The 285675-nt window shown below is 51.5% G+C and overlaps 4 protein-coding genes and 1 non-coding gene across 18 annotated transcripts; 1 reads left to right on the top strand and 4 right to left on the bottom strand.

Moving 5' to 3' along the window:
* Positions 1-3533: 3533 nt before the first annotated feature.
* GAS2L1 (growth arrest specific 2 like 1) lies at positions 3534-39309 on the top strand. 4 transcript variants are annotated; one of them, XM_073312849.1, is made up of 7 exons: positions 3534-3932; positions 4514-4639; positions 4996-5670; positions 23316-23423; positions 29316-29412; positions 30077-30509; positions 36172-39309. In XM_073312849.1, the coding sequence occupies exons 3-7, from the start codon at positions 5020-5022 to the stop codon at positions 37817-37819; spliced, it is 2937 nt and encodes a 978-aa protein (XP_073168950.1). In that variant the 5' UTR covers positions 3534-3932; positions 4514-4639; positions 4996-5019; the 3' UTR covers positions 37820-39309. The 4 variants fall into 4 exon arrangements, with proteins under 4 accessions (XP_073168950.1, XP_073168951.1, XP_073168949.1 ...); XM_073312850.1 differs by lacking the exon at positions 4514-4639 and having other exon boundaries at positions 3534-3782; XM_073312848.1 differs by lacking the exon at positions 4514-4639.
* A 6741-nt stretch (positions 39310-46050) lies between these two features.
* On the bottom strand, positions 46051-50724 carry RASL10A (RAS like family 10 member A). Its single transcript, XM_073313380.1, is given in 5 exon segments — positions 46051-46099; positions 48089-48385; positions 50161-50248; positions 50251-50305; positions 50719-50724. Coding segments are annotated over 5 exon segments (495 nt in total).
* A 19187-nt stretch (positions 50725-69911) lies between these two features.
* On the bottom strand, positions 69912-149759 carry AP1B1 (adaptor related protein complex 1 subunit beta 1). 8 transcript variants are annotated; one of them, XM_073313034.1, is made up of 23 exons: positions 149653-149759; positions 127272-127334; positions 122549-122654; positions 112180-112315; positions 110742-110987; positions 110325-110515; positions 106539-106760; positions 103022-103142; positions 101812-101907; positions 97673-97788; positions 94318-94483; positions 92802-92900; positions 89950-90209; positions 89131-89332; positions 87997-88017; positions 87293-87322; positions 87042-87182; positions 86002-86147; positions 83930-84059; positions 82998-83082; positions 81806-81892; positions 75069-75223; positions 69912-72171 (listed from the first exon to the last, which is right to left on the bottom strand). In XM_073313034.1, exons 2-23 carry the CDS (start codon positions 127306-127308, stop codon positions 72097-72099), a joined length of 2868 nt encoding a protein of 955 aa, XP_073169135.1. In that variant the 5' UTR covers positions 127309-127334; positions 149653-149759; the 3' UTR covers positions 69912-72096. The 8 variants fall into 8 exon arrangements, with proteins under 8 accessions (XP_073169135.1, XP_073169127.1, XP_073169131.1 ...); XM_073313026.1 differs by lacking the exon at positions 149653-149759 and adding an exon at positions 148126-148308; XM_073313030.1 differs by lacking the exon at positions 149653-149759 and adding an exon at positions 125964-126034 and having other exon boundaries at positions 127272-127340.
* LOC140899028 (small nucleolar RNA SNORD125) lies at positions 84829-84928 on the bottom strand. The gene has a single exon (XR_012155195.1). It is a non-coding gene; the product is annotated as a small nucleolar RNA SNORD125 (small nucleolar RNA).
* A 20737-nt stretch (positions 149760-170496) lies between the features above and the next one.
* LOC140898614 (uncharacterized) lies at positions 170497-261289 on the bottom strand. 4 transcript variants are annotated; one of them, XM_073312671.1, is made up of 8 exons: positions 259298-260627; positions 216110-216308; positions 196002-196192; positions 195107-195304; positions 186928-187092; positions 176815-176949; positions 173944-174036; positions 170497-171373 (listed from the first exon to the last, which is right to left on the bottom strand). In XM_073312671.1, exons 1-8 carry the CDS (start codon positions 259346-259348, stop codon positions 170837-170839), a joined length of 1569 nt encoding a protein of 522 aa, XP_073168772.1. In that variant the 5' UTR covers positions 259349-260627; the 3' UTR covers positions 170497-170836. The 4 variants fall into 4 exon arrangements, with proteins under 4 accessions (XP_073168772.1, XP_073168775.1, XP_073168774.1 ...); XM_073312673.1 differs by lacking the exon at positions 259298-260627 and adding an exon at positions 261088-261289 and having other exon boundaries at positions 170498-171373; XM_073312672.1 differs by lacking the exon at positions 259298-260627 and adding an exon at positions 217364-217423 and having other exon boundaries at positions 170498-171373.
* Positions 261290-285675: the final 24386 nt, after the last annotated feature.

Raw genomic sequence — 285675 nt, 5'->3', positions numbered from 1 at the left:
CGTCAATGCCTTTCCCAATGGTGGCCTGCACTTCAATTACACCATAGGCCTGTCTCCAGCCGTGGCTCCACTCTGTCTACAACTCACACTCCAGCCATCTCAGCAAGCTGGTTCTCATCCCCCCATCGGTCCTCACCTCTCACCGGGTGGTGCAACCCGTCCACAGTCCTGGCTGGCATCCCTTTCACACCCCTGATGCCTCACACCACCTCACGACAGACGCCTCCCTTGTCAGCTGGGGTGCTCATCTGGACAGCCACGCAGCTCAAGGCCTCTGGTCACCCAGGGAAGTGTGGATGCATTTCAACATCCTGGAGCTGCAGGCCGTCTGCCTTGCTTGCCAAACTTTTCTGCCCTTTCTCCACTCTCACCACATCCATCTGCTATCCGACAACATGACGGTGGTCATCATAAACAAACAAGGCAGAGCTTGATCCCTCTCTCTTTGTGCACAGACCATCCTCCTCTGGAACTGGTGCCTCTCACACAACGCACACTACAGACTGTTCACCTTCTGGGCACCAGCAGCTCCCTGGCGGATATGCTCTGCCGCTCTTTCCATGCCAACACAAGTGGGAACTTCACAGCCCCACTCTCTGTCCCTCTTCCGTCTCTGGGACACACAGCGTTGGGACCTCTTTGCCACCCCAGAGAATCACTAGCTTTCCCTCTTTTGTTCCGGGGAGGCCTCAGCCAGGGCTCCTGGGGTGATGCCTTCCTCCTATCCTGGACCACCAGCCTCTGCTAGGCCACATCCATTCCCCTGCTTCCCCTAGTCTTGCGCAAGGTGCAGCATGACCACACAACTCTTCTCCTCATTGCCCCTGCCTGGCCTCGCCAGTACGGGTACCCGGATCTCCTGCTTCTCTCCACTCGCCCTCCGATCCATCTCCCAGACCTCCCACATCTCTTTACACATGCGAAGAGCCAGCTGCAACACCCCAATCCATCTCAAAACCTGGGGTTTGGATGGGGCTCATGCATAGACAATGTATGCTCCTCTCCTGTCCGCAACATCCTTACCCAGAGCCGGTACCCATCTACTCAGGCATGTTACTGAGCCAAATGGCGCCATTCTACCATCTGGGTACAGCGCCACCAACACCCCCTGCACTCTGCCCCCATTCCCATCATCCTCGATTATCTGCGCTCTCTCTCTCTGCCGATCAGGCCTTGCCCACTCCTCTGCATCCACATGGTGCCTTCTTAGTGCCTTCCTTCGCCCTGTGGATGGGTTTTCCGTCTTCACCCACCCTGCTACCTCCCGCTTCCTTTGTGGCCTTTTCAACACCTTCCCCATGGTCTGGAACTCCTTAATCTCATCCTTGCCGCTCTTTGAACCACCACCCTCTGCTCTCTCACTCATCTTTCCATGAAGGTGATCTTTCTGGTGGCTGTCACCTCTGGACGATGCCTTAGTGAACTGGTGCCCATGATGGCGGATCCGCCTTTCACTATCTTCCATGAGGACAAGATCTCCCTACGCCTCCATCCCAAATTTCTCCCCAAAGTGGCCTGACCATTCCACCTTAACCAGAGTGGAATTTATGTATGCATCCGATGAAGTGAGCTGTAGCTCACGAAAGCTTATGCTCAAATAAATTGGTTAGTCTCTAAGGTGCCACAAGTCCTCCTTTTCTTTTTGCGAATACAGACTAACACAGCTGTTACTCTGAAACTTAACCAGAGTGTGCACCTCCCAACCTTCCACCCTAAACCTTTTACCCTAAGGCCTATTACCTTCAGCGTGCCCACCCCTTCTGTGTATCTCTTCAACTCTTCATCACCATTGCTGAATGCTGCCAGGGTCACGCACTCTCTTCACAGTGACTCTCTCAATGGATCAGCTGGTGTATTGACAACTGCTGTGCGCTTTCCTGTGTCTCCTGCCTCTGGGGGTCACAGTCCGCTCTATGCTGGCCTTCCTCGTGGCTGTCCCGTGGCATGACATTTGTAGGGCAGCCACCTGGACCTCCATCCACACCTTTTCTGCCCATTACGCCATCACCCCTGCCATTGATATGGATGCAGCAGTCGGTCACACACTATCCTACAGAGCCCTCCTGCCCACTTCCTCACTGACCACTGCTCGCTACTCTCCCATGTTTGGAACCCACCGAGGGACCAGCACTTGAAGAAGAAGAGAAAGTTAGTTACTGTAACTGGAGGTTCTTCGAGATGTGCGGTCCCTGCCTGGATTCCAATCCTGCCCTCCATCTCTCTGCTGTGTGTTCCCTTGCTTCCAGGTAAGAGGGAGCGGCACTGACATGTGTAGCCTCTTAAAGCTTTGGACATGCCATGCGGTCGACACCCAATGCACATGTGGATCAACGGACGCGACTGTGATCAGCTCCGGCGCAAGGCATGTATGCGCACCCGCGTTTGGAATCCAGATAGGGCACACACATCTCAAAGAACCTCCAGTTACAGGAAGTCACCTTCCCTTCAAGAACGCAGCTTTTCTCCTCTTTACAAAAGCTCCCAACTGAGTCTTGTTTTCAAACATCGGCTCTTACTTGCAAACTGCTGTAGAGTTCTTTGTGCAGTTGCCAGTCGATTAAATATTTAAACTTGACAATGAGATCATGACTCAGTGGCTGACAAATAATGGTGAACGGCTGTGTCACAGGCAGGAAGAATTAGATCATTTAATATCTTAAAGACACAGCCTCTTCATGTCCAGAACCAACCTTTGCAACCTCAGGGTGGGAGACCTGTTCCTAAGAGCCCAGCTGAGGTGAAACCTCATGGCAGGCTCCTAGCTCAAAACTGATGCCTAGCTTGGCCATCCTTAACAAACCCGAGATGCCTTCTTGACACTGAGATTCCAGGGAGAAGTGTTTTGCTTGTTTTTCTTTTTTAAATTGGAAGAGAAACTAGATCTTGCAAATGCCAGTTCTGCAACTGCGCAAAGCAGCTGGGTTCAGGTCCTTGGTGCAAGCCAGGGATCACTGTTAGAATATATTGTGCTAATAGTTATGTCTCTAATAACACTCAGCACTTCAGTGGCACCTTTCAGCGGTAGACCCTAGAGCGTGTTACAAAGCCACCTATCATTTTGCCCAGGGTTAGGGTTAGGGAAACTGAGGCACAAGGCCACCTAGCGACTCCACAGCAGATCTGAAAATAGACCCCAAGTCTCCTGCCTCCCAGTCTGCTGCATCTATGGCTTTTCCTCTGCAGGTCTCAAGGGGCCGTAGCAAAGTCCCCAGGTCGTGGCACGGTGCCGATCCCCCAGACTAGCCGTAGGCACTGAGGGTCCATTGGCGCGGAGCAGTTGGCAGGATCGGGGCCGCCACTAGCCCGGTTCTGCAGGCAGGGCGTTGCGCCCTCGCCACTGAGAGCCACAGAAGGGATTTAACCCGGCTTCCGGCCATTGCCCAGCACGGGTCGCTGCCCCGCGCCCATCCCGGGACTGGCTGAAAATCCCCCGATTTCCTCCCCGGCACAAAGCGGCCCCCGGCCAGTCGCGCCCGGGAGGAACGCGCCGCTGCCGCTTTAACAGCGGGCGCAGCCCCGCCTGGGCCGGCTCCGGAGCCAAGTGGGCGGCCCGCCGCCTTTGTGCCCCGGCCTCTGGCGGCTGGAGCCGGCGGCGAGCTGAGGGCGGCGGGGAGTTTCCACAGCGAGCGGGCGCCGCCGAACTGCCCGCCCGGGGACGGACGCGAACCGGCCCCGGGAAACTCCGGGCGCCCCCGGAGCCGGGCTGCTCCCGGGCGAGGCTCAGCCCTGGCAGATTGAACCTCGTCGAGGCGTTGGCGGCGGAGGCTCCGGCGAGGACGAGGGTGAGTCTCCCTCCGGCGAGCCCCGGCTCCCCAGGGCTGCGCGGCTCTGCCCCGCCGCCCCCCGGCCGAGCTCCCTCTGCCCCGGCTGCTCGGACGATCGCTAGCGGCCGGCGCCGGCGGGGGAGAGGGGCAGGGAGGATGGTGACTCAGGTAAGCAGCGCCCACCTCTCTCCCCTTCCCTGGGCCCTGCCCTGCGCCGGGGAGCTGGGCAGCTGCAGCGGCTGCCTCTCGGTCTGGCTGGGGAAGGAGCTCGGCAGCCCGCTCCGAGCTCCATGCTTCGCAAAGGGCTCCGCTGCAGCTGCCGGGTGTATCTTGCATGGCCCTTCCCTAAGGCCCGTCCTCGTGCTTGGCCAGGATGCAGCACCCCTCCTTCCCCGTCTCGGAAAAGCGCCTCGAGCCCCCTAGGCCCAAGCGCTCCGAGCTCTGAATATGGGCCGCAGCTCGGCTGGCGAAGGCCGGCTGTGAGTCACCCTTGCACAAGGGCTGCAGCCCAGAGCGGCTTGTTAGGCACCTGAAAGGAGCCGGTGAATACGGTCCTGAAACCCAACTGGCTCCTGCCACTTCCTCACTCAGGGCAGGCCAGGCCTGGCCACAGGGGTGTCTCCCCTCTATTCAATGGCTGGTGACCAGCTCACCGGCTCCTTGTTCCCTTAGTTAAAAAATAACTGATGACCAAGGGCTGGAAATATTCCCAGAGTCTGCTGACCTGCATGGTCTCCCCGACCCAACAGGAGGAATGAGGGCAGAGCAGAGGGAAGGGGCCATGAGACGAAAGCTTCAGAGTGTCACCTGAGCTAAAGATACTGGGTGATGGGCCCTGTTTGCAGAGGTGCTGAGGACTTGCAATTTCAGATGAAGTAAGTGGGATTCAGGGTTGCTGAATACTCCTGGAAATCAGGTCCCAAGACCTCAAAGCACTTCATGCATGTGGGGTGTGCCTCACAGCCCCCAATTTACAGATTTGGGAAACTGAGGCACAGAGGGGAAGGGAAGGAACTTGCCCAAAGTGACACCAGCCCTGCCCATGGGACCATGCTACTTCCACGCAATAGCTGGCATCTGGATCCCGATGATGCAATCTGTTCCCGTTGTTGGACTTGTCTGCTACATAGGAGGAGCTGGGCATAGCTTCCAGCTCACTGGAGAGGTGAGGAAGGAGTGGTAATTTCTCTGCTTTTCTCTGTCTCTAATGTGTGTCATCTTCTCGCTGAAGTGACGCCCAGGGACGGGATGCAAGATGGCTGAGCTGAGCAACATCCAGTCTGCAGCTTCCAAGAGCATCCGGCCTTTCCGGTCCAGTGAGGAGTATCTCTATGCCATGAAGGAGGACCTAGCTGAGTGGCTCAACATCCTCTATGGCTGGGATGTCCAGGTGGAGAATTTCATGGAGACCCTGGAGACCGGGTGTGATCTCTGCCAACATGCCAACAACGTCAACCGCATTGCTCTGGAGTACCAGCAGCAGCACCCAGAAGCTGCCGCCCACATGAGGGTGCCCCAGAATGAGGTTGTCTACCAGGCCAAGAATGTGGTGCCTGGCTCCTTCATCGCCAGGGACAACATCTCCAATTTCATCCAGTGGTGCCGGCAGGACCTGGGCATCCAGGACGTGCTGATGTTCGAAACCAATGACCTGGTGCTGAAGAAGAATGAGAAGAACTTCGTCCTGTGCCTTCTGGAGGTCGCCAGGAGGGGCTCCAAGTTTGGGATGCTGGCCCCCATGCTGATCCAGATGGAGCAGGAGATTGAGGAGGAAATGAGGGATCAGATAGCCTATGGGGGGCTGGAAACCCAGGAGGATAACCGAGACCTGGGCCCTGAGTCACCTGTCTACCCTAGCAGGCCGCAGAGAATCTCCTTGTGTGACCTCAAGAACCTGGATGAGCTGGTGAGAGACTGTTCCATTTTGTTGGTATTGTGTGCCCCCAGGTAACTTACAAGCAACATGAGACCCTCTCCTCCCACCATTACCCAATGTGGCTCTCCTAGTGATCTAAGCCACTTCAGCGTTGTATGTGGGGGAGGTAACTGGAAGGCATTGGTTCTCTCCACCCACCAGTGGTTACATTTCCTCCCACCCCAATTTATTTCTACTCTCCTTGCTTAGAGCATCTGTAGGCCTGGTTCATTCTCCCATCTGGTCCCCAGTCCCACCCACAAAGATGTGCTGGGTGGGAAGGGGACTATCACGTGGTGTATTAAGTAGTCTCTTGGCCTATTCAAGGCCATGATCAAGTGTCTTGATGGTTTTGGTCTTTTGGCCTCGAGATGAAAACCATGTCTGTGTCTCTTGGACCTTGAAGTGAAAAAATTATCTAAGTTATAACTGAGGGGGATCATGGCAGGCAGACCTCGGATAGCACGGGGGAAGAGTTCGAACAGAGATCTCTTCAAATATGGAGACGGGAGTGCTGTGTAGCTTGGAGGCTTTGGTGATGGGGGAGCGTGGGGCCTTCCACCTCCAATGGGCAGATGGAATTGGCCCCAGGTTATTGGTGAGAAGTTGCCCCTCTGATGGCACTGTGGTGACCCATGGGAATGGGGAGGACAGGAGTTGTCTGCATCCTAACAAACCCCCGTTGTGACTGGCCCGCTGGGCAGAGAGGATGGGGTAGTCCGTGGCACTGACTGAGCCTTCCCGTCCCAGGGATGGGTGTGCCAGGCCAAGCGTGAGCCGTGCTTGCAGCCGAGTGGGGCATCGGGGAAGTGCGCCACCACCCGGTCTGCGGGGGTGGGTGTCGGACTGAGCTGGCGTGTGGGGATGCACCAAACCGGTGATTCTCTGGCCACACCAATGGTTCTGGCAGGCTTTAAACTTCCACTGTCTTTAAAAATTAAGTTGTTAACCCCTTATGTCTGGGAAGCAGTCATTCTGCATGGGCTCCAAAGCAGTGCTGGCTGAGAAACCGCTCTGCAGTGAATTTCTCCCATCCATCTCCCTGTGGCATTAACTCTGAAACCTGATGGCAAAGTGTCAGCATCCTTAAAGGGGCAGTGCCACCTTAAAAATGCATTGAAAGCAAACTCCTGTCTCTGTGACTAATGATGTCTTAGATGAGTGAAAGCTATTTGTGGTCTCAGAGCAGCAGCCGGGTTAGTCGGTATTCGCAAAAAGAACAGGAGGACGTGTGGCACCTTAGAGACTAACCAATTTATTTGAGCATGAGCTTTCCGGAGTTGCAGCTCACTTCCTCAGATGCATTCTGAGCTGTAGCTCACGAAAGCTCATGCTCAAATAAATTGGTTAGTCTCTAAGGTGCCACAAGTCCTCCTTTTCTATTTGTGGTCTGTTTGCTTTCTTCCCCTCTCTCAGACGCTGGCTGGACATCAGTGCAGGTGGCTCTTTGGCTTGCCAGTTCGTCTTGCAGCTGGGTTTGGGTGCCTGGGGCAGCAGGGCTGGCTTGTGGAACAAAGGCAGCATTTTCCACTGGAGCGTGTGTTGAGTTGGGCAGCATTTCTGTTGGTCTCTGGGCTTTTATAAAAGCTTTTTTCAGGATTGCCATTTTGGGCCACATTTTAAGTTGACTGCAGCGTCTCTAACTATTTCACTGCTGAGTCAAATGTAGCAAAGAGGGCCAACCATGCTGGAGTATGGGCTCCTATAGGGAGCCACTATTTCCTCTTCTTGCCACCTCTCCGCCCCTGGGGCGGGTAAGTCTCATTCTAGTCAGTGACAAGGGCTGCAGGCTCTAAAGCTGTTAACATGCCACCCCGGGGTATGCTCAGTTGAAAGGGCAAAGTGGTCCAATAGCAAAGCCAAATACCTCCCGGAAAGTTGTCCGTGTGGGTGAGGGACGTGATTCCCCTTAGAGGAAAATCTAACTTGTGTAATCACCCGTCTGGTTCCCTTGGTACCTTTTCTATCTGTGAGGATTTTGATCTTGCTGCTTGCTTTATTTATTAGTTCTCAAAAGGGACTCCTGGCACCCACTGATGGGAACATCCTGACATCCCAGCAAGCTCTGGCAAAGCCAGGCTGTGGGTCAGAGCTGTGCGGCCAGTGCCCATCTCTAATGGAGGCCTAGGGCTGCCCTGGGAGATGAATCCAACGACAAGGGTCTCTCTCTGCTCAGCTGCAGCTTCATCACAAATTTTCCCATCTAGAGAAAACAGCTCTTCTCCCAGTCTGGACTTTGTTCGAAGCCTAGTGTCGGGCCAGGGTGGAAAGCAGGGGCTGGTGGGGTTCTGCTGAAGCCAGGGGCCGAGGGAATATGACAAACGGAGATCTCTAAGTATCTCCCAGCCCCGGGAGCTGCAGGTCCTGAATTCTGCTTTCAGAGCTGGCCCTGTGGTTGCCGAAGCAGTCTCTCTCTCCCAAAGTACACAGGCTGAAATTAAGCCCTTGGATAAATCACTGGCTTTATTTTTAGACCTGGAGTTTGCTTTATAGCTTCTCAAGGGGAAACATGCAGAAATGCCGGTTCTTCCCAAGGTGCGCCACGCCCATTTCACAAAGCAAACCAGGGAGTGGCTGTGCAGGGGTTGTAGGCAGAGAGAGCAGCCTGCAGACTTCTGGGGCCTGCTCGTGGGAGAGGCGCTACTAAGTGAGGAAGCTGCTGGTGCAGGGGAGTCAGCCTGGGGAAACCCTGGTTTCTCTCCCCCTTGCAGTGGGTCTGTGTGTCACACCTGGGGGGCTGAGCCTGATTCTCAGTGAATTGCTCCTCAGGGCTGACCCCTACCTGAGGGCTGGAAGTTGGGCTGGTGCTGAGCCTTGATTGCCCTGGGGAAGTCCCTGTGTAGGAGGAATCCTAGGGGGGCCGGTTCCACCTGGTTTAAGGCCTTCTGTGCTGCTCTGTAGTGTGAGGGGCCCTCTGTCCTGACAGCACTGTTCCGATGTGGGCCTGGGCATTCCAGGCTGGCCCACATTAACCCATGTGCACTTGGTGTGTTGGCCCGGGGCCCGCACCCCAGGGGAGAGAGCCCAGAACTGAGCGGCACTGCGACCCGTACGCCAGCTCATAACGCCACTGACTCAGAGTGGCCTAGCCCCTCGTCTGTTGTGGATCAAACCCGAGTAGCACTGGGCCATGTGAGTGCAGGGAGCGATGGGGGTACACACAGTTGCTGAGCGGCTGCATGGGGACCAGCCACTCTAGCCTGGGACAGCAGCTAAGCACTGAGATGGGGGCGGGCGCTTTGCTGGTGAAGGTCCAGGCAGGTCCTGGGGGTTGGGGCTGAGTTGTTGGTGGGCTGTGGGGTGAGTGGACCCTTTGGGGGCATGAGTTAGGGAGGATCAGGGGGCTGGGGAATGTTGAAGGGTGGTGGGGATGGTGGGAGCAGTGGGGTGAGTAATGGGAGATGTTGGGGACTGCGGTGAGTGGGGTGTATGTCAGGGCTGCAGGGATATGTGGGAGTTAGGGGAGGGTTGTAGGGGGATACATGTGGAGTGGGAGGGGCATTTGGGGGCCTGTGTGTGGGGTGGGGAGGGGGGCATTCTGGGGTCTGTGGGCAGGGATATATGTGGTGAGTGCTTTGCTGTCTAGTTTATGAAAGGTGAGGGGCCCCCCAATTTCCGTATTATTCGGCCCCAAAATTCCTTAATCTGGGGCTCCCAAGGCATCTATCCCATAGTGCTTAGCAGTGCTGCTGGGAACAGGGGGCTTTGGGGCTGTTTCTAACCAGAGCGCACTGCATTGTGGGATGGGGCGGGAGGGCCAGCTGATGAGGGTAGCTATGGCAGTTGCAGTTTCCCGGGACTGCTGGCAGTTCTGGGACAGTCGAATCCCAGCCCAAGGTTTCGTCCGCAGCAGTGCAGCCACCTGGCCCGACTGGTGCTTGGAAGGAGCTGGGGCATGGACAGGAAGAGCGGCGAGGTCGGGGCAGGCAGTGGGGTTTTGTGATGCTCTCACCTGGCATGGCCCGGGATGGCGAGTCTCACTCACTGGGGAGTGAATGCTTGCGGCACAACCAGAGCTTGTTAATGCTGCTCTCCAAGTGCCACCCCTGCGCCCTGCTCCGCTAGCCCGCTCCTGGGCCTGCGCGGGGCTCGGCCTCGGCACTTGACATCTGCAGAGACAGCAATCAACCCTCCCGACTCAGTGGGGAAACTGAGGCACGGGGCAAGGCCTGAGCATGGTGAAAGGTTGAGTTGGTGTTAGAGCCAGGAGTGGAACACTGATGTCCTCAGCCATCTGGCGGCTCCTGGGCTGGGGGCTAAGAGGAGCTGTCCTTGAATCCAAGCAGTCTCCACTCGAGAATCTAACAGCTGCCAAATGCCACTGCTCCCACGCGAGGCTGGGTACTTCCTGATTCTGGTCAGAAGCAGAAATGCAACAGGGAAGCAGTTTGCCAGGGTTTTCCCAGCCAGGCTGCAAGCAGGAGGGCGTGGTGGGTGCAAGCCTGCTCTCTTGTGAGCTTTCCGCCCTGGATTCTCTGCTGAGAGATTTGCAGAAGCAAGTGAGGGCAGGGGTGGGACCTTAGAGCTCCATCCCTGGGGTTGCGCCATGCACTCCCCTAGAGATGAAGCAGGGATGGAACTGTTCATCTGACCCTAGAGGGGTCAGCCCTTGCTGCTGGGCCTGTACCCAGGGTGTTGGGCATGGAGTCCTGTCCTTATAGTAGCAACTCTGCTGGGCCCCCTTGACTTATCCTACATGACAGCCCCTGCTCGGCAGAGCTTGCAGTCAAAGCCCAGACACAGTGGGTGGATGAGACACCCGTCCTCGCGGCAGGGCCAGCAGCAGCTGTGATAGGATGTGCATACCTCCTAGCCCGTTAGTTGTAGTGATCACCGCTCTCTGCCTGCCCAGCCATAACCCGGGAACCTCCAGCTCCTCTCTTTGTTGGCAGTGACTTTGCTTAGTGTATTCTTGGGCGCTGATAAGGCTTCGGTGGGATGCGGTGCATTCTGGGTGCTAGGGGCTTAAATGGATGCCAGCTGCTGCAGGGCATGTTTGCCGGGTGTGGGGTGTATCTATGGTTCTTCTCTGGCCCCCATCACCACTGTATCAAGCACTTCACAATCTATAATGGATTTATCCCTACACCCCCCTGTAGGACAGGGCTGTTCTCTCCAGAGTACAGAGGGGAAACGTAGGCCCAGAGAGAGAGATGCCCTCCAAGTCACACAGGGAATCTGTGCCAGGTCAGGGAATTGAGCCCTGGTCTCCCAAATCTCAGGATAGCAGCCTAACCACTGGACCATCCTTCCTCTGAGGCCTGGGCTGGGCCATGTAATACTGGGTTTAAGGAAACCATGTCCCAGCTGCTGTTTCCTCCCTCAGCTCTGCTCTCTGCTGGTGTAATGAAGCTGCCTGGAGTTAGGAGAGACACACTGATCCTGTCCGGCCTGTTGCCTGGGAGTGGGGAATCACTGCAGAATTGGGCCTTGCAGCATAGGCCGGCGGGGTTCCTTCCAGTGAGGGTGGGTGCTGGTCATGTGGCTAGTATGAAAGGACGGAGGGATACAGAGCAACATGCTTTCAACCTGATGACTGGGAGAAAATCTGTCTGGCTGCAGATCGAGCTGCTGGGTCCTGCCTCCTGTTCCCAGCCGAAAGCACCATGGATCCTGTTGATTCCCCACCCGATTTCATTCGCTGCAGGGTTGGGGAGCAGCCAGCCAAGCGACCGGAGTTGCTCCTTGTCAAGTGTTTTATAGTTGTAATGGTGGGTTGTGCGTTTGTGCTGATGTCCCTCTAGCAACTTCCGGCCTTGCGGGGGGATGGCTGGCAGGGCTAATCGCAGCTGGGCTGCGGCAGAGGCTGGTGGCTAGCGGTGTTGGGGGTGTAATGGCATTGTGCGTGCTGCGGCCTCGTGCTGGCCGCCCACAGACGCTGTTGCCACTGGTGTGTGTGTGCCGCTTTTGCCAGGCGTGCAGCGAGTGCAGGAGGGCTGCGCCTCTCTGCCGTGGGGAGCAGAAGTGCAGTGTTTAGGGAACGGGACACTGGCTTCCCATTGCCCAGGCTAGATCTGCTGCCTCTTGGAATCCACCTGGGGGCTGGGTAACGGGACCATGAGGCTCTGCCCCGATGACGAGACAGTCATCAGCCTCCTGGCTCTATGGTGATGCGACGGCCACCCACAGGTGGTGGCAGGCTTTTCTTCTGGCCCTGCAAGCGACCCTGTGGAGCTCAATGCTGGCTGGCAGTCTTCCTCCCCTACTCCCCATGAAGGGCCATCCTGCAGCAGGCAGTAGGCATAGGAACCTGCTGCCAAGGGGGAGCGCCTGGCGTTGCTAAGTGGGGGTGCCCTGAGGCCTGGTGGGAAAGAAGCTTTCTCTAGCAGGAGAGGGCGCTGTGTCTAGTCTGGGCACCATATTTGCAGCTTCCCTGCCAATAGGCATGGAGAGGAACCTCGTGAGGCAGATGAGGCGATCTTGGCCTTCAGGAGCAGGAAAGGGCAGCAAACTCTGGTCGTCTAGTGAGGGCCTCAATTTATTTACTCCACGCCTGGCGGTAGGGCTCTGCTTTCCCATCTATTTCGGTGTTCGCTTCAAGACTTCCCCACTTCTTGTCTCCGCACCAATTTAAGATGTTTTCCTTCTCTAAAGGGCAGGGTGAGATTATAGCCTTTCTACCAGCCAGTGGCTGCTGGCTCAGGACCCGGCAGCTGTGTGCGGTAGGAGCTTGCAGCTGCTCCAACAGCAAGTTCGTACGAGAGTCTTGGTGATGGGGCAACTGGAGATCCAGGAGCATGGTCGGCACAGCCGTGCTAGGCCTGCATGGGGTTCTGAGGCCCTACACAGACTGTCCCGCTGTGCCCACCAGCCAGCCACAGTGGGCCACTGGCGATGCAAGGTCCCTGGGCTGGAGTGTGCTGTTTGGGTCATGCCCATGGGGCCCCGTGTTCCACTGCTCCAAGGGGGCTTCCACTGAGCTAAGGAGGCATCTGGGCTGCTCTTGGCCTGGCTTCTGGAGGACTGACGCACAAGATCCGTTCCGGACTTGGTGGGGTTGGGTCAGCTCCAAGGAGGGCACGGCTAGCGGGGGTACAGGAAAATGGTGAGGGGGCAGCAGCAACACAGGGTATTGCCCCAGGGACACCCAGCAGCCTTGGCTGTCCCCAGGCCCCATGATCGTGGAGTGCACTGCAGCTGGGGAAGTCCAGCTCTGCGCTGCTGCCCCACAAGAGAGATGGGGCAGTTTCCCAAGTGTCAGTGCAAGAGAGCAGACTGGCAGTGCACAGAGAGGGGCGAGGGCACTGAGGTGGCCATGGTGAGAGATCGCTGAGGCCTCTGCTCTCTCCCTTGAGCCCTTTGCGGTGGGCGCTAGGCCGTGAGCACTCCGGAGGCTGGACTGAGCCCCAGCAGCTCGAGCAGGCATCCCAGCTCTGCTTATGAAGGGGATGGCTGTGCTGGGGAGCTCCCCTCGGGCTGGGAGCCCAGAGCCTGGCAGCTGCATTCCAGCACTGGCTTTGGGTCTGATACAGCCTGGAGGGAGGTGAGGGGCAGGGGGCTAGGGAGGGAGAAGTAGAGGAGGGGCTCGGAATGAGGGAAAGGGACGTTGGAGGAGACGGGAGACCCAGGGCTGGCAGCGTGATTGGAGCAGCGGTGCCCCCAGCAGACAGCACGAGCTGAGAGTCTGCTCGTGTGTCCATTTCCATTTGCTGTTGGTGAGCCCTGAAGCCCCGAGGAGGAGGGTGTGTGTGTGTCCGGATTACTGAGACATCATTTAATCAGAGCCTTGGTGAGCAGGAGGGGGAACCTGACCTCCCCTGACTCCCTAATCTCAAAGACCTTTTTAATGTAAACCCTTTCCCTGCCCCCATTCCGCGTTAAGTCTCCAGCTTGCTGGGGTGGGGGGTGACCTTGGAGCACACTGGGGACTTCTGCTGCGGTGGCCACTCATTGGCTGACTTCTTTCACAGGGGCGGGGGGCGGGAGGTCTAAAGGGGTGTTTGCTGTGCGATGATGTGACTGCACCCCCAGCCCAGGGTAGGGGTCTGGGAGGGAGTGATCCACCCCCAGGCTAGCAGGAGCGATCAGAGTACGGCTGGCTGCAGGGTTGTGCCTACGGTGACCGAATGGGGTTTCAATGCATCCCTGCCCGTCTGTGTTCCCAGAGGAGATGTGACCACGCTGTTGTGCTGAGATTTAAAGAAGCCTCCTCCAAGCAGAGCCGGCTAAATACATTTTTCTCTGCTTTGTAATGACCAGCCGTGTGACATGCCCGGGGCTTTTATGGGCATCATGAGAAGTGGGGCGGAGCGTGGAGCAGAGAGCAAGCTTCCTGCAGGAGGCTGCTTCCAGTCCCAGATCTGTGTGTACAGACCTCGCGACAGCCACTGACCCTGTGCGTCTGCTCATGCTCGCTCCTGTTCCAGTCCTGAGAGTCTCAGCAAGCAGCAGCTGGAGACGGTGGCGTTCTCTGGTGGTTACCACAGGCAGTGGGAGTCAGAACTCACTGCACGGACAGGTTGCAGCCCCACAGTGCCTCAGTTTCCCCTGTCAGTAAAATGGGGATAGTACCTACATTGCAGTGGGGGTTACAGAGCCCACGCGATGAAAGGGGAGTATTACTGTGGAAAGGGGCAGTGTGACTGATGGGGCAGAATGCTGCCCCTGGCAGGCTGACCCCGCGTCCTTGTTACTATGGACAGAAAAGCCCCGGGCGCCAGCAGCACCTGGCATCGCTGTTCTGCTCCAGGAAAACCCGATGTCTGACAAGAATGCTCTCTTGCTGCCCAGCCTGCACTGGAGTAGGTGGAGTGCCTCAGGTTCGCAGGAAAGGGTTTGCTTAGTCTCCTGTCCCAGACCCGCTTGGTAATCCAGCGCAATGCTACTCGACTGGAGAGCTGTAGGCTTGCGAGGGATCGGTTGGGGGCTCCAGAGGGGAGTTGGAGAGCATGTGCTGGGCCCCGGGAAATGACACATGATGGAGTGGCAGCCAGTGTCTGCTTGGTGAAACTGTAAATGCAGCATAGGCCATAGGGAGCTCTGCCCTGCAGGGCCACTGGCCACGCACTGTGCCAGGCTCTCTTCAGTGGCCTTCATCGCTCTGACCAGGCAGGGACTCCAGCTCAGGCAAAGCTACAAGGGGAACCAGCTCCGCCACCCGGCCTCAGCTGACTTGCTGGTGATGGTGGGGGGGACTAGAGGACTGAATGGAGAGGTTTGGGGTTGGAGGGACAGAGACAGGTAGAGGGAAAGGAAGAAAGGAAGGGTTGGGGGACTGCAGTGAGGTGCTGTCCGAGTCTGGAGAAGCCTGGATCTGAGTTCGGTGGGTCGGACCCATCTGTCAAATCTTGCCGTGAGAGGCGCACTCCTGGGCGTGTCGGTGGTCCCCGAGTATTGTCCATGCGGTGGGCCAGAGCACCTCAGTGCTGGGCTATAATTGATCTGTATGTGCTTGATTGTCAAACCCTGTGGGCTCAAAGGTGAGCGCCTCACTCTCTCTCTGGGCACCTCACCGAAGTGGCGGGGCTGTGAAAGGTGCTGAGCATTCAGCAGCTCCCACTGGCTTTGGTGGGACGCAGCGGGGATCCGGTTTTGTGAAAATCAGGCTGCATTTGGTTAGGTGCCTGGCTGGAGCTGGGAGAGACGCACTGATCCTGTCCAGCCTGTTGTCTGGGGGGAGGAATCGCTGCAGAATTGGGCCTTGCTGCATAGGCGGGCGGGGTCCTTCCAGCGAGGGTGGGTGCTGCTCATGTGGTTAGTACGGAAGGATGGAGGGTTTAATGTAGAGCAACTTGGTTCCCTGAGGACTGGGAGAAAATCCGCCTGGCTCCAGCTCAAGCTGCCTGTGAGCTGTGTGGTAGCACTCACTGAGTGTCCTGGGTCTGACATCTTCACCTGAGTGTCTGTCTGAAGTGCGGGCGGGGGAGAGTTGGTCCAGACCTTTTGTGGGGCACGTTCTCCAGATGAGCTAAAGCTGCTGCGGTTTGCTCAGCCCCTGTGCGCGCCCACTTTTCAGACCTACATTAGATGTTACGTTCTTCACCGCCTCCAGGTGAGGAATTTGATTCTGATTCGTGCCTCAAGCTCTGGTAATCTGTTACCAAACTCTGCCTACTAAATGCACTGCTCCCAGATCGTCACTTCCATTTACAGCTGGCGATCACGTTCCTCTGTGCTTCCTATTTTCATCTGTCAGCTAGTGTTGCTGTGTGCTGTTAAAAGGCTGCCATGACCTACCCCAGAGGTGGCTGCATTATGGGGATGGGTAAATTCTTCGCTGCATGGTAAAGTGTTTTTTGAGCTGAAAGGCTTTGATTTATAGAGGTGTCCTAGAAAGCCCACCAGGTTGTGGGCAGAGCGAGGCAGGCTGCTACGTAATCTGTGCCATAAACTTTGCTCGCTCTCTCTCTCCATTGAGATTCAGACATGTTTCAAACTGCCTTCCCAAATATAGCCATCAGCTGGCAGCTGCGTGGCTGGGGAAAGCAGAATGGAGAGTCCGTGGGTGGTAGGTGGGGGCAAAGGAAGTGGTGTTAGCGGGATAGCTGGTAGCGTGGCACTGGAAGAAGAATGGTGAGAGAACAGCAGAGCCGTTAACACCCTGCGGATAAACACAGCCCGCTTTAGCAAGCGGCTGTGGAGTGAGGGATCAGGACTGTGACCCAGGGCCTGCAGCTCTACCTGCCTGTGTGCTGACAGGTTGCTGCAGAGCTGGGCGCGCTGTTTGGGGCTGGGGGAAGCCGTGCCCAGCCGTCACAGGAGACTTGTGCCCATTTACTGATGAGGTTAACCGGCTGTCCGCTGACCGTCTGCCCTGGATTCTGTTGGAGGAGGCTACGGTCGTGCTCTCCGCTCCTAGAGCGTCGCTGTGGCTCCAGTGTGTTAATGCATGGCTTGAAATGACGGCATTGCCTGCGTGAGCAGGGGACTGGACGCTCCCCTCTTGGAGGTGCTTTCCAGGCCTGTGTTAGCCCAGCTGGGGGTTCTAGTCCCACCCCTGGACGCTGGCTCCAGTACCGGATGCTGCTGCTGGAGATGTTGAACCCACCTGCTGTTTGCAGGATTGTCCCACCTCTCTCAGGGTGACCATCAAGCAGCACTCACATGTCAGGACATAAGAACAGCCAGACTGGGTCAGACCAAAGGTCCGTCTACCCAGGATCCTGTCTTCGGACAGTGGCCGGTGCCAGGGACCCCAGAGGGAATGAACAGAACAGGTCCTCATCAAGTGATCCGTCCCCTGTCGCCCATTCCCATTCTCAGATGTCTCTGAGCCCGGTGAGGTGAGCCGTCCTGCTTTCCCCTTGCCCCGAAGGACGGCTTTGCGTCAGTTCCTCCGCCTTAACCAGGTGCTTCCTGGGGTAGGGAAGGTGGCAGGAGTTTCCTGTCCCCAGCTGAGCCACAGTCTCTCTTCCTGGGGACTCTCTTCCTCTGCCCGAGTCCTGCAGGTGACTCGGGCTCCTGCTGCTCCTCTCCTACCTGCTTGGCTCCACAGTGCTCCGACGCTGGGCTGATTGGTGCCCTCTAAATACATTAGATGCTTTAGGAAACTGGATCCTCCATAGCTGGGATCTTTGTACTGGGGGTGGGGGAGGGACAGTTCAGAGCCTCCCCCTCAATAACTCCCTTGTTTGACAAGTGCCCTGTCACAACTGCTGTCGTCCCCGTCCCCCCCGCCTTCCCCACTCTGTGCTTCTGGGCTGAGACGTCCAGGACCGGCTCCCCTCTTCCACTGCACTCTTAGTGCCCTTTGCTTTGGCATGGAATTCACAGCACCGTCGGGGGACGTGTGTGTGAGTGCGTGCAAGGCCCCCTTTCCAGTGTGGGGTCTGATCACCCTTGCCTTGGTATATCCAGGTTGCCAGAGCAATCAGTCTGGTGACCTGCATGACCCTTTCCCTTCCCCCTGCTCCAGCAAAGTGGACAATGGAGGCCAGGAGAGCTGTGCTTGTGAAATCAACCCATCCTGACCCTTTAAAATCCTTTGCACCCTGCTGGCTGACTCCCATTGAATAGCGCTGAGTTCCTGTAGAGCGAGCCTCCTTCTCCCTGCAGGGCACATGGCGTTTTACAGGGCCAAGACGATGGTGCCAGACCCTGCCCTCTGGTGCTGGAAACCATCCTTCTTATTGGGTGCATCTTGCTGCTTCCCCACACTAGCAGCTCCTCTCTCCCCTTCTGCTCTGCTGGCCCCAGGGGTCCATTCAGTCTGTGCCACCCTGAGAGTGGCTGGGAGGGAGCTGGGTACCCAGGGCAAAGTGACAGTTCCTGGGCTTCTCTCTTTCCTTCTGTGCTCTCCCTTTGCAGTGAGTCTCAGGCCCTTGTGGGGGAGGAGGCGGGTTTAGTGTCTCTGCCACGTGGAAGTAGCTAAATCACTGCTTCCCGGCAGCCAATTGTACTCTGAGTTTGTCACCATGAAACCTTCATTAAGCTGGAAAAGGTACTCTGGATTTACAGCATGGAAAGTGTGACAGGTCTGGCTCCTTCCCCACCTGGCGAGACACATGCTGCACTACTGAGAAAGCAGCCAGCTCTGGGGTGGAGTGCAGCACACTAGTATGCGTGAGGGTGACCACTCACCAAGGTCACTGGGGCCTGTGTGGGAAGAGCCACGAGCTATTTAACATCCTCCAGAGCAGCTGGTTCCTCTGGCATCAAAGGCTGAGGGTCTCGGCTGAAAGAGTCCCAGACAGGAAACTGCCTATGACTTCATGTGGGAGCCTTGGCTGAAGGGAAGGAGTCCATGCTCCCAGGGGTCTCCAGCCTGGGGGTGGCGGTACTAAGCCAAGCCCTCAGGGGACGAGTATCTCTTAGGCATTCAGGCTCTTGCGCCTGTTTGTCTGGGCACCCAAGTGGTCCTCGCCTTGGCTCATGGCTTGCTCCTCAGACTGTCAACAACCTAATTTAGAAGCATTATGGGCTCCGAAGGGAGCCCCGTCTGGCTATTAGACCTGAGCAAACACGGTAACTGGCTCAGGGCGGAGGGCGGCCCCTAGAATTGGCGTTGAACCGGAAGTTGCAGGTAGAATTCTGCCAGCACGGCTGAGTCTTGCCAGGGTGGGGGCAGTAGGGCCAGACCCCAGTGATGTTCCCATGTACTTCGCACCCCAGATGCTGCCAGGGGGTGGGGGGGGCTGTGAACCTTCTGGCTAAGCAGATCTGCATTTGGGGGTTGTGACACACCCCGCCCCCGCCCCCCCCCCGAACGTGCTGGGAAATCCAAGTCCAGTTGTCACTGCCGCAGGTCAGTGGGCAAGTGGCTGGGAATGGGAAGCGGGTGGTAGTGGGGAAGAACCCTCTTCTTGGGACTGAAGTGAATGATCCCGAAGAGCTGCAATCTAGAGGGAGGAGGGCCCTGGTCTGAGTGGAGCTCCCCAGAGGAGAGGAGGACCGATCCCACTGTGTTGCATCAGCCCTGCTGCTGAGGTGGTACAGAGGCGCCCCCCACCCGCCATGGGCCCTTCCTCGCTGCTGAACTTCCTGGCTTTGTGGGACACAAGCTGCCCCCTGCGTTAATTCATACATGGTGCTGGGGCTAAGTTGTAGCTGCCTGCGGCCAGGAGGATTTTGGTCCCATTTGATCTGAGTGGTAAGAAATCTGTTTTGTGTTACATGTCACAGGGCTCCATCCCCCCGTGTGGAAGATGACAGCAGACTTCACCCTGGGTTCTGGGATCTGTCTCGAAGGGTCTATAAATACCAGCCTCTCCCTGACGCTCTGGCTCTGGCCCGGAGCCGACAGCTGTTGAGGGCCAGTCCCCATGGCAGTGCTGGGACGCTTGCCTTCCCGGAGGACGCCCAGCCAGCCAGCAGTGCCACATGTGTGGGCTGAGCCGGCTGCAGTGTAATTCCGTTGTGGAGAGGGAGGGCTGGGCTGGGGGTGGCCTGGAGCCCCACAGCTCACCGCCTCCAGCTGTGGCCCTCTGCAGCACGGGGGATTAGATGGCGCTTGACAGGGGATTTTCTCTTAATTTCCTGTGTTCAGCAGTGAAGCTTTGTCTATCTAGGTACTCACACAGCCGCCCAGTGGCCTCCCTGCACCTGCCAAGCCTTTAAAAATAGAACAACAGTTTCTCCCTCCCTTCCACCTTGCTTAGTGCACCATGCTGAAACTGACAGGAAAGCTACAGCCTGACCTCTGCTGGGGTTGCCCTGACTTCAGCAAACCGACGGCAACCCGTAGTACAAACCGGCAAGGGTGCTAAGAGCCAGTTTGTAGCAGCACATCCTGCCCTGGTTTCAAGCAGCGGTAACCTTCCCTGGCGCACAGGGTAGCGTTAGCAGGACTCTGCCCTTCTGCCTTGGTGCAACTAGATCCGCTACAGGTCGCTGGCTGGAGGCTCCGGTGTAGACACGGCTGTGGTCCGAGAGCTGAGTTGGTTTCTGAATTCAGCAAAGCTCTCTCCTGTTGCGGGGAGCCCTTTCAGTGGGGGAAGTGCCAGACAAAACTCCCCCTGTTGTTCTAGTGGAATGCAGCTGTCACGGTGGTGATCAATCAGCCCCATGGTGCGCACTTCCATCTGGAGGACAGATGCTCCCCCCCTCCCCATATAGGCCAATCTGGGAATGGTTCCACCAGTGCTCGCAGTAATTCTACACTGGGCTGCAGGAGCGGGGCAGCAGTGCTGGCTGTTCCTCCCCCACGGGAACTGTCCCTCCCCGGTGCTGAGCTCTGCGAGCTGGGATTCCAGATGGAGGAGAGGTTTGCAAGTCCTGAGGCGAGAGGGACTCCATAGGTCCTGTCATGTCTCACTGGAATGCCACGGGCCCTAGCATGACAGTATGGAGTCAGGCTCAGTGCTTTGCATTGCTAATTAGCAACAAAATCCCTCTGCTCCGTGTGCCACGATCTGCTCCCAAAGGGTCGTCAGTTTCTGGGCAATGATGGTTGCTGTCCCTTACATTTTCCCAGGGGAAGCTGCACCAGGAAGTAGTGGTAGCCAGGGTAAATCAGAGAACCTGCTGCAGACGCTTGATGGCAGGCTGTGTTGATTGAGACAGAGGCCCTTCCTGTGGTGGGATTGCTCAAGTTGCAGTGGGGGAGGTTTAGTTTGGATATTAGGAAAAACTTTTTCACTAAGAGGGTGGTGAAACACTGGAATGCGTTACCTAGGGAGGTGGTGGAATCTCCTTCCTTAAAGGTTTTTAAGGTCAGGCTTGACAAAGCCCTGGCTGGGATGATTTAGTTGGTGTTGGTCCTGCTTTGAGCAGGGGGTTGGACTAGATGACCTCCTGAGGTCCCTTCCAACCCTGATATTCTATGATTCTTATCTGTGTTTTTGTTCGAACTCAGCCCATTTCCTAGCTGAGTGATTTAGGTAAACTGCATCTTCCAGCTCAAAATCCCCAGGTACCGGTGGTTGGGGCACTTTAAAGGTGACTGGGCTCATCTGCCTGAGAACACTGCACTTAAACCAGCGCACTTAAACTGCTGCCAGCCCCTGTGTGGACACACTTACTTTGGTGTGAGTGCCTTATTTCAAGGTAGCGGGAGTCAATTATGGATATGTTTAAAGCTAACTGAAAGCAGAGTGGCACCAGTTTGCACTAGTCTAGCTAAATTGATTTTACAGGATTGCTGTCCCCATGTGTTCCAAAATCCTGAGCTGGGGTCTCCAAAGCCCCTGAGGTTGTCTTGAAAGTCATACAATTATTTAAATATTGTGGCCTGTGTCTTTGCCTCCTGGTTTGTGGAGCCTTTGGGTCACATCCAGATCACATTTTCAAGCTTTTTCTCCAACATGCTGACATCTGGAAACTTACATTTTTGTTTTATTAACTGGAACCTGAGATTCTCATGTAATCATGGGATTCCAGGAGCTTGAGTGTTAAGTAAATATCAAATACGGTGAGACCTTTGATAACATGGCAAGAGTGGCCAATACTGGATTGAAGCCTGCGTGTAGACAAGGCCTTTGTTAGCAATACAGCACCTGTTGCCCTTTCGGACAGCATCTAAGTGCTCAGACTGTGTATCTTCTGAAATTCTCCCAAAAAGCAAAAGCAGGAGAAACGAGCAATCCTGTCCTGAGATCTCTAACAGCAAATATGAGCTGAACGACCCTATCATTATCCAGCATGAAGAAGCTGGAAAAATCCAACCCAATTAAAAGAATCATTTGCAAGCCACCGTTGAGCGACGGAGCAGTGACCAATGTGGCTGTGGTGAGTAGTAGCATGGAGAGACCAGATTGGTTGGAAATAGATCGATTTGTGGCTGGGGATGATTCCTCAAGACCGTTAAAGCCTGGGGGGAGGGCGGAAAGGGAATGAAATGGAGAGCTGGATCTCCAGGAACCTTGTCCCCACACAAGCCTTCCTGGAACTCACTCCTTTCAGCTTGGCGTAACCAAGGCGTCCAAGGGTCACCAGAGCTAATGCGTCATGGGCAGTTTTCATAAAGGAGGCGCTAGACTTTGCACAATGTGTCCATTTCCCATTCCTGGCTGTCCCTGGCTTGCTTGGCTGCCTTCCACCTGTTGTGAGGTTAATATTTTTTGTAACTCTTTGTTCAGGAGCAAAAGAGCTGAAGCTGCAGGATCTCTGCCTTTTTATCTGTTCTAAACTTGTATTTGTGTGCTGGGTTTGGCTGCTGAGCACTTTAACCTTGGCTTCCTCCCTCCCTGCTGGTGCTCGTGAATGGGCCCTGTGTGTGTATGTGAGAGAAAGTGTAAGTGGTGGGAATTAGGGGCACAATGTCTGTGCTGCTGTCCAAAGCAATTTGTATGAGAAGGCATGGAAAGTGCTGAGCATGCTTGCCAGGCTCCCAAACAACAGATGCAGTGTCGTCAACTCTACCATGATTTTTTTTTTTAAGTGCCAGTCTCCCAATATTTGATGCTTTACTTAAAGCCCCAGCTCCTGGAGTCCTGTGATTACTTGAGACTCTCAACTTCCACTTAAAAGAAAATTAATATTAAATAGCCCCTCCCAGCCCAGTTGTGTAGATGTTCTCTGAGTCTCTGCTTGTGTCCTGTCTGTGTAAGGGGGTGATAGCCCTGTCTATGCCACTGGGCTGCTGGGAGGGTGAATCCATTCAAGGTGTTGAGGTAATGGGGGCTCCGATGTGCCCCTTGGGTCACTAGAAGGTAGTAGATTTGTAACCCTCTCACGCACCATGGCTAACATGGGCTCCCTGGTACAGTGACAGCGCTGGGGTGGTTCAGCACGGGATCACCGTGCCCACGCCAGGGTGGTGCAGCACTGCTTTGTTTGCTTAGAAGAACTCTCTGTCCAAAAGAAGGTGGCCTGCCAGCCTGGGTCCTCCTCGCCCGCAGACTGAACCCAGAGTCCTATCCAGGCAAGCTGAGAAACCCGACCTGGCTCCCTTTCCTCCCTGGCACCACATCCGCAATCTGCTCCAGGTCTCCGAAATCAGCCTGGGTTACTCCCGCCCAGGGCCTGTAGCCAGAGTCACTTGCAGGTGGGTGCGGGGCTGTGGCCCTCCTGGGGGTGCTCGTGGCTTGCTCTTGATGGTGGCTCCGGGTGTCACTCAAGAAGACAGACTCTTGCTGTGTATGGCTGGGAGTCCGGTCACCTCCCAACTCCCTTCGGGGGTGGGACTAGATGACCTCCTGAGGTCCCTTCCAACCCTGATAGTCTATGATTCTATGACCTCCTGGTTCTGCTGTGGGCTGGGGGTTCATCTCCTGTATGTGGCACTGACCCTTAATATTTTAATTTCCTCCTTCTCTTAGGTGCGAGAGATTCTGGGCTGCTGTACCTGCCCCTCTCAGTTTCCCATGATCAAAGTCTCAGAGGGTAAATATAAAGTGGGAGACTGCAACGCGCTGATCTTTGTTCGAGTAAGATCCTCCACAGCCCCATTTCCTTTCTAACCCGCCCCATCTTCTCCCCACACCCCTGCCTCTTCTCTGTCGAGGACTAGCTGGTCCCCAGCAATAATAGAATGCCAGTCTCCCTCCTCTCTTCCCTAGACATCGCTATGAGAGGTTGTGGGCATGGGGAGCTCTGTTGTCTAGTGGCCGGAGCAGAGGACGGGAGCCAGGAATTCCTAAATTCTAATTTCGGCTTTGCCATGGGCTCGCTGGGTGACCTTATGGCAAATTGCCAGTCCTATGAGCCCAACAATAGGGATCCTAATACCCAACCCACTTCCTGGGGAGAGGCTGTGAGGGTTGGTTAGTATCTGCACCGCACGTAGCAGCTGTCAAGTGCTCCGTATTACTGTTCTGCTCTGGTAGCTGCTGGACTAAGGGGGATGCCAGATAACGCTTGAAGTTTTGTCTTTGTCATGGGATCTCTTAGCCTGTCATAATTCATGTGGTGGTTCTTTGCTGGCCACGATCCCCTGTCCTGCTAAACACTTGATTTGCAGTAGTTGGAAAGGTGCCATTGGTTCTACATGGCTAACCACATCCAGGTTTATTTCCTCCCCAGTGCTGCCCAGTATTGCCTTTTTGACTGGCATTAGAGCTTGCAGTGATGCTGAGGGTGATGTGGCTTGGGGGCAGCAGGAGAAATGTTAGCACGCTGGGCTTGAGTGGCCTGTTTCAGCAGCTTGGAATAGAGGAGATCACAGGGTACAGGCCTCTAAGGGTTCTGGTGCCATGCTGCCTTCTTGGCATGAGCAGAGCTCTTCACAGCTGATGGCCATCAGAGCTGGCTGGGTTAGGGCTGTACAGACCCAAGCCTCACGATGCCAACCCAGAAGGGGCCTGCACTCTGGCAGTCCATGCCTAACGTGCCAGGAGAAGGCTGGCCGCTTCTCCCATGAGGCCAGTCCCCTTCCTGCCTCCATCTCCGCACTTCATGGGCTTGAGTGGGTAGGTGCGTTGCCCAGCAGGAACATTATCACAGCTCAAGGTCACACACACAGTCTGTAGCAGAGCTGGGAATGGGCCCTAGATGTTCTGAGTCCCAGCTCAGGGCCGGAACCACAAGAACCCAAAAGCTATGCCCGGCCCCTGCACATGGATACAGAGTATCAAAGGCAGGAAGGGCCTCTGGAGGAGTTGGGATTCTGGACATAGAAATCAGCAAACCCCGTGCCCCCTCCCTGTGCCTCAGTTTACCACCTATAAAATCAGGATAGTGACATTTCCTTTTTCCTGCCCCTTGTTTTGTCTGTTGAGAGAGTATAATCTCTGAGCAAATACCCACCCTGTACTACGTGTGCTAGAGATCCTAACACAATGCACCTGCCATCTCCAAGACAGCCAAGAGCTAATGCAATACAAATAATAAGTACTAATTTAGGGTTCATTAAATAACTTCTCAAACTGGTAATTTTTTAAATAAAACCCTCTTTGCATTATTCACAACACCTGAAATTATTAAACCTGTGAGACTATCCCAAATCTTAAATACTTCTCTCTCCTCCCCTACCCCCACCCCTGGTTTTTTTTGCCCTTCAGTTTGGATGAGAAGAAGAGAGTGGTTAGTGTCTTGTTCGGTCAGTTTCCTCCCATGCATTCGCCTAGGCCAGTGGTTCTCAACCAGGGGTACTTCGAGGTCTTTCAGGGGGTACATCAACTCATCGAGATACTTGCCTCAACAGGCTACATAAAAAGCACTAGCAAAGTCAGTACAAACTAAAATTTCCTACAGTGACTTGTTTATATTGCTCTATAGATTATACACTGAACTGTAAATACATTTTATATTCCAATTAATTTATTTTATAATCCTATAATCAGTAATAGTGGCCATGACACTTTTGTATTTTTATGTCTGATTTTGTAAGCAAGTAGATTTTAAGGGAGGTGAAACTTGGGGCTACACAAGACAAATCGGACTCCTGCAAGAGATACGGTACTCTGGAAAGGTTGAGACCCCCTGGCCTAGGCTGCCACACAGGGCAGGTATATATTTATGTCAAGAGTATTCATGGAAACTTTTGAACCGCCATGAAAAACTTTTCTGTTAATATGGCAGAAACCCTGATTTTTGAGGCCTAAAGTCCCTAGCTTGGGGTGTTGAGTCACACGGTAGCTTGATCTTCAGATGGCTGCTACCTGTCAGAGTAACTCTTGTCTAGGATTTTAGCCACTGATGTATCTGCTCTGGTCCAAGCCCGCATCTAGCGTAGACCTGATTTGCTTTGATGGCTAAAATCCCACTGTCGACAAGACCGTAGTTATCTCTTTCAAAAAACCCAAAGCACTTGACAGAGAAAAGCTCTTACAGAAGGGGAAACAAAGTTACAGAGGGATTAAATGACTTGTCCAAGGTCACACAGCAGATCAGTGGCAGAGCCAGGGATAAAACACAGGCCTCCTGACTCCCAAGTCCAGTTGTCTGAAGCACACTGCTTCCTATCTTTCTCTTTCTATCTCTCTCTTTATCATAGAGGTCTATAAAATCTTGAGTGGTGTGGAGAAAGTAAATAAGGAAAAGTTATTTACTTGTTCCCATAATATAAGAACTGGGGGCCACCAAATGAAATTAATGGGTAGCAGGTTTAAAACAAATAAAAGGAAGTTCTTCTTCACTCAGCGCACAGTCAACCTGTGGAACTCCTTGCCTGAGGAGGTTGTGAAGGCTAGGACTATAACAGGGTTTAAAAGAGAACTGGATAAATTCAGGGAGGTTAAGTCCATTAATGGCTATTAGCCAGGATGGGTAAGGAATGGTGTCCCTAGCCTCTGTCTGTCAGAGTGTGAAGATGGATGGCAGGAGAGAGATCACTAGATCATTACCTGTTAAGTTCACTCCCTCTGGGGCACCTGGCATTGGCCACTGTCGGTAGACAGGATACTGAGCTGGATGGACCTTTGGCCTGACCCAGTATGGCTGTTCTTATGTTCCCCCATCCCTCCTGTCTCAGTGTTTCCTTTCCAGTCTCTTCTGTCTCTTGATACTGGTTCTGACTGTGTATAGGTTTAGATCATCACTACATTATCTTCTCACTCCGTAATACATGGGCTGAGAATGACTAGCCTTTCTTGTAGTTAAGGTACCATGCGGGCTCTCATTTCAAACGGGATTTCCATTTCCTAATCCCTGGGACTAGTTATTCGCAAATCCACCATTGTATCTCTGAGATCACGGCATGCCCCATCCCAGAGGGAGTGCTGAGCTGTTTGGGGAGGAGTTGAAATATCTGGGCACCTGCAGGATACGGGGTTGCAAATTTCCCCTGGCAGTGAAATGCCTCCCACCCCACTGACGCATTTAACGGGGTCTCCTAAGAGTGGACTCTTGGTGTTGCAGCACGTAGTACAGCCAGGGACATCTGGAGTGAGTTTAAGGGAGAGAACTAGGCTTTGAGTGACCCCTGTCTTTTGGGGTTTGGAGAGCAGCTGGCCCTCCCATACTTGTAATGCATCCTGTGTGCTGCAGAAACAAGTCCACTTACGCAGTGCTGGTTCATTGGGGACCCCGTTCTTCAGGGAAACAGGGTTTTTGGCCCTTGAAGCTGAACTGCAAAAGTAACATGGGTAGTTTAAAAACTTCAGCTCTAGCAATTCTGCAGATTTGAGAGCTGCAGCTGCCCTTGCACTCGCACTAAGTATTTGCATCTCAAGTCCAGCAAGTCCCTGTATCGGGGTTCATGTTGGCCTCCCTGAGCACCGTGGGGTTTGAAGACTGGAAGGAAGCGAATGGTGTACCAATCTGTAAAACGGAAAATGGGACAACTCTGGTAATTATAGGCCTGTCAGCCTGATGTTGCACCCAGCCAGGTAATGGAGTGGCTGATACAAGACCTGATTAATATAGAATTGAGTTTACAGATGACACAAAAATTTGGGTTAGTCGTAAATAATGATGAGGACAGGTCACTGGTTCAGGGAGATAGGGGCCAGAGAAGAGCCACGAGAGTGATTAAAAATTGGAAAACCTGCCTTACAGTGATAGACTCAAAGAGCTCAATCTATTTAATTTAACAAGGAGAAGGTTAAGGGGTGACTTGATGACAGACTATAAGTACCTACAAGGGGAACAAATATTTAATAATGGGTTCTTCAATCTTGCAGAGAAAGATCTAACACAATCTAATAGCTGGAAGTTGAAGCTAGAAAAATTCAGTTTGAATATAAGGTATAAATTTTTAAGTGAGAGTAACTAGCCATTGGAACAATTTACCAAGAGTTGTGGTGGATTCTCCATCACTGACCAGTTTTTTAAATCAAGACTGGATGTTTTTCTAAAAGCTCTGCTCCAGAAATTATTTTGGGGCAGGTCTCTGACCTGTGTGATACAGGAGGTCAGACTCAATGGTCCCTTCTGGCCTTGGAATCTATGTATATTAGCAAATTTGCAACCTTCCTGAGACGTAGGGAAGTATTATTCCCCTTTTGCAGATTGGACCTGAGACACAGAGAGGGAAGTGACTTGCCTAAGGTCATACAAGAACTCAGCGGTGGAGAGCTGGGAATTGAAGACCGATCTGCCGAGTCCCAGTTCTGTGCCTTAACTACACGACCTCCTTGCTGTAGGTGGCCCTAGGTCCTGTTGCTGCAAAGTACATGTAAACGCAGGTCTCCGTAGCTACGTATGGGGAGGATTAAGAAGTGCAGTCTAGTGGTGAAAGCTCAGGACTGGGAGTGAGAGCCTATGGAGTTTTGTGCCAGAGCTGGGATTTGAAAACCTCTGTGGCTTTGAGCAAGTCACTCGCTCAACTACTCACCTTGTACCTCAGTTTCCCCATCTGTAGAACAAGCCTAATGTTTGGTATAGTGAATGGATGGTGGGGAGTGCCAAGCAGGGTGACCCTGTATAACAGTCAGTCGCAAAGCTGCTGCTGACAGCTCAGCGGGAGTTACGACCAGCCCTCCCCACAGTAACCGACTGTAATAGCCCAAACAGGATGGGGATTTCCAGTGAGGAATGCATGGCAGGAAGCGAAATCTTGAACCAAGCTGTTTCCTCCACACCCTGAAAAAGACCAGGGGAGGATAGGTGTAGTAACACCACCGTGATCAGGGATCTTTTCCTTGAGACTTTAGGCGTTATTTAAACGAGAGCGTTACCATCCAGCGAGGCTAGGTGTTGGTGGGTCTAACAACCTGTGCTGTGATCTCATCTGATTTCACAAGCTAAACAGAGTTGGGCCTGGTCAGCATGTGGATGGGTGACCTGGAAGGGACCCCCAAGTGGTGCTGAGGTGTCAGCATTGAACCAAGGCCCTGTTACGGTGTTAGTGGGTGCTGTGCTGTTCGAGGTGCCAAGAGGCAGTACAGTCTGCAGGACTCAGGAGGTCCTAGGTTCTAGTCCCAACTCTGCTACTCTTTCGCTGCGTGGCCTTTGGCAAGTGAGGGAAACTGAGGCCTCTCTGTAAAGAGGGGACGGTAATAGTGCTGTGACATAGGCAAGTATAATTCAGGGTTAATTAGTTCAATGATTATAAAGTGCTTTGAACATAAAACACTATAGAAATAATCCCTGTAGTGCCCCAGCTAAATTCTAGCTTGAGTCATCACATTCTACCTCCCTAAATTCCTGCTGCAGCTTTAATTGGATACAGCATTCTTTTGCACTTCCTGTTGTGCCGTGTTATGTTTGGTTGCTGTGCGCTGCCAGGTTACACCCCAGAAGTGGCTGCATATTTGCAGTGGATGTAATGGTTCCTCTAAAGTCTGACTGGTAAAACCTGACGTAGTAATCCTGTAAGCAGTGAGTTAGTGCTTGCTTGGAGAGAGAGGGAGCAGTGTGGCTCCGAGGCAGGCATGGGTGTGCCAGCTGGCTGAGCCACAGTGACCCTGACGGGCGTTGTTTCTTTGGTGCCCTGCCAGGTGCTGAGAAGCCACGTGATGGTGCGAGTAGGTGGTGGATGGGATACCCTGGAGCACTATCTGGACAAGCACGATCCCTGCCGATGCGCTTCCCTCTGTGAGTGTGTGGGAAGAGGACTCGTCCCTTCCAGCAAGTTACCAGAGGGGCAGGGGCCAGAGAGACTCCCCCACCCCATGCTCACAGTGCATGCCAGTCACTTTCACTCCTTTCCAAGGGAGCCTCATCTGTGGATGAGTTTTCTTGGGACACTGCAGCAGACCCTTCTACCACCCCGAGTCCCTTTAGTTGGTTACTGCTCCTTGCACCTTGCTCCTCCGAGCCTACAGAGGCGAGCCTGGTTGGCCCATGCTGGCCTGAGAGGAGAGGACCTTGCAGCGCTGCAATAGCGACCCCTCGTGACTGACCATTGGCCTCCATGGCAGAGGCTCTGGTCCCATCAGTAGCACCAGCTCCTTCCCAAGGCTAGTTCCCTTTCATGCTCCCTCTGTTCTCTGGGACCAGGGCTTCGTCTCTGGCCCAATCCTGCTACATGTACAGCTCTCCTCATCCGCTGGGGCAGCGCTGGAGGATCGAGCAGGACGAGGTGATGGGGAGGCAGCAGGAAGGCCCAGCGGGGAAGGGAATGGCTGCCTGTTAGCAGCCGTCCTGAGGGAGGGTCATGGGGAGTGTGAGGAGCCCATTGATCCCGGCCAGGCCCCCGTGAGCTCCGCTGCAGTGTCTTCCCTGAGCCGACATGCTGATGACTGTGTTCCCTCCACAGCGCATCGTCTAATGCAGACACGTGCCCTGGGCGTTTCCCCTCAGAAGATGGCATCTCCTAGCAGCTTCTCTCCCAGCCCCCGAGCTGCCAGCCCCAGCTCCCAGCGCCACTCGGAAGGCATGAACCCCAACCGGCCCATGGAGACCCTCCGCACAGTGGATAAGCGGCTCTCAGCTGGTGGGGACTTGACCCAGGCCAAGATGGACCGGTCTGGCCGTCTGGCCAGGGGAGCAGGAGATCTGTCTGTCCAATCAGACTGCTCGCGGCAGATCCCCAATGTGGCATCGCATGCCAGGCAGGAGAAGCTGGAAGGGCTCCCCCCAAGGGCTGGCACAGTCCCCTCATCTGGCCAGAGCTCCTCCAGTCCCTTGAGGACCTCCACACCACTGGCCCACCGCGACGTATCTGAGCCGAGAGCTTCAACCACTCTCAGGTAGCATGTGCCAGGCGATGCCAAGCAGGCCCTGCGCCCTCCACCCGTCTCTGCATCCTTAGGCCACCTGACTTGGCAAAACTTAGGGGATCTGGGAGAGATGGCTCTTGGTGTGTTCATACCCAGGGAATGGAACAGGGAAATGCTTGGTAGGGAGGTGTCCTTCGATGTCCCCGAGTTGGCAGAGGCTGTGGGTGTGGGCAAGGTGCAGGTTATGTCCCCAGAGTACAGACGTGGCTGGGGATCTTCTCTCCCCCTGTGCAATACAGCCAGAATTCACCCCCTGCCTTGCAGGGCAGTGAGACCCACACATGGCGTGTCTTGGGACAGGGTGCCCCCCAGCTCCTGAAGGTAATAGACTGCCACCCTATTATGCCACGGGCAGACTCGCACTCCCCATCTCTGTGCACTGAGAATCCCCTGCACTGTCCTGGGGCAACTGGCTCTGTCCCTCCCTAACCCTGGGGCATCAGGGGGCCTTGCTCCCAGGGGTGTGTCTGGGCCCCAGCCTGGCACTCTCAGGGGAGGAGCGATGCAGCATCTCCAGTCTTCTGGGCACGTTTTGCTGCCAGCCCTGGAGGAGGGGCTGGGGCAAGGTGGGTGGGGGTGACATGGTGGCTGCCCAGCCACCCCAATATTCTGGGGAAGATAGGGTAGGTAGGGGTGGGGTGGTTACTTGAGGGAGGGGGGACTCCAGGCTCCTTGTAGGCAGGAGGGTCTCTGTGTCAGAGGGGAAAACCAGCCCCGCTCCCGCCCCGGTCCTGGGGGTGGGTGTCACATCCTGCCCCTCCCAGAGGAAGAGTTCCTCCTTCCCCAACCAGCCTGCTCAGCCAGCCGGCCACTGACTCACTCCCTGGGAACCGCTGCAGGATGCGGGAGGCGAGCAGCTGCCAGCCACCGTGGCAACCACTTCCCAAACTATAACAACTTCTTGAGGCCAAGCGCTCCCCCTGGGCACCTTCCAGCCCCGCGCGGGCTGCTGGGGAAGGGAGGGGCTGTTGGTCTCTTGAAAGCAACATGCTCTGACCCTGTGGGTCTGGCTCCTGGGCTCTTGGTGAGGCTCCGCTCGATCCCGAGGCAAGGCAGAGACGTCTAGACCCAGATTCAAACCTTCCCTGGATGTTTGGAACTGGGCGTTGAAGCTCCCCGGGTGCGTTCTCTCTTCTAGCCCCCCACATGGCCAGCAGGAGCTGCCTGCCCCCCTTTGCTGCCCCGACCATCATTCTCTGCTCCCCTTTTGAGCAATGAGACACCCCCTTAACTCAGCTGTGTGCTGAACCAGGATCACCCTCCTGCCCCCTCCATGTCTGGAGCTGGCAACTGCAGGCCAGTTTGCCCCAAAGAGAATCCCATGGGACACTCCCAAGGTGCCTTGCTCTCTAGGCCAGTGGCTTTCAAACTGCGGGTCGCGACCCAGTCCTGGGTCATGGCATGTCTGGCACTGGGTTGTGGCGGTTCCGGTCAGCACCGCCATCTGGGCTGTTAAAAGTCCCGTTGTCAGTGCTGCCCGGCTAAGGCAGGCTAGTCCCTACCTGTGCAGTGCCTGCGGGTGAGAGCCGGGCAGAGCCGCTTGCATGCCTCCGTCTAGGAGCTGGACCTGCTGCTGGCCGCTTCCAGGGTGCAGCGCGGTTCTCACTGCCAGGACAGGCAGGAAGCCCCACCCCTGCTCTCCAACCTCCTGCCCCAGCCCTGAACCCCCTCCAAACCTGGAGCCCCCTCCTATACCCCAAACGCCTCATTCCCCAGCCCCACCCCAGAGCCCTGACCCCCTCCCACACCCTGAACCCTTCATTCCCGGCCCCGCCCTCCCACACCCCAAACCCCTCATCCCCAGCTCCACTGGGTTACGGGCATCAACAGTTTTCTTCAACTGGGTCACCAGAAAAAAAGTTTGAAAAGCACTGTACTAGAGGACCTGCCATCCCGTCAGAGTGGGCACAAAGCCATGGCAGTGTATCTTGGATTCCCAGGGCACAGGGATAGTGGGACCAGGGGCCGGGTCCACCACCTCTGCCCCCTCTCTTATGAGATTTGGGGTTTCTCTCCAAGGCCTAGTTCCGGGAGTCAGCATGTGAGGGGAGAATCTTGGCTTTCGCTTGATCGTAAAACCAAGTTTCTAGTCCCCGTGGTGGCAGAGAAGCTAGAAAACGTGACCCCTAACGGCTTAACACCAGAAGACAAAGGAAGAGCCCAGACATGTTCTCTCTTAGCATTGTGTGACTTCAGAACCAGTTCCTGGTGGTCTGGGGCCTGGCTCATCATTCTGGAGTGCTGGGGTTGGGAGTGCTGTGCTCTGACTGCCCACTGGTGAATCCAGCCCCTGGGGCCAAGGGACACCCATGGCAGGGCTTCCACAATACTGGGCCCACAGGAAGTTTATAGTGTCATGAAACCAAGTGCTCCTCCTCCCCACCAGCCAGGAGCTCACTTGCATTGTAGATCTATTCTTAGTTCTTGTTATCAGCTTTGCTCAGGATCAGCCTGCTGGCTTCCTGTTTTTGTGTGTGTGTGTGTGTGTCTAAGACAGACTCACCCATGCAATCTGGGATGTTAGAGATCACTACTGCCAAGGTATTTGTATTAAATAGCACCTAGCCGAGAGGGGACTCTATCGAAGTAGGCATTCTTGAAATGAGTTTTCCTTTTCCTGTTGCTAGAAACTTTCTCTAACTCAGAATTCCTCTTGGGCTGAATTCCACCCCCTCACCCCCACCCCCCAGCTCAAAGGTGAACGTTTCTGGAAAGCTTGAGCTCACCTATTTTTGAAGGAGTTATTTGAGCGTGGGATAAAAATACTCCATGTGCCATTCAGAACAGTTGCAGAGGTGGGACTCGAAAATAGCTGGAGTGAATGACTTAAAACTTGGCTTGTTTGATAGCCTCCTTCAGGTTTACAAAGCAAGCCAGGTTTGGAGGAGGTGGATTAAGTCGTAGGTGCCAACTCCATGGGTGCTTCGGGGCTCAAGCACCCACAGGCAAAAATAGTGGGTGCTCAACACCCAGGAGCCAGAGCTGGAGCGTGGAATGTGATGAGTTCTGTGCTGCTCACAAGGTCTACCCTTGGGGCAGGGAGTTTGTTTATAAACAGAGGCAGGGTGATTAAGATAACAAAAGGCTTGTCATTAAATTAAATTTAAGCATGCGTAGATGATCCTGAAAGCATTGCCAGGCACTCCAGTTAAAAGAGAGGACACAAAGGGTAGGAATAAATGGTCCATTTTCAGATTGGAGAGAGGTAAATAGCAGTGTTCCCAGTGGCTTTTACAGGGACCAGTCCTATTCAACATATTCATAACTGATCTGCAAAAAGGGGTACACAGCGAGGTGGCAAAGTTTGCAGATGAAACAAAATTACTCGAGGTAGTTAAGTCCGAAACAGACTGCGCAGAGTTACTAAGGGATCTCACAAAGCTGGGTGACTGGGCACTAAAATGGCAGACGAAATTCAGTGTTAAAGTAATGCACATTGGAAGACGTAATCCCAACTATCCATACAACATGATGGTGCCTAAATTAACTGTTACCACTCAGGAAAGAGCTCTTGCTGTCATTTGCACTACTCTGGAAGCACCATGTCTCCAGAGAACTGCAAATTCATAAGAATCCTTCTCACTGTTCCTGTATGATCCTGAACTGCGGAATGCTCATTCAGCAGCTTCAGAAGACTTAAAAATTATCCCCAGTCATCAATGGGACAGACCCAACTGAATATGTAGCTGCCCTGAACATGCATCAGGACAATACCAGGGAACTAGATGTGAATAACATTGCTGACCGTTGCATCCAGAAAGCTAGTGAGATGTAATGTCTTTAAACTGGGACATTAGTGAAGACCGCTTGGGATTGCAATGATTTTAATATGCTGTAATTCATGATAATGTAGTTCATAACAACTGAATCATTATTAAAATAGTAGAGAGACCAATGACAGACCCATTCAATAACTAGAATATGAAAGAAGTGTATAAATATGCTGAAAATAGCCCCCCCCCAATTGGCAGAGTGCCCCCACCCACACCCCCCAACACACACACCTCTTCAAGAGCGCCCGCCGGCAAAACCAAAAATCAGAGCCTGCAGGTTAAGTGTCTGTCTGTAGCTGTGCACATGCTGGTTTTGCACCTTCCTCTGCAGCGTGGGGCCCGGGTCACGTGCAGGTTTAAAGTCACGTAAATGGTGAATTCTCTGTAACTTGAAGTCTTTAAATCAGGATTTGAGGTGTCTGTTACAGCAGAGGGTGGGTGGGGTTCTGTGGCCCTGCAATGTGCAGGGGGTCAGACTACATGATCACAGTGGCCTTAAAGGCTATGAGTCTGTCTGGGGAGCAGTGTGGTCCCATGGACAGGATGCTGGGCTGGGACTGGGTTCTACTCCTGGCTCTACCACTGAGCTGTGGGATGACCTTGGCTGAGTCGCATCCGCTCTCTATGCCTCAGTTTCCCTTCTCACCATTGTCTATTTAGATTGTAAGCTCTTTGGGGCAGGATCTGCCTCACGTAGGTGTTTGTACAGCACCTAGCGCAATGATCCAGATCTTGGTTGGGTGCTGATGTAATAGTAAAATTTTAAAGGCTGCTTAGTTAGAGGCATTTGTTAGTGACAAAAGCCCTAACCTCCCCAAGCTGGGGGCTCTGCAGATGGAGGCTGTACGTGTTGCTAGTTGGATAAATCAGAAAGGTGGGTGGGGGATTCAGTGTAAGATGGAGGAATTGGAAGTCAGGAAAGCACAGTGGCTAAGGCTTTGCCCCAGGAAGATTAGCTGTGTTATGTTGCATCATTTGTATTCCTGTGTTAAATCTGGGTAGGAAAGGAAATGTGCCCCATTTAACATAGCAGGGGAAAACCTCCCCAGGCTGGAATGTGGAGCACTTGATTTCTGCATCCAGGTGAGCTGGGCTGTGTTGGAATGGACAGAGGGCTCTGTGAGATGCGGCTGGCTCCACTTGGGAGGGATCAGCAGAGAAGGGGCTGCTGTTATTCTGGGGCCTGTCTCTCTCTCTCTCTCTCTCTCTCTCTCTCTCTCTCTATCCCTTCTGAGAACGAAGCGCTCCGCAGGGCAGGTTGGTAGCCCAGGACGGAGAGGCTGGGCTCTGTGCTGCCGGCTGGGGAACTGGGGAGGGGAAAAGCTCCGGCAGATGTATCTGAGAACCGGATTTTGCTGTGGAGCCTCCTGAGGGCTGGGTGGGGGATGGTGCCGCTATTCGCCCTGGCAACTCTGTGCTAAAGCACTTACGCCTCTTGTTCAGCTTGTGCGAGCTGGGGCTTGACGCAGCACCAGCCTCCAGCCAGCTCTGCGGCCAGGCCCGATTCTGGTCTCAGGCCAACTCTAGCCCGGCTTGCTGCATTGCCCTCGGCAGGGTGAGCCCTAGGAGCCGAGAGTCCAAGGCAGAGCTGGGGCCTGGGTCAGAATGACAGGTCCCAGCACCCCCAGCTTTGGGGAGGGAGCTTTGTATCTCGGCTGAGGTGCCACCAGCCAGGGGGCTGGGGCCTGGACAGCTGCCCCGGCCCTGGCAGCCCACACTGTGCAGCAGGGGCCCCTGACGGGCAGTGAAATGTATTGTCTCCAGCAGGCTCTCTCCCTCCCCTCATGCAGTTCCTTTCCCCAGCCCTGGCCACAGATGGCGCTGACCTCCCTTCCTTCTTGTCCTCCCCTCTGTTTCAGACTTCGTGACCAGCTGCCCCCCAGAGCCAGACGCCTCTCCGGAGACAGTGACTCCTCCACGTCATCCACGCAGAGTGGCACCCTGGGCAGGAGGTGTGGCGAGGACCGTGCCTTGCGAACAGCCCGCAGGAAGGAGGTGGGGAGGCACATGCCAGAGGGGGCCCCCAAGAGTCAGCCTTCGAGCCGCAGCCAGTCACGGGAGCGCGGGGCCTTCTTGGAGCTGAGACCGTTGGTGGGGGCCAGGAGGGCAGAGCCAGAGGAGCGGAGCCGGCCTCGCCTGGTGAACCGGCCTGTCAGGCCCAGCCCCAGACCGCGGAGCCAGGGGAGAGGTGGCGGGGAGCCAGTACTGCTCATCAGCCGAGGGAAGGACGGGCAGCACTCCTGGGCACGGGCCAACAAGGTGAAGGAGAATGGCCAAGACTCTGGCCGAGCCACGAGCCCGACTCGCAGGCACCTCCCTCGGGGGAGCTCCAGGAGCCCTGCGCCCACCAGTCCCAGAGCGTCCCTTCCAGCCAACAAACTGGCAGAGCCCTCAATCCGGGCACCTCAGCAGACGCTGGGGTCTGTGAGGCAGTGGCAGGCGGGTGAGACTGAGCCAAGGGTCCCTGTGGGGGAGCGGCTCTCTGGGGAGACCCTCCAGGCCAGACAGCTGTCTGAGAGCTTCCGCCAGGAGCTGGAGGAACTGGCAGAGAGCTTCCGGACCCCTCTGTGCCTAGACCCCAGCCAGGAGCAGCAGCTGTACCGGTGCCTGGAGGAGGAGTTCCTGGCCAACTCCCGGATGATCGAGCTGGTCGGGGATGATGGGGAGCCCCTGGGCTGCGCCCACGATGCGGGGCAACTCCAGCAGACCACACCAGACCCAGGGGCCGTTGACTCTGCCTACTGCTCCTCCAGCTCCTCCTCCTCATCGCTGAACTTCTTCAGCAAGCACGGCTTCCAGGCAGACTTCGGTGAGCGGCCCAAAGACGACCCCAAGAGGAACCCCGCATCCCAGCGCCCATGGCCCTCCAACTGTAGCCCAGCCCACACTGAGTTCCAGAATGGCTCTGGCTGGAACTCCCACGTCGCCCTGGAGCCGGCCACATGCTGGAGGAAGCCAGCTCTCTCAAGTTCCTCTGATGAAAGTAACTACTACACAGCCTTGAATGACCTCCAGGAGGTGGCCGAGGGAGCAGAGGTCTCCAGTCCAGGCATGGATGCGGCCTGGACCATCTTGGAGCTTGCAGGCTCGGACACAGACTTGGGGCCCTCGGCCCCAGATGAGCTGACGGAGACCGAGGGGGACTCTGCGGTGGGGCCTGTTGGTGAGACAGCCCCAGATGGATTGCCGGATGTACTCCAGACACAGGAGGTGGTGCTGAGACAAAAGAAGTCCCCGAAGAAACCAGGCCGAGTGCCTTCCATCTACAAACTGAAGCTGCGGCCCAAGGCCAAGCCACGTGTAGACACTCAGCCAGATAAGAAGCCCTCCAAAATACCGACGCCGCTCAGCTACAAGACGTCCGGCACCTCACCCAAGGGGAGCCCTCCCAAGCGCCCATCTGAGCACAAGCCCTGGAGAGCTTTTCACAGCGTCTTCTCCTCCTTCATGGAGCCGCCGCAGGGCCAGATGGAGCCAAGAGGGCCAGACGAGGATGCCTGGGCATGATGGGCTGGTAGCACTCGTACAAGATGGAGGGACCAGCCTGTAGCATTCCCCACTGTTGCTCCCAGATCCCCATGTCCCACACCTGCTGCCTTGGATGTGCTGCTGTAGTGGCCCTGGCTTGCTGCTGCTGCTGGGAAGGGGTGGGTGGCCAGATGCCCCAGAGTTTTTTATTTTTGAAGATAGCTCTGGATGGAGCTTCCATTTGCAGGGCCAGACCCAGGGTCAGAGGAGGGCTGGGCAGCTGGGTGGTTTTGATTTTACTTGAGATCTCTTAAGTGAATTGACTTTTAGGGGGACGTTCCGGAGCCCTGGAGAAAGGCTAATGTAGTGCCCATCTTTAAAAAAGGGAAGAAGAAGGATCCTGGGAACTACAGGCCGGTCAGCCTCACCTCAGTCCCTGGAAAAATCATGGAGCAGGTCCTCAAGGAATCAATTCTGAAGCATTTCGAGGAGAGGAAAGTGATCAGGAACAGTCAGCATGGATTCACCAAGGTCAAGTCATGCCTGACTAACCTAATTGCCTTCTATGACAAGATAACTGGCTCTGTGGATGAGGGGAAAGTAGTGGACGTGTTGTTCCTTGACTTTAGCAAAACTTTTCACATGGTCTCCCGCAGTATTCTTGCCAGCAAGTTAAAGTAGTACGGGCTGGCTGAAATGGACTATAAGGTGGATAGAAAGTTGGCTAGATTGTCAGGCTCAACGGGTAGTGATCAATGGCTCCATGTCTAGTTGGCAGCCGGTATCAAGTGGAGTGCCCCAAGGGTCGGTCCTGGGGCCGGTTTTGTTCAATATCTTCATAAATGATCTGGAGGATGGTGTGGATTGCACCCTCAGCAAGTTTGCAGATGACACTAAACTGGGAGGAGTGGTAGATACGCTGGAGGGTACTGTTAGGATACAGAGGGACCTAGACAAATTAGAGGATTGGGCCAAAAGAAATCTGATGAGGTTCAACAAGGACAAGTGCAGAGTCCTGCACTTAGGACGGAAGACTTCCATGCACTGCTACAGACTAGGGACTGAGTGGCTAGGCAGCCGTTATGCAGAAAAGGACCTGGGGTGACAGTGGACGAGAAGCTGGATATGAGTCAACAGTGTGCCCTTGTTGCCAAGAAGGCCAATGGCATTTTGGGATGTATAAGTAGGAGCGTTGCCAGTAGATCGAGGGACGTGATCATTCCCCTCTATCGGGCATTGGTGAGACCTCATCTGGAGTACCGTGTCCAGTTTTGGGCCCCACACTACAAGAAGGATGTGAAAGAGTCCAGCAGAGGGCAACAAAAATTTATTAGGGTGCTGGAGACACATGACACATGACTGATGAGGTGAGGCTGAGGGAACTGGGATTATTTAGTCTGCAGAAGAGAAGAATGAGGGGGGATTTGATAGCTGCTTTCAACTTCCTGAAAGGGGGTTCCAAAGAGAATCTTAGAATATCAGGGTTGGAAGGGACCTCAGGAGGTCATCTAGTCTAACCCCCTGGTCAAAGCAGGACCAATCCCCAACTAAATCATCCCAGCCAGGGCTTTGTCAAGCCTGACCTTAAAAACCTCTAGGGAAGGAGATTCCACCACCTCCCTAGGTAACCCATTCCAGTGCTTCACCACTCTCCTCGTGAAAAAGTTTTTCCTAATATCTAACCTAAAGCTCCCCCACTGCAACTTTAGACCATTACTCCTTGGCCTGTCATCTGCTACTACCGAGAACAGTCTAGAGCCATCCTCTTGGAACCCCCCTAGGTCTAGAGGATGGATCTTTTTCACTAGGAGGGTGGTGAAGCACTGGAATGGGTTACCTAGGGAGGTGGTGGAATCTCCTTCCTTAGAGGTTTTTATGGTCAGGCTTGACAAAGCCCTGGCTGGGATCATTTAGTTGGGGATTGGCCCTGCTTTGAGCAGGGAGTTGGACTAGATGACCTCCTGAAGTCCCTTCCAACCCTGATATTCTATGATGCCTGCGGGTCTTAGACCTTCCTTGGTTTCAGACCAGAATTGTTGTGGGGGTCTGGGATTGAACACCCTCAGATGCCCTCTGGGTCTTCTGACCCCCAAAGTGCTTTGATCTCCAGCTCAGGGCACCCCATCATTCTGCGCTGAAACCCAAGAGGCTCTGTGGCCATTCTTCAGGGTTGTGATCGCTGTGGGGGAGGGCGTAGTGGATGGGGCACACCTCCTCTGAGCAGTAGCAGAGAGGGACTGAGCTGCACAGCAGAGTCTCCGAGGGGAAGGCAGTGCAGTTGGACTTTATTTGAGTTAGGGTTGTTTTCTATTGCCTCTGGGTTTGGGGCGGGCGGGGTGGAGGGAGGGTTAGCGAACTGTATTGCACATCTTTTCGGAAGCACCTACGGGGCCCCCAGCATTAAGTGACCCTGACGTACTGTATGTTTGTTAATAACATCTGTATTTATAGATAATATATTGAGTGTCTGTGTACATATAACTACTCTGCGTAGGCTGCTGCTTCCCTCGGTGTCATCAGCCCTAGGAACGTAGAGCTGGAACTGACCATAGAAGGACTAAGGCCAATAAAAATAATGACCCAACCCCCCCCGTGTCCTGTCTGTCCTGGTTTGTATATTGCCAGGGTGGGGGTGGGGTACTGGAAGAACTGGCCCTAGGACAACCCTAAAGGTGTAATCTAGGCAGGCTTCGGCCATGTCCCAAATCTACCGCCCCTCCCACCCATCAAATTGTTCTACCATCCGTGTTGTGGGGGGAGGGGGCATACTCCAGCCCAAGGGAGCTGGAAGCTTTGGGGATAATCCCCCATGTCATTTCTCCATCCCCTCCAGGTGCTGTTCCAACTTCTCCTCCTTAGCAGGGCTCTTTCCCTGCCAGGGGGAATCAGCACTAGGGCTGGCTGCTTCCAGGGCTCAGAACAGTGGTCTCTGCTGGCCAGAGGCGAGAACTACAGCAAAAAATAAAGTGATGGGGGGGTGGGGGGGGGAATTTATTTGCTGGGATAGAGGCCAGCATCTCAGGAGGGTCCTGCCTGATGCAGGCCAATTGCCCAACGTGTCCCATGCTGATCCTCCTCACCCACCCCAGCTTTCTGCCTCCCTGAGTCCTGCCTTGGCAGTCCTAGGTCGAGAGGAGATTTTTAAAACGTAAACTGGCAAGGGGCTGGGGGCAATGGGCGCTGGTCAGGGGGTAGAGGTCCTTCCACCACGCTCCTGGGCTCGGAAAGGCGAGTTGTGGATGCTACTATTAAGCCCGTGATCCAACTGCTGCTCCGAGAGCTGGAGTGTGGAACGAGTCCCCTGGGCGTGGGAGGGAGATGGGGGCCAGCTAAGGTGACCCTTCTTACGTGGCCATGGGAACACAAGTTCCATGGGTCAGGTCCCCTGCTGTGCCCTCCCAGAGAGGGAAGAACAGCTGGGCCTGACTATCAGACTAGCAGCCCTCATCTTCAACAAGGTGAGGGGGAGACCCCAAGAGCCCAGCTGCCTGGCCCCTTTTGTAGCTGACACCCCAGGCTGGAGGGCCGGGTTTGGAACCCCCAGTTCTCCCTCCACACACTGTAAAACAAGCGTTGTTGTGTCCCAGCAGGTATCTCACGGGGGGGGGCAGTTTGCGCTATTAGGAAAGTTTTCTTGGCGCTGTCCCTTGGGGGCGTGCACACCTAGAGCAGCAAGGGGCAGGGTGAGCAGTGCTTGCTGCCCTGGCTGTTTTGACCATGAGAAGCTCGTTCTGCCCATGCTAATGTTTGAAAGGGCAAGAGGCGCGAGGGAATCCTTGTACCTAACATCCTGACTTTTGTAATGACTCCCAAACACCATGCCTCTTGCCCCTGCCTTTTCTCCCAAGGATGGGGCTTCAGCCTGTGCCCTCCCCTCCCCTGAACCAAGCCATCCCATTTTAGGGGCATTTTCCCTGATAAGCCAACTAAATTTTCCACCAGCTGGTTATGCTATCTCCTCACCCCCTATTTTGAACCAGAGTAATCCTTAAACAGGAGCGATTAACAAACAAAAACTACAGCCACCCCCACTTCCCCCCGCAATCTAATAGGGCTTCCACCTTACTCAAGTCCCAGTCTTGTCTCCTTTGTTAACCAGGGTGCACATGGCCTGTGTCCGGCACACAGCTAGTGGCTGAAGAGTATATTGCAAGCAACATCTCATTACATCCCCCAAAGCAAGGTGGGATGCCCCGGCCCTCATTTCTGGTTTTGGAAGCCAGGCCCTAGAAATTGTGGGGAGTCAATGCCCAAGCCCCAATTGGCTCAGTGCCAGGTATGCTACAGCAGTGAGGGAACCAGCAAGCCCCAGAACAACAGACCTCCCCCCAAAGTATACCACAAGTCAAGGCGGCCAAACACACCCGGCTCCTGTAGCAGTTTTCCTGGGTTTGATGCTCCCCCTCTTCCCCTGAAAGTGCAGCAGTTTGGCTCCCGGGCGAGGAGCAGAGCATGAGAATAGCCCTTAGGAGGAGTGAGGGCCTGACCACAGGGGCTGGATGTCCAGCCTGGTGGAGGGAGGGGCCTGCAATGGGAATATTGGGGAGAGGGGCTGAACTTGCGAGAGTGGAGGATCTGGACCAGTTGCCCAGAATCGGGCTGGGGAGCATGATCAGGCCAAGGCTGGGAGCAGCTACTCCTAGTGAGAATGAGAGATGCTTTCCCCCGCCCCGGTCTCACTATCTCCTGCCTATCTATGACATGCTGCCTAGCCCCAAGGCCCCATGACCCTGTACCCCGCCGGCTCCCCCGGCCAGGGTCCCCCTGGGGACCGTGTTCAGTGCCGTGTGCAGTACATTTGGTTTCACACCCCTCCCCTCCCCAACCCCTTCGGCCCTCAGCACCACCCCAAACTGAGCTGCAGGCAGCTGGAAGGCGAGTCCAGCCCCCGGCCGAAGGGAGGGTCAGTCTGCCCCGCTGTGGAAACCAATCTAGAGGCCTGTCCCCATACCCGCATCTGTCATCGGGGTTGTTGTCAGCCCCTTAAAAACTACCCAGCTAGGCTGTGGGGGTGTAAACAACCAGGGTATTTATTAAAACCACCAACCGTTGGCAGCACGGGGAAGCCGAGGTGAACCAAAGGACTCGGAACCGGTGCTATACGGTGAGTAAAGGCCCGGCAGGGTGCGGTGACAGCGGGTACGTTCCCTCCCCTAGGATGGGGCCCAGGGACGAGGATGGAGGCTCCATGGACCACACCCCCCGCCTGGAGCTGCAGCTGCGAGGCCCCTCGCGACGCCAGGACAGCTCCGGCCTCGGCCAGGAAGGTGGAACCCCCAGGTGCGGAGGGACCTCGGGGTCAGGCGCTGACGGCTCTGCCCCAGCAATGACTTGGGGGGGGGCGAACGAGTGCAGTGCTCAGCGTACTCCTCTGAGGTGCCCGCTGTGCTCGCCCATGGCTGCAGCAGCCGGCCCGCACCGCCAGACTCTGCCACTCCAAAGGGCAGCCCCTTCCCTCCGCTGTGCTGGCCGTTACTGCGCAGATCACAGCACCATTAGGAACCATGCAGCACCCGCTCCTGTCCCATGGTGCCTCCTGGGCTCCAGCTGCTGTGACCCCACACAAGGGCTCCCCCTGCTGGCTGTGGCAAGCATGACTGCAGCCCGGGGCTGGGGGGGTGCCCGAGGGTTCTGCAGGTGGGTGGGGGCAAGGCAGCCGCAGTGGCCGCAGCGTGCATTCAGTGAGCTAGGCCGTGACATCCACCACGGCCTTGGCCCATCGCATTAACAGCACCGCGGAACCTGCCGCCCAGCCCCACAACTGGCAGCTGCCGTGGCAATGTCCCATGTACAGTCTGCGCCAGCCCCTCCACCGCCCAGCTCCCACCTGCATCACGGCGGAGATTCCTGCCGCCTTCCCTTCAGCACACCCTGCTGCTTGGCCACAAGCACGCTGGCTGCGGGGCACGCCAAAACATTAAAAACAACCCAAATCCCCCAAAGCACTTACCAGGCTGGGCTCCTGTGCGGGGCACATGGCAGGCTTAGTGTGCCACCCCGTGCCATGGCTTCAGCAGCACCCGATTAGCTGTACCTTAGATTGCAGGGGGGGGGCACACGGTGGGGTAGTCCTAGCCCCCGGGGGCTCTTTTCACTGAGGGTGGCATGTGAGTTCTGCAGCAGAGTGGTGCTGCTCCCAGCTTGTGCCCCGGGGGCAGGGAGTCAGGGTTTTGTTTACAAACAGCTAAGAAAGGGCTGGTAAGTAAATTAAGGTTTCAGAGTAACAGCCGTGTTAGTCTGTATTCGCAAAAAGAAAAGGAGGACTTGTGGCACCTTAGAGACTAACCAATTTAAGCAAAAGAATGAGTCAGAGGAGAGGAGAGCACGTAACCCCCAAGGGTGGCAGGTGCTACCCCAGGCTGGGTCGTACAGCAATGGCTGCTGTCAGCACATTTAACTGAAAACCATTTTGTTTTGTCATGTTTTTGTTCGGCGTTCTAGAAAAGGAAGGAATTAGAAAGCGCCATGTGAGTATCAGATGTGATTATACATCAAATTCTTCGGGTTTCAGCTGTAATTCAGGCCAATTCCAGAACAAAGCACAGAAATTGCATCCAGAAAGTCCATAGCGTGGACGATTATTGTCATGATTTGTATTATTCACTGGACCCCATCTGTGTGCTCAGCACAGATGCCAGAAAATGTAGTCACTGAGCCAATGTGCATAAAGCGTGGGGGAGCCCTGGCTCAGATATTTACGTATGAAGTGTCCGGTTATTAAGCACATTCATATAAATGAGTAGAGGTGCTGATGGCAACAGTTTTACCTGATTAAGGACTAGAAGAATTAACCCTCCAACTCTTTTTCAAGAGGCAGAGCTGCCCAGAGCTCCCGTGCCTCTTCAGAGCAGCGGCCGGGTTCGTCTGTATCTGCAAAAAGAAAAGGAGGACTTGTGGCACCTTAGAGACCAACAAATTTATTTGAGCATAAGCTTTCGTGGGCTACAGCTCACTGCATCAGATGCAACTTCATCTCTAGGGTGCCACAAATCCTCCTTTTCTTTTTGCGTGCCTGTTTAGTTTCCTTTCCTGCCTGCAGTAGCCCTGATATACCTCAGAAAACGAAATTTTTTCCTTAACTTTAAAATGTGAAATTTTCTTGCTGCTTGGTTTGAAATATTCTCCTGTGAGACCTGCTGGCGGGAGGGGGCCGGTGAAAGTAAAGGCTGGTTTGTGCACCCCCTCAACTCCTCAGGCGGCAGAGACCGTTTACACTACCAACACGTCCAGCGCGGATGAGCAGCGCTGTAGGGCAGCTCTCGCGGGACGGGGGTGAGCAGAAGGCATCCTGGGTCCCTGCTCAGTGCCCCCTGCTGCCCTGCGTCATATCTCAGGAGCCCCATTACTTCCTGGTTCCTTCCTTGACATTATTTTTAAAACCCTCCTGCTGTCCAGCTGCTTTCCCCGGAAAGGGAGCGTCAAACTTCCCAGGGCTTACAGGGGGAGGGGCGGACGTCCACACGTCCAAGCAGCGGAGAGGCTGGCCAGAGTGGTCACTTTTGGAACTGTGTGATATCCTTCGGAGGCCAAAGGGCGTTTACGGTGGTGGACCGTGTCTTCACTTTCACAGCAGTGCAAAAAGAACAACGGTAAGAGCAGAACCCCTCTCGTAAAGGTGGTTTTCTTGTTGCCGTCAAAGTTCTGAGTTTCACCGCAAAAAATCATTAACAAGTGTAGGTTTCAGAGTAACAGCCGTGTTAGTCTGTACTCCTTTTCTATTAACAAGTGTAGACGCTTCCGGGGTTTTAGCACAGAAAAGAGACTTTTTGCGCTTTAAATGGTAAATGTAGACATACCCTAAGGGTCTTCTGGAGAGTCACTAGGCTTTAAACAGAAGTGACAGCAGGTTTGCCAACTCTCATGAGTCTCAGGATAATTATTGTTTTCCTTAAAGCCCCAGCTCCTGGAGTCAAGTGACGTGATGATTTCAGCCTTCATTCTTAAAGGAAAAGGAAGTTTCTAGCCCTTGTGGCTGTGGAGACAGCATCCAAACATGACCCCTGGGCACCCTAAGGGCTCACAAAGTGGAAGGCCAATAACAAGAACCCAAATCTAGTGTAGTTACATGATCTCATGGTTTCAAGCCAATCTCCTGATTTTGGTGACCCTGACTCGTGATTTTTGAACATGTGGGGTTGGCAATACTGTGAAAGTGACTTGAAAGGGTCAAGTTTCACTCCTGTCTAAAGCCAGTTTCTCGTCTGTTATTTGTAGTGGGGTGACACCCCTAGAGCCCCAGGCAGGCGCCGTATACAATCAGGGGCCTTGCCCTAGTAGGATGTTTCCAAAAGTTCAATGATCTGTTCCAAGCTTGCTGAACTGCAAAAAGCGAGTAGCCGAAGGGACAGAAAGTAACCCAGACATCTCTACACCTGTTTCCAGTGCTGCAGTGCGGAGTAAGCTCCTACACTGCAATTTCAAACCTAACCCGGGTCCCTTCAATGACTTGACACAAGACGTCAGTACATGTTAGTATTAGAGCTGAATGGGTCTAATATTTATTGACTGTTTCCTTTATATAGGAACTGGAATCAGTGCTCCTGTCAGCCAATTGCTAAGTTATTATCTGCTAACAATTAGAGTTTTCAGGTGTCTAAGTAGCCTCTGGAATCATGGTTAAAATTGTGCCCTTCCTCCAATCTGAAGTGGTGCCTTTAGATAAGTGCACGTGGGCCTGAACTATTCAGCTTCGGCCAGCAAGTCATGGACTAGGAAGTCATTGCCATGTGTTTTCATAGAATCAGAATATAAGGGTTGGAAGGGACCTCAGGCGGTCATTGAGTCCAATCCCCTGATCAAATCAGGCCCAATCCCCAATTTTTGCCCCAGATCCCTAAATGGCCCCCTCAAGGATTGAACTCACAACCCTGGGTTTTGCAGGCCAATGCTCAAACCACTGAGCTATTCCTCCCCCACCCCTGCTACAGGGGGCCAGGCCGAGGCTTCATACAGCAGTTACAGTCCACACAGCAGCCCTTAAAACAGCTGCATGAAAGTTCATTTTGTCAGGGGAAGCGAGGAGCTGGAGGAGTTCATACCTTACCATCCACCCAGCACAGCACCAGCAATCCACACTCCATGCCCTGGCTCCCCATTGATCACCCCATTGTCCCTCCAAAAGAATATTGGCAGACAGTTCCGCAGGAAGAAAGGAAGCTCAGGGTTGGTGCTGTCACTGGGGTGGGGCGAGGTGGAGCGGGAGGGAGCTACGTGGTTCTGTCTGGCTACCACTGACACGGCCAGGCCCGCTGGCCAAAGAGCCGCCCTGAGCGTGCTGCGGCTGCTGGGAACCAGATCTCACCAACGCAGCAGCCAGAGCTGCTCCCCACCAGGCATGTCAATTTCATAAACCTGCTAACAGGAAATGAACCCATTGTTTGGTTCAACTGAAGGTTTTCACGAAATATTTTATTTTGTTGAGAAATTTTCAAACATAATTTTTGAAAATTTCCCCCCAAACTGGTTGGGGTGAAGGGAGAGAAAAGCCATGTCCACGGGCTTCCTGCTCTACCCCTCATTGGTTCCATCAGCAAACAAGAGGGGAAGGTTGGGGGGAGGGGCAGTGGCAGCAACGGGGATTTTTTTTCCCCACCCCCATGAACTAAAACATTAAAAAAAATGTTTAATAAAATAATGAAACATTTTGACCAAAATTCTCACGTTTGGTTTGGTTGAAAAGGCTGCAACATTTTGTAAAAGAAAGTTTTGTTGAAAACATTTTGCCCCTCGCCCCAACATGGGCCTAAAACCAGCTGGCCAAACGGTCACAGCTAAGGAATGTGTTTGGGGGGCTATAGAGCCCTGTTTGCATCTGCTCTGGAGCCAGCAGCATGTGCTCAGTCCCTGCAGACTTTCCCCAGTAGGGATTGCCTCCACACAAACCCTTGTGCACCTGACCTGAGCTCCTTTGGGTGCTACAGCACTCAGCAGTGGACGCTTTAGGGTAGGGGGGTGAGCAGATCACATCTCCCCCCACTCTCTGTCCCCATCACATCTGCAACCGCAGCACCCCCCTGCACTGCCCCGCATCAGCACCATAAGCCAGCTCTGGGATTCACATTTAAATAAGGACCACAACCACGCTCAGGTCATCCCCATTCTCATCTGCTCTGGAGCCAGCAGCATGTGCTCAGTCCCTGAGAAGTTGGGGCACAGGTGCCCAGAACGACGACACAGTGGAACCCCTGGCGCCAGGAGAGGCGAGGTGGTGGTGGGAGGGTCCCCGCTGCACACAGAGCCCATTTCAGGTGGCGCTGGGTAACCAGTTCCCAACCCGCCCCCACTCTACGCCCAGAGCAGAGGGAGCACCCCCTGGAGGTGGCGGGCAGCATGTCTCCCATGAGGCTGCACCTGGTTGTGCACAGCGCCCCCTGGAGGCGCATAGTGGAGTGGTGGTGTTTGCAGCCCCGGGCCAGCACACTGCTCAGCATCTCCTTGAAGAGCAGGACAATGTGCCCATTGTACTTGGCAGAGCACTCCATGGAGCCGCACTTCCAGCTCTTCTTCACCAGCACCGAGAGCGTCCGAGGCGGCATGAAGCGCTGCTTCTGCTGGTCCCGCTTGTTCCCCACCACGATGATGGGGGCCTCCCGGGTGCCACCTACCCTGTGGGAGAAAGGACCCATAGATCAGGGAGTGCTGCAAGGGGCAGGAGCCGTCTGAGAGACGCCTCGTGGGGAGTGACCGACTGCCCCAAGCAAAAGCTGTGGCCAGCCCTGGCGAGGGGGAGGAGAGGACTTCCAGTAGCCAGTGTAAACTGTGCTAGGTGCCTGCCCACTCTCATCCCCAGCTGGCCTCAACACCAGCCGTGATGTGCTGTTATTTACAGGTCTTTACACAACCGCCCTCATCTGACTCTAGCTTGTTGTCCACACAGAGCCACCTCCCCTCCTGGAGCCAGAGTTTCTCTCCTCTTCCCTCCAGCCAGGATGGTGAACTAGGAGTATCTGCACCCCCCATAAATTGCGGGACCCACCTGTGATCCCCCAGCACCCAAAGTGAATGAGTTAATTCTGATGTCTGAGTCTCGGCCCACGGCCAGCCTGACCAAGGAGATGGATCTGCCCTGGAGCTAGATGCAGACAAGGGAGGTTTGGCCAGGTCTCCGGCTGCAGAGATCAGAAGCCTCTGAGTTTAGGGCTGGTGGCATCACCCCAGGAAGAGGATCCCCGGCACTTATTTTGTGCCAGGGCTTCCCAGCACTTTCAAGCTTAGCAGTTCATAGCCATGGCACTGCTGGGCTCCCAGCCAGCAACCGCCGCTCTCCAGCCACCCAGGTCTGAAGGCAGCAGAGCCAGGAGCACTGGGCAGTGGCAAGCGAGTGCCTTGAGGAACTTCTCCTGGCAGCCAGGCTCTACAGGCAGGGACCGGCTCCAGAGGGCATTGCTGGCCAGTACCAGGCTCCTTTGGGAGCACGTTGGGGCAGAGCTCAGAGCTGTGTTGCCACCTGGCCTGGGGTGCACCCACCTGTGCAGCAGCAGCTGGCTTGGGGAGCAGGTGTCGGCTTCCTCTGGGCTGCGGGGGTGCTCAGTACCCTGCTCTGCCCCCGTCCTTCCGGAAGCTCCCCACCCCCCCTCCCCCGCCTCTTCTTGCCCCTTCCCACCCAGTTCCACCCACTCCCCCAGGTGCGCCCCAGCCCTGCTCCTCTCCTCTCCAGCATGCCACAAAACAGCTGATCACAGCAGGTGCTGGGGGGGTGGGGGCTGCCGGTGGGGGAGTTGGGCAGGCAGGGCAGCCAGGCAGCACCCCAGCTCCCGCGGTGCAGAGAACCAGGGGCCAGAGCAGCTCCCACCAGCTTCCCACTGGTTTCTGACAGGAGACGACAGTTTGAAGGGGAGGGGAGGCTTGTGGGGGGGCATGCAGAGTGACATGCCTCCCCCGATTGCTTGGGCGCATGGGGTGGCTGGGCCCCTTCCCTGAGGGGCAGCTGAGCCAGCGAGCTGCGCCAGGCAGGGAGAGGCAGAGGCCGGAGGAACAGCTGGAAGCTGTAGGGAGGGGCCGCTGCTTTCTGGGAGGGAGGGGCTGCCCGCGGGAGGCATGACTTGACCAGTTCCAGGGTTGTGCCCCCCCAGGCAGCATGCACAGGTCATCTCTGGTTTGAAACCTCTGTGCTAAATGGAAGGCAGAAATCTGGGGGGGCGGGTGAGGGGGGGCGACAGATGACACGTGACTCTTCACGTCCCCCCCATTACCTCTAGGGATGCAAATATGCTTGCTCGCCCCGGGCGTTAAAATGAGCCCCGGTATATTTTTCATTTCAAATTAAGCACTGAGGAACTCCTGGGATCTGTGGCCCTTCCCTTTCCCCCACTCCCTTTGGGAGCTCAAATGGAGCCATGGGGGGCACCCAGCTTCCCCCCCCCTTCCCACCCCACACTCACCTGTTCTCCATGATCTGCTGCTGGATCATCTTCATGTATTCGAAGCTCTCGGGGTTGCAGATATCATACACCTGCACGTAGGCATTGGGTTCCTCAGCCCATGGCACTTCACATCCAACCACTCCTGGGGGAGGGAGAGTGCAGGCTGCTTGGGGGAGGGGGGGCAGGAGAGCCATCCCATCAGCCTCCACCCCACCACTGGAGGTCCTGCCTGCAAGGCAACTGTGGGGCAGGGAGGCTTCAACAAGCAAAGGGGAGGAGACCAAGATCTCCTCAGCTCTCAGAAAGGACGGCTGAGGGTTGTGGGCAGTGTGGGAGCCCAGGATTGCTTAGACCCTCTCACCCATCAGTGTCGGGGGCCGTTGGGAAGGGGGTGGGTGTTGCTTGGAGACTGAATGGCCCAGGGCAGGGGGATGGTCCCAGGCTGCGATTCATGGGGGTGGGGCGGGGGAACCATTAGCCACTCCCTTATTGACTCATGAGAGCATCCCAGCCCCTGCCCTGGGCTCCCCTCCCTACTCTGTCACAGCAGCACGTGCATGCAAACCCCACACCTACCTGCATGTTTGGGACACCTGCCCAACCACTGAGCTGCTCTCAGGAGTTGCTATCAGAGCTGGCTGGAAAGGGGAAGTCCCGTTTTCTGGGAAATTCTGGGGTGTCGATGTTTCATTTCCTATTGGAACAACATGTCAACATCCCAGAAATTCCAGTGGCCACAATGCTCGGGAACTGGGCAGCAGGGCTGGCAACCAGGCCACCCATGGAGCTGGTCAGGCCCCATCAGCCAGCCACCCAGGACACCTGATCAACGGACCTGCCTGCCTGGCTTCCCAACGTTTGGATGGAATCAGCACATTCCCATGGAATGTTTGTCACATGAGCTGTTTCCAGCAAACACTGTTCGGTCTGAAAAACGTCACCCTGCTTTATTGTTAGATAAGAGTTTTCTGCCCTCAGGGATGTGTTCAGCCAATGAAAGTTTGTTCTGATGATGTAATGATTTTGGCTCCAGGCCTCAACTGGTATAAATCAGCATTGAATCACACCAGCTGGGGGCCTGTCCCCACTGACTCCGATGGAGCAGCACTGATTTACAGCCGCTGAGTTTGCCAGAGAGGGTGTGTCAGGGGCACGTGGCAGGAGTTAGGATGTTCCTTTTCAGTTTGCTCATGTTGTTGGCTTTAGCTGTTAATAAAAACCTCACTTTGTGAATCTAACTCTGCACCCTTGAACAGGGCGGCTCCAAATGCAATCCTGGCCGACATGCCACAGCAGCTGAGTTCAATTGGTTTTTTTCTTGCCCAGAAACACGCCCATGTGCTAAGAGGTGGCCATGTGCAGCCACGCAAACCCCAACCCCAGGAGCAGCAGATGGTCTTAGCTGCTCCAGTAAGAGGCACTACCAACTGTGACGTATCGGGTTCTTCAGAGAGAATATTCTCCCTGATGGTGGCTTAGAAGGTAGGAAATCAACTCAAACTCAATTAGAGGCTCCTTGAAGATCAGGGGAAGAGATGAGAAATGCACATCTACTTTCAAACCAGTGCTTTTAATCAGAAATTTCATTGGATGGATGAAGACTCAGCATGATGTTGCCTTTAATTCTTTCAACGATCATGACCAGGGCTGTCCGTGCTGCCCAGGAAAGTGTGTTATGGGGCAGACTGCTTGGAACTCACTTGGCCTAGCTTGCCTGTCCTTCTTGACTTTGGGAAACAATTCAAAGGGCATTGCAACCATAGAAATGGATTCAGCTGGGCCCTGGAGAACATCTCCCTAAGCATGGCCCAGCCTATCACCACGGAGAAAGGATGGGAAACCAGAATGCAGAACAAAACTCAGCTTCCCAAAAGAGCAGTGGGATGAGCCATGGAAGTAGAAGCTGGGAAGTGTCATATGGGTTATCAAGTCTAACCTTCTGCAATCAGTGATGCTTCTCCTCTCTGCAGGCATTCTCAGCCTGAGGGGCATGACCCACAGAGGGTTGCAAAAGGTTGAGAGCCATTGCCCTGGGGGCATTAACTTGTCTCTTCAAGAGCATTTCTCATGATGGGGTAAGGAGGCGGCTACTAAATGGGTGACCTCATGATGAAGAGATTGACCCTTTAAATAAACCTAGAGCGAGGAAGGGAGCAAAGGACCAGCATCGAGCCGAGCAGGGTTTAGTCACTGCTGCCAAATGAGCCACATAGGCCTGAAGCCTGTCCCCTCGTGGTGGAAGCCCTTTCCACTCACCTCCAAGGTGAAGGGCCCTGGGACTAGCAGAGAGCAGAAGGCCCAAGTGGGGATCTCAGGCATCACTCCTGTGTAAGGGGCCTTTCACCTCTGGGTCGGTGTGGTGAGGGGTTTTGGGGGCAGCAGAATCATGGGGGGGCTCCTGCCCCTCTCCAATCTCCCTTCATCACAAGGGGCAGCTAGCCACTGCTTATCGACATTGCTGCCCCCATGGCCCCTTGCCAAGCCAAATTAAGCTCGGATGCCTGGACACCCGGTTTCCATCCATTCTTGATGGTTAGGCCAGTCTCTGCCTTCTAAGGAAATACGCAAGAGTGGGGGCATACAGGCCCTATTCTCCTAGCTGCCAAATGGCCCCCAAAGCCTGAAAACAGTGACAATGACTGTGACAATGAAAGGAAATGTGAGTCGTCATTTGAGTTCGGCGTGTGCAATGAAGCCTGCAGGGAGAGGCCCGAGCCCCTTCCGAGTCCGACCCTCCTCTTCCCAGACAGCTCCCCGCAGAAGGCACAGAGCAGATGGCTGATACATACACATCTCTGGTTTGCAGCTAATTCAGGCTTTTGCTTCCCACAGGTGCCTAATGCCAGGGTAACCATCTGTTCCTTGAAACCCAGTAATAACTTTCTCTGGACATAGCTGGAATTGTGAGGCTGCATCTAGAAGTGACCTGAAGTGAAGTGACCCGCCCCAGCTCCCATTTCATCAGCCAGCTCTCTTCTTGCTGCCCCGGCAAGCAGCCCAACCCTGGTCCCTTCAACACCTCCCCTGGCTTCTGTGGAACGACAATGCTGCCTGTTGCATTTTCTTAACCCAAGAGTCTCTGAATACTTTACAGACTAGGCCCAGGAATCACAACAGCCACTACTGAAATGCAGCCGCCTGGTGGGTGGATCATGACAGCTGGTTAATTAACACAGCACTATCACAACCAGTTTAGGACAGGAAGTGTAGAAGAATCCTGTATCCAATGAAACTGCAGGTGGCTTTCAGAGAAGCAGAGTGTAGACAGCCCAGGACGTCAGGATTAACAGGCCAGCTCCTAGAGAAAGAACTAGGGGATCTGTAGTGACCACAAGCAGCCAGGGGCTCAGTTCTACATCTCATCCACCTGTTGCTTCCACAGCAGCCCCTGTGCCCAGCTGGTTCCAGACCAGCTGAGAGGTGAGAGCGCCATCTACTGACATACCAGCACCACTGCGAGGTCTCCGATTCAGGTACTGAAGAGACACAGCTTGGCTTTGGAGTTCAGACAGGTATATGCTGGTCCTTGCACCCAGCGGGGCATAACCCACCTCCCATCCTGCACCCTCAGAAGAAGCTATGCAAGGCAAACTCCAGCTTGCTTTTGTGCATTGACATTCACTGCAGCAAATACCTGGAGAAAACAAGTATATATTTTAATAAACTTTGTGGTAAAGCAAATCCCTCTGCCATATGCCATGGTGTTTCTAGTTGTGGAGAAGCCTTTTTAGTGAAGGATCAGACAAGGACTCAAATTTTGCTGAAAGGAGTTATAATAATAAAGCAGCTACTCAGGGAATGGGGAAAGCCTCCCATTAATCAGAGCCATGAAACATGCTCCAGCCCCGGTGGGAGCAGGAAAATACCCTCCTATGCCCCAGATGCAAAGAAGAGAGTTATTTTCCCTGCATGTCCATAATGAAGCAATAATCCTGCTGAGGGGGGCTAGCAATGAGAATGGAGCTGGAATGGTTTGTTCATCTCACAGGCACCTGGAAGACAGAATGATAGCCCCATGCAGACCATTTTAGTGCATTGTTTTTCCCCACCAGGGCCTGGTAATAAGTAAGGCCTTTATGTCTATTAACGTGGTGGCTCCCCTTCCCCCATTCCTGCTGACCAGCCCTTCATTCCCCCCCAACTCTGCTCTGGTTCTGCAGCTGGTGCCCAGCAGTGGGTTTTTCTAGCCTACTTACTCACTAGGCATGATGGATTCTCACACTGATTTCCAATTTTAAAAACAAACACCACCACCACTAAAATTAACAGCCAAAGGGGAGGTCCCCTCCCCACACCATTGGTTTGGGAGGGGTCAAAGCAGCTGCAGAGCCAGGGAAGCCTGACTGAGATGTACAGTCAGTCGAGACTCTGAGTCAGTTAAGGGGTTTCTTATGATCATAGAATATCAGGGTTGGAAGGGACCTCAGGAGATCATCTAGTCCAACCCCCTGCTCAAAGCAGGACCAATCCTCAACTAAATCATCCCAGCCAGGGCTTTGTCAAGCTTAATCTTAAAAACCTCTAAGGAAGGAGATTCCACCACCTCCCTAGGTAACATATTACAGTGCTTCACCATCCTGCTAGTGAAAAAGTTTTTCCTAATATGCAACCTAAACCTCCCCTACTACAACTTGAGACCATTACTCCTTGCTCTGTCATCTGCTACCACAGAAAAGTCCAGATCCATCCTCTTTGGAACCCCCCTTTCAGGTTGTCAAATATAAAGGGAAGGGTAAACTCCTTTGAAATCCCTCCTGGCCAGGGGAAAGCTTCTCTCACCTGTAAAGGGTTAAGAAGCTAAAGGTAACCTCGCTGGCACCTGACCAAAATGACCAATGAGGAGACAAGATACTTTCAAAAGCTGGGAAGAGGGAGAGAAACAAAGGGTCTGTGTGTCTGTCTATAGTCTGTCTTTGTCGGGGATAGACCAGGAATGGAGTCTTAGAACTTTTAGTAAGTAATCTAGCTAGGTATGTGTTAGATTATGATTTCTTTAAATGGCTGAGAAAAGAATTGTGCTGAATAGAATAATTATTTCTGTCTGTGTATCTTTTTTGTAACTTAAGGTTTTGCCTAGAGGGGTTCTCTATGTTTTTTTAATCTAATTACCCTGTAAGATATTTACCATCCTGATTTTACAGGGGGGATTTCTTTATTTCTATTTACTTCTATTTTTATTAAAAGTCTTCCTGTAAGAAACTGAATGCTTTTTCATTGTTCTCAGATCCAAGGGTTTGGGTCTATGGTCACCTATGCAAATTGGTGAGGCTTTTTATCCAACATTTCCCAGGAAAGGGGGGGTGCAAGTGTTGGGAGGATTGTTCATTGTTCTTAAGATCCAAGGGTCTGGAGTCACCTAGGCAAATTGGTGAGGCTTTTTACCAAACCTTGTCCAGGAAGTGGGGTGCAAGGTTTTGGGAAGTATTTTGGGTGGGGAAGGACGCGTCCAAACAGCTCTTCCCCAGTAACCAGTATTAGTTTGGTGGTGGTAGCGGCCAGTCCAAGGACAACGGGTGGAATATTTTGTACCTTGGGGAAGTTTTGACCTAAGCTGGTAAAGATAAGTTTAGGAGGTTTTTCATGCAGGTCCCCACATCTGTACCCTAGAGTTCAGAGTGGGGGAGGAACCTTGACATGGTGGCATAGTGGTGGGATTAACCTGAAATCATTTTGAGATCCAGTTGAGATTTTCTGAACTAGAAATACAGATTTTAAAAAGGAAATTTTTTTTTCCTTTGGAAAGGAAGTCCAGAAAGCAGCTGAAACTGAAAGCAGCTTGTTTTTTCTCTGCTTTGTGGCCAAGCAGAGACAAAAGGGGATTATCTTTGTGAATTGCAGGTTTTCTTTGCCTGGAGGCAGGGTACTTAACTCCTGCAGGGAAATTCACAGTCTTCCAACCCAGAGGTTTTTTTTTTTCTTCCTAAAAGTAAATAGGGGGGGTGTGTTCTACCCATTTGCTTTTTCTTTGGGCTGGGTAAGCAGGTTTCCAAGTAGTTGGAGGTTTTTTGCTTTAATTTGGGCCCAGAGCAGAGACAAGGGAATTGTCTTTTTCTGTAGGCTGACCATCACTATCAGAGAATAGGTATTCTATTCCAGCACAGCAAAATTTTACAGCCAAGTTTTGTTTGTTTATTTCTAAACCTCAGGTGTAAAGTTAGTTAAAAACAGAGAGGTTAGAATGACAAAATCCGCGGCTCGACTACAGCTCGAATTAGCCAAATTTCAGGCTGAGGAAAGACAAAGGGAACATGAAAGACAGATAGAACTCATGCGGCTGAAGAAGGAAGAAAAAAGGGAGGCAGCGAGAGAAGCAGAACAACACCAAGCGGCTGCTCACAGGAGAGCTATGGAAGCAAGGGACAAAGAACTGGAGGAGAAGGAAAAAGAGAGGAAGTATGTGGAGGAGATGGAGAAGATAAAGGCTCAGCAGAATATCCCAACAAACCCTAGTAATCCTTCTCCAAGTACCACTTCCCATCCCAGAAAGTTCCCCACCTACAAGGCAGGCGATGATACTGAGGTCTTCCTAGAAAACTTCGAAAGGGCCTGCCACTCCTTACCACCATCAAACAAATGGCATGGTGGAGAAGTTTAATGGAACTTTGGGGGCCATGATACGTAAATTCGTAAATGAGCACTCCAATGATTGGGACCTAGTGTTGCAGCAGTTGCTCTTTGCCTACAGAGCTGTACCACATCCCAGTTTAGGGTTTTCCCCATTTGAACTTGTATATGGCCGTGAGGTTAAGGGGCCATTGCAGTTGGTGAAGCAGCAATGGGAGGGATTTACACCTTCTCCAGAAACTAACATTCTGGACTTTGTAACCAACCTACAAAACACCCTCCGAACCTCTTTAGCCCTTGCTAGAGAAAACTTACAGGATGCTCAAAAAGAGCAAAAAGCCTGGTATGATAAACATGCCAGAGAGCGTTCCTTCAAAGTAGGAGACCAGGTCATGGTCTTAAGGGTGCTCCAGGCCCATAAAATGGAAGCATCGTGGGAAGGGCCATTCACGGTCCAGGAGCGCCTGGGAGCTGTTAGTTATCTCATAGCATTCCCCACCTCCAACCGAAAGCCTAAGGTGTACCATATTAATTTTCTAAAGCCCTTTTATTCCAGAGAATTAAAGGTTTGTCAGTTTACAGCCCACGGAGGAGATGACGCTGAGTGGCCCGAAGGTGTCTACTACGAAGGGAAATGTGGTGGTGGTGTGGAAGAGGTGAACCTCTCCATGACCCTTGGGCGTATGCAGCGACAGCAGATCCAGGAGCTGTGCACTAGCTACGCGCCAACATTCTCAGCCACCCCAGGACTGACTGAACGGGCATACCACTCCATTGACACAGGTAATGCTCACCCAATTAGGGTCCAACCTTACCGGGTGTCTCCTCAAGCTAAAACTGCTATAGAACGGGAGATCCAGGATATGTTACAGATGGGTGTAATCCGCCCCTCTGAAAGTGCATGGGCATCTCCAGTGGTTCTAGTTCCCAAACCAGATGGGGAAATACGTTTTTGCGTGGACTACCGTAAGCTAAATGCTGTAACTCGCCCAGACAACTATCCAATGCCACGCACAGATGAACTATTAGAGAAACTGGGACGGGCCCAGTTCATCTCTACCTTGGACTTAACCAAGGGGTACTGGCAGGTACCGCTAGATGAATCTGCCAAGAAAGGTCAGCCTTCATCACACATCTCGGGCTGTATGAATTTAATGTACTCCCTTTCGGGCTGCGAAATGCACCCGCCACTTTCCAAAGACTTGTAGATGGTCTCCTAGCGGGATTAGGAGAATATGCAGTCGCCTACCTTGACGATGTGGCCATATTTTCGGATTCCTGGGCAGACCACCTGGAACATCTACAAAAAGTCCTTGAGCGCATAAGGGAGGCAGGACTAACTGTTAAGGCTAAGAAGTGTCAAATAGGCCTAAACAGAGTGACTTACCTTGGACACCAGGTGGGTCAAGGAACTATCAGCCCCCTACAGGCCAAAGTAGATGCTATCCAAAAGTGGCCTGTCCCAAAGTCAAAGAAACAGGTTCAATCCTTCTTAGGCTTGGCCGGTTATTACAGACGATTTGTACCGCACTACAGCCAAATCGCCGCCCCACTGACAGACCTAACCAAAAAGAAACAGCCAAATGCTGTTCAGTGGACCGAAAAGTGTCAGAAGGCCTTTAACAAGCTTAAAGCGACACTCATGTCTGACCCTGTACTAAGGGCCCCACACTTTGACAAACCGTTCCTAGTAACCACAGATGCGTCTGAGCGTGGTGTGGGAGCAGTTTTAATGTAGAAAGGACCTGATCAAGAATTCCACCCTGTAGTGTTTCTCAGCAAAAAACTGTCTGAGAGGGAAAGCAACTGGTCAGTCACTGAAAAAGAATGTTACGCCATTGTCTACGCTCTGGAAAAGCTACGCCCATATGTTTGGGGACGGCGTTTCCACCTGCAAACCGACGATGCTGCACTGAAGTGGCTTCACACCGTCAAGGAAACTAACAAAAAACTTCTTCGGTGGAGTTTAGCTTTCCAAGATTTTGATTTTGACATCCAACACATCTCAGGAGCTTCTAACAAAGTGGCTGATGCACTCTCCCGTGAAAGTTTCCCAGAATCAACTGGTTAAAATCGTCCTTGAGATGTGGAAAATATTGTTAGTCTTTATGTACTTGGTAGTATATTTAGAGATGCATGTGTCTTATTAACTCTGTTTTTCCTAGAGCTCCAGGAAGAAATCCCAGCCAGTGTTTCACCCTAGCTGAGATTTGGGGGGGGTGTCATAAATATAAAGGGAAGGGTAAACCCCTTTGAAATCCCTCCTGGCCAGGGGAAAGCTTCTCTCACCTGTAAAGGGTTAAGAAGCTAAAGGTAACCTCGCTGGCACCTGACCAAAATGACCAATGAGGAGACAAGATACTTTCAAAAGCTGGGAAGAGGGAGAGAAACAAAGGGTCTGTGTGTCTGTCTATAGTCTGTCTTTGTCGGGGATAGACCAGGAATGGAGTCTTAGAACTTTTAGTAAGTAATCTAGCTAGGTATGTGTTAGATTATGATTTCTTTAAATGGCTGAGAAAAGAATTGTGCTGAATAGAATAACTATTTCTGTCTGTATCTTTTTTGTAACTTAAGGTTTTGCCTAGAGGGGTTCTCTATGTTTTTTTAATCTAATTACCCTGTAAGATATCTACCATCCTGATTTTACAGGGGGGATTTCTTCATTTCTATTTACTTCTATTTTTATTAAAAGTCTTCCTGTAAGAAACTGAATGCTTTTTCATTGTTCTCAGATCCAAGGGTTTGGGTCTATGGTCACCTATGCAAATTGGTGAGGCTTTTTATCCAACATTTCCCAGGAAAGGGGGGGTGCAAGTGTTGGGAGGATTGTTCATTGTTCTTAAGATCCAAGGGTCTGGGTCTGTAGTCACCTAGGCAAATTGGTGAGGCTTTTTACCAAACCTTGTCCAGGAAGTGGGGTGCAAGGTTTTGGGAAGTATTTTGGGGGGAAGGACGCGTCCAAACAGCTCTTCCCCAGTAACCAGTATTAGTTTGGTGGTGGTAGCGGCCAGTCCAAGGACAACGGGTGGAATATTTTGTACCTTGGGGAAGTTTTGACCTAAGCTGGTAAAGATAAGCTTAGGAGGTTTTTCATGCAGGTCCCCACATCTGTACCCTAGAGTTCAGAGTGGGGGAGGAACCTTGACACAGGTAGTTGAAAGCAGCTATCAAATCCCCCCTCATTCTTCTCTTCTGCAGACTAAACAATCCCAGTTCCCTCAGCCTGTCCTCATAAGTCACGTGTTCCAGTCCCCTAATCATTTTTGTTGCCCTCCGCTGGATGCTTTCCAATTTTTCCACATCCTTCTTGTAGTGTGGGGCCCAAAACTGGACACAGTACTCCAGATGAGGCCTCACCAATGTCGAATAAAGGGGAACGATCACGTCCCTCGATCTGCTGGCAATGCCCCTACTTATACATCCCAAAATGCCATTGGCCTTCTTGGCAACAAGGGCACACTGTTGACTATATTTAATTATTCTCCCTCCCTCCCCCCAATCTGTTATCACCCGGGAATGCAGGTGGCAATTATCACACGGGAATGCAAGTGGCTTTATTCCTGAATAGCAAGTGCTTTCTTACAGCCTGCTCTTGGAGTTAGGACAGGACTCTGAAAGCGAAGAGCTTCCATCAAGAACAGAGAGGGATGTAAATGAAACCCCTTCATTAAAATGCACTTCTCAGGAATAATCAACTGTGCTTGTTTCATGCACAGAGGCTCTCCAAGCAGCACTGCACGAGACTGTTCCATACAAAGGAAGCCCCTGCCCTGGTTGTCTGTCAGACATCAGGTCTGTGTTGTTGCAAAGCTGTATGGCTGGGAACAGCAGCCCGAAGAGAAACGCCTCACCTGCAGAAAGTAAGGAGGCTGGAGAACTAGCTTGTGGTTATTTGGGGGCCTGAGTGAAATGAGTGTACAGGGGGTGCCAGGTTAGCTCCTGCTGGACAGGTGTCCACAGAATGATTGACACTAAAGGCCCAGTTCTGCAAATCCTTCACATGAGGGTCTTGAAGGATCACAGGGCTAGGGGAAAGCAGGCTCCAGCCAACTCCCTTGCTCTTGGGATCAAATGAGGACATTGTCTGCATGTCCCCAATTCCAGACACGGATGCAGCTGCCCCAATGCAAACCCATAGTGCAGTGAGGGGAAGACATGAATGGCAGCAGTGCATCTTAATTGGGTTTCAAGCAGGAAACACACCCACTACTTTCTGCATTGACTTTGCCTATTTCCATGAGGCGTTTGTACTGATGCAGCTATGAGCAGTAACATGATTAGATCCTCAGTGTAGCCAATGTCTAACTGGGACCTGAGAGCTTTACATTAATCTACTGTGTCTGAGTAAGGCCAATATGATGCTGCATTCTCCTGTCTGCCACCTTGAGAAATCCAAGAAGCAGGATCATCACTGAGCTGGAGAACTTGCCTGAGGAATGCATCCGTCATGCCACGTGCCACTTCCCTCCTCTTGCCACAGGTCTGAGCGGCTCGATCCCAGCCTAAACTGTATGTTTCAGTTCTGCATACAAGGAAGGCGCCATGGCTGGGAGGCCATAAGCTCAATAACAAAAGCCATTCATGTTTGACAACTAGAGGCCTGTGAGTATTCTCAAGAGCAGGAGGGGGGAAGGGATAAATAGGAGGAGAGCCATAGGGTGACAGTAGAGGGAGCTGGATGAAGCTCAGATATCATGAGGATAAGCTTGATATGAAAACCTGGACAGAGATAGATCAGGCCAGATCTTGAGATGGAGTGTAAATTGGTATCACTCCACTGAAGTCAATGGAGCTCTACTGCTTTTAGCAACGAGAGATCTGGCACAGTGTTTGCAATAACTGAGGAAGAGGGTAGGTTTTACTGCTTATAACCAAGGCCTGTGGACTCCACCATTTCATAACCCGGGAACCTGCCATGAAATCCACCCTTTCCTGCAGAGCTGCGCTCCAGAATCTAAATGTTTATTTCAAAATAACTTTCTAGCCCTTATGATTGCAGAGGAAACATTCTGAAACTGAACAGAGTGGTTTGATGCAGCGACAGCTGTCAGAGGCTGCAGAGAGCCTGAAACAACAGCTCTGCAAGGGATGTGAATGGCTCCATTCAAGTCAATGAGTCATTGACTCAAACAAAATGATGCAAGTTCCAGCATCAAATTTTTAAAAGTATTTTACTGCTGATCATGAGCTTATGAGCTTAGTCCAGTTCCAAACCGTCTCCCACATCTTCCTGGATTTTAAGGGCTCCAGTTGTCCTCCAGCCAATGGCCAAAACCTCCTGGCTTTTCCCTGGCAACATCTCCAATACAGCTCTACCTTTTCAATGCCCAACGGATTTAGGGGCAAATTAATTGTATTTAATATCAACCTGAATGAGAAGAGCCGCTGTCAGGACCATGTCATTCATTTTTATACTTAATTTAACAGGAACTATTCAAAAAATGACCAGAAGCTGCTGCAAATATTTCTTGTCTGTCACACCAGAGTCACAAAATGTAGGTCAGGTTGGCTTCAGAATACATGGTGGGCCCTTGGCTAGAACAGATGTAGCAGAATTCTTCCAGCGCAATACCACCTACCCTCTTATCTAGCACTTTCACCAGGAGATCTCAAAACTCTTTACAATGGAAGTCAGTGTCATTATCTCCCCTTTACAGATGGAGAAACTGAGGCACAGAGACATGAAGGGACTTGCCCAAGGTGAGTGGCCAAACTGGGACTAGATCCTGGAGCGCGAGACCCAGTCCAGTTGTTTATTTACTAGATCACACTATTGCCATTAACAAAAACGGACACTGTCCTATGGAATTGTATAGGCTAGTTCAAAACCCAGTAGTGGAAGGCTAGTGGTAAGGTGATCGAGCCAAAGGGAAGTCTTTTTATGGACTTCACGGAGTTTTGGGAATCATGTCCAAATGCTGTGCGTGGTTTTGGTTTTTACAGTCATTTCTATCTATAGGTAGTTTTTTCCATGTTAAATTCTACAGCATTTCTCCATAAGGAGATGCAGACACGTTCAAGAAGGATTGGTAGATTTGCAGAGTACTGGAACAGATGGTGGAAATCTATAGCATATGACAGCAGAAAGTGGAGGAGGAAGCATGCTATAAACGAGTTGGTCAGTGGAGTGTATTTCTGGAATAAAGCATCAGAAAATAAACTGAAGGGGGAAAAAAAGCTGGGGGGGAGGAATTAAAAGTTTGAATAATAGAATATCGGGGTGGGAAGGAACCTCAGGAGGTCATCTAGTCCAACCCCCTGCTCAAAGCAGGACCAACCACAACTAAATCATCCCAGACAGGACTTTGTCAAGCCTGACCTTGAAAACCTTTAAGGAAGGAGATTCCACCACTTCCCTAGATAACGCATTCCAGTGTTTCACCACCCTCCTAGTGAAAAAGTTTTTCCTAATATCCAACTTAAATCTCCCCCACTGCAACTTGAGACCATTATTCCTTGTCCTGTCATCTGCTACCACTGAGAATAGTCTAGATCCATCCTCTTTGGATCCACCTTTCAGGTAATTAAAAGCAGCTATCAAATCCCCCCTCATTCTTCTCTTCCGTAGACTAAACAATCCCAATTCCCTCAGCCTCTGCTCATAACTCGTGTGTTCCAGTCCCCTAATCATTTTTGTTGCCCTTCGCTGGACTCCCTCCAATTTCTCCACATCCTTCTTGTAGTGTGGGGCCCAAAACTGGACACAGTACTCCAGATGAGGCCTCACCAATGTCTAATAGAAGGGAACGATCACGTCGCTCGATCTGCTGGCAATGCCCCTACTTATACACCCTCCAGAATGCCATTGGCCTTCTTGGCAACAAGGGCACACTGTTGACTCATATCCAGCTTCTCGTCCACTGTCATCCCTAGGTCCTTCTCTGCAGAACTGCTGCCAAGCCATTCGGTCCCTTGTCTGTAGCGGTGCATTGGATTCTTCTGTCCTAAGTGCAGGACTCTGCACTTGTCCTTTTTGAACCTCATCAGATTTCTTTTGGCCCAATCCCTAATTTGTCTAGGTCCCTCTGTATCCTATCCCTACCCTCCAGCATATCTACCACTCCTCCCAGTTTAGTGTCATCTGCGAACTTGCTGAGGGTGCAATCCACACCATCCTCCAGATCATTTGTGAAGATATTGAACAAAACCGGCCCCAGGACCGACCCTTGGGGCACTCCGCTAGATATCGGCTGCCAACTAGACATGGAGCCATTGATCACTACCCGTTGAGCCCGACAATCTAGCCAACTTTCTACCCACCTTGTAGTGCATCCATCCAGCCCATACTACTTTAACTTGCTGACAAGAATACTGTGGGAGACCGTGTCAAAAGCTTTGGACATATACACTGGGTAGAACAGCCCGAGATAGAGTAAAATGTAAGAGGTTTTAGAATATTAACCTTGTTGCTTAGTGGCTTAACCTGATTTCTAACTGCACTGGCAGGCAGATTTCCCCACACCTTTCTCCATAGCGTCTAGTGCCAGCCATTGTCAGAGACAGGATATTGGACCAGATGGGCCATGAATCTGATCCAGTACAGCACTTCCTGCATTCCTAAGGGAAGTTACAGTCAGGTGAACCGTCCTCTGGGTGCGAAAGGAGAGCAGTGCTGCCATCCAGCCCCACAGTGCACCCGGAGATGCAATCACAGCCAGTGGAATTTAATTAGAGTTTTTCATAAGCAGGATGGAAAGCAGCCAGCTGGAGTTTGACAAACAAAATTAGAGATTTCCATCTCACAGTCCAGTTAGCATCCCACACCACCACCACCGGTGAGTCACGCCTTGAAGTAGAGCATGACCGGGGCAGCCTCACCCCCTTCAGGGCACATCGTGAAGCAATCAGCTAACCTGGGGATGCTGACTCTCGAGAATATCTGCAGCAGCCCTGGCTTCTGAGCATCCCCCAAGGGAAGGGGAATTCTCAGAATACGCTTCCTGTGCTCTAGCCACTGCTCCCCCCACAGCATTTTAAAAGGGCACAAATACCATTTTCAATGTAGCCAACTTCAAATCTGGTTTGATCTATTTCTAGTCGCATGCTAAAAAATAAAATCAATTGGGCAGTAACAGAAAGGAGTCTTTTTAACCCCCAAATCCCAAGAGATCTGGGTTCTATTCCTAGCTCTGCCACTGACTCATTGGCTGACCTCCTTTGTGCCTCAGTTTCCCCATCTATGATCTATAAAATTAGAGGGCAATGCAAGCCCTGCTTAGTGAGGAGAGGGGTTTCCAACATATGACTGACATAACTCTGCATCAAGAGGGTGTCTCTCCGCCATGAGCTAAGAAGCCAGCGTCACCAAGACGAACACCTCTTATAAGTTTCAGAGTAACAGCCGTGTTAGTCTGTATTCGTAAAAAGAAAAGGAGTACTTGTGGCCACAAGTACTCCTTTTCTTTTCACCACTTATAAGTTACTTCAATTACTCAGCAGAAGGGATCAACAGACAAGAGCCATAGCACACTGAAACAGAGGACAGTGGTAGGTAGCACTTTGCTTTAGTACTAAAAGCCTTTGATGGGCTTAATGGGGAGGATACTGCTCCTCTTCTGCAACAGATGGAGGGTTAGGATGGCTGTGAATAGAAAGAGAAGGTGTCATCTGGGACTGCTGGGACCTTCATGCCTTTGGATGAAGGGGACAGGGCTTCCAGCACAGAGAAAGTTGCCTGCAGGATAAAAGGCTCAGCAAGAGTGATTTACAAGTCAGCCTAGGGACAAGTCACGCCTCATGCTCCAGGCCAGGATCAATTATTTGTATTCTAGGAGCATCTGGAGGTCCCAGCTGAGATAAGGTGCTGCGTAGACAATCCCTGCCCTGAGGGCTTTATATTCTAAACAGACATGACAAAGGGAAAACCACCACCCCCCTTTTACAGATGAGGAACTGAGGGACAGAGATTCAGGCCCCAGGCCAGCGCCTTACACACCAGACCAATCTTTCCTCTCCAAGCAGCCAACAGCAGCAGGTCACGCTGAAATGTGTGCAGTGCTCCACAGACAGCTGCCACAGCAAGTCCTAAATCACAGAACTCGAAGCACAGAACTGGCTAGTCCCCTCCGCCTCCCTTCCCTCTACAGAGTTGCCTCTTACAGCCTGCCCCCATCCCCCCTGCTTTGATTCAGACATATTTAGGCTCTAATCCGATGGAACACAAGTTAGCTCATGCAGAGACTTGGAACTCTATACGGCCTTTCAGAGTAACAGCCGTGTTAGTCTGTATTTACAAAAAGAAAAGGAGTACTTGTGGCACCTTAGAGACTAACCAATTTATTTGAGCATAAGCTTTCGTGAGCTACAGCTCACTTCATCGGATGCATACTGTGGAAAATACAGAAGATGTTTTTATACACACAAAGCATGAAAAAATGGGTGTTTATCACTACAAAAGGTTTTCTCTCCCCCCACCCCACTCTCCTGCTGGTACTAGTTTATCTAAAAGTGATCACTCTCCTTACAATGTGTATGATAATCAAGGTGGGCCATTTCCAGCACAAATCCAGGGTTTAACAAGAACGTCCTGGGGGGGGGGGGGGTAGGAAAAAACAAGGGGAAATAGGTTACCTTGCATAATAACTTAGCCACTCCCAGCCTCTATTCAAGCCTAAGTTAATTGTATCCAATTTGCAAATGAATTCCAATTCAACAGTCTCTCGCTGGAGTCTGGATTTGAAGTTTTTTTGTTGTAATATCGCAACTTTCATGTCTGTAATCACGTGACCAGAGAGATTGAAGTGTTCTCCGACTGGTTTATGAATGTTATAATTCTTGACATCTGATTTGTGTCCATTTATTCTTTTACGTAGAGACTGTCCAGTTTGACCAATGTACATGGCAGAGGGGCATTGCTGGCACATGATGGCATATATCACATTGGTGGATGTGCAGGTGAACGAGCCTCTGAAAAGCAAAACAGCTCCTGGTTCTCATCCTGCCCATGACACTGGGCCTGCTACAGCGATGGCAGGGAGCACTTGCAGCCACCTTCCTAGTCCCCTCTTCCTCCCCAGCAGCCAGTTACAAGGGCAGGGGCATTTTGAATCCCTCTGGGCACAAACTACCTCACAGCTGATCGGAGCCGGGGGAAGGACGCTCCTGAGCGGTTTTTTTACATACCTGTTGCCTGGATTGAATTATACAGCGATCCAATACCAAGGAGTTATTAGGCTAAGATACAGCTATCGCCGGGATAAATGATCACCGAGTGCTCAGCCACAAGCAGCTGTGCTGGCTTAAATTCAATCTGTTTAGTTAAACCAGTGCAACTTTTTGTGCAGGCCCTTTCTCACAGCCGTCTAGAACGGCTTCTCTCCGCTTCACTAGTACCTGTGCATTTACTGATACTAGCTAAGCTGATATAAACTAGGTATAAGCCATACAAAAACCCCATTACCCTGTTAGTTTAACCGGGCCAACCATGTGTTCAGACTGGGTCTGAGTAAACTAAGCTTGTGCCGATTGGATAGGAGATAGAAGGTCAGCAGGCAAACACCCACAACAAACACCGTGGCATACTTTCTGCCCCCTGACCCCCCCCCCCCCCCCGCAGTTCTTCCGTCTCCCTGGCAAAAGGGCTAATGCCTCCTTTTAATTTAATTGGTGTTATCAATGGATTACATGGGGTGAAGGCAGCTCGGTCAGACTGGGCATTGGAGGAGCTGTGAAAGCAGCAGGCCAGGGAGAAGGGATTTGTCCAACTCCATTATGGTTAAGAAGAAATAGGCAGTCATTGCACAGATTGGAGAGCAGTGACCTGTGTGACAGACAGTGCCAGGTCCAGCCCAAGTGCAGAGACCAGCAGAATGCATTCATCTTTGCCGCTGGCAAAGGAAGGGACTGATGAGCCATTAAGCCTCAGCGAGTGCAGCAAACAGGTGTTTTGATAGTTTTACCCTGATAGGAGGCAGTAGCAGGTCTAACAGAGCAGAGGACTAGGAAGGGACTTGGTGTGATCACTGCACGTCACTTCACCTCGGTGTCTCTATTCCAGGGTTGGATGTGCTATGTTCGAGAAGGCAGAGAAAGGGAAAGCAGCACTAACCACCTTTGGGAAGCTCTTGTGTTATTAGGATGAAGGGTGCCGTAAGAGCCAGCTATTACAGAAGGCCTGTCCTTCGGCTCTCCACACAGGCTAGGTGATCAGAGGGCCAGGAGCAGGTTGAACTTTCACACTGGGATCTGAGCAGCACACTTTTGAACTCCGCGTACTTCAAATGATTGCTCCAACGCCCACAAAACTAGTGTACTAAATCAAATCCCCTCTTGCCCTGCTTGTGTGGACAAAGGGGAAGCCAAAGCGCTACGACACAGCGGAAGAGACGTGTCCCACGGCCAGCGACAAACTCCTCTGCTTGGCAGATTCCGTACAGAATGAAATCTTCAGCAACAATCTTGTTGTAACATCTGAGACAGAGGCCACTGGCCCATTAACACACAGTCCTGACCTAAGAGTCTACGCCACTCAAGCGTTTTACAGCTTCTTGTTCCTTCCAGGGATGTAAACAGAGCTGGCTTCCATAGGAGCAAGGAAGTTCAAGAGACCTCAGCAATACCCAGCTAATAGCTCAGCGAAGCAGCACATTCCTGCTGCACTGCAGGGCTCTCTTACAAGGCATTACAGCCTTGGCTCTTTCTATTCCACAGGGTTCATCGGCAGCTGATGCTCAGTCTACCAATGCCGAGAGTAAATGACTGTTGCAGACCTTTCCTTACCCACTCTTAAAATACACTGGGACAGGAGACTGCTTATCTGTTGGTAGTCCCATATTAAAATATTGAAGGTAAAATCCTGGCCCCACTGAGGTGAATGGGAAAACTCCCAATTGATTTCAATGAGGCATGGATTTTACCCTTAGCATTTACATATTCTACACGCAGCAGTGAGGGATAGGGAGAGAAAGTGGGCAGGACTATGGGAGTCCAGACCTTCTCCCCATTACCTCCAACCCAACCACTTTGGACCACCTGGAGCGATAAAGTCCGTATCTGTATACAAGCTTTTACTCCCCTGAAGACACAGCAGAGACTGGGAAAGGGATTCCACTTCAACTTGAGTTGAGAACAGGAGTAAATGCAGTACATACCTGAGACTAGGACAGGAGGAATGGAACAGCTTTCCCCAGCTTACTCTCTCCTCTACTCCCACTTCTGAGCTCCCTCTTGTGTTCAGAAGGGTGTGTTGCGTCAGCTCCTGCTCTATTCCGTGAAGGGGAGATTATTGCTGTCTATACTCCTCCACAGGCTTTCAAGCAGAAGGAAGCTCAAAGACAGACTGAAAAGCAATAGTAGCAGGTGTCCAAGGCTGCAGTAATGGAAAGGGGGTTGGATTTTCAGGTCAGTGGCTGACACAGAGAGAGAGGGAGGATGGCATGGATACCAATGACCACCTGAGCTGACGGCCATATGGGCGACACCAGTTGTGGCTAGCCCGTGCGGAGCGATGTGATCAGCTAGTCTTCACACGATTCAGATACATAAAACACCCTGTGGTCTCCGCTCTGAGCGGAAAGTGCTGATCAAGTTTTAATAGCTCCTGCTGGCCAACATCTTAGGCTGGCCCAGACGCCACACTGAGGCTACGTCTACACTACTGCAGTAAGTCAACCTAAGTTTCGCTATTCCAGATACATGAACAACATAGCTGGAGTTGATGTAACTTAGGTCGACTTACTGCGGTGTCTACACCACGCTGGGTCAATGGGAGACACTCTCCAGTCGACTTACCTTGCTCTTCTCGTTCGGGGTGGAGTACCGGAGTTGACCGGAGAGTGATCTGGGGTCGATTTGGCGGGTCTTTAGTAGACCCGCTAAATCGACCCCCGGTGCATCGATCCAGCGGTAGTGTAGACATAGCCTGAGGACGCTCAAGCTGCTGGAATCCTTGGCTGCTACTTCGTAACAAACAACCCTTTTGGGGTCCTGCTGGGGGGAAATGCACCTGTATAAAGCTCTTCTGGAAGGGACAGAACCCTGCTCTGATTTCTCAATAGGACAGTTCCTCCCCTGCAGGCTACATGGCTGATCAGCAGCAATAAACTCAGGGGAAAGGGCTGAACTGATGCCAGAGGTGGAAGAAGTGTGTGTGAGTAGCAAGGCAATTTAGCAACCAAGCAATCAGAGACAGCAGAGACCAGCATAGAAGGAGCATCTCTCACTCGGAGCCGTCTATTTCCCTGACCCTGTCCTCTACACAGAGCAGATTGATGGGAAGATGTCACCTTTATTCAATGTTACTTCTTTTAAAACACAAGTAAAACATACTATACACACACACACACACACTATATTTACTGTAGGGATCTGAAAACTCGCACCAAACACTTCTATTTAAGGGCGGTCAATTGCTTTTATTATTTCTGGAGGGGGAAAAACATTAGTGTCACTGATTTCCAAAGGCAGTATCCCCTTCCCCTCCCTCCCCACTACAGCAGCAACAAATAGGAAAAGCCTTAAATGCTCAGCAGAGAAACAGCCGGGCCCCAGGTCTGCTGGGATTGCTGTAGCTGATGAGCACAGGAGAGTTACACGAGCCCTAAGGGCACAAAAATGCAGATGCCACCCACTCCCAACCCACCAAAACCTATACTGAGAACAGTGATGGGGAGTGACTTTGTTCGGATGGCTGATCGCATCTGCTGTTGTGGTTAAGGAATCGGAACGGCACACAGACAGGAGGGGAGCCTCACAGAGACAGCAACAGAAGCCTGATGTGTCCCAGGGCGGTTAGCGAACCAGTCATAAAAATGACGAAACTCCTTCCTGGAAAGCTCAATTCAAGAACCAGCATTCCATGGTGATGGGAGGATTATAATGAATATTAGCATATGGTTTGGTACATCCCTTATTAGTCTTCAGAGCCATCTCCTATGGACTCACTGTGGCCCTAATACTAACAGTGTGTATTTTGTCCTTCCTTGTGTTAATTCTGAGCGTGCATTATGTCCCCCAGAAATGGTAACAGCCCTCTTCACAGCAGTTGTGGGTACAGATTGTGACTTCCAGTGGTACCTAGCCCCCTAGGTTTTTTGACTACCCCAACCAGACTGAGGAAATACATGCTGAATGGGGGGTTGCAGTGCAAGAAAAGGGGCTATTCTGTTCCAAGACAGATTACTCCTGTTAAACCCCTACAGCCTAGGAAGCGATCAAGCCCTCTGCTTAAGGGAACCTCAGTGTTTGGGGGTAAACTCAAACTAGCCTTTTAAAGGAGCAGATGAAATCTACCAAGCTCTCACTGTTTCAGGGTATAAGAGCACCAGGTCTGGAACAGCACCATCCCTTATGGAACCTGAGGGCTTGCAGAGGGAAAGGAATGAAGCTTGTATCCGCAGAACAAAGAAAAGCAAGTTCCTTGGTCAGTTAAATTTCAAAGGGGGAAGGAGAGGTCTAAATGAAGATTTGCTGCCTTGAAAAAATACTCAAGGCAACGATTCATCATTAGCAAGCTGCCTTTGAAGCGGTCCACTCTGCAGACACAAAGCTTTTGGCAAGTTACAAAAAACTCGATCTGCGGAGGCAGAGCCCCAAATCATTTCCTACTCCTGTTACACCACCCCCTGCCCCCAAATTCCCACAATCCCCCCCAGGCTGAGAACTTGTGCCAAGCTTCAGCAAAGAGTCTCTTTTTATTGTCCACTCCTAGAAATAAGGGAGGCTCAGAGGCACATTAAGCACAGATCAGCACAAGTGATGCTTCTGGATTTTTCCCAAGCAGGACTGGAAGCAAATCCACCCCAAACAACAAGTCACCATGGAAGGAGGAGGAAGAAGCAGTGCTTCAGCATAGCTATCCCATCAGAAGAGGGGTTATTAGCAATGAATTCTTCACCAGACAATACATGCGTTCAAATGCAAGAGACTCATCACCACTGACTTCCCAGGGCTGGGCTTGGCGATGTAGCACAAGCCATATTTAAGCACCAAAGTGTCAATTCATTTATTTGTCTGGGAAGGTCAGGGGAGATGGATTTGAAGATAGTAATGAGACTCAGTGGGCACTGCCTTCCCACCCAGAGTCTCACGCACGCTCTTAATTTCAGTAAGAGTACAAGGGCAAAAAACAGGGCTCTTAAAGGGGAAACGTCAGCAAAGAGGACACTGCATTACTTCACATGAAAAAATTCTCCACTGATGCATTGAATTGCAACAAGATCCCTCCCCCTGCCCCCCCTCTTCCCACCCCATCCCCAGAGAGCTGAAGATGGAATGCTAGGCACTGCCGCTCACACCATTTTCAGCGTCGGGGGACGCCAGTTTGAAGTTTCCAGAGTATCTTGATCTTGCATTTGTTCCTTCCAAGGTCAAGAAGAAACATGCCCACAGGTTCTGGTCCCCATTTCCTCATCTGGGATGCGGGGGGAGAGAGAGGAGGAGGAGGTGGGTGCCTCAGTTCTTCAGAATGGTTTCATATGCTTGGTAAACATACTGGGATACCTCGGGCGCTCGGCACTTCAGAGACAGCTGCACGGAAAGAGGGAAACACAACTCAATGGCAGCTTACTCAGCACTGCAAGGGAGCCACTCACCTTCGACTTGCCAGCAGTTAGTAACTGGGGCACTGGATCGGAACCTCTAGCAAAAGGTTTTGGGGTGGGTGAAGAGAAGCATGACCTAGTGGAATGGTCATCCAAAGCCTTTGAAGAAAGCCTCGAAAGCTTTCGGTGCTATGGATGTGCAGCAAAGCCAAGCCTCCGATGCCCTGCCACTCAACCGGGCCTTGGGTTCCATGGGCCAGAATTCACCTCCATCCCACACAGACCAGCCATCTCCCCTCGTTGTTGTAAAACTGACTTCAGAGATACCGAGTCATGAGACTAAGGTTAGAGACAAAGTTATTTAGGCTAAAGAAGTTGATTCCCACATTTTTTATCACCACCCGCTTGCTTCCCTTTCCGATCTGGGTCCCGTCCATCCATTCCCTCACCCAGCATCATTCCCCAGGGCAGGTTGAGAGGCAGAGTCCCTTGCAAGCCATATGCATGTGATCTATAGGCACAAAAGCTGTAGGGAGCACAAATGAGCTAGAGACAGTCACTCGTGCATGCACGCACTCTCCCTACCTCTGCCTGTTCGGGGCTTTGAATTGTTGTCTGTTAATACATTATTCACCTGGGCAGGAACCTGAAGTGTTATGTCTCATCTTTAATTGAAACTAATGCCTTGAAGTTACTTACCAGATAAGATTTAAATGTACACAGTTCTCTTTGGTTTGAGCTCAATTAGTCCCTAACACCAGAAATGAACTGGAAAGGAGAAATCCAGAACACGACTGGCAAGGTCCACTTGGGGGCTGGACACACGGTGCAGTCATCAGGGCAAAGTTTTTCAGAAGTCACTAGTGATTTTGGGTACATCCATTTTGGGGTATTTGTCTGGAGACACTGTAAAATGGGCCTGATATTCAGAGGGTGGGTGCTTGGCACTTAAGATGCAGGCCCCTTTAAGGCTACTCAAGTTAAGCATCCAAAATGGCTAGTCACTTTTGAAAGTCTGGGCCAAGCCATGCTTTGCTAGCATTTTCCAGAAGGGTGTGAGGGTGTGTGTGGGGGGCATTTCACGTTCTCAGAGCTGTGGTTCTCGCTTCCCCCAGCCCCCTTCCCAAACTCTCCTTCTGTGGTTGGATCTACCATGCCTCAGCGGCCCCAGGCCATCCCATGCTACTCAGCATGTGCCAGAGGCAGCAACAAGGGAAAGAAACGAAATGAGGCGGACGGGGGAGGGAACAGCAGGGGTGAAATGATGAGGGCAGCGGTATACAGCGAAAAAAGGGGGGGAAAAAACACTCTGCTAACCTCCAAATCCTGCAACATCGGGGCAGGCCAGCGGTGGGCATGCAGCAACAAAACATACAGAGAAATGTGAGCCCAGATGCAAACTGAGAGCTCATCAGAATACAACAGAACAAAAAAACTGCCAGGGGAACCTCTGCAGCCAGTTTCAGCTGGGGCTGGCTGAAAGAACTCAGGAAATCACATTCTGATGACTGAGCACTCATGTCTCAGACAAGGTACATGCAGGGCTAATTGCAATCATCAGCGTTCGGGTTTATTCTTTGCAGCTGCTGTTGTCTGGCTCTCTCTATTGTCCAGGATGCATGCTCAAGGGAATATTTTTTTTTTTTTAAAGGAATCAGTCTGAATTTAAAGGAACACTATGAAAATAAGCATTTTCTTTACTTGTGTTAGGTTTCAGAGTAACAGCCGTGTTAGTCTGTATTCGCAAAAAGAAAAGGAGTACTTGTGGCACCTTAGAGACTAACCAATTTATTTGAGCATAAGCTTTCGTGACCTACATCCGATGAAGTGAGCTGTAGCTCACGAAAGCTTATGCTCAAATAAATAAGTCCTCCTTTTCTTTTTACTTGTGTTACTAACACAGTAAAAATGATTTAGTCTAATCTAATACGTTTCCCCAGCGTTTATCCTGTGTCCCTATAAACTGTCAAACAACTCAGCTGGTGCAGTCAGTGAAGGGTTCCGCTGTATATACTTATAGCCGGAAATCAAAGAGTTAACACAATAAAAAGGGGAACAGAAAAATTCCAAGCCTGCAGCTCACTCCAGTCCTATGGGCCCAAGTAGGAGTCCTGTCTTCCTGAAGACTTTCTCCCACCAGCCAGCTCACAGCCCATTCCAAAGAGGCACCTGTACAAGGGCCAGGGAAAGCTGAGCTCAAGTTAACTCCTTGCTTATCAGGAGGTGGCTCATGAGGAGCTATAGCTCAGTGGTTTGAGCATTGGCCTGCTAAACCCAGGGTTGTGAGTTCAATCCTTGAGGGGGCCATTCAGGGATCTGGGGCAAAAACTGGGGATTGGCCCTGCTTTGAGCAGGGGGTTGGATGAGATGACCTCCTGAGGTCCTTTCCAGCCCTGAGATTCTATGATTCAATGAAGTGCCACTTCAGATCACCCATCTGAACAACGAGACAGACTGGCCAAGGACACCACCCACACTAACACCAGGCTGCTGTGTCTGGGGCTCCCACCACCACAGAGGAACGTTTACTGAAAGAGAAAGTTTGCCCTGATTCAGATTTCCAAGCAGAGGAGGTGGGGGGACAAGCCTGGTGTCTTGAGGGGTACTAGTAGGGCTGCCAACAGTCCCTAATTACAAGGCACATCCCTTATTTCTTCACCTCTGACCAACAAGATGGGGAGTTGCTGAGTGATGCATAAAGTAGTATGAAATAACACAGGCCAGCGGAGGTGAGTCCTGCTTAGTGTTGTTATTAATACTAATAATACTGGGAGGTGGGGCGGGGCAGGAGTGCTAAGAGAACAGTCCCTTATTTTTGAAATACAATGTTGGCAACCCCACTTGCTAGCCTATTTTGGAACAGGAGGGAGGAGCTGGTCTTACAGCGAAACTGGGACTGCCGGGTTGGATTCGTAGCTCTGCCAGGACCCAGATCCCATTGGTCAGTTTGAGAGATTGGTACAGCATGTCTTGGCCCTCTACGTTCCTCTTGGCAACGGTGAAGATGTTGCTGCCTTGAAGCTTGCTGCTAACAGCATCTGTGTGGACAGACAGACAGACACAGCTGAGTGGATATGGACAGGAGCACTGGAAATACTATGTCAACTGGATATCACCATGCAGTGTGCTGCAGGAATCAGCTGTTTCTGGTTAGAAGGCCTGGAACATACACACCTTGCTTAAAAGAGGTTTGAGATCCCAGATCAGTAAGAGTCTGTGTGAAGTTTTTGAATTTAAAGCCAAGTATGTGACAAGCTGTTCCTCTCGTTTACTCGCCAAAACCCAAATTCAGGGTTCTGTTTCTCTTAGCACATGGCACTAAGCTGCAAAAACAGCTGCTCCGCTCCCCCCGGCTTGTAAGCCAGCCTTCTCCCCCCCACATGTTTGTGGCTCATAGGCAAATATACTGTCCAAGCAAATCCACAGCACTACTACATACATAAAAATATCCTCTGTATCATTCACTGCAGACTTATGGTGGAAGAAGCAGAGACTTTAGCAGGGGTCTGTTAAGGAACTGCTGGTGAAGATGAGCTCCCCTTGAAGCCAGCATCCTTATGCCATATACTGACTCTTAAAGGGAGGAGCTGGGCCTAGCTTAGCTGGGCCTCCCACAGACAGGGTCAATTCACTATTTCCTAGCACCCTGACAAGGGCTCCATTTAAACGCCACCTGGGGTTCGTGGCTTTTGTGACAGAGGCATGAGCCCCTAGGCAAATGCAAGGGCAGCTCATTTCAGGTAACTATTACTGAGCAGCAGTAACATTTGCTCACTTCTGTCCCAAGCTGGATTGCAATAAACAGCTCAGAGGTGAAATAAAACGGTTACTCACTTCCTCCTAACTGCTGTTCTTGGAGATGTGCTGTTCACGTCCAGCCCACATTAGGTGTGCGCACGCTGTGTGCACGAGTGTCGGAAACTTTTCCCTTAGGGGCTCCCGTTGGGCCGGCGGGGCCCCCCGAGTGGCACCACTGCACCGTGCATACATACCCCCGCCGGCCCGACCCCCTTCAGTTCCTTCTTGCCGGCGACTCCGACAGAAGGGAAGGAGGGTGGGTGGTGGAACGGACGTGAACCCCACATCTCGAAGAACAGTTACGAGAAAGTAAGTAACCGTTTTTAATTCTTCCAGTGCTTGTTCACGGCCCCATTCCACATTAGGTGGAACACAAGCTTACCTCTAGAGGAGGGGAGGAGTCACAGAACAACTGCTCGGAGGACCGCTCTGCCAACTGCTGCGTCCTCTCTGGCCTGCTGGTTGACCGTGTAGTGGGTCGTGAAGGTGTGTACCGAGGACCAGGTGGCTGCTCTGCAGATCTCCTGGATCAGGAACTGTGCCAGGAATGCCGTGGAAGTTGCCTGCGCCCTGGTCGGGTGGGCTGTGACTGCCGGGGCCGGAATACCTGCGAGCTCATAGCACGCCCGGATGCAGCTTGTAATCCAAGACGAAGACTGCTGTGCCAACACTGGGAGGCCTTTTAATGTCTCGGCCACAGCCACAAACAGCTGCGCGGATTTGCGAAAAGGCTCGGTGCGCTCACATCCAGGGTGTACAAGCTGCAGTGACTCGTGTCCTTATGGGGTTTTGGGAAGAACACCGGCAGACAAATGTCCTGGCCCAAATGGAATTGGAAGACCACCTTAGGGAGGAACTTGGGGTGCGGCCGGAGCTGCACCTTGTCCTTGTGAATACCATATACGGTGGCTCAGAGGTGAGGGCCCTCAGTTCGGACACCCTTCTGGCCGAGGTAACAGCAACCAGAAATGCCGCTTTCCAGGAAAGATCCAGGAGGGAACAGGAAGCGAGGGGCTTGAAAGGGGGTCCCATGAGTTTAGAGAGGACCAGGTTAAGATTCCATGGAGGGACTGGTGGGTGGGAGTACGGGAACACCCTCTCCAACCCTTTAAGGAACCGTCCCACCATTGGGTGGCAAAACACCAAGTCCCCCGAGAACCCCGGATGGAAGGCGGAGATGGCCGCCAGGTGCACTCTGAGTGAGGACGGGGCTAGCCCTTGCTGCTTGAGGTGCAGGAGGTACTCCCGGATGGCCTGCACCGGGACCTGGCACGGCCGCACCTGTCGGGGTTCACACCAAGACGAGAACGTTCTTCACTTGGCCACATAGGCCGTCCTGGTAGAGGGCTTTCTACTGCCAAGCAGAATCTGCTGCACGGGAAGGGAGCGCTGGCTCTCCAGGGTGTTCAGCCACAGAGCCTCCACGTAGCCAGGTGCAGTGACTGTAGGTTGGGATGGAGAAGCCGCCCGCCGTCCTGTGTAACGAGGTCCCGGTATAGGAGTAGGACTACTGGGGCCTCCGCCGACAGCTCTAAGAACGACGTGTACCAGTGCTGGCGGGCCCAGGCTGGGGTGATGAGGATCACCGCCGCCCTATCCCTGTGCACCTCAAGTAGGACCTTGTGCACTTAGGGGAGTAGGGGGAAGGCATACATCAAGCCCCCTCTCCACGAGATCGCAAATGCGTCTGGGAGCGAGCCTGGGCTGTGACCCTGGAATGAGCAGAACCACGGGCACTGGGTGTTGGCCCTGATGGCAAACAGGTCTACCCGGGTTTCAGAGTAACAGCCGTGTTAGTCTGTATTCGCAAAAAGAAAAGGAGTACTTGTGGCACCTTAGAGACTAACCAGAGAGTGAATTTGTGTGGGGGGGTGGAGGGTGAGAAAACCTGGATTTGTGCTGGAAATGGCCCACCTGATGATCACTTTAGATAAGCTATTACCAGCAGGACAGTGGGGTGGGAGGAGGTATTGGTTCATATTCTCTCTGTATATATAAAGTCTGCTGCAGTTTCCACGATATGCATCTGATGAAGTGAGCTGTAGCTCACGAAAGCTTATGCTCTAATAAATTGGTTAGTCTCTAAGGTGCCACAAGTACTCCTTTTCTAGGTCTACCCGGGGAAACCCCCACCTGCAGAAGAGCAAAAGCATAACGTCCACCCTGAGCATCCACTCATGCATGCGGTACGACCTGCTGAGGGAGTCCGCCAGCTCGTTTCGTACCCCTGGGCGATAGGACGCCTCTAGGTGAATTGCATGGGCTATGCAAAGCTCCCAGAGGAGGAGAGCCTCGTGACAGAGTGGCGAGGAATGAGCCCCGCCCTGTTTGTTTATATAAAACATGGCAGGAGTGTTGTCTGTCAGAACTGTCACGCTGTGACCACTCAGAGTGGTGTGAAAGGTCTGGCAGGCGAGACGAACCGCCCTGAGCTCCTTCACATTGATATGGAGCAACCACTCTGCTCCAGACCACAACCCCTGTGTCATGAGGTCCCCCAGGTGAGCCCCCAATCCGTGGTCTGACGTGTCCATCACCAGCATCAGGTCTGGTTGTGGGGTGGCAAAGGGGATGCCTTCACAAACCACAGGCTTGGACTGCCACCACAGCAGGGAGTCCAGCACGTCCCTTGGGGCTGTCACTACCAAGTCCAGGGGGGCCCTGCCTGGGCGGTACACCCGAGCGAGCCACACCTGCAGAGTCCTGAGTCTCAGTCTGGCCTGCCTGACCACGTGCGTGCATGCTGCCATGTGGCCCAGCAGCCACAGGCAGCACCTGGCCATTGTCTTTGGAAACTGGCGCAGGGAGGTGACCGCTTGCTGGATAGCCCAGAATCGGGACACCGGAAGGCTTGCCCTGGCCTGCACCGCATCCAGGACCGCCCCTCTGAATTCCACTCTCTGCGTGGGGACGAGCATGGACTTAGGGACATTGACCAGGAGCCCCAGCTCGTGGAACAACCTCAGGGCCATCTTCACATGGCCCCGCACTTCCGCCTCAGATCGGCCCACCAGGAGCCAGTCGTCAAGGTACAGGTACACCTGGATTCTTTGCCTCCGTAAGAAGGCTGAAACCACCGCCATGCACTTCGTGAACACCCTTGGGGCCACAGCTAGACCGAACGGGAGAACTGCAAAGTGGTAATGTTCTCGGCCCATGGTGAAGCGTAGGAACCGCCAACGTGCTGCGTGGACGGCGATATGAAAGTATGAGTCCTTCATGTCGAGGGCAGCATACCAGTCTCCCGGATCCAGGGAAGGGATGATGGTGCCCAGAGAGACCATGCAGAACTGGGCCTTGACAAGGAAATTGTTGAGCCCGCGCAGGTCTAGGATGGGGCGAAGGCCCCCTTTGGCCTTGGGGATGAGAAAGTACCGGGAGTAGAACCCCTTCCCCCTTAGGCTGTGTGGCACCGCCTCTACCGGCGAGTGGACTTCCTTCTCTAGAGAGAGGGGGTCCCTGAAGAGGGACAGGGAAGGGGGGTGGGAGGGAGGCGAGTACCCGTTCCGCACCATACATAAGACCCAACGGTCTGATGTAATGGTGGACCACACACGGGAGACGGACAGGCGGTTCAGGAAACAAAGGGATGGATCCAGTGACTGGTCTGGTACGCTGTCCTCAAGCGCACCTTTGAAAGCCTGGCTTAGTGCCCGGCTGGGGTTTGTGCTGGCCTTGGTTCTGGCCTGGCACATTGTTGCGCCGTCGCCTCTTATCCCTGCCTCGCCTACAGTAAGGCTCATGCCTACGGCAAGGCTGGTACTGGCATTGAGTGGGATGCTGCAGCTTAAAGGGCTTCCTCTGGGTCGCCGGGGTGTGCATACCCAGCAACTTAAGCGTAGCTCACGAGTCCTTTAGGCTGTGCAGCCTCGCGTCTATCTGGTCCGAGAAGAGTCCGGACCCTTTGAAGGGGAGGTCCTGGAGTGTATTCTGGACCTTGGGCGGCAGGCCTGACTCCTGGAGCCATGCCGAGCGCCTCATGACCATCCCGATTGTCCTAGCCGCTGCGTCTGCCGAATCCAGGGAGGCCTGGAGAGAGGTCTTGGCTACTGCCTTGCCCTTGTCCACCAGGGCCGTGAACTCCTGTTGGGAACCTTGTGGGAGGCTGTCCTTAAACTTCCCCACCGCCACCCTGGATTTGAAATTGTGCCTGTTGAGGATGGCCGGTTCGCAATCCTCAACTGAAGGCCCCCCAAAGAGTACACCTTTCTACCAAAAAGGTCCAGGCGTTTCGCCTCCTTCGCCTCAGGGGCCGGGGCCTGCTGTCCATGGCGCTCCCTTTCGTTCACCGCCGAGACCAGCAGGGAGCATGGACTAGGGTGACAGAACAGGAACTCATAGCCCTTAGATGGGGCAAAGTATTTACGCTCCACATCTTTGGCTGTTGGAGGCCGGGGTCTGCCATATAATCTTATAGTTAGACTGAATGGTCTTAATGAGCAGGAGCGCTATTCTGGATGGACCTTTGGGGCTCAAAATGTCCACCATGGGGTTCTCCTGCTCAACCGTCTCCTCGGCCTGCAACCCCAAGTTTTGGGCGACCCTGCGCAGCAATTCCTGGTGGGCTCGATGGTCTGTCGGCGGAGGAACAGACACCTCTGTACCCACCACCGCCTCATCGGGGGAAGATGAGGAGGTTAGCTGCTGCTCGACCCGCTCTGGTTGGTCCTCCTGCTCCCCTTCTTCTACGGGAGGGGCCTCTGGCTCAGGCCAGGGAGGGAGTCCCTTTCCCTGGGCTCGGTGCCTCTCTCTGGTTTATGCTGGGGGGATGCTGGAGGCCTGGATACTACCGTCTCTGGCACTGTCTGGCATCGATGCGGGGACCGGGAACGCTGCACCGAGTGACTTGCCCTGGATGGGGCCCCTTGGCACTCCTGATAGGCCCAGGGGGTCCAGAAGGGCCAATGGCCTAGTGGCCCCCATTGGGGTTGCCAGCTCCCCTGAGGGTCCCTGCTGTCCGGGGCCCGGTGCAGGGAGCTACAGTGGCGCACGCCCACCTATGGACGTGAACAAGCAATCGAAGCAGGAGCTCTGTATCTTGTTACCGAGTCTCTCGGCCACTCAGTCTCCTCTACCTTGTTTCTTAAAGGTCAGAACATTGTGCTGCACTGGGACAAGCAGCTGGGACAAACGGATTTGGTCTGCATTGGTTTTCCACCCTCTTGATTCCTACGGTCTCAAACCTGACATCTGACCCCAGGCAGAAAACAAGGACTAACAATCCCAGCCAGTCAAGGCAGCCACAGTTGCTTGGAAACAAGGGGAGAAGGAGGTGTGGGAGGAACTGAAATGAGAGGAGACTTGCTCTCTGATTACACAGCAGGAGTTTATCTGATCCAGAACTCTTCGACAGCACTACGGAGCAATTAATGGGCTCTGCTTTGGCAAGGGAAGGCCATTCAGGCACTAATGGGTCGCTAAGAAAGAGAACCTCTGCGGGCAGCAGGGAGGAACTAAGACGGCAGGGACGTGTTTGCCCACAACCTCTCTGCAGGAAGGGGCGGCACTGAAGCATTCAATGAGCACCCTGGTTGGACAGGGCTCCATAGGCGCATTACAAAGCAGCGATCTACTCCACTGACTCTTAATCAAGTCAAGCCACCTCTGCTTGGCAGGACCTGCTGTCACTCCAGAGGAAATCAGAGCCAGAGGGTCGGGGTATTGGTGCTGCCTTTGAAAAGTGTTGCTTTTGGCGCTGCAGAGGTGGATTATTCCAGCCGAGAGGTTTCTACAGCCTGCAGACACTAGGCACAGCCCAAACCAACTCAACACTAAAATGAGTTCGGGCCCCGTTTTGAAAGAGCTGAACTACAGGAACTCACCTGCACTGAGAGGACAATCTTTGATGTGGAACTGGGCTTCATTCTCATTTGGAATGTCCTTCCAGGTGGCCAGGAACATCTGCCGCTCTGGAGGAGGAGACACAAGTAGGTAACCGGCGTGAACCCTGGGGGATTAGCCACCTCACTTGCACATCAACTCTGGACAAACAACTCTGCCCAAGCCCGTTAAAGACGGGCTCCCCTCCTTCCCACAGACACCCACAGGGAGCAGCCTCCAGCAATCTGTGGAAGGAGGTCAGCATCAGTACTTTATTCCCTTAGGACTTGTCTACATGGGGACACTTGGAAAATTAATCCAGATTAACTAACGGTTGGAATTGAAAGTGGTTTAGCTAAACTGCGTTAAACCCCCGTGTGGGCACCCATTCAGAATAAAGTGGCTTTAATTAAACTAAACCAAATGAACTACCAAAGCATAGTCCAGCCCTGTTTAAAGTATTTAATGAGAAGAAAAATAGCAATGGATACAAGAAAAGCATGACTGTATGATCAAGGCTTTGAACAATGGGGGCAGAACTGTACTGGAAAACAGCTAAATTTTGCACTGTTCTACTACAGACTTGCTGCAACATTAAGCCTGGTGATAGTGTCCTGTGTAGACAGGTGTTCGTGTGCACACGTGTATATTTTTCATATGTACGCACGCTAGCAAAAGTCGCATTCTAGAGGACTCCTAGAAGGGTCAGAATCAGATGAAAGTGGGGCTTGGCTCTAGTTATGCTCAGTAACGGTCTCCAGTCCTTTCCCAAGCCCTGCTGTGGAAAGCGGTGGAAGAGAAAAGCCGTGAGGACTAACAGCTTGATAAGGAGCAATTCAGCCCCCACTCCAGGCTTACTAAGGCAGAGGTTAACCCGGCTTTGATGTCTCCCATCCTGTTCATCAGAGCTCAGCCCTGCGGTGCGACATTCCCAGATTCATTCTCATTTCTCTTAAAAGGAGGTCCAAGAGTCATGAACTACAGGGCTAGAAATACCACACTGTAAGGATTCCATCTGAATAGGACACAGCATCATCCAAGGACCAACGGTGGAATTGCATCTATACATGCAACATTTCTGAACTGCCTATGGGAGTTCTTATACTACCTCCCCTCTTCCATTTACTCACTCACCCACACCCTGTCTGGCTATCTCTGCCACCAACTCCAGGATAGAGAATCCCATCAACTCACCCATCTTCCCATCTTCCACAAAGAGGATGTGCAGTGGGTACAAGGTGCTGAAGTAGAACACATCAATGTTGTTCTTCACTGCAACCTGGTACCAAGGGGACAGAGGGTGTTAGCTTTTCTTCCTGATCTAGCCCAGGAAGGCAGTTCACAGGTGAAATCCGACATGACATGTACTGATGTATCTGATGCAAGGCACAGCGTCTAGTGGTGGAATCAGCACAGGGCTGGGAACCAAGAACTCCTGAGTTCCAATCCCAGCCTTTAATCTCCTAGGCAAAGAGTTAAACTGGTCGCAATGTGCTCACAGTGGCTAAGTACTGCCAGCATTATTTAACTGAAGAGCAGAACAGTGATAAAACGAGAACAGCAGCCAGTCCCGAACCTACAATCTTACGCTCCACTGTAATTATCCTCCTCTTAGACCCCATTCCCACTCACTAGCTGGAGCAGAAAGATCAGTTGCATCTCCTTCCACAAGCCAAGCATGGGTACTGAGCTAGCACGCTGTGAAGCTGGGAGAGTGTATTCAGTGGCATCTCTTGGCCTAGCCATATGCTGAAAAGGGCTCCCTGTTCTGTAAGCAGAGAAACCAGGCCTGCGTCAGAGCTCGACACTGGACCAGAACGAGGTTTCCCTTTTCCCGGAGAAAGAGAGAAGGCATCAAGGAAATATTGCATCTCTCCATGTCCCATCTCAATATTCTGGCATTATCCATTTCACCTCAGCTTCCCTTCCTGCTCCCCCAACTAAACTCCATCTGTAGAGTCCAGCTCCCTCAGAGGACTGGCCAGTCCCTACATGCACAGCTGCTGGTACGAGTTTCAGATTCTCCACTGTGGCTCTCCTTGCCCTTCCCATCCTCACTGTGCCATTTAGACTGGTCCATTAATGACACTTGTGTGCTTTCAGCTGCCTCCTCCATACAGCCTCACCTGGAGGTTGTTGAGAGGATCCATCTTCATGACAGAGCCAACTGTGTTCAGAGGGAGGGAGATCTCCACAGTCTGGTTGGGAGCAAGAGGGGCGTGGATCTGAAGAGGAGCAGCTGGCGCCAGGCCGAAGCTGTGGGGACACCCAAAGAGAGTAGGTGGGTTAGTGGAAAGAGAGAGGGAGCTGCTAGGATTTCTGTTGCTTGTTGTAAGTTTCCTGCCAGGTGGTGGGAGGATGCTAATGGCAGCACGTGTCAAATCTCCTTCCCTGGATGGTGGATACACCAACTTGTAAGTATTTCCACCTTGCTGATCTGGCAGTGTGGCAGATTGGCCTGCGCAATTCCAGCCTGTGATGTGCTCAGGGACACTAAACCACACCGATAGTCTGTCTGCTCCCACTCCGCAACTCCTTCCTTCCTCTCTCTGCCTATGCTGGGCACTCACGTGGCATCACTACCTCTCACACACGCTTCATTCAAATCCTCCTCCCAAACTATGGAGCAGCACGTTCAACAGCCACACACCAGATCATCCACAGTCAAAGCAGAGCATGGCATGTCTGACCATCACAGGTTGTTGATTCAAACCTGTTACATCTCAACCATGGTGGGTATGGGGCATTGGCAAGTATCCAAGCCTGGAGACCCTGCATCTTTATTTCTAAGCAACCTCATGCTGGGTCTCAAATGGCCTGAGAATCTTACGTTTTAGGCCTTTATGATGCTAGTAGGGACAACTCCACAGCCCTCAGCCACCCCTGTGAGCTGGGGCTGGAGTGCCTTTCGCTCCTTTGAACACACAGGGAGCGCTATTCAGCTTAGCAGGAAGACACACGGTTAACAAGGAGGACCCGTTACCAGCAACGGGGGTGGAGGCCTCATTCAATCTCTGTTCTTAACTGAGGATCAGCCTCTTCAGTCAACTTCTTAGAGGCTCAGGTTTACTCATCACCATGGGCACTCAGGGAGAGAAGGATCATCACGGGAGGCTGTTCCTACCTTGATAGGACTACAGGACGCCCTATCTGCCCTGGCTTTATGTGGCCACCCCTGCCCTCTGGCTCCACAGCCACGTCCTTCTACTGCTTGTCCAGCCTGACCTTCTGCTGAGCACCAAGATGCCTCTGAGGGTTAGCTTCCCTCGAGGGTTGGACTCCCCCAGGCTGTAAGGCAAGAGGAGCAGGGATAGCCCTAGAATGACTGAAGGGAAAACTCAGGCTCTGCTTCCCAGAGGTTGGTGGACACGTGGTCACTGGTTTTCCTTCCTGTCTAAAGGAACACTTCGTTCGTAACAAGCTGGGGCGTAGATCTACTCTGCCCTAGCCTACCGTGCTCTAAGTGTCCACATGGACCCTGTTGCAGCACACTAAAAGTCCCATTTTTCGTTTTGATCTGCTCCCACTTCAAAGTGGGGTAGATCAGAGCTCACCACAGACCTACTCCACTTTGAAACGTGAGTACACACCAAAGTGAACAACGGAGCCGTTAGTGCGCAGCAGCAGGCTAGTGCAGGGTAGATTTACACCCCCCACTCGCAGCGAATTATGTGTGTGTCTAGACAGGCCCACAGTAATTTTAGCGCTATCACTGCCCGTTGCCCGTTCCCTACACACATCCACCATTGCCTCCTACCCCAAGAGGACAGGCTGTAAAGTCACAGGTGCTGGTCAGCAGGAGATATGCCGTGTGCAGTGCATACAGGACAGCATCCAGGGCACATACCAGCATCCGACAGCATCCAGGGCACATACCAGCACTTCTCTTGCCAGAGCTTGCCTAAGGTCTTTTCTGAGCCTAGATCTCATGAGCATATGGTTGGTTCAGCAACACCGATCTTCCAGAACTAGCAACAGACCCACCTGCCAGGCCAGGGGCTTATAGGTTATGCCACTGCCAAGTTCAGCCAACTGTGCTCCCAAATGAATGCGCCAACAGGAGCTCTGGAGACAGCTCACCCCTTGCTTCCAACCATATCCCACACTGCCAAAGACAGCATCCCTCCCCAAGCTGAGCAGACCCCTGAGATCACCTGATGCATAGCATGCTGCACTAGCAGCCCAGCAGGTATTTTACCTGTTACGGTTGAACTGGATGGCAAAGTCAGACATGACCTGCAAGGCCTTGTTAGTTAGTAAGAGATCCATGGAGATGGCGCCCACCTGGCGGCTGAATGTGCCAGAAATCTCCAGGCCCTTGGCCTTCATGGCTGGGAGCCAGACCTACATTATGTGAAGACAGAAGATGATGATTTTGACCTTATCTGAAACACAAGGTGAACTGGCTATCATAGAGGAGCCAAACTGGACTTAGGAGTCCAGGTCTCAAGAGCAGGAGCTCCTGACAGCACAGAGTCAGACAGTCTACCTGTAAGTCTAACATTTTACTGCTACAGGTAGGAAGTTAAGGATTTTAAAATCAAGATTCCCTGGCTTTCCTCCAGCTCACAAAGGCAGGGAACATACCAGACATGCACGTGACCTCACTGTGAAGGAACAGGCGCTTTCTAGCCCATGGGGATGCAGGCCCTTTTCGTCACATCTTCCCAGTACACTGACTGGCTCTTGGAAGGAGTCATTAATGTGGGCCGGGGTGTGAATCCCTGCAAGGGACTGCAGGTGAGAACACAGGCAAGCTCACTAGTGCTGCCTCTATGCACAGATAGGCTCAGGTTTCTAGGGACGAAGGTCTCTCTGGGATCAGCCCTCATTCTCTCCTTCACTCTGAGGCCTAACAAGTGGCAGCCCGTCCTCAAAGGGGGACCATCCCACCACCAGCAGTCCTAGGGCGGGGAGGCGCCCTGTTAATAGACTTACCCACCTGGACACAGAGAGGATATCTAAGACACATTAAACGTATGTGTCACCCTTGAAAATCCTCCATGTGTCACTAGGCAGGACACGACGCTCCAAAATTTCACCTGAGGATTTACACTTCACCACCTTCCTGGGGCATCCCCAAATTCTACCAGCTTGGGGCAGCTTAAAGCTTGCCCATGGATCCCCACCCCATGTTGATCTTTAACAGCAGCAGTCCATACGGCCTGGCAATGTTAGAGCCCAGATAGCTAGAGCCAAAGCCTTGGGTGGGAGGTCAGTACAGGCAGGGCCACTCACAGTTTTGGGTGCCACATGGGATCCTGACAGTGTGCCCACGCCACCGGCCAGATCAAAGAGGTCTCCCAAGCCACTGCTGGGGGGCGGCCCGAGGTTTGCAGGCATCACCGTGCTGGGAGCTGTAAAGGTAGTACCACTCATCTGTATGAAGCAAGGAAGCCAGTTACTCTGGGTGGCATGAAAGAAACGAGAGAACAAAAAGGAAGGTGCAAAATGCGACAGACTGGTAAACATGGAAGATGCACACTCACTGCAGGACTGCCTCCTACATCGCTTCTCAGCTGCAAAGAGACAAGAAACAGGAACATCACTGAGAGCAGTGGCAGGTGAATAAAAAGCAGGCCAGATGGGGGATCTCCAGCACACGCAGCCATGACCCATTTTACCAACGGCTCTTTAAAAAGCACTGGACAAAGGGTGGGGTCAGGAACTGTTCCAAGACCGCTTAGCAGGCCCTGTGGCTTCGAGGCACTGGGACACATCTGTTATTTCACTGTGCTTCAGATCTGCTCTTTTTCCCCAGCATCTAACAAGCTAAGCATCATACACATCAACCAAGAGCAGACAAGGACGGAGACAGCCTGAGAGACTGATAGTTCTATAAGTAGCGTCGGTGAACTCCCCATCTCTTCTAAAGTAAGTTCCTCTCTCCTCTGCTGTCTTGGAGGTGGGGTACTGGGGGCCGGCGCAGGTGGGAGCCCAGTGGGAGCCCCAAAGGGTCTAAGATGGTTGGATACAATTTGAGTGGGACAGCACTATATGAAACATGGGTCTGATGGCCTTGCACCAAACTGATGGCATTTCTTCACACCCCACTGTAGGCACGATAGTAGGTTCACAATCTCCAGCTGTTCCTTCTATGCTAGAGTGACAGGGAGCAGGGATGGGTGAGGGGAGGACACGGGAGGTTGGCTAGCTATATTCCAGAGAGCTAGTAAAAAGGGCTGATCCATACCCCTTCAGACTCGTCCCCCATCTCCAAGCAGAAGCAGGCAAGGTGAAGAGAAGAGCCAGCCACATGCACAGAGACACAAGCCAGGAGAGAAGAGAGACAGACAAACAGGGAGACAAGAGAAGGGGAGGGAGGGAAGGAACAGAAATTAGTCCAACTTCATTGCCACTCAGTACGTCCGACTGGCATTAGTATTCAGAGGGCCACAAACACTGGAGTCAACAGGTGCCCAGAGAGCCCCTACCCCAGGACACGAACAGAGGCAGGGAGGTGCCATGTTGGCTGGTGCTTTTTAGCTTTGGAACCAGCATCTTGGACGACACCACAGGTTCCTGCCAGCTTAGAGCACCTACGAGCAGAGCCCTCCTCTGGTGTGTCTACACAGATACCCTACTTTGCTGACACCAGCCCAGGAACCTGAGCAAACAGTTCTGACTTGTTACTTGGGCCACATCTATACCCCTTTCCAGGACCCCTAGCAGACCACCAGTTATTTCTCTGGTTACTGATTTTTTCAGCTCACAAACAGGCTACTACAAACCTTCTGGGACCTTCCTCCCACGTCAGGGAGGGACTACCATGGCACCTGATTGCTAGTGACAGAACCAAGAGGTGAGCAGCCCCTACGCCAGACCAGTAACAGGCCTACAGTTCAGAGGAAACTCTGGAATCCAGCCGCTTTTCATGACAAGGCAGCATTCCATTTTGACATCAGCCTGGCTCTCCAACAACTCCCAAGCATCTCGTGCTGGGTGCCCTGCCAACATACTGACTGCCTAGATCAGCGATTTCCAGCCTTGCTGGGAAAGTGTGCCCGTAATGGGAAGCCAGACCATGCTGTGTCCACTGCTTCCCATTAAGCTGTGTGTGCTCGAAGTCCAAATCCCAGCCTCAAGATGGTAAGAACCTAGGCTAGAGCACATACAACTGGAATGGAAGGTATGCACTACGTGGGCCTGGATTCACCATTAAGGTTATGATGGGAGCCTAGTGCACCATTAGCAGGATGCTCCATAGCGGTCTAGGTTATTAACACAGCCAGACAACAGATGAGCACAGCTGTCAGCGAGGGACATACCTGGATTCACAACCAACGCACTGTCTATTAGAAATCAAGCATGCAGACCCATGACCTACCAAGCTGTCCAAGCCACCTCCAAGAAGATCCACAGCCCCCATCTGCACAGAGGATGTAGCAACAGGAGGTCCGCTCACTGGAGGGCCCAGGTCAAGGTTCAGAAGGTCACCAAGGAGGTCACCCTGAGTTGGGATGACGGCTGGTTGTTCTGAAGGTGGGGCTCCTGATGGGGCTGCATCAGGGCTCTCTGCACTTTCACTCCTGCAGAGGGAGTTAGAGAAGGTGAAACATGTGACACCATAGGGAGATCTGGGTGACCTAACAGACATCGTGCCTCACTGTAGAAGGAATATATTTCATTCCAACGGGCCAGGGCAAGGAATATTGAGAGACATTCTCTCCTAGCCAGAGTCAACCCAAGCCAGAGGGCCAATATTTCAGCATTATTACACCGATCAGAGAGAGACTTGTCTTCCACTCACAAGTGTACCCTGAACACTGGATCTAAAGGGGGCCACTTACTTCAATCTATGCTGACTTACTACTGCAAGGGGAATCTCTCCCCAGTGGAGAGACATAAGCCATGCACCAGAAGCCAACACCAGACGGCACCTCAAAGATCTTCAGTTCAATGCTGAGATCATCAGTGGCCTCTGCAGACCCTGCAAGGGGCTCATGTACTGCTGAGAACATGGAGGGGTAACTTGGCCCCATGGCAAAGCCCACCATTGGGAGGAGGGGGACTGAGTGTGGCTCAGCACTGCTCAGCCTAATTGAACAAGTGCTGGCAGTTTCCAGGCAGAGCCTGCAGGGGTCAGATACAGTCAGACGGAACAGAAAGAGGGGGCTAGCTGCAGCTAGAGATGGCAGGTACTCACGACCCTGTCCGCGGAGGCAAGCTCTTGTGCACAATGCCTCTGCTCCCCTCCACGAAGGCACTGGGAGGCTTATGATAGACAGAGGCCAGCGTGCCAATGTAACAGATCAGCTCATCCAGCAGGGTCGGCTCAATCAGATCCGTCTCCTCGGAGATGAGGGGCTTCTCTGCCAGCACCACTTCCTTGGCAGCTACAGGATCAGTGGAGAGCAGACGCCAGTAGATGTAGCCACGGTCCCGCAGGTCCGGATTATCAGAGTCCTTTGGGAAATGCAGCAATTAAAACAATTCATGGGCTGGCCGAATCTAGCCGGGGAAGAGGATACAGACTACTACTCGCTGGCCTAGGAAGCAGCATTAATAATGTCCCTCCAGGGCAGAGGCCAACTGCCCCGACATAAATCCTGCTGCAGGCATTTGGTCAGGGAATGGGGGCAGAATAGAAAATACAATCAACTCTGCTGTGCCTGCCAGTTGTACACATGCTGCAGGGTGTAAGCGTTTTGGTGCGTGTTCTTTAGTGGGGAAACACACGGGATAGAGAAAGACAGGCAGTTCTCCTCCCTGTTCTTAAGTCTGGTCGCAAGCAGTTTTGTGGTAAGGCTGCAGCAGAGAGCAAAATGGGCTCAAGAGGAGATCAAAACTGACAATTACTGGAAAGCTTTGAAAGGTTTAATTAGTGACGTATTTAGCACAAATTATAATCTCCAAAGAATTTAATTGCATGTAGAGAGGTTTCTAAGCTATCCCCATCATACATGTAAGACTAGCCATAAAAACCCTGCGTCTGCTTCCATAAAGCCCTTCCAACTAACATGATTAGGGCCCTACCAAATTCACAGCCATGAAGAACACGGCACAGACCGTGAAATCTGGTCTTTTGTGTGCTTTTACCTTGTACTATACAGATTTCATGGGGGAGACCAGCATTTCGCAAATTGGAGGTCCTGACCCAAAAGGGAGTTGCAGGGGGTCACCAGGTTATTTTAGGGGGAGTCACGGTATTGCCACCCTTACTTCTGCACTGCCGTCAGGACTGGCTGGCCAGAGAGCAGAGGCTGTTGGCCGGGCACCCTCCTCTGGAAGCAATGCACTGCCAGTAGCTGCACAGAAGGAAGGGTGGCAATCCCAGACCAGGCCACGCTTCCTTCTGCCCTGCTGCCTGCAGGGCTGGGCGGCCGGAGAGCGGTGGCTGCTGACTGAGGGCCCAGCTCTGCAGGCAGCAGCGCAGAAGGAAGGGTGGCAATCCCAGACCAGGCCACGCTTCCTTCTGCCCTGCTGCCTGCAGGGCTGGGCGGCCGGAGAGCGGCGGCTGCTGACTGAGGGCCCAGCTCTGCAGGCAGCAGTGCAGAAGGCAGGGTGGCAATCCCAGACCAGGCCACGCTTCCTTCTGCCCTGCTGCTGGCGGCGGCTGTGTCTTCCGAGCGGGGCTCCTGGCCAGCAGCCGCTGCTCCCCGGCTCCGAAGGCAGCGCTGCCGCCTGCAGCAGTAAGGGTAGCAGTACCGCACACACCCCCTTACAATAACCTCGTGACCCCCCCAACTCCTTTTTGGGTCCAGACCCCCGCAATTACAACACCATGAAATTTCAGATTCAAATAACTGAAATCGTGAAATTTATGGTTTTTAAAATCATATGACTGTGAAATTGACCAAAATGGACCCTGAATTTGGTAAGGCCCTAAACATGGATCCATGTTTAAACATTTCTACTGCAGTAGCACCTAAAGGCAACAATCAGACTCTATAACATCTAGCACAGTGGGGTCCAAGCACACAGTAAGTGACAGTCTACGCTGGCAAGCATGCGGCGAGGGACTGAGTGAGCGTCCCGCTCTGGGAGTCAGTGCACTTTACTGCTGCCCCTGGATAGTTGCTGAACATTTCATAGCAGTTATCACACCAGTCTTCCCTTTAATTCCACTGATTCCCTGTGAAGGACAAGCCCTGGCTCTGCCTCTCCTGCTGGAAGGAGCACTTCATCCTCTGAAAAATGGAGAGACTCAACGAGGTGAAAAGGCAAATGTGTGCTGCTCACACTAGCTCTCCTCCAGTAATCCTACCATGATTCAGAACAATGCTCTAGTCTGTGTCTCTCAGAAGGTCATTGAGCATGAAGCTCCTATTGGGGCAGTCTGATCAAAGGGTTTACAGCGTCAGAGCCGACATCAATAGGCTCAACTCGGTGAGAAAATAAGGGATTGATGTTTTCTTTGTGGGGGTATAGAACAGAAGAGGGGTCCTCGGAGGGTAAAAACAACAAATACTGAGGTGCGATTAAGATTATTATTATTATTATTATTAATAAGGTGCAATATTAAGATTCATTATGCTAGCACCACCCCATGTAAATTCATTACCACTACCTCACAGCCATGCCCAGTGGTTCTTCAGTACCGTCCAATCATCCACCCCCCTCAAAGGCCAAGGCCTACTGCTGGAGGGATTTTATAGTCCAGACAGCCCTGGGAAGTAGGACTGTAATTGGCAGCCTAGAGATCTCCCACTATATTGGCACCAGGACAAGTTTGATCAAATGTAGCTGTGTGGTAATCACATGGTTGTTCCATTGCTTTCAAGAGTCCAGAGACCGGTCAGCAGACCTGCTCTCTAGAATAATCTGTACTATCATCATCTGGTTCTGGAGCATAGGTAAATGGCTGGGGATTCCCTCTATCTAGTCATCCCACTATTTGCCCCTCTCTATTCTGTAACAGGATAGCCCAGGCTGTTCCCCATTCTGACACAGCAAGCCCCACAATCTCCATAAACGTGGGTCCAAAAGCATTGCTGGCTTTAGCAAACCCCAGAAAGCGAAGTGCCCCTGTCTCATGGTCAAGAGCTTGTTACACACCTGAGTAGCCAGGCTCAGCACCTGCTGCACCAGCTCCTGGGTCTCAGTGGGCTTCTTTAGGAAGAGCTTCACAATGGCAGTCAGCAGCTGCAGCTGGACCTGCACAGTGCAGGCAAGAGAGAGTTAGGAAGCAGGCAGACCATGGGTGGCACCATGGTTTAGCCCATCTAAATGTCAGCCCATTTAGCCCATCTAAATGTCAAGTACGTGCACCCCACCAGCAAATGCAGCTCCCATCGTGCACGGATACAAGCCTGCACCAGTTGAAAATTCTAACGCAGGGTCATCAGCCAACAGACCAACAAGACCGTCATAGGCCAGACAGGCAGCCTCCTTAAACCACTCACTCCTATTTAAACCTGCTAAGGCTCACAATATCAGAGGGTTCAATCACAGGTTATTAGGTTCAATGGGAGAACGACTGGGGTGAAATTCTAGAATCAGCGTATGCAGGAGGTCAAGTTGGATGAGCTGAACTGTCTCTCCCGGCTTTAAAAAAGAAAACCTATGAGTCACACCCACATGAGGATGGTCAATTTCCCTCTTCCCCTTGATCTAAATGTTATGGAATATAAAGTTTATTTGGATATTTTATGTTTCTTTATAAGCTTTTCTCCAGGCCCCTTCCCCCATGTCAGTTCCAGAACATTTTATAAACATGAACAGGCTTATCCCACCTTTTGAGAGTGTTGTGGTGAAGTATTACCCCCATTTTACAGACGGGAAACTGAGACACGGGGGAACTAAGTGATTTACCCAAGGTCACACAGGAAGTCAGTGGCAGGAATAGAATCCACATCTCCCAGGCCCAGCTCATTGTCTTAATCCCAAAACAATCCTAGGGCTAGGGCAGCCTCACAAGCTCACTCCCTGCCTCCTCTAGGCTAGGGGCAGAACCTAGAGCTACACCCAGTGGTTTTGCCTTGACCTTAGTTTACCACAGCAGAAGTGACTGTGGGCATGTCCTGATCTGAGAACTGACTGAGATCCCATTGCCTGGGGACAAGGTGCAGAAGCAGTGCTCTCAAGAGCATCCCATGGGGTGAAAGTGTTTAGGGAAATGAAAAAGTAATTACACTGCTCAGCTCAACCGCCCAGCACAGCACACAAGCTAAAAATACATCTTTGCTTATTGGGTAAGTCTCCTGTAAATGAGCAGCACAGACATTCACACAGGGACCCTGCACAGAACTCTGGAGGCAGTTTACAAGTTAATGGATAACTGAAACACCGCACAGTCTCAGGTGACACAGGCATAGCTCTGGAGATCAGAGTCCTCAGTTCATCCAGAGAACAGGAACAGCATGAGCGGCAGCAAGGAAAGCTTCCCCCATGCTGGCCCTGCAAACCTCAACTTGGGGGCATAGATCTTTGGGGAAAGGATAGCTCAAGATCCAGGTCCCTTTGTAAAGTTTAAGCAGTGACCTAGAGAGAAGCTCTGTGACCGATGATCAGTACTTCGAGCCATCCTTCCCCCCAGCCCTGTCCATCTGACTTTCCAGCTCCATCCCATCACCTGGGTGCTCTCGTCATGGAAGCCCTCCAGAAAGCTCTCCAGTAGCTCATCTGCGTTGTCAATTCGCTCAGCATATTCTCCCACAATCCAAATCATGGCAGCCCGGGCCTCGGGCTCATCGAGGGAGTCCAGATTCTCACACAGGGTGGCAATCACGCTCTCGTACCTTCACAACAGTGTAGACAGAGTTAAGCAGCTCATGGGGAACCAGACAAATCCAACCATCCCTGGAGGAGTTTCTTTGTGGTGCGTGAACTGGCATGTTGTGCACAATGGTGGTAAGTAGTGAGGTGATGTCATATACCCCCCACCCCCTGAAAGGCTACTCTCAAGTTCAGGGCGGTTTTCCAGTAGAGATGAGATTACGGGAAGTCTGAGCTACAGTGAACGAATGCCCCATAGCATGATCTTATCTTGATAAGAGTTAAGATTGTTCCTTCTAGCATGACTGTAACACACCCTGCAACTACACACAGTGTCTCAGAGCATGCAGTCCGAGTCTTCCCACTAGGTTCAGCGCAACTGAGACTCAGTCAGGTCTATTCCATTGGGTCACGGCCAGCGGGGGCCTAGGGATTTATTTGGGGGTGGGGGAAGAGGAGAGTTACTACAGGCCCTTGCTGCTGGGTTTTAGATCCTTGAAGCTACTGGTGAGTGAGTGAATGAAAAAGAAAGGAAGGGAGGTTGGGACCATGGAGAAGGGGATGGTGGAGTGTGAACAGGAGAGGTTGTGAGGAGAGTCAGATATTGCGAAAGCAACATTTTTGCTTTAGATCAACTGAAACCAAAGAATCCAGGAAGCCCTTTGTAGGACTCACGTTAGCCCATCAGAAGGGAGGTTCCCTTAGCTCAGCTCCCCTTGTCTCCCTTTGTTTGACTGTACTCGGAGACGGTACAGTCAAACAAAAGCCAGGAGATTCCAAGGGCTCCAACACATGCATTCTCCTGCAAATGCTTCTCCAGCTCTTGGCTCTTACCGCTGCCTTTGGGGAGTCTCTGCTATGCTCTGTTCAGAGACAGCATCTAGGGACAGATCCTTCATTATTAGCAGCAGTCTGTGCCCATTGCTCTTGCCTTTGACAAAATCAGAAATTGTATAGTGCGAGTCTGCAGCGTGCACAAGGGCTGGCTCTACTTCAGCCATGTCATCACTTTTTCAGAGAGTATAGGCCTGGATCCTCTAGCCTCTCTATATAATTAAGTCATAAGCAACTCATCCTGATCACCCTCTGCTATCTTCTCCAGCTCAGTGGCAGCTGTGACATTATGTCCCAAATTCTTCACAGAAATATTATGATATGAATATGGCATAACTAAGATATGTTTTGTGCAAGATGGGCTGGAAACCTATCATTAGAAAGGTTATGATTTACTGAATGTGATTAACTGAATGTGATTATCCAATTTGTACGCATGTATCATTTCTGTATCTGGAATTAGAAATATTGACTAAGTAGTAATTACAACTGTGTTTTCACCTGGGAAGTGCCCAGACAGTATGCAAACAGCCTAGATGGATATTAGGAAGGACAATAAGGCTTTGAAGATACTAATCTCCCTCCTTTCTGAGAAGTTTCCTGGGATGCTGCTTTGATACTGCAGGGTCATGTGATCATATCACCTGGTACAGGATATAATCTTAAATTGCTGATATTTTTCCACAGGATGGGAAACAAAGGATTCCTGCCATATGCAAATCCTATTTAAGGCTGGGGAGTGAGTTAATCTGGACTCTTCTCCACTGTCTCCCCGCCCAAGAAGGAAGACTGCTGAAAACACCTGAAGAAACAAAGGAACTAAGCTGGGGGAGGCAGGGGCTGAGCCCAGGTGAGAAAGGGCAGCCTGTGAAAGGAATCCCTGGAGAGTTAAGCTGCACGCGGTGCAGTTTACCGTCAAGAAACTCTGCAACCTGCTTGAAACAACATTTAGGATGAGAAATTATTCTTTGTAGCCAGTATTCCTTAGTCTATTAAGCTTAGCTTGCATGTTTTGTTTTATTTGCTCAGTAATCTGCTTTGATCTGTTTGCTATCCCTTATAATCACTTTAAATTTACCTTTTGTAGTTAAACTTGTTTGTCTATTCCAAAATCCAGTTTGTATAATTCATGACTGGGGGAGGAGGGGCAAAGAGCTGTGCACATCTTCCTCCACATTGAGGGAGGGGGAGAATTTTATGAGCTTATGTTGTATAAATCTCTGTACCATACAATATAATTTTGGGTTTACAATCCAGAGGGGGTGTGCACCAAAGTGTCCCCTGTCCTCCCACACAGAGCTGATTGCAGACTGTGTGAGAGTCTACAGCTGGGCGTGTCCCTACCTGTGTGTGTGCTGGAAGGGGGCTTCCGAGCCGGTCACAGCAGCACAGAATAAGGGTAACCCAGGCTGGTGGGACAGGCGGGCTCAGTGGGACCCCAGCACATCAGGTGGCACCCCAAACGGGGGGGAGGGGGAGTGTCCAACCCATCACAGCAGCCTTTAGCTGACAATTACTGCCAGAGATGTCATTATTTCCTGTTTGTGACAGTCCCCTCCCTGCTATGCCGAGATACAAGAAGGAAGAGGACTTCAGCACATTACAATGCAACAAGGAGCCTAGCTCTCCCTCCTGCCAAGGGCCCTTCACTAAAGACGCTGCTCATTCGAGAATCCCGTCTCATTCAGCCCTACTGTTCTCTCCATCTATGGATGTTGTCACATACTAGCATACTAGAGAAGCTGAGTCATGAGGAGAGAGGTTAGAGCCAGTTGAATATGCTAATGCATGGATCCAAAAAAATCACTTTAAACTTCTTGCCTGGTTATCTGATCTCTCTTCTGGGGCTTCATCCCATCTTTGGATCTTGAGGCTCAGAGCCGTGGCTGGCCTTCCTGTACCCCAACTTTATTCTCACAAAAGACACCACCCCTGTTTCATGTACAGTCCAGCTCAGACCAGGGATTCAGGCACAAAGACTGTCAGCCTCACAGATAACTGACAGCCTTCCATGTCTTAGTGTGTTGCAAATCCCAGACTTCATGCGGCCTCCCTCACGTCACTGGGAATAACTGTATGGCTGGCACACAAGGGGTTTGCATTGGCTCCAATTTCACAAAGGACTTAAGCACATGCTTAAGTCACATGGAAGTCAATGGAACTTAAGCATCCGCTTAGCTGCTTTCCTAAATAGGGTCTTAAAAAAGGGGGCGGGTGCAGAAAGATTTCCCCAGAACATGACCTCCCTTCAATCAAGCCCTTGAAAGGCTTGCTAGACTGAGCAGCAAAGCAAGCTAGCAAGCCTGGCCCAGTGAGCAGTTGCTCAGGCTCACTGGAGCAGCACGCAGAGGAGCGGTCAGCAGGTGGTGCTCACGTACTTGTTCGGGTACTTGCGGAAGATGTCCTTGATAACCACAATGGCTTCTTGCACCACATAGTTGACTTTGGTCTGGATTAGGTCGAGCAGCGTGCTGACGCAGCGCTCCGCTGATTGCTGTTCAGAGAAGAGAGGGACATGGTCAATCAGCAGCAGCGGAGAACAGAGAGAACTGACAGCCCCACCAGGGAGTCCCACTGCATTTGGTGCATCCCTGGAGATGGAGTGAGAGTGGTACCAGCAGCAAGGCAGAATTTCTGGGCACTGAAAGCAGAGGCACCTGTATCCCCTCCAACAGCTCCTGTACACACTAGAGGGATGCACACCTCAGCTTGTTTCCACGGAGCTCTTCACACATACCAGGAGCTCCTTGTTGCCTCCAGCCACTCTACAAGCTCCCTGGAGGTCACCCCCCCATCCCCCTCTCTCGCAAAAACTCCCTGCAACTCCCCCCACCACGCTCCCGACAGCCAGGGGCTCTTATGCTCCCCATTTCCTCCTCCTTCCCCAAGAGAAGCTGTGTGCTCTCTTAATTACCCTTTTCCCCCATACCATTGCCCCCCATTCACTCCCTCGGCAGGGATTCTGTGTGCCCCCATTTCTCCCCTACACTCATACCAGGGGTCAGCACTGTTCCTCCCATGCCAGAGTCTCCGCTCCCCGCATTTCTCCTCACTTCCAAGTTTCCACTTTTCCCCTCCCACACGGTCCTCATTTCTCCCTCCCCAATTCTCCACTCCAGGTCTCTGCTTCCCTCCCCATACTTCTGTGACACTCAGTACTCCCATATTCACCAGAATGATATAATTATGAGGCAACTGTGATATAATTGTGATGTATCTTATACAAAATATGTCATGTGAGGCATCAGTGGAAAAAGTTATGGTTTGCTCAATAGGATTATCCCATTTGTATGCACATATCATTTTTGTATCTGGAGTAATGAATACTATGCATCTGTATTTCAAAGGTGCTTGCTCCTGGATAACTCCCACAAGTTACTTTACATCTAGTTTAACCAGCACATTGTAAACAGACTATTCAAGGTAATGGCCTATCAACAAAAACAATGGGCCATGCAAAAATGCTGGAATTAAGGGTGTTGGGAGTACTACCACACCCCTTGGCTTGAAGTGGTTTCCATTATATAAAGGGTTTACAGTTTGGTTCAATAGCTCTCAGCACCCTCACTATAAGAAAAGGAGGACTTGTGGCACCTTGGAGACTAACCAATTTGAGCATTAGTCTCTAAGGTGCCACAAGTCCTCCTTCTCTTTTTGCGAATACAGACTAACACGGCTGTTACTCTGAAACCACCCTCACTATAAACACCATGGCCCCTTTGATCAACAAACAACTATAAAAATTGTTCCAGCACCCCCTGAGGGGATCGGGAAAGCTTATCCTCATCTGATGGGTGTTCCTGTGGACACTTCAATGAGTATAGGAGTAATGGCTGCTATGACTAATCGAAGTATACAAGGGCACGTGACTAGATCATGTGATATTGGACTCCATCTTGTGTCTGTACTTTTCCATTAACTGTGCTGGGGATTTTGCTTGGAACAAAGAAGGTCCCTCCACATGGAAGAAGCTATAAAAGGGAGAAGTGACACCACCACTGGGACTTACTCCCTCTACAACTCAACACCTGGAAACACCTTAGAAACAAAAACTGAACTGGGGAAGGTGGTCCCAGGCGGAAAAGTAGGAATCCCAGCCTGTGTATGAAAGATCTGTAAACTGCCTGTGCCATCAGGGTAAGACACTGCTTGATTCAAATACTGTCTAGTGTATAGAACTTAGATTGTGATTTTGTTTATTTCTTAGGTAACCAACTTTGATCTGTATGCTATTACTTATAATCACTTAAAATCTTTCTGTAGTTAATAAATCTGTTTTATACTTTTTACCTAAAATAGTGTGTTGTTTGAAGTGCAAAAGAAAATCTGCTCACTAACAGGAGCTGGTGCATTGTCCTCTCCACACTGAGGGAGGGAGGGGGGACTGGGTAATAAACTTACTCTGGTCAGGGCAAGATGGTACAGCTCTGGGGTCATAGGCTGGAGGCTGAAGCCTCTCTATTGTTGAGTGACTGGCAAAGGCATTAATGTAACTGCAGCTGGGTGTATCCCTGCCTGTGTAAATGCTTGTGTGAGTGTCCGAGTGGGAGAGGTCTGCAACTTGTCACAGTATCACAGTGAATAAGGGAGCCCAGTCTGGTGTGACAGAAGACTCAGCGCTACCCAAGTTCCAGGTTGCACTCCAGGGAAGTCTGTCAACTTCCCAGACTCCCTTGCCACTATTTTCTTGCAGATCCTTGCTCCCCATGCCCCCATCATTAAGTCCATACCCACCCCTCTAAGTCCCTGTTCTGTTAAAAATCCAAAATTTCAAGGAGCATTCTAGGGAAATTGATCAGATACAGGGTTCCAAAGTTATCACACGACAGATACATGCCTACAAGTTAAGTGTAGGGCCTTGCTTTGCTACGGCAGTGACTCCAGCCACATTAGGTAGAGCACTACGCTAATGACACAAACAAGCAGAGCGTGTCCCGAGACTCAAACTCAGTTTAACAGTTGCCCTATCTATGGGGAAAGAACCCACTTGGGTTCTAGCCCACGAAAGCTTATGCCCAAATAAATGTGTTCATCTTTAAGGTGCCACAAGGACTCCTCGTTTTTGCTGATACAGACTAATGCGGCTGCCCCTCTGAAACCTATGGGGAAAGAGAATATTAATCTTTTCTTCATCTCACTTTTAATACAAAATTTAAGCCTGAGCCACATGACATGTTGCCTATATGTGGCACTTCTTAATAAATGATGTAAACTGTTCATTTCTCACATTTCTGTGCCAGCAGAGGCTTCCTGTCCTGACTACCACAATGGCCATGGAAGACTCTAAAGCCTGCCAGATGTCTATGTTAAAGGCAAAGGCTGGGAGTCTATAATTTTATTAACATTGTTCATCTGAGATCACTGAGAGAAGAGTCAACCACAAGGGGAAAAAGTTCAACAGCCAAGCCAAATACTGCACATGGTAAGAAGCCCAGTTCAGAAGAGGATCTCGCAGCTGCAGAATGATTGGATTTGTGTAACAAGAGCTCCAGCCTGGGCTAACTAGGTTCTCACTCAGATTCACACACTCACGGTGGATTTGAGTGAAGGAAGGCCAAGCTAGCTCCAGTTATGCCTTGTTTAACAGTTTATTTCCAACATGGCTGGGTTGCTATCGCCAAGCTATTTCTCTAATTTGCTTTAGAGTATTTGGCATTAATACACATAATTTAACATCTGTCAAATCAAATTCATCCTGAATTTGTCTATAAATAGGTGGCTTGGAGACAACACAAAGCCATGGGGAAGCATCCGGAATTTCAGGAAGGTTCAATAGTCCTTTCCTCCAAATTACTCCTGAGTGGGAACAAAGCCTTCGACACACCCAAGCGAAGGCTTAACTTAATCCCAAGTCTCCTACAGTCTCTCAACAAGTCAAACTGTTAATCACTTGCTTCACTGACGAAGCTTATCAATACGTATTTCCCTGTCCAGTCTGTCACAAGCAATAGCCATCTTAGCTCTGGGTCAAAAGGCCCAAGGATGCAGCAGTACCAGAGCACAAGCCTTAACAATTGAGACCACTGCATGGATGGATTAAATAAATTCCATGCCCCTCTCTAGAGGTAGTGATGGAAATATACCTCCTGGAACAACTGCAGCCCCACCTCTCTCGAGCTCGCAAAAACAAAAAGATTCTTTTAGATCTTGTTCCTCGAGGCTGTAAGTGCTTAGCACTTTGAGCAGAGGAGAGAAGAAGAGAGGACGTATGGAATCAAGCATGGGACGATTAATTCAATCCAAATGTGAAGTTACACCTTTTTGCACCCTACTTCTGAATCTAGCCTCCTGCAGTTAGGACACAATTAAACACAGCACATGAGGAACAGCTGATGCACGAGGGCACATCTAGAGGAACTATGTATGAAGATCACCCTTCCCCTCTCCCCCAGATGGTGTAGCTTTGGTTTGTTACACAGCTCAGGCTTGAATTTCTTTAAGCTAACCCCAGCCCCAGCTTTCCCCACAAGAGAGAGGCTTCTCCTTGTCATGCTGGCCAATACATCCTGCCACTCACCTCAACCTTGATGGCACAGCGGCCGATGGCTCGGACTGCCTTCCTCACAAAGTCCACATCCACTTCTGTTGCATACTCCTTCAGCTCAGCAAGCACCTGCCAGGGAGGGCAGAAAGGTGAACCCTGTCCCACCAGGGAGGAGTCACTGGAGCAGATGCCCCTGCCCTTTGACAGTAGGGGGCCAGGATCCCTCAAAAGGGATGTGACAATGGGCTGCTAAACAGCCAGAGGCTCAGGCTGACAAAACATTCTTGACAGCATCGTGGTCTGCTGGCTTCATGGAGGCACAGTTTACCAATGTTCTGAAGAGCTACACACCCTTAGTATCTCATTAGCCACAATATTCATAGGCTGAGGCTAAGTAAAACCTTCGCAGAATGCTAACCAGATATGGCTGCTTGACAAGGCTCTCCCTTGGTATTTAATGCTGGCTGAAAGCAAGGAAGCTTGCAGTGCTACGCTTAGGTAATGAGGAGGCACTGAGGTAAGGAAGCACATGCTCCTGAGGTGTGCGTGTGCATAGGCAGGGCACAGGCGTGAAGCAGAAATTTCCAGCTCTCCCACTGTAATAGTGAAGGTACAGTGCTGATGCTGGTATGGGAGGGGATGCGAGAGCGAAAGGGGATCAGGATCCTGGATCCTTCTAGAACTTGCTTAGCTCTCTCAGCAGGCATCGGTCTGCAGAGAATGCTGAAGGGCAGCAATGCTAGAGAACTCAGCCCCCGCCCCTGAAACTGGGGCTGGAAAAAACGGACTTTTACCAGGCGGACAGTCCAGCCCTCCTTGGGACGAAGACAGGGTTCTGCCCTTAGTCCAGGCCACTTTAAATATCGCCAGCCCTGGGGTTTCTATCACTGCCCTTGGGAGAAGAGTCCCCAGTCTAAGGCCAAGAGCCAAAGGCTGAACTCAGAAGGGGAGTTGTTCCATAGGCTTCAGTGGGCTTTGGTTCAGACCCTAACAGAGCTCTCCATTATGAAATTCCCATTCCCACTAGTAACATTGTCAACTCCTTGGTTTAGTTTCACACAATCATCACCCCCTTCCCCCATTTCACCAGCCAGAATAGGTTTTCTAGTCACAGTTTACACCTTTCAGGAACTTGCAGATAGTTACATCAGGCCGAAGGGTGACAGTGGGGAACAACCTTCCCACAGCCTGCTCCATCCAGCAGGCACAAAGTGGGCTGGATCACCTGGGGAGGAGGGCTGACCTGAGCAATGTTGGCCTGGGAAGCCAGACGGATCATGATGTCCAGTTTCTCCAGTTTTACGTAGATGGGGTCATTGTACTTCACAAAAAACACTTTCATCTCATGCTTCAGGATTTCAGGCCTGGAGGGGGAGACAGGCAGTGTTAAACGGTACTCTAACTCTTTACATTTTATCATGTGAACCAGCAAAGAGCCATTTTAAAATCCAGTGCTGATCCCCCCAGCCCCATGTGCTGAGGATGTCCAACATGCACCCGTGTCAACACAACTGCTTCCCAAACCTCAGAGCCTCGTGGCAAGGTTGGGAGTGACTCGATGGTTTTAGCCGCATGCTGCTCCTCTTCACCATTCCCTCAACTTTCCAAGTCTGAAGGAGCACACCCAGCTTGGATGGGAACATGGGATTTGCTAGATCAGGTCATTCATCTTTCAGGTCCAATATCCTGCTTCTGGCAGTGGCAGTACCTGAATCTTTTGAGATCAGTGATCCCCCCAATTCTCCCTTCTAATGCAGCTACCTGCATTGTACAATGCTGTACATGTGGGAGGGAGGCAGAAAGAGAGAAATATGCCCTGACCCCTGCAATCATCTGATATCCTGAAACATAAAACTGATTCCCTTGTGAGTTAGCTAGAATCGTTGGTTACATGCTGTAGCTGGTGCGTAGAGAGGGCTGAAGAACTTACCAAGACCTTGTGATAGAGGATCTTAACCACAGATGGCAGCACAATAAAGCTTCCTGAAAGCCTTGAGTAGCACAGTGCCCACCACAAGGAGAGTCCGATCTAGCTGGCCACTAGGCTCCATCTCAATATCAGTGCTCAAGAACAGTACTGAGCAGGGCTGGGAAGAGTATTGCAATTGGGGGGAAAAACAGCTACAAGTTTGGAGATAATTTATACAGTCCTCCTCTCCTTCCCCAACACACACTTTTCTTGAGGACAACAGGGTTATTTCTGCAGCAGCAACTGCTTCTGGGGTTTGCACAAGGCAACATGGAAGGGCTGAGGATAGAAAACTCTTGGGGACTTGTATGGCCACCATTACCATAGCATCTGAGCTCAATCAATCTTTAGGCCTTGTCTACATTAGAGTTTTGTAGACAAAAGTTAAGCCAACATACAGCAACCGCTTTAATTAAACCGCTGTTGCATGTCCACATTATACTCCTTGTGTTGGCAGAGCACATCCACACTAGCAGCTCTTGCATTGACAGAGCAGTGCACTGTGGGTAGCTGTCCCACTAACTAGCTGCACAGTGCTTTGGGAAGGGTTTGCAATGCCTCATGGAGTAGGTACAGCATCACATGATGCAGATTTCTGAACCCATCATTCCATGGACATCCTACTAGATTGCCTTGCCAGCTGCTTTTCAACGGACGTGTGTGGTGGGGAAGTGTGTGTGACAGGAAGCGTGTGTGTATGTGGGGGGAGAGAGAGTACATGTGTGTTGTGGGAGTGTGAGTGTGTCAGCATGCTGTCTCTAAGTTCAGACAGCAGCGGGAACCAACCAATCCTGAGGCAGGGGGAGGGGGACACCCACCCTCACTTCAGCCCCCGCCTCCTTCCCTGGCTCAACACAGCTCTACAGTCTCTCTCTTATCCCTGAGCTGCAGCAGCCTCCTCTGCCTGCCGCTGTGTTCCTAGTGCTGGGGAGAGGAGGATGGTTCTGAGATTCCCTCCCAGTTCTCCTACATCCTCCTCAGCCCACAGACCAAGGTAGCAAAGGCTCTCTGGCCTGGACTGTTTTGCTGCTGGAAGCTGCATGCTCAGCATATGGGCTCTCCATGCTGAGGAATGTCAAAGCTTCCTGGACCTTTGAAAGGGGAGGGGTGCATGCCTGCAGGGCAGCAGAGTTCAGAACAGTGAGCAGGACAGTCACGGTGGGCATTGTGGGATACTGGGGGAGACCAGTTACTGCGACATAACGAACAGCAGCATCTACATTGATGCTTTCTCGCTTTAACTTTGCTGCAAAAAGCTCTATGCCTCTTACGGACGTGGTTTTATTTTGTTGGCACCGCCCCCCGGCAGCTCCCATTGCCCCGGAACGGGGAACCGCAGCCAAAGGGAGCTTCAGGGGATGTACCCACAAGGAAGGGCAGCACACAGAGCCCTCTGCCCCGCCGTCCCCCAGGGGCCGCAGGGACGTGGTGCCGGCTGCTTCTGGGAGTGGCGCAGGGTCAGGACAGGCAGGGAGCCTGCCTTGGCAGCAGTGTGCGCCGCTGTCACCCCGGAGCGGCTCCAGGTAAGCAGCACTGGGCCAGAGTCCGAAGCCCTTCTGCACCCCAACTCCCTACCCTGAGCTCCCTGCTCACTCCGCACCCCTGCCCTGAGCCCCCTCCCACACCCAACCCCCTGCCCTGCATGCAATTTCCCCATCCAGATGTGGCCCTCGGGCCAAAAAGTTTGCGCTCCCCTGCACTAGACCATCAGTCCTCTCCAAACTGAGAATGGGACTGGCTTTTAGATTAACAACCTATTAGCTGACCCACCTTTCTCAGTTCTATTTGCTCTCCACTTCCAGAAGAAGCTTCTAATTTCAACATGCAATAATGGCTAGGAAAGAAATGTAAACATCTGATCTGGACTCTCCCTTAACCACTGGTGGACAGAACTCACCATCTAGTTATGGTTTACAGTGGCTGGTTAGTCTTGTAGAACTTGTAAGGAAGACCTGTAGCCTGTAATGCCCCATTGGACATAGGCAGATTTTAGAAGTTGCATGAAGCAGGAAAGGGCGCTTTCAGATATTCCTTTCTTTGAAAAGGAACAGCTACGTTTTAAAGAGCGACACAAAAATGATTTTTCCCTAAGTCATTAGACATTTGATAACTGAAAAAGAATTTGACAGTTGTATCATGTACAGCATAAAGCATGAGAAGGCAACCAACAGTACACACTTCACTGGGAGAGTGACGCTTGTATCTAAAGATATATCTACACTGCAATCACAGGGTGTCAGAGCTGGTTCAGACCTAGCTTTGATCTGGCTAGTTCAGATACCACCGCAGTGAAGCCATGACAGCCTGTGCTTTAGTGGCTTCCCTGCTCCAGGCCCTGAAATAGCTCAGTCAGAGCTTGGCTCTGCCCCGTGAGCTGCAATGGCATCCTGTGATGGCAGCGTAGACAAACCCTTAGTTTCTAGCCCATTTCATTTCTTGATTCAGAGCGTCTCTGGGATTCCAACACTGCCGAGGAAAGAGGCAGGATTCTACTGGGATTTAAAGCAAGCCCATGCCAGCGATTGTCAGCCCTGACGGCTCTGAAAGCTCAAGCAGTACATCTGTAACTGAACGATCACAACAGTGGCTGGGCCACATATATTGTGTTCTGCTGTGTAGCTTACAAAGTAATTTATATTCAGGGCATTCGATTCCTGGGTAGTTAAGGCCCCACTGCTGAGGTCTGAGCAGGGAGAAGGGTTTGCCTGAGGCCAGCCAGGCCTGGCATAGAGGAGGAGCCGACTATGCCTCCCTACCCTGCTCCCTGCAGCATTAGACGGCTGCATCTCACCTCTTCTGCACAATGAGGTTGATGTTGCGGAGAGCCACATACTGCAGCTCAGGCTCCGCTGAGAGCAGCGTGACCAGAGGAGGAGCCAACTTCTTCAGCAGGGTGCCATAATAATCCAGGTCCTTTGACAGCATCTCCATGAACTTCATCAGCACTTTCACTGCTGACAGGACCACAGCAGAGTTGGCATGGGACAGCCGGGGCGTCACCCGTTCACAGATGCTGGGAGGGGTGCGGGGAGAAGGGAGAACAAGAAAGGCAAATACAAAGCCACTGGATAGAAAAGAGTTTTAACCCTTAAGACAAAACTTTGCAAGTACCACCAAGGTTACAAGCCTGTGCCAGTATTTGGTTCACATTAGGGACTACTTTCAACCATTTCTTTCATGCTTTGCTGCCCTGAAAGTAATCTGGGCTCACAGTACTGCTGGAGGGGCAAACCCAACAATGGATCAGAGATAGGGTCCCAAACTTGAGCCCTCACTGCCAGTGCTGGTGAACTAACTCAGCCAGCAAAGAAAAGTATCTCATGCCACTTCTGAGCCATCGCCTCGAGGTGACCTAGAAGCCAAAACACACTCAGGAAGAAGCAGAGTCTAGGTCTCCTTGACAGAACAGAACAGCATAACAGTGGATTCTCAGATAAAGAACAGGAAGAGATATGCCCCAGGGAACTAGTGATACTTACTCCTTGCACTGGCCAGGGTATAAAAACCAGGGTTCTGCAGGGAGACCTGGCACTGGAGCGATGTGGTCTATATGGTCTACTCATTTAAAGAAGCGTGTAGGTCCCATATAGCTCAAGAAACTAAGAACATAAGAATGGCCAGACTGGGTCAGACCAAAGGTCCATCCAGTACAGTATCCTGTCTGCCGACAGTGGCCAATGCCAGGTGCCCCAGAGGGAGTGAACTTAACAGGTAATGATCTAGTGATCTCTCTCCTGCCATCCATCTCCACCCTCTGACAGACAGAGGCTAGGGACACCATTCCTTACCCATCCTGGCTAATAGCCATTAATGGACTTAACCTCCCTGAATTTATCCAGTTCTCTTATAAACTCTGTTATAGTCCTAGCCTTCACAACCTCCTCAGGCAAGGAGTTCCACAGGTTGACTGTGCGCTGAGTAAAGAAGAACTTCCTTTTATTTGTTTTAAACCTGCTACCCATTAATTTCATTTGGTGGCCCCCAGTTCTTATATTATGGGAACAAGTAAATAACTTTTCCTTATTCACTTTCTCCACACCACTCATGATTTTATAGACCTCTATCATATCCCCTCTTTTCCAAGCTGAAAAGTCCTAGCCTCTTTAATCTCTCCTCATATGGGATCAGTTCCAAACCCCTCATCATTTTAGTTGCCCTTTTCTGAACCTTTTCTAATGCCAGTGTATCTTTTTTGAGATGAGGGGACCACATCTGTACGGAGTATTCAAGATGTGGGCATACCATGGATTTATAGAAGGGCAATAAGATATTCTCTGTCTTATTCTCTATCCCTTTTTTTAATGATTCCTAACATCCAGTTTGCTTTTTTGACTGCCGTTGCACACTGCGTGGATGTCTTCAGAGAACTATCCATGATGACTCCAAGATCTTTCTCCTGATTACTTGTAGCTAAATTAGCCCCCATCATATTGTACGTGTAAGTGGGGTTATTTTTTCCCCAACATGCATTACTTTACATTTATCCACATTAAATTTCATTTGCCATTTTGTTGCCCAATCACTTAGTTTTGTGATATCTTCTTGCAGTTCCTCACAGTCTGTTTTGGTCTTAACTATTTTGAGCAGTTTAATATCGTCTACAAACTTTACCACCTCACTGTTTACCCCTTTCTCCAGATCATTTATGAATAAGTTGAATAGGACTGGTCCTAGGACTAGCCCTTGGGGAACACCACTAGTTACCCCTCTCCATTCTGAAAATTGACCATTTATTCCTACCCTTTGTTCCCTGTCTTTTAACCAGTTCTCAATCCATGAAAGGATCTTCCCTCTTATTCCGTGACAACTTAATTTACGTAAGAGCCTTTGGTGAGGGACCTTGTCAAAGGCTTTCTGGAAATCTAAGTACACTATGTCCACTGGATCCCCCTTGTCCACATGTTTGTTGACCCCCTCAAAGAACTCTAAGAGATTAGTAAGACATGATCTCCCTTTTCAGAAACCATGTTGACTTTTGTGCAACAATTTATGTTCTTCTATGTGTCTGACAATTTTATTCTTTACTATTGTTTCAACTAATTTGCCTGGTACTGACACGTTAGACTTACTGGTCTGTAATTGCCAGGATCCCCTCTAGAGCCTTTCTTAAATATTGGCATTAGCTATCATTACATTAGCTATCTTCCAGTCACTGGGTACAGTAGCTGATTTAAAGGACAGGTTACAAACCAACCATAGTTAATAGTTCCGCAATTTCACATTTGAGTTCTTTCAGAGCTCTTGGGTGAATGCCATCTGGTCCCGGTGACTTGTTACTGTTAAGTTCCTCAATTAATTCCAAAACCACCTCTCGTGACACTTCAATCTGTGACAATTCCTCAGGATTTGTCACCTACAACATTTTGTTATTCCCTTTTGAGTTTTTGGCTACCTGTTCTTCAAACTCCTTTTTGGCTTTTCTTATTACATTTTTACATTTGAATTTGGCAGTGTTTATACTCCTTTCTATTTACCTCACTAGGATCTGACTTCCACTTTTTAAAAAATACCTTTTTATTTCTCACTGCTTCTTCTACATGGTTGTAGAGCCACGGTGGCTCTTTTTTAGTTCTTTTACTGTGTTTTTAAATTTGGGGTATACATTTAAGTTAAGCCTCTATTATGGTGTCTTTGAAAGTGACCATGCAGCTTGCAGGGATTTTACTCTAGTCACTAAAAAGAAAAGGAGTACTTGTGGCACCTTAGAGACTAACAAATTTATTTGAGCATAAGCTTTTGTGAGCTACAGCTCACTTCATCGGATGCATTCAGTGGAAAATACAGTGGGGAGATTTATATACATAGAGAACATGAAACAATGGGTGTTACCATACACACTGTAACCAGAGTGATCATTTAAAGTGAGCTATTACCAGCAGGAGAGCGGGGTGGGGGTGGGGGACACCTTTTGTAGTGATAATCTAGGTGGACCATTTCCAGCAGTTGACAAGAACATTTGAGGAACCGGGGGGGGGTGGGGGGGATAAACATGGGGAAATAGTTTTACTTTGTGTAATGATCCATCCACTCCCAGTCTCTATTCAAGCCTAAGTTAATTTTATCCAGTTTGCAAATTAATTCCAATTCAGCAGTCTCTCGCTGGAGTCTGTTTTTGAAGTTTTTTTGAAGAATTGCCACTTTTAGGTCTGTAATTAAGTGACCAGAGAGATTGAAGTGTTCTCCGACTGGTTTTTGAATGTTATAATTCTTGACATCTGATTTGTGTCCATTTATTCTTTTAAGCAGAGACTGTCCAGTTTGGCCAATGTACATGGCAGAGGGGCATATTCTTTTACGTAGAGACTCTAGTCACTGTACCTTTTAAATTTCTGTTTAACCTCCTCATTTTTGCATCGTTCCCCTTTCTGAAATTAAATGCCCCAGTGTTGGGCTGTGTGGCGTTCTTCCCACCACAGGGATGTTAAATATGCTAAGTCATTAGCCAATCAGCCTGATTTCTGGATCCCTAATGTCCAGATGCCCCAGCAACTCAACAGCAGGATCCACAGACCTTCCACCCGGTCCCACCTCCGGGCCTCCCAACAGCGGGATCCATAGCTTCCCCCGACCTCCTCACCTCTGTGCCTCCCGGTCATCCTTGGGCATGTAGTTAGCCAGACAGTCCAGGATAAAGATCTGGCCCCACTCAGTGCACTCATTCAGGGCCGTCAGCAGCTTGTTAATAGATTGAGGGTTCAGGTCCAGCAGGTTACTGCTTGGGTGAGACTCTGCTATTTCCGAAAGGGCTGCTACTGCATTAGCCACCACCTGAGAGAGGACAGGCAGGCCATTAACATCCATTTTGCATGTCTAACACCTTCCCATTCATAGTCACATACATGCAAGGAGGCAGTATTGCCCGGGAGATAGCGGATGGGGACCTGGGTGTCAGGAAATCTAGGTTCTATTTCTGGCTCTATCTAGGTTCTATTTCTGGAGAAGAAGAGAGGAAGACAGCATAGAGCAGTGAATGAAAGCCGAAAAGATCAATCACCATAGGGTTGGAATCCGAGATGAGGTCCTTCAGCGTGTCCAGGAAACCTTGGTCCTCCACAAGCTGAGCATTGATGTCATGAAGCTTTGCAACACAGACTGCGGCTGTCTTGCGCACATAGGGGTCCTCATCCTTCAGACACTTCCTCAGGGGCTCACAGAGATACTCCGTTATCTTATCCACCCGGATGCAGCCCATTGTCCGCACAGCCAGAGCCCGGATCAGAGGGTTGGGATCCTCACAGTCCTACAGGGTTAAAAAGGGAAGTTAGATTCCAGTCACTTCTTTGGGCCACAATTTTCAGGCTTGGGGGGCTGACACTCTTAGTACATATTTAGGAACCAAATGAAAGTGATCTGAATTCCAGTGGTGCCATGCATTGAGTGTTAAGATCAAGTCACCCTTAGGTGCTTCAATATGGATTTAGGACTTCAGGAACATGAGTTTGACAGCCTGGGCCACATTGCAGATATTAACCCCTTAATGCTAGCTGTCTGGATGTTGACATTTCTCATTTAGATACCTATTAGGTGTCACTTGAATGCCAACTCTGCCAAGTGCTTACATCCCTTCTGCAAAAGCCATCCAGTGTAACCCTTTTCTTCACCTGTAAGTCACCCCTACACAAAGGGTATTCGGCTTCCAGCATGAACTAGAACTAGCAAATCCAAAACCATTTAAAATTCTGCTTTGGCAGCATCTTTGCTCCCAACACATTCTCATTCTGCAGCTGCAGACTCCTACAGCAAGAACATGAAGACCTTCTCAGCTGCAGCCATCCTTACTGGTGAACTCTGCTGATGGTCCAGGACAGACATTAGCCATGGGAGGCTCGTGGAGGGGACAGAACTTCCTCCATTTAGGAGAGGATAACAGAAGTACAACTGCCATGGAAGTATTTCTTCTGAGCTAAAATAAAGGCCAAGTTTAGTTTCTTCATCCAGTGCTCAAGCCCCAGGGAATCACAGCTGATTTACCCAAGACCAGAGGGGTAAGGCTGAGAAACCCAACCTGCGCCCACTTCTTTGGAGCTGGTTAAGTGGCAATTTAGTCTGCAGGCTTTCCATGCCCCATACTGGTTTCCCATCAAATGCAGTGTGTAGGAATGATGTGAGGGGAACACTCAATGAACATGGAGACTGAACTCCCACTCATAGGGAGATCCTGCCAGGTCAGGATTAAGTTCTTAGGTGGAGTAGTGAAAAGGGAAGCCCAGGACTGAAGGAATACGGTGCACAAGTAAGGGTGGACTGGGCGATGGGTGTCCCGTTTCCTCCTCCCCTAGAAGAGCAATACTAAGCTCATTGAGGAGGAGGAGTGGAAGTTCAGTCAGGGTCTTTGCTAAATGATTTAGGTTCTGGATACACATGGCAAACCAAGCTTGAGCCCTCCACAACACGGGTATACATTGCCACCGTAAGCAGCACTCCCATCTCACCTTTACGAAGGTGTTGACAGCCATAATGGCCATGTCTGGCTGGCTCTTGGCATAATTCATCAGGTACAGGTAGACCAGCTTCTTCAGCTCTAGGTTATCGGTCTGCATACAGTTCACCACATCTGGGAAGAGTGCACTGAAACACAGAGTGTCAGCATAAACTATCCCACTGCGACTCAGACAAGGGAAGGCGAGAGTTAGCTGAGGCATGTTCAACTTTTATTTCTATAATCAGAGGCATGCATGTACCCAGTCACATATCACCTTCTCTGGCCTTCCCAGCTGCCACAGTATTTCCAAAACCTTTTCTGTACCTAAGTGTGAGACTCCATTGATTTCTCTGAAGGAGCTATTCCAACATCTGGATTTCTTCATGGATCTCCACAAACATAAGTTCAACAAAGCAGTCCCTAACGGATAAAGCGTGGGGTCATCTTCCGCACCCCAGAATGCTCTACCCTGGAATTTTGGTTGCAAAGTTGGTTTTCCAATTACTTGAAAGCTGATCCAGTCTTAATAGACCTTCACTAAATTAAAAAGAAAAGGAGTACCTGTGGCACCTTAGAGACTAACCAATTTATTTGAGCATGAGCTTTCGTGAGCTACAGCTCACCTCATCGGATGCATAAAGTGGAAAGTGTAGAAGATCTTTTTATACACACAAAGCATGAAAAAATACCTCCCCCGCCCCACTCACCTGCTGGTAATAGCTTATCTAAAGTGACCACTCTCCTTACAATGTGTATGATAATCAAGGTGGGCCATTTCCAGCACAAATCCAGGGTTTAACAAGAACGTCTGGGGGGTAGGAAAAAACAAGGGGAAATAGGTTACCAGCAGGAGAGTGGGGTGGGGAGAGGTATTTTTTCATGCTCTGTGTATATAAAAAGATCTTCTACACTTTCCACTTTATGCATCCGATGAAGTGAGCTGTAGCTCACGAAAGCTTATGCTGAAATAAATTGGTTAGTCTCTAAGGTGCCACAAGTACTCCTTTTCTTTTTGCGAATACAGACTAACACGGCTGTTACTCTGAACACTAAATTAAAGAAACCTACATCAATTTTACGTAAGATAGCCAAGGAAACTCTTTATTAGTGGCTTTTGGAATCTCCCTCAGATCATCTTCAGACAGCTACACAGCTCTGTAGCACATACAGAAGAGAGTAGATATCAAATACATACTTTGTCCTCTATTTAAAGCCAAACTCCTTGTTCGACCTCTGTGCTTTCTCTACTAGGCTCCAGGCTAACTGCTTAGCAGCTATTCCCTTTAGAGACTTGTTCATTGGCAGTCTCCCTTTTTAAAGTATTTGTTGTTTCATTCTGGGACTTTGTCCTCACTTTTATATTCAGTAGCCATTTCCCCTTCTTTTACCCCCCTTCCCCTAAAAATTTGTTTGATGTTCTGAAATAAAAGAAATCCAGAAAACCATTTATCAGTAACTCCAGCAATTAGAATAAGTCTACACTATGAAACTGACCAGGTTAAAGCTGCGTTGTGGACTATGGCCTGGTCTACAGTAAACAGTTATTTTGGAATTAGCAGAGTTAATTCAAAATAAAACGGATTCTGTCCACACGACCAAACTGTTTTTTTCAATGTAAAGGGCTCTTTAATCCGATTTTTGTACTCCACCTCGGCAAGTGGAGTAGTGCTAAAATCAAGATCGCAGTTTCGGGTTAAAGGTACTGGGGACGCAATTCGACATTATTGGTCTCCGGGAGCTATCCCAGAATGCTCCCTTGTGACCGCTCTGGACAACACTCAACTCCGATGCACTAGCCAGGTAGGCAGTAAAAGCCCCGGGAATTTAAATTTCCTGTTTGGTCACCATCAGCACAGTCCACCATCACAGGTGACCGTGCAGAGTCCACCATCGCAGGCGACCACGCAGTCCCGGATTTGCAGACTAGCTCCAGCATGGTCCGAACGGGAGGTACTGGATCTCATCGCACGCTGGGGAGATGAATCTGTTATGGCAGAACTATGTTCCAAAAAAAGAAACGCGAATACGTACGCTAAAGTCTCCAGGGCCATGATGGAAAGAGCCTACTCCAGGGACACAGAACGGTGTTGTACAAAAATCAAGGAGCTCAGGCAAGCGTACCAAAAAGCCAGGGAGGCGAACGGGCGCTCTGGGTTACAGCCCCATACATGCCGCTTCTACCATGAGCTGCATGCAATTATGGGGGGTGACGCCACTACTACCCCACCACTGTCCGTGGACACCTGCAAGGGGGGAGTTGCACGGAGCGAGGAGGATGAGTTATTGGAGGACACGGAGGAGGAGGAGGACGACGATGACAGTGCACAGGCGGCAAGTGGGGAATCTGTTTTCCCCCCTAGCCAGGAACTATTCTTAACGCTGGAGCCAACAGCCTCCCCCACTCCCAAGGCGGGCTCCCGGACCATGAGCCTGGAGAAGGCACTTCTGGTGAGTGAGAGCCTGATCGGAGCCACACAGTGGGGAGTGGGGGAAAACCCAGCCACGCTGGGCTGTTAGTGTTTAGTTTAAAGAGCTCCATCCCTGTTCAGAGCCTCATCACAGCCATGTGGTGGGTGCGGGGGCAGGGGGTGTTGTATGAAGCGATCATCCCAGAGAGCCTGCATGCCCTCCTTTTATATGGCAAATCCACCAGGCTTTGCTTGCTATGGGAAATGGGGCTTGGCAGTTTGAAATCATTGAAATGAATGCGGAAGAAGCAGAACCCCGCATGCCCCTAGGGCTTAGCATGGCTGCCTGCAAGCTGAATTCTGTTGCCCGGCCGCGTGTGGTGGCTTACTCACACCAAAGTGGCAGGCACTTCAGTATAAGAGGCAAGATGCGACCTTGTACAGAAAGAACATGTGCTGCGTACTGTGAATTGCCTGTTTCACTGAGAAAGAGTGTCCCCTTTGCTCTCTAAAATGTATCTTTTAAAATACGACCCTCCCTCTTTCTCCTCCCACAGGTGCAGATGTTTCAACGCGGCCCCATCTACTCCTTCCCAGAGGCTGGTCCAGATTAGAAGGCGGAAAAAATGAACTCGGGACGACATGTTCCTCGAGCTCATGAAGTCCTCCCGCACTGATAGGGCCCAGCTGAATGCATGGAGACAAACAATTGCGGAGTCCCGTAAAGCGTTACATGAACACGAAGAGAGGAGGGACGCGTGCGATGAGAGCAGGCAGGATGCTGTGGTCAAGCTCATGGGGGAGCAAACTGACATGCTCCACTGTATGGTGGATCTAATGCGGGAAAGGCAGCAAGACCACAGACCACCACTGCAGCCCCTGTATGACCGCCCTCCCTCCTCCCCAAGTTCCCTAGCCTCCTCACCCAGGTGCCCAAGAACACGGGCGGGGAGGTTACGGGGACCCTCACACTCAACCCCAGAGGGCTGCACAAGCAGCAGAAATCTGGAATATCCGAAATTTTGATTTGGTTTCTGGACTTGTTCTTCCCTCCTCCTCCATTTCCCTAACCCAATACCCCCGCTCCTCCCCTGATCTACCTTCTGATTTCTCTCAATGTGTTGTGCAACAAATAATAAAGAATGGTTTTAAGCAATTGTGACTTTAGTTCCTTTCATACATACATATAGAGAGTGGGTAACTTCAAGAGAAAAACTGTCACACCGTACCCTGGCCAGTCATGAAACCAGCTTTCAAAGCTTCTCTGAGGCGCAGCACGCCCTGCTGCGCTCTTCTAATAGCCCTGTTGTCTGGCTGTGTGAAATTGGTTGCCAAGTGAGTTGTTTCAACCTCCCACCCCGCCGTAAACGTCTCCCCCTTACTCTCACAGATATTGTGGAGCACACAACAAGCAGCAATTATAATTGGAATATTGGTTATGCTGAGATATAACCTAGTCAGTAAACTGCGCCAGTGTGCTTTCAAATGTCCAAAAGCGCATTCTACCACCATTCTGCACTTGCTCAGCCTATAGTTGAACTGCTCCTTACTACTGTCCAGGGGGCCTGTGTATGGCTTCATGAGCCATGGCATTAAGGGGTAGGCTGGGTCCCCAAGGATAACTATAGGCATTTCAACATCCCCAACAGTAATTTTCTGGTCTGGGAAGTAAGTCCCTTCCTGCAGCTGTTCAAACAGACCAGAGTTCCGGAAGATGCGATCATGCGCCTTTCCCGGCCATCCCACGTTGAGGTCGGTGAAACATCCCTTGTGATCCACCAGTGCTTGCAGCACCACTGAAAAGTACCCCTTTCAGTTTATGTGCTGGCCGCCCCGCTGTTCCGGGGCCAAGATAGGGATATGCGTTCCGTCTATTGCCCCGCTGCAGTTAGGGAACCCCAGCGCATTAAAACCATTCACAATGATCTGCACATTTCCCAAAGTCACTACCCTTGATAGCAGCTGGTCAATGACTGCATTGGCTACTTGCATCACAGCAGCCCCCACAGTAGATTTGCCCACTCCAAACTGATTCCTGACTGACTGGGCGTTGCAAGTTTCCACAGAGCTATGGCCACTTACTTCTCAACTGTGAGAGCTGCTCTCGTTTTGGTGTCTTTGCGCTTCAGGCCAGGGGACAGCAAGTCAAAGTTCCATGAAAGTGGCCCTACGTATACAAGAGTTTCGCAGCCACTGGAAATCATCCCATACCTGCAACACTATGCTGTCCCACCAGTCTGTGCTTGTTTCCCAGGCCCAGAATCGGCGTTCCACAGCATGAACCTGGCCCAATGCCACCATGATCTCCCAATCGCCACATGCCGTGCTTCTAGGAACGTCTGTGTCCATGTCCTCATCAGTATAGTAATCGCGCTGTCGTCGCTTCCTCGCCCGGTTTTGCAGGTACTGCACACACTGCTGGATAATGTGTGAGGTATTTACAATGGTCAAAACTGCAGCAGAGATCTGAGCGGGCTCCTTGCTTGCCACGCTATGGCGCCTGCATGGGTAATCCTGGAAAATGGACGCGAAACGTAGAAGAGCAGAGTGGCAGCGGAAGAGGTGCTGTTCAGTTCACGATAGCCGAAAAAAGGCAGGAAATGGTTGTCTTCTGTGGCTTTCACGGCGGCGGGAGCCCAGGACAGACAACATGGAGAAGCTCGGTAGCGCGGCAAGAGCAGGAGAGCAGAGCTGGCAGCAGAAGCTGTGCTGCTCAGTTCACGATGACCGAGCAGAGTTGGCAGTGGAAGCAGTCAATGAGGAAGAGAAAGAGTAGATACTTATAGGAATTACATAGAAAGACGAGAGGAAATGCGAGGTGGATTCATATTATCAGGAGAGAAGCAGTGCACCGTACTGCACCATCTGCTGAAAGCAGCATGGCGTCTGCATGCCAAAAAGGCACGAAACGATTGTCTGCCGTAGCTTTCATGGAGGGAGGAGCGACTGACGACACACACCCAGGAACACCCGCGAGAATGTTTCTGCCCCATCATGCACTGGGAGCTTAACCCACAATTCCACTGGGCGGCAGGGACTGTGGGATAGCTACCCACAGTGCACCGCTCTGACATTCAATGCTAGCCTCAGTACTGAGGACACACACCGCCGAATTCACGCGCTTTAGTGGGGACACACAAGACCCAATGTATAAAATCACTTCCAAAAATTCAAATAGAATAATTTTGAAATAATTTTGTACTGTAGACATAACCATGGTTCTTTTAAAAACTGTATGCGACTCCGGGTAAGTGCGGAGACTTGCTTTTCCTCCACCTGCAGCCATGTTGAGCAACCATGCTTCAACACAGCCAATTTCATAGTGAAGAGTAAATTCTTTTAAGAGCTAAACTCTATGAGCTGAACAAAGTACCTGCACCACAAGTAATCATCCAATGGCTGTTCAGACATGACAGGACGCTCAGTCAAAAAGATTGTATAGTCACAGCTTTCCACAGTGTTGAAGGGAAACTTCATTGCATCAAAGACAGAACAGAAAAAGCGAGACAGCAGACACTTCCCTTTACACAGTACCCTTCTTATCAGGAACACAGTTTCACAAGGACAGCACTGAATTCCAGAGCTGTAACAGTTTCCTAGCAGAGTGCAGCCAGAAAAGAAGTCTATTTTTCTAAATCACAGGGCTGATCCTAGTGAATGAGTTAAAATATTCTAGAGCTGCAGTATGCAAGGTAAGTTGTATGGAGTAATAGCCCTGTGTAAGAGCCCATTGACAGCATCAGAGCTGGATGAATGGACACAAACTCAGCTTTTGCTATTGCTGCAGCAGAGCCCAGATCCACTTGATTGTTAGTGAGTCTTCCCTTGCAACGATGTTACATCTAAAAAAGCTTGTTAGGCCACCAAGTCTATAGCAGAATGAGGCTAGAACAATTCAGGATTGAATCTGGGCAGAGTTTAGAAAAAAAAAAGACTCAGACACCTAACTCTCTCAAAAACCTGTCTACTTGGCCAGTTCTCTCATTGTTTTAAGCTAACATGCATACCCCAGCAAATCCATTGAATGCATTGTCCTGGGGATGGGGGTTCCATGCCCACCACTCCCAAGAGGAGGAGACGGGTGGTGGTGGCCGGGGACTCCCTCCTAAGGGAGACGTCTATCTGCCGACCAGACCGGGAGACTCGAGAAGTGTGCTGCTTGCCTGGAGTTAGAATCCAGGATGTAATGGACTGTTTGCTGAGACTGATCAAGACCTCGGACCTCTACCCCTTCCTCCTTCTCCACGTGGGCACCAATGATACTGCCAAGAATGACCTTGAGTGTATCACTGCAGACTATGTGGCTCTGGGAAGAAGGATAAAGGAGTTTGAGGCACAAGTCATGTTCTCGTCCATACTCCCTGTTGACGGTCCCTACCTGGGCCTTTTCCTTCAAATTGTGGAGGTGAAGGCGTGGTTACATAGGTGGTGTTGGAGAGAGTGCTTTGGATTTTTCGACCATGAGAGGTTGTTCCGGGAAGAAGGATTGCTAGGAATAGATGTAAGAGCATCTTCAAAGTGGATAGAAAGCTGGCTAGATTGTTGGGCTCAATGGGTAGTGATCAATGGCTCCACGTCTAGTTGGCAGCTGCTATCAAGCAGAGTGCTCCAGGGGTCGGTCCTGGGGCTGGTTTTGTTCAACATCTTTATTAATGATCTGGATGATGGGGTTAATTGCACCCTCAGTAAGTTCGCTGATGACACTAAGCTGGGGGGAGAGGTAGATAAGCTAGAGGGTAGGGATAGGGTCCAGAGTGACCTAGACACATTGGAGGATTGGGACAAAAGAAATCTGATGAGATTCAAGAAGTACAAGTGCAGAGTTCTGCACTTAGGAAGGAAGAATCCCATGCACCGCTACAAGCTGGGAATCGACTGGCTAAGCAGCAGTTCTTCAGAAAAGGACCTGGGGATTACAGTGGACAAGAAGCTGAATATGAGTCAGCAGTGTGCCCTTGTTGCCAAGAAGGCCAATGGCACATTGGGCTGTATTAGCAGCATTGCCAGCAGATCGAGGGAAGTGATTATTTCCCTCTATTCGGCACTGGTGAGGCCACATCTGGAGTACTACGTCCAGTTTTGGTCCCCCCCACTACTGAAGGGATGTGGACAAATTGGAAAGAGTCCGGCAGAGGGCAACGAAAATGATTAGGGGGCTGGGGCACATGACTTATGAGGAGAGGCTGAGGGAACTGGGCTTGTTTAGTCTGCAGAAGAGAAGAGTGAGGGGGGATTTGATAGCAGCCTTCAGTTACCTGAAGGGGGGTTCCAAAGAGGCTGGAGCTCGGCTGTTCCCAGTGGTGGCAGATGACAAAACAAGCAGCAAAATGGTCTCAAGTTGCAGTGGGGGAGGTCTAGGTTGGATATTAGGAAACACTATTTCACTAGGAGGGTGGTGAAGCACTGCAATGGGTTACCTAGGGAGGTGGTGGCATCTTCATCCTTAGAGATTTTTAAGGCCCGGCTTGACAAAGCCCTGGCTGGGATGGTTTATTTGGGGTTGGTCCTGTTTTGAGCGGGGGATGGACTAGATGACCTCCTGAGGTCTCTTCCAACCCTATGCTTCTATGATTCTAATAACAATACGATGCAATATGCGGGGGTGGGTGCAGGGGTGAAAGTAAGTTAGAGGACTTATCGGTACGCAGGAGTCCTGAGCAGAGGGCGTGGCCGTAACCAGAAGCAGCAGGGCCTTAAATCCCTGGGCCCTTTAAATCTTGATTTAAAGGGCCAGGGCTCCAGTTGCAGTAGTGGTGGCTAGGAGCCCGGGGCCCTTCAAATCACCCCCGAGCTGCCAGCTGCAGAGGAGGCTGGGAGCCGTGGGGCTCGGGGGCAATTTAAAGGGCCCAGGCTCCAGCTGCCGCTACCACAGTGGAGCCCCGGCGCCACTACTCCAGGGCTTTAAATTGCCGTCTGGGAAAGCTGGGCCTGGTATGTCGCACCAGCCCTTACTGGTACGCCGTACCAGGGCATACCGGCTTACGTTCACCTCTGGGTGGGTGTTACATCAAGGATCAGTCAAGGGGGAACACATACATATGGAATATAGCAGTGATTAATTATCTGCCAGACAGTAAATATTTACTGTGTTTAAAGCCTCTCTTAAATCGCGGTCATGCTGTCCATTGATGGGAATGGACCCTGAAGCTACCATTGTCCTGATACTTCCCAGCCATTTGATGAGGCGCAACAGAGCTGTTAGAAAGCAGAACCCTTCACGAGCATGGGAAAAGGATCTTCAAAGTGCTCAAACATTAAATATTTTTCTTCAGTTGACTTAATCTCTAACACTTGACGAAGTTCCAGAATCTATGACTTTGAGGCTCCCAGCCTTCCCCTGAACTCAAATGGATTCTGCTTGAAACCCTACTCTGCATGTGTGTGTCAAGGTTGCTTCCCTTCTGAGGGATCAGTCATTACTTATCTCATACCTCACAGAAACTTCACTCTGGTTAGATGTACGGATCAGACTCTGGCTACAGACACCTGCTCCCTATGCGCCTCACCTTACTTCACACAGACACATCCTTTGCCCCCCTTTCTGTATTTTGTGCCTTCTATCATTGTGCTCCCCCATGCCAGGAACCCTCCATCCTATCCGTACATCCTGCTCCTCCAGATCCACCCTCCTCACTCTCCTAGACTGTCCTCCTGGGTCTTGCACTGACCTATCTTGTTTTACTTTGGGAGCTCTTCATGGCACAGAACAGGTCTATGGGAAGTGCCATGTAAACTAATGGTGCTTGGAGCCCTGACCTGTGTCCTGACCCTTGGGTTCTAGTCACAGCTCTGCTACTGACTCAGTGTGCAAGACTAGACAAGTCACTTAAACATTCTGTGCCTGTTTCCCACATCTGTAGAATGGGAACAGAATTTTAGCCACCTTCGTAAAGCACAGATTTAATAATGAAGGCTGTTAGGCAGTTGTACAGTTACTAGCTAAACCTAGAAGTTGATCTCTCTCAATCTTGAATGCATCCTTTTTAAAAGGTGCATATGGATGTGCGAGAGACTAGGGTCACCACTCTGAATAGAGGAAGGGGCAGAAGCACCATTTGGGGTAAGCACCATAGGGAGGCAGGCCATATTTCTTTAACACAACTACCTGATGGGGTAAAAGGGAGAGGAAAACGGAAGAGCTCAGCTTAATATTTTATTCTTGGATCATCATAACAAGATCTATGAAACAAAGATATCTGTCCTCTGCCAAAAGAGGCTTGTTTGCTTCCCCCCCCCCCCCCCCAACAGGTGGAATTTAAGAAAGCAGCAATAATTTCTATAAACTTATCTGGAAACCAGCCCAGTCCTCTGTTAGCTAGACTACTACTAAAAACAAGTTTCAGAATAGCAGCCGTGTTAGTCTGTATCTGCAAAGAGAAAAGGAGGACTTGTGGCACCTTAGAGACTAACATTTATTTGAGCATAAGCTTTCGTGAGCTACAGCTCAGAATGCATCCGATGAAGTGAGCTGTAGCTCACGAAAGCTCATGCTCAAATAAATTGGTTAGTCTCTAAGGTGCCACAAGTCCTCCTTTTCTCTTTACTAAAAAGAAGTCAAGCTTGCCGGCTGATAGGCTACTTGACCTGAATATAACATTCATCTTTCAGAGCAGAGGCTGCAGTGACAGGCAAACTCTCACCCAGCTCTCACACAAGACAAAAGGGTAGCTGACATACAGACCAACCCACAGAGCCAAAAGGAGCCTTCTGTCATGGAAATGGAGGCAGATCTCAAGAAGCCATAGGCTCCATTATGCAACATTTGGTCTCGATCCAAGGAGCTTTGTTGTTGGGACCTGTAGTTTACATGGGCTGCTATAATCTACTAGTTTAACACGCATTAGGTGCAGCTCTCTGGTTCTGGGCACACTGCCAGTGCATCCCTGCAGCTGGGTATAGTTTGGGCACTCCCAATCCTACAGCAATAGATGGCATCCCAAAAGCATCTCCACCCTGTGCATGGCAGCGCACCTGACATCTTTGCCAACGGTCATGGATGCGATCACCTTCTTCACTGCCTCTTTCTTCTTCTCCTTCTTGTCGCTGTTCAACTCTGCCTTCAACTCAAAGATCTCCCCTGGAGAAGAGGGCGAAAGAAATTCAGGAGTTAACATTCCCTGCCCTGGACAGATTGGGGCAAGCAGCAGGTTTTGGTAGAAAGGTACAGTCAGCTACTTAGATGAATGCTCCATTTCAATTACCCACAGGAATTAAAAGCAATTGCTTGCCTGTTTCTATTAAATGAAGGCAAATAGCTCTCTTCGACCCAGGCTGGCAAGGGAGCCCAGTCAGTAGAGTAACATCTCAAGATGCCACATTAGGTAATGGTCTTAGCCAGGAACACATCCATAGCCAAGCTACTCTCTCCCATCAGGTACTCTACACCGCCTGGGCCAACAAGAGTTTACAATAACTTGGCAGAAAGCAGACGGGCCCACTGGAGTGGGAACACAATGCACTAACCAGCTCATGGGATGAGAGTTTAAGGTTTGGGCTCGATAGCTGCCCAGTCTGGGACTGCCTCAGAATCTGTGCGCTCAGAGAGAGCACAGCTTGCATTTGCCAGTTCCCTACTGGCTAGCTCAGAATCAATGTCAATGGGATCCAAAAGGAGAGGCACCTAGCTGGAAGCAAAATCAACACAAAGGAGGAAGGAGTAGAGGGGGGAATATAACAAGATCCTGTTGCAGTTGAAGCGAGACAAATTCAGACTGGAAACAAGGTACACATTTTTAACAGAGAGGGTAATCAACCTGTTGGGAACACTGGGGCATGGCCACTAGGTAACTCGAGGGGATGGAAGACCACAAGTGTCGATGAAGCCCCCTCACACTAGGCCCCGGTGTCCTTGCCCCCCCCCCCCCTGCCTGGAGGCACTCGCAGCAGCTCTGCGTGCTAGGCCCAAGTGTCCTTGGCCCCCCCGCCTGGAGGCACACACAGCAGTTATGCTGAGAATCTGCAACAGTATGTTGCAGAGTCAGACTGCCTGAAACTAAGCAAGGCCAAACAGGGGAGATATGGAAGAACAATGCTGAATAAAGCAGCTTTATGTATAGTTTAACAAATGATACAGAGAATCAGGGAACTAGCTGGGAACTGGATTGGCTGGCTATATGGATACTTGGAGCAGCTTGCTATTGGATAAGTATGCTGGGAAAAAGGATGTATAAAAGCCTGTGTAACTTCCTGCTCTGTTGTGCAGGATTTGAGATTTTATTCTCCCTGTACCTTTTTGCAGCTGCAAATAAACTTTTCTGCTTCTCCACCCCGTTGTGATTATTGGGTGTAGCACACCGGGTAACGAACCACTCAAGCTGTTGTTCAGCCTCTCGGCACTGGGTGCTGGCAACAGCTTTTGGCGTCCCTGGGTGGGCTCGAGGCTGCAATTTAGCCTTGCCCGGACCCCTCCTGGAGGTCGAGGATTGCGGCGAGAACCGACGCCCAGCGCGCACCGGTGAGTTCATCGGGGGCCTCGGAGGAGACGCAATTTGATCGACCCCAGAGGGCACAACGGTGCAACGCACTCATATAGTGGAGAAGCTGTTGTGGACAGCGGTGAAGAACCGGTCCCTTAGACGTGAGGGAGGAGCAGCTACAGGACGGCGGTGAAGAACCGGTCCCTTGGATATCCGGATTATATGCTCTGTTGGAACCTGGGGACGCCCAGAGTTACCCTGTAGGTATGGGACAGGGACAGAGCTCAGAGGTTAGGGCACGGTGTACGCCCCTAGAGTGCATTCTAGCAAACTGGAAGGTATTTGGTGCGGATCCGATGACTAAGAGCCAATTAAAACGATTCTGTACAGTTGACTGGCCTCAATATCAACTAGAGGACCAGGAGTGGTGGCCACCAGGAGGGTCATGGGTGCCGGCAACAAACCCTTGGAACAATTTACCAAAGGTTGTGGTGGATTCTCTATCACTGTCAATTTTTAAATCAAGTTTAGACTTTTGTTTTTAAAGATCTGCTAAACCAGGAATTATTGTGGCGCTGTTCTCTGGCCTGCATTATACAGGAGGTGAGACTAGATTATCACAATGATCCTTTCTGGCCCTCCAATCTATGAATCAGGCCTGGCACTTCTTCTACAAAGAGAGGATCTGCAAGGGGGAACTTGGCAATAGCCAATGGGTAGCTCTTCACTGACCTTCCCCTTCAGCTCACTGAAATACACAACACACAGTAACTCTTTGATCGGTGTTGTTTTGTGTATCCAGAAATGGGAACTGCCAGCACTTTCAGAAGGGAATTGAAAAGGTGTTGAAATTTCACTGTGGCTTCTACAAATCTGTGTGTTTCTTTAGCACCAACTATCTAGGGATCTCAAAGCACATTAGGGAATTAAGCATCAACATCTTTGTGCAAGAGATATTATCCCAGTTATTCAGAAATGGAAACAGAGGTGAGCAGATAAAAATCTAACTGCACGATGGCTACAAACCAGGCAAGGCATGAAAAATCCATTCACCAGTCGAAAGAATCTATGAACAGATGAGGGCTGGTAGGGGAAAGCACTATGCCATCAATTATTGCAGAATTCAAGTTCTCATTATAATAAAAACATTTCTAGGGATCATGTTAAGAACACCTTCTGAACCTGACCTGTCACAGCACTGGCTGCCCGAGTCTGTCTGGCAGACAGCACTGTGGTGTGTATCCCAGAATCTCTCATATCCCAGCAACTATAGGAGGCTGGACTTTCTAACAAGGTGTTATCCCTGAGTGTCAATGCCCATCCAACCTATCCTCAGCTGAATTAGGTCATAGAATCGTAGAATATCAGGGTTGGAAGGGACCTCAAGAGGTCATCTAGTCCAACCCCCTGCTCAAAGCAGGCCTAATCCCCAATTTTTGCCCCAGATCCCTAAATGGCCCCCTCAAGGATTGAACTCACAACCCTGGGTTTAGCAGGCCAATGCTCAAACCACTGAGCTATCCCTCCCCCACAATTACTACTTGTCTGGTAAATTCTGCAAAGCTTGAACCCACTCTTCCTGAGTCAGCCCTAAGTCATAATTATGGCTAAGGCTTTTCTCCAGTAGCAGAAACACCCCCCACATGATCAGAGCACGCCAGTCCTACACAGACACCAAGCGTATTCTGAGAACACAGTCCCCAGACTAAGGCAGGAGATGGTTGCCAATGGTTTGCTGGGTGCCAGCTCACACTCTCCTCCACAGTTTTGAAGGAGTGGAGTTTCCAAGGCAACATGCTCGGTTCTTACATGGATAAGTGCAGTGGTCTGGCTAAGGTTGCTAGACCATTCATTTCTGATTAGCTGTCCATCTCTCATAGAGCCACACACTGGTACTAGCTGACAGGTGGCAAAAGTAGCAAGGATACAAGTCTATATTTTCCCACGCATCCAACCCAGCCTGACAGCACCATGTGCTCTTGGTCCTGTGGTATCTCTGCCAGCTCATTCTTCAGCAAAGAGTGACACGTTTTGCCAAACTCTATAGGATGGAAAGTGGGGACAGGGATTGGATTAGGCGTGTGGAAGAGGGCTCCAGTGGGGTGTGATCTAGAAAATTCATTGTGGCCCCACAGTCCATTGACTCAAAATTCAGAGTCAGAGGACACGGACACACCATTGTCCCCACACCTCCACCGTCACCAAACGGTGCAGTCATATGCACTAGATACGAACATATGCACAGCAACAGAAAGAATATGCTGTTGTCACAGCAATGATGTGACAGGGTAGAGGGCTGTTTTGTTGCCATCAATGTTTTGCTGGGATCACAGCTAACCTCCCAAGCCCTCTTTTTAACTCAACCTTCCCCCCTTTCACTGACAAGGGGTAACTACAGCCTCTGGTGGAGGGGACTGAACAGCAAGACACTATGACTCCACTCATTTACATTATTTCCTTGGTTTGGCAGATACTTAAATTTAGCACCCCGAGAGCCACCTGCACTGCTGCTTCAGTGGTTAGCGAAGGTTTCAGGCCTATTGGGATTTTCCGCCAAACCATTTTAACAAGTGCATTAAAGAAACAGGCCACCTGCAAGGGCCAGTCTGACAGCTGCACTGATGGGTGTCACTAAGCTGCAAAAGCTGATAAAACAGTTAAAAGGCTTGTCTTGGTTCACTGCCAGGCCAATGAGTCTGAGTGACAAACTGTTTTTGCCACCCAGCAGCCTGGGAGCTAGAATATTATCTGGAATCCATCAGGGGTTTGGAAGCCTGAATGATGGGTAATTTTGTCTGCAACTAATGAGCAAGTTACCAACCCCACCTGCATGCACAGTGCTCCTTCGCCTGTTCACAAAATGGAGATCCTGCAGCTCTCGCTCAAAGGATGGGAGAGAACTGCACATATGCTAGTCATCTAGCTTAGCACACTGCATGCAAGCAGGAACAGAGTTATTAAAAGCTTTTAACCATTAACTAGTTTCTTTCCCCCATTTCATACTACACAGTTCCTGTTACTAAAAATTCCTTCTGTGTCAATCTTCAGCTGTCTTTAGGATGGCAAAGAATGCTAAAGTGGGGTGTGGGCAATTGCTAATTATCAGGATTTTGGAGGTTCCCCAATTTGGGCACAGAGTCAGACCCACCCCTCATTGTGGAAGTGATCAGGACTTGTGCTAACAAGCCCATGCAGAGGCATCCTCCTCGGGAACAGCTGAGAGGGCAAGGAGAGATGTTCAGAAGCATGGGTAAAGCAGCCCGCGCATTCACCGTTACCTTTCTTTGTGGTGGTGAAGTACTTGGAGTCTGTCATTTTGGTCCCTGGTTTGTAGTGCGTCTCTGAGGAGAGAGAGAGAGAGAGACACATACACACAAAATGCTGACACTTGGATAACCCCCTTCCTTTTCTGCTGAACCAGCAACAGCAGAGGAAGCACTGGGAGGGAAAAAACAAGGGGAAAGAAACTCTGCTCTCCCTCAGGAAAAGCAATGAGGACTTGCACACGCAGGGACAGGGAGACACACACACGGCAGGGTGCCTAGGTACTCCTAACCCCCAGAGGAGGGTCAGTGAGGTAGGTCGCAGTGTATTCCCCCCACCAGCCAAAAGGGCAGTGAAGGAAAGCTAATGTGTCATTATCCCAGCTGGCTCATTTTGGTGGCTCTCCAGCTGGACTGGATGGTAATCACTGCTGCCTCCCTGGTTCAAATCCAATGTACCTCAATAGTGACCAAGCCTCAATACCAGCTTGCAGTTCTGCAGTGACTGGGCAGTGGTGATGGGGAGATGTCCACCACACAGTCCATCCCAACTGGTATTAACTGGCTCTTATCAAAAGCCTCAGAGGTCTGGACTGAAGAGATTCAACTCCCCCTCTCATCTCTAACATGATGATCCCCTCCCCCCAGTTGAGCGTGCGGGCACATCAGCGGGGCATTGTGGAGGGAAGTTTGTACTGCCTTTGCTTTGTTTATTCTGTGAACAAATAAGCATTTCTGCATCCAGTGCTGCCATGTCAGCACTTTTCATGAACAAAACACAACCTGGGGCTCTTAGACAAACTGCTGCATTGCAAAGCTTTATGGGGCACATTAGCCAAACCAGTCTCGGAGCAGAACGTGAAGGGGGGGGAGCAACAGTTTTGCTGGGGACTAACCAAAAGTAGCTTGAGTAGAGCAATACTAACTTCATTCCAGGAAGAAAGTTTTATTCCAGTGAAGACGCACACTGAGCCCTTCTCCTACCCCACATAGGAAGTGGTTCTCAGAAGAGAGGAGGAACAAGGCAAAACTGATGATGAAACTAGTCCCAAGAAACTAGTCCCTCTAGGGTAAATGTAAGGGAATAATTGCAGCTCAGAACATAGTGCAAGTCTTCACCTCCATACTCTATGTATTCACAAGACATGGTCCTTTTCCATGTCACCAACACTAGGCACCAATTCTCAAGCGCTGTTCCTTTAAGTTCAAACATATAGTACTTGTTTGAACCAAGTGCTTTAGTCCATATTATATAATCCCTAGCAGCTGAGGTAAGCTTTACAGTCTGGCACTCCGCAGGAGTCCAATATCTATGCAGTGGATGGCCTTTTTAGAAGGTTGGTTGGGAAGTTCCAGATTTGTGTCTTTTTCTGAGGTATTTTACTAACCCTTCAATTGAGAGTTAACCATGTACCCTCTGATCCCACTGAGGGTTACCAAAAGAAACTACAGCATTTGCTCAAGAAACTCCCGGAAAAAGCACAAGATCAAATCCGCACAGACACACCCCGAGCAGGGGTATTCTATCTGCTACCCAAGATCCATAAACCTGGAAATCCTGGACGCCCCATCATCTCAGGCAGTGGCACCCTGACAGCAGGATTGTCTGGCTATGTAGACTCCCTCCTCAGGCCCTACGCTACCAGCACTCCCAGCTATCTTCGAGACACCACTGACTTCCTGAGGAAATTACAATCTATCGGTGATCTTCCTGAAAACACCATCCTGGCCACTGTGGATGTAGAAGCCCTCTACACCAACATTCCACACAAAGATGGACTACAAACCGTCAAGAACACTATCCCCGATAATGTCACGGCAAACCTGGTGGCTGAACTTTGTGACTTTGTCCCCAAATGTGAAGTAGTTATGGGTGAGGACAATGTATACCTTCAAATCAGCGACACTGCTATGGGTACCCGCATGGCCCCACAGCATGCCAACATTTTTATGGCTGACTTAGAACGCTTCCTTAGCTCTCTTCCCCTAATGCCCCTACTCTACCTTGTGCTACATTGATGACATCATCTGGACCCATGGAAAAGAAGCCCTTGAGTAATTCAACCATGATTTCAACAATTTCCATCCCATCAACCTCAGGCTGGACCAGTCCACACAAGAGATCTACTTCCTGGACACAACAGTGCTAATAAGCGACGGTCACGTAAACACCACCCTACACTGGAAGCCTACTGACCACTGTGCCTGCCTACATACCTCCAGCTTTCATCCAGATCACACTACACGATCCATTGTCCACAGCCAAGCTCTACGATACAATCACATTTGCTCCAACCCCTCAGACAGAGACAAACACCTACAAGATCTCTATCAAGTGTTCTTAAGACTGCAATACCCACCTGCTGAAGTGAAGAAACAGACTGACAGAGCCAGAAGAGTACCGAGAAGTCACCTACTACAGGACAGGCCCAACAAAGACAATAACAAGAACGCCACTAGCCATCACCTTCAGCCCCCAACTAAAACCTCTCCAACACATCATCAAGGATCTACAACGTATCCTGAAGGATGACCCATCACTCTCACAGATCTTGGGAGACAGGCCAGTCCTTGCTTACAGACAGCCTCCCAACCTGAAGCAAATACTCACCAGCAACCATACACCACACAACAGAACCACTAACCCAGGAACCTATCCTTGCAACAAAGCCCGTTGCCAACTCTGTCCACATATCTATTCAGGGACACCATCATAGGGCCTAATAACATCAGCCACACTATCAGAGGCTCGTTCACCTGCACATCTACCAATGTGATCTATGCCATCATGTGCCAGCAATGCCCCTCTGCCATGTACATTGGCCAAACTGGACAGTCTCAACGTAAAAGAATAAATGGACACAAATCAGATGTCAAGAATTATAACATTCAAAAACCAGTCGGAGAACACTTCAAGCTCTTTGGTCACTCGACTATAGACCTAAAAGTTGCAATTCTTCAACAAAAAACTTCAAAAACAGACTCCAACGAGAGACTGCTGAATTGGAATTAATTTGCAAACTGGATACAATTAACTTAGGCTTGAATAAAGACTGGGAGTGGATGGGTCATTACACAAAGTATAACTATTTCCTCATGTTTATTCCCCCGCTCCCCCCCATTCCTCACACGTTCTTGTCAACTGCTGGAAATGGCCCACCTTGATCATCACTACAAAAGGGTTTTGGTTTTTTTTCCTCCTCTCCTGCTGGTAATAGCTCACCTTACCTGATCACTCTCGTTACAGTGTGTATGGTAACACCCATTGTTTCATGTTCGCTGTGTATATAAATCTCCCCACTGTATTTTCCACTGCATGCATCTGATGAAGTGAGCTGTAGCTCACAAAAGCTTATGCTCAAATAAATTTCAGAGTAGCAGCCATGTTAGTCTGTATCTACAAAAAGAAAAGGAGTACTTGTGGCACCTTAGAGACTAACAAGATTAAGAATGAGCTCTTTGTTAGTCTCGAAGGTGCCACAAGTCCTCCTTATCTTTTTGCGGATACAGACTAACACGGCTGCTACTCTGAAACCATGTAACATGGACATTCAGGAGTCCCTCAATATACTAGATAAGCAGAACTTCAGAAGGCACTGTCAAATTAGGTTGGTTACACACACACACACACCCCCAAAAAAAAAGTTTTTATTAATACATTTTCCCCCAGGATTTTCCTTTTTCAAATTTAAACATGACTTCTAAGTGTAACTTCTATTCCTGGGGGAATTCTGCACCAAAAAATTTAAAAAATTCTGCACGCATTTTAAAATTCTGCAATATTTATGCATATTTTATCAAAACACCACAATATAATCACACTGGTCTCATAAGAATGGTAGTATTGGGTCAGACCAAAGGTTCATCTAGCCCAGTATCCTGTCTTCCAACAGCAGCCAATGCCAAGTGCCCTAGAGGGAATGAACAGAACAGGGAATCATCAAGTGATCCATCCCGTCGCCCATTCCCAGAAAGGTCAGTAGCGAACAGTTCATGGAGCACATTTTGATGTCTAAATTTTTGGACTGAAAAAATTTCCTCAGTTCTAATCACTAAAGCACCATAAGCATTTATAAGGCCATACTGTCCTTTACACCACTCTGGCAATGTAAAGGAGCCTTGATTTATGCCTCTACCAGCTGCTATAGGCACCCGAACCGACCTGCCTGCACTACCAGGAAGGGGCACATGACTGCTCTTGCGGCTTCCCTTTGCTTTCCTGCCAGAAGTCATTTTTCTGCAGGGAAGCAAAGAAATCTGTGGGGGGCATGAATTCTGCGCACGCGCAATGACACAAAATTCCCCAAGTAGTAAACTTCAGTGTTGGAAACCCAAGCATCACCAACAGGGAAGAACTGACCGGGTTAGTTTCACTGTCCAAGCTAAGAGGGGAACAAGGAAGAAACAAAGCCAGATGTGACGTATTAGGGGCCTGTTTCTTTTTAAACACAATAAGGGGCTTTACAATAAGAAAGAATCAGGCTCTACATCCCCCCCTCCCCCTGCCCACTTTTAAGAGGCTAATAATCTCTTGAATTTAGACAGCAGCATCCATCTGGAAAAGTGTAAAGAGCTTTACAGACATTAATGAATTAAGGCCCATCCTCCCTGTGAAGTAGGTAAGAAATCACCTGTTTTATAAGTGAGGGGAAAAAAAGGCACACAGCAGGGAAGTGGCAGTGCAAAGTAGCAAAACTGGGAAGAGAACCTAGGTGTCCCAACACACAGTCTTGTATTTCAGCCACAAAAACAACACAGGAAGAGGGGTTTTTTATTATTGTTGTTAGTTATGTCTTTTTAAACTAGTAGGGGGCAAAGCTGTTACAAAGAATATTCAGAGAAGGCTGCCACAATGTAATCCTAATTCATTTGCTTGTACCTGGATGGTGAAGCTCACATGGCCGGCTGCTCAATCCCTTAGACATCCGTACACTGCAGTTAGACAGCCACGGCTGACAAGTGCCAGCTGACTCAGGCTCAAGGGGCTTGAGCTAAGGGGCTATTCACCTGTGGTGCAGATGTTCAGGCTAGGCTCTAGGACTCTGAGGTGGGAAGGTCCCAGAGCTCAGGCTGCAGCCCAAGCACGAACACCTAGCCCCAGTTAAATAGCCCCTTATCTGAAGTTTTAGGAGCCCGAGTCAGCTGGCACAGGCCAGCCATGGGTGTCTAACTGCAGCACAGACATACCTGAATACACCACACAAAGCTATTACTCTGTCTCTTGAAGGGTAAGACTGGACATTTACCTTTCCAGATGTCCTTGCTTTTATGAGTTTAAAGGAAGGAAAAGATTATTTGTACTCCAACTTCTCTTGGATTTAATCAGTGTCTTCTTCTGCAGAAAGAAAAGGAGTACTTGTGGCACCTTAGAGACTAACATGAAGTGAGTTGTAGCTCACGAAAGCTTATGCTCAAATAAATTGGTGCGTCTCTAAGGTGTCAAAGTCCTCCTTTTCTTTTTGCAGATACAGACTAACCCAGCTGCTACTCTGAGACCTGTTCTTCCGCAGAGTTACTCAGTAACTGAGGACAGAATGTCAACCTCACCAATGAATTGCACTTAGCTTCCAGATTATGCTGCAGCATCTTATTGCAGATACCCTATTCTTTGCAGTATGACAATAGGGAGGATTTGCTGCAATGCCTCTGTCAGCATAAGACTACACTGCTCTTATCACACGAGAGCTATATAGTCTTACATTATCATCCTTGCTTCAAAATAAGCTGCAGAGCAACATAACTGCCTTCTCGAGAACTTTTTGTCCCTTCCTGTGAAACAGCTGGTACAATCCCATGTTGGAGACGAGATGGACCACTGATCTGACCCTGTAAGAAACACAGGAAGTGCCAGACACTCCATTAAAGAGCCATAGGCATAGGGACTGTGTGTAATACAAGGGATCAGACACACAAAAGGAGGAGGAATTTTGCCACAACTATGGCTAAGTGGTCCAGGTCAGAGGAATCATGCACTAACAGCCAGTATACCGAAACAGAACAGAGTCGCCAAGAATGATTCCTAGTGTCTCGGGCAAGAACTATTTGGCTAGTAGAGGGGTGGCCAACCTGACCCTGAAGAGGAGCGAGAATTTACCAATGTACATTACCAAAGAGCCACAGTAATATGTCAGCAGCCCCACATCAGCTTCTCCCACCCGCCCCGCTTCCAGTGCCTCCTGCCCACAGGCAGCCCTGCCAATCAGCACCTCCCCCTCCCTCCCCACACCTGCTGATCAGCTGTTTCGAGGAGTGTAGGAGGCTGGGGCAGGGAGGAACGAGGGCATGGCAGGTTCAGGGGAGGGGGCAGAAAGGGGTGGGGTGGGGGCAGGGCCTGTGGCAAAGCACCCCCCGGCACATGGGAAAGTTGGCGCCTGTAGCTTCAGCCCCAGAATCGGTGCCTATACAAGGAGCCGCATAGTAACTTCTGACGAGCCGCATGTGGCTCTGGAGCCAAAGGTTGGCCACCCCTGGGCTAGTACCTGGGGCTGTCATGTCACTAACTAAAGCAGCTAGCTCCCTCCTGCTTCCTGGTCTCCCAGCTCTCAGATATTGCAGTGCATGCTTTCATATCCAACCTTTAATCTGATCTCAAATGGAGAGCAAACCACCATTTTAAGATCCATTGCATCCTTATGGACCCCTTGAACTCCAAGGTGCCAACACTGGGATTTTATCAATAGTTTATTCAATAAGGTTCAAGTGTGAAGAGGAGTTAGCTGGATGGGGGAGTCTCAAACCATATCTCCTAATGTTTTCTTTTTCACTTGAACCTTGGCAGAGGCAAAGAGGGGCAGAAATACTGAAAGGGAAGGAGAGTGCAAGATCCTGAAACAGGCCGTTTTCAGAGCAAGCATGAACAGATTGGAATCAGATGCTGTGATCTTGCTTTTGGCTTCCCAGCTGCAGGCTGGAGAATAGATTGGTTTTACTGCAGCGTGGGATACCAGACCCCTTCCACAGACTCCAAACTCCGTAAGTAGTGGATAGAAATATAAAGCCATTAGCTCAGCATCTGGCAGCGGCTGGGAAAACAAACGGGATGCGGGTCCATATCAAAGGATTCTGTGGCTGTACCTCCAGTCCTGTAAACTCTATCATGGGAAGAGGGGAGGGACCCTGGTAACAAGGCATTCGGTGGAACAATCAGGAAAGATGTTTATATAACCCTAATGAAAGTAAACTCCACAAGACTCTCACTGGGCATGGCCCAAAACTAGGAGCAGGCAATGAGTGTGGGGAAATTTCTTAGTGCAGACGGCAGTGTGTAGAATGTGTTCGCCAAGGCAGTGGAGAAGATTCACTATGTTAACTGAAAAAAGAACAGGAGTACTTGTGGCACCTTAGAGACTAACCAATTTATTTGAGCATAAGCTCTCGTGAGCTACAGCTCACTTCATCAGATGCATGGAATAGGATGTTATATAGAAATCCTATATATAGAAATATGTTATATAGGATGTTTTCATCAGTAGATCTCAAAGTGTTTTACAATCTAATGTATTTATCCTCACACACCCCTGTGAGATAGGGAAGTATCATCTCCATTCTACAAAACTGAGGCACATAGAGGCTAACGGATTTGCCCAAGATCACACAGGAAGTCTGGGTGGAGCAGGGAATTGAACCTGGGTCTTCAAAGCCCTAGTGCTCTAACTGCTGGCCATTCTTCCTAAGATTGCTGTGTTCCCCCATCACTCCTACCCAGATTGAGGAAACCAGCAAGCCAAGGGAGAGATTTTTTTGGTAAAGGAATTCCAATCTACCAAAACCACTGAAGAAGCCTTGGCAATTGGCAGATGTCTTTAGAAAATTCAGGTGTTGATCAAATATTGAGTGAGCGAGCGCGCGCGAGAGCGCGAGCTGAGGAAACAGATAGCATTGATACCAGAATCCTGACCATTCTATGTGTGCAACCTCTTTTGCTTGGCTTTGTTCTATCTACATATCATGACCCATTCTTCCTCCTCTTCTGCCACTTCCAAAAGAGGAAGTCACGTCGGGTCTATTCTGATTTTGGCCATTTCTCCGGACGCATGCTCTGGGTTCTGCAGTTACACTTCTTTTCTTAGACCCACTACACACAGGGCCTTCAGATGGCAACAAAGTGACCCCGAACCCTAAAGCAACTAATTTTTGTGGACCTACAGTCTTTTCTTTCCCAGAAACCTTTAGAAGGTTTTAAGACTCTCAACTCAGCGAGGGAAAAGTGTTTGAAGCGAAGCAGCCAAGCATCAAAACTGACAGCACAACTTTGACCTAAGAATCGGTACAGACTATTTGAACTCGCTAAAATATGAAGTCAGGAATCCCGGGAGTCAATGCACCACACCAAGTTTAACGATGCAGGTAAGCCAGTCCCGAGAAGCCAGAGGTTCCTTCTACCCATTACTGGCTGCCCAGATGCAAATTAGAAGTCCTTTCCTATGACAGCAATTGATAAGTCCAGCGCCCTGTTAAAACAGTTTCTTTAATAAACAGGCTGTAATGTCACAAGCTGCAAGAACTCCTGCTGAACCGGATCCCCAGTGGTGGCAACAGCCGCAGTAGGTAACTCAATGCTCTGTTAAATGCTCTGGGACACCCAGAGTATGAGCAATGCTAAACAGAAGCCACAAGTGGGGGGTGGGAACCACGTGATGGTTGCAGCACAAACCACAAGCTCTGGTTTCACTCTATACACTCTGCTGAATAAATGGCTCTAACCTAAATAGCTAGTCCTTTAACAGAGCTTATGGTGGACCATGTCGAGATTTTAATGATTATAGTGCTGACCTTCCAGAGAAGGAGTGGAAAGGAGTTGGAGAAAAGTGAGCATCTGAGGACAATCAAGACGGTGTTTAGTCTCCATCCAAATACAATTATCAGACTGCTTGTAAAGAGGCTTTCCTAGCACACTAGACACAGCAAAAAATTGAAAGTGGAATCCTGGTTCTGCCACTGACCTGCGGCAAGTCACATTAAAGTTCTGTGCCTCAGTTTCCCTTGCAATCCTTTGACTTATCTACATAGACCATAAACATTTTGGGGAAGGAACTGTCTAGTACTATGTGCGTGCGACATCCAAGCTGCTACCACAATACAGATAATATGGCCTACTAGGCCTCACTGACATCTGTGCCTTTAAAGACAAGTTAAAGGGCAGGCACCAAAGGAAAAGCCAACACCCCACAAATATGTAGCGTCTATCTAAGTGTATCTAAAGCACTGCAGTACCAATCAGCCAGAGGCCAAGCCAGGCAAACCCTCAGATCAAGGAACAGCTGCACTAGATCCTGCAGTTATGGAAGTCTTTGGATGGGAGGGAAATAAATTACACTCGCTTGGCCACATCTGACAAGCATCTGACAAGCCATCTGAATCCTAGAAGGTAACCAGGGTAAGAACCCAGCTTCAGCAGAAAGCAAGCTTCTAGTACTCAAATTCCACTAGCAGACAGTGGGATTGTGCCAATTTTCTGCCATCACTAATTCTTTAGTACTGTTATCTGTCACAGAGTAAACACACAGGGTATTTAATCTTCCAAACTAGTGCTCTGCTGTTGGATCCAATCGGCAATTTTCCAGCTCATGTCTCCGCTGCTGGACTGAAGGCAGTCACTGAGTGCAATGTTCCAGTGGCACGTGGAGAAGACCACAACAGCACTCAGAAAGCTGACAATAAGCCAAATTTATGCCTGGAGAAGCTCAGCTGAGGTCAATGGGTCTATACAAGGGACAAGTCCAACTCTGTTTTCCACACGATCATGAGAAGTCTCATTCCTTGCCCAGACACTAATTTTTCCATTGAGTGGTGGAGGTAGAGATGACAAAGTCCTTTCAGTAAGTATCAAGCTCCCCAAATCAACCACCTACTATACCCCCACCTCCGGGAAGCTGTTGAGAAGTAGGTGGCCTGACCCTTCAGAAAAGCAGCACTGGGAGTGGGGAAAGAAGTCCTTGACCTCCTGAGCTCTGCTAAGAGCAACTCTCAGCAGTAGCCTCTTCTCCCACCACCTGGAGACACCTGCAGCGAGGTGAGAACGTGTGTGAAGGTAGGTTTCAGAGTAGCAGCCGTGTTAGTCTGTATTTGCAAAAAGAAAAAGGAGTACTTGTGGCACCTTAGAGACTAACCAATTTATTTGAGCATAAGCTTTCGTGAGCTACAGCTCACTTCATCGGATGCATAAAGTGGACTGTATGAAGTGAGCTGTAACTCACGAAAGCTTATGCTCAAATAAATTGGTTAGTCTCTAAGGTGCCACAAGTACTCCTTTTCTTTTTGTGTGAAGGTAGTATGCTAATACAGCAAGAGAAAGGAGGCAAGGGCAGCTGCCAGCTCCAGGGAAAGAGCTTGAGTCCCTCTGGTCTTAGAATGGTCCATTCTGGCCTTAGAATCTCTGACTCTCAGAGCGGCTGGAAACAGCTGATCACTTATTACTCTCTGAAAGGAAAGCAAATAGCTCTCAAGTATCTCGTTCCTCAGGGATAAAGAGCACAGACTTACATTTGCTGCATAACATATGTGCCTCTAAATGAGCAACATGTGGAGGACTTAATAAATGCTCTCACCCACGATAAGCATGAAGCTTACCCAGACAAGAGTCATCAATTTTCTGCAGAACCTAAGCTTCCTTCTTTAAAAAAATTCTAGCCCATGTGGTCATAAAGAAAGCCTTCAAAACGTCAACTACAGTCACGAATTCAACACTGTCCTTAGGTCTGCCAAACATACAATACCAGTGTCCTCGAGGCTGCTCAGAGCTTTGCCCAGCTGCAGCAAAGTACCTAGACTCTGGTCAGTTTTCACTTGGGCTACCTGGGAACCCTAGAGAGAGCAAGGAAACTGACTAGGCCTCAGCTGGAGTATTGTGTCCAGTTCTGGGCACCACATTTCAGGAAAGATGTGGACAAATTGGACAAAGTCCAGAGAAGAGCAACAAAAATGATTAAAGGTCTAATTAATTGGGTTTGTTTAGTCTGGAAAAGAGAAGACTGAGAGGGGACATGGTAACAGTTATCAAGTACATAAAAGGCCATTGCAAGGAGGAGGGAGAAAAATTATTGGTCTTCATCTGAGGACAGGACAAGACGCAATGAGCTTAAATTGCAGCAAGGGAAGTTAAGGTTGGACATTAGGAAAAACTTCCTGTCAGGGTGGTTAAGCACTAAAATAAATTGCCAAGGGAGGTTGTGGAATCTCCATCCTTGGAGACTTTTAAGAGCAGGTTAGACAAACACATAAGAACGGCCATTCTGGGTCAGACCAAAGGTCCATCTAGCCCAATATCTTGTCTTTCAACAGTGGCCAATGCCAGGTGCCCCACAGGGAAAGAACAGAACAGGTAATCATCAAGTGATCCATTCCCAGCTTCTGGCAAACAGGGGTTAGGGACACCATCCCTGCCCATCCTGGCTAATAGCCATTGATGGACCTACCTTCCATGAATTTATCTAGTTCCTTTTTGAACCCTGTTATAGCCTTGGCCTTCACAACCTCCTCTGGCAAAGAGTTCCAGGTTGATTATGTGTTATGTGAAAAAAAGACTTCATTTGTTTTAAACCTGCTGCCTACTAATTTCATTTGGTGACCCCTAGATCATGAGTTATGAGTAGTAAATAACACTTCCTTATTTACTTTCTCCACACCACTCATGATTTTATAGACCTCAATCATATCCCCCTCCCCCCTTTTCCAACCTGAAAAGTCCCAGTCTTATTAATCTCGCCTCATACAGAAGCCATTCCATACCCCTAATAATTTTTGTTGCCCTTTTCTGAAACTTTTCCAATTCCAGTAAATCTTTTTTGAGATGGGGCAACCACATCTGCACACAGTATTCAAGATATGGGCGTACAATGGATTTATATAGAGGCAGTATGATATTTTCTGTCTTATTATCTATCCCTTTCTTAATGATTCCCAACATTCTGTTCCCTTTTTTGACTGCAGCCGTGCATTGAGTGGATGTTTTCAGAGAACTATCCACGACTTCAAGATCTCTTTCTTGAGTGGTAACAGCTAATTTAGACCCCATCATTTTATATGTATAGTTGGGATTATGTTTTCCAATGTGCATTACTTTGCATTTATCAACATTGAATTTCATCCGCCGTTTTGTTGCCCAGTCACCCAGTTTTGAGAGATCCTTTTTTAGCTCTTCAATGTCTGCCTGGGATTTAACTACCTTGAGTAGTTTTGTATCATCTGCAAATTTTGCCACCTCACTGTTTACGCCTTTTTCCAGATAGTTTATGAATATATTGAATAGGACTGGGCCCAGTACAGACATCTGTCAGGGATGGTCTAGATCAGTGGTTCTTAACCTTTACTGCAGCTTGCACCCCTTTGGTTTTCAAAATATGTTCTCGAACCCCTTATCAAAAATAATATTGAGGTAGGTCAGTTCTTTAAACCTAGATATTTTTTGTTTATAAATTTTTTAACAATTACTGTAATATACAATGTTAGTAAACACATAGGTTTGATGAAACAAAGTAGTTGTGCTTACATGCCTGTGCTTAATGTGTGTTTTCCATGATTTACCTTCTAAAAAAATCTGGCATGTCTTGCACCCCCAGAAAGGGTGTCTCGCACCCCCAGGTGGGGCGTGCACCTCAGGTTAAGAACCACTGGTCTAGATGATACTTAGTCCTGCCATGAGTGCAGAGGACTGGACTAGATGACCTCTCGAGGTCCCTTCCAGTCCTACGATTCTATGAAAAATAAAGTCAATTCCACCCTGTGGCTGCTTGTGAAAGCAAGGAGCAGGAGCAGCAATGGCATCTCAAAAATAGATGGGGTAGGGAGAACAAAGCCTAGTAAAGCCCCCGTCCCTCTGGAGTGCCCAAGAAGCCAGAGATGCTAATTTTCTTTTCCAGCTGCCAGCCCAGATTGGGGTGACACTATCAATTTTTCAGATACCTGCTAATCGCAGACCACCACAAGAGACCACTCCTGTAATGAGAGTCAAGGGACAGGACAGGCACCTTCCCCAACAGCTGGGGGCAAAGAGACGGCAGGCTTCTACTTTGGGAATTTCTCTGAACAGTGGAGTTTCCACATTTTCCTTATCAGTCTTGGGCTCACAGACTAAGTTCTTTGGCTACTAACATTTTGAAACCTTTTAAGCGGTTGTGTGTGTGGAGATGTATGAGAGTGGGTGGAACAGAGATTGTTGGATGCATTTAGAAAAGAAGCGGGAAACAAAAAATGGAGGAAAAATACAGGAGGAGAGGTAAAGAGCAGACTGCAGGAGGAAGAAGGAAATGGACACTGAAGACAACCCAGAAGAGAGACACAAGTATCTGTTCTAGGAAAAGAAAAACTAAGAAAAAGTGGAGGGAAGCCAGGAATGAGAAGAGGGATCCAGAGCTGTAATATGTTATGTTTTTAAACCAGAAAGTTGTTGCACTGCACCCCATATTCTTCATTGTGATACTATTATGCTATGATTATGACATAGTTAGGATGTATTTTATGCAAGATAAGTCATGTGAGATGTCCTTGGAAAGGTTATGATTTGCTGAATATGATTATCCTATTTATATGCACGTATCATTTTTGTATCTGAAGTAATGAATATTGACTATGTACCTGTATTTCAAAATGTAGTTACACCTAGGTAACACCCACTAGACAAGATGCTTTCTGTCTAGATAGCTGGGTGGGGAAGGGCCTATTCAGGGAAATGAGCCATTAGGAACAAGCAATAGGCCTTAGGAGAAGCTTATCTCCTACCTGGAAGGCTTCCTGAGAAGGCTACAGACAGCCTCCGAGTAATGGCTGCTATAACTCTACAAAGACATGTAATGTGACCACAAGTCTCTAGATTCCATCCTGGGATGCCAGTGTTTTTCCACAGACCAGTCTGGGAACCAAGCTTTGAAACAAAGGGTTCCCGCCATATGCAAAAGCTATACAAGGCAGGGAGTAATACCATCTGGTGTTCTTCGCTCCCCACACAAAAAGACTCCTGGAAACACCTGAGGAAGGAAGACTGAACTGGGGGATGTGCTGGACCCAGGCTAAAGGGATTTTTAGCCTGTGAGTGGAACACCTGGCGATTCCAAGCTGTAAGCAACTGCAACTTGCCTTTTAAGAATCTGCAGCCTGCTTGTATTACCTCTTTGGGTATGAATAGCAAATTCTCACCCTATCTATTTAGTATAGTAAGCTTAGTTTGCATTTTTTATTTGCTTTGATTTGTTTGCTATCACTTCTACTCACTTAAAATCTCTCTTTTGTAGTTAATAAACTTGCTTTAGCTTTATCTAAATTAGTGTGTGGGAATCATAACCCAGGGGCAAAAGGCTGTTGCATATTCCACATTGAGGGAGGGGGGCGAATTTTATGCTGTTCAGTTCCCTATGCAGCAGAAGAGGGTATATAACTTTGGGTTTATACTCCAGAGGGGGTGTGCACCTGAGGAACTGGGAGTAGCTTTCCCATGCAGGGACTGGTCACAGAGCCTGCTTTTGACTGCAGCTGGTGGAAGTGCAGGCTGGAGGGCTCTGCAGCTTGTCACAGCGGTACAGTGTGAGTGGGAGCCCAGGCTGGTGGGACAGGAGGCTCAGGGGTACCTCAGTTCTAGGCGGCACCCTGGGAATACCTGGTCACACTGACAAATTACAGTTACATTCAATGCACAACTCCCAAGTTCAAGGGAGTGAGGAGACATGGCAGGACAGGTTTCATACTATTCGTATTACTCCTCTAAAAAGTGTCTAAAAATCAGTTAAATCCTTCAAGTCCTGGACACAGGAGCACGTAATGCTGCTTGGAAAAGAGAGCAGCACTGCAGTGATTTCAGGGCGCACTGCCCCATTAAGTATTGTAACCTGTTTGCATTAGGCACAGGGTCACAGCGATGATGAACAACCTAGCTGGTTACAACGTTACGAGAGCGAACCTCACTGTGTTTATTAATATTTTAGTAATTCTTAAGAGTTTAGTTTTGAAATATACTTAGGGAATGTGACTCCCAGCGAGCTTGGAATGCAAGTTTATTGGCTTACCATAACAGTGTATTGAAATCTGGCAGTACTGGGCCATGCTTTGGAACTGATCTCATGAGAGACTACATGCCTTGACATGGAAGGGGAGAGAAGCAAATGCATGGGGATATACCGTTTCCTCTGACAACTAGGAATCTGGGTGCTGGGCACCAATTATCAGTGTCTAAAGCAAAGGGGAATGCTGAGCATGAGCCTGTAGGAAAGCAGGATAGGGAGATGCACAGCAATGAGGGCCTCATTTAACAAATTCAATAACGAGTCCAAAATGAAGGAAGCTGACAGTACAGGGTCATTACAAGGAAAGGTGAGACAAGCATCACCTCTCTCCTCCCCTTCAGTCTGCACACAAGGGGCTGTGAGCCAGGACCAGCAGCGCTGCTTCATGAGCACAAAGGATGATTACGTAGTGAACCCCTTTGCCTTGTGGAAAACGTACAAAGCTTAAGAGCCATAATTACAGAATACAAAGCCAGAGTCTAAGAAAATCCACACACTAATTAAAAGTTGAGAAGGAATCTCAAAGCCTTCACAGCTTCAGTTTTAACTCAAGGGACCCCCAAAACACTAATCAATATCAATCCAGCAAAAAAGCTAGATCTTGGACTACAGGAAAAAAGTCAACTGTTTTAGGAGGGACGAAAGAGTTCGTGGACATGTGTACACTACACCATATTTCTATTATACTATCCCAAGAAATCCCAGATCCTTCCCAGGACAGGCAAAGAGTAGCTATGCAAAAGCTTTTAGGGGAGATCAGGGCAGCTAAGCAGAGAAACAGAAGGGCTGGGGGGAGGGGGGGCGAGAGGAGATTATCTTATGGTTAGAGAGAGTCACAGTGCACAGCCAGCAGCCTCACCCACACACATGGGAATGGAAGAGAGAGGATACACCAGATAACCCAAACTAGGCCTAGCACATTGTATTAGAGCAACGGTTCCCAAACTTGTTCCGCAACAACCACTGGGAACCACTGTATTAGAGAACAGCATGCACCCTCAGCAGAGCTACATCTAACCCATCAGCCAGCTAGAGAACTTAACGCTCCACATCACCTTCAGCAACCAGCAAAAAGTCAAAGCCATTGGGCACAAGCTCTAAAATAACTACAACATCTCTGTATAGAAGGGCTGGCATAATTCCAGGCAGGGCTTGAAGACTATCATAAGCCTGTCTTTCACATGAGCTGTGAACCTGAAGTCCTGATCACCTGTGGCCATTTCAGATCCTATGGCACTTTCCACAAAGCCAGCTTGTTCATCCCGTTATTTTGGTCAAATTTCAATTTTAGGTAGTTGGCTTCTGCCTTTCTGATGTTCCTCTGTACTTCAGTTGGATACAGAATTTTCCTCTTCCTATCCCATGCTGCTGTGTAGTGCTGAAGGGTACTGTTGCATGGCCGTCCACCACAGACATGGCTGCATTTCCATGGCAGTAGAAGCAATTCCTCTGTATGTACAGTCTGATCTGAGACGTGCTGTGCCTCTGTAGCTTCCAGCAAAGTTAATGGAGGTTGCTGGAGCTCAACACCTTTCAGAATTGGGCTTATTGTTTGTAAAGCACTTTAAGGTAAGAGGCACTGTAAGATATTATAATGAAGTAAAACAAAATTAAAAAACCCTTTCATATCAGGGCTTAACTATGGACCTGACTGAGAACAGTGGAGCACTCCTTAACTTCACTAGTTCTAGAACTGAACAGACTGTTTCACGTAGGATGCTGAAGAGACTTTCAGCATAAGGAAATGCCCATAACTGTGGCTGCATATTGTTTCGCTACTACTGCTACAACATCTAAGAGGACTGCAATGGCAAGAGAAAAGCCATTTTTTAAAAGAAATAAGAGGGGGTTGTAAAACCACAGAAAGTAGCAAGTGCAGCAGCTGAAAGTATTGTTAACTCAGGGCATGTCTACACTACACACTTAAGTCAATCAGTGTTAGGTCAACCTACAGCCAACCGCAGTAATTACTTTGCCTCCCTGCTCACAGCTGGGAGCAAGGGGCAGCCACCTGGACTTCCTGGGCAGCAGCCAGGCTCCAGCTGCCCAGCTCTCTTGTCAATTTCATGGCTCCAGTATGGAGGCTGAAATTGACGAGACAGCCAATAGGGAAAGTAAGTACAGTAAAACCACAGAGTTACGAACCCAGAATGGAGGCTGTTCGTAACTCTGAACAAAATATTATGGTTGGTCTTTCAAAAGTTTACAACTGAACAGTGACTTAATACTGCTTTGTAACTTTACTACGCAGAAGAAAAATGCTGCCTTCCCTTAATTTTTTTTAGTAGGTTACGTTTAACAGTACTGTAGTTGATTGTTCCCCCCATCTCTGCTGCTGCCCGATTGCATACTTACAGTTCCAAATGAGGTGTGTGGATGACCAGTCATTTTATAATTCTGGGGTTCTACTGTAATGCAGTGTCTGCACAGACACTGTGTCACCCTAACTAAACCAGCGAGAGCTATGCCCCTCGTGGAGGTGGAGTTATTATGTCGGTGCAGTACTGCACTTACACTGGCGGGACAAAGCTGTAGTGTGTACCCTGACATAATCAGGTTGACATAAGCTGCCTTTAGGTTGACCTACTGTTTAGTGTAGACCAGGCCTCAGTTTCAAAAACTAACTAAATTTTGCGTTGGCAGTGTTCCTTTAGTGTTGGCTCTGAAATATTTAGGATACAGAATTTCTTGGATTGACTAGGTTTTGACCAATAGATTTTATTAATAAAGAACACAATATCCCTTGCACCTAATGCTTGGATCTGTCAATAAAGGCACATTTGATTCCATGTTAAACGGACAGGACACCCACACTGAAAAACAAAAATCCTTTTTCATAGCCAACTTCTTGAATATACCATTTGAAAACAAAAGGAAAACAGATTAGCTATAAGAAATGGAGGGGGGAAATGGAGTGGAAATTCTAGCGCAATGAGGCAATAAGCCATGAAAACAACATAAATGTGTACATGGATATAAATTAATTTATGGACTATAATATCCACCAGCAATTGCATAAATGAAGCCAGAAATACTTGCCCAAATGCTTCGCTATATCCAGATCTAGGGGATTGCCTAGAAATTCCATAACTCTGAACCCAGATCCCTAAGCTCTAATGATGTGCTGAGATCGCTCATGCTCTCTTAGGGCGTGGCTACACTAGCCGCTTTTATACACTCACACTCTTTCACCAGTGAGGAAACCTTGAGTGAGTATAGTTAGTACATGGAAGGCTTCTGGCACTTTTAATCACTGTGGTCTGGAACTGCTCTGATCAAGGTTAGATGATACAGTGGTCAAAACACCAGCCAGTCTACACTAGAGCTAACATTGCTCCCACCAGAGGGGCTGCACTGGTAGAAGCAACTGGAAGAATTTTAAAGAGTAAATGTAGAGACAGCCTCAGAGGGAGATAGACACTCACAGCACCCTTTGTTAGTGCCATCACTAGAACACTCATCTTCAACCTCTGGATAACAGACAGACTTTTCAGCCTAGCTGAAAACCCACATCACAACAGAATGTTTTGGTCACACTAAGGCAGCATTTCCAATAGTTTATGCAACCTCCTTTTTAACTACAAAGCCATACTCCAGATGGACAGTTGACAGCCAGCAACACACAAAGCTCGTACTCACTGGGGATGGATAGATAGGCTTGGAAGGATTAGATTATTAGTAAGTGCTGACTTCACCCTGTACACACTCACAAACCAACATCAAAATATTTCTATCAATAAACTTACATATAGGAAAAGAAAGAAAAATACTGCCTGAGAACTCAGTCTCAAACCAGTGATTTAGACTTTTAAATTAGGCTTCTTGCAAATGAAAAGTAAAAACAGGTATGATTTGTTGATTTTAGAATATTTACAATGTCCACAATGTGCTTTAACTGTTTACGAACTTCAACTTTTTGAATCTTAACATGTCATTAAATAATTGCCTGACCCCCTGCCATAATTTCCCACAACTGTGAGAATTTAAATGCTTAAAAATAAACACTGCTATAATCTGTTGAAATGATAAATAAAAAAAATCAAATTCTGCCAATCCTACTGACAGAAATGAGCAGATGCACACATCAGCACCTCCAAAACAAGATGTTTTATATGTTGAGAAGATGAGAAGAAGGAAGAACACCAGTTTCCTTAAATTTCACCCATATAGGATTACTTTTCCCTGAGAAAATTAAGCATGGGAATAAGGTTTGGAAGAGAATGGCTCCTGCAGTATTAACTGTGGAGTTACGGTTATCTACTGCACAATGACAACGACGGTTCCACAAAGCCTGAAGTCTAGGTCTATAACCCGGAGTCAAGAAGGGGGGAAAAAATCCACATTATATATAAAATAATTCAATATGTAACTTACTGCTGAGTCAAGTTGCATCTGTTTTATTTTGGATTGAAAAATAAAGTTCATATTGCACAAAATATTGTCCTACTCTAACTGCTTGAGGCTGCACTGTAATACTTTGGTGTTGATGGGACAAAGAGCATGAGGCCTCTTCAAGAGCCACTTTGTAATACACTTACCCACACTACTCCAGAGCATATTCAACCACTTACAACAATTAATCCAATTTAAAATTAAGGTATTTGGAAGGCACTGCCTTCCAACGTTATTATGTTTTTAGTTTAGATAGTTACAATTGGGTTAAAAATGCTGGCATCTGATAGATCACTAACCTCCACGTTGAGTGGAAAAAGATTTAAATTGACTGTCAGTCTACACTGACAAGTTATATCAGCAAAGCTACATTGTGTGTAAAGCTACAGGAGTGTGAAAAAACCCACAGCCGACCACCAAAGCTATACCAATCAGTGTAGACAAAGCTATGAAGAGGTTCCATTGACGATGCCAGCTTCATTCAGGGGTGTGTGTGTGTGTGTGTGTGTGTTCCTATACCTACAGAAAAACCCCTTTGGTTAGTACGGCCGTGTCTACACTACAGGGCTATGCCAGCATTGTCTCCACGATGTGGACATACCCATAGCCACTCCAACACAGCAACCAGTCAGAAAAAATGCATTCCCGCAGCACCTGCTCCTAGCCTAACTAAGCGCCGTGCGGAATGGAAGCATGAATATTAATGCCAACATAAAATGAACAATTCATGTCATAGGCTTCATTCAATGGTGGAGAAGTGACACACCTCTGTTGCTGCAATAGAGACTCAGCTCCTATGCAGGAAGCAAAGGTGTCAGCTGATTCTAAACACCCACATAAAGCTGGATCCTTACAAAAACCTCAAGGATTTGTTCGTTATCAGAGGAAAAGAGTCAGTACAAAAGGAGTGTCTGAACGCTAAGAGTAGACCCAAGTGTCCATCCAGGCCTTTTTACTGTGCCCATATCAGAGCACCTATGCAAATGTGAATTTAAATAATTTTGTGAAAATACCAAGTGCCGACTTATTTACTTAAAAGATTAGCTTCTGCATCTTCAAAATGTCACTTTCTACAAAATGGAAGCCTCAAGATATTTAGGAGATCAGTTTGCAAAAATCAACTTCTAGCTTGAAGTTTCACATGCAAGTGCCATGTCAATTTGGGCTTGTGGAGAGAAGAGGTGGAAGTAACAGAACAAGACTGTCCCACTGCTTACACACACACAAGAGCAGAATGGGAGGTGGCACATGCATTCTACAGTGTAAGTGAAGAGAGGCCATTTATTACATGGAAATATCCCTACCCTTTTGAAGGATTTCCTTCACAGGCCACAGATGTGTATTAAATATGCAGCAGGCCTTGATTACTTGTCAGTGAGAAACTGCTTTGTGTTTCTTATTTAAGGGAAAAGACAAGTCTTAAACAGAAGCTACTTTGCTGGTTAACTGAACCATATTTATAAACAAGGCACCTAAACCCAACTCACCCCTCTGGCAAGATCCCCTGTGGTCAGTTTTCCCAGGGCAGGGACCATTCACAAACAACATAGGACACCAGAAAAAAAATCAACAGGTGTTTAAAACCACAGATGAGAGCCCTGGCTCCAGTGCCTCTTTGGGGCTGGGGACCCCAGCCGACAAGCCCGCCGGACATGGGAACCCTGGATCCCAGTCACCTAGCCCAGCAGGAGCAGGCGTGAGCCCGCACAGAGCTCCTGGGCTCAGCAGGGCTCTCCTAAAGCAAATCCACCTGGGCCAGGACAGTGGGTAGGAGCAGGGCGGGGCGGCTGTGAGGCCCAGGACGGTTGCAGCACTCAGGCTGGGGGGCTGAGGGGGCAGAGCAGGGCAGGGGCCAGGCCCAAGGCGGTGGCAGCGCTGGGGGGAGAGGGACTGGGGCAGGAGGGGGAGGCACAGAGCCAAGGAGCAGAGCAGGGCAATGCGGGTGCCAGGCCGGGAGGGGGGGGCCACAGCGCTGGGGGAAGTGGGGGTCGCAGGGCTGAGGGGGTCACAGCGCTGGGGGGAACCCAGCAGGCCAGCGGGGGGGGCAATACAGAAGCCAAGCCGGGGGGGGGTGTCACAGCGCTCAGCAGGAGACCCAGCGTGGGGGGCAGTACGGAAGCCAGGCTCGGGGGGGCCACAGCGCTGGGAAGGGGGGCGGGGGACGAAGCAGGCCGGTGGGGGGGGGCCGTACGGAAGCCGGGCCGGGGGGGGTCACAGCGCTGGGGGGGAGCGGGGGACGCAGCAGGCCGGCGGGGGGGGGGGCAGTACGGAAGCCGGGCCGGGGGGGGTCACAGCGCTGGGAAGGGGGGGCGGGGGACGAAGCAGGCCGGCGGGGGGGGGGGGCAGTACGGAAGCCGGGCCGGGGGGGGTCACAGCGCTGGGGGGGAGCGGGGGACGCAGCAGGCCGGCGGGGGGGGGGCAGTACGGAAGCCGGGCCGGGGGGGGGTCACAGCGCTGGGAAGGGGGGCGGGGGACGAAGCAGGCCGGCGGGGGGGGGGGGCAGTACGGAAGCCGGGCCGGGGGGGGGTCACAGCGCTGGGGGGGGAGCGGGGGACGCAGCAGGCCGGCGGGGGGGGGGGCAGTACGGAAGCCGGGCCGGGGGGGGTCACAGCGCTGGGGGGGGAGCGGGGGACGCAGCAGGCCGGCGGGGGGGGGGCAGTACGGAAGCCGGGCCGGGGGGGGTCACAGCGCTGGGGGGGGAGCGGGGGACGCAGCAGGCCGGCGGGGGGGGCAGTACGGAAGCCGGGCCGGGGGGGGTCACAGCGCTGGGAAGGGGAGCGGGGGACGCAGCAGGCCGGCGGGGGGGGGGCAGTACGGAAGCCGGGCCGGGGGGGGGGTCACAGCGCTGGGGGGGGAGCGGGGGACGCAGCAGGCCGGCGGGGGGGGGCAGTACGGAAGCCGGGCCGGGGGGGGTCACAGCGCTGGGGGGGGAGCGGGGGACGCAGCAGGCCGGCGGGGGGGGGCAGTACGGAAGCCGGGCCGGGGGGGCTCTGGGACCCCAGCTCGCTCCCTACCAGTCGCGGGTCTGCTCTCGGGCTCCCTGCGCGCGGCCCGGGCCTCGGTCTCTGCAGCTGCCGCCGGCCCAGCGGAAGTGAGCTGGGGGGGGGAGCGCTTCCGGGGCGCGGGGGCGGGGCCGCGGGAGGGGGCCGCGGGGGGGTTGGGGCGGGGGAGAGGCGCAGCAGGAGGGGGCCAGAGGAATCGGAGGCGATCGGGGTTGGCGGGGCCCTCAGGAGCTTCCAGTCCCCCCCCGGCAGCACCAACCCCCACTACGTCATCCCAGCCAGGGCTTGTCAAGCCTCAAACACCTCCGGGGGAGCAGGTTCCACCCCCCAGGGACCCCCTGCCAGGGCTTCTCCCCCCCCCCCCGATACCCAGCCTCACCCCCCCCCCGATACCCAGCCTCACCCCCCCCCCCGTACCCAGCCTCACCCCCCCCCGTACCCAGCCTCAGCCCCCCCCGATACCCAGCCTCACCCCCCCCCCGATACCCAGCCTCACCCCCCCCCGATACCCAGCCTCACCCCCCCCCGTACCCAGCCTCAGCCCCCCCCCGATACCCAGCCTCAGCCCCCCCCCCCGCAACCTGAGCCCCTTGCTCCTCCTTCCTTCGTCACCCACCACTGAGAACAGCCCAGATCCACCCTCTCAGGAACCCCTCGCAGGTAGTTGAAAGCAGCTATCAAATCCCCCCTCATTCTTCTCTTCTGCAGGCTAAACAATCCCAGCTCCCTCAGCCTATCCTCATAACTCATGTGTTCCAGTCCCCTCATCATTTTTGTTGCCCTTCGCTGGACTCTCTCCAATTTATCCACATCCTTCTTGTAGTGTGGGGCCCAAAACTGGATACAGTACTCCAAATGAGGCCTCACCAATATCGAATAGAGGGGAACTATCACATCCCTCGATCTGCTGGCTATGCCCCTACTTATACATCCCAAAATGCCATTGGCCTTCTTGGCAACAAGGGCACACTGCTGACTCATATCCAGCTTCTCGTCCACTGTCACCCCTAGGTCCTTTTCCACAGAACTGCTGCCTAGCCATTCGGTCCCTAGTCTGTAGCGGTGCATTGGGTTCTTCCGTCCTAAGTGCAGGACCCTGCACTTATCCTTATTGAACCTCATCAGATTTCTTTTGGCCCAATCCTCCAATTTGTCTAGGTCCCTCTGTATCCTATCTCTGCCCTCCAGCGTATCTACCACTCCTCCCAGTTTAGTGTCATCTGTAAACTTGCTGAGGGTGCAATCCACGCCATCCTCCAGATCATTAATAAAGATGCTGAACAAAACCAGCCCCAGAACCAACCTCTGGGGCACTCCACTTGATACTGGCTGCCAACTAGACATCAAACTGTTGATCACTATCCATTGAGCCCAATGATCTAGCCAGCTTTCTATCCACCTTATAGTCTATTCATCCAATCCATACTTCTTTAACTTGCTGGCAAGAGTACTGTGGGAAAAACTTAAAGGTTAAAGTTTAAAGGTTAAAAACTTTCCTAAGGTACAAATTCTGCCTTGTACTTGAACAGTATGCTGCCACCACCAAGTGATTTAGACAACCAGGGAAAGGACCACTTGGGAGTCCTATTCCCCCAAAATATTCTCCCAAGCCCTACACCCCCTTTCCTGGGGAAGGCTTGAGAATAATATCCTCACCAATTGGTACAGGTGAACACAGACCCAAACCCTTGGATCTTAAGAACAATGAAAAATCAATCAGATTCTTAAAAGAAGAATTTTATTTAAAGAAAAGGTAAAAGAATCACCTCTGTAAAATCAGGATTGTAAATACTTTACAGGGTAATCAGATTCAAAACACAGAGGCTTCCCCTCTAGGCAAAACTTTAAAGTTACAAAAAACTGGGATAAACCTCCCTCTAGCAAAGGGAAAATTCACAAGTTGAAAACAAAAGGTAATCTAATGCGCCTTGCCTTATTTACTTACTCTTTGTGTAATATCAGAGACTTGTACAGGATGGTTTATAGGAGAAGGAGTTTTTGACCTGATGCTTCTCTGCTTTCCCCAGAGAACACCCCAACAAAGCCTTCCCCCCCGCCCCAAGATTTGAAAGTATCTTCTTTCCCCATTGGTCTTTTTGGTCAGGTGCCAACCAGGTTATTTGAGCTTCTTAACCCCTTACAGGTAAGGAGGAATTCTAGGCTGCCCTTAGCTGTATGAAGAAAAGGAGTGCTTGTGGCTGGGGTGTCCCCAGCCCTACAGTGATTTGCCAGATGCTGGGTGCCTGAAGTGATGTACCTGCTCTGCTCGGGAGTGGTGCATAACTGCTCTTGCAGCTTCCCTTTGCTTCCCTGTCAGGAAGTCATTTTTCTGCAGGAATCAAAGAAATCTGTGGGGGACCTGAATTTTGTGCACGCCCAGTGGCACAGAATTCCCCCAAGAGTATTCTGTGAAGGGCTGGTCAACACTAACGAGGTAAGTTGATCTAAGTTAGGCCAGTTCAGTTACCTAACGAGTTAGCATGTCTACACCAGACCCACTAAATTGACACCGCTGCATTGATCACAGTGGTGCCGATTTAGTCCATAGTGTAGACATGTCCAATTTCTAAATCTAGTTTATGGTCACTAAGGGCATGGCTACACTTACAGGTGTAGAGCGCTTTGAGTTAAACCATCCCTCTGAGACTGCAGCAGGGAAAGCGCTGCCGTGTGTTCACACTCTCAGCTGCAAGCGCACTGGCGTGGCCACATTTGCGGCACTTGCAGTGACATTGGGAGCAGTGCATTATGGGCAGCTATCCCACAGAGCACCTCTTCCCATTCTGGTGCTGTGGCTTGTGGGAAAGGGGTGGGAGGGTCCAGGGCATTCTGGGTCCTGTCCCAATGCCCCGTGATGCATTGCTTCGCATCCCAGCAATCCCTGTGCTTCCATCCACATTTGGCGCCATCTTTCAATGTTTTTTGTACTGCGCGCTCTGTCTTCCCTTTCAGTCTGCCAGAATGGAGCCCGAACTGCTGAGGAGTATGCTGATGGGTCTCACCAACACGTCACGAATGGCAGTCGAGTTACTCCTTAAGCTACAAACTGACAGTGAGGAGTCCGATGATGATGTCGACTCGCATAACGCAAACAACACGAGATTGCTTGTGGCATTCATGGACATGCTCACCACAGTGGAACGCCATTGGAAACAAGCATTGAGTGGTGGGATCACATCGTTATGCAAGTCTGGGATGACGAGCAGTGGCTGCAGGACTTTCGCATGAGGAAAGCCACTTTCATGGGACTGTGTGCTGAGCTCGCCCCCACCCTATGGCACAAGGACATGAGATTGAGAGCTGCCCTGCCGGTGGAGAAGCAGGTGGCTACTGCAATCTGGAAGCTGGCAACTCCAGACAGCTACCAATTGGTCACTAACCAGTTTGGAGTGGGAAAGTCAACTGTTGGAATCGTGTTGATGCAAGTTTGCAGGGCCATTAATCGCATCCTGCTCAGAAGAACCGTGACTCAGGGTAACGTGCATGACATTGTGTCTGGCTTTGCACAAATGGGTTTCCCTAACTGTGGAGGGGCGAGAGATGGGATGCATATTCCAATTCTGGCACCAGACCACCTAGCCTCTGAGTACATAAATCAGAAGGGGTATTTCTCTGTGGTTCTCCAAGCACTTGTGGATCACCATGGGCATTTCATGGACATTAACGCAGGCTGGTCCGGAAATGTGCATGATGCACGCATCTTTCGGAACACAGGCCTGTTCAGGAAGCTGCAAGCCGGGACTTTCTTCCCAGGCCAGAAGATCACCATAGGGGAAGTCGAAATGCCCATTGTGATCCTTGGAGATTCTGCTTACCCTTTAATGCTGTGGATCACGGAACCCTACACAGGGAGCCTTGACAGCAGCAAGGAGCCGTTCAACAACAGGTTGAGTCGGTGCAGAATGACTGTTGAGTGTGCTTTTGTCTGTTTAAAGGGCCGCTGGCGCTGTCTGTATGGGAAGCTGGACCTGGCTGATGACAACATCCCCACGGTTATAGCCGCATGATGTACCCTCCATAATATTTGTGAAGGGAAGGGTGAAAGCTTCACTCAGGCATGGACCACAGAGGTTCAACACCAGCATGGACTACAGAGGTTCAACACCCGGAGGTTGAATTTGATCAGCCAGAGAGCAGGGCTATTAGAGGGGCCCAGCGCAGGGCTGCAAGGATTAGGGATGCCTTGAGGGAGCAATTTGAGGCTGAAAGCCACCAGTAATGTTTGGTGCCCTGCACGGGAGTGAAGTGCAGTGGTTCCAATGCTAGTAGACATCTGTGTTTGCTACGTATGATGCACTGACTTGCAGTGCCTGTTGCTTTCCTGGGTTATGGTATCTTTTACTTAATGCAATAAAAATGTTTTTAAAGCCAAAAAATTCATTTATTGAAAAGAAACACAACTGCTGGGGAAACAGAAAGGGCATGACACATCTGTACTGTGTGGGAGGAGGGAAGAGGGGAGGGTGGGGAACGGGACAATCATAGATTTGCGTATGTCCTGTTATCATATTCAGCCTTCCTGTCTGAAGTGCCGCACAATGAGTGCTGCACTTCAGGCTGGCTAAAAGGCATGGTGATGGGGGTTGAGTGCAGTGGGTCAGGGTCATAGTTTGCAGGGCTGGGTGGTGAAGCTACAGGTGTTGGAGGCAGCTGGTGGCGATAGGAAACTCGATGTTGGGGGAAGTGGATTGGCGGTGACATGGGGACACAAGGGAAAGAGTTTTGGGACAAGGGCTGCCTGGGGGGGTGGGGGTGGATCTGCTCTGTCTGCAGTGCTATGAGTGCCTGTATCAAGTCCGCTTGGTGCTCCATGATGCTTAGCAGCCGCTCCGTGCTTTGGTGCCGGCGATCCGCATTCTGCTGGTGGAGCTTCCTTTCCCTCTCCCGGCAGTCCTGTACTTTTTGATTTTCAGTTCTTTGGTTATTCGCGGCCGCTTCCTGATTCTTTGCAGTCTTCCGACTGTTGATAAAAAGGACAGCTGGGATCTCAAAGTTGCATCTGTAAAGCCAAAGTGCAACACTTAACAGAGGCAGCATTGTTCACACCAGACAGAGCAAATATTCGGCCGTACTTAAAGACAAGTACAGTGCCCATCCCAAAGTGAGTGCACATAACCCACAGGAGCCCCAGAATGGTGAGTAAGGACAGGGGCAAGGGGGACTGATTGTTTCAGGGCCGTACTGTCCTCTGGGGTTCTGTGCCTTGCGGAGAGCCAACAGCTGCTGGGGTCCCCTATACTGAACACTGTCCCCACATTTTCCAAAGGATGAGTTTGTCCTGGAAGATATCTCGCTGCTGAGGGTGACCTGGGAAGCAAGAGAGGGTCTTCTACTACAATGCAGCTTCCGCCCTGGCCCATACGCAGCTTTGCTGTGTGCAGCAACGGTTCCCCTGCCCCTCACGGCACAGCGGTGCGGACATGTTAACCTTACTGGGACAAGGAGCACAGTTGCTCTGCCAAGGAACCTGCGCAAGCGGATTGCCCAGCTGCTGCATGAGACCTTTGAAGAGATCACTGAGGCCAATTACCATGATGAGAGAGAGCACATCAATGCCCTATTCCGCATCTAGGCATGCACACAGTCCTAACCCTTCTTTCTGCAACCCTCCTCGCCCCAGGAGCCCGCACTGAACAATTACCTTCCCAAAATTAAAGCTACTTACTGGGCACCTCCTCTGGTGCTTGTTCTTCCCCAAGCACCATCCACTGCAACTGGCTACCTTCCTCCTGGCTTGAAAATAGCTCCTGGCTGCATGCATCTAGGGATGCCTGGCTGTCCTCTGGCTCTGGGCTCTCCTCCTCCTCAGCACCCTCGCTCCCGCTTTCCTCCTCCTGGCCTGTTGAACTCTGTGCTGCTACGGCCTCTGAAGTGTCTGTGGTGGTCTTCGGAGTGGAGGTGGGGTCGCCCCCAAGTATTGCGTCCAGCTCTTTGTAGAAACGGCAGGTCGCAGGGGCAGCACCGGAGTGGCTGTTTGCCTCGCAGGCTTTGCGGTAGGCATCCCGCAGCTCCTTCACTTTAACCCTGCACTGCACTGCGTCCCGATCATGGCCCCTTTATATCATGTCCCTTGATATCTGCCCAAAGGTATCATAATTCCTACAGCTGGAGTGCAGCTGGGACTGGACAGCTTCTTCCCCCCAGACACTGATGAGGCCAGCACGTCGCCATTGCTCCATACTGGGGATCGCCTGGCGCGTGGAGACATGGTCACCTGGACAGATGCACTGAGAGCACTCTACGCCTGGCTGAGCAAACAGGAAGGGGAATTTCAAAATTACCAGAGAATTTAAAGGGCGGGTCTGACGGTTGGTCACCTGAGGTCAGGATAGTAGAGCTCGAAGTGATGACCAGAGTGGCTAGAACGGCATTGTGGGACACTTCTGGAGGCCGATCAGAGCGCATTAACAGACCAGGGCGTCCACACTGGCACCGTGGAGCTCCAGCCGGGGAGCTCCGAGCGTTATGCTTCTCGTCGAGGTGGATCACCAGGAGCGGTCCAGCTGTGGAGTGCAAGCGCTCTGCGTGCCTTGCCAGTGTGGACGTGTCAGGAGTTAGGGCTCCCGGGGCTGCCTTAATGCGCTCTAACTCTCAAGTGTAGCCAAGGCCTTAGTCTGTATTTGGTCAGAGACTGCATATTACAGGGTGCGAGGGTCTGTTAAGGCAAAGGGTTTGGTGGGAGTCTGTTGGTGTGAAGTTCATGGGGGTCTTTGGTCTGAAGTTATATAGGAGTGGGCTCTGCTTCTGTCTGGATTTAGTTTTTGATCCTCTGACATACTGCAGTGGGGGGATTGTTGGCTGCTTTGGTTGGAGTTGCACCAGGTTTGATATTCTTTTCTAGTTTCTGCAGATGGTGGGAGAATATCCCAGTTCTGCTTTGCAGCCATTGGTGGAGGAACTTCTGGGTCCACAGAGTATTTCTTTGCAGAACTATAGGTGGAGGGTTTCTTTTGTGGTTTCATTTCAAACAGTGTGGATAGCAGTTAAGCTACAGATTTGCTTGGAAGAGGCCCAGGTATGTACAATATCGTATGTGTTCAGTTTCTCTGCTTCTTAAATGAATGTTAATTTCTTTCAGACCTTGTCTTAGACATCCATGATTGTGATCTTCTCCAGTTTGACCTATTGAGACCATATCTAGTGTGTTTCTAGTGGGAGAAAATTCCTTTGGAGATACTCTTGTGTGGGTCCCAGTCTGACCAGGTAATATAGCCATAGAGTTTAAGGTCAGAAGGGACCACCAGATCATCCAGTCTGACCAGTCTATCACAAGCCAACATCACCACCCAGCACCCACACACCAAACCCAGCAACCAAATTATACCAGAGTATTACAGCCCACAGGAGACTAGACTAGTATGTGCCACAGGGAGACAATAGGAGAGACCGAGGTGTATGAGTGCCCGAGGATCCTGCAGTGGCAGAGAAATGATTAAGTGAGATACACCCAGATAATCCTGGCAAGTGACCCCACATTGCAGCAGAATGCAAACATTTCCTGACTCCATATATGGTCAGTTAGACCTTGAACATGTGGGCAAGAACCAGCCCACCAAGCACCTGAAAGAGAGAATGCTCAGTGCCACCACACAGCCCTCCCGCACCCTATGCTGTGTCCTATCTCCAACGGTGGCTGGCCCTGATACTTCGGAGGACGGAGACAAAAAACCCCCTCAAAAACCAAACTGCCTGTGTGTGGGGGAAACGCTGAAGAATGAGCTTTTAGGAACATGAGACGTAAACCAGAAGTGAGCTCCAAGACTACTGAGTCCTGCTCCCCCACCATCACAAGCAACCCTGCCACACAATCCTACTCATAAATTTGTCCGTCTCTCTCTCAAAACTAATTGTTTGCTCCCACAATTCCTATTGGTAGGCTGTTCCAGACCTTCCTCTGATGATTAGAAACCTTCTCACTTTCAGCCTCAATTTATTCAAGGCCAGTTTATCCCTGTCTGTTCTTATGCCAACATTGTCCTTTAGCTCCAGTAGCTCTTTCCCCTCCTGGTGTTTACCCCCCAGTGTATTAATAGAGAGCAATCAGATCCCCTCACAGCCTTCACTTTGCTAAACAAACCAAAATCTTCCTGTCTCCTCTCATAAAACAGGCCCTCCATACCCCTGCTCACCTAGTAGTTCTTCTGTGGCCCTGTTCCCATTTGATTTCATCTTTCTTGAACATGGGTGATGGCACGGCGTAGGTTCAGATATCCTGGTGACGGATGCTGTGTAAGGGCTTGTCTATGCTGGCACTTTACAACTCTTGCAACTTTCTCGCTCAGGGGTGGGAATAAACACCCCTCTGAGAGCAGCAAGTTTCAGCGCTGTAAAGCACCAGTGTAGACAGGGTACCAGCGCTGGCAGCTGCCCTTCATGGAGGTGGCTTTTTGGAGAGCTCTCTCCCAGCACTCTGCCGCGACGACACAAGCCACTGCCGCAGCAGTGCTTTAATGCTGCCAGTGTAGACTAGCCCTAAGAATCTAAACCGATTGATCTCTGAGCTGACTCCAGGGGGAGGGGGAGGAGCAGGAGTGAGGACTATCAGTAGGAGAAAAGGTATGGAACATGAGGGCATTCAGACACTGAGAGGAGCAGGTGGGTGCTGGCTCATGGGTGGAGGTGGGCAAAGAGGCATGCGGACACATGGCATATGCCACAGTGTAAAAAATATTACTTTTTGAGCCAGATTTGCCTTCTAATGTATTACGATTGTGACGCTGGCAGACCAGGTGTCTCCCACGTCTCAAGTGAACACTGACAGATACATAGCTGAAATCAGTCTGGCTCACCTGTGCGTTAGTATTGTTAAAATAGGTATTAGGATGATAAAAATGTGCTTAGTGTTTAGAATCATAGAATATCCGGGTTGGAAGGGACCTCGGAGGTCATCTAGTCCAACCCCCTGCTCAAAGCAGGACCAACCCCAACTAAATCATCCCAGCCAGGGCTTTGTCAAGCCGGGCCTTAAAAACCTCTCAGGATGGAGATTCCACCACCTCCCTAGGTAACCCATTCCAGTGCTTCACCACCCTCCTGATATCCAACCTAGACCTCCCCCTCTGCAACTTGAGACCATTGCTTCTTGGTCTGTCACCTGCCACCACTGAGAAAAGCCGAGCTCCATCCTCTTTGGAACCCCCCTTCTGGTAGTTGAAGGCTGCTATCAAATCTCCCCTCACTCTTCTCTTCTGTAGACTAAATCATCCCAGTTCCCTCAGCCTCTCCTCATAAGTCATGTGCCCCAGCCCCCTAATCATTTTTGTTTACTCTCCACTGGACTCTCTCCAATTTGTCCCCATCCCTTCTGTAGACTTTGTTGAATGTTTGTAAACTGCTGCATGCATTAATCTCCCTTTTAACATCTGTAACCCATATTGTAAGGTAATATTTAAACATTTGTATTGCAGTATAAGCCTCCATGACTGTGTAAATCACCAGGCAGGAGAGAGACATTAACCAGTGTGAAATACTGGTCTCCAATAGAATGTGTTACACTCTGGCCAACAAGAAAGGCCCATTGACACTAGGTGAACTACTGTGGAACATTAAAGAAGACAAAGGACTTTGATTGCTCTCCCCCACCTCCTCCCCATGAAGATGAGTCATGCAATTGAATTCCTTCCATCAGCTGAGTTTGCAGCTCAGAGTGCAAGGGTGGGGAAGGGAATAAAACCCCCCTAACAAGAAGGATCTGTATCTCTATGCTGCTTGGAATCTGAAGGGCAAGGTTTTCTAGCAATGAGCAAGATGTTCCCAGCTGCTTAGCCTGGATTAGCCCTTAATGACATATAGAGCTTGCTTATTATCGAAGCTTCTGTTACCTTTTGAACCTTAAGATTGTAACTCATTTGTAAGTGTGTGTGTATGTATATCTAATCTAATCTATCTATCTATACCTGCTTTAACCTTGTAAATAACTCACTTATTTCCTTTTTCCTATTAATAAATCTTTCAATAGTTTATTACAGGATTGGCTACAAGCATGGTCTTTGATGTGAGATCTAAGGTGCACTTGACCTGGGGTAAGGGACTGGTCCTTTGGACTGGAAGTAACTTGAATATTACTGTGATTCCTGCTGTGAGGGACCATCTCTCACAATGGTTGGCTTGCCTAGGTGACAAGATAGATGGGAGCACCCCAGGCTGTGACTCCATGGCCCTGTCTACACTGGCAGGTTTCTGCGCAGTAAAGCAGCGTTCTGCGCTGTAACTCCCCAGGGGTCACGCGGCCAAGTCACTGAGTGCGCAGAAACTGCACAGTTGTAGCACTGTAAAAACACCAACCTGACGAGAGACATGCAGCCTTCTGCGCCGGGGGTACAGACACCCTAGTCGATGACAGCCCTGCGATTGGCCTCCGGGAGGTGCCCCACAATGCCTGTTCTTGCCTCTCTGGTCATCAGTTTGAACTCCACTGCCGTGCCCTCAGGTGACCAACCATGAGCCCCACCCAGTAAATTCCTTTTGAAATTTGAAAGTCCCCGTCCCGTTGGCTCGGTGGTGAGTGCAGTGGTCGCAACGCATCTTTCCAGATGGCCAGGCCCGCTACACCCACCAGGCGATCCCCCGCTTGGAGCACTGCTGAGCTGCTGGACCTAGTTGCAGTTGCAGCTAGCAAGAGATGTTCAGAGTAACAAGAAGGGTTTCTTCAGGTATGTTAGCAACAAGAAGAAAGTCAAGGAAAGTGTGGGCCCCTTACTGAATGAGGGAGGCAACCTAGTGACAGAGGATGTGGGAAAAGCTAATGTACTCAATGCTTTTTTTGCCTCTGTCTTCACGAACAAGGTCAGCTCCCAGACTACTGCACTGGGCAGCACAGCATGGAGAGGAGGTGACCAGCCCTCTGTGGAGAAAGAAGTGGTTCGGGAATATTTAGAAAAGCTGGACATGCACAAGTCCATGGGGCTGGATGCGCTGCATCCGAGAGCGCTAAATGAGTTGGCGGATGTGATTCCAGAGCCATTGGCCATTATCTTTGAAAACTCATGGCGATCGGGGGAAGTCCCAGACGACTGGAAAAAGGCTAATGTAGTGCCCATCTTTAAAAAAGGGAAGAAGGAGGATCCTGGGAACTACAGGCCAGTCAGCCTCACCTCAGTCCCTGGAAAAATCATGGAGCAGGTCCTCAAGGAATCAATTCTGAAGCACTTCGAGGAGAGGAAAGTGATCAGGAACAGTCAGCATGGATTCAACAAGGGCAAATCATGCCTGACTAATCTAATTGCCTTCTATGACGAGATAACTGGCTCTGTGGATGAGGGGAAAGCAGTGGATGTGTTATTCCTTGACTTTAGCAAAGCTTTTGACATGGTCTCCCACAGTATTCTTGCCAGCAAGTTAAAGAAGTATGGGCTGAATGAATGGACTATAAGGTGGATAGAAAGTTGGCTAGATTGTCGGGCTCAACGGGTAGTGATCAATGGCTCCATGTCTAGTTGGCAGCCGGTATCAAGAGGAGTGCCCCAAGGGTCAGTCCTGGGGCCGGTTTTGTTCAAAATCATAGAATCATAGAATATCAGGGTTGGAAGGGACCTCAGGAGGTCATCTAGTCCAACCCCCTGCTCAAAAGCAGGACCCATACCCAATTAAATCATCCCAGCCAGGGCTTTGTCAAGCCTGACCTTAAAAACTTCTAAGGAAAGAGATTCCACCACCTCCCTAGGCAACGCATTCCAGTGTTTCACCACCCTCCTAGTGAAAAAGTTTTTCCTAATATCCAAACTAAACCTCCCCCACTGCAACTTGAGACCATTACTCCTTGTCCTGTCCTCTTCCACCACTGAGAATAGTCTAGAACCATCCTCTCTGGAACCACCTCTCAGGTAGTTGAAAGCAGCTATCAAATCCCCCCTCATTCTTTTCTTCTGCAGACTAAACAATCCCAGTTCCCTCAGCCTCTCCTCATAACTCATGTGTTCCAGACCCCTAATCATTTTTGTTGCCCTTCGCTGGACTCTCTCCAATTTATCCACATCCTTCTTGTAGTGTGGGGCCCAAAACTGGACACAGTACTCCAGATGAGGCCTCACCAATGTCGAATAGAGGGGGACGATCACGTCCCTCGATCTGCTCGCTATGCCCCTACTTATACATCCCAAAATGCCATTGGCCTTCTTGGCAACAAGGGCACACTGCTGGCTCATATCCAGCTTCTCGTCCACTGTCACCCCTAGGTCCTTTTCCGCAGAACTGCTGCCTAGCCATTCGGTCCCTAGTCTGTAGCTGTGCACTAGGTTCTTCCGTCCTAAGTGCAGGACCCTGCACTTATCCTTATTGAACCTCATCAGATTTCTTTTGGCCCAATCCTCCAATTTGTCTAGGTCCCTCTGAATCCTATCCCTGCCCTCCAGCGTATCTACCACTCCTCCCATTTAGTATCATCCTTAAAATCATCATTAAAATCTAATATCATCATTAAAACCTTCATAAATGATCTGGAGGATGGTGTGGATTGCACCCTCAGCAAGTTTGCAGATGACACTAAACTGGGAGGAGAGGTAGAGATGCTGGAGGGTAGGGATAGGATACAGAGGGCCCTAGACAAATTAGAGGATTGGGCCAAAAGAAATCTGATGAGGTTCAACAAGGACAAGTGCAGAGTCCTGCACTTAGGACGGAAGAATCCTATGCACCGCTACAGACTAGGGACCTAGTGGCACGGCAGCAGTTCTGCAGAAAAGGATCTAGGGGTTACATTGGACGAGAAGCTGGAGATGAGTCAACAGTATGCCCTTGTTGCCAAGAAGGCCAATGGCATTTTGGGATGTATAAGTAAGGGCATTGCCAGCAGATTGAGGGACGTGACTGTTCCCCTCTATTCGACATTGGTGAGGCCTCCTCTGGAGTACTGTGTCCAGTTTTGGGCCCCACACTACAAGAAGGATGTGGAAAAATTGGAAAACGTCCAATGGAGGACAACAAAAATGATTAGGAGACTGGAAAACATGACTTATGAGGAGAGGCTGAGGGAAGTGGGATTGTTTAGTCTGCGGAAGAGAAAAATGGTCTCAAGTTGCAGTGGGGGAGGTTTAGTTTGGATATTAGGAAAAACTTTTTCACTAGGAGGATGGTGAAACACTGGAATACATTACCCTAGGGAGGTGGTGGAATCTCCTTCCTTAGAAGTTTTTAAGGTCAGGCTTGACAAAGCCCTGGCTGGGATGATTTAGTTGGGGATTGGTCCTGCTTTGAGCAGGGGGTTGGACTAGATGACCTCCTGAGGTCCCTTCCAACCCTGATATTCTATGATTCTATGACCTCATTGGTATTTGGGGAGAGGAGCTATCCAGTCCCAGCTGCGCTCCAGCCGTAGGAATTATGACACCTACGGACAGATTTCATGATTCATGACAGAAAGGGGCCATGAGCAGGACACACTGCAGTGCAGGGTCAAAGTGAAGGAGGTGTGGAACACCTACCACAAGGCGCAGGAGGCAAACCGCCAGTCCGGTGCTGCACCCACGAGCTGCCGGTTCTACAAAGAGCTGGACGTGATACTCGGTGGTGACCCGACCTCCACTGCGAAGGCCCCTATGGATACTTTGTTGGCTAACGTGCCAGTTGAGAGTGGACCGAGCCAAGAGGAGGAAATCTTGGACAAGGATGTGGAGGGGGACCCAGAGGTAGAGGATGACTCGGAAGCCAGAGATGCATGCAGCCAGGAGCTCTTCTCTACCCCGGAGGAAGCTAGCCAGTCACAGCAGTTGGATCTTGGCAAAGCACAAACAGGAGAGGAGCCCCCTAGTAAGTGGATTTGATTTTGGGAATCGCTGAAGTGAGTTGTTGGGGGTAGGAGGGCAGAAGGGTTGCAGAAAGCAGGTTTGTCTCCCACTGCATGCCTAGTCTGAGAGGTAGAATAGGCTGTTGATTGACTCCCTCACTTCACGGGAATCTCCCTCAGAGATCTCCAGGAAACTCTCGTGCAGATACTGGGCAATCCAGGTTCTTCGGCGGAGCTGCTTTGATTCTTTCCCCATTAATGGTAACTTTCCCACGCCACTGTGCCGTCACGGGGTGGGACCATTGCTGCACACAGGCAAGCCGCATAGGGGTCAGGGTGGAAGCCGCAGGCTTGGAGAAGACCTTTCCTTGATTCCCTGCTCACCCTCAGCAGCGAAATATCTTCCATAATGATCACCTCCTGTGGAAAGTGTGGGGACAAGAATGATTTTCAGGCCCCCCTACTGTGCCGGCTCTCCCCAAGAGCCACGTGCCCAGTGTACAGCAGGGTCCAGGAAGAGTGATTTACCCTACCCTGTGGCTACTCACCATTTTGGGGGTCTTGTGGCTCATGTGTGCTTGCCTGGGGTCAGCCAGTTAGTGTCAGGTTTGTGAGTACTGGCTGTATTTTCATAGAATCACAGAATAGCAGGGTTGGAAGGGACCTCAGGAGGTCATCTAGTCCAACCCCTGCTCAAAGCAGGACCAATCCCCAATTTTTGCCCCAGATCCCTAAATGGCCCCCTCAAGGATTCTTGAACTCACAACCCTGGATTTAGCAGGCCAATGCTCAAACCACTGAGCTATCCCACCCCGCAAAGCACTGAATCAGTGTTTTCTGTATTGCAAACAATGCTGCTTCTGTAAAATGTTGCATTTAAACTTCACAGATATGACCTTGGGAGCCCAGCCTCCCTCTTTGTTATTGGCGGCTGAACGCCTGCGCAGACTTAGAAAGTGACCAAGAAGACCTAAGGAGGACTTTCTGCATAATGTCATGATGCACTCTGCCACCGAGAAACAGGAATTGAAGGAGTGGTGGGACAGCGAGAAGAGGGACCGAAAGGAGAATGTGGCACACCAGAACGAAGCCACGGAGTGTCTCTTAAAGGTTATGGAGCGCCAAGCAGACATGCTCCAGGTGATATTAGCTCTTCAAACCGAGCAGCTCTGCACCCACCCTCCCCTGCAGCCGCTGCCACAAAACTCTTTCCCATATGCCCCCCAGATACCACCAACACACTCTTATCAACCTCCTGGCTCCAGTCTGTACCTGCAGCATTCCACTCCTGCCCCGTCACAGTCCAGCTCTGCGGACTCCCACTACCCACTGCACTCAACACCCATCCCTCTACAGTTTAGTCCTGCTGAAGTACAGTATCCGCTGCACTGTACTCTAAAGGAGAAGGCTGGATATGATCCCTGGATATACACAAATCTGTAGCCATCCTGGGACTCCTCCTCCCCCTGGGACCTTCCCTTTCCATCCCCCTCCCTCCTGATGTTTTTTTTTTTGTTTGACTCTCTCCTCTGGTTGTTGTCTTTTAATAAAATAATGATGTTGCTTTGAAAGCAATCTTTATTCCATTAATTGAAGCAAAAAGAGCACTGCAAGGCAACACCCAATTATATTAAACCCCCCTTATTGCATCATGTGCACCAGTCACCTCCTAGCATTATAAACACTGCAATCCTGAGCATAGCAACAAATATTAGTGGCTTTCAGCTTCAAATTACTGCCTCAAGGCATCCCTGATCCTTATGGCCCTGCGCTAATAGCCCTGGTCTCTGGTTGTTCAAACTTATCCTCCAGGTGCTGAGTGTCTGTGGTCCAGCCCTGAGGGAAGTGTACAGCATGCAGCTATAACCATAAGAATATTGTCATTGGCCAGGTCCAGCTTCCTATATAGGCATCGCCAGCGGGCCTTTAAATGGCCAAAAGCACACTCAATAGTCATTCTGCACTTGCTCAGCCTGTTGTTGAATTACTCCTTGCAGCTGTCAAGTTGCCCCATCTATGGCTTCATAAGCCACGGCATTAAGGGGTAGGTGGGGTCTCCCAGGATCACAATGGGCATTTCGACTTCCCCTACGGTGATCTTCTGGTCTGGGAATAAAGTCCTGGCTTGCAGCTTCCTGAACAGGCTAGTGTTCTGAAAGATGCGTACATCATGCACCTTTCCGGGCCAGCCTGCGTTAATGTCAGTGAAACGCCCACAGTGATCCACAAGCGCCTGGAGAACCATTGAGAAATACGCCTTGTGATTAATGTACTTGGTGGCTAGGTGGTCTGGTGCCAGAATTGGAATATGCGTCCCATCTATTGCCCCTCTGCAGTTAGGGAAGCCCATTTGTGCCTAGCCATCCATAATGTCATGCATGTTGCCAAGAGTCATGGTTTTTCGGAACAGGATGCGATTAATGGCCCAGAACACTTCCATCAACATGAGTCCAATGGTCGACTTTTCCACTTCGAACTGGTTAGTGACAGATTGGTAGCAGTCTGGAGTAGCCAGCTTGCACAATGCAATCGCCACGCACTTCTCCAGTGACAGGGCAGCTCTCATTCTCATGTTCTTGCACTGCAGAGATGGGGCAAGCACATCACACAGTCCCATGAATGTGGCTTTCCTCATGCGAAAGTTCTGCAGCCACTGCTCATCATCCCAGACGTGCATCATGATGTGATCCCACCACTCAGTGCTTGTTTCCCAAGCCCAAAAGCAGCGTTCCACTGTGGTCAGCACCTCCATGAGTGCCACAAGCAATCTCCTGTTGTAGCTACTACGTGTGGCGAGATCAATGTCACACTCCTCTTGCCTTTGTAGTTTCAGGAGTAACTCCACTGCCACTTGTGACGTGTTAGTCAGAGCGAGTAGGGTATTGGTCAACAGTTCGGTGTCCATTCCTGCAGACTGCAGAGGCAGACTGTGCAGTACACAAACCATTGAAAGATGGCACTGAATGCAGATGGAAGCACAGGGATTGCTGGATGCATTGGGACAGGACCCAGGATGCCCCACGACCCCTTCTGTTTTCCCATAGCAGTCTGCCCTGGGGCTGGTTCTCACACTCTGGGGTAACTGCAGGATAACTTGATACTGATATTTTACAGTCCCAAATGGCACCAGGGTTGTGGCTATTACAGCAGAACACTAACATTTCTTTAAGGGAGGCAAAAGGAGGCCTTTCATTTGGGTGACTGGACCCTTTATTAACTAATCCACTGCTAGGTAACGATCCCCACCTCTTTCAGCTGTGATCATAGGGGGGGCGGCACAGTCCTCTTGGGAGAGGACGGGGATTGCAATGGGTAGGGCAGCACCAGAATAGCCAGCTTGTGTATCCATTTCCAGCTGGGCCTGAAGCTCTTGCTGCTCCTACAGTTGCTGGAGAATAAGACTGGGAGATTTGATATAGTGTGATGGAAGGAAGCGTTGCTGATGCAGCTTCAAGTGTAATTTTGTTAGTGTGTCTCCCCCCCTTTAAATGTTTTGCTGACCTTGTTGCCCTCTGATAAGGCTGTCAAGGGCCTCAGAAAGACAGTTGTGACTGTTAGAAGGTCTTTCAGAGCCTGTTGTTTTCCTCCATTTTTACAGTGCTAGCCAGAGAGCCAGGACTCTTAAAACAACACACTGACAAATACGAGGGAGACTTGGGAGCAGGCATTAGGGGATTGCAGATCTTGAGGATACATAGGAAAAGTCAGCCTAGATAGGCAACAGTAGGTTGTCTCCTTATTATCCTTATCATCCTGACTGTTTTATGATTGATAATAGTTACAACAGCAATGGGTCCACGCTGCAAAATTCACATCCAGGGGCAGATTTCAACCATCTCAAAATTGAGAGATGTTCAGAGCGAGCCAGTTAGAGAAGAGCTGTTGTTGGATTCCAATGCCAACACCTTCCTGCTCCCTTAAACCTCAGGAGTGTTTTGATCCAGGCTTTAGGTTTGGGTTTCCCTCTAAATAGATTATGCTTCTTCCCGAAAGGAGCCCCAGGCACTTTGTTATAGACTGAGCTGGTAGCGCTACCGACAGGTAAGGGTTCCCAATGCTTTCCACGATAAGATCCTCTTTTCAGTCGTTTTCAACTTGACCAAACTTCAACCATTCAGGCTGAAGTTTCCATGCTGGGTGTCTACCTGGAGCTAATTTTTTTCCTCGTTTTTATTTAACGTTTCAGCTAAAACAGTTCAGCCATTTCTGAGAAGAAGGCTAAGCCCATGTTAAAAAAAAATTCTTACATATGTGTTGTTGAGAGGCTGACACGCCTCCAAGCTGCTTCCCTTGGAATTCCAGCTGTCATCTGGCGTGGAGCATGCATCTCTAACTCGAGTGGTGCTCAAGGATATAGCAGAGACTAAAATCATGTTGCAATGTAAGTGAGAAACTAAAGCATTATCGTCATTAGAATAACATGACTGAGGCCAGGTCTGCACTACAGCCCTACATTGGTTCAACTACATCGCTCAAGGGTGTAAAAAACACCCCTGAGTGACATAGTTACATTGACCTAATCACCCCCGCCCCGTCGTGTAGACAGTGCTATGTCAATGGGAGAACTTCTCCATCCACAGCTCCCGCCTCTCAGGGAGGTGGATTAACTATGCTGCCAGGAAAAGCTCTCCCACCGGCATAGTAGTGTCTTCACCTGAGTGCTACTGGGGTGCAGTACGTGAAGACAAGCCCTTGTGGGCAGTCCCAGCAGAGAGCTCAAGGCCAGTGTGGCCTTTCGCTGCTAAAGGTTGATCTCTCAAGCTCAGGGCTGAGACTCATTGGCAGGGCAGTGTCTGGGAAGTTTCCCTCCTGCTGACAGTGAAGTATCCGACCTATGGATAAACAGGAGAACTTAAATTTCCAGAATTGTCTCTCCAGCCCTTCACCAGCAGGAAGTGCACAGGAAATCAGAAGAATATTTGACAGCACTTGCCATCCAGAATCACACCTCAACTTGGCCTAAGCACACAGCTCTTTCTAGGACCAAGTGTATGCCTGGTGTAAATCTATTAACTCCAACTTTACCCCAGGGAGGAATCAGTCCCATGTGCATCATTCCTACTGCATCCCCAGGTAGCCTGTGCACTTCCTGAAATATATCGCAAAACAGCAAACCTAGGGGATAGAATTGACAGAGGCAACTGCCATGTATTCAGATGTACCCTGATTGCCACCTCCATCCCTGCAGGGATCAGTTATGGAGATATGGGCCCTTGCTCAGGGAATCAAGACCCATCAAATGCTGTAGCACTTTGTGACTCCAGACCTCAGTGTTGAGCTATCATAGATACTCGTGCCCTTCTGACTGGGCAGATCAGCAAAGCAGGCACCTCCAGTGATGCTGTATCTCAAGGATCTGTGCTGGCTCCTCTGCTAGTTAACATCTACATTAGCAATTTACGTGACATAATTTTGTAGAAATTCATTTATGTTGACAACATCAATCTTGCAGTACAGGGCAAAGATCTTACCACAAGTGATGACACCCTGGCCATCGACCTCAACATAATACTTTTAATACTGGACGCTCCACCTCAACACTTCCAAAATCTCGGTACTAGCCTTTCAACAAACAACAAAACCACAAAGGAACCACTCAGTGTCATGTTTTGAGGTCAATGGGTCAGAAATGAGCCCTGTCGAAAGTACTTGGGTGTCACCTTGACCAGAAGCTTGGCTCCTAAAGCTTGTTTGGAAACAATATGTGAAAAGGTAAACAGCAAGGACTAGCCTCATCCGAAAACTTGCAGGCACAACATGCAGTGTTGGTGCACACACGCTTCGAACAGCGCCTCTGGCACTGGGTATCCTCAACCGCAGAATATTGTGCATGGGCAACTCACATACCAAGTCTTTGGACGTGCAGCTTAATGCTGCAATAAAAATTATAACTGGAACATTAAAATCAATGGTTGCCCACTCTAACACAGACACCCACACCCAAAATCCAGAGTACAATTGTGAATACAATCAAACCATGGCCAACTTGAACTTACCAATACATGAGGAGCTCCTGAACCTTCCGATGATACACCTGAACTTTTGCAAGCCTTTTGGCAATCAGGGTAAACTCTTTCAGCATCCCCATTCAATCCTAGGGCCACTGGAAAGCGTTTTCAGAGAATGCTGATGCCCCAAACACACACCTGCTGGCCGATCCCACAAAAAAACTTTCAGGCTTCAACCTACCCCAGAAACAATGGTCCACATTGAATTATTTCAGAAAATTGCATGGCAGATGCTGTCATCTCTTACACCTCTAGAAGATGAGAGATGATGCACAATGTGACTGTGGATGCCAGTCACAAACTATGAACCTTATTGTAAATCAGTGCCCGTTTCAATCATTTGCTGGCCAATCTCAGATTTACACCAAGCCACTTCTGAAGCTGTTTACTAATCTGGATTTGGTTCTGTGAACACTACTAATTACCGCCTTTACCATACGAAAGAAGAAGGGCTCAGTTCCAATCCTACGGTTGCTGGAAGCTCAGAGATAAATAGAGATGCTCAGAAAGATTCATCAGTCCACTCTTCTCCCCACCAAGGCACCTCTGTGCTGAACTGTCTTTCACATACCTCCTCTACCAGCAGATATTGAGATGTCAGTTGCTCTGCTGGGCTGTTCAGGGTGCAGTGGTGGGAAGAGCCAGGTCCTAGGTGCAACTGCTCTGAGATATTTCTACCTGTCTAAGCAACCACCACCACGGCTCCCCTGGGCAGGGAGTGGATGGCAGGTTCACGGATCCTCAGCACTATTTCTTGTAACTCCTCAGGTCTAGCTTAGCATTTGAAACAAGCACATGGGGACACTCGGGTAGGGACTCCCATGACAGAGTCTTGCTCCTCAGATTGCTGGAGCAATGAGAAGGCAGGGGACTGGCAGCATGTGTGTTAACAGTGTTGCTATAAACATGTGACACTGAGGGGACAGATTTCTGTACTGCCTCTGAACACACCTGCCATTTTCTGGCCCAAATATGGGAATGGTGCAGAACATTTGGAACATAAGAACGGCCATACTGAGTCAGACCAAAGGTTCATATAGCCCAGTCTCCTGTATGTCACAGTGGCCAGTGCCCAGTGCTTCAGAGGGAATGAAGAGAACACGGAATCATCAAGTGATCCATCCCCTGTCGCCCATTCCATGGAATGACATGATCAATTTATTTTGTGTAATTAACAGGCAATTCAGGGGTTAAATCTATTCTGTTGGAGAAAAGTCAACGGGGCCCAGTAGTGTGTGTAACTCTTTTCTGTCCAGTACTCACCAGACATACACCAGGGAAAGAATTTCATACTTAAATATATGGATAAATGTATAACTTAAGGGCAGTTTAATAACTGACAGCACCATGTATATCTATCAATTTAAAGCACTGGGTACAAAACAGGGAACTGGCAAGTTTGTTTGGCTACTGGCTTAGGAAGAGAGAGGTTTGTCAGGGCTTGTGTGTGTAAGTTCCCCACGTGGGATCAGACTGTCCGCTGCTGTTTGGCTTTGGTTTCTCTTGCCAGCGCATGCTGTGCCAGCCGCTTCTCTCCACCCAGTGAAGGCAGCAGTCCCATGGCTCCCTGGACGTGAGCTGGTGGGGAGCCAGCTTCCTGGTTCGCTATGGTGGGTTTCGTGTCCAGGTGCAACTCCACAATCTCCAGCTTTTCCAGGCTGTTGCTCCCAGTTCCAGGTAAGCTTTCTGGCGGGTCAATGAAGGAGATGACATCCCCAGTGCTAATGTCTAATGGCCTGGGCGTCGCAGTGTTCTGGGGGCCCACCAGACTGTGGGGCAGGGTGAACCGGTCACTGCCGGTGCTGTTTGTGGAGGCCAGGGCAGCGTTGGCCAGAAGAGTGTGCATGGAGGAGGTCACAGCTGGCTCCCTGGTTTCCAGGGCAGCGTCTGCTGGAGGTGTGGATTTGCTGTTTGTCACCTGACTCTCTTTCTGGGCAAACTCCTTCCGCAGGGCTGCCACCTGCATCTGCAGCAGTTCCCGGTGCTGCCACTCCATCTGCTCAACCTGAGTGCAAAGCAAACACTTTCAAATTAGGAGGCAAAGCCCACCACCCCCATAGGATACTGCAGTCCCTGCTGGAGTTGGCAAGAGCCATCACTGGCAGATTACATCATGATAAGGATCTTTTAGCAATATAATCCCTTTCATCCTGATAGAGGCCAAAGAGCTTTACAAACTATTTATAGGAGTGGTCCCCAAATTGTGGGGGGTGCCCCTTTAGGGGGTGTAGAGGAACAACCGGGGGGCATGGCAGGGCCAAAGCCAGCCCCTATGGGGGGATGGGGAAGGAACCATTCAGCCCCGCTCTGTCCCCAGCTCTGCTCCAGCCCTGGCCACAGCCGCAGCCCCAGTTCCACTCCCTGGCCACCGGCTCCTGGCCATGGCTCAGCCACCAGCCTCTGCTCCCAGCCACGGCTCAGCCGCTGGCCCAGCCGCAACTCCACTCCCAGCCCAGGTGTGTGTGTGGGGCCGGGGCGTGGTCCCATTCCATTACTGGCAAGAGGGGGCGCAAGAGGAAAAGTTTGGGCGCCACTGGTTTATAAGAATCAATTCATCCATCACAGATATGCAGCCCCCTCTGGTGTGGAACAGGACAGCTGTTTAACAGCCATAGCAATGCTGCACAAAAGCAGAACTGAAAGCCTCATCCAATTGAAACAGAAAGGGGAACATAGGGAGGTACTTTAGATTGTAATCACCCGAGTTGGAATTTGAGCAAGATTCTGCTTTAGGCATCTAACTCCTGCTGAAATCACCAAAATATCTTTTAGGATCTGGACCTGGGTTAACATTTCTACTATATGAAAAATGTTATGGGGCCTTCGGCAGCACACCGCTGGGGCCCCAGGTTTAGTAGTGACTCAAAGAGAAGAGCATCACCTGCTGAGTCACTGCCATCTCTTCCTATAGCATCTACATTTTCCTTAAACCTCTTCCAAGTACTGACCCCTCCAGCCTTAGCTTGGCATGTGACATCTCAGCCCTGGCCTCAGGTGTCAGGACTGGGGCATAGGCAGTCTGACCTAGTGGTTAGAGCAGGAGTAGGGGCCAGGCCAGGTCAGATAGGAGGAGGTCAGCGTCTGAGGCAAGCCAGAGGGTAAAACCAGCAGTCACATGTCAGGAAGCAGGCTGGGTCAGGTGAGCAGGTATCTCAGAGGAAGCAGTCCTCAGCAGGGAGAACCCAGTTGTGTGGACAACTTCTGGTTTCTGTGCTTGGGTTGAAATAGAAGCTGGGGACCAGTCAGGACCACCAGTGTTCCACCAATCAGATTCCAGGACTGGGGTTCTCTCTCAGAGTTCAGCTGCTATTCCCGCAGCTGTTAGCAGGTTACTGGGTGGCAGGTCAGGACTGCCTAGCCCCTAAGGGCATGTCTCCATGGCAATTAGACTGGCCCAGGGCTGACCCAGGTAAGCTGACTCAGGCTCATGGGGCTCCGGCTAGAGCCTGGGCTCTGGGATCCTCCCCACTCGCAGGGTCAGAGGCCAAACGTCTACACCACAGTTAAACAGTCCCTTAGCGCGAGCTGGAGTCATGTGACCAGGGCCAGCCGCAGGTGTCTAACTGCAGTGTAGACACATCGTAAGAGCCCTGTGGATTCAAGTCCCTGACTTCCGGTGCTGCAAAGCAAAGATGCAGCAGGCACCTTTCCCAGAAAGTTTGGCTTTGCCAAGCAGACATAGACCCTGAGACCTTTTAAAGGTCTAATGCGTTAGGAACAAATGGCAGAAAGCGAATTTTCAAGCTGTGAGTATAGGGAGGAAGAGGAGAATCCCAACCAACCCCTTGAAAAATATATATTGTGGCACCACAGTTGACCTGGAAAGAGTCACACGCTGGCACAGCAGGGTGGTCACATGGTCATGGCTCCTTCTCTCCAGCCAATTCTAATGCATGTCCAGGCTCTTCACTGCACGGCAGAACCTGGAGGGCCCTAAAAGCAGCTGCAAATGAGAAAGGGGAGCTAGCCCTGCTGCTTGTGGTCACGGTTGGTGCTACATATGGGTGGAAAAGGAAAATCTTCAGAGCCTGGAGCTGCAAAAGAGAGGACGGTCCAAAAGTACAGGGGAAGAGGAGGATGAGGTGGACTGGCAGCAGATGCTGGGGAAGAGGAGGAGGATTGCTCATGGGGTTCAGTGGGAGTTAAGTACACTCCAGGAGGTGCTCAGTACCTAAATTACTAACATGAGTGCTCTGGGTTTTACACTAAATAGCTTTTAATCACTAATGCTGCTTGTTTCCTTAGTGGGACAGCAAAACCAGGCTGGGCAGTTTCACTTCCTGATTCAGATGCCCTGGCCCCATGATGCTGAGTTCTCTGACTACAATGGTGCTGCGCTGGTTTTAAATCTGGCACAGTGTTTATATTGTTTAACAGACAAACAATGCATGAAATTCTGTCTGTTCATGTTGTTTTGTGAAAGCATTTACACCCTACAACTGGCATGTTGGGCTCAAAACTACTTGGCACTGCCCCTTTATCAGCACGCCCCAGGGTTTACCCATGAAGCCAGAGTCAAATGGTAACAGCATAAGGTGATCATTCAAGCAGCGAAGGAGAAGGAGGGAGACCTACCATCTTGCTGACTTTCTTCTCCAGGTCATCTGAGGTTTGGTACCGTTTCAGCTCCTCTGCCATGCGGACGTTAGCTTGGACAATGCTGGCAATCTGAAAGAAAGAAAGAAAGAAAGAAAGAAAGAAAGAAAGAAAGAAAGAAAGAAAGAAAGAAAGAAAGAAAGAAAGAAAGAAAGAAAGAAAGAAAGAAAGAAAGAAAGAAAGAACCCGCATGGAGGCAGCATGAAAGAGGCACCCTTGAAAGTAAACAGGAGCTAGGGTCATATCTGGCCGTGGCCAGTTCCTTCAGGACAAAACACAAGCAAAGCGGGTCAAACCCAATGCAGCAGGCAGCTTGCTGGACACAGAACTCTTTGTTCCCAATAGCACAAGGCACTATAGCAACCGCTACTCTCCCCCACAATCCCATTGCAGCACCATCCTGCTCTGGACTGTGCGCTAAGCACAGCTCCTGCTTTTCATGGAGCCCTAGGGGTTACCTAGACATCAGCGGAGCATAGGTCAGGTGGCTACAGTTACCCTCACCGTTCATGTCTGGGGACCTGGGTGCAGTCTTGACTCTGGTAAATGGATTTGAAGACCACCGCTTTGTCCCCACATCCCAAAACGCCACATCGTTTGATGGTGTTTGCTAGTCCATGTTCAGGAGAAACCCAGAATTGCAACAGCAGGGAGGGCTGCTGGTCAGGCCTGAGAGACAGTGGCAGAGTGACTGGAAAGAAAAAAAGCCTGAATAAAGTCTACCCTCTCTCTGCCTGGGCTGTAGCCACTGCTAACACCCCACCATCTCCATAAGGGTTATATATGCACCCAGCAAAAATAGTGGGTGAAATCCCAGCGGGACACAACTCCCGCTGATGTCAGCAGGGTCAGGAGTTCACTAGTACGTTTCCAAAGCCTCTAAGCCAGACGCAAATCAGCACTGAGGCTAAAAGAACAGGAGGAGGTGTGGCACCTTAGAGACTAACAGATGTATTAGGGCATAAGCTGTCATGGGCTACAGCTCACTTCATCGGCTGCCTAGAATGGAACACACAGTAAGAAGATATAGATATACATACAGAGAAGGTGGAAGTTGCCATACAAACTGTGAGAGGCTAATTAGTTAAGATGAGCTATTATCAGCAGGAGAAAAAAACTTTTGTAGTGATAATCACGATGGCCCATTTCGACAGTTGACAGGAAGGTGTGAGGATACCTAACATGGGGAAATAGATTCAATATGTGTGACGACATATTGAATGTGAGGCTAAGGCGGTCTCTCTTCATGTCGATAGCAGCAGACTGGGATGGATTACCCCAAGGGCTCTGAGTGCTTTAGCCAGGTGGGAGCTGACTCTGACTCCCAATGCCATTTGGATTCTGATAGTATCTGGAACTCCCATGTGTCTGCCCCCAAAGTTTCACTGCTGTGGGGACACTAGTTTGTGGGTGACCTGATATTGGGGGAGAAACAGGACACATCTGTGATCCTGCATGCTAGGCCTCATGCAGTCTCCTCTCTCCCTGCAAGCTCAGGAAGGAGCAAGCTGCCTCTGCTTCACATCCCACCTACCATGGGCTAAGCAGGGAGGCTTTTGGGGAGATAGAGGGAGGTAGAAAGTGACCAGGAGGACGATACAAGAGGAAAGGGGATGTACACAAGTAACTCCTTTAAATCTTCCATCTTCTTTCACATTCAGGTGAGATCCTTTCACATTTGGGTCTGAAATGTTACTGGGCAAGAATGAAAGCATGCATTGAAATCAGTGGCATGGACAGGGCTTCTGTTCATCAGGGGTTATTAATTTCAGTTTTCGATTTTTGAGTTCTATGAAGATCTCTAAAAATTAGGAGGGTTCAGACTTTCTCTTTGCCTACACTGTCATGAGTAATGTATACACTGCAATGAGTAATCACTTTGTAACGTTTCCTACTACACTTTACAGTAGTAATGTTTCAACAGCATACCTTAAAGCACACTCAGGAACCTTCAGTGCACACAAGCAGGGTCTATGTGGACTAATTAATGCATAACACATTAATGCCCTTCAGAAATCACAACCTCAGAGAGCACGTTATTACTCCATGTAGACAAGTCCTTAGATACAAGTAACCATTTCCAGTGTTTTTCTGGTGGTTTATTGGATAAATGCCAATTTCAGTTTGCTGGTATTGGGGGTATTTTGTTGGTCTTTAGCAGTTAAAACCAAAAGTCAGAAGCCTGAGATATGGAAGAGGGTGAAGGACGAGCCACATTGCTTCCAGGTGCCCTTTTCTAGAGTAGTCTGGAGAACTCATGCACTGTGACTGCAGGACTCAGCAAGGCAGACTGGATGTTAAATTAACTGGATGTATTCTCCAGCAGCCTTGCTTTCTGCCCCCTTCCTCTACAAGGTTTCCAAAGCTGAGTTCCCCTCTCCTCTCCCCACCCCATGGCAGGAAATCAAAACCATTTGGGCTGAAGGACAAGCAGTCCCCAGTTACTGTTCTCTCAGCCTTGCTGGGCTGCAGATTTCCAAACCTGATGGGATGTCAGAGGCAGCCTCGCACGTCCAGAGTGGTGCGGTGGGAGCATATAGATTGCCATTCCATAGACCAGCCTGCATGGACCACCCAGAATGTTGCCCCCAGCTCACCCAAGCAGAAAGACCTGAAAAGATTGTCCTGGAGTCAGGTCTCCTCCATGAAAGCTCTGCCAAGCTGCTTCTCTCCCAAGTGCAGTTGTTGCTTCCCCAGAGAGATTTCACACCTGAAGAACTGCTGCCACAGCCCTTCAGGGTGCCTGTCATGGAGACCCTTCGCCCTGTATAAACTCTCAGGAGGCCCATCCAGCTGTGCTGCAGACCCTGGTGCATGCTCCGTGAGGCCACACTCCCACTCTGTACCTACCTGTTCCTTTAGCTGCAGGATCTCTGCCCGAAGCTTCTGTTCCATCTCCTTCTTCTCCTCCAGCAGCTGCTGGTTCTGCTGGTGTAGCTCAATCAGCTGTTTCTCCAGCAAGTTCTGATCCAGCCCCTCACAGGGCTGTGGGGAGAAGGAGAGGGAGAAAGAGGACCCTTAAGTGTAGCAGTGAAAGGAGAGGGCAGGGGAACATGCAGTAGAGAATCCTGCTCTAGCACCAGATCCTCAAGTCTGACTTCCTGCTCCTGAAGTGGCATTCAGGGCCCACACTGATTGCTTTGGGTCCTGTCTATGGCAGGTGCCAAGTAAGCAGGCAGCTTGACTGGGTCTGGGAGAAAACAGAAAGGTGGGACTGGGCTAGTGTGGCCAAGCTAAGTTTTAGCAGAAATGTGAATTGGTCATTAACCCCAAGTGCTGCTACTGTGAAGGGATGAGAAAGGAGAAAATCAGAGGGCAACAAAGGGTCATGAAGGGGAGGCAAAACTCTGCTGTTGTGTCGTCTCAAAACCACTGTTGCACCACCAGACTAACGTGCAGTGGTCCCAAGCCAGGTCTAAGGCTTGCAAGCATCATGTGTAATACATTTAGACAATTGTATAAGGCACCTTCTCCCCACCTGGCCTTCAGCAGCAGACATAGGGGTGCTGCAGGGAAACAGAGCGCCCTCTAGTCAAGTCAAAGCCCTTTAATCTCAACATTTTGTCCTCCTTTTATTCTTAGCAAGTCTTGGCAAAACTCACACCCTCCCCGATCAGGGATTTATGTCCAGGCCAAGAAGGAAGCCATTTGAGTGGAATTATCTAAGCACTGAGAAGCAATCAGCATGAACTCCTGGCTGCTGAAACACTCCTTCTGACCCTCCGAAGAAAACCTTCCACAGAAATTTGGTACAGATGGATATTACACGTTTAAAATCCTTCCTTAACATTTCTTCTGGCCACAGTGTCCAGAGCACACCAATGGCCTTGACTGACAGAGGAGGAAGATGGGGAAAGGAAAAACCATCTACTATAGGTCAAAAAGGCTCCTCCCCCAGCCTTGCGGGAGGGACCACTGGATCTGGGATACAAATGAATTTGGGGGACAACTAAAGAATAACAGGGTCTGGAGTGAAGGTCACAGGTTCAGAACTAGGGATCCAGAGAGGGACACTGAGCAGAGAACCCCGGACAGCGCTCACTGCTCCTTGCAGCTGTCTAAGGAGCCAGCAGACACCGCCCATAGGAACTCTGCCTGGGTGCGTGAGACCAGGGAGGAACACAGTCGCAGAGCACCTACCTGTCCAGTATCCTCCTCCTAGTATTGCAGATGGCTACACCTCCCACACTGCAACTTGAGACCATTACTCCATTACTCCTTGTTCTGTCATCTGCTACCACTGAGAACTGTCTCCAGCAAACAGCAGAGAGGCTAACAGAGGGAGTTTGACTGGGGTCTGTCAGAGAGGAGCTACGCTAAGTGCTGCATTGGAGGGCTGTTTGGGAGCTGGGGGGGGGTGAGTATCTGAGTGTCTGTTGCGGGGACAGTTTGTCAGTTTGACCATGAGCTTGATTGTTTGAAAAGTGTGAACTGGGAGTGCTTTGTTCCAGGTGGGCCTTGAGTGGGCCTGATTGTTATAAAAAGGCAGCCAGTTGCGAATCCGTGGAGCAGCGGAGAGGCTAACAGAGGGAGTTCGCCTGGGGAGAGCCCACTGAGGCTTTCATCTTACCAGCTTCTCTGAGTAGTAACTGCAACAGCTGAGGAAGCTCTTAGAAGGAAGGTAATATGGATGGTGAGCGATCAGCTGTTGTGACCTGCACTGGATGTGCCATGTTTGTCTTTCTTTCACAGGACAGAAGCGACTTTGTCTGTACAAAGTGCACTTTGTCTGTACAAAGTGGTCTCTGCATTGGAAGAGAAAGTTCAATGCCTGGAGAAACAAGTATCAACCCTGCGATGCATAAGAGAAACTGAAGATTTCCTGGACAGATGTCAGGATATGTTTTTGCAGGCACAACATTCTGCAGAATCAGAGCAGGCTGCGCAGTGGGGACAGAAGGACTGTGAAGAAAATCGGCAGCATGTGACCTCCAGAAGAAGAAAGGGGAGCATCCTTGTACCAGCAATGCAGATACAGGTGAGCAACTGTTTTCATGTTCTCTCCACAGGTACTAATGCGAAGAGTGGACTAGATGATACATCTGAGGGAAGGTAATAGAAGGAGACTCCACCGATTGGAAGGCATGAGATGCACTGTCCCTGGGATGGGGTTCCATGACCACCACTCCAAGAAATGTGCTGCTTGCCAGGAGCTAGTATTCACGATGTGACGGACAGACTACCGAGACTCATCAAGCCCTCAGATCGCTACCCCTTCCTGCTTCTCCACGTGGGCACCAATGATACTGCCAAGAATGACCTTGAGTGGATCACTGTGGACTACGTGGCTCTGGGAAGAAGGATAAAGGAGTTTGAGGCACAAGTGGTGTTCTCATCCATCCTCCCTGTGGAAGGAAAAGGCCCAGGTAGAGACCGTCGAATCGTGGAAGTCAACGAATGGCTACGCAGGTGGTGTCAGAGAGAAGGCTTTGGATTCTTTGACCATGGGATGGTGTTCCAAGAAGGAGGAGTGCTAGGCAGAGATGGGCTCCACCTAACGAAGAGAGGGAAGAGCATCTTCGCAAGCAGGCTGGCTAACCTAGTGAGGAGGGCTTTAAACTAGGTACACCGGGGGAAGGAGACCAAAGCCCTGAAGTAAGTGGGGAAATGGGATACCAGGAGGAAGCACAAGCAGGAGAGCGTAAGAAGGGAGGACTCCTGCCTCATACTGAGAAAGTGGGATGATCAGCAAGTTATCTTAAGAGCCTATACACCAGTGGTCCCCAAACTTTCTGTGGCCAAGAGCACACTGATGCCTTCAGAAGAGTGTGGCGGGCGGCAACGTTTCTCGGCGGCATTTTGGTGGCGACGCTTCTCCGGTGGCCGCACTCCTCGAGGCATTTAGGTGGCGGCTTCTCCGCTGGAATCGCTCATCGGTGGCATGTTCTCTGGCGGATTCACTCCTCTCCTCTTCATTCCTTGGCACCAGCGGGGGCACATAAATTTCCTGGCAGGTGCCATGGCGCCCGCAGGCATCGCGTTGGGGACCACTGCTATACACAAATGCAAGAAGCCTGGGAAAAAAGCAGGGAGAACTGGAAGTCCTGGCACAGTCAAGGAATTATGATGTGATTGGAACAACAGAGACTTGGTGGGATAACTCACATGACTGGAGTACTGTCATGGATGGATATAAACTGTTCAGGAAGGACAGGTAGGGCAGAAAAGGTGGGGGACTTGCACTGTATGTAAGGGAGCAGTATGACTGCTCAGAGCTCCGCTATGAAACTGCAGAAAAACCTGAGAGTCTCTGGATTAAGTTTAGAAGCGTGAGCAACAAGGGTGATGTTGTGGTGGGAGTCTGCTACAGACCACCAGACCAGGGGGATGAGGTGGACGAGGCTTTCTTCAGACAACTAACAGAAGTTACTAGATGACAGGCCCTGGTTCTCATGGGGGACTAGACTGTTTTCAGTAGTAGCAGATGACAGAACAAGGAGTAATGGTCTCAAGCTGCAGTGGGGGAGGTTTAGGTTGGATATTAGGAAAAACTTTTTCACTAAGAGGGGAGTGAAGCACTGGAATGAGTTACCTAGGGAGGTGGTAGAATCTCCTCCCTTAGAGGTTTTTAAGATCAGGCTTGACAAAGCCCTGGCTGGGATGATTTAGTTGGGGATTGGTCCTGCTTTGAGCAGGGGGTTGGACTAGATGACCTCCTGAGGTCCCTTCCAACCCTGATATTCTATGATTCTAGTTCCACCCTCTTTGGAACCCCCTTTCAGGTAGTTGAAAGCAGCTATCAAATCCCCCCTCATTCTTCTCTTCTGCAGACTAAATAATCCCAGTTCCCTCAGCCTCTCCTCATAAGTCATGTGCTCCAGCCCCCTAATCATTTTTGTTGCCCTCCGCTGGATGCTTTCCAATTTTTCCACATCCTTGTAGTGTGGGGCCCAAAACTGGACACAGTACTCCAGAGGAGGCCTCACCAATGCCGAATAGAGGGGACTGATCACATCCCTCGATCTGCTGGCAATGCCCCTACTTATACAGCCCAAAATGCTGTTAGCCTTCTTGGCAACAAGGGCACACTGTTGACTCATATCCAGCTTCTCGTCCAATGTAACCCCTAGGTCCTTTTCTGCAGAACTGCTGCTCTAGCCACTCGGTCCCTAATCTGTAGCGGTGCATGGGATTCGTCCGTCCTAAGTGCAGGACTCTGCACTTGTCCTTGTTGAACCTCATCAGATTTTTTTTGGCCCAATCCTCTAATTTGCCTAGGGCCCTCTGTATCCTATCCCTATCCTCCAGCGTATCTACCTCTCCTCCCAGTTTAGTGTCATCTGCAGACTTGCTGAGGATACAATCCACGCCAACCTCCAGATCATTAATGAAGATTTTGAACAAAACCAGTCCCAGGACCGACCCTTGGGGCACTCTGCTTGATACCAACTGCCAACTAGACATGGAGCCATTGATCACTACCCATTGAGCCCGATGATCTAGCCAGCTTTCTATCCACCTTATAGTCCATTCGTTGAGCCCATACTTTAACTGGCTGGCAAGAATACTGTGGGAGACTGTATCAAAAGCTTTGCTAAAGTCAAGAAATAACACATCCACTGCTTTCCCCTCATGCACAGAGCCAGTTATCTCATCATAGAAGGCAATTAGGTTAGTCAGGCATGACCTTCCCTTGGTGAATCCATGCTGACTGTTCCTGATCACTTTCCTCTCCTCAAAGTGCTTCAGAATTGATTCCTTGAGGACCTGCTCCATGATTTTTCCAGGGACTGAGGTGAGGCTGACTGGCCTGTAGTTCCCCAAATCCTCCTTCTTCTCTTTTTTAAAGATGGGCACTACATTAGCCTTTTTCCAGTCATCCAGGATCTCCCCCGATCGCCATGAGTTTTCAAAGATAATGGCCAATGGCTCTGCAATCACATCCGCCAACTCCTTTAGCACTCTCGGATGCAGCGCATCCGGCTCCATGGACTTGTGCTCGTCCAGCTTTTCTAAATTGACCTGAACCACTTCTTTCTCCACAGAGGGCTGGTCACCTCCTCCCCATGCTGTGCTGCCCAGTGCAGTAGTCTGGGAGCTGACCTTGTTCGTGAAGACAGAGGCAAAAAAAGCATTGAGTACATTAGCTTTTCCCACATCCTCTGTCACTAGGTTGCCTCTCTCATTCAGTAAGGGGCCCACACTTTCCTTGACTTTCTCCTTGTTGCTAACATACCTGAAGAAACCCTTCTTGTTACTCTTAACATCTCTTGCTAGCTGCACCTCCAAGTATGATTTGGCCTTCCTGATTTCACTCAGGAAAAAAGAGCTGTAACCTTGGGAGTTTACTACAAGCCTGGAGTGGCCAGTATTAATTGTAAGAATCTTTGCGGGCCCCCACCTTCCGCACTCGGAGTGCCAGAGAGGGGAATCAGCCTTGACAGGGGTGAACCGTGCCAGGTACATGCCCATTCTCATGACTTCATGAAGGAGCTGCCAACCGATATCCCCAGGGGGCTGTGGGACTAGGATGGAATAGAGGCTGACCCACTAGGATTCCTCACCCTCTACAGATGGTAGATCGTCCTGCCACTTGGTATCAGGGCGGGACACAAGGATGAGGAAGTGAAACACGTGGAGTACAAGCGTGTAAAGTTGGTCCAGTGGCACGGTTCAGAAGCGAACCGGCTGCAGGGCACGCAGCCAGCTTGGGTTATAGAAGGGAGAGGACTGGGGGTGGGGACTCACAGGACAGGGGCCTAATGAAAATATCCGGAGGGCCGGGGGTGAGGGGTGGGAGGGGAGCACCCTCTCGCAGGACCCACTCAAGGAAAACCCAAGAGGTGAGCGACAAGGCATTCCCCACGTCCTCGTGTACGTGCAGTGGGGTCTGAAGGGTGGAGAGCCTCATGCACCAACCAAGCAGTCGGGGATCCACCCAGTCCCCCCATCATAGTCCAGGAGATCTCAGATTCCGGTGGTTTCTGCCAGGACCAGCCTCCGTCGCACAGAGGGGGACTATGCCACCTGCACACGTAGGTTGGGATTGTGTAGCAGGGGCTCCGTGAGAAGGTCCGCCCCCTCGGTGGCCACAACAGACCTGGTTGCCAAGAACAGCTTACAGGTCCGGAGTAGGTCCTGGTAGAAGGTCGGCGGCTTGGAGAAGTCTCGCAGAAGACCCCTCGAGTGGAGAAAAAAGAGCTGCCAGTTGTATCGGAGCCCTCGAAGGCGGCAGAGGAAGGCGTGCACCAACGTGCTCCTCGCCGGAGTACCTGCACCATAAAGGAGTCTCTGCAGGGCCTGGAGGCAGAAGACATGGACCTGGATGCGGAGGCAGATCAGGCCCTGTCCTCCCTCTTCCAAGGGAAGACTCAGAACCCTGCAGAGACCCAGTGCAGCCCCGGTCAGAAGAACTCCAGAGTTACCCTCTTCAGCCAGGCCAGGATCCCTGGGCCGGGTTCAGGGTGTTGAGCCGGTGCCAGAGCATGGACAGGACTAGTTGGTTCAGCACCAATGCCCTCCCCCGCAGGGAGAGGCACCAGAGGAGTCCTGTCCATCTCCACAGCCACTCACCCACCCTGGCCACCAAATCCTACAGTTCTCTGGCAGAGAAGGATGCATGGCGGAAAGGTAAATGCCGAGATAGAGCAGTGACCTGCGCTTCAACGAATGGCTTGAAGTGCAGGTGGGAAGGAGCTCATCTGCCACCCTGCCCCGACCATCAGGCCAGAGCTCTTGACCTAGTTGACCCGGGTGGAGGAGACCACCCAGTAGATCGCCTGGCAGACCTCCACCTGCATCAGGTTGCCCGGGTCCTGGATCACAGGAAGCACATCATTGGCATATGCTGACAGGACCAGCCGCAACTCTGGCTCTCAAAGCACCAACCCCATCAACCTCCAGAGGAGGAGACAGAGGAAGGGCTTGATTGCCAGACTATACAGCTGGCCTGACTACAGACACCCCTGACGTAACCCTCAGCCGAAGCTGACCGGCTTGGTCAGGGTCCAGTTGAGCTTGACCAAGCACTCCGCAGAGGCATACAGCACCTGGAGAAAACCCACGAATTGGGGCCCGAAGACAAATGCCCGCAGAGTGCACAGAAGATACCCATGGTCCATCCTGTTGAACACCTTCTCCTGGTCCAGGGACAGGAGGGTGAATGACAGACCATCCCTATACATGAGCTCCAAGAGGTCCCGGAACAAGTACAAATTATCGAAGACGGTGTGGCCTGGGATGGCGTAGGTCTGGTCAGGATGGACCACATCCACAAGCATGGACCCCTGCCGCAGCGAGATGGCCTTCACTACGACTTTGTAGTCTGTGCTGAAAAACGAGATGGGACACCAGTTCCAAAGGTCGCGGTGGTCCCCTTCTTGGGTAGGAAGGTGAGCACAGCTCACCTGCACGACAGAGGGAGGACCACACTCCCCAAGGACTCGGCCCAGACGGTGACAAGGTCTGGGCCGAGGACATCCCAGAACACATGGTAGAACTCCATGGTCAGCCCGTCCAGGCCCGGAGATTTATTGGTGGGCATGAGACAGAGGGCTTCCAAGAACTCGGCCAGAGTGAGAGGTAGCTCCAGCCGGTCCCAGTCGCCACGTTGACCATTGGAAGTTTGTTCCAGAGCACAGTACAAGTGTTGGTGTTGGTCAGATCCTGGGAGAAGAGGTAAGCGTAGAAGGCCCTGGCCCTTCCACGCATCTCCTCGGGTCTGTGAGTGGGGGTACCATCCTCTGCCAAAAGGCAGGTGACCTGCTTTTTAATCTCCCTCTTTTTCTCCAGGACGTAGAAGAAGCGGGAGCTGCGATCCATCTCCTGAAGGAGATGGATGTGTGATCGAACCAACGCGCTGTGGGCCCAACGGTTCTCCAGGGCCCAGGGCTCTTCCCGCTTCTCCCGGCACGCTTCGCAGAGGGAGTGATGGTCGATGAACTCCCTTAGGATGCCTGTGGTGGCCTGGCTGCTCTTGAGCCCAGAGCAAGCCCGGTCCTCAAGGGTGGTATTAAAATCCCCGCCCAGGACCAGGCACTCACGAGGATCCAAGGTGTTGAGGAAGGCAGATGCCTGCCAATAGAAACGCACCTGCTCCGGGCCTGGGTTTGGGGCGTAGACGTTGACCAAGTTCAACGTCAGCCCCTCCATACAGACCCAGAGGTGCAGCAGGCAACCAGGCATGACCTCAGCGACCTTCAGCACTTCGGGCCGTAGGTCAGGGGAGAAAAGGGTGGCCAACCCAGGAAATGAGTGCTGAGGGGCTAAAGTACACCCCATCCCCCAACTCCAGCCACCAACTAGCCTCGGTGGCTGGAGCGGTGTGGGTCTCCTACAAGAAAATCACAGAGTATCCTCCCTCCCAAAGAAAGGAGAGCACCTGGCACCTGTGGAGACCCACCCCACAGCCCCGGGTGTTTAAGGTGGCAAAGATGGTTGGTTTCATAGTGAGGGCTGGGGAGGATCCTTGCAGGCAGGGGTGTCAGCAGGCCTCGCAACAATCCGTGACTGACCCCAAAAGCCAGCAGGGAGTCACAGAAGTTGCGGGCCCGCTGGTAGGCCATGATGTCTTGCCTCTCGGTCCCCCTCCCCTCCTCCAAAATGGCCTTCATGGTCCAGAGGACGAGGTGGAAGTCCCCACAGCCCTGGAGAGCGAGCTGCACCTTACCCTTGAAACCACGGGTTTCCACCAGGAAGCGGAGCGGCTCATCCCACAGTGCAGCGAGGGACGGGGTCACGGACCTGCGATCGTCCTCTGGCTGGGCCCCTGTGATGACCCCGCGGCCCACAGAGATGGGCAAACAGGGGGCAGACCCCCGGCACGGAACCTGTAGCGGTGGGGCCATGCAACCCATCCCCATCCCCGGCAAGGGAGAGAGTGGTGGAGGGAAGAGAGCAGCCCCTAAAGGGTCGGGGAAGGGAGACACAAAAACCACCCCCTGAGGGTCGTCCGAAGAAAGGGGAAATGAGACAACACTGGGGTGGCAGCAGTATGGGAGGTAGAGGGGAAGAAGGCGGGCAACGTGTCAGAGGCAGGCGCGGGGCTGGGACCAGCAATGGGATCAGGAGCTGGGGCAGAAGCGGGGTAAGGATCCCCAGCAGCTAAGCTACAGGGGTGCGGCACCTGTCGATTGGAGTCAGGGGCTGAGGGGATGGGAAAGGGGCCCTCAACGATGCCAGGCCCGGGCACTGCAATGAGCTCAGCACCCACAACCAGGGCGTTGGGCATGATGGCATCAGCGGTAGGGCCCCCAACTGGGAGGGGAGGCAACTGCTCCGCCTCAGAGTGGGGGCACCCAAGGGCTCGGACCCCATCCACTCGGCACCGCCCATCACCACCAGGTGTATAAATTATGGGACTCTTTGAGTTGAGAATCTAACCATAGTTGGAAAATTTCTTATCAAGCAGCAGTCAAGCCCTGCCCCAAGGGCCAGAGCCCCTAGACTGCTGATTGCCCTGCCTTGCCCAGAGGGCTCAGGCCCCGAGACTCCTGCTTATTGCTAGGCCCTGCCCAAGGGGACAGGGCTACAGACTGGTACTTTGCTAGTTCCCCAGCTAATTAACTTAGACCACTGTGACATAGTGAGAAAGAGGGGCCTCCCGCTGAGCCTGAGGGGGGAGATGAGCACCAATGCATTACACAGCCACAGCAATAAACACAGTCCTATGCATGCTTGCCTCACCCTTTGACTAAAACTACTGCCCTGTATTTCCAAGCTCCCCATGTACAAGGCATGAAATGTGCATCCAGGCAGGCTCTGACTGCGTAGCAGTGGCACTTATATGGCACTGTGACTTCGTATCTGAGCACTAAACAATCCTTACCTCACAACCCTGCTCAGATCCATTTTTACAGATAGGGAATCAAGGCAGAGAGACTACGTGACTTTCCCTAGGTCACACATGGTGTCTGTGGTGGAGCAGAGACTTGAATCCAGGTCTCCCAAGGCCCAGCCTAGAACCCTAACCACTGGGCCATCCTTCCTCTGACTGTCTTGCTACAATTCCAGCTCCCTTCTTACCTGCCCTGCCACAGAATTGTCTCCTTCTTCAAAGATGATGTTGCCACTGTCTCCATCAGGGTCCATCAGCACCAGGGTCTGATGGGTGGGAAGGGATGAGGAGGAGGTGCTGAGCCTCGCCATCTCCTCTACTCCCAGCACGATCCTGCTGTTGAAACTGCTGTCCTTTGAAAAGAGAAGACAGAGTGAGACGCTGCCCTGGGAGTGTGTTAGGGACAGAATATGCACTCTGGGGACTCAGCACAAGGTGTACTGGCTTAAAGAGGATGTTCAAGAAGGAGGCTGATAAACTGGAGAGGGTTCCAAGAAGAGCTACAAGAATGATTAAAGGATTAGAAAACCTTCCTAATAGAGATAGATGCAAAGATCTCCATCTATTTAGTTTAATAAGGAGAAAGTTAAGGGGTGACTTGATCATAGTCTATAAGTACCTACATGGGGAACAAATATTTAATAACGGGCTCTTACTGAGAAAGGTCAAATGTGATCCAGTGGCTAGAAGTTGAAGCTAGACAAATTCAGATTGGAAATAAGGTGTAACTGTTTAACAGTGAGACTAATTAACCACTGGAACAATTTACCAATGATCATGGTGGATTCTCCATCACTGACCATTTTAAAATCAAGATTAGATGTTTTTCTAAACAATCTGCTTGAGGAATTATGTTGGGAGGTTCTGTGGCCTGTGTGATACAGAAGGTCAGACTAGATGATCACAATAGTCCCTTCTAGCTTGGAATCTATGAAAAAATTATGCACTCCAGGGAGATAGATAAATTGCTCCCTCTCATCCTTGCAGCCAGCAGGAACTCGACATTGCTCATATGCACAAAGATAGCTCTAAAGTTGGTTTTGTCTTGTGTTCTGAAGGCTCCGATAATCATGCCCATTCTGATCTCAGCTGGCAGCGAGTTCCAGATACATGGCCCACCCTCCTGCATTAACTGATCTTGCTCTTGAGACTGACAGTCCCTGCTGTTTCAGCAGCTGTTGTGGGAAGCCAAGATCTCACAAGGTGAGGTGAGTTCCCAGGTAACTCAGGCCAGTCCCATGACAGGCTTTGAAGGGGTCGACCAAGATCTTGAATGTAATCGGGAGCCAGTGCAGAGCAGGGAGCAGCATCCCACTGAGCTCTCTGAGGCCTGTGCTGCTGTATTCTGGAACAACTGCAGCTTTTTAAAAGTTGTCCCCTCCATACCTAGGGATAGAGAATTCCAGTAATCAAACTGGGGACTGGGAGCCTCACCGTCGCTATGTCTGAACCTGATGGGAGAGGGGAATGATTATCTTGCCACCCATAGCTGGAAGAGAGTTTTAATTATCTGTGTCTGTTTGGGTATCCAGGTGGCCACTGACTGTCTAGACAAGCAGAAGGCAGTTGGCCTCAAGGGAGGGTGGTGATAGAAACATGGCAAGTTCTCTGAAATCCTTCCTCTTCCCACCAGCAGCATCTTGGTCTTTCAGGATTCAGTTTGAGACACTTCAGCTAGGTTTGGCTTTGTGTCTGATGGGAAGGTCATGTAGAAGCTGGGTGTTGCCTAGGTGTGGCTGGCACCTCAGTCCATGCCGTTGTAAGATGTACAGAAGTTAAAATATGCCTTGAAAATATGCTGTTGACAACTTTTTGTCTGCCCTTTTAACCATCAGGTGGCAATCACTCTGTTTCCTTTTGGATCTAAAGGCAATGACAGTCAATAGGCCCATCCCAATAGGTGAGACATCTTGTCTGGGGACATGGGCAGCGGATATAGTAGACCAGGAGAGGCTAAGCCTCCCCAAACAGCCAGGCCATGGCCCCACCCACACTGCTCCTCTTCCTGCCCTCACTCAACCTCTCCCTCAAAGCCAGCAGGGGTTAGGGACTTGGGGTGGCTGGGGCGGTGGGCTGGGGCTCAGGCTGGCCGGGGCGGAGACGGGTGGGCTTGGGCTGGCTGGGGAGGGCTGGCCACTGGCCTGGGACTCAGAGCGGCTAGGGTGGGCCAGCCAAGGCAGCTGGGATGGGTTGGCCAGTGTCCTGGGACTTGAGGTGGCTGGGGCAGGCAGGCCAGTGCTTGGGCCGACTGGTGGACTGGTGCTTGGGGTGGAAGGGGCAGGGCGGCTGGTGGCCTGGGGCAGCCAGTGGGCTGGGACTCAGGCCAGCCAGTGGACCAGGACTTGGGGCTCCGGTGGAGGAGAGGGGCAGGTAGGGGCAGGGCCTCGGGTGGAAGTGACGGGTCTGGGGGCTAGCCTCCCCAAATTGGGGAGGGGAGAGGGGTTCATGTACCACCCATGTCTGGCCCTGGGGAGCATTAATTAAGCTATAGCAATTCCCAAAAAGGGAAAGCACTGCTGCTTGATAAGAAATTTTTCAACTATGGTTAGGTTCTCAAATCAAAGACTCCCATAATTTATTTATGGAGGAGATTCTTTTCTCTCAGTCTAGCTAAGGAGAGCCCCTGCCAGGTGACAAACAAGAGTAACTGAGCTCTTTTCCTACGCAGAGTGCCCTAAGGCTATTGTCTCCTATATGTTAATTAAGAATCACAGGAGAGAAAAACAAAATGTAGGTTTTAAACCAGTTAGAAATAGCTTGGCTGGTGACCCAAAAACCTGAAAATTCCATAGGTCAAACTTCCTGATTTATATATATATATACATAGATATTGACCCCAACTTATAAATTTGCACATTTGTTTGCCTATGAACCAGGTATACATCTCTCTATGTGTAAGGGGACTGTTGGCCCCTTACTAAAACTCTGTGGAGTTTTTGGTTGCTAGCTCCTGGTACCAAAAGAAAGGGGCAGGGTCGACTGGAAATCAGGACCCTAGGGATTGACAGTCCCAGGGGCAATGGAGAGAGGCCAATGCTCCAGGTCAGCCTGATTGACAGGGCAGGCAGGCTAACGAGGGAGTCAGGAGGCCAGGGGGTCCCATCCTCTGTGTGTGCTGGAACTGGGGCCAGAGTGGGGCCGAGATAAGGGAGCAGGGGCCTGAGCTGAGCTGGGGAGCAGAGCCATGCCAGCCAGAGAGAACCAGAGAAGCAGCCCAGGGAGCAGGTCAGTGCTGGGACCAGAGCTGCAGCAACCAGAGCCAGAGGGGCCAGAGAAGCAGCCCAGGGGGCTGGAGGCAGAGCAGCATCAGTGCTGGGGCTGGAACCAGGTGTGGTGAGCAGCTGGGAAGAGTGAGGGGGACCCTGGGCAGTGGGCCCAGCGCAGGGAGACACCCCAACCAAGAGGTCCTGCAGGCCAGACTTGGAGGGGGATCATAACCCCAAAGTGGAGGCCTACACTGGGAAGAAGGATCCTGCCACCTTGAGCCTGAGGGTGTGTGGCCACCACCAGAGCAAGTGTCCAACTCAGAGCATCCCTGCAGCACAGCCAGGGCCTGGGAGGGAGGCCTGGGACTTGTGAGAAACAGACTGTGAATTGCCCAGACATTCCAGAGACGCTGGTTGTGACGTCCCCGTGCCAAAGAGTGGGGTTACATGTTTTTCTTTAACTTTTCCCATTGTTTCCTTATTTTTTAAATTGGTTGCTGTTTCATAAATTGTATTTGCTTGAATTTTATGCAATGATCAGTGGGTCAGGGAAGCATCCAGAGCGGAAAGACCACCCTGGAATGGGGACACCCTAACCCCTGTCCTAAGTGACCACGACAATGTTGGGGGTCAAGCCCCAAAGGGAATCCTGGGCCCAGCCTTGTCGGGGTTACAAGGGCTCTGCCACACAGAAGAGTGGAAGGGGAGCCCTCAAGGTCAGGAAGGCCTCTGGGTAAAGGAAGTGGGAGCGAGGACTTGGATCCTTTTGCTAGCCCATTCCACCAGGGTAGTGTATAAGCCAGAAAAATTCCCCACAATAGTGGGATCTGTCCCCTACTTACATATGTAAATAATCTCTCTTGTTCCTAATGTATATGACAAGCTTTGAAAGGCATGAAATGAAGAGTATTAGATATAACCAGAGAATGTACAGATCATGTCCATGAGATTTAGAAGACTCTAAGATATTTTGTTTTCCTGGTAAATGATTGCACCCTAGCAGTCATAAGAATTATTGAAAGACATATTCACTTAACTAGGGTAAAACTTTGGAATATTAAAATAAATTGCTTAAAAGGGGGGGATATCAAATCAATACTTGGGGAAAATTATGAAATACAATCCATGAAATGAGCAAACCTTGGACTAAATGAAGCATCAAAGAAATTTCTTATACACTCTCGCTCTCTACTGGATATCAACAGAAGCAGCAGAGAAAGAAACTCAAAGCTGAAAGCTGAGAGCAATATGGCAAATGGCCAATGGAAATCAGAGGGCTGCCCATTCCACCACGCCCTGAAATCAGGATATAGAAAACTGAGGTCACCATGTGGGACCCCAAAGTTGGCTGAACCCACAAAGAAGCTGCAGGATCCCCAATGCGACGGACACCTGGACCAGCTGCGTGGAAAGGACTCTCCCCCATACTAGGGTTAGGAGAATAAGAAGTGGTGAGATTTCATTTCAACGACTGTATTTCCCCTTCTGTTCTGTAACATAAATAATTGTAGGTTATCTTGTTTAAGTCTACACTCTCTAGCGAGACACCATAAGTTTTATTTTAACTATCTGCATTCCCTCATTTATAAGTCCAAACAAATTGGCCTAAGAGAGATTTGAACCATAACTTCAAGCAATTGCTTTCGATAGTCTAAATTTGTTTCTTTTGGACCAATGTGCTCCCATAGCACGGACTGTACTCTTAAAAGTGTCTTAACGACAAGCATATCATTACCCTTTGGAGAAATACTAGCAGGGTGATAAATGTGTTAGGTACAAAAAAATGTTCATAAGTACCTGTAAGAAGAAATCTTGGTGATTTGCATGTTCCTTGGTGCACCTGCTGAGCCTCAACCCTAGGGTTTGACACCTGCTGGCGAGACTGTATTGGTGTCCGTGCAGTAGGTACCTACAGCACCGCTGTGTCTACACTTGGTTGGTAAACAGCTGATTGTATATTGGGGTTCTGGGTGAAATAATAACTTGTTGATTAGTTAAAAGTAACCAAGTGTCCTGATTTGAGAAATACTGTTTAAGTTAAAAGCTGGCCTGAAAAGAACCTAGCATTAAATTAGAAAGCTAACACTCCTTAGCGTCAGTGAAAAGAGGCTATCCTATTAGATTTCATTTAACAATAGGTATAACACTTATGCAGTAGGCAAATCTAGGTTGTTAAATTTCAGCTTTAAAATCTAAGTGGCACCTCGGCAAATTTCCAAAAATGACCCCCTTTCACATAGACACTGTTTCACAATCTCCCCCAGTGGTTCCATACAGATATGGACCAGGTTGGGGAAAAGGTTGGATTCCTTCTGGGACACCACAGTCCAGGGCTCTAGAGTTGGAGGAGCAGGTGTCCAGCAAAACTCTCCGGGTGCAGCTTGAGAATGATTGAAGCCACCGCAGCATGAATCCACAACTCCCTGCCATGTGTTTGAGGATGGACAGAAGGACTCCATTGTCAGCTGTATCAAACACTTGAGAGAGGCCCAGCAAAGGCAATATGGGTGTACTGTCCCATCCATGGTCAAGAGACGTTACTAAGGCTGAAGTCTGAATGGTTCAGGATATTGGCAGTGTCTAGATGCAGGTGGAGATGACCTGTGGTGTGTTTTTCAGTTAGCTTGCTCAGGAATGGGAGGGGAGTTCACAGAGTTGGAAGAGACCTCAGGAGGTCATCTAGTCCAACCCCTGCTCAAAGCAGAACCAATCCCCAATTTTTGACCCAGATCCCTAAATGGCCCCCTCAAGGACTGAACTCACAACCCTGGGTTTAGCAGGCCAATGCTCAAACCACTGAGCTATTCCTCCCCCAGAGTACCAGGCTATCGTTGGAGAAGTTGGTTTTGCTGTGTGCTGGTTTCTCAAGTGTTGCTGACTTATGGGCCACTTTGGGGTGCATGGTAGATTTCCCTCCTCAAGGGACATGTTGACAGTCTCCTTTGTAGGGATCACGATACTCTTGGATCTTTCATTAGCCAAGCAGGGCCTAGGTCAGAGTTGGCGGCTCAGTTTCCGGCAGTGCTTCTAGGACTTCCTGACTCTGATATCTTGTACTAGTCCCAGGGGACAACTGTCTATGTTACAACCACTGCCACCTCATTTGGCAGAATTGCCTATTGTTCAGGTGTGACCCAGGACTGGAACAGCAAGGGTACTGCAGGTGAGGATCGAGGTGCCCTGGCAGAACTTTGGGGAGTAGTCTTGCATACCTATTATCTGCATTATATCTGGGTTTAGCTAGAGCCTTTAGTCCTCTCAATTTCTTGGGTACTAAAGCTCCGCAAACTCATCCACATTAACAGGCACACCACTTTTTAGGCCACACTGTAACCAGTCTCCCATATACAAAGGCTCCCCGGGGTGCCTCTGGGGCATTCAGTATCTGTGTTCCTGCACTCTTCACCAAGTGTCCCACACACTTGAGCTGCAGAAGCTACCCCCCTGCTGGCGTAAGTGAAGCCAGTCTCAAATCCTCAGCTGCTTCGCACAGCCTTGGCAATGCATCGCCCTAACAGGAAGTAAAGCACTGTCAGCTCCTTCCAGCACTGTCAGCTCCTTCTCTGTGGGACTGAGTCCGCTCATGGTGTAATTCATTGCCACACCACCAGAGAAAGAACGGTTTGACATCACAATGCCCTGTCTGCCAAGGGAACTCGGGGACTTAAGCTCCCTGCAGCGGTGCAGAGAGGTTATAAACCAGGTGTATGAGCCACATACTCATAGATATTACGGTCAGAAGGGACCATTATGATCATCTAGTCTGACCTCCTGCACAATGCAGGCCACAGAATCTCACCCACGCACCCCTGCAATAAACCTCTCACCTATGTCTGAGCTACTGAAGTCCTCAAATCATGATTTAAAGACTTCAAGGTGCAGAGAATTCTCCAACAAGTGACCCGTGCCCCACGCTGCAGAGGAAGGCGAAAAAACCCAGGGTCTCTTCCAGTCTTCCCTGGAGGAAAATTCCTTTCAGTCCCCAAATATGGCGATCAGCTGAACCCTGAGCATGTGGGCAAGATTCACCAGCCAGATACCCAGGAAAGAATTCTCAGTAGTAACTCAGATCCCACCGCATCTAACATCCTATCACAGGCCATTGGCCCTATTTACCATGAATAGTTAAAGATCAATTAATTGCCAAAATCATGTTATCCCATCATACCATCTCCTCCATAAACTTATCAAGTTTAATCTTGAAGCCAGATATGTCTTTTGCCCCCACTGCTTCCCTTGGAAGGCTGTTCCAGAACTTCACTCCTCTGATGGTTAGAAACCTTCGTCTAATTTCAAGTCTAAAGTTCCTGATGGCCAGTTTATACCCATTTGTTCTTGTGTCCACATTGGTACTGAGCTTAAATAATTCCTCTCCCTCTCTGGTATTTATCCCTCTGATATATTTATAGAGAGCAATCATATCTCCCCTCAGCCATCTTTTGGTTAGGCTAAACAAGGCAGTACCTGCATTACAGATTATACTGGCTCCCCAATGAGCTTCAGATCCAGTTCCAGGCCCTCGTCCTCATTTACCAAGCCCTTGAAAGGGTCGGACCCAGCTAAACAAGGGACCACCTCTCCCCTCACACTACTTCAAGGACATTGCAATCATCACAAACCATATAGGCTGGGGCTCGCTGCCATCCCTGTGAAGAGGATTTCCCTGCCGCAGGGAATCAGGCTCAGTTCACATCCCTCCTGCAACAGACCTGTGTGTGCACGTTGCCTTTCCTCAGTAAAGGCAGCAGCATTCGGGCCGCGGAGCAGAGCCAGCTGTCCTGCCAGGACAACGCTGAAGCAGAACTGCTTGTATTTGGTGCCTAGACCCCAGGGTCACCAGAGCCACAAAGTTTGAGGAGACACACACGTACTAGACACAGGCAGTGGGAGACACTGTTTGCCTCTGCACCCGGATGGTAGAAAGTTCCGTGCTCAGCAGCGTGGCTGGGGGAGGAGAAATGGCACGGAACACACATAAGGAGATCGGCATGAAAGCCATCTACCGTCCCCCACCCCAGCCTTGTTTTCACCAGAAGGTGTAGCAGGACTGTGTTCCCAGGCTTGATCAAGACTCAGTGCCTTGTGCATGGTCTGTTATTGCCCCATGCCTGGCCTGTGACCATTCGCTCTGAGAGAGTCCCCACTGCGTAACAAAATGTACCTTGGCAGGGTTGCCCGAGAGGCTTTCTGTCCCCTTGTCGGTGGTGAAGACAGGAGATCCTGATGCCAGGACGGTCTGGGCCAGCACCGAGCCTATGGCCATCACATCAATGCTGGCTCCGGTGGACACATGGAGGCTACCATAGGCCTTGGGGTGGGCTTCGGTGCTGTGCTGGTAATACTGGCGGCTATTGACATCCTGCATGGAGGCAGAGGCCGTGACAAACATTCATCGAGGTGAAAGCTGCCTATGCCTCCTGCAGCCACCTGTCAGGGGGAGACGGGGGGAGCTGGGGTGGCTGTCACAGCTGCACTAGCTCAACAGTAGGAGAGTTAAAAATCACACAAGACCCAGTGAAGTCAGGCTTATTAGTTCATTTAGTCCAGTAGCTGTGAAGCTGTGATGACCAGCCGGGGGTCTTCAAGAGGCTTGAACCTGAGACCTGCAGTTAAACCATCTTTGATAGCTTTCACTGTTAACAGCCCTTAGCAGCAGCAGATAATGTTACAGTGTAGACAGGGCTTGTTTTCCAGGGAGGTTTGCACACCTATAGCTACTGAGGGGTTTGGATTCTCACTGAGGCTGCTGCCTGCACAGCAATCCCTGCATTCTACCCACACAGATCGCTCTGAGAATATGCTTCTGGCGGGGGTTTCACGTCAGCGCTGTGCAGGGGGGAGCAAGGGCCACCAGCCCCTTTCCTTGAGGAGGAAACAGAGACACAGCAAGGGGAAGGGACTTACACAGGCCAGCTGGGGAGTCAGTGGCAGAGCTGGGAAAGAGCCCAGTCTAGTGCCCTATCCACTGAACGATCCCCCTGCAGACCCCCACGCCTCTGTTCCACCCCCAGAGCTCTCCCTGGATCCCTCATGCCACCTCACACACCAGTGCTCACCTGCGTGACCTGGATCTGGAAGGTGGTGTGGGGGTTCCGGAAGTGGGTCTTGAAGTGCTTCACCGCCTCGTCCCGCCGGTTGAAGCCGTTGCGGCAGCGGTAACAGTGCCAGTGTGCCCCTTTGAACTTCTTCTCCCCTTTGATCGTGCCCACAATCTCGCAGTGACTGCAGCACCGCAGGATCTTCAGTCCTGGCAACGGCAAAGCCCCAGTGAGGATCGAAGGGTTTTCAACAGGCTCTGCTACAAGCACGTCCCACCAGGCAGGTGCTCAGGGCCTGGAGATGGTGGAAAGGCTCCTCTTGCCTTCAGGCCTACATGCTGCATGTCAGGGAGGTTATCACTGAGCAGGGCTGAAGTTGTCACTTCCCGGAGTGGGGAGGGAGAGGGAGACATCCCGCACTGGGGAAAGCATCTGCACATTTTCCATCGCAGCTAACACCAGCTCAGCACGGGGAGCCCAGCTATCAATGGGCGGGTGGCAGCACGGGGAGCCCTGCTATCAATGGGCGGGTGGCAGCACGGGGAGCCCTGCTATCTATGGGCGGGTGGCAGCACGGGGAGCCCTGCTATCTATGGGCTGGTGGCAGCACGGGGAGCCCAGCTATCAATGGGTTGGTGGCAGCACGGGGAGCCCTGCTATCAATGGGCCGATGGCAGCACGGGGAGCCCTGCTATAAAAGGGCTGGTGGCAGCTGTTAGGATATAGATATTCAGGCCTGTCTGTAAAGGCCTATACTCTAAGAATTTAGGTGTATTCTTATCATTTGGCTAGTTATAGAGGTACAAAAGAGAATCAAAATCACTGACTGCCGGTGTAAGGGCCTTCTCTTACTGTGACAGTCTGAGGCCCTGTTCTTAGGCTAAGGCCTTTGGCTAAGCAACAGAGGCAGCCATAAGCTGGGAAGCAAACGGTCACATCCTCACATTCCAAACTAGTCACATTGAAATCAGGTGCTATTGGGCTGTTAGCCCTGGTCTACACTAGGACTTTAGGTCGAATTTAGCAGCGTTAAATCGATTTAAACCTGCACCCGTCCACACAGTGAAGCCCTTTATTTTGACTTAAAGGGCTCTTAAAATCGATTTCCTTACTCCACCCCTGACAAGTGGATTAGCGCTTAAATCGACGTTCCCAGCTCGAATTTGGGGTACTGTGGACACAATTCGATGGTATTGGCCTCCGGGAGCTATCCCAGACTGCTCCATTATGACCGCTCTGGACAGCACTCTCAACTCAGATGCACTGGCCAGGTAGACAGGAAAAGAACCGCGAACTTTTGAATCTCATTTCCTGTTTGGCCAGCGTGGCAAGCTGCAGGTGACCATGCAGAGCTCATCAGCACAGGTGACCATGATGGAGTCCCAGAATCGCAAAAGAGCTCCAGCATGGACCGAACGGGAGGTACGGGATCTGATCACTGTTTGGGGAGAGGAATCCGTGCTATCAGAACTCCGTTCCAGTTTTCGAAATGCCAAAACCTTTGTGAAAATCTCCCAGGGCATGAAGGACAGAGGCCATAACAGGGACCCAAAGCAGTGCCGCGTGAAACTGAAGGAGCTGAGGCAAGCCTACCAGAAAACCAGAGAGGCGAACAGCCGCTCTGGGTCAGAGCCCCAAACATGCCGCTTCTATGATGAGCTGCATGCCATTTTAGGGGGTTCAGCCACCACTACCCCAGCCGTGTTGTTTGACTCCTTCAATGGAGATGGAGGCAATACGGAAGCAGGTTTTGGGGACGAAGAAGATGATGATGAGGAGGAGGTTGTAGATAGCTCACAGCAAGCAAGCGGAGAAACCGGTTTTCCCGACAGCCAGGAACTGTTTCTCACCCTAGACCTGGAGCCAGTACCCCCCGAACCCACCCAAGGCTGCCTCCTGGACCCAGCAGGCGGAGAAGGGACCTCTGGTGAGTGTACCTTTTAAAATGCTATACATGGTTTAAAAGCAAGCATGTGAAAGGATTACTTTGCCCTGGCATTTGCGGTTCTCCTAGATGTAGTCCTAAAGCCTTTGCAAAAGGTTTCTGGGGAGGGCAGCCTTATTTCGTCCTTCATGGTAGGACACTTTTATCACTCCAGGCCAGTAACACATACTCGGGAATCACTGTAGAACAAAGCATTGCAGTGTATGTTTGCTGGCATTCAACCAAAATCCGTTCTTTCTCTCTCTGTGTTATCCTCAGGAGAGTGAGATATAATTCATGGTCACCTGGTTGAAATAGGGTGCTTTTCTTCAGGGACACATTCCTGCTGTGCTGTTTGCCTGTGGCTGAACAGAAATGTTCCCCGCTGTTAGCCACGGGGAGAGGGGAGGGTTGAGGGGGTAGTCACGCGGTGGGAGGAGGCAAAATGCGACCTTGTAACGAAAGCACATGTGCTATGTATGTAATGTTAACAGCAAGGTTTACCCTGAAAGAGTGTAGCGACTGTTTTATAAAATGTGTCTTTTTAAATACCGCTGTCCCTTTTTTTTTCTCCACCAGCTGGATGTGTTTCAATGATCACAGGATCTTCTCCTTCCCAGAGGCTAGTGAAGCTTAGAAAGAAAAAAAAACGCACTCGAGATGAAATGTTCTCCGAGCTAATGCTGTCCTCCCACACTGACAGAGCACAGACGAATGCGTGGAGGCAAATAATGTCAGAGTGCAGGAAAGCACAAAATGACCGGGAGGAGAGGTGGAGGGCTGAAGAGAGTAAGTTGCGGGCTGAAGACAGGGCTGAAGCTCAAATGTGGCGGCAGCGTGATGAGAGAAGGCAGGATTCAATGCTGAGGCTGCTGCAGGACCAAACCAGAATGCTCCAGTGTATGGTTGAGCTGCAGCAAAGGCAGCTGGAGCACAGACTGCCACTGCTGCCCCTCTGTAACCAACCGCCCTCCTCCCCAAGTTCCATAGCCTCCACACCCAGACGCCCAAGAACGCGGTGGGGGGGCCTCCGGCCAACCAGCGACTCCACAACAGAGGATTGCCCAAAAAAAAGAAGGCTGTCATTCAATAAATTTTAAAGTTGTAAACTTTTAAAGTGCTGTGCTTAAAGTGCTGTGTGGCATTTTCCTTCCCTCCTCCACCACCCCTCCTGGGATACCTTGGTAGTCATCCCCCTATTTGTGTGATGAATGAATAACGAATGCATGACTGTGAAGCAGCAATGACTTTATTGCCTCTGCAAGCGGTGATTAAAGGGAGGAGGGGAGGGTGGTTAGCTTACAGGGAAGTAGAGTGAACCAAGGGGCGGGGGGTTTCATCAAGGAGAAACAAACAGAACTTTCACACTGTAGCCTGGCCAGTCATGAAACTGGTTTTCAAAGCTTCTCTGATGCGTACCGCGCCCTCCTGAGCTCTTCTAACCGCCCTGGTGTCTGGCTGCGCGTAACCAGCAGCCAGGCGATTTGCCTCAATCTCCCACCCCGCCATAAACGTCTCCCCCTTACTCTCACAGATATTGTGGAGCACACAGCAAGCAGTAATAACAGTGGGAATATTGGTTTCGCTGAGGTCTAAGCGAGTCAGTAAACTGCGCCAGCGCGCCTTTAAACGTCCAAATGCACATTCTACCACCATTCTGCACTTGCTCAGCTTGTAGTTGAACAGCTCCTGACCACTGTCCAGGCTGCCTGTGTACGGCTTCATGAGCCATGGCATTAAGGGGTAGGCTGGGTCCCCAAGGATACATATAGGCATTTCAACATCCCCAACAATTATTTTCTGGTCTGGGAAGAAAGTCCCTTCCTGCAGCTTTTGAAACAGACCAGAGTTCCTGAAGATGCGAGCGTCATGCACCTTTCCCGGCCATCCCACGTTGATGTTGGTGAAACGTCCCTTGTGATCCACCAGAGCTTGCAGCACTATCGAAAAGTACCCCTTGCGGTTTATGTACTCACCGGCTTGGTGCTCTGGTGTCAAGATAGGGATATGGGTTCCGTCTATAGCCCCACCACAGTTAGGGAATCCCATTGCAGCAAAGCCATCCACTATGACCTGCACATTTCCCAGGGTCACTACCCTTGATATCAGCAGATCTTTGATTGTGTGAGCTACTTGCATCACAGCAGCCCCCACAGTAGATTTGCCCACTCCAAATTGATTCCCAACTGACCGGTAGCTGTCTGGCGTTGCAAGCTTCCACAGGGCTATCGCCACTCGCTTCTCAACTGTGAGGGCTGCTCTCATCCTGGTATTCATGCGCTTCAGGGCAGGGGAAAGCAAGTCACAAAGTTCCATGAAAGTGCCCTTACGCATGCGAAAGTTTCGCAGCCACTGGGAATCGTCCCAGACCTGCAACACTATGCGGTCCCACCAGTCTGTGCTTGTTTCCCGAGCCCAGAATCGGCGTTCCACAGCATGAACCTGCCCCATTAGCACCATGATGCATGCATTGGCAGGGCCCATGCTTTCAGAGAAATCTGTGTCCATGTCCTGATCACTCACGGGACCGCGCTGACGTCGCCTCCTCGCCCGGTATCGCGTTGCCATGTTCTGGTGCTGCATATACTGCTGGATAATGCGTGTGGTGGTTGATGTGCTCCTAATTGCCAAAATGAGCTCAGCGGCCTCCATGCTTGCCTTGGTATGGCGTCCGCACAGAAAGAAGGCGCGGAACGATTGTCTGCCGTTGCTCTGACGGAGGGAGGGGCGACTGACGACACGGCTTACAGGGTTGGCTTCAGGGAGCTAAAATCAACAAAGGGTGTGCCTGTACATCAAGGAGTATTTCAGGCAGGACTGCACGGAGGGTTCCAATAAGAAATGGTGCACCAAAGTTATCGTTGTTATTGGAACAAGGAGGTTAGCCTGGCCTCTGATTGATACATGGCTAGATTAACCTCGCTGCGCCTTCTCTGTGACTGACTGCAGTGTGATCTAGACAGGGGAGGAGGAAAATGAGTCCAAAACAAATCTGGTCTATGTCTTGTTCTGACCCACTCCATTGATCCTTTACATCTTTGGCTGGCAGCAGACAAAAAAGGCGCGAAATGATTGTCTGCCCTTGCTTTCACGGGGGGAGGGAGGGTGGGAACGGGGTCCTGACGATATGTACCCAGAACCACCCGCGACAATGTTTTAGCCCCATCAGGCATTGGGATATCAACCCAGAATTCCAATGGGCAGCGGAGACTGCGGGAACTGTGGGATAGCTACCCACAGTGCAACGCTCCAGAAGTCGATGCTTGCCTTGGTACTGTGGAAGCGCTCCGCCGAGTTAATGCACTTAATGCACTTAGAGCATTTTCTGTGGGGACACACACACTCGAATATATAAAACCGATTTAAAAAAAAACGACTTCTATAAATTCGACCTAATTTCGTAGTGTAGACATACCCTTAGGAATACAATCCTGTCCTGATAGTGCCTATCACCTCCAGAGAAAGGGAAGTGCCTAGAAAATGTAAAAGGAAACTTAGTTTGATAGCATCCTGTCTGGCAAGAACTCACTTATCAATAGCTGGGATGTGAAATCCTCACTTCTGTATTGTTTTGTCATTATAGTTCCCACTTTGCTATTGTTTGTCTGTATAATCTCTGTCTGGTTCTGTGATTGTTTCTGTCTGCTGTATAATTAATTTTGCTGGGTGAAAACTAATTAAGGTGGTGGGATATAATTGGGTACATAATCATGTTACAATATGTTAGGATTGGTTCGTTAAATTTCAGGAACATGATTGGTTAAGGTATAGCAACGCAGAAGTCAAGTTTTACTATATAGTCTGCAGTCAATCAGGAAATAGGGGGGTGGGGGTGGGCATGGGCATGGGCATGCGGGTGGGGGAAATGGGAACAGGGAACAGGGGTAAGGAAATTGGAATCATGTTTTGCTAAAAGGGGAAATGGGAACAGGGAATGGGGCTGGAGAAACTGGAATCATGTTTGGCTAAGGGTAGGAATGGGAACAGGGACACAGGGCTAAGGCTCTGTGGTGTCAGAGCTGGGAAGGAGGATATTAATGAAGGAAACCGGAATCATGCTTGCTGGAAGTTCACCCCAATAAACATCTAATTGTTTGCACCTTTGGACTTCGGGTATTGTTGCTCTCTGTTCATGCGAGAAGGACCAGGGAAGTGAGAGGGTGAAGGAATAAGCCCCTAACAGCAGCACGGGGAGCCCAGCTATCAATGGGCGGGCGGCAGCACGGGGAGCCCTGCTATCAATGGGCTGGTGGCAGCACGGGGAGCCCAGCTATCAATGGGCTGGCGGCAGCACAGGGAGCCCAGCTATCAATGGGCTGGTGGCAGCACGGGGAGCCCTGCTATCAATGGGCTGGTGGCAGCACGGGGAGCCGTGCTATCAATGGGCTGGTGGAAGCATGGGGAGCCGTGCTATCAATGGGCTGGTGGAAGCATGGGGAGCCGTGCTATCAATGGGCTGGTGGAAGCATGGGGAGCCGTGCTATCAATGGGCGGGTGGCAGCACGGGGAGCCCAGCTATCAATGGGCTGGCGGCAGCACAGGGAGCCCAGCTATCAATGGGCTGGTGGCAGCACGGGGAGCCCTGCTATCAATGGGCTGGTGGCAGCACGGGGAGCCCAGCTATCAATGGGCTGGTGGAAGCATGGGGAGCCGTGCTATCAATGGGCTGGTGGAAGCATGGGGAGCCGTGCTATCAATGGTCTGTTGGCAGCTCGGGGAGCCCAGCTATCAATGGGCGGGCGGCAGCACGGGGAGCCCTGCTATCAATGGGCTGGTGGCAGCACGGGGAGCCCGGCTATCAATGGGCTGGTGGAAGCACGGGAAGCCCTGCTATCAATGGGCTGGTGGCAGCATGGGGAGCCCAGCTATCAATGGGCCGATGGCAGCACGGGGAGCCCTGCTATCAATGGTCTGTTGGCAGCTCGGGGAGCCCTGCTATCAATGGGAGGGCGGCGGCACGGGGAGCCCTGCTATCAATGGGCTGGTGGCAGCACGGGGAGCCCAGCTATCAATGGGCTGGTGGCAGCTCGGGGAGCCCAGCTATCAATGGGCGGGCGGCAGCACGGGGAGCCCTGCTATCAATGGGCTGGTGGAAGCATGGGGAGCCCAGCTATCAATGGGAGGGCGGCGGCATGGGGAGCCCGGCTATCAATGGGCTGGTGGCAGCACGGGGAGCCCTGCTATCAATGGGCTGATGGCAGCACGGGGAGCCCTGCTATCAATGGGAGGGCGGCGGCACGGGGAGCCCAGCTATCAATGGGAGGGCGGCGGCACGGGGAGCCCGGCTATCAATGGGCTGGTGGCAGCACGGGGAGCCCTGCTATCAATGGGAGGGCGGCACGGGGAGCCCAGCTATCAATGGGAGGGCGGCGGCACGGGGAGCCCGGCTATCAATGGGCTGATGGCAGCACGGGGAGCCCAGCTATCAATGGGAGGGCGGCGGCACGGGGTGGTGGTAGCCACCCATGTATTTTAACACTGTCACATAATCCTTCTTGCAGCAGGTCTAATCAATCTGGTGTTTTGGAGGCATGTCTACACTGGGGTGACCAGACGTCCCGATATTAGGTGCTTTGTCTTATATACACAACTATAACCTCTCCCCCCCACAGCCCGAAACAAAACTATTCTGATTTTTCATACTTGCTGTCTGGTCACCTACTCTACACTTGGGCTCCTAATTGTGGTCACACTATCGGTGCTGCTCAACCGGCATGAGCAATGGTAGGAAATGCTGAGACCATGTGCTTAGCATAGACAGGGCCAGGCAGTGAATGTAGGGCTCCAAGAGATCCCCGGCCTCTGCAACACAGAAAGAAGGCTCTGCCTTTATCATTTGCCAGGTGGGCCCCTCTTTATAGCAAAACCACCCCCCACACTTCCTCAGATCTATTAGTCATAAGAATGCTCACGCCTGAGAAGCTACACAATGAGCCAATTTTCAGGCTCTGAAGCTAAACTCTGACATGCTTGGCAACTGCAGGGCTAAGCCTGACCAGTAATATCGCTCTTGCAGATGTTTGTATTTGATTATGTTTAGTTTCTGCTCTGCATAGAATATAGCCTTCTATCTGCTATTATTTATAATTATTCTGTGCCCTGCCTACACAGCACTTTAGTCTGTGTGGAACCTCTCTTTAACATGCCATGATATAGACTCCATTTGTATTTCAGCACTAGTCACTTTAACACACGGTGTGGGCTGGGCCTTGTTCTGTCTGCTGGAGCCCGAAATCCAGATGTTTTTGTGTGAAGCAGTAGTGTAGCAGTGTGGGGAACTGAGAGGAGGACTGACTGTATCACACCAGGAGTCCTGAAGCACAGATCTGTGACTGGGCATCCTCCAGGGTTGCAAAAACAAACAAGCAAGCAAAACCCCTGAAATCCAGAATTACAATATAAAGAACAAGAAAAGTTCTGAAACACAAGAGAGCAAGTGAGAAAGTTTGATGTGCGACATCCAAACCTGGAATCCTGGGATTCTGCAATCCAAGAGAGCAGAGAGAAAAAAACATTTGGTGAGTATGAAAAGAAGCTCAGAAGAAGATCAGTATGCAAAATATAAGCCAGGAATCCTGGGAATTTGTAACCCATAGAGAGCCATGTAAGAAGACCTGAGGCCCCTGAGCTCCAGGGGAAAGAGTGCTCCTGAATTCCCAACCCCCCATCCCTCTGGGCACTACTGCAATAGTGCTAATAAGGAGCTCTGAGAGCCTGAACCCCAACATGGAACAAGTGCTCTGGATAGCAGGAGACTGCTGAAGGCAGGAAAGATGCTAAACCTGGCACCCTCAATCCCTGTTGGTGGTTGGGGTGAGAGAGAGCAGCATGAGACATCGCAGGGGCCCTGGGGAGGTGAGGGAGACTTCTGGGTGAGCAGCCCGTTACCCCAAACCCTGGGAAAGGAAGCTGCGCATGTGAACCCCCAGGGTAGGGAGACCAGGGGCACTCCAGGAAGGGACTCCAAACATCACAGACATTCCAGCAACATTAAAAATAACACCAGTATTTTCTATTAAAAGCTCTCCCTACCCCTGCCCTTGGCCCCCCTTTGCCCCAATGCAGCTGTGAGCTACCAGCCACCGGCTTGCTCACATGCAAGATGTGCTACGTAATTGCTGCATTGATTGGAATGAGCTCACTGGCTGACAGCAGGTGATGGAAAGCTGCTGACGGCTTCTGGCAGAGCCACCAGTGCTGCAGTGGTTCTGGGACTGCAGCAGGGCACTAGCTGCCTCAAACCAGGCATGAGTTTCTTTGGGGGTGGGATGGAGAAGCAGCAAACTCCTTGGGCCTTTGGAGCAGATGCCCAAGTGGAACCAGACCCCATAAGGTAAGGATGCCTGAGGTGGCTTTAAACCAAACCAACAGCCAATAGAATTCCTGGAAACCCGGAGCACCACCCCCTCCTACGAGGGCTCCTTTTCAGAGCCATCAAAGCCAGCCAAGCTGCCAGATTTATGGCCTCAATTTCGCTGTGGAAGAGAAAGTGCACTCCCAATGCAACACCAGCCCCATGCCAAGTCCAGGCTGCCTCCACAGAAAGAACGGAGCTGGCTCCCAGCTGTGAGGGCTTTGACAAGGAGTCAGCTCAATGTTTCACAGGCTCTTTCATCCCCAGCCCATTTCTGTGGCCTTTCCTCTTCAGCTCCCAGCTAGGAGTTCAGTTTCTATATCAAGGTAATCACCGTCTGGGGAGCCAGCTGGGGCATCTCTACAGTCAGAGTCTCTTTGCACCAGGCGATGGGCACAGGGTCCAGGGTGGTGTCAGCAGGAAGATCTCCTGCCATTTGATCTGAGAAGCAGCAACCCTCTCTCTGGATCCCATCGCGGTCACTCCAAGAGCCAGCTGGGGCAGAGTGGGAGTCACTGGGATGAGGAGCAACCATGCCATCCAGGATATTAGAGCCAGATTTTCAGAAGGCCTCAGCTCCCATTTGCTCTCAGTGGGAGGGGGGAGTGAATTTCCCACTATTGAACATGAGGAAGGTAATTCTCCATTGTTCTATGGGAATAGGGAAAGATTTTGCCGCTGTTCATCATGGGCTGGGGGGAAGGGGCTCCAGGGGGCTGAGCTGAAAATCTGACCCTTCCTTTAGGTGCTAAAATGGGAACAGAGTTCTCTGGGTAATCTGGCCATTGGCTGTGGTCTCCGCAGGGTTCCTAGTCCCTGCCAGCCTGGGGCTGGGATCTCCACTCTCTCACTGATTTTAGAATCGTGTCACTCCCTTGACTTTTATGGAGCAATTTCTGATTCACACATGCCCTTAACAGTGCATCAGGGCCCGGAATTCTAAGCAAGATGCACTGGACCAGGAACACAGCTGCTGCTTCGGCGGATCAGAGCCCTGCCTGGACTGCTGCTCGCAGGGAGGTAGGAGTCAGCTTGCAGGAGTCAGCTTGTGCCCTGAAGCAAAAGTAAACTTAGAACATAGGCTGGGCCAGAAATGGGAGACCCCTTTGGGAGGGAAAAACAACAGACCCCAGAGAGAAGCAGTAGGATCCTCAGCACCATCTGATGAGGGTGTAATGAGGGACCCTCCCTCAGCCGTAGAGAATAGACCTGCCCAGCAGCACAATGTCCAACGGCAGCCGAAGCAATTATCTGCTGTGGCAGTTCCTGAGCAGCTAGTGGGAATCATGCCATTTATAGGCAGCTTGACAACAGATGGGGACAAAGCCCTTTCCACAGTTCCCATCATCCTCCAGCTTCTACTCAGAGATCACCACAGTGATCTGAACAGATAGAAACTGATGAGTGTGATCTAGTGGCTAGAGCAGAGGACTGGGAGCCAGGACTCCTGGTTTGTATTCCTAGCTCTGCCACTGGTGGGCAGCATTACCTCAGCCAGAGCAACTCAGCTCCCTCTACCTCTTTCTCTGTCAGTGAACAGGTGGCCGTGGTATATACAGCTCACTCCTGCCTGCACCTCTGCTCCACTCCTCTTGCACCCCACTTCCTTCCGCACAAGCCTCCCTCTCAACCTGTCCCTTATACCGTTCTCCTGCTCTCCTCATCTTACCCGGACAGAAGAGAGGTGGGAGTGGATCTTGGAGGAGGGAAGAGTTGGTGTGAGCTGAGCATCCCTGAGGGAGGAACCCCAGGAGCAGCCAATCCTGCAAGGAAGGTTTGAGCTTCTCGCTATGATAATAGTTTGGTGATTTCTTTGTTCATAAAGCCAAGACCCAGGAAGGGGTGAATTTGGACTCTGCAGAGAGTGTGGGCTGTGTTGGCAGAGCAGACGGAGATGCTTCACAGTACTGTCCTCCTCCACATGGTTAGAACTGTCCTCGGTCAGCAGTTACTCTGGACCACGTGTTCTGTACATTGTTGCTTTATGGCAATGAAGCAGTTGCAGAGGACCTTGACCAAAGGAGCTGTTTATCCAAGACTCCTGGTGTCACACTCACTCCAGTAAAGATGAATTAAATCATCTCCCTCTCTCTCTTTTTGTGTGTGTGTCAAGAGAGAAGGACAAATATGCTAAAAATAAACAGTGATCCGCTTTCCCAAAGCTCCCGAATCAGCAGCTGATCAATCACAAGAGCATCACCTACAAAGGACACTTTCCAAGGGGTTGGTTTCTCTGTAATGGATGCCTGCAAAGTCATGTCAGGCCCAATATGTATCTCATTAACAGCCCAAGCTCTCCACCCTAGTTACACAGCTAAACACAGCCTACAATGGCCAGCATGCTACCCTTTGAGGGAAATCACTGCATTCCTAGGGCCACAGGGCTGTGACATAGACCTTTCAAAGGACTCCAACACTGCACTCCAGTTATTCCCTCTGCTGCAGGAGCCCCTCTGAGTCACTGCTCTTGGTCACAAGCTAGGACAGCCTTCAGGCTGCTCTAGTCTGTGCTGGGGGCCAGCGAAGGACAGGGAAGAGGCAAAGATAGCAGGAAGCCCTCAGCTCTATAGCAGGAATGAATTGGGCTTCTGGTGACCTAAACTCTTGGCTTTCCAGGGAGAATGGCACAAAAAAGTCCCAGTTAAATAGCAAAATATATACTCTCTAAACCATCCTCAGCTGGCTGTTCTGTAGCATGAGCAATTAGCAAGTACTGTATACAGGGCAGTGGAGGATTGGTACAGAGATGAGGGTGGTACAAAGGTGGTATTGGTACTCACTCGGGATGGCCTGGGTTACTTACTCTTGGATTCACTCCCCAGGAGCGGATCAGCCATCTCAAATTCATGCTGATGATACCTTCCTATTCCACTTCACCATCATGTATTCCCTATGTGTTGGTACTCGTGTGTTAAAAAATATATACTTAGCATCCCAGCATTGAAATGTAGCAGCTGTTTAAGTAGATGATGCTCTAGATCAGGGGTTCGCACCCCCTTCTGACAACAAAAAATACTTCACGACTCCAGGAGGGGGTCTGAAGCCTGAGCCCGCCCAAGCTCCACTACCCTGGGTGGGGCAGTCAAAGCCCGAGCCCCACCGCTCCGAGCAGGGGGGCCAAAGCTGAAGCTCAAGGGCTTGAGCCCCAGGCCAGGGGCCTGCAACTTGAGTCCTGCCACCCAGGGCTGAAGCCCTCGGGCTTTGGCTTTGGCCCTGAGTAGTGGGGCTTGGGCTTCATCCCTGGGCCCCAGCAAGTCTAAGCCAGCCCTGGTGACCCAATTCAAAGGGGGTCCCGACCCACAGTTTGAGAACCACTGGTCTAGAAGAGTGAAATTCACCTCTGTTCCAATGCTTCACACAACCACTATGAGCCACTTCCGACTCACGTCTGTGGGCTTATGTAGGACTTCTGTGGTGCATGGAGGCTGTGTGGCCCCTCTGCACAGAGGTGAATTTCACCTGAGGTGAAACAATGACGATGTTTCTAAAGCAGCTTTCAGGGTGCTGTACAGCCAAATGGACACATGCAATAAAAACCCCAATAGTATCACCTTGTGATCTATAAGCAATTGAAGAAGGTACTAGAGAAAGGAAAGGCTCTACATGAGTGCCAACAGTAGGAATAATAAAAACCACAAGAACTGCCAGATTGGATCAGACCCAAGGTCCATTTAGTCTCATATCCAACCTCCAACTATGGGCAGCACCAGATGCTTCAAATCATCTTTGGTAAAGAAATGTTCTGCCAGTATATCCAGCTGAAACTGCAGTGTGGAGTCTGGGTGAGCAGAATGTAATGATGCACACAGGAAGTTGGCCAGGTTAACCTATATTAGGTGGCATGACCCCACAGATTTCTTCTCTGCTGTGTCCTTCCTGATGTGAGCGGTGTGCCTGTGTGAGTGGGGGCGGGTAGGGTGGGGGTTGCCTTGCTTGCTTAAACCTGCTGCTCTTTAAACAGCAAATCTATTTATAAAAGCTAATCAAAGGGTCATGTGACTGGCTAGCAACTGCTTTGTAATGGGATTAGGGAGTGGCCACAGAGCCATGTTGACAAAATCTTTCCTTACAAAATAGTGGGCCACGTACAGTACAACACAATAATTCGATCCAGTGGAAGCAAAAAAGAATCTGCACCTGATCTCATGCATGCAGGTTTACGTTAGGAGTCCCTCAGTCAAAGATGGTGGGGCAGATTCTGGTCTCCAGTACTGCTGGCACCAAGCCACTAGAAAACTGGTGTTATCGGCTACCTGGGAACTCCCCTTTAGTGAGGTGACTCTCTGGGAGGCCAGTGCAGCGACACTACACCCATCCCCAGAGTGCAGGGCTGTAGCCAAATGAAATGGGGCATGATTGCAGCGCCTCTGTGTTTCAAGCTATTTTCAACTGCCTTGGGGCCATATGTAGCCAGGTGTAAAATCAAGCAGTCATCAAACGGCTCTAAATAATGCTGGGGACTGAAGCAGTCTCCAGCCAGCTGCAGAACCTAGGGGCCCACAGGTGGCAAACATTTGTCCCTCCCCTCTGTGTGCTCAGAATGCGGATCCAATGGAGTCAAACCAGTCTAAAGCATTGTCCTTTTTTGCTGAAAAAAGGCAGCTTCCTTCACATTTACAGCAGAAGAGCAGGAACAAAAACAACATCCTGGCTGATCAGTGTTAACGGCCAGCAGACCTCACATGAAGCACCACCTCTGTCCCCAGCCAAGCCTATGGCCATGTCTACACTACAAAGTTAAATCAACTTCATGTAAGTTGACATTGAACCTCCGATTTAAGCAAGTCGATCTTGCATGTCCACACTATGTTCATTGGCTCAGGGCGGCGCTTACCTCAAGCAGCTCCCAGAAGCAGCAACATGCCCCTTCTCCAGCACCTACGCTGAGGTACACCCAGGCAGCTCTGCATGCTGCCCCATCTGCAGACACCGCCCCTGCAGCTCCCATTGGCTGCGGTTCCTGGCCAATGGGAGCTGCAGGGGCAGCGTGCAGAGCAGACGGTCCTGGCTGCCTCAACGCATAGGAACCAGATGGGGGGGGGGACATGCAGCTGCTTCCAGGAGATGCGTGGCGCGGCTCCTGACCCTGCTCCCCAGCTGGAGCAGGGCAAGCCCCAATCCCTGCTCCCCAGCAGGAGCTCGAGGGCCAGATTAAAATGGCTGGCGGGCTGGATCCAGCCTGTGGGCCGATGTTTGCCCACCCCTGCTATAGCACAATAAGCATGGACCCTACTCAGCTGTACACTGTTGTTGTGAGCATTACAAACACCTTGCGCCTTATCCTGCGGGTATTTAAACAGCCAATACAGGAGCCGCTGCACAGAACAATGTAATGCCATGCAAACAGCTCTGCTGGAAGACATAGAGCTGAGCAATTCACAGTTGCTGGCAACAGTCACGCATCACCTTGACACGGTGGAGCACTGCTTCTGGGCCTGGAAAACCAGCACTGACTGATGGGACAGCATAGTTATGCAGCTATGGGATGATGAGCGGTGACTGCAGAACTTTCGAATGTGCAAGGCCACTTTCCAGGAACTGTGCAAAGAGCTTTCCCCAGCCCTGAAGCACAGAAATACTAAAATGAGAGCTGCTCTGACAGTGGAGAAGCTAGTGGCGATAGCTCTGTGGAAGCTTGCAATGCCAGACTGCTACCAGTCAGTGGGGCATCAATTTGGAGAGGAAAGAGAAAAGGAGTACTAGTGGCACCTTAGAGACTAACTAATTTATTTGAGCATAAGCTCACGAAAGCTCATGCTCAAATAAATTGTTAGTCTCTAAGGTGCCACAAGTACTCCTTTTCTTTTTGCGAATACAGACTAACACGGTTGCTACTCTGAAATTTGGAGTGGGTAAATCTACCGTAGGATCTGTTGTGATCCAAGTTTGCAGGGCCATCAACAGACTTTTGCTAAGAAGGGTATTGACACTGAGCAACATGCAGGGCATAGTGGATGGTTTTTCTGTAATGGACGACAGAACGCATATCCCTATCTTGGAACCAGACCACCTTGCCAAAGAGTACATAAACCGAAAGGGGTACTTCTCAACAGCGTTGCAAGCACTGGTGGATCACAGGGTCCGTTTCACCGACATCAACTTGGGATGGTCGGGAAAGATGCATGACATATGTATCTTCAGAAACACCGATCTGTTCAGAAAGCTGCAAGCAGGGACTTTCTTTTCAGACTGCAAAATAACCATTGATGATGTTGAAATGCCAATAGTGATCCAGCCTACCCCTTGCTCCTATGGCTCATGAAACCATATACAGGCAGACCGGACAGCAGTATGGACTGGTTTCCCCCATAGGCTGAGCAAGTGCAGAATGATGGTGGAATGTGTCTTTGGACGTTTAAAAGGTCGCTGGCATTGTTTGCTTACTAGGTTAGACCTCAGTGAAAGCAATATCCCCTTTGTTATTGCTGCCTGCTGTGTGCTCCATAATATCTGTGAAACAAAGGGAGAAAAGTTTTCGCCACGGTGGGGGGTTGAGGCAGATCGCCTGGCAGCCAATTTTGAGCAACCAGACACCAGCGCAATAAGAAGAGCACATTGAGGGGCTCTGCATCTCCGTGAGGCTTTGAAAACCAGTTTCAACACTTACCTGTGTTGTTCCTTATCAAACTCTCCCCTCCATTGCATTTTCTCCCCCGTAAACTCCACCTCCACCAACCACCATGTGTTGAATGAATAAAGAGTCTTTTCTCCTCAACCCATTAAGTTTTATTATGCTGATAAACACACAGACACAGCAAAGAAAAGTAAGATAACCTGGGGCAAAAGGGCTGATAATGCTGTGGGGGGACAAACAAGGAAAGCTTGCTTACAATCAGTCAAAGGTGGGGGAATGGGCACCTTCTGGTCCTTGTACCCTCTTCTGGTGTTGAGTGCAGGGATACCGAACTTCCCCCCGCCGCCTCATAGGACATTTGGGGAGGAGGATGGGGAACTGGGCAAGGATGGCAGCAGGCTCAGCAGAGGCTGCAGAGGAACTCTAGCATCCAGCTGCCATTCTTGAACCTCAACCAGACGCCTCAACATGTCTGACTGCTCCTTCATAATCTGCAGCATCTCTCCCTGTGTGGCCCCCTCTTGTTCCCTGCATGCTCTCCTGTCCTCCCTGTCCATGTCCAGGTTCTCAGACACTGCAATCCTCCATGCTCTGAGCTCCGTCTTGTCACTCTCGGAGGCACGCATTAACTCATTGAGCATGTCCTCCTGACCCTTCTTTTTTTACCTTCTAATCTGCGAAAGTCTGTCCTGGTGTGGAGGATGAGCTGACGGACAAGTTTTCAGCTGCAAGGAATGCAAAGCACAAGGGGAGCATTGACAGTGCATACATTGTTTCTGGTGCAAGGTTAATTTTTTTAATTAAAAAAACCAGCCCTCAATGCACTTCACTGCAAGCCACAATGTAATCACAACTGCTGGCTATTGCAAGAGTCGGTTTGCTGCTCCAGCCATGGTGAGTAAGGCCACAAGGCGTGGGCAAGAGGTCTTGTACTGCTGCTTTTGGGAAGACATCCTTGGGATCCCAGGTTGGAACTTGAGAAAAGCCCCCTTTGCCGCAGCAACTTGGATGGTGCTTGAGGACAATCACCAGTGTAAAGCTCCCAAATAGTTTGTTTTTTGCAAAAGCAGCACCGGGTAGGCGGGAAAGGAGACAAACAGGAAGCCGTCATCCCCCTCTTTTTTCAATGCTGCTTGCAATACATGGTGATCCCTTCCAATCACAATCATGGCACGTTTTGGAAAGTGTGGTTGTGTGACCAAGATTTCTCCAAACAGGGGGCAGATAACTTGTTGCATTGTTTGCAGTTTAAGGGCTAGCATTGAAAACTTCCATTTCCCCAAGGTGACCTTATGCGATATCACTCTCCTGAGGGTAACAGAGGTGGCAAGGGAGCAGATGCTGCAGGTGTCTGGGTACAGACCTGGTCCTTATGCTGCAATGCTGTGTGCTCACAATGATGCCAGCAGAGTTAATACTGGAGTGGCACAGGAAAGTGTCCTACCATGGATTGCAGAGAACCTCCATTAAAGCTTCCTAAAGATCTCCCTGGAGGATTCACGGGCCAGCCCTGTGCATATAAACAGTCTTTTTCGGAGAGCACCCTCTGCATAGCTGGAGTGGCCACCAATACCCACTACACCTACTTGTTTGTTCAGATTCAACATTAAAAATGATAGCATATAACCCAGACAGTTTGATTGGAAATGTGGACCCATGAGAGGTGCCTTCCCCGGCATCACGCTCTGCTACCAACTGGTTCTGTGAAAGGATGGGCTCCAGGGTTCAGAAAAGTTCTTGACTGTTGGGGAGAATTGATCTTCCGCTTGCCAATCTCACATTCTCCTCTTCCTCCTCTTCCTCGTCAACAATGTCCTCCTTGTTGTTGCTGGAGGTCGCCCGGGGCTCCTGGGAGCTATCCACGGAGTGTTTTGGGGCAGTGGTGGGGTCGCCGCCGAGAATCACATGCGGCCCTCGTAGAAGTGGCATGTCTGTGGGGCAGAACCAGAACGACTGTTCACCTCCCTTGTCTTCTCGTACGCTTGCCAAAGCACCTTTATTTTCACGTGGCGCTGCTGCATGTCCCTGCTGTCGCCTTTCTCCCCCATGCCCCGCGCAATCTTGGCCTAGAAGTCAGCATTTCTTCTGCTGGATCAGAGCTCTGCCTGCACAGACTCTTCTCCCCATACAGCAATAAGATCCATCACCTCCAGTGTACTCCACGCTGGACCAGGTTTGTGGCCTTGAGTCTCCATGATCAGCTGTGCTGGCAAACTCTCCATGTTGATCAAACAGAAAATGAAAATGCAAAAGTTCCCCAGGCTTTAACAGAGGAGCGTCTGTTTCCTGTGTACCTGGCTGACATGCAGCGGCGTTGAACGTGTTCTCCAGAGCGGTCACAACAGAGTACTGTGGGACACCTCCTGAAGGCCAATTCATTCGAATTGCACAGCACAGTGTCTACACTATCCCCATGTTCACCCGTGGATGTCAAATCAAGCGCTACGCCTCTCGCGGAGGTGGAGTGCAGAAGTCGACATTACAGACCACTTAGGTTGGCGGAAGGGACTCGGTAGTGTAGATACAGACATTCTTAGATCAACTTAACGCGCTTATGTCGCTACTTAACGCAACTTAACACGCTAAGTTTGTAGTGCAGACCAGGCCTATAAGATGCTGCTCTTTTCTGCTTGAGCCCATTCCTTGGAGATGGAAGATATGCAGCCTTTCACAGACCCGACCACACATCTATGCACATAAGTGCATTCAGTATTTGAACCCAACTTTTACACACCTTTCACTTGCATGTGACTTTCGCTATGGGCAGCTTGCTTAAAGGGACTCTCAAATCTGTCTCCGTAGTTTTTAATACACACACGTGCGCACACACTTTCCATTGTTTGTAAAACCTCCTGAGAAACTGTAAAATCAAAGGTTTTCCTCAGTCCTTTTTCCATTTAGCAAACATCATCCTCTCATTTTAGTTCCAAAGCTGAGACCTGAATCTGGAGCGTATTTCCCTTCAGGTTGGAGCATTTTTAAGGGAGTCTGCATCTAAGCAGGTTCCGCTCAGGCCATTGATGCATGGCTACTCCTAGGGGAAAACTAGGTGGTGCAGGTAATGCTTTGCTGAGTCAGTAGGTGGCGCTCTTCCCCCTGCAGGAACACTGTCCCACCTTGGTGTTTGGAAGAGCAAGGCTGCTGGAAGGCAACAGAGCTATTTACTGACTCCCCCAGTCCATCTCCCTGACAGTGCAGGTGAGAGGTACAGCCACACCCCCGTTAGTGGTCAGTAAAAATCCCCAGGCACCTTTTGCAAGGTCCAGGGCGTGAGCCCAGGTGTCCTGACCAGATTCTAACCTAGATAATTATATTCTGCCTCTCTAAAATTCACCCTGCAGTTTCAAATGAATCCGGGGCTCTCCTTCACTTCCAGTCCCAAGCTGTTGCATACTGTGCACTTTGACAAATGAGTGCCGGCTGTGGCAGTGGTTTCTATGACACAGGCACCTGTCCACTGACCTACTAGCTAATTTCTCATGGGCCACTGAACAGGCATCAGATGGTACCAACCTTTCAGTCTCTGCTGCCCCCAAGGGTGAAAGTAACTCTGGATACTTATGGGTAAGGGGCAGGGGCTGGCTCCAGCCCCTGGAAGAGGTGGGGGCTTGGGCGGAAGGGATGGGGCTGGGTGTCAGCATCCCCCAGCCAGCCCTTCCAGGCCACCTGGCCCGCACCGCCCGGGGCTCCAGTGGCGATTTAAAGGGCCCAGGGCAGCGGCTCCCTTCGCACCCCCCGACCCGTTGGCGGCCGAGGGGGGGGCAAAAGGGGCAGGGAAGTTAAAGCGCTGCAGGGCCCTTTGCTGCAGCAGCTGTAACGTTGCTGCTCCCCCCCCCCATCAGAGGCCCTCCCAGCAGGGCCACTGACGGGGCATGGGGCACAGCAACGTTACAGTGCTGCCACGCAAAGGGCCCTGCAGCGCTTTAACGTGGGCTGCGCATGGGCCGGTGCGGGTTCTTACCAGTACACGGTCCTGGCCCTTACCGGCCCACTTTCACCCCAGCCTGCCCCGAACGTGGGCTGCATCCAAACTGGCAACCTAAGTTTTATATCTCATTATCATTAGCCACTACCTGAGTGTATGCATCCGCTGCTGGGGAATCAGCCTGTTCCCCACCATACGCAGAGCTATGGGAAGTCTAGGGATATCTGTTGTGAGTTAAGGATCACTGTGGGCAATTCTGTGGGCAATTTCTGCAGAGAGTACAGGAGCATCTGGAGAAGTTCCAAACCAACCAGGCCAGCTGTCCAACCATTTCAAAGTGGCATCTTACCTGCAAAGTCAAGCCCCTTGTCCACGTGTTTGACCCGGTAGTGAGCCTGGAGAATGAACGGGTCCTGATAAGCCTCCGAAATGCTGCAGAATGGACAGTGGGTGTGCCTCCCTTTGACATTGGCAGTGCACTGGTCATCTTGGCACAGGACTGGGCTGTAGCTGTGTTCTGTTCCTTTGATACGTACGGAAGGATGAGCCTGGAAAGACAAGAAGACATGGCATCATTACAATAACACTGCGCCGGCAGAGTGAAATTAAGAACCATCCTGGGGGGCATGGAGAGAGAGACTTCACAACTACTATGGCTCCAGATTCTCCTAGCAGAATCACATAGGCGCATTGGCAGCACAAGGACGCATACCATCCCAGACTCAGTCTCAGCCAGCGGGAGGTGCTGAAGGGATGCTGTAGGAGCACTGAATGTGGGAGAATAGTTCCAGCTTGACCCAGCAGGAGGTGCTGTGGGAGCTCCCAGCTAAACCAGTCCTGGCCTTGTCCTAGGTCTACTATTAAACAGAAGCAATGAGTTCAGCAGTCCTGTTTGTGCAGGAGAGGTAGAGTGCAGTGCGAGAGCACCTCCCCTTTGAAACAGAAGCAATCCAGAAACCAAAATGGCAAGCCAAGCCCTGGCATGGTTTATTAAGAGGTTAATAAATCTTTGAGGTCACCTCCTGTCGAGAGCGATCCAGACACTAATGCTATTAAAAGAGATACAGTGTTGCATCCCTAATGAGAGGCAGGAGACGGAAGAGGGCCCTAGAATCATTAGACTGCAAGATATTGGAGACTGCAGCCGAGGAAAATGCTGCATGAGGCTCTTTGTTTCATTTCATAACTTCCGCCCCCCCCCCAACACACACACACCTTGGCAGAAAACTCTCTTGCTGCAAATCTGTTTTTCCCTGAGTCTAGGATTGCAGTGAAAAAAAAACCCTCAGCCAGCATCTTCCAGGGAAGGCATGAGGCAGAGTTAGAGCGAAACTGCAGTGCTGCAATGCCTGTCCCCTCCTCTGGATACCCAGAGAGGCTGCTCAGAGCTGTGTGCCCACAAATCCAGGGCATTACTCCTAGGCAGCTCCGCACAGGCCAGATGCTCCCTGCCCCAGCACAATCAGCCCTAAAGGAACACTCAGTCACAGTAGGCTTGCTGTGTGGAGGGCCAGGCCCTTGGTCCCTCTGAAATAATGGGTCAAATAAGCAACTTAGAGAATTTAAAGCTAGTACATCCCCCCTCTACATCTCAAAGTTGCACCTTATTGGTCCAGGATATCCTTGGCATGGGGAATCCTGAGGATCCTGCCCCTTTACTTCTCCAAATCTCAAAGGGTTCCTGTAGCATGGCACCCCTCTCTCCTGCCAGACAGCACTGAATACAGTTCCTTGGCACCGTTTTGGCAACAGCTAGAGGATATGGGGACACATTGCATCAACAGATGCCTCCACAGCATGTCACCAGCCCAGTCTGCAAGAGACAGGTTCCAGGGTTTAGCAACAAAATGCTGGTGGGGAGGGAATCCTTTCCCCTTTAAAGCTGGAGCGAGAACAGGGACAGCTCAAGTTGTAGAGTCCCATGTGAAATGTATCAGTTTGTTTGTATGAGAGAACCAATACACTGTTGTAACAAGACTTTGGCCTTCTATAGTACCGTCCATCCAAGAGTCCCAAAGAGCTTTAGAAACATCAATGAATTGTGCTTCCCAGCACTCAATGTTGTTATTGGCAGATGGGAAAACCAAGCAGAGAGAGGTGAAGCAACTTGCTCAAGGTCACATGGCAAGTCAGTGGCGGAGCCGAGAACAGAAGCCAGGAGTCCTGACTTCCAACGCATTGCTCTAGCAAGTGGACAATAATCCTCTCCAATCTATACCATCTTTAACAGCTGTGCAACAGTCTGTATCCTGTGACAGAGTCAGGCCAGATGGCTATAGGAGAGTAATTTTTTTTTTGAAGCAAAAAAGGTGGGTTTTTTTATTTGCATAACACACTTACAAAACAAAACAACAGCATATCCAATGTGTAACACAGCAACCAATCACAATTGTTTTCTCATTAGCTTCAGGGGAGGGAAGTGTTCGAGCTTGCCTGAGCCCAGAGCGGGATCTTCCTTGACTCTCGTGGTCTTCCACCCTTCCGAGTTACCTGGTGGTCCAGAGCGAGGGGGCTTCATCGACTCTCAAGGTCTGCCACCCCCTTGAGATACTTGGCGTCACGCCCGAGTGTCACCAACAATTCCCTCCTCTGAAAGCACCCAACAAAAGGGGCAGGCTGTAGGGTGGACAACCCGGGGGGAGGGGCACGTGCACCCACGTGTGAAAGGACCCCTCTAAGGTGGTGGTGTCTGCAGCAGCAATGGCTGGGGCTGGGGTCCCTTACTCTTTCCTCCAATCAAAGGGTCAAAACAAAGGGAGCGGGACAGGGACACCGAGCAGAGAGCCTCGGACAGCGCCCACCGCTCCTCAAAAGCATCAAGGGAGTTGGTGGATGTCGCCCAGAGGAACTCCGCCCGGATACGTGAACGGACCGAGGATCGGAAAATGGCCCCACAGTCACAGGAAACTCCGTCGGCCAACCTCCTCTCTCTGGTTTTATAGATTGGCCGTTTTAGCCAGGGCCAGCAGGAGGTTAACTAGGAGATCCCGCAACTTTGTGAGGCCAGGGATGGGGAGTGCATAAATAAAAAGGTGAGGGGAAAAATGCAACCAAAAACGTAATAAAAGATTTGTGAGGAGCCGGAACAGGGGCTGCAGCCTGGCGCACTCCAAATATACGTGCACCAGTGTTTCCCTCACACCGCAAAAGGGACAAGTGTCTGGGATGGGGTTGAACCGTGCCAAGTACGTGCCCGTGCTCACAGCTCCGTGAAGGAGCCGCCAACTGATGTCCAAAGGGGGCAGAAGGTCTCGCCACTTTGTGTCAAGGCGGGACACGAGGGTGAGGGCGTGAAGGGTGTGGAGCACGAGCGTGTATAGATGTTTCCTTGGCGCGGTTTGGAAGCATACCGGCTGCAGTTCATGCAGCCGGCTCGCCATAAAGGGGTGAGGGGGTCGATTGTGTCTACGGGGCAGGGGTCCAATTAAAAGGTCCGGAGGGCCTGGGGTAGAGGGTGGGCGGGGCATGCCCTCGAGCAGGATCCGATCGAGGTAAGCTCTAGCAGCGGGCGGCAAAGCAGCCTTCACCTCCTGAAATACACGCCGGGGGGTACGAGGTCTGGAGAGCCCCTTGCGCCGAGCGAGCATCAGGGATCCAGCCAGTCTCCCCAGTCGTAGTCCAGGAGGTCTCCGATTCTCGTGACTTCTGCCAGGATCAAGCTCTGGCACACCAAGCGGGACTCCGCCACCTGCACACGGAGCTGGGGGTTGTGTAGCAGGGGCTCCACGAGGAGATCTGCCCCCTCGGTGGCCGCCATGGACCTGGTCGTTAAAAACTGTTTCCAAGTCTGGAGGAGGTCCTGGTAGAAGACCGGCAGCCCGGAGAGGTCTCACGGAAGACCTCCCGGATAGAGATAAAAGAGCTGCCGTTCATATCGGAGCCCTCGGATGCGGCGCAGGATGGCGTGTACCAGTATGCTCCACGCCGAACTGCCTGCACTATAAAGGAGCCTCTGCAGGGCCTGGAGGTGGAAGACACAGACCTGAGTGCGCAGACACTTCAGGCCCTGTCCTCCTGCCTTCAGGGGTAGATGAAGAACCCCTACAGGGGCCCAGTGCATTCTTGACCAAAAGAACCCCAGAATCGATGTCCAGAGGTTGGTCAGGAAACCCAGGGCTGGAACCAGGGTGTTGAGCCGGTACCAGAGCATGGACAGGACTAGTTGATTAAGCACCAGTGCTCTCCCACGAAGGGAGAGACATCGGAGTAGTCCCGTCCATTTCCAGAGCCGCTCTATCACCCCACCCTCTAAATTTTCCCAGTTCTCCAGCGGAGAGGGATGCGTGGCAGAAAGGTAAACGCCAAGGTAGAGCAGCGGACCCGCGCTCCACCGGATGGTCTGAAGCGCGGGTGGGAGGGAGGGAGCTTGTCACCAGTCTCCTACCGCCAGGCCAGAGCTCTTGACCCAGTTGACCCAGGCAGAGGAGGCTGCCGAATAGATAGCCTGGCATGCATCCACTCGCGCCAAGTCGCCCGGGTCCTGGACCATGAGGAGCACGTCATCAGCATACGCCGACAGGACCAGCCGCAGCTCCGGCTCCCACAGCACCAACCCTGTCAACCTCCTGCGGAGGAGGCAGAGAAAGGGCTCAATCGCCAGAGCGTACAGCTGGCCCGAGAGGGGGCACCCCTGCCGTACTCCTCGCCTGAAGCTGACCGGTTCGGTCAGGGTCCAGTTGAGCTTAACCAGACACTCTGCGGAGGTGTACAGCACCCGGAGAAAACCCACAAACTGAGGTCCAAAGCCAAATGCTCGCAGAGTGTTCAGGAGGTACCCGTGGTCCACCCTATCGAACGCCTTCTCCTGATCTAGGGACAGGAGGGCGAACGACAGACCATCTCTACACCCGAGTTCCAAAAGGTCCCGAACCAGAAATAGGTCATCAAAGATACTGCGGTCTGGGATGGTGTAGGTCTGGTCTGGGTGGATCACGTCTGCCAGCACAGACCCTAGCCGCAGCAAGATTGCTTTCGCTACGATTTTATAGTCCGTGCTGAGGAGCGAGACAGGACGCCAACTTCGTAAATCGCAGATGTCCCCTTTCTTCGGCAGTAAGGCGAGCACAGCTCGCCTGCACGAAAGAGGGAGGACCCCACTCTGCAGAGACTCGGCCCAGACGGTGACTAGCTCTGGGCCGAGGACATCCCAAAACTCGCGTTAGAACTCCACGGTCAGCCTGTCCATGCCTGGAGACTTATTAGTGGGCATACGACCGAGGGCTTCCGAGAACTTGGTCAGAGTGAGAGGCAGCTCTAGCCAGTCTCAGTCGCTCGCGCTGACCATAGGGAGCTCCTCCCAGAGCACTCTGCAAGTGCCAGGGTCGGTCGGATCTGGGGAGAAAAGACTTGCGTAGAAGGCTCAGACCCTCCCGCACATCTCCACCAGTTCCGTGAGGGGGATGCCGTCTTCTGCCAGGAGGAAGGTGATGTGTTTCTTGGCCCCCCTCATTTTCTCCCGGGCATAGAAGAAGCGGGAGCCGCGATCCATCTCCCGAAGGAGGCGGATGCGGGATCGAACAAAGGAGCCCCAGGCCCGATGGTCCTCGAGGGCCCGGAGCTCCTCCCGCTTCTCCCAGCACGCTCCGCAGAGGAGCAGGTCCTTGGGGCTGGCAGCCAGACGCCTCTCCAGCTCTAAGACCTCCCGTTCCAACTGCTCTATCACCGCATTTCTCCGTCGGCTGGTGCCCCGGGTGTAGTCGCGGCAGAAAAGCCTGGCGCACACCTTCCCCAGGTCCCACCATCGCCGTGCTGAGGGAAAGGCACGCCGCTGCCCTCGCCAGGCCAGCCAGAATTCCCGGAAGGACGTCACAAAGCCTTCATCCTCCAACAGGCTGTTGTTAAAATGCCAGTAGGCCGGCCCCGGCCTCTCCGCACAGAGGGAGGCTGTTACAGTGGCTAGATGATGGTCAGAAAATGGGGCCAGCCGAATGCTGGAGGAGTGGGTTTGTGAGAGATGGAAGCGTGATAAATAAATTCGGTCCAACCGGGAGTGGCTCCACCGATGGGCTTCCACCCGGACAAAGGTGAACGTGGAAGTGTCATCTGGATGGTGGTCATGCCAGATGTCCACTAGGGAGTGATGTTTAACTATCTCCCGGAGGGTGTCTGCGGTGGCTGGGCTCTGCTCAGTCCCCGAGCGGTCTCGCTCCTCGAGGGTGGTATTAAAGTCCCCTCCCAGGACCAGGCATTCGTGAGAATCTAAGGTGCTGAGGAAAACGGACACCCGCTGGTAGAATTGCAGCTGCTCCGGGCCCAATGTCAGGGCATAGACGTTAACGAGGTTAACCATGAGCCCCTCCATACGGACCCGGAGATGCAGCAGGCGACCCGGCACGGCCTCGGCAACCCCTAGCACCTCAGGCCATAGGTCGGGGGAGAACAGGGTCGCCACTCCAGTCTGTCGAACCGTGGCATGGCTAAAGTAGACCCTGTCCCCCACTCCAGCCGTCAACTGTCTTCGGCTGTCGGGTCCGTATGGGTCTCCTGCAGGAAAACCACAGAGTACCCTCCCTCCCGAAGAAAGGAGAGCACCTGGGACCTGCGGAGAGCCATTCTACAACCCCGGGTGTTCAACGTTGCGATGGGGAGAGGTGTCATGGGGAGGGTCGGGGGGTCCTCACTGGCAGGGACCCTCGCATCTCCCAGCGGGCCGCGCAGCAGTCCGTGACCCATCCCATAGGTGAGTAATTGGTCACGGAAGACGCAGACCCGCCAGTAGGCCGCAGCATCCTGCTTCCCCGTCCCTTTACCTTCCCCCATGAGGGCCCTTGTGGCCCAGAGGATTTGAGAACAGTCCCCCCATCGCTGGAGAGCAAGTTGTACCTTGTTGCTGGAGCCACAGACATCCTCTAAAAACTTCCGCAGCTCTCCTCGCAGCTCATGGGGGGTGGGCTTATGGTTTCCCGGTTGTTCATGGCGGGGCCCTTAGTGCAGCCCCGTGGTCCACTAAAATGGACAAGCAGGGTGCGGACCCCCGACGGGGTGCCTGATGGGCTGGAGCTTCTAGGCCCACCTCAAGCTCTGGGGCGATAGGGGGCAGTGGAGGGAAAATAGCAGCTCCTAATGGGTCGGGACAGGAGAACACAAAGGCCTACCTGGGGGTCATCAGTTGGGAAAGGGAAGGAGACAGCCCCGGGGGCAGCAATGACATTGCAGGAGGTAAATTGGATAGGGGTAGGAGCAGGGGCAGGGGCAGAGGAGAGGTTCTGGGTTTCAGGAGGCAAGCAGCTGGATGGTGGCGCCTCCCGATCAGGCTCAAGGGTTAAAGGGGTGGGGAGGGGGCTCTCAGCGATACCGGGCGCGCGCTCTGTGGTGGATTTAGCGGCCACAGCATCAGGAGGTGGATTATCTTCTGTAGGGCCCCCGCCCGGGAAGGAAGTCGATTGCTCTGCACCAACGGTGGGTGCCCCTGGCGACTCGTGCCCCGGCCGCGTGGTGCCGGCTGTCACCTGAGCAGGCTCGGTGGTCGTCAGCGGGGTACCATCAGCAGCTGGGTTGGTGGAGGAGTCCAGGAGCTTCTCGGAGGTGGGAGCGGAAGCAGCAGTTAAGGGGAGGGAGCATGGGGAAAAGAAGGGTGGAGTGAGGTCGCCCAGATCGAGATTTGCTGGCAAAAGGTCGTCCTCCCCCTGGGCGATCGGGGTCAGATCTAAGGCCTCGATCTCCTCGAATATGGAGGAGAGGATACTTTCTGTCGCCCCAGGGTTCTCCCCGCTGGCACCCACCACTATGGTTGCCTCGGGGTTCACAGGGGCTTCAGGTAGCGTCAGGACAGAATGGGCTTCCTCGAGGGTCTCGGAGGGGAGACACTACCCTCCAGTGCTGCCACGTCTTTCCCGGCTAACAAAGGTGGATGGGACGCACTTGTGGGCAAAGCGGAAGGTTCGGCATCGGTGCCCCCCTTCCTGGTCTTCCGGCGGGCCTCCGCCTCGGGTAGATGAGGCTGAGCTCAAGCCTTCCGCTTGCCTCGCTTCCCCGGACTAGGGCCCAGCCCTCCATGGCATCATCTGGGGGCTGGTTAGCAGGGGTCATGTCAGGGGGTAAAGGCGATGGCTCAGAGACTTGGGCGGGGGGGGAACGGTAGGGCAGCATAAGGGAAGGAGGATTCTCCCTGGGGCAGGCTGTCTCCCGTGCCTGGTGCTATCTCTGCCACACTCTCCTCCATAGGCCCCGCCAGATTGTCAGCAGCGAGGACGGGGCTCTCCCGCTCGTCTGGGCATTGTAGGGGAGGTGCCCCTTGGGCCTGAGCGGAAGTAGCGGTGGTCCGAAGAGGGGGGGGCGGGTTCGGGTACCGGGCGGCCAGGGGCATCGGCAATGATGGGGCCAATGTCCTGCCGGGTCTCGGGGATCCCAGGTGCCCCTCCTTGCCGGGCTAAGGGGCAGTCCCTCCAGACATGCCCCGACACCCGGCAGAGGTAGCACCGGGCTTCCCCCGTGGAAAACTATACCTGGTAACAGGTTCCCTGGTGGGGGACTAGGAAGGACCCTTCGAGCACCTCTCTGTCACACGCCGCCGACGGCAGTAAAAGTTGCACTTGCCAGCGGAAGGAAAAAATGTGACGGAGGGTGGGGTCCTTGCAGCCCAACGGGAGAGGGCTGATAACAGAAACAGGTTTCCCCAGAGTGGAAAGGGCGGATAGCAGGGCAGCACTGGGGAGAAAAGGAGGGACAGAGGTCAGGACCAGGCGGACACCCAGGTCCTCTAGCGGCTCTAGGGGGCCAAACACCCCCCCCCCACCGCCAGGCCCCTCTCCACCGCTTCCTGGGCGGCAGCCTCCGATGCTAAGAAGAAAACGACCTTCACGTGCATTCTGGAGGCCGCCACAATGGCCGAGGGCCCCACCACCCTCGCCAACGCCCGCATGTAGGTCTCCACGTGGGGCGAGGCGGGCACCAGGAGGCAACGGATGCCATGCTTCCTTGTCATGGTGGGAAAGGGGCCCCGACCGCTATTGATGGTGCCGGAGGCGGTGGGCGGGAGAGATGACGAGGCGGCAGGCGGGGGGGCTGCCGCCACCCGGGCACGCGTCCTGGGGGCTGAGGGAGGGACATCCGCAGAGCTGGTGGAGGGGGCGGGGGGGAGAATGCTGTAGTCCATGGCGGGGCTGCAGCAGCGGGGGTGGCCCCTGCCATGGAGGGCCTGGTGGTTTTAGCGGGGCCCTTCCCCTTCTTCTTGCCCTACCCTTTCCCGCCGGCTGGGGGGGGCTTCCCTAGAGTCTTGGGAGGCGATAAGCATGGCAGCGATGGTCGTCACCCCGGTGCCCTCCATTGCCGATACCCCAGCGGTGGCGGTGGCAGGTGATTAACAGGAGTTGGGGTCAGGTAGAAATGGACAAGCTGTGGGGTGGACAATTCGGGCGGGGGGGGGCACCTGAACCACCGTACGCTTGTCCAGAGAGTCCTGTTTGGTTGGCTGGTGCTTCTGACCCATGCAGTGGAATCAGGGCGAGCAGCTGAGTCCAGAGGCAGATGTTGGACAGCCAGCAAAGATGGTGGAGTGGGGGGGTGAAGATCGTAGTATGGGGGTTGGGAGGACACAGATGGATCGGGGGGCACCTCCGTGCCACACCCCCTGTGTCCCTACAAACACAGTTAAGACACAGTCAAGGCCTCCCCCCACGCGAGAGCACAGTTCGAAAGTTACTCAGTCTTAGGCCCCCTCCACGGCAATTTGTAGATTCCCCAGGTGGTGTTCCTCCGGTGGACAGCTTTTTCTCTGTCTGTTCGGGGCTTTCTTTTTTGTATTCCAGAAATGCCAGAGCAAGTGATAAGAATCCTCTCGACTGGAGACAGGTCCGCAGACAAACAGCAAGCGGCTGGGCCTGGGGGCTGGGTCCTTGCACTCCCCCCCTCAGGGGAAGTGGGCCGGCAGGCCCCCGCTCTGTCGGGGGGGTTTCAGCTGGAGCAGCAGCAGCGTCCGAGGGCAGGCAGGGCAGGGGGCTAACAGCCGGCCGGCAGCCGACCAGCACTCTAGCAAACAGCAGAGAAAGAAAAAACAACAACAAAAAGAAAAGAAAGGAGGGAGAGCATCTGGCCCGGTCGCGGGGGAAGCCGAAAGCAGGGGCAAAAAGCAAGGAAAGCCCAGGCCAGAGGGCAGCAGCAGGAGAGCAGGCTAAGTAGGTCCCTCTTCCCTGGGTAAGGTAACAGGGAAGGTTTTTTGTTTTTTTTTTGAAACAGAAAAAAAAGTTTATTGGTAACACTTACAGAATTACCAAAGGAAACAAAACAACTATGCAACAAAACAACGCAAACAGAAGGTATAACACAGCAGCTTTCAGGAGGGAGAAGTGTTCAGGCCAGCCTGGGCCCAGAGCTGGGGGGCTTCCTCGACACTCGTGGTCTTCCACCCTCCTGAGTTACCTGGTGGCCTAGAGCGGGGGGGCTTCCTCGACACTCGTGGTCTTCCACCCCCTTGAGTTACCTAGTGCCGCGCCCAGTGTCACCGATCCTCCCTCTCCTGAGAGTGCCCAGTAAGATGGGCACGGCTGCGGGGTGGGCGGTTTAGGGGTGGGGGGGGTAGACACCCATGTATTATAGGACCCCCTCCTAGATGACAGGAATGATGGTATCCACAGCGGCAACGGCTGGGGCTGGCGTCTCTCGCTTTTCCCCTCAATCAAAGGGTCAGACGGAGGGAACCGGACGGGGTCACCGAGCAGAGAACCCCGGACAGCGCCCACCGCTCCTCGAAAGCGTCAAGGGAGTCGGTGGACGCCGCCCAGAGGAACTCCGCCCGGATACGTGAATGTACTGAGGATCGGAAAAAGGCCCCACAATCGCAGGACGTTTCATGGGCCAACCTCCTCTCTCTGGTTTTATAAATGGCTGTTTTAGCCAAGGCTAGGAGGAGGTTGACCAGAAGATCCCGCGACTTTGTGGGGCCACGGATGGGAAGTGTATAGATAAAAAGGTGAGGGGAGAAATGAAGCCAGAAGCGTAATATAATATTTGTGAGGAGCCGGAAAAGGGGCTGCAATCTGGCACACTCTAAATATACGTGCGCCAAGGTTTCCCTCACATTACAAAAAGGACAAGTGTCCGGGATGGGGGTAAACCGTGTCAAAAACACGCCCGTGCTCACAGCTCCGTGAAGGAGCCGCCAACTGATGTCCCCGACGGGCCTCGGGACCAAGGTGGAATACAGGCTGGCCCACCGAGGTTGCTCACCCTCCAAAGGTGGCAGGAGGTCCCGCCTCTTTGGATCGGGGCGGGACACCAGGGTGTGGGCGTGAAGGGTGTGAAGCGTAAGTGTATATAAATATTTCCGTGGTGCAACTGAAAACTAACCGGCTGCAGTTCGTGCAGCCAGCTTGCAGTGAAAGGGTGAGGGGTTTGTTGGGATCTACGGGGTAGGGGCCCGATGGAAAGGTCCGGCGGGCCTGGGGTAAAGGATGGGCGGGGTGCGCCCTCGCACAAGGCTCGGCTAACATAAGCCCGAGCAGCGGGGGTCAAGGCGGCCTTCACCTCCTGAAGTACACGCCGGGGGATACGGGGGCTGGAGAGCCCCAAGCGCCGAGCGAGCGTCAGGGGATCCAGCCAGTCTCTCCGGTCGTAGTCCAGGAGGTCTCCGACCCTTGTGACTTCCGCCAGGACCAACCTCTGGCGCACCGAGCGGGACTCCGCCACCTGCACACGGAGCTGGGGGTTGTGTAGCAGGGGCTCCGTGAGGAGATCTGCTCCCACGGTGGCCGCCACGGACCTGGTTGTTAGAAACAGTTTCCAGGTCCGGAGGAGGTCCTGGTAGAAGACCGGCAGCCCAGAGAGGTCTCGCGGAAAACCCCTCGGAGAAAGATAAAAGAGCTGCCGGTCGTATCGAAGCCCTTGGAAGCGGCGCAGGAAGGCGTGCGCCAGTATGCTCCATGCCGGACTACCTGCACTATAAAAGAGCCTCTGCAGGGCCTGGAGGCGGAAAACGCGGACCTGAGTGTACAGACACTTCAGGCCCTGCCCTCTTTCCTTCAGGGGTAGATGAAGAACTCCAACAGGGGCCCAGTGCATTCCTGACCAGAAGAACTCTAGAATCAATCTCCGGAGGTGGGTCAGGAAACCCGGGGCCGGGGCCAGGGTGTTGAGCCGGTATCAGAGCGTGGACAGGACTAGTTGGTTAAGCACTAGTGCTCTCCCTCGGAGGGAGAGACATCGGAGTAGCCTCGTCCATTTCCGGATCCGCTCTATCACCCCGCCCTCTAAATTTTGCCAGTTCTCCGGCAGGGAAGGATGCGTGGCGGAAAGGTAAACGCCGAGATAGAGCAGTGGACCCGCACTCCACCGGATGGTCTGAAGTGCGGGTGGGAGGGAGCCTACCTGCCACCAGTCCCCCACCGCCAAGCCAGAGCTCTTGACCCAGTTGACTCGGGCGGAGGAGACTGCCGAATAGATAGCCTGGCATGCATCCACTCGCGCCAAGTCGCCCGGGTCCTGGACCACGAGGAGTACGTCATCGGCGTACGCCGACAGGACCAGCCGCAGCTCCGGCTCCCACAGCACCAACCCTGTCATCCTCCTGCGGAGGAGACAGAGGAAAGGCTCGATCGCCAGAGCGTACAACTGGCCCGAGAGGGTGCACCCCTGCCGCACTCCTCGCCCGAAGCTGACCGGTTCAGTCAGGGTCCAGTTGAGCCTAACCAAACACTCCACGGAGGCATACAGCACCCGGAGAAAACTCACAAACTGAGGTCCGAATCCAAATGCCAGCAGAGTGCTCAGGAGGTACCCATGGTCTACTCTATCGAACGCCTTCTCCTGATCAAGAGACAGGAGGGCGAACGACAGACCATCTCTCCGCCCGAGTTCCAAAAGGTCTCGGACTAGAAAGAGGTTGTCAAAAATGCTGCGACCCGGGACAGTATAGGTCTGGTCTGGGTGGATCACGTCCGCCATCACGGACCCTAGCCACAGCGAGATTGCTTTCGCTATGATTTTGTAATCCGTGCTAAGGAGTGAGACGGGATGCCAGTTTCGTAGGTCGCGGAGGTCCCCCTTCTTCGGCAGCAAAGCGAGCACCGCTCGCCTGCACGACAGAGGGAGGACCCCACTCTGCAAGGACTCAGCCCAGACCGTGACTAGGTCTGGGCCGAGAATGTCCCAGAACGTGCGGTAAAACTCCACGGTCAGCCCGTCCATGCCCGGAGATTTATTGGTGGGCATGCGACGGAGGGCTTCCGAGAACTCGGCCAGGGTGAGAGGCAGCTCCAGTTGGTCTCGGTCGCCCACGCTGACCGTGGGGAGTTCCTCCCAGAGCACCCCACAAGCGCCAGGATCGGTCGGGTCCGGGGAGAAAAGGCTTGTGTAGAAGTCACGGGCCCTCCCACACATCTCCTCCGGATCCGTGAGGGGGGTGCCGTCTTCCGCAAGAAGGCAGGTGACGTGTTTCTTGGCCCCCCTCGTTTTCTCCAGGGCATAGAAGAAGCGGGAGCCGCGGTCCATCTCCCGAAGGAGGCGGATGCGGGACCGAACGAAGGCACCTCGGGCCCAGTGGTTCTCAAGGGCCCGGAGCTCCTCCCGCTTCTCCCGGCACGCTCCGCAGAGGGACGGGTCCTCGGGATCGGCGGCCAGGCGCCTCTCCATCTCTAAGACCTCCCGTTCCAACTGCTCGATCGCCGCATTTCGCCGTCGGCTGGTGCCCTGAGTGTAGTCACGGCAGAAGAGCTTGGCGTGCACCTTCCCGAGATCCCACCATCGCCGCACCGAGGGAAAGGCACGCCACTGCTCTCGCCAGGCCAGCCAAAACTCCCGGAAGGACATCACAAAGCTCTCGTCCTCCAACAGGCTGTTATTAAAGTGCCAATAGGCCGGCCCCGGTCTCTGCACGGAGGGAGACCGTTACGGTGACTAAATGATGATCGGAGAATGGGGCCGGCCGAATGGCGGAGGAGTGGGCCTGTGAAAGATGGAAACGGGATAAGTAAATACGGTCCAACCGAGAGTGGTGTGACCGATGGGCCTCCACCCAGACAAAGGTGAACGTGGAGGTGTCATCTGGGTGATGGTCACGCCAGACGTCCACTAGGGAGTGATGGTCAACTATCCCTTGGAGAATATTCGCAGCGGCCGGACTCGGTTCGGCCCCTGAGCGGTCCCGTTCCTCGAGGGTGGTGTTAAAGTCCCCTCCCAGGACCAGGCACTCGTGCGAATCCAGGGTGCCGAGAAAGTCGGACACCCGCTGATAAAATTGTGGCCGCCTGGAGCTCATTTGCGGGGCATAGATGTTAACAAGATTAACCACGAGCCCCTCCATACTGACTCGAAGGTGCAGCAGGTGGCCCGGCACAGCCTCATTGACCCCTAGCACCTCAGGCCGTAGGTTGGGGGAGAACAGGGTCGCCACTCCAGCTTGCCAGGTCGCAAAGTGGCTAAAGTATATCCCGTCCCCCCACTCCAGCCGCCACCTGTCCTCGGCGGCCGGGTCCATATGGGTCTCCTGCAGGAAAACTACAGAGTACCTCCCTTCCCGAAGGTAAGAGAGCACCTGGGACCTGCGGAGAGCCATCCTACAGCCCCTGGTATTCAGGGTCGCAATAATAAGAGGCATCATGCGGAGGGCTGGGGGGGTGGGGGCCTCGTGTTGGTGGGGGTGTTCAGGGCCCCCGGCGGGTTGCACAGCAACCCGTGACCCATCCCATGGGTGAGTAGATCGCGTTGGAAGCTGCGGGCTCGCTCGTAGGCCGCAGCACCGCGCCTTCCTTGCCCCCTGCCCTCCTTTATAAGGGCCCTTGTGGCCTGGAGAATTTGATCAAAGTCCCCCCACAGCTGAAGAGCCAGCTGTGCCCTATTACGGGCGCCACGGGTGTGCTCTAGGAACTTCCGTAGTGCATGCCGCAGCTCATGGGGGGGTGGGGTTACAATTCCCGAGGTGTTCCCTGATGGGACTCTTAATACAGCCTCGTGGTCCGCTAAGGCGGGTAGACAGGGTGCGGACCACTGACGGGGCGTCTGACAGGCTGGGGTTATTAAATTCATTTCACGCCTTGGGGTGGAGGGGGATGGCAGGGGAAAAATTGCCACTCCTAATGGGTCGCGGCTAGAAAGTGCAAAGACTGCTCCCTGGGGGGAATCTGCGAAAGGCGGAAAGGAAATAACCCCAGGGGCGGCATTGCATTAGCATTGCAGGAGGAGGGGAATTGGGTAGGGACAGGGGTGGGGGCAAGGGCAGGGGTAAGGCTCTGGGGTTCAGGAGGCAAGCAGCTAAAGGAAAGTGCCTCCTGAGCAGAGTCAAGGGTTAAGGGGTAAGGGAGGGGGCTCCCAATAATGCTAGGCGCTGGCTCCATGGTGGTCTTAGCGGTCATGGCATCAGGTGGTGGATCACCTTCTGCAGGGTGCTCACCCGGGAAGGCAATTAGGGGGAGGGAGCATGGGGAAAGGGAGGCTGGGGTAAGGCTGCCCAGCTCGAGGCCAGCCGGCAGCAGATCATCCCCTCCCTGGGTGACCGGGGTCAGATCTAGGGCCTCAATCTCCGCATACACGGGGTAGAGGCCAGCTCCTGCCACCCCGGGGGCCTCTCCTCTAGGGCCCGCCTCAACGGTCGCCTCGGGGTCCGCGGGGGGTTCGGGTGGTATCCAGGCAGAAGGGGCGTCCTCAGAAGTCTCGGAGGGGAGGGTCTCCCGTGGAGGGGGGATTCTGCCCTCCAATGCCAGTCCGTCTTCCCCTCCCGACACCAGCGGATGGATCTCGCTCGTGGCCGTGGCAGGAGGCTCGATAGCAATGCCTCCTTTCCTGGTCTTCCGGGGGGCTTCCGCGTCGGATGGATGCAGCGGAGCTCAAGCCTTCCGCTTGCCTTGCTTCCCCTGGACTAGGGTCCAGCCCTCCATAGCGTCATCTGGGGGCTGGTTAGCAGGGGTCGTGTCGGGGGGCGGAGGCGATGGTTTAGGGGTTCGGGGAGGTAGCGGTGAGGCAACATGAGGGGCGGGGGTTTCTCCTTGGGGAAGGCCCTCTCCTATACCCGGTAATATCCTTGCCACACCCTCCTCCATGGGCTCTGTTGGATTGGTACTAGCAAGGGTGGAACTCCCTTGCTCGCCCGGGCGTTGTAGGGAAGGTATTTCTTGGGCCCGGACGGGAGCAGCGATGGGTCGAGTAGGAGGAGGGTTGATTTCAGGTGCTGGGCAGCCAGGGGCGTCGGCAGCGACGGGGCTGATGTCCTGCCGGGTCTCGGGGGTTTCGGGTGCCCCTCCCCCCCGGGCCAAAGGGCAGTCTCTGCGGACATGCCGGTAGAGTAAAAGACCCGATAGCGGGCTCCCTGGTAGGGGACTAGAAAAGACCCCTCGAGCGCCTCTTCGTCACGCGCCCCTGCCGGTGGTAGAAGCTGCACTTGCCGGCGGAACGAAAAAATGTGATGGAGGGTGGGGTCCTTGCAGCCCAACGGGAGAGGGCTGATGACAGAGACAAGTTTCCCCAGAGTGGAAAGAGTGGGTAAGAGGGCAGCATTGGGTAAGAAGGGAGGAACGGAGGTAAGGACGAGGCGAATGCCCAGGTCTTCTAACGGTTCTAGGGGGACAAACACCCCCCCCACCGTCAGGCCCCTCTCCACCGCCTCCTGGGCGGCATCCTCCGAGGCTAAGAAAAAAACGACCTTCCCATACATCTTGGAGGCCGCCACAATAGCCGTGGGTCCTACCACCTTCGCCAACGCCTGCACGTATGTCTCCACGTGGGGCGAGGCGGGCACCAGGAGGCAACGGACGCCATGCTTCCTGGTCAAGGCGGGGAAAGGGCCCCGGCCGCTGGTGATGGTGGCAGAGGCGGGAGGGGCGAGATGACGAGGCGGCAGGCAGGGGGGAGCCTGCTGCCGCCCGGGCATACGTCCTGGGCGCCGGGGGAGGGACAATCGCAGAGCTGGTGGAGGGAAACGCAGGGAGGGGTGCCACGGTTGATGACGAGGCCACAGCGGTGGGGGCAGCCCCTGCCATGGAGGGCTCAGTGGTTTTAGCGGGGCCCTTTCCTTTCCACCTGCCCTGGCCCTTCCGGTGAACGGGGGGGGGGTTCCTAGAATCTGGGGGGGCGGTGGGTGCAGCAGCAGCAGCAATCACCCTGGTGCCTCCTGCTACCGGTGCCCCAGCAGGGGGGGTGGCAAGTATCTTGACAATAGTGGTGGGGGGGGACCTTGGGGGTCGGGCAGGGGTGGTGGTGGGGGAGGGACAACTAATTTTGTTGAAGCGGTCTTGCCCCTCTCGTTCCCTGCCATTGTGAGCAGGGAGAGACAGGGAGACACCGGAAGGAGGAGGGGGGAGGGGAGAAGCGGAGTAGCCCCTCCTTCCGCTAGGCTGCGGGCGGGGAGGGGGGGAATGCCGAGGGGATTAGACTGGGGGAGGGGGGGAAGAAACAAAATCGGGGTCCGGTAATAGGGGCAAGTTGTGGGATAAGCAATCCGGGGGGGTGGTTGCAGACCCACACACGTTTGTCCAAAGAGTCTCGGTTGGTCGGCTGCTATGTCCGGTCCGGAAGGCAAAGTTCAAAGCGAACAGCTGGATCCGAAGGGAGATGGCAGGTTGCCAGCAGAGACTGACGGCGGGGGGGCCGTGACAGTTGTAATAACGATGGGGGGGTAGGGGCACCGATGGATCGGGGGTGGGGGTCTCCACGCCACACCCCCTGTGCCGCCACAAACGCAAGTAACCACAATCAAACTCCCCCCCACGAGAGTATAATTCAGAAAATTACTCAGTCTTACGGCCCCCTTCATGATGATTTATAGCTCTCCTGGATTATTTCTTCTGTCTGCTGAAATCTTCTTCTCCGGCTGTGTTGGCTGTGTTCCAAGGCTTCCGGCATGCTAAGAATGTTGTAAAGTCCGAGCTGCTAGCAAAACGGCTGGGTCTGGGGGTTTCCACTCCCCCCTCCGGACAGCAAAATCGGCAATCTTCCCCCCCCTCCTCCGGGGGCTCAGCTGAGGCAAATAGCTGCACCCGAAAGCAGGCGTGGGGCGGGGCGGGTGCTGGCGGCAAGCTGAGGACCAACAGCGCGTAAACGGAAAAAAGAACAGAAATCAAAAGAAAACAAAAAAAAGCGTCTGGCCCAGTCGTGGGGGGGACTAAGGCAGGTGCAAAAAGTAAGAAAAATCCGGGCCAGGGGGCTTTAGGAAAGAATAGAAAGCAGATAGCTGAGGAGCAAGCAAAGGACGTTCCGTTTCCCAACAGGGAATGTTCCAGAACAACCAGGAACCTTCTGGAGACAATTAAGAAGCTGCTAGAATCAATTAAGGCAGGCTAATCTGGGTTTTAAACCTGGGTTTTAAAAAGGAGCTCACTTCAGTTTGTGGTGTGCGTGTGTGGAGCTGGGAGCAAGAGGCGCTAGGAGCTGAGAGTGAGAACGCGGACTGTTGGAGGACGGAGGAGTACAAGCATTATCAGACACCAGGAGGAAGGTCCTATGGTGAGGATAAAGAAGGGGTTGGGAGGAGGCCATGGAGAAGTAGCCCAGGGAGTTGTAACTATCGCACAGCTGTTCCAGAAGGCACTCTAGACAGCTGCATTCCACAGGGCCCTGGGCTGGAACCCGGAATAGGGGGCGGGCCCGGGTTCCCCCCAAATCCTCCCAACTCCTGGTCAGACACAGGAGGAGTTGACCTGGACTGTGGGTTCAGAAAAATGGCCAAGCTGAGGGCTGCCGTGAAGCTTCAAGGCGAGCAAATCCGCCAATAAGCGCAAGACCCACCAAGGTAGAGCAGGAGCTTGGTCACAATCCCTATGTTCACCCTTTTTATAAAACTATAATGGATTCTATACAAAGTATGTCTTGTGAGGTATCATTTGAAAACTCATAATTTGTGTTATAATTCTTGATGTCTGATTTGTGTCTACTTATTCTTTTACGTAGAGACTGTCCAGTTTGGCCAATGTACATGGCAGAGGGGCACTGCTGGCACATGATGGCATATGTCACATTGGTAGATGTGCAGGTGAACGAGCCTCTGATCGTGTGGCTGATGTGATTAGGCCCTATGATGGTGTCCCCTGAATAGATATGTGGACACAGTTGGCAACGGGCTTTGTTGCAAGGATAGGTCAGATCAGACACCAAGAATTATAACATTCAAAAACTAGTCGGAGAACACTTCAATCTCTCTGGTCACTTGATTACAGACCTAAAAGTGGCAATTCTTCAGCAAAAAAACTTCAAAAACAGACTCCAACGAGAGACTACTGAATTGGAATTAATTTACAAACTGGACACCATTAACTTAGGCTTGAATAAAGACTGGGAGTGGATGTGTCATTACACAAAGTAAAACTATTTCCCCATGTTTATTCCCCCACCCCCATTGTTCCTCACACGTTCTTGTCAACTGCTGGAAATGGGCCATCTTGATTATCACTACAAAAGGTTTTTTTTTCTCTCTGCTGCTGGTAATAGCTCACCTTACCTGATCACTCTCGTTACAGTGTGTATGGTAACACCCATTGTTTCATGTTCTCTGTGTATATAAAATCTCCCCACTGTATTTTCCACTGCATGCACCCAATGAAGTGAGCTGTAGCTCACGAAAGCTTATGCTCAAATAAATGTGTTAGTTTCTAAGGTGCCACAAGTACTCCTTTTCTTTTTGTGGATACAGACTAACACAGCTGCTACTCTGAAACTTACCATGTAGTGTAATTCATGAGTGGCTGGCGATAGCATTCGTACAGTATAACTGGAGTGATTGACGTTCTGGAGGCTGTGTCAACAGACCAACGTGGTGGCTCTCACAGCGAAGCAGTGTAAAAGGCATCCCGGGTTGGGGAATTGAGGGGACACAGCTGTCCATCAGTCCAGATTGTACCCTAGGGGATGTCACAAGCAGATCTGTGGCCAAATTCTTTGCTGAAAGTGGCTTCAGTGGAGATAAGACCAGGAAAGAATTCCACCTCTTGATTCCACCTCAATTCCATCACACTGGCAATTCAGAATCCACCTGTTTCTAAATGTGGATACATGCAGTATTAACCCCATCAACCCTGAATTCTTTGCTATGGGATGTAAAATGCTCCATATATGTGGGGCTCTTCATAGTTAAGATTTGTTTCAGGCAACACCCAAATATAGAAAAGCATTACAGGTGGTTATGTCACACCCCCTCTCACTGCTGCTAAGGAAAGAGAGTAATGAGAGAGTTGGAGTGCACCAACCATTCTTTGGAGGGAGTATATTCCCTACCCATCTCTCCCCTCCCTCCACCTCCCCAGGTTCAAGTCCCGGGATTAGAAAATACCATGCCGTTACTGGTAGAGAAATGGTTTGCTCGGTGCAGCCCCAAATGCTCTGTCTGTGGAACTATCGATCAAGCCCAGATATGATCACAGCAGATTTGTATTGCTTGTGGACTCAAGCAAGCAGCAATTTCTGCTCTGCTCTTGAGGGAAGACCCAAGTACTGGCCAGTAGTATGACAGTGTGCATTCATTCCTGAATTAGACATTTATGGCTATGTAAATTAGTTGCAGCCCTGGTACATTGCCAAAGAGGCCCCCACTGTCACAGAGGTTGAGTATCCTGCGTTACAATAACTGCACTAGTATTTATTATTAAAGCATCATCATATTGCTTAGAGACCATTTTTCAGCCATTAGTTTTCAGCAAGTCACGAACCCAAAACCCGTTGTGCCAGAACAAAAAGACAGTCCCTGCCTCACAGAGCTTACAATCTAAGTACAAGACAAGAAACAACTGATGGGTACAGACTGACAGATGGGGGAGAGCCACAAAGCTCAAAACACTTTACAAAAGAGGTAACTATCATGACACTGTTACATTTGGAAGCACAGAGGGGCAAACTGACTTCGTGAAGGCCACACTGAATCAAGAGCAGAGCAGGATACAGAATCTAGGTCTCCTGTCTCCCAGCCTAATACACCATCCACTGAAGAAGGGGTTAAAAAAATCACAAATATGCAGTGATGTTCTGGTCCCTACTAACATAAATCCACAGCTGCAAATGTGCTGAGGGGGAGCGGCTCTCCAGTGGCTTAGAACAGTGGTCTGTTCTCCATCTGATGGACAAATCCAAGGAATACCAGCTGTACCACGCTTTCCCTTTCCCCTTACCATCATGTCCCTGGTAAAGGATCATGTGTGGAAAATATATTGATTGAGCCTGGAACTAAGAGACAGTCAATGGAGAAGTACTGCAACCTAGTACGCTGGGACTGGAGCTACTGAGCGTGGCTGCAGTGCTAGTGAAAGGGTTTGATTGGCCAGCAGGAGAGGGTGGGCCTGATTCAGAGGCATGCAGAAGTCAATGTGGCTGCTCATACCTCTCAGGATCAAGGCATATCCACAGAATAAATAGGTCGGGCATTGTAAGCTTCCTTTGTACTGCTTCTCACCAAGGTGACTCTCCTTCCTCTGAAGATCTGTGTCAGGATGCATCTGATCTCTACAGACCATACATTTCCCTATCATGGTTTGCTAGTCCCTGAAGGAGAAGCATCACTCTGTGCCTCGGTGGTTTTTATAGCCCGGATCTAGGATGCTGTACAAATATAACACATGCCATTTAAACATGATTGGCCCAAATAGGTTGCACAGTCGTGTACTCTGGTCAAACCAAATCAACAATATTTTAGGCCTCATATTTAGGCACAGAGCCCTCTGCCCCCCTCCCCCAGGGGCTCCAGGGACTTGATGCCGGCTGCTTCCAGCAGCAGTGTGGGCCCCACGCCGCCATGGGGGTGACAATCCTGCGGGCCGAGTCCAAAGCCCTGACGGGCCAGATCCAGCCCTCGGGCCGTAGTTTGTCCACCCACCCCGGTCTAGCAAAAGAGTCAAGGCTGCTTCAGGGTGGCTGCTTAGCAATCAACAGCCTGAGAGGTGTGCACTCTACCAAGTACGAAACCTCCCACTGGAATGGGAAACACTCAGCAGTGTATTTGCAAAGATCATGCTAGGTTCATCGGGGCATATCTCCTTTAATCAATTCCCTGCCATTGCAAGGGCATTGGGCACTGGTACGCCTCGGACCTTCCTGTTCTCTGCTTAGAATCATAGAATATCAGGGTTGGAAGGGACCTCAGGAGGTCATCTAGTCCAAACCCCTGCTCAAAGCAGGACCAATCCTCAACTAAATCATCCCAGACAGGGCTTTGTCAAGCCTGACCTTAAAAATATCTAAGGAAGGAGATTCCACCACCTCCCTAGGTAACACACTCCAGTGTTTCACCACCCTCCTAGTGAAAAAGATTTTCCTAATAGCCAACCTAAACCTCCCCCACTGCAACTTGAGACCATTGCTCCTTGTTCTGTCATCTGCTACCATTGAGAACAGTCTAGATCCATCCTCTTTGGAATCCCCTTTCAGGTAGTTGAAAGCAGCTATCAAATCCCACCTCATTCTTCTCTTCTGCAGACTAAACAATCCCAGTTCCCTCAGCCTCTCCTCATAAGTCATGTGTTCCAGTCCCCTAATCATTTTCATTGCCCGCCACTGGACTCTTTCCAATTTTTCCACATCCTTCTTGTAGTGTGGGGCCCAAAACTGGACACAGTACTCCAGATGAGGCCTCACCAATGTCGAATAGAGGGGAACGATCACGTCCCTCGATCTGCTCGCTATGCCCCTACTTATACATCCCAAAATGCCATTGGCCTTCTTGGCAACAAGGGCACACTGTTGATTCATACCAGCTTCTTGTCCACTGTAACCCCTAGGTCCTTTTCTCAGAACTGCTGCCGAGCCATTCGGTCCTTAGTCTATAGCGGTGCATGGGATTCTTCCGTCCTAAGTGCAGGACTCTGCACTTGTCCTTGTTGAACCTCATCAGATTTCTTTTGGCCCAATCCTCTAATTTGTCTAGGGCCCTCTGTATCCTATCCCTACCCTCCAGCGTATCTACCTCTCCTCCCAGTTTAGTGTCATCTGCAAACTTGCTGAGGGTGCAATCCACACCATCCTCCAGATCATTTATGAAGATGTTGAACAAAACCGGCCCCAGGACCGACCCTTGGTGCACTCCACTTGATACCGGCTGCCAACTAGACATGGAGCCATTGATCGCTACCCGTTGAGCCCGACAATCTAGCCAACTTTCTATCCACCTTATAGTCCATTCATTCAGCCCATACTTCTTTAACTTGCTGGCAAGAATACTGTGGGAGACCGTGTCAAAAGCTTTGCTAAAGTCAAGGAACAACACGTCCACCGCTTTCCCCTCATCCACAGAGCCAGTTATCTCGTCATAGAAGGCAATTAGATTAGTCAGGCATGACTTGCCCTTGGTGAATCCATGCTGACTGTTCCTGATCACTTTCCTCTCCTCTAAGTGCTTCAGAATTGATTCCTTGAGGACCTGCTCCATGATTTTTCCAGGGACTGAGGTGAGGCTGACTGGCCTGTAGTTCCCAGGATCCTCCTTCTTCCCTTTTTTAAAGATGGGCATTACATTAGCCTTTTTGCAGTCAGCCAGGACCACCCCCGGTTCGCCATGAGTTTTCAAAGATAATGGCCAATGGCTCTGCAATCACATCCGCCAACTCCTTTAGCACTCTCGGATGCAGCGCATCCGGCCCCATGGACTTGTGCTCGTCCAGATTTTCTAAATAGTCCCGCACCACTTCTTTCTCCACAGAGGGCTGGTCACCTCCTCCCCATGCTGTGCTGCCCAGTGCAGTAGTCTGGGAGCTGACCTTGTTCGTGAAGACAGAGGCAAAAAAAGCATTGAGTACATTAGCTTTTCCCACATCCTCTGTCACTAGGTTGCCTCCATCATTCAGTAAGGGGCCCACACCTTCCTTAACTTTCTTCTTGTTGCTAACATACCTGAAGAAACCCTTCTTGTTATTCTTAACATCTCTTGCTAGCTGCAACTCCAGGTGTGATTTGGCCTTCCTGATTTCACTCCTGCATGCCCGAGCAATATTTTTATACTCTTCCCTGGTCATTTGTCCAATCTTCCACTTCTTGTAAGCTTCTTTTTTGTGTTTAAGATCAGCAAGGATTTCACTGCTAAGCCAAGCTGGTCGCCTGACATATTTACTATTCTTTCTACACATCGGGATGGTTTGTCCCTGTAACCTCAATAAGGATTCTTTAAAATACAGCCAGCAGTCCTGGACTCCTTTCCCCCTCATGCTTGTGGCACACAATAGTTTAGTCTCCTGACGGCTGTGATACTTTGGTCTAATTCTGGTTGTTGGGTTTTGTGTGCAGGTGCTGGGGGGTGTTGGTGTCCTGTGATGTGCAGGAGGTCAAATGAGATGATCTGATGGTCCCTTCTGGACTTAAACTGACTCTGTCTCTGTAACACAAAGAACAGCTGATGCTGAATGCGCTTAGTCCCAAACTCCAGGCAGCTTTGAAAATGGAGACTGCTCTCATCCTTTGAGGAATTTGTGGTAGCTAAAAGTACAACAGGGCTGGCAAGGAACCTACCAAGAAATCTTATCAATTGCCAATGGCACCTTCAAGGCCTTTGGAAAGCATAGTCAATAAGGCCAGTCCAGGGAGGAGGAGGCTGTGCAACAGGAAGTCCTGGGTTCAGGAATGCAACCTGGATGCCAGCAGCACCCACTCACAAAGCCTCATCGCAGTGTGGGCCTTTTTATCATCTCCTGCAGAATGGTTAAAAATACCGGTGTGGGATGCAGCAGGCACTGACCCTCTCCCTGCCTTCCACAGGCTCAGTCAGAAAGATGCTGGAACTATCCCAGCCGCACAGCCTGGGCTCAGTAATAACAGCACAGTCCACAGGATGACCTCAAAACATCGTACAAACATGAATGAATCCTTACCGCATCACTGTCAGGTTGGTAAGTAAGAACCCCATTTTGCAGATGGGGAAATTGAGGCACAGAGCGGCAAAGCTGGGAATAAAAGCCAGTTATTCTAATGGTCCACTGCCTTCCGCAGAGCTGATCAATGCTGCAGGTTTCTCACAGAGCAAAATAAAAACAGTTTTCTACTACAGATGGTTAAGTGTTTGCTGGGGCTTATAAAGAACCCTGGCACATACCCGATCAAGAAGAGTTTATAAACTCAATTGGCTGAACAAGTGCAAAGAGGTTAAAAGCATTATAAAATAAAATAATAATAATAGTCTAGCTTTGATATAGGTATGATATAGGTATATCCATCAGTCGATCTCAAAGCACTTGACAAAGAGGTGAAGTGACTTGTCCAAAGCCACTGGCACAGCCAGGAATAGAACTCCAGTCTTTGAGTCCCCGACCCAAGCCCTAACCACTAGGCAACTCTGACTTCACCTTACTACAGTAAGAAATTCAAAGTGCCTGCTTCTGATCTCACTGGAATGGAGTTATTCCTGATTCATCCCAACTTGAATGAGAGGAGAATCAAGCTCTAAGTCTATATTGGCCAGTGTTTCATCAAAGTACATGTATTGTTTACAGCTAATCTGTAACTACAGCAAAATAACAGCCTCGCTATCCGAAGACACAGTAACAATCTACAATATGTTTTCACATCTAGGTTTTTCAATACTTGCTTTGAAAGAAAAATTCATTGACTTAAAGCTTCACTTAGACATTATTAAGTTGCAAAGGCAACTCAGTTACTTCTATAAACCTTATTAGAATATTACAGGTATAAAACTACCATGTCTGAAAAGCAGGAAATTCTGCACCACATTCTCCCCTGGCGCTGGCACTGGATTTATGCTAGCCCAGAATCTGGCCTGATAAGACAAGGCTAAGTGTATGAAAAAAAATAAATGTTTGAAAAATCTGGAAATTCAGAGTTAAGATTCCACAAACACCCTTAGCTCTGTCCCTTCCCCATGCCCTAGAACACCCTACTCTGACTCCCAAAGACACTTAGGCCAGATTCTCTAAAATCTTTTGGTGCCTAACTCCAGGAGTCAGGCAGCTAAATGCCTTTCTGGATCTGGGCTTTCTACCACCACATTGTACCTTTCCATACATTCCCATCGTGAAACACATATCCCCTAAGTATACAAACGACATTCATTATAAAGGGCCCATCCACCCAGCCACAGATGCTCCTCGAATACACTGTCCCAGAATAAGCCCAGACACAGTGTCTCAAGTCCTACCCCCCAAGTACAGATCAAAGACCTTCCCTCTCACCTTCCCACTAGACTCAAAAGACTGCAATATTTTCACATTTTACCATCTACCCACAACCCCCAAACACCTACCACTTTGTACCATTCCATCATCCTCTCTAAGGAGAGTACAAACAGTGCTATTATACTCATCCGATTCTCCTTCCCGTTGGGGGTCTGAGAAACAACTACCCTCATACAGCCACTATGGCCTCTGTGACTGTACACATCTCTACCTAACATCTCCACAGGGTACCAATCAACTACCACAGACTCACACGTTTCAAGGCCAGAAGAGACCATCATGATCTTTAGTCTGACCTCCTGAATAACACCGACCAGAGAACCTCACCCAGTAATTTCTGCATAAAGCCCATAACGCCTGTTTGAGCGATAACATAGCTTTTAAAAAGTCATCCAGACTTGACTGAAAGACATCAAGTGATGGAGAATCCACAACATCCCTATGTAAGTTGTTCCAGTGATTAACTACTCTCAGTGTTAAACACTTGCACTTTATCTAATATCTAATGCTAGCTGCACACAACACAGCACTGTACCTTATTCTCCAAAACAGGTTCTTGACCTTGCCTGTTCCACACAAAGACGAGTTCATGAGAATTTAAACAGTAGCTGATATACTTAGCACATCTGACTATCTATACCAGAAGGCTGCAAGGTCTGGTAAGGAATGGGGAGGAGTTAAGGTGGTTTGTGAAAGCATAATCTAAATTTCCAGGCTTCTAAACAGCTTGGTGCTCTTTTCTTCCCCACAAATGTAATCTTGATTTAAAATTTGTTGTCTTTCGAGTGCTTGTTCCTTTTGAGAGCAATAGCATTCTAATAAGGTCCTCAGGAGAAGTAATTGAGACATCTTTACCACCTTAACTGTGTCTTAATGAAGCTTTTTGTCTGGGAATAATTCCTGCCAAGATTTAAAGACGCTCCTGTTTTCACTGCAGGGGAAGAGGAAAAGACTCAGAAATAACCCACTGGTTTTAAATCTACAGTCTCCAAAGAAAGGATAGGAATAACCAGACCAAATACTTCCTCTCATCAAACTTCCCCTGAACACAAGGAAGGAGGAAAAAAGATACTAAGGATCAAAGCCTAATAATGGTGTATTGGTGTATTCTGACCCTCACCACAGAGAGATATCATGGCAAGGGTGCTCAAAGTGCAGCCATAGAAATGAAAGAAAATATGCCAGTCACAATGCCACAGTAAAGTTATGCTAAGCAGGAAGATATGGGGCAGGAGAAAGGGGAGCTAGTCCCCATTGTTAAAGTACAGGGCTGAAATAACTGTTACAGTCATTTTTATGGGACACCAATCACCTTAGTGTTGCAGCAAAGCGAAGTCTGGAATGAGCCTTAAAATGCAGTTCTGCTAGGAAAAGTTACTATATAAAAATAGCCCCTTCTCGATCAACAGATCTACTTTCTGTATCAGTCACATTTGCTGACCATAGTGACTAAAGCTTGTACTTATTTTTACTGCTCTTATTCCTGCAGACCCAGCACAGATAGCTGAGAGGGAGCTGGAGTCTATTCCTTCTTGGACATCATCAACAGAACTGTTTATTAAGTTCCAATCAGTGACACTTGTGCAAACCCAGTGATGGCCATGGAGGTTGCACAGGTGCAAACTGAGGGCAAAATTCTTCCTGCAGAATTATTATTGCTGGTGATTATACATGAGAAGGAAAGAGCCCAGCAGGAGTTTGCAGAGCTGACATTTTAAAATGAGAGGCCTGATTCTGCTCTCACATTGGCTTCAGTCCAGTCATTCCTGACTTACACTGGTGTAAGAACAGAATTTGGCCTGATATTTTTCTACATGTGAACTAAGCAAATCTGATCTGTTTTTTTCTGAATGAAAGAAACCATGCATGTGACCTGGAGATTTTGCAATATTCTCTTGAACCTATGGACAACAAACACATGCTGCAGCATGTTGTGATTTAAACTGGAAGCCTGGACTTCAGCTAATAGTCTTCAGGAACTTTCAGCAAGTAAAGAACTTTAGAATCATTTATATCTGCCTGGTATTGTTCCTGAAAAAGAATGGAAAGCAACAAGCTAATTAGATTTGCCAGTCCTGTCAACACTGATGAGAGCCACTGCTTACATAGATGCCCAAGGGGAAGAAGAGAAGAACAGAAGATAAAGAAACATGAGACTTGACTATTCATGCTTCCTTCCTGGATTTTGTTTCCTTTTCCTTTCTTGTGTGTCTGTCTTTCACCTCAGATTAACTGCTGTAAGGATGCTAAATGGTTTGAATGAGGAAAGGCTACTCTGCTAAAATGGTAATATACTTGTGTTGTCAATTTCCTTTATCAAAGACTAGGCTTTCACATCCAAACAAGCAGCATTCAGAGAACATCGTGAATAAGGCTAAGATTTTGTCACGGATATCTTTAGTAAAAGTCACGGACAGGTCACAGGCAATAAAGAAAAATTCATGGAAGCCCCTGACCTGTCCGTGACTTTTACTAAAAATATCCATGACAAAATGAGGAGTTCAATGGCAGGGTCCCCCCGCTGCCTGCAGCAGCCAGGAGCTGCATGGGGCCCCACCACCTGCAGCGGCTGGGAGCTTGGAGCTGCGGGGGACCCCTGCTATCTGTGGCAGCCCTGAGCTGTGGGGGACCCACTGCAGTCAGGAGCTGCAGTGGCCGGGAGCTGCGGGGTCCTCCCACCACTCCACGTGGCCGCAGGGGGACCCCGCAGCTCACGGCCGTTGGGGCTGAAGTCCTGGAGGTCGCTAAAAGTCATGGATTCCATAACCTTATCCATAAACCATTCTATGAGCCAAACTTTAGGCCTTATCTATATTAAAACTTGCACTTTACCTAAAATTGTTTCTTAAATCAATTTAAACTTGTGCTAACCACTACGCTGCTCTTAAATTGATTTAAACCTGGCTTGTATCAACTTAGCTTAATTCTTACCCGGTTTGAATTGATTTAAGAAAGTGTAGGGGATTACACTGGTTTAACTAAATCGATTTTAAAATACCTCTTTAGTTAAGCCTGTACAACTTAGATAAAAGCCTGTTATCATCTTGGTGGCCCAAATGTCTGATCTGCGCACAGATTTTATACTGATGTAACCATTTCTGTTAGAGGTGTGTGGGTTTGTTTTTTTAACTGAAATAGTTATACATTCCCCTAGTGTGGATATAGTTATAACAGTATAGGGTCTTATGTTACTCTGTAGCTTATTCGCCTTCCCATGTGGGAATGAGTTATACCAGTATACGCACCTTAGTGCAGATGTCATAGCATCCACTGGTGGGGTGGGGTGGGGGTGAGTACTGTTTTAACTATACCTGTATAACATGGTAAAACTTATTTTTTGTGTGTAGACAAGACCTTAAATACAGTCCATGGAGTTCCTGAATATCATAGAATCATAAAATCATAGAATATCAGGGTTGGAAGGGACCTCAGGAGGTCATCTAGTCCAACCCCCTGCTCAAAGCAGGACCAAACCCCAACTACATCATCCCAGCCAGGGCTTTGTCAAGCCTGATCTTAAAAACCTCTAAGGAAGGAGATTCCACCACCTCCCTAGGGAACCCATTCCAGTGCTTCACCACCCTCCTAGTGAAAAAGTTTTTCCTAATATCCAACCTAAACCACCCCCACTGCAACTTGAGACCATTACTCCTCGTTCTGTCATCTGCTACCACTGAGAACAGTCTAGAGCCATCCTCTTTGGAACCCCCTTTTAGATAGTTGAAAGCAGCTATCAAATCCCCCCTCATTCTTCTCTTCTGCGGACTAAAGAATCCCAGTCCCCTCAGCCTCTCCTCATAACTCATGTGTTCCAGCCCCCTAATCATTTTTGTTGCCCTCCGCTGGACTCTCCAAATTTTCCACATCCTTCTTGTAGTGTGGAGCCCCAAACTGAACACAATACAGATGCCCCCCAACTTACGCAATCATTCCATTCCGGAAAGCCTTCGTAATTCGAATTTTGTGTAAGTCAGAAACATACACCGTACGTTAGGCAAAAATTTCCGCAACTTGAAAATCCTATTTCTGTCTTATGGAACTTTTTCTGTAAGTGTGAATTTGCGTAAATCGGGTCTTGTGTAACCCAGGGAGCATCTGTACTCCAGATGAGGCCTCACCACTGCCAAATAGAGGGGAACGATCACATCCCTCGATCTGCTGGCAATGCTCCTACTTATACAGCTCAAAATGCCGTTAGCCTTCTTGGTAACAAGGGCACACAGTTGACTCATATCCAGCTTCTCGTCCACTGTAACCCCTACATCCTTTTCTGCAGAGCTGCTGCCCTAGCCACTCGGTCCCTAGTCTGTAGCAGTGCATGGGATTCTTCCGTCCTAAGTGCAGGACTCTGCACTTGTCCTCGTTGAACCTTATCAGATTTCTTTTGGCTCAGTCCTCTAAATTGTCTAGGTCCCTCTGTATCCTATCCCTACTCTCCAGCATATCTACCACTCCTCCCAGTTTAGTGTCATCTGCAAACTTGCTGAGGATACAATCCACGCCATCCTCCACACATTAATGAAGACACTGAACAAAACCGGCCCCAGGACCGACCCTTGGGGCACTCCGCTTGATACTGGTTGCCAACTAGACATGGAGCCATTGATCACTACCCTTTGAGCCCGACAATCTAGCCAGCTTTCTATCCACCTTATAGTCCATTCATCCAACCCATACTTCATTAACTTGCTGGCAAGAATACTGTGGGAGACCGTATCAAAAGCTTTGCTAAAGTCAAGGAATAACACGTCCACTGCTTTCCCCTCATGCACAGAGCCAGTTATCTCGTCATAGAAGGCAATTAGGTTAGTCAGGCATGACTTGCCCTTGGTGAATCCATGCTGACTGTTCCTGATCACTTTCCTCTCCTCGAAGTGCTTCAGAATTGATTCCTTGAGGACCTGCTCCATGATTTTTCCAGGGTCAGAGGTGAGGCTGACTGGCCTGTGGCTCCCCGGATCCGCCTTCTTCCCTTTTTTAAAGTTGGGCATTACATTAGCCTTTTTGCAGTCATCCAGGACCTGCCCCGATCACCATGAGTTTTCAAAGATAATGGCCAATGGCTCTGCAATCACACCAGCCAACTCCTTTAGCACTCTCGGATGCAGCGCATCTAGCCCCATGGACTTGTGCTCATCCAGCTTTTCTAAATAGTCCTGAAACACTTCTTTCTCCACAGAGGGCTGGTCACCTCCTCCCCATGCTGTGCTGCCCAGTGCAGTAGTCTGGGAGCTGACCTTGTTCATGAAGACAGAGGCAAAAAAAGCATTGAGTACATTAGCTTTTTCCACATTCTCTGTCACTAGGTTGCCTCCCCCATTCAGTAAGGGGCTCACACTTTCCTTGATCTTCTTCTTGTTGCTAACATACCTGAAGAAACCCTTCTTGTTACTCTTAACATCCCTTGCTAGCTGCAACTCCAAGTGTGATTTGGCCTTCCTGATTTCACTCCTGCATATATATATATATATACATAGCCCACTGCTTCATCTTTAAACAGGACACTTTCCTGAAAAAGCATCATCAACTTCTACAGAGTCTACATTTAAAAAAATAGAAGTGTGTGGCCCTTATGGTAGTGAAGAGAATCTTCCAAACTTGAACTGACTGTAATCAATACAGTGCTGTCCTGCTGAGTCAGCAGACAGTTAGCTTCAGTGCCTTTGCAGTTGCTCAACTTTGCCAAGCTGCAGCAGAGTGTAAAGAAGGAAAAGAGGTAACCCAACTCGCTGTAAGAGATACATAAAAGTATTTGGCAAATGTATTGTTTGATTAATTTCACAATATTCATAGAATAACTTATTTGACATTTTTTTCTGCAGTACTTGACTAACTGGTCAAATATTAAGCACATATTTTGTTCAACTAACACTAATGTAATTTTTCAAATAATATATTCTATAAATAGAAAAGGAGTACTTGTGGCACCTTAGAGACTAACAAATTTATCTGAGCATAAGCTTTCGTGAGCTACAGCTCACAAAAGCTTATGCTCAAATAAATTGGTTGTGAATACAGACTAACACGGCTGCTGCTCTGAAACATATTCTATAAATGTTTTCCAGTGATTTGGCCAGCCCTTGTAACAAGTTACATTTTTCAAATGCATTAACTAGAAAGGGTATTGACAATATGCAAGGCACTGTGTGCTCTGCAACAAGCTGAGCCTAAATTTTGCAGCTAGGATCCTGTATTTGTAGCAGTTTCATCTGAATTTAAAATTTGAAGTTTTAAATAAATGAGTTATGACAATGAATAATCCAGTCAATACACTGGTACCCACATTTTCAGTTTCTGATGAGCTGCAGAAGTTTGTACTGACAATGCATGACTACATCATTGTGATGCTCTGTATCTCGGGGGAATACACAGCACCCCCATGTTCATCCTTGTAAAATGATTGTGTGGTATCCATTGCAAAGTTTGTCATGTTGGGTGTCTTCGGAAGGCTCATGGTGCACTGATCATTGTTGTTATACTGATGTTATAGGTTATAATTTCATGTATATAGTTATGAGGCTGAAAATGTATCCTCATGGCTTAAAATAAGCCTAGGCAAAAACTCTCCAAGAGCAGAGGGGCAGTTCACACCTCATCAGGGCAGGTATGGGACGAACCCAGCCCAGCCTCACAGGAACAAAGGACGCTGGCCTGGGTAGCAACAATAGGATCTGTTGGACTCTCTGGTGAGTCACCCCCCTTCCTTTGGCCAGTTTGGGATTGCGATCAGGTAATGCTCACCTGACTCTGAAAGGGGGAGGACACAAAGCCAAGGGGAAAGAAAGAACATGATAAAAGGGAGAGATGTTTGCCATGCTCTTCCTCTCTCTTCCACCTACATCTACAGACACCACACCAAGCGACTGAAGCGCTGATCAAAGGGGAGAGCCTGGCTGAAGGGCAACCAGCCAGTCTGTGGTGAGAGACATCTAAGTTTGTTAGGATGTTGAAAGTGTTAAGATCAGCATAGAATGCATTTTGGTTTTATTTCATTTGACCAAATCTGACTTATTATGCTTTGACATATAATCACTTAAAATTTATCTTTATAGTTAATAAATCTGTTTGTTTATTCTACCTGAAGCAGTGTATTTGGTTTGAAGCATGTCAGAGACGCTCATTGGGATAACAAGGTTAGTGCATATCAATTTATTTGTTAAATTGACAAACTCATAAGCTTGCAGCATTCAGTGGGCATAACTGGACACTGCAAGATGGAGGTTCCTAGGGTTGTGTCTGGGACCGGAGATATTGGCTAGTGTCATTCAGTTGCACAATCTAAGGAGCAGCTTACATGTCAGAGACTATGTGTGAACAGCCCAGAAGTGGGGGTTCTCACAGCAAAGCAGAGTAAGGCTGGCTCCCAGAGTCAAGGAGTGGAGTGATCCACTAACATCAGAGGGGAATGTCACAATCATAGAGCTGGCAGAGGTGAGGATGGAGTACTTTTATGAGACTGTTGGGAATTCTAATACCTGGGGAGACTGGAAGGCAGCTTGGGACTGTAGGATAAGCACATTAGCTGATGTTTCTGCAAAAATATTAGCAGTGAAATAGTTAACAATTTTGCCGTTTATGTTGCTATTGTTATATTTCAGAATCAATACCACAGTGAGATGAATGGGGCTAGCTCACATCTGTCAAAACTCTCAGAATCATAAAATCATAAAAGATTAGGGTTGGAAGAGACCACAGGAGGTCATCTAGTCCAACCCCCTGCTCAAAACAGGACCAACACTAAATCATCCCAGCAAGGGCTTTGTCAAGCCGGGCCTTAAAAACCTCTGAGGATGGAGATTCCACCACGTCCCTAGGTAACCCATTCCAGCGCTGCACCACCCTCCTAGTGAAATAGTGTTTCCTAACATCCAACCTAAACTTCCCCCAATGCACCTTGAGACTATTGCTCCTTGTTCTATCATCTGCCACCACTGAGAACAGTCTAGATCCATCTTCTTTGGAACCCCCCCTTCAGGTACAGTAACTCCTCGCTTAACATTGTAGTTATGTTCCTGAAAAATACGACTTTAAGTGAAATGATGTTAAGCTAATCCAGTTTCCCCATAAGAATTAATGTAAATGGGGGCGTTAGGTTCCAGGGAAACTTTTTTCACCAGACAAAAAACGTTATTTTACATATATTGTGACAGAGTCGCGCCAGATGGCTATAGGAGAGTAATAGAAGGTAGATATATTAGCCCCAGACTAAATACCTGGGTAAGGTAACAGGGAATGTTCCAGAACAATCAGGAACCTTCTGGAGACAATTAAGACAGGCTGATTAGAACACCTGCAGCCAATCAAGAAGCTGCTAGAATCAATTAAGGCAGGCTAATCAGGGCACCTGGGTTTTAAAAAGGAGCTCACTTCAGTTTGTGGTGTGCGTGTGAGGAGCTGGGAGCAAGAGGCTCTAGGAGCTGAGAGTGAGAACGCGGACTGTTGGAGGACTGAGGAGTACAAGCATTATCAGACACCAGGAGGAAGGTCCTGTGGTGAGGATAAAGAAGGGGTTGGGAGGAGGCCATGGGGAAGTAGCCCAGGGAGTTGTAGCTGTCACACAGCTGTTCCAGGAGGCACTCTAGACAGCTGCGATCCACAGGGCCCTGGGCTGGAACCCGGAGTAGAGGGCGGGCCCGGGTTCCCCCCAAATCCTCCCAACTCCTGGTCAGACACAGGAAGAGTCGACCTGGACTGTGAATTCAGAAAAACGGCCAAGCTGAGGGCTGCCGTGAAGCTCCAAGGCGAGCAAATCGGCCAATAAGCACAAGACCCACCAAGGTAGAGCAGGAACTTTGTCACAACTGGTGTGAGAAGTGGGATCTGGTGTCCACAGCGCGAAGGAAGAAGGAGGGTGTTTGGAAGGGAAAAAAAAAAAAAGGGAAGAGGGTCTATTTTTATTTTTTCTCACCACAATGGAGGAGGTAGTGCGGGCACTGATACAAGCCACGGCTGCCCAGCTGGAGGCTACCCGTGTCCAGGCAGCCGCCCAACAGGAGGCAGTGCGGCTGCAGCAAGAGACTAACCGCCTGCTGATGGACCAGGCCGCTCAAGACCGGGCTATGTTGTGGGAACTGGTAAACCAGATAAAGGCCCTTACAGAGCTGAACCGCGGCCATGATGGGAAGCAGATCATGCGGGCCAGCAGTTGGCTGCAGAAAATGACGTGGAGGATGATGTAGAGGCATACCTCCTGGCCTTTGAGAGGACAGCCCTGCAGGAGGCTTGGCCCCGAGAACAGCGGTCTGGCATCCTCGCTCCATTCCCGTGTGGGGAGGCCCAGAAGGCCTACTATGATTTGCCTGAAGAGGCTGCGGCAGACTACCCCCAGCTGAAAGCAGAGATCCTGGCCAGATCTGGGGTAACGACCGCAGTGCGGGTCCAGCGATATCATGAGTGGAGGTACCAGGAAAACAAAACCTTGCGGTCCCAATTATATGACCTCATCCATCTCACACGAAAGTGGTTACAAACTGAGTCCCAGAGTCCAGAGGAGATACTAGAGGTTCTGGTCATCGACCGGTACATGAGAGGACTACAGCCAGACCTTCACACCTGGGTAAGCCAGAATGAACCCTCCCCCTACGACGGGGTTGTCGCGCTGGTAGAAAGGTGAAGGACGGCAAGGGAGCTGACCCAACCAGTTAAGGAAGAAGCACCTCAGGTTAAGCTAGCAGCACCAAGCCCTAGAGCTCGGGTGACTGGGCCACCAGGAGAGCCCAGGTGGAAAAAGAGAGGGGCTGAAGGCCCACCAGAAGCCACAAAGAGTCGGAGCACTGAGGGGGAAGAGGATCGTGTTGTTAGACTACCCAAACCAAGAGACCGGGGAAGGTCTAGGGCTCCATACAGATGTTACACCTGTGGGGAGTGGGGACACATAGCTGCACAGTGTCCCAATGCCGAGGAGCCTATGCAGTGTAACCTGGGGAACTGGGCAGACCCATGCTCCCTAATCCACCTTGTGGGGGGTCTCACTAACCCCACATATGTACACTAGACCAGTGAAGCTAAATGGGGTAGAGACCACAGCACTGATTGATTCGGGGAGTGCTATCACGCTTGTCTCGGGGAAGCTCATGAAGCGTAGTCAGCTGCTGTAGGCTAAGCGTACGGGGACACATGCGTCCATGGGACAGTTGGTTATTACCCCACCATCCCAGTAAAAATCGAGATTCAGGGGAACACTACTGAGGTAGCAGCAGGTGTAGTCCCTAAACTCCCATACCCAGTGCTCATAGGGAGGTACTTCCCAGGGTTTGGAGACTTACTCCCGGTAGGGGAATTGGAGAAAGGGGGAAGCACTGAAAGTAGTGAGGCATCCACAGTAGACTGTCAACCCCAACCTTCTCTGAAATATCCCCAGATTTGTTCTCCACTCCCAAACAGCGTAGAAAGACGAAAAGGGAAAGAAGGGCAGCTAAGGCCTTGGGAACCCAAATACTGGCCCAAAGCCAGAGGGTCGCTCTCATAGGTAGGCGGACCTGAGCAGCTGAAAAGGAGGCCACCCAGGAGGGAGAAGCACCTGAGTCTGACCCACACCCTAACGCCTCTGAACCAGTAGAGGCAACAGAGACTGGCCCCCTAGATCTCAGGCAGATTAGCCCCGGGAGAGGAAATTTTGGACAGGACCAGGCTGAAGACCCAAGGTACGACAACATTAGGAAGGAGGTGACCGAAATAGATGGGGTCCCCGTGGAAGGGAAAACCCAGGGTCCAGGACCCTACTTCATAACGAAGAAGAACCTCTAATACCAGGTTGCATCAGTACAGGGGCAGAAGGTACAGCAGATCCTAGTACCTCAAAAACACCAGAATGCTGTATTAAGTCTGGCCCATAGTCATCTTTTTGGGGGGCATTTGGGGGTAGAGAAGACCCTGGCATGGGTCCTGCGACAATTCTTCGGGCCTGGAGTATATGAAGAATTGCGGAGGTACTGTGCGTCCTGCCCGGAGTGTCAGCTGCACAGTCCCCGCCCCCACTTGAGGGCACCTTTAATACCCCTTCCCATCATAGAGGTTCCCTTCGAGCGAATAGCCATGGATCTAGTGGGACCCCTGCAGAAGACAGCCTGGGGCCACCAATATATACTTGTCGTTCTGGATTATGCTATTCGCTACCCAGAAGCCATCTCCCTGCGGAACACGGCCTCTAAAATGATAGCTAAAGAGTTGGTGGGGCTCTTTGCCCGAGTGGGGCTACCAAAGGAGATATTAACACACCAAGGTACCCCATTTATGTTGAAGCTAATGAAGGACCTCTGTACGCTGCTCCATATACATACCCTGAGAACTTCAGTCTACCATCCGCAGACCGATGGGCTGGTAGAAAGGTTTAACCAAACCCTCAAGGCAATGATAAGGAAAGTGGTAAGTCGAGACGGGAAGGATTGGGACACCCTACTACCCTGCCTTATATTTGCAATCGGGGAGGTACCTCAGACCTCAACTGAGTTTCCCCCTTTGAATTATTATACGGACGCCACCACCGTGGCATACTAGATATCGCAAAAGAAATCTGGGAAGAGGAACCCAATGAGGGGAGAAATATAATTGACTAAGTGTTGCAGATGTGAGAATGGATAGCCTGGGTCACTCCTACTGTACGGGAACATTTGGAAAAGGGGCAGGAGGCCCAGCGAACCCATTACAATTGCCAGATAAAAGTCCGACAGTTCCAGCCAGGAGATCGGGTGATGGTGTTGGTACCCACGGCAGAAAGCAAGCTTTTGGCCCAATGGCAGGGGCCCTATGAGGTGGTTGAACCCATAGGGGAAGTAACCTACAAGGTGTGGCAGCCAGGACGCCGGAAACAAGAACAAATTTATCACATTAACCTCTTAAAGCCTTGGCACCAACGAGAAGCGTGTGTAGTGGCCCAAGAGACCCCGATCTAGGGAAATAATATGCAGGAGCAGATCAGGATATCCACTGATCTGACACCAAACCAGAAGAAGGAGGTAACTGAGAGGATCAACTAATACCAGGATGTGTTTTCAACCAAACCAGGCCAGACCACCGAAGCATATCACCACATTATCACAGACCCTGGAGCAAAGGTAACTCTAAGTCTCTATCGGGTCCCAGCAGCAAAAAGGGAGGAGATCAAGGCAGAGGTAAAAAGGATGTTGGAGCTGGGAGTCATCGAAGAGTCCCACAGTCAGTGGTCAAGCCCGATTGTGTTGGTGCCCAAACCTGATGGCACCACTAGGTTTTGTAATGACTTTCGCCAGCTGAATGAGATATCCATATTCGATGCATACCCCATACCCTGTATCGATGAGTTAGTTGACTTCCTGGGCAATGCCCGATTTGTGACCACCCTTGATTTAACAAAGGGATACTGGCAGATTCCCCTTGCCAAAGATGCGAAAGAAAAGACGGCATTCTCTACACCAGAGGGTCTGTTTCAATATACTGTTCTTCCTTTTGGACTGCATGGGGCACCTGCCACCTTCCAGCATCTTATGGACAAGCTCCTACAGCCCCATACCAGTTATGCAGCAGCATACCTGGATGATGTGATTATTCACGCCCCCAACTGGGAAACCCACTTAGGAAAGGTGGAAGCGGTTCTGGACACGCTAAGACAGGCTGGTCTCACAGCCAACCCAGCCAAGTGTGCTATAGGGCTAGCCGAAGCTAAATACCTTGGCTACATTGTAGGAAGGGGCATGGTCAAGGCCCAACTAAACAAACTAGAGGCTATCCAAAATTGTCCCCGGCCGAATCGGAAAAAGCAAGTCCGGGCATTCCTGGGTGCGATGGGGTACTACCGACGATTTATTCCCCATTTTGCTACCAGAGCAAGTCCCCTGACAGACCTGATAAAAGTCCGGGGTCCAGACATGGTGAAGTGGGCAGATGCTGCAGAGAAAGCATTCATGGATCTACAGACAGCCCTCTGCAGTAACCCCGTGCTTATAGCCCCAGACTTCAACAAAGAATTCATTTTACAAACAGATGCATCTGAAGTAGGATTGGGAGCTGTCCTATCGCAGATGGTCAGAGATGAAGAACAACCAATCCGCTACCTCAGCAGGAAACTCCTCCCGAGAGAGCAGAAGTATGCCGTGGTTGAAAGAGAGTGCCTAGCTGTGAAATGGGCCATGGAAACACTATGTTATTACCTTCTGGGATGACAGTTTACCCTTGTGACCAACCATGCACCCCTCCAGTGGATGCAGCGAAATAAAGAGAAGAACGCAAGGGTGACCAGATGGTTCCTCTCCCTACAACCTTTCCAATTCACCATACAACACCGGGCTGGAAGCCACCGTGGCAATGCAGATGGCTTATCACAAGTACACTGCCTGACGTCCCAAGTTGCCCAACCCTGTAGTGTTGAGCAGAGAGGGGGATATGTGACAGGGTTGGGCCAGATGGCTACAGGAGAGTAATAGAAGGCAGATATATTAGCCCCAGGTTAAGTAGGTCCCTTTCCTCTGGGTGAGGTAACAGGGAACGTTCCAGAACAATCAGGAACCTTCTGGAGACAATTAAGACTGATTAGAACACCTGCAGCCAATCAAGAAGCTGCTAGAATCAATTAAGGCAGGCTAATCAGGGCACCTGGGTTTTAAAAAGGAGCTCACTTCAGTCTGTGGTGTGCGTATGAGGAGCTGGGAACAAGAGGCGCTAGGAGCTGAGAGTGAGAACGCGGACTGTTGGAGGACTGAGGAGTACAAGCATTATCAGACACCAGGAGGAAGGTCCTGTGGTGAGGATAAAGAAGGGGTTGGGAGGAGGCCATGGGGAAGTAGCCCAGGGAGTTGTAGCTGTCGCACAGCTGTTCCAGGAGGCACTCTAGACAGCTGCGATCCACAGGGCCCTGGGCTGGAACCCGGAGTAGAGGGCGGGCCCGGGTTCCCCCCAAATCCTCCCAACTCCTGGTCAGACACAGGAGGAGTCGACCTGCACTGTGAATTCAGAAAAACGGCCAAGCTGAGGGCTGCCGTGAAGCTCCAAGGCGAGCAAATCCGCCAATAAGCACAAGACCCACCAAGGTAGAGCAGGAACTTTGTCACTATACACACACACACACAGAGGATAAGTTTTAAACAATTTAATACTGTACACAGCAATGATGATTGTGAAGCTTGGTTGAGGTGGTGAAGTCAGAGGGTGGAAGAGGAAGAGTGCCTTACTGCTAAATGATGAACTAGCATTCGGCTGAGTCCTCAAGGGTTAACACATTGTTTATGTAGCCTCACACTCTACAAGACAGCAGGAATGGAGGGAGGGGAGAGAGCCTAGCAGAGAGACACACACCCTGTGTCTGGGGGGGGAAGAGAAGGGGGGGTGCATTGCCCCTTTAAGTATGCTAACCGCACTCTAAGCACACTGCCTTTAAAAAAACCAGGAAGTTGAGACAGCAGCTGTGGCCAGCAAGCTCCCTCCGTCCTGAGCTCTGTCCTGTCCCCACCCTGCTCTATATAGAGAATGGGTAAGCGGGGGGAAAGGGGGGGCAGGAGTGGGGGGGAAGGGGGACACCCTGAGATTAGCCCCCCTCTTCCTCCCTCCCCTGCAGAGCAGGCAGGAGGCTCTTGGGAGCAGCTCCAGGGCAGAGAGCAGCAGCACACGGCAGTGGGGGGAGGGACAGCTGAACTGCTGGGAATTGGTAGCGGCTGCTGCACAGGGAACTTAGGGGAGCGGGGAGCTGATGGGGGGCTGCCAGCCCACCCTGGTTCCAAGCCTCCACCAGCTCACTGCAACGGGCTGCTCTTCCTGCAAGCAGTGGAGAAAGCAAGTGGCTGCCAAACAACCTTATAAGGGAGCATTGCAGTACTTTAAAAGAGCATGTTCCCTAATTGATCAGCAACGTAACAATGTTAACCAGGACGACTTTAAGTGAGAAGTTACTGTAGTTGAAGGCTGCTATCAAATCCCTGGTCACTCTTCTGTTCTGCAGACTAAATAACCCCAGTTCCCTCAGCCTCTCCTCATAAGTCATGTGCTCCAGCCCCCTAATCATTTTTGTTGCCCTCCACTGGACTCTTTCCAATTTGTCCACGTCCCTTCTGTAAGGACCCCAAACTGGACACAATACTCCAGCTGAGGCCTCACCAGTGCCGAAAAGAGGGGAATAATCACTTCCCTCAATCTGCTGGCAATGCTCCTACTAATGCTCTTGTTTCAGGCTCTCTGTAGACTCAACACTGCATCACCAATTCCACTCACTCATATTTTGAAGGTTATCCTTGCAAACATGAGAGCTAGAAACACATATATTCAATGAAAGCTGAGATTCTGGGGCAAAGGAGTGAATTTGAAACAAATTCTGCTGTTGTGGAATCATAGGCCCTTGACAATACGTTACAATTAAACACAATGCACAATCGTTCTATTCCTTGCAACTGAAAGGGTTGAATGGGGTGAGAGCAGCACAGGTATCTGTCATTTTCAAGCCCTATTTTTATAAAGGTTACCAACAAAAGGGGGGAAATGGGGTACGTGCCTCATTTTTTGCTTCAAGATGTTTAAAGAAAGCTTGAAAGGAGTTTCTGTACACGCTTCTTGTGCTGCTTATTTTTTAGAAAATACAAATACCTTATACCTTAAAAATATCAGGAATGTCAAGTTTCATGATCCTTCATTTTGTCTGAATAAAAGTCCCTTCCTCTTCCCCTTCCTTGCATATCTTTGGTATCTATGTTGTCATAAATCTGCTAGTCCTCCACTTACCCATAAAGTTCCCTGACAAGGCCTGAATTTCTAAGGTAAAAACAAGCCACGGGAAAAATACTTTTTTTTCTGGGGTGAAAAAAATCTTTCATGTCTTCTTTAACCAAGGGGGGGCAAATATTTTCTTCCTTTACAAATCCCCTTTACTGTGAGCTGTGGCCACAAGAGACTGCATCTCAAAGCACACGTTGCCACAAGTGGTCTGTCATCAGGAGACAGGCACTATACAAAACCTGAGATAGACTGATGCTCCCTCTCAATCTGGGCAGCCTCTTCAGAACATAACATAAGAACATAAGACTGGCCATACTGGGTCAGACCAAAAGTCCACCCAGCCCAGTATCCTGCCTACCAACAGTGGCCAATGCCAGGTGCCCCAGAGGGAGTGAACCTAACAGGTAATGATCAAGTGAGCTCTCTCCTGCCATCCATCTCCACCCTCTGATAACCAGAGGCTAGGGACACCATTTCTTACCCATCCTGGCTAATAGCCATTAATGGACTTAACCTCCATGAATTTATGCTTATGCTCAAATAAATTGGTTAGTCTCTAAGGTGCCACAAGTACTCCTTTTCTTTTTGCGAATACACACTAACACAGCTGCTACTCTGAAACATGAATTTATCCAGTTCTCTTTTAAACCCTGTTATAGTCCTAGACTTCACAACCTCCTCCGGCAAGGAGTTCCACAGGTTGACTGTGCGCTGAGTGAAGAACTTCCTTTTATTTGTTTTAAACCTGCTGCCCATTAATTTCATTTGGTGGTTCCCAGTTCTTATATTATGGGAACAAGTAAATAACGTTTCCTTATTCACTTTCTCCACAGCACTCATGATTTTATAGACCTCTATCACATCCCCCCTTAGACTCCTCTTTTCCAAGCTGAAAAGTCCTGGCCTCTTTAATCCCTCCTCATATGGGACCTGTTCCAAACACCTCATCATTTTACTTGCCCTTTTCTGAACCTTTTCTAATGCCAGTATATCTTTTTGGAGACGAAGGGACCACATCTGTATGGAGTATTCAAGATGTGGGCATACCATGGATTAATAGAAGGGCAATAAGATATTCTTCATCTTACACTCTATTCCTTTTTTAATGATTCCTAACATCCCGTTTGCTTTTTTGACTGCCGCTGCACACTGCGTGGACATCTTTAGAGAACTATCCATGATGACTCCAAGATCTTTCTCCTGATTAGTTGTAGCTAAATTAGCCCCCATAATACTGTATTTTTTCCAATGTGCATTACTTTACATTTCTCCACGTTAAATTTCATTTGCCATTTTGTTGCCCAATTGCTTAGTTTTGTGAGATCTTTTTGAAGTTCTTCACAGTCTGTTTTGGTCTTAACTATCTTGAGCAGTTTAGTATCATCTGTGAATTTTGCCACCTTGCTGTTTACCCCTTTCTCCAGATCATTTATGAATAGGTTTAATAGGATTGGTTCTAGGACTGACCCTTGGGGAACACCACTAGTTACCCCTCTCCATTCTGAAAACTGACCATTTATTCCTACCCTTTGTTCCCTGTCTTTTAACCAGTTCTCAATCCATGAAAGGATCTTCCCTCTTATCCCATGACAACTTAATTTACGTAAGAGCCTTTGGTGAGGGACCTTGTCAAAGGCTTTCTGGAAATCTAAGTACACCATGTCCACTGGATCCCCCTTGTCCACATGTTTGTTGACCCCCCCAAAAAAATCTAAGAGATTAGTAAGACATGATCTCCCTTTACAGAAACCATGTTGGCTTTTGCGCAACAATTTATGTTCTTCTATGTGTCTGACAATTTTATTCTTTACTATTGTTTCAACTAATTTGCCCGGTACTGACGTTAGACTTACCGGTCTGTAATTGCCAGGATCACCTCTAGAGCCCTTCTTAAATATTGGCATTACATTAGCTATCTTCCAGTCATTGGGTACAGTAGCTGATTTAAAGGACAGGTTACAAACCAACCATAGTTAATAGTTCCGCAATTTCACATTTGAGTTCTTTCAGAGCTCTTGGGTGAATGCCATCTGGTCCCGGTGACTTGTTACTGTTAAGTTTCTCAATTAATTCCAAAACCTCCTCTTGTGTCATAATAAGAGCACTGTATACTGGGACCAGTTGTCTTCATCTCCATATTAGAGATAACAAGCAACCACAATTTGTTTCACTTCATGCACGTTTGTGGTGGCTCTTGGAAAATTGTGGGCACCATTTTTTCTAGTGGAGGGTATGCACATACACCCCTCTGTGTGCATTATCGCATCCCCAGCAAGGCTATTAAAAGACACACACAAAATGAGAACTACTATTGAATAAATGCAAGGAAATAAGCTTCAGCTACTAAATTAATACTACAAACATTTCTAAGAAGCTCTGGTGCTGCTGTAGAGTCCCTTTGGCCTGATTACAGCTTAAATTGTTTTGCCAGATCCTCAGGTTGTGACTAAGCGGTAGCTGTTTTGCATGCATGCTATTTTCTGTATGCTGCAGTTCATCTGTTGCTTGATTTTCTTTTTGCCATCAGTGGCATTTTGAATATCTCCCTCATTGAAGAACACTCCCATGAAGCCCACATTTTATGTACCCTCTCAAATTTGCATTCGGCACTCAGGTACTGTAGTGAGGAGGGCTGCTCAACTACCAGAGAGGCAGGTTCCATTTCCCAGTTTCTCATTAGGTCCTTAGGCCTTCGCAACATTAGCCTTCCTAAGCAAAGCACGTGAATCTAAAGAGTGATTCTAAGGTTACTCCATGCATGAGACTGTGTGTGTGTGCATGTGAGAAAGAGAAACCAGAGGATTGACCATGATTAAGTGACTCAAAGGCTCTTTAGGTGCAGGCATTATTGGATAGGTTGTTGGGGGTGGAAACAGGACTCTGGGGCTGGGCTCCAGAACCGTGGGGGAGCTGGGAGCTCCCTCTGCCTTTGGGTCCGCCAGTGCCTCACAGTACAGAGAGGTTACAAAACACCGAACTGCAGGTATTTCTTGCCCCCCCAGACAGGCCAGCGAGCAGGAGCCCCACGTAGGATGGCTTTGCGGGAGCCCCAGGGGTTCTCGGTAGAGCCGGGCGGCAAGAGCTCCGCTGGTTGCAGACACACAAGCTGTGGCGGGAGACCCGTGCCCCACCCCGCAGGGGGCTCGCTGGGATTTCCCGCGCGGAGCACCGGGCTCCAGGGAGCAGGGCAGGAAGTAACGCGCTGAACCGGCGGCCCGGGGACCCTCCCAGCCTGGAGCCGGCTCCGGGGCCCCATCGCGGGGGTTTGAGAACAGGCGGGTCTGGGCGACTCGACGCCGCCGCAGCGAGGGGCGGGCCCCGCCGGCCTCTCGGGCCCCGCCCTGCCCAGGGCCGCGCCGCGCGGATCAGGGCGGGGCCTGCCAGGCTGCCGGGGCCGCAGGGGCCCGGGGCCCGGGGCGGGCAGCCAAGGCCCCGGCCGCACGAGGCCGGAGGAGGGGCGCGACGTCCCAGCATGCACTGCGTGGAAGGGGTCGGCAAGAGCGGGAAGGGTGCCCCATCATGCAGCGGGGCAGGAGGCCTGATGTCCCGGCATGCACTGTGGCAGGCTTCCCATCATGCATTGGGCGGCAGGGGTCGGGGGCCCGCCTGTCCCGGAGCCTGTCTCCCGAGCCCCCGTACTCACGATGAAGGAGGCCATGTCCGGGCCGGCCGCGGCGCCGGGCGGCTACTCACGGAAACCACAGCCCAGGGCCGGACGGTACCGGCCTCCGAGCACGCTCGGGCAGCTTCGGCAACGCTCGGGCCCTTCCGCCTCCCCGTGCTCGGGAAGTTCCGGGGAAGCTCGGGCCCTTCCGCCTCGGGGCATTGGCCGGGCTCCGGAGCGTTCGGGAAGTTCCGGCTCCGCTCGGGGCAGTGCGGCTGCTACGACTGGGACCCGCTCAGGGGGCCTGCCGGGGGCAGGGGGCTGGTCGGGGCCTGTCCGTGCGGGGCCGGGGCCACCTGGCAGCCCCCCCCAACTAACCCAACCCCCCGCCCAGCCCCCCGGACTCAGCCAGAGCCCAGCCCCCCCCACAACTAACCCAACCCCACGCCCAGCCCCCCGGACTCAGCCAGAGCCCAGCCCCCCCCAACTAACCCAACCCCACGCCCAGCCCCCCGGACTCAGCCAGAGCCCAGCCCCCCCCAACTAACCCAACCCCACGCCCAGCCCCCCGGACTCAGCCAGAGCCCAGCCCCCCCCCAACTAACCCAACCCCACGCCCAGCCCCCCGGACTCAGCCAGCCCCCAGCCCCCCCCCAACTAACCCAACCCCACGCCCAGCCCCCCGGACTCAGCCAGCCCCCAGCCCCCCCCAACTAACCCAACCCCACGCCCAGCCCCCCGGACTCAGCCAGAGCCCAGCCCCCCCCCAACTAACCCAACCCCACGCCCAGCCCCCCGGACTCAGCCAGAGCCCAGCCCCCCCCCCCAACTAACCCAACCCCACGCCCAGCCCCCCGAACTCAGCCAGAGCCCAGCCCCCCCCACAACTAACCCAACCCCACGCCCAGCCCCCCGAACTCAGCCAGAGCCCCAGCCCCCCCCCCCCCCCACAACCAACCCAACCCCACGCCCAGACCCCCACAACTAACCCAACCCCACGCCCAGCCCCCCGGACTCAGACAGACCCCAGCCCCCCCCAACTAACCCAACCCCACGCCCAGCCCCCTGAACTCAGCCAGCCCCCAGCCCCCCACAACTAACCCAACCCCACGCCCAGCCCCCCGAACTCAGCCAGCCCCCAGCCCCCCACAACTAACCCAACCCCACGCCCAGCCCCCCGAACTCAGCCAGACCCCAGACCCCCCCACAACCAACCCAACCCCACGCCCAGCCCCCCAAACTCAGCCAGAGCCCAGCCCCCCCCAACTAACCCAACCCCACGCCCAGCCCCCCGGACTCAGCCAGAGCCCCAGCCCCCCCCAACTAACCCAACCCCACGCCCAGCCCCCCGGACTCAGCCAGACCCCAGCCCCCCACAACTAACCCAACCCCACGCCCAGCCCCCCAAACTCAGCCAGAGCCCCAGCCCCCCCCAACTAACCCAACCCCACGCCCAGCCCCCCAAACTCAGCCAGAGCCCCAGCCCCCCACAACTAACCCAACCCCACGCCCAGCCCCCCAAACTCAGCCAGAGCCCCAGCCCCCCCCACAACTAACCCAACCCCACGCCCAGCCCCCCAAACTCAGCCAGAGCCCCAGCCCCCCACAACTAACCCAACCCCACGCCCAGCCCCCCGGACTCAGCCAGACCCCAGCCCCCCCCACAACTAACCCAACCCCACGCCCAGCCCCCCAAACTCAGCCAGAGCCCCAGCCCCCCACAACTAACCCAACCCCACGCCCAGCCCCCCGGACTCAGCCAGACCCCAGCCCCCCCCACAACTAACCCAACCCCACGCCCAGCCCCCCAAACTCAGCCAGACCCCAGCCCCCCCCACAACCAACCCAACCCCACGCCCAGCCCCCCAAACTCAGCCAGAGCCCAGCCCCCCCCAACTAACCCAACCCCACGCCCAGCCCCCCGGACTCAGCCAGACCCCAGCCCCCCACAACTAACCCAACCCCACGCCCAGCCCCCCGGACTCAGCCAGCCCCCAGCCCCCCCACAACTAACCCAACCCCACGCCCAGCCCCCCGGACTCAGCCAGACCCCAGACCCCCCCACAACTAACCCAACCCCACGCCCAGCCCCCCAAACTCAGCCAGAGCCCCAGCCCCCCACAACTAACCCAACCCCACGCCCAGCCCCCCGGACTCAGCCAGACCCCAGACCCCCCCACAACTAACCCAACCCCACGCCCAGCCCCCCAAACTCAGCCAGAGCCCCAGCCCCCCACAACTAACCCAACCCCACGCCCAGCCCCCCGGACTCAGCCAGACCCCAGACCCCCCCACAACTAACCCAACCCCACGCCCAGCCCCCCAAACTCAGCCAGAGCCCCAGCCCCCCACAACTAACCCAACCCCACGCCCAGCCCCCCGAACTCAGCCAGACCCCAGACCCCGCCACAACTAACCCAACCCCACGCCCAGCCCCCCGGACTCAGCCAGACCCCAGCCCCCCCCACAACTAACCCAACCCCACGCCCAGCCCCCCAAACTCAGCCAGAGCCCCAGCCCCCCGACAACTAACCCAACCCCACGCCCAACCCCCCGAACTCAGCCAGAGCCCAGCCCCCCCCAATTAACCGAACCCCACGCCCAGCCCCCCAAACTCAGCCAGAGCCCCAGCCCCCCACAACTAACCCAACCCCATGCCCAGCCCCCCAAACTCAGCCAGAGCCCCAGCCCCCCACAACTAACCCAACCCCACGCCCAGCCCCCCGGACTCAGCCAGACCCCAGCCCCCCCCACAACTAACCCAACCCCACGCCCAGCCCCCCGAACTCAGCCAGAGCCCCAGCCCCCCCGACAACTAACCCAACCCCACGCCCAGCCCCCCGAACTCAGCCAGAGCCCCAGCCCCCCACAACTAACCCAACCCCACTCCCAGCCCCCCGAACTCAGCCAGAGCCCCAGCCCCCCACAACTAACCCAACCCCACGCCCAGCCCCCCGGACTCAGCCAGACCCCAGCCCCCCCCCACAACTAACCCAACCCCACGCCCCGCCCCCCGAACTCAGCCAGAGCCCCAGCCCCCCACAACTAACCCAACCCCACGCCCAGCCCCCCGAACTCAGCCAGAGCCCCAGCCCCCCCCACAACCAACCCAACCCCACGCCCAGCCCCCCGAACTCAGCCAGACCCCAGACCCCCACAACTAACCCAACCCCACGCCCAGCCCCCCAAACTCAGCCAGAGCCCCAGCCCCCCACAACTAACCCAACCCCACGCCCAGCCCCCCGAACTCAGCCAGCCCCCCACAACTAACCCAACCCCCCGCCCAGCCCCCCGGACTCAGCCAGAGCCCAGCCCCCCCACAGCTAACCCAACCCCCCGCCCAGCCCCCCGGACTCAGCCAGAGCCCAGCCCCGCCACAGCTAACCCAACCCCACGCCCAGCCCCCCAAACTCAGCCAGAGCCCCAGCCCCCCCCACAGCTAACCCAACCCCACGCCCAGCCCCCCGAACTCAGCCAGACCCCAGCCCCCCCCACAACTAACCCAGCCCCCCGAACTAAGCCAGAGCCCCAGCCCCCCCCAACTAACCCAACCCCACGCCCAGCCCCCCGGACTCAGCCAGAGCCCAGCCCCCCCACAGCTAACCCAACCCCACGCCCAGCCCCCCGGACTCAGCCAGACCCCAGCCCCCCACAACTAACCCAACCCCACGCCCAGCCCCCCGGACTCAGCCAGAGCCCAGCCCCCCCAACTAACCCAACCCCACGCCCAGCCCCCCGGACTCAGCCAACCCCCAGCCCCCCCCACAACTAACCCAACCCCACGCCCAGCCCCCCGGACTCAGCCAGAGCCCAGCCCCCCCCAACTAACCCAACCCCACGCCCAGCCCCCCGGACTCAGCCAGCCCCCAGCCCCCCCCACAACTAACCCAACCCCACGCCCAGCCCCCCGGACTCAGCCAGCCCCCAGCCCCCCCCACAACTAACCCAACCCCACGCCCAGCCCCCCGGACTCAGCCAGAGCCCAGCCCCCCCCAACTAACCCAACCCCACGCCCAGCCCCCCGGACTCAGCCAGACCCCAGCCCCCCCCCCAACTAACCCAACCCCACGCCCAGCCCCCCGGACTCAGCCAGAGCCCAGCCCCCCCCAACTAACCCAACCCCACGCCCAGCCCCCCGGACTCAGCCAGAGCCCAGCCCCCCCCAACTAACCCAACCCCACGCCCAGCCCCCCGGACTCAGCCAGACCCCAGCCCCCCACAACTAACCCAACCCCACGCCCAGCCCCCCGGACTCAGCCAGAGCCCAGCCCCCCGGACTCAGCCAGAGCCCAGCCCCCCACAACTAACCCAACCCCACGCCCAGGCCCCCGGACTCAGCCAGAGCCCAGCCCCCCCCAACTAACCCAACCCCACGCCCAGCCCCCCAAACTCAGCCAGACCCCAGCCCCCCCCAACTAACCCAACCCCACGCCCAGGCCCCCGGACTCAGCCAGCCCCCCACAACTAACCCAACCCCACGCCCAGCCCCCCAAACTCAGCCAGAGCCCCAGCCCCCCCCCAACTAACCCAACCCCACGCCCAGCCCCCCGAACTCAGCCAGACCCCAGCCCCCCCCACAACTAACCCAACCCCACGCCCAGCCCCCCAAACTCAGCCAGAGCCCAGCCCCCCCCAACTAACCCAACCCCACGCCCAGCCCCCCGAACTCAGCCAGCCCCCCACAACTAACCCAACCCCCCGCCCAGCCCCCCGGACTCAGCCAGAGCCCAGCCCCCCCACAGCTAACCCAACCCCCCGCCCAGCCCCCCGGACTCAGCCAGAGCCCAGCCCCCCCACAGCTAACCCAACCCCACGCCCAGCCCCCCAAACTCAGCCAGAGCCCCAGCCCCCCCCACAGCTAACCCAACCCCACGCCCAGCCCCCCGAACTCAGCCAGACCCCAGCCCCCCCCACAACTAACCCAGCCCCCCGAACTCAGCCAGAGCCCCAGCCCCCCCCAACTAACCCAACCCCACGCCCAGCCCCCCGGACTCAGCCAGAGCCCAGCCCCCCCACAGCTAACCCAACCCCACGCCCAGCCCCCCGGACTCAGCCAGACCCCAGCCCCCCACAACTAACCCAACCCCACGCCCAGCCCCCCGGACTCAGCCAGAGCCCAGCCCCCCCAACTAACCCAACCCCACGCCCAGCCCCCCGGACTCAGCCAGCCCCCAGCCCCCCCCACAACTAACCCAACCCCACGCCCAGCCCCCCGGACTCAGCCAGAGCCCAGCCCCCCCCAACTAACCCAACCCCACGCCCAGCCCCCCGGACTCAGCCAGCCCCCAGCCCCCGCCACAACTAACCCAACCCCACGCCCAGCCCCCCGGACTCAGCCAGAGCCCAGCCCCCCCCAACTAACCCAACCCCACGCCCAGCCCCCCGGACTCAGCCAGAGCCCAGCCCCCCCCACAACTAACCCAACCCCACGCCCAGCCCCCCGGACTCAGCCAGAGCCCAGCCCCCCCCACAACTAACCCAACCCCACGCCCAGCCCCCCGGACTCAGCCAGAGCCCAGCCCCCCCCAACTAACCCAACCCCACGCCCAGCCCCCCGGACTCAGCCAGAGCCCAGCCCCCCCCAACTAACCCAACCCCACGCCCAGCCCCCCGGACTCAGCCAGAGCCCAGCCCCCCCCAACTAACCCAACCCCACGCCCAGCCCCCCGGACTCAGCCAGAGCCCAGCCCCCCCCAACTAACCCAACCCCACGCCCAGCCCCCCGGACTCAGCCAGAGCCCAGCCCCCCCCAACTAACCCAACCCCACGCCCAGCCCCCCGGACTCAGCCAGAGCCCAGCCCCCCCCAACTAACCCAACCCCACGCCCAGCCCCCCGGACTCAGCCAGAGCCCAGCCCCCCCCAACTAACCCAACCCCACGCCCAGGCCCCCGGACTCAGCCAGACCCCAGCCCCCCCCAACTAACCCAACCCCACGCCCAGCCCCCCAAACTCAGCCAGACCCCAGCCCCCCCCAACTAACCCAACCCCACGCCCAGGCCCCCGGACTCAGCCAGCCCCCCACAACTAACCCAACCCCACGCCCAGCCCCCCAAACTCAGCCAGAGCCCCAGCCCCCCCCCAACTAACCCAACCCCACGCCCAGCCCCCCGAACTCAGCCAGACCCCAGCCCCCCCCACAACTAACCCAACCCCACGCCCAGCCCCCCAAACTCAGCCAGAGCCCAGCCCCCCCCAACTAACCCAACCCCACGCCCAGCCCCCCGGACTCAGCCAGAGCCCAGCCCCCCCACAGCTAACCCAACCCCACGCCCAGCCCCCCAAACTCAGCCAGAGCCCCAGCCCCCCCCACAGCTAACCCAACCCCACGCCCAGCCCCCCGAACTCAGCCAGACCCCAGCCCCCCCCACAACTAACCCAGCCCCCCGAACTCAGCCAGAGCCCCAGCCCCCCCCAACTAACCCAACCCCACGCCCAGCCCCCCGGACTCAGCCAGAGCCCAGCCCCCCCACAGCTAACCCAACCCCACGCCCAGCCCCCCGGACTCAGCCAGACCCCAGCCCCCCACAACTAACCCAACCCCACGCCCAGCCCCCCGGACTCAGCCAGAGCCCAGCCCCCCCAACTAACCCAACCCCACGCCCAGCCCCCCGGACTCAGCCAGCCCCCAGCCCCCCCCACAACTAACCCAACCCCACGCCCAGCCCCCCGGACTCAGCCAGAGCCCAGCCCCCCCCAACTAACCCAACCCCACGCCCAGCCCCCCGGACTCAGCCAGCCCCCAGCCCCCCCCACAACTAACCCAACCCCACGCCCAGCCCCCCGGACTCAGCCAGAGCCCAGCCCCCCCCAACTAACCCAACCCCACGCCCAGCCCCCCAAACTCAGCCAGACCCCAGCCCCCCCACAACTAACCCAACCCCACGCCCAGCCCCCCAAACTCAGCCAGACCCCAGCCCCCCCCACAACTAACCCAACCCCACGCCCAGCCCCCCGGACTCAGCCAGACCCCAGCCCCCCCCAACTAACCCAACCCCACGCCCAGCCCCCCAAACTCAGCCAGAGCCCAGCCCCCCCCAACTAACCCAACCCCACGCCCAGCCCCCCGAACTCAGCCAGCCCCCAGCCCCCCACAACTAACCCAACCCCACGCCCAGCCCCCCGAACTCAGCCAGAGCCCCAGCCCCCCCCACAACCAACCCAACCCCACGCCCAGCCCCCCGAACTCAGCCAGCCCCCCACAACTAACCCAACCCCACGCCCAGCCCCCCGAACTCAGCCAGCCCCCAGCCCCCCACAACTAACCCAACCCCACGCCCAGCCCCCCGAACTCAGCCAGAGCCCAGCCCCCCCCACAACTAACCCAACCCCACGCCCAGCCCCCCGAACTCAGCCAGAGCCCCAGCCCCCCCCCCCCCCCACAACCAACCCAACCCCACGCCCAGACCCCCACAACTAACCCAACCCCACGCCCAGCCCCCCGGACTCAGACAGACCCCAGCCCTCCCCAACTAACCCAACCCCACGCCCAGCCCCCCGAACTCAGCCAGCCCCCAGCCCCCCCCAACTAACCCAACCCCACGCCCAGCCCCCCGAACTCAGCCAGCCCCCAGCCCCCCACAACTAACCCAACCCCACGCCCAGCCCCCCGAACTCAGCCAGCCCCCAGCCCCCCACAACTAACCCAACCCCACGCCCAGCCCCCCGAACTCAGCCAGAGCCCCAGCCCCCCACAACTAACCCAACCCCACGCCCAGCCCCCCAAACTCTGCCAGAGCCCCAGCCCCCCACAACTAACCCAACCCCACGCCCAGCCCCCCAAACTCAGCCAGAGCCCCAGCCCCCCCACAGCTAACCCAGCCCCCCGAACTCAGCCAGAGCCCCAGCCCCCCACAGCTAACCCAACCCCACGCCCAGCCCCCTGAACTCAGCCAGAGCCCCAGCCCCCCCACAGCTAACCCAACCCCATGCCCAGCCCCCCGAACTCAGCCAGAGCCCCAGCCCTCCAAAGCCACAGCTCCCCCATCATTAAGGCTCGTTTTAGTCATGGCCAGATATTTTTAGTAAGTCATGGACAGGTTAGTGGCAGTAAACAAACATTCACAGCCTGTGACCTGTCCATGACTTGTACTATATACCCCTGACTAAAACAGGGGCTTTGGGTGCTCGGGGGGCAGTCCGGGGACGCTGCAGGTGCTGGGGGGGAGGCGGATGGTGGGGGGCAGTCCGGGGACGCTGCAGGTGCTGGGGGGGAGGCGGATGGTGGGGGGCAGTCCGGGGACGCTGCAGGTGCTGGGGGGGAGGCGGATGGTGGGGGGCAGTCCGGGGACGCTGCAGGTGCTGGGGGAGGCAGATGGTGAGGGGCAGTCCGGGGACGCTGCAGGTGCTGGGAGGGGGAGGCGGATGGTGAGGGGCAGTCCGGGGACGCTGCAGGTGCTGGGAGGGGGAGGCGGATGGTGAGGGGCAGTCCAGGGACGCTGCAGGTGCTGGGAGGGGGAGGCGGATGGTGAGGGGCAGTCCGGGGACGCTGCAGGTGCTGGGGGGGGAGGCAGATGGTGAGGGGCAGTCCGGGGATGCTGCAGGTGCTGGGGGGGAGGCGTATGGTGAGGGCAGCCTGGGACCTCCACTGATGCTAGCAGGGGGATTGGCAGGGGCTGCTAGGCTCCCTACCCGGCTCTGCGTGTCCCTGCAGCTCCTAGCCCTCATAGGAGGGAAGGCCAGGGGGCTCCCTGGAGTCCCCACACTGCCCCCGCCATGAGCTGCGGGGGTAGTGCACGGAGCTCCCTGGTCCCTCTATGTAGGAGCTGCAGGGACATGCCGGCCACTTTGCTGCCCCGCACCCCAACCCCCTGCCCCAGACCTGAGCCCCCTCCCGCACCCAAACTGCCCGAGCAGTGTCCGGTGCTGCTGGCCCAGGGACTGCCCCGATCTGCTCGGGCAGCCCTGGAGCCAGTGGCACTGGCTGCTGTAGAAGTCACAGAGGTCACGGAATCCATGCAGCTTTACCTATAAATGGTGCCGGTAACGCTGATGGAGAATGCGGCAACGTAGGCCATTTGGACTGAACTGATTAAGCTTTATACAGCAGTTGGACAAAATATTTGTGCCTGGCTGTATAAGGCTTAATCAGTTCAGTCCAAACAACCTAGGTTACTGCATTCTTCACCAATATTTCCCACACAATTTAGGGCACCCCACCTTTACCCTAAATTGTGTGGATTACACCAGACCGAATCCCAGAACCCCACACTCCCAGCCCCCGCCTAGCCTCAGCTCCGTCCCGCCAACCCCAGAACTCCAACTCTCCCACACCTAACCACAGGCCTCAGCTGCCAGCCCACAATCCCATCCATTCAGCTGCAGAGCATGGGAGCTGGAAATACTCTACTACAGCCTGGCCTGGCAGCCTTGCTGCAGGCTGTGGAGAATTCATGCCCAATTGTCATCTTTGCCTTGACTGATGAGATAGTGCAGGGCTGAGTTGTTTTCTTTGAGTTAAAATTTAAATAAAACTTTAAAAAAAGCTGATCCGTGATTTGGGGATGGGGGTTAAAAATGTTAATAAAAAATGCAAAGTCATGCCTCTTGCAGTAGAATAGAAACATTCAAATAATGCAGCTGCTGGGCTCTGCTGTCTTTCATGAACAGCTTTGAGAATTTATAGGTGTATAGAAGCCACAGGAGGGCTCCCCTACTGAATTAAAAAACAGAATTTCAAGTTAAAAAAATAAACCATGCAATAAAAGCACTTCAGCCGTCAAACCTAGTTCTTAACAGGAATTTCATAAAGGAAAAAATCTTGTGTAGATCAGCCTTACATCTGAGAAAGCAAAACACGGTTTAAAAAATGATGATGCATTTGCCCATGTTTCAGAGGTGGGGCATGTATTAATGATCTTTTTTATTATTATTACCCTTTTTGAACCCAACAGCTAGCCAAAAATTCAGGGCCAGTAGATTTCTCCTCCTAACTGGAACAATCGGTGGTAGGTATTTACTGAATGCAGCTTTGCACACTTACAAAGAATGTACACAGTCCTGTGTCCCTGAACACAGAATGAACTGACTAGCAGGAAACAGCACCAAAGCCACTCTGTGCAGCCTGCACCCCAGACCCCAAAACTACTCCTCAGGCTTCTTCCGGGGCATACGCCGTGCTGTCAGCTGCTCCTCCAGGCTGGCTGTGTCGCTCTCTGGTTCTCACCCAGCCCCCCCCAGTGCCCCTCTGTCCAGCTAGACCAAAACTCCTGGGTGGGTTCACAGACCCCTTTTATTCAATGAAGGGTGTGTTTACAGTCTCTGAAGTTTGTGATCTGTGCAGTCACAAATCCCTCTCAGCATAACAGGATCAACACAAAATGGATTGTACTATCATCAAGTGCTGCACATGCCAAAACTGAGTAAATGCTTGACTGTGTAATATACAGTATTTCCTCCTTCCTTGTCTCATCCCCTCCCTGCTGTCTGGGGCCAACATTTGCCAGCTCTTAGCTATCTGTCTGTGGACTGCCCAGTCTGATTCTGGGTGCTGGGGGGGAGGGGGAATGAAGAAGGGGGGATTTTCAAAGGAGTCGAGTACTCAACTCCCTTTCCTTTGAAAATCCCAGTCCAAGATAAGTGCACAGGAGAGAAAAAGGAGCAGAGGCTAGGAAATCTCCCTGCTCCTGTACTCTCCATGTACTCAAGATTCACAGGGAGCATCAAACATAGGTGGCTACAGAATACAGTTCCCAAATCCCAACCCCTGCGGTGGGAGGGAGGATTCCCCCCAGGAGTAAATTTCTGCAGGTAGCAACCAGAGGAGATTACGCCAGGGCTGCCCTGCTCAGGGCTCTGTGCGCAGCCTGAGCACCATAACAGAGGATAGGGCAGCCAGCTTCATCTTCAGTCTGGAGATGTGGCCTGCATATTGCAAGACCAGCAGCCAAGTGTTCCAGCTGGATTCACGTGGCCAGAGCACACTGCACTGTGGGAACTGTAGTCTCCATCTCTGTGACATCTGCAGGCAGCTGAGAGCCTGAAGGCTCCATCCCTTATTGTAATAAAAGGCTACCACTTTCTGCATTACTGATCTCAAACCACTGCAGATTCCACCAGCCCTCAGGCAGTGGTTGGGACTGTTGCTGTAGAATACTGTGGCATTGTTGTACAGGGTGAGCTGTACTTTGACATTCTGTGCCTCACAGGCACTAAAATATCATTGTCTCCTCATCAGCCCTTCCTTGGGAAGGTGAACAGAGCTAACTTCAGGTTCCAAGTCACAGACACCAAGCACATCCATGGAAAAGGCTGCCCATTTAGTTGCATTGTCAGTATCATGGAGTTGTTGGGCCCATTGTAGGTAACAGGTATATTCAATACTATTAAAATATAGCCCCACATAAACCCCTAATAATAATGCCTAGCTCTTATATAGCACTTCATATTAGCAGATCTCAAAGCAGGTCAGTAGCATTAGCCCTGAAACAGGCACAGGGGGAGGGAGTTACTTGCCCAAGGCTATGAGCAGACCAGTGGTAGAGACCGAATTTAAACCCAGGTTTCCCAAGTCCTAGTCCAATATTTTAGCTTCTAGGCCACAAATGGATTTTCTTAACCTCATGCATACCATAGGAAAGCTGGATGTCCTTTTCTTGTGTTCACTGAGTCCTTAGAATCAGAGAACTGTAGGGCTGGAAGGGACCGCAAGAAGTCATCAAGTGCAGCCCCTGCACGGAGGCAGGACCAAATCAACCTAGACCATCCCTGGCAGGTGTTTGTCCAGCCTGTTTTTAAACCTCCAATAGTGGGAATTCCACAACTTCTCTTGGAAGCCTCTTCCCTTAACTACACTTATAGTTAGAAAGTTTTTCTTAATATATCGGAGAGCCAGCTGGACACAGTTCATTCTGCCTGGAATGTCATTCATTACACCCTGCTGTACCTATTCCCAAATCAGACATTAATGGACTCAGAGAAATTAACAACCAGTACATTTAGCACAAATAAAATACTCAGTCACACAGTGTGCTGTACACCGACAGCCTTCACTTATGCTAAGGGTCATCAAGTTACACATCTGGGCTGGGTTTGGCTGGCAGATTTACATAGTGCCCATTGCCACCAATGAGGGTTAAATGTAGTTATGCTGGTTTGGGGTCTTGCTCAAAACTAGGAAGTTTGCCAAAGTCAATTGCTTTGGGTAAAATATGGATTGACTTCAATCCTCCTCCTCCATTCAAGCTTTGAGGCAGATCAGACCTGAGCCTTTTAAAGGGAAAGTTCCATTCACGTTTTGTAAGTTTCTGCACTTCTGGGTTTCTGCAGCACATAAAGGGTCCAATTCCTCAAAGTGTGGTGAGCTCCCCCAGAGGCAGATGGAAGTTGGGTGTACTCAGATCTCAGGTGGTGAAGGTTGATCACTACTTCCTGTTTGCCCCAAACCAGGAAGTGTTTGCAAGAGAGACAGAATTTCCAGTCCAATTTCCAGGCTGAAGAGGTTCTTCAAAGCATCCAAACCTTTTAAGGCTAACTGTTCCCTAATAATCTGCTACACCATTTGTTTACCAATCACACCTGGCTATTAGGGTAAGTCATGTGTAAAAAAGCCAAAAAAGGCTGAGAACTTAAAAACTGGATGGTAACAAACCACCAATCTTCATGATGATTCCACCTGGCGATATTCTAAACAAGAGGAGCTCTCAGCCATGCTTGTAGCTGTTTCCATCAGTTCATGCTGACTTTACAGACATTCTAAGCCTCAGCTTAGACAATGCACCCTCAGTGTGACAATGCTGGAATCTTATGTAGCTTGACAGACCTGTCGTGCTAGGTCTGTCAAGCTCCATAACAAATGGCAAACAAATGACAGGCCTCGCACCAAAGCTTACAATCAAAAAGAGCTTTCCATCATACCCTGACACAGGTCAGAGCTCTGGCCCAAACACTGAACTAACCCTTTACCCACCCACCATCACATGTCCCCCAGGCACATTGCGCTGTTATCCACATTTCCCCAGTGCCCTGCTGGAAGCTGGCTGCCTCCCTGAGAGCTCAAGACACATCTGACATAGGTGGTCTTCTGAGGTTTCATATCTCAATGCTCCTCTCACCTCAGAGCTTTCCAGGACTTTGCTGAGTTTAGCTTATGTTGGGCTATTTCTTACGACTTTCTGTTTTAGAAGCAGATATCCACACAGGATCCAAGGGGCCCTGTAAAAAGGCACCATCCTCAGATGCCCCAGGAACCTCAGAGACTCTGTCTGTTGAATGGCAGCTTTGTGCGATTTATTCACACTCCTATCACCAACACCAGCACCATCCCACTCAGCAATATGCTAGACTGTGCTTCTCTACCATTATTCCCACTGGGCCAGCATGTTAACAGAGGTCTCCCCTCCTTGAGATCTCCACACCTAAATACTCCCTCTCTCCCCCCTGGTAACCCCATCCTCTGTCCTTCTCATGCCTTACTGCTGATGGACTAATTGGCTCATCCAGCCTGATAAGCCAATTAATTAGCTTGCACATCCCAATCAGCCTTCTCCAGGTGAGTTAATTGATGCCTAAGTGATCAGAGTCCTGGCTCACCTGCTAGCTCCCAGCACTCTGTCACAGGTCTGAAACCAGACCCTGGATCTGAACCCCACATCCCAGCTGCCTTTCCCAGTTCCATAGCTCTCTGGCGGGATGCTCCAACGGCCCAGCTCTGAGCATGTCAATGCCTAAGGATTTAAAATCCCCACGCAAACTGAAACTAACCCAGTTATTGACATGTTTGGATGCAGCCTAGAACGGGGGAGGGTCAAGCTGTGAATTTGGCTGAGCCCAAAGCCAGAGCTGAGGGATTAACTGGGAGCTACTTTCTCTCAATTTCTGTACAGGAGGGGGGCTGGGACATATCTCTGCATCACACGCTTTAGTAGGAGCAAGCAGAGCTTTCCTGGTGCTGCCCAGATGTGGCATCCTGGGCTTTAAAATGTGCATGACAAGTCAACTTACAGTGAGGGACATAAGAGCAATGAGGTGGGAGGAAGGGATCATTTTTCCTGGTTCTTTTGCTCTAACCTCAGGTTCCCGAGTCAGCATTTCTGAGGATGGTAGGCGATAGCCAAGCAGCCAGATAACACAAGGCTTACATGGGCATGAAAGTCCATTTGAATCTAAAAAATGGAGGTACCTGGTAATTGTAGGGTGGGGGGACACTCAGGAGAAACCAAGACAGTTTGTTTTAAACCATAACAGTAAAAAATGAAATAAAATCATTTTTAAAGCAAATGAAACCAAATATAAATCCTTGGAATAGCAGACAGACCCATAGGGACCTTGCAGTAACATCTCCCTCCATGACCTTGAGTCACTGTGGGGGTGGGTTGTGGGGGGGGGGGCTCTCAGGCATGACTGAGTGAGGCAGGAGGCAGACAGCCAATACAGTGTAGCAGCTTTAGGCTTACTGAGTATTGACTCCACGTGCTGGGGAGGGGGGAGGAGAAATGCTACAAAAATTGTCTTTGCTATTCAAAGTCAGGGACACTCCTCTGGGTCTCTAGGGCCTCCTGGAGCCAGCAAGACAGAGGCAGAGCCAGGCACAGAAATTTGAAACACTCCAGTTCTTTTTTTAAAATGCCCAAGACCCTGAATTTATTTATTTATCATTTTCGTATTTGCTGAGCCAAACAATAGGGGCCTTAGTGACCAAGTGGAGCTCTTGGAGCCTACCGCTGAATTTGGTTAGCAGACACTCCTCCACAGCCAGTATCATGGCTCAGTGTTCTCATCACATCACCTGTCAGTACCCTGCACAGTCTAGGGAAGCTAATGATCCTCCTACAAAACAAATTCCACAAGCTCCTACTTGAAGAATCCCAGTATCACCGCTATCACCCTAAAAATATGTTTCCATGCCATTGGGCCTGTACTTCGAGCCTTACAACTCAACAGTGAGGGTTTATCGACAGCCAAATGACATTTAATCAGATTAAGCCCCTGAATCAAACTCTGGAGAAGTTTCCAGGAAAGGCTCCATTATTAAACCCTTAGAATCATAGAATCATAGAATATCAGGGTTGGAAGGGACCCCAGAAGGTCATCTAGTCCAACCCCCTGCTCAAAGCAGGACCAATTCCCAGTTAAATCATCCCAGCCAGGGCTTTGTCAAGCCTGACCTTAAAAACCTCTAAGGAAGGAGATTCTACCACCTCCCTAGGTAACGCATTCCAGTGTTTCACCACCCTCTTAGTGAAAAAGTTTTTCCTAATATCCAATCTAAACCTCCCCCACTGCAACTTGAGACCATTACTCCTCGTTCTGTCATCTGCTACCATTGAGAACAGTCTAGAGCCATCCTCTTTGGAACCCCCTTTCAGGTAGTTGAAAGCAGCTATCAAATCCCCCCTCATTCTTCTCTTCTGCAGGCTAAACAAACCCAGCTCCCTCAGCCTCTCCTCATAACTCATGTGTTCCAGTCCCCTAATCATTTTTGTTGCCCTTCGCTGGACTCTCTCCAATTTATCCACATCCTTCTTGAAGTGTGGGGCCCAAAACTGGACACAGTACTCCAGATGAGGCCTCACCAATGTCGAATAGAGGGGAACGATCACGTCCCTCGATCTGCTCGCTATGCCCCTACTTATACATCCCAAAATGCCATTGGCCTTCTTGGCAACAAGGGCACACTGCTGACTCATATCCAGCTTCTTGTCCACTGTCACCCCTAGGTCCTTTTCCGCAGAACTGCTGCCTAGCCATTCGGTCCCTAGTCTGTAGCTGTGCATTGGGTTCTTCCGTCCTAAGTGCAGGACCCTGCACTTATCCTTATTGAACCTCATCAGATTTCTTTTGGCCCAATCCTCCAATTTGTCTAGGTCTTTCTGTATCCTATCCCTCCCCTCCAGCGTATCTACCACTCCTCCCAGTTTAGTATCATCCGCAAATTTTCTGAGAGTGCAATCCACACCATCCTCCAGATCATTTATGAAGATATTGAACAAAACCGGCCCCAGGACCGACCCTTGGGGCACTCCACTTGATACCGGCTGCCAACTAGATATGGAGCCATTGATCAATACCCGTTGAGCCCGACAATCCAGCCAGCTTTCTACCCACCTTGTAGTGCATTCATCCAGCCCATACTTCCTTAACTTGCTGACAAGAATACTGTGGGAGACCGTGTCCAAAGCTTTGCTAAAGTCAAGAAACAATACATCCACTGCTTTCCCTTCATCCACAGAACCAGTAATCTCATCATAAAAGGCGATTACATTAGTTTTGATAGGGCAGGTAAGAGAACTCAGCATTAGGTGGATAAAGTATAAGGTGGATAAAAAGCTACAACTAAAACTATAAGATGGATAAAAAGGAGGATAAACTACAAGGTGGATAGAAAGCTGGCTTCTTCGTGCTCAACGGGAAGTGATCAATGGCTCCAAGTCTAGTTGGCAGCCGGTATCAAGTGGAGTGCCCCAAGGGTCAGTCGTGGGGCCAGTTTTGTTCAATATCTTCATTAATGATCTGGAGGATGGTGTGGATTGCACCCTCAGAAAGTTTGCAGATGACACTAAACTGGGAGGAGTGATAGATACGCTAGCGGGTAGGGATAGGATACAGAGGGACCTAGACAAATTAGAGGACTGGGCCAAAAGAAATCTGATGAGGTTCAACAAGGACAAGTGCAGAGTCCTGCACTTAGGACAGAAGAATCCCATGCACCGCTACAGACTAGAGACTGAATGGCTCGGCAGCAGTTCTGCAGAAAAGGACCTAGGGGTTACAGTGGACGAGAAGCTGGATATAAGTCAGCAGTGTGCCCTTGTTGCCAAGAAGGCTAACGGCATTTTGGGCTGTATAAGCAGGAGCATTGCCAGCAGATAAAGGGAGGTGATCATTCCCCTCTATTCGGCACTGGTGAGGCCACATCTGGAGTACTGTGTCCAGTTTTGGGCCGCACACTACAAGAAGGATGTGGAAAAATTGGAGAGAGTCCAGCAGAGAGCAACAAAAATTATTAGGGGGCTGGAGCACATGACTTATAAGGGGAGGCTGAGGGAACTGGGATTATTTAGTCTGCAGAAGAGAAGAATGGGGTGTGGGGGGGATTTGATAGCTGCTTTCAACTACCTGAAGGGGGGTTCCAAAGAGGATGGCTCTAGGCTGTTCTCAGTGGTAGCAGATGACAGAACAAGGAGCAATGGTCTCAAGTTGCAGTGGGGGAGGTTTCGGTTGGATATTAGGAAAATCTTTTTCACTAGGAGGGTGGTGAAGCACTGGAATGGGTTCCCTAGGGAGGTGGTGGAATCTCCTTCCTTAGAGGTTTTTAAAATCAGGCTTGACAAAGCCCTGTCTGGGATGATTTAGTTGGGGTTTGGTCCTGCTTTGAGCAGGGGGTTGGACTAGATGACCTCCTGAGGTCCCTTCCAGCCCTGATATTCTATGATTCTATGATTAGTGTACTGATCACTTGAAATATTTGAAGTCCCCAAGTTGTATCCTGAGACGACAGTTGTGACTAAATATTGCTACCATCTGACAACTGTTTTCTGGCTCTGTGCCATGAGTCTAGTCCCCACTCAGTCCATACCAAAAACAACACCATCACAACTGAATTAATTGAGCTTCTTGCTCACGGTCTCTACAGGCTGGCCAAGGACAGAATCGAGATTGGTCCAAGAGGGGATTCCCTGCAGGGCAAGTTTGGGGCCCTGTCGCAAAGGTGCTGCCCAGCATACCCCCTCATGGCCAGAAGTGTTATTGTGGCACTTCTGCCCCATTTGCCCAGGATCTTCTCTGACCTACTCTGGTCATCACAGTGCCTTGACCCTCTAGCCCGGCCTCTTTTCAGAGTCCCACGCTTCTGAGGCCTCAGAGTCCACTTAAAGTCTGATATAAAATAGCAACACAACCAAGTCTTCAGCCCAGTCAGGCTCTGGTGGTGGCCCCTTCCTTGCAGGCCCGCCCCAGTTGCTATAAAGTGTCCTAATGCCAGCCCCATCCATTGGTATCCATCTCACTGCCCAAGACCTCACGCAGTCTGAAGTGCCTGGTCAGTACCCATACTGAGCCAGGCTCCTTGCCACCCTAAAGCAGCTCATGGCCTGGCCAGGGCAGCCTCCAGTTTCTGGGTTTCCCCCTTTTGAACTCCCTTCTCAAGCTTCCCAGACAAGCCAGGTGTAGCAGGGCATGGTGCATTAGCCTCAAGCCACTGGTTAACCCCTTCCAGACCCAGGTGGGGTTTGTACACCCCATCAGAGGCCCATTGCCTATCCTTGTGACACTGAGCCACTATATGCATGGGAAAAGTAACAGTGAATATTGTGTGGTACCTAGCCCCTCCCACAGTTTGATGTGGGGGTGTATGGGGATAGAGTGCAGACCTCACCTCTTCCATGGCTTCCCCTGGATCACACCACACAGACCCCCCACCACACCCAATCCAGACCAACCCCCAGCTCCATTTTCTGCACTGTGCTGGGTCTGGTCCCTTTCTTCTGGAATAAGATGAACCAGGGCTGCTCGTTGTACTTTCCCTCTGGGGCTTGCCCTGATGAGATTGATGGAGTCTCCACCTACTGGAAATTCACGTACACCTGGTAATAATGTTTCTGGATCTGATCCCGCCACTGTCCCCGTCACAGCTCATCCCACTCAGTAACTAGAGCTGAGGCAGCAGAAATCCCAGGGCTGCCTCACATAAATTACAGCAGCGATCACAGGCTTTCCTCTCCTCTCCTACCCCACCAGGGCTCCATGGGAGGCCAGCAGAGCTGGCCATCCCCAGATGACTTCCCTCTTGCAGCCCCAGTTCCTGAGATCTGGCAGTGCTTCCTCCCAAGAGCAGGTGGAGGTCTGGTCAATGGATCTGACAGCAGCTCTGCATCTCTCTCTTTGGGTCCCTATCTCAGGCTCTCTGTCAAGGTCACACCATTCACTTGGCAGGACACAGTAGCCCAGCTTCCTAGCCTCACAATGGCTGAGGCAGCCAAATAACAGGGAATGCAGCCTCTCAACGTGCTGTGTGTTTCAGCACCATCACTTGCAAACTGGAGCAGAAAAGCTCTGGAGGATATGCTGTTAGGTGCTATCCCGGAGCCCGATTCTCCCCCCACAGGACACCAGTAACTGCCATTGCCTTCTCTCTTGCTGTGGGGAGAGGGCGGGCGGGGAGATGAACTAGAGAGTATCCAAAAGGTATTTTCCAGCTGTAATTTCTGTGGGCCTGATCCTGCACTGCTTATTCATGCAAAATGTCCATTGCGGTCAGTTAGAGCTTGGCAAGAGTAAGGACTACAGGATCAGGCCCTGCAGTTTGTGATCTCAGGGACCATCCTCTTCCCTTTGACGAAGCCCCTTGCCATGCTGTTCTAGGCCTGCAGTCATCATGGCTGGGCATTCAGGCCTAGATCCACAGAGGGACTTTGGCATTGCAATCCCTAGCTTTTAGGCGTCCTGCTGCCCCATGGAATCTGCAGCTCCAAGATGGGCACCCCAGCTCCGCATTGAGGGGTGGGGGAATAAAACAAAAATCCTCCTCTGGCCACCCACCCTGTCTTGTGTGTGTGATACTCCTGCTCAGGGCACATCTCCCGGCTCAATCAGGCCCCACAGGCAAGCTAGGCAGGGGAACGCCTGGTTTGGAAATGCACCAGGGCTCAGGTGTGAGCTGAGGGGCCAAGCTGCTCGAAAGTGGCAGAAACGTAGGCACCTGCAGAGCAAGCCAGTGGCTGACTGGGGATTTTGAGGGTCTCACTGGCACCCAGTGTTGGAATTGGGATCTAGCCCTTGGCAACTGAGCCTCAGCCACACGCACGCAGGGAGCGAACCTCTCCCAGGGGCTGCTTAGAGCTCACCTCTCATCCTAACAGAGCTAATTCCATTTGGAAAGATCATCTGGAGAGGAAATCAAATTGTTCCCTCCTAATGCCTTGCAAATAAAATAATCTGCTGGGCTATTTCCCAGCGCCACCCCCACTCTCAGCCTGGCCAAAGACTAGTGTACTTCCAGAAAGAATGCCCTTCATGCACCCCATGCTCCAGAGGCGGAGCCGGGCTGGGCCATCTCTCCTCTGAGTTCACTCACTCCCACTGCCCAAGTGGGACTGGATCAGACAAGACAAACTTTCTCTCTCCTTCCACCCCTCCAGGGCTACCCCAGCGGCCCCCTCTGCCCTCCATGTTTCCAGAAAAATCTCTGGCCCTGCAGCAAAGCATTCAGAGCTTCTTGCAAAGGCTGCCGAGACCCCTGGCCAAACAGAGCTGGTGAGACTCGTGTCCTGGGGCTAACCTCAGCTGAAGAGTGTTTTGCCTTTCACACAAGGGTCTCAAAGCATTTTACAGATGAGGAAATTGAAGCACAATAAGACTGAGCTACAGTCACACAGTGAGCCAGAGTGTGAAATAAAACCCAGCAGTTCTGACTGCTCTAACTGTTAGACCACACTCCCACCCAGAAATAGAACCCAGGAGTCCTGACCCCCAGGCTATCGCTCTAAGCCCTGGCTGACATGTTTCCCCAGTGTATTTCTTCTGTAAAACTAGGTTTCAATTTAATTTGAAACTGTTACAGGTGAAGGAGGTGCCATTTGCCCCTTACAACCTTCCGGCTACACCCCCACTCCCTCACCCTGATGTCACATTGAGCCCTCGTCTCAGGTCTCCTGATGGCTACAGCCTGGCTGCCAAGGTACTTTGCTTTATTACAGCCACAGCATCCTCCAGCAGCTCCCAGTGATCGTGGCCGGGGTCAGGACACTCCTCAGCAGCTTCTCTCTGAGGCCTGACTCTCAGATGTGCTGAGCAAGTGCAGCGCCCGTCGGCTTCTGTTGGGGTTGTGGGTGCTCAGCACTTCTGCAGACCAAGCAGGGAAGGCCTCGGAGCCATGTCTAACCAGGCTGTTTCTGTGGCTTTAAGAAAACTGCGAGCTCATGTTCAGCTGGCCTGTGTTAAAACAGAAGCATCCCTGGGCTCTGGGGAGTGCAGAAGATGCTTTCAGTGCATTACAGTGAGAGGGCCAGCACTTCCTACCTTAACGCTACCGGCGAATGGGCACCCTGAGACTCTTGCAGTGACCGGGAGGTTTGGTGGGCATTCATGTCTTTTCAAGTCTAAGCTGACCAATGATGAAAGGCGGGGAGGAGAGAGGCTGGGGAAGTTGGCTCAGCTTATTGTAAAGGGTGTGGGATCCACCACATTCTCCCCATGAGATCTGGGTCTGTCACATTGGGAGATTCCTAGGGCAGACCAGTGTCACCATCTTCTGCCACAGGGGATCTGAGCTTAAGCTTCAACTCCACAAGGCCCAGGGGTTGGGAGCCTGGTGGGGGCAGGGAAAATGCCACCTTATTCTCAAGCCAACCACTTTTTGAGATAATGCTCAGAGAGACATGGACCGGCGGGGGAGGAGGGGTGCGCTGCTTTGACAAGGAGAGGGGCAATCAGGGCAGGGGCTACCAGAACATGGCCTCCAACAACATCGGCAAAAAGATACCAGGAGATTGAGGAGCTGCTTGGTTTGTTTCACTGCAGAGCATTGGCAGAGGTGTGTGGGTGTAGGGAGTGGAGGTTAGGGAAGAGGATGGCTGCTAGGTCCTGCTTGCACAGTGCATCGAAACCCTGGAGCCTCATGATGCTCTGAATGCATATGAGCAACGTTCATCAACTTCAACAGCAGCAGGCCTCAATGCTGAGTTGGCATAACCAGGCCTCTAGCTAGCAGGGACTTGTCCATCTGTTTCGCTTCTGACAGTCAGCCTCACCTCAGTCCCTGGAAAAATCATGGAGCAGGTCCTCAAGAAATCAATTCTGAAGCACTTAGAGGAGAGGAAAGTGATCAGGAACAGTCAGCATGGATTCACCAAGGGCAAGTCATGCCTGACTAAGCTAATTGCCTTCTATGATGAGATAACTGGCTCTGTGGATGAAGGGAAAGCAGTGGACATGTTGTTCCTTGAATTTAGCAAAGCTTTTGACATGGTCTCCCACAGTATTCTTGCCAGCAAATTAAAGAAGTATGGGCTGGATGAATGGACTATAAGGTGGATAGAAAGCTGGCTAGATTGTCGGGCTCAACAGATAGTGATCAATGGCTCCATGTCTAGTTGGCAGCCGGTATCAAGTGGAGTGCCCCAGGGGTCGGTCCTGGAGCCGGTTTTTTCAATATCTTCATAAATGATCAGGAGGATGGTGTGGATTGCACTCTCAGCAAATTTGCAGATGACACTAAACTGGGAGGAGTGGTAGATATGCTGGAGGGTAGGGGTAGGATACAGAGGGACCTAGACAAATTGGAGGATTGGGCCAAAAGAAATCTGATGAGGTTCAACAAGGACAAAGTGCAGAGTCCTGCACTTAGGAAGGAAGAATCCCAGGCACCGCTACATGCTGGGGACCAACTGGCTAAGCAGCAGTTCTGCAAAAAAAGGACCTTGGGATTACAGTGGACGAGAAGCTGGATATGAGTCAGCCATGTGCCCTTGTTGCCAAGAAGGCTAACGGCATAATGGGCTGTATTAGTAGGAGCATTGCCAGCAGATCGAGGCAAGTGATTATTCCCCTCTATTCGGCACTGGTGAGGCCACACCTGGAGTTTTGCGTCCAGTTTTGGTCCCCCCACTACAGAAGGGATGTGGACAAATTGGAGAGAGTCCAGCAGAGGGCAGCAAAAAGGATTAGGGGGCTGGAGCACATGATTTATGAGGAGAGGATGAGAGAACTGGGGTTATTTAGTCTGCAGAAGAGAAGAGTGAGGGGGGATTTGATAGCAGTCTTCATCTACCTGAAGGGGGGGGTCCAAAGAGGATGGAGCTCAGCTGTTCTCAGTGGTAGCAGATGACAGAACAAGGAGGAATGGTCTCAAGTTGCAGTGGGTGAGGTCTAGGTTGGATATTAGGAAACACTATTTCACTAGGAGGGTGGTGAAGCACGAGAGTGGGTTACCTAGGGAGGTGGTGACGTCTTCGTCCTTAGAGATTTTTAAGGCCTCGCTTGACAAAGCCCTGTCTAGGATGATTTAGTTGGTGTTGGTCCTGCTTTGAGCAGGGGGTTGGACTAGATGACCTCCTGAGGGCTCTTCCAACCCTATGTGTCTATGATTCTAAAGCCAAGCTACCTTTGAATCATAGAATATCATAGAATCATAGAATATCAGGGTTGGAAGGGACCTCAGGAGGTCATCTAGTCCAACCCCCTGCTCAAAGCAGGACCGATCCCCGACTAAATCATCCCAGTCAGGGCTTTGTCAAGCCTAATCTTAAAAACTTCTAGGTAAGGAGATTCCACCACCTCCCTAGGGAACCCATTCCAGTGTTTCACCACTCTCATAGTGAAAAAGTTTTTCCTAATATCCAACCTAAATCTCCCCCACTGCAACTTGAGACCATTACTCCTTCTTCTGTCATCTGCTACCACTGAGAACAGCCTAGAGCCATCCTCTTTGGAACCCCCTTCAGGTAGTTGAAAGCATCTGTCAAATCCCACCTCATTCTTCTCTTCTGAAGACTAAACATCCCCAGTTCCCTCAGCCTCTCCTCATAAGTCATGTGTTCCAGTCCCCTAATCATTTTTGTTGCCCTCTGCTGGACTCTTTCCAATTTTTCCACATCCTTCTTGTAGTGTGGGGCCCAAAACTGGACACAGTACTCCAGATGAGGCCTCACCAGTGCCGAATAGAGGGGAATAATCACTTGCCTTGATCTGCTGGCAATGCTCCTACTAATACAGCCCATTATGCCGTTAGCCTTCTTGGCAACAAGGGCACATGGCTGACTCATATCCAGCTTCTCGTCCACTGTAATCCCAAGGTCCTTTTTTTTGCAGAACTGCTGCTTAGCCAGTTGGTCCCCAGCATGTAGCGGTGCCTGGGATTCTTCCTTCCTAAGTGCAGGACTCTGCACTTGTTCTTGTTGAACCTCATTAGATTTCTTTTGGCCCAATCCTCCAATTTGTTTAGGTCACTCTGGACCCTATCCTTACCCTCCAGCGTATCTACCTCTCCCCCCAGCTTAGTGTCATCTGCAAACTTGCTGAGGGTGCAATTAATCCCATCATCCAGATCATTAATAAAGATGTTGAACAAAACCGGTCCCAGAACCGACCTCTGGAGCACTCTGCTTGATACCAGCTGCCAAATAGACATCAAACCATTGATCACTACCCATTGAGCCCGATGATCTAGCCAGCTTTCTATCCACCTTATAGTCCATTCATCCAATCCATACTTCTGTAACTTGCTGGCAAGAATACTGTGGGAGACAGTATCAAAAGCTTTGCTAAAGTCAAGATATATCACATCCACCATTTTCCCTGCATTCACAGAGCCAGTTATCTCATCATAGAAGGCAATCAGGTTGGTCAGGCATGACTTGCCCTTGGTGAATCCATGCTGACTGTTCCTGATCACCTCCCTCTCCTCCAAGTGCTTCAAAATGGATTCCTTGAGGACCTTTGCTGTGGTGCAAGCTCAAGGAGGCAAGTGAGCCCTGCTGGCTCATTGCACATAGTTAACCTGTAAAAACCCTTGTCACATGTTGTTTGCAAAGCACTTCACTAAAGTATGGATAATTCTTATTTCACAGATGAGGAAAATGAGGCACAGGAAGAGGGAGTGACACAAGTAAGATCAAAGTGTAAGTTAATGGCAGAAGCAGGAATAGAAGCCAGGTCCCCTGACTCCCAGGCCATTATGTGGCCTCCTTGCTCT

Source organism: Lepidochelys kempii, chromosome 15 (genome assembly GCF_965140265.1).
Source record: "Lepidochelys kempii isolate rLepKem1 chromosome 15, rLepKem1.hap2, whole genome shotgun sequence".
Taxonomy (NCBI): Eukaryota; Metazoa; Chordata; order Testudines; family Cheloniidae; genus Lepidochelys; species Lepidochelys kempii.
The sequence above is the reverse complement of the archived record's forward strand: the minus strand, read 5'-3'. Positions and strand labels throughout refer to the sequence as shown.

Coding starts and splice junctions, on each gene's coding strand:
- GAS2L1 (XM_073312850.1), top strand. CDS start 5,020: ATGGCTGAGCTGAGCAACATCCAGTCTGCAGCTTCCAAGAGCATCCGG. Junction 5,671..23,315: donor TCAAGAACCTGGATGAGCTG/GTGAGAGACTGT, acceptor TCCTTCTCTTAG/GTGCGAGAGATTCTGGGCTG. Junction 29,413..30,076: donor CTGCCGATGCGCTTCCCTCT/GTGAGTGTGTGG, acceptor TTCCCTCCACAG/CGCATCGTCTAATGCAGACA.
- AP1B1 (XM_073313026.1), bottom strand. CDS start 148,186: ATGTTGTTTGTGAATGGTCCCTGCCCTGGGAAAACTGACCACAGGGGA. Junction 87,323..87,996: donor TGGGGGACGAGTCTGAAGGG/GTATGGATCAGC, acceptor GTCTCTTTGCAG/CTGAGAAGCGATGTAGGAGG. Junction 87,183..87,292: donor ATGTAGGAGGCAGTCCTGCA/GTGAGTGTGCAT, acceptor TGCTTCATACAG/ATGAGTGGTACTACCTTTAC.
- LOC140898614 (XM_073312671.1), bottom strand. CDS start 259,348: ATGCCAATATTTAAGAAGGGCTCTAGAGGTGATCCTGGCAATTACAGA. Junction 195,305..196,001: donor TCCAGATCCAGGTCACGCAG/GTGAGCACTGGT, acceptor GCCTCCATGCAG/GATGTCAATAGCCGCCAGTA. Junction 174,037..176,814: donor TCCTGCAGCTAAAGGAACAG/GTAGGTACAGAG, acceptor TCTTTCTTTCAG/ATTGCCAGCATTGTCCAAGC.